This window comes from Sorex araneus, chromosome 5 (assembly GCF_027595985.1).
Source record: "Sorex araneus isolate mSorAra2 chromosome 5, mSorAra2.pri, whole genome shotgun sequence".
In the NCBI taxonomy this organism is placed as follows: Eukaryota; Metazoa; Chordata; class Mammalia; order Eulipotyphla; family Soricidae; genus Sorex; species Sorex araneus.
In genome coordinates, this window is record NC_073306.1 from 172,793,558 (window position 1) to 173,054,462 (window position 260,905).

Here is a 260,905-nt window from a genome sequence, read left to right on the forward strand (position 1 = left end):
CAAGGCGTTCTCCTCCCGCGAGAGGAGGCACAGAAGATGCTCCTTGAAAATTGACACGCTTTTATGGAACAAAATTTGATTCTCAAGGAGAAATGACTGTGAGATTCTGTACACTGTGAGGCGTCTCCAAGGGCAAAGAGACGTCACCGGCCGTGATGAATATCCTCCTGCTGACTGGAGCAGCCGGCTCCTCAGCCTTCTCTAAAAGCCATGAGAAATCTGGCAAACACAGGAATCCTGGATCTGCAAAGCAGCTCAGAGACAAACAAACAAAGAACACCACAAGACAACAACAACAAAAAACCCCAAACCCCAAACCCAAAACAACCAACTCTAACCTTTACGTAGGGCTGCACTGTGTATGCAGGGCTGCTGCGTCCAGTCCTACAGCAACACTGGGGGAGAGGGGCATGGAGTTCCAGGAGCCTCAGGGGTAGAGAACGGTGGCAGAAAAGTGGTCGCTAGCTGGGGTTTGGGTGGCCAGTCAAAGCCAGGTTTTCAATTCCTGATCCAGTTCAGCGTAACTGTTTCTGATGGGAGCAAACCAGTGTCTTCCGTCCAGCCTGCTTCTCCTCCCACCCCAACACCCACGGCCAGCTGAACAGGCCCCTGCGCTTGGCTTCTGGTGGAGCAATGGGCAGGCGTGATGGGAAGCAGAGGCCAGGGGTGGGGCTCACTTGCCAGTCTGTTTTGGCAACTGAGCCATATCATAGACCTGCTTCATTTTCCCTCTTTAAATGTTCCGTCACGGGCCCTTCCAGAAGAGTTTCCTCTTTTGTGTCTCTTAGTCCTTGCCCTGAGGCTGAAATGATCAGCCTCAGAAGGTGTGGGAAGCGCCCATTCTGCAGGCCGGAGACACAGGACAGCAGGGAGGGCGTTTGCCCCGCACACCGCTGACCTCAGTTTGAATCCCTAACACTGGATACGGTCCCCTGAGCAATGTCAGGGGAGCCCTCCTGAGCACAGAGCCAGGAATAGCCCTTGAGCACTGCCAGGTACAGTCCCCAAACCAAAGGAAATAAATAACTTTTTAAAAAAAGGGGGCTGGAGTGATAGCACAGCGGGAAGGGCGTTTGCCTTGCAGGCAGCTGACCCGGGTTCGAATCCCAGCATCCCATATAGTCCCCTGAGCACCGCCAGGGGTAATTCCTGAGTGCATGAGCCAGGAATGACCCCTGTGCATCACCGGGTGTGACCCAAAAAGCAAAAAAAAAAAGATGAGTAGTCACCCATTCTGTCTGGGAGAATCTTGGAGGATACTGAACTCCTGATTCTTTTTCCCTGCAAGTTTCATCTGAATCCTCCCCTCACTTGGGCCAGCTCCCGCAGACCCACAACGCTGGCCAGACCCGCCTGGGTTCCAGTCATCTCAGCGGCTGGATCTGTCCCAATAGCTCCGATTACCTCGGGGAGGGAGGGTTGGTCTGATCTTGGGACCTGGGGCCCACCGGTCCCTGCAAGCCTCAGCTTACCATCTGATGAGGCGGCAGCCTGGACAGAGGGATTGCTGTGGCCAGGTCCTCCCTGTTCAGAGACGGACGTGGACGGTCACGCTGTGCAGCCTGGAGTCTATAAAAGCTCACATCAAACATGCACCGGCCCCCGTCCTGTATCTCCTTCTACTGGATTTTCTTCGCTGCCTGCAGGCTGAGAGGTGAGAGATAAGTGGATGGGGGGTGGGGGGGGCGACACCTCAGCTCGTTGGTCAGGTGGGAGGTGGCGTGGGCCCGGAAAACAAACACCAAGTTGTCAAAATGCAAGGAAGACTGCTGTGCTTTTAAGCGACCTGTTCTAGCCTGGGTAGACAGCATTAGAAAAGCAATTCTTGTGCTGGAGAGATAGTGCAGTGGGCAAGGCACTTGCTTCGTCTGTGGCTAACCCTAGTTCAATCTCGCCTATCGAGTATGGTCCCCTGAGCACCGCTCCGGATGATCCCTGAGCACAAAACCAGTCATAAGCCCTGAGCTCTGCCAGGTGTAGCCCAGGACTATCCCAAAGTTAACTGAAGCTCAGATAAACAAAACTAAACTAGGCGTTGCTAAGCAGGGCTAAACTAATTTCAACCAGGCCACGTCTCCTGCACTCTGGGTGTGTCCACAGTCGAAGCTGGCCTTCCTCCACGCCGGACCTGTCTAGTCTATACATGGCACTGAGTGCCCTTCCCTGCTTCTCTTTCTGAGCAGCGGTAGAGACAGCCGATGGAAAATACGCTCAGAAGTTGTTTAATGACCTTTTTGAAGATTACTCCAATGCCCTCCGTCCTGTAGAAGATACAGATACCGTCTTGAATGTCACCCTACAGATCACTCTTTCTCAGATTAAGGATATGGTGAGTAACGCACAGTTGTCACGGGGGTCTCTGAGAATGAAAGCAGCAGTGATTTCTAAGGAAGCATCTCTTATTTTTTTCCTTTTTCCTAAATTTACGCCTCAACATGGATATCCTATTCGCCAAACCAGTCCCCGAAGTTCCAGCATGCCCCCCGACCCCCAGAGACCCCTCAGCTCATTTCTCCCACCCCACTTTGTCTCAGGTAGTAGTCAGCATTTTCACCAAGTCTACGGGCTGGGCTTTCTTCTTTGCCAGTTTGCTCCCTTAAGTAATTCACAGACCAGAGGTGAGTGAAACCATCTAGCTATTGTCTCTCACTTCTAAAGGAGGTATCTGTTTGGGAATTTGAGAACGAATGAGAACAGAGAGCTCTGACTGCGAGCTGGAAGGAGAAAGAACGCTGGCTGAGGCTACTGCAAAATTTATTTCATGAGCTGTTATCCAACCCTGCCCGTCACCGATCACCACAGATCAGCCGAGCCGAGGTGGTGTTACCTATTGCTTGATTCCATTGCTAGGCAAAGTTCTGAATAGAGCAAACACCAGAGACAGAAAGCAGAGAGTATATCATGCTAAGTGAAATGAGTCAGAAAGAGAAAGACAGACATAGAAAGATTGCACTCATCTGTGGAATATAGAATAACAGAGTAGGAGACTAACACCCAAGAATAGAAGAATAGTAGAAATAAGTACCAGGAGGTTGACTCCATGGCTTGGAAGCTGGCCTCACATTCTGAGGAGAGGGCAACTTAGAAAAGGGATCACCAAGTATAATGCAGTCGGAGGCCATGCAGGGGAAAGGTGATGTGGGCTGAATGTGGTCTAGAGACTGAACACAGTGGCCACTCAACACCTCTATTGTGAACCACAACACCTAATGAGAGAGAGAGAGAACAAAAGGAAATGCCCTGCCATAGTGGCAGGGTGGGGTGGGGGGAGATGGGATTGGGGAGGGTGGGAGGGATGCTGGGTTTACCGGTGGTGGAGAATGGGCACTGGTGAAGAGATGGGTTCTCAAACTTTGTATGGGGGAAACATGAGCACAAAAATGTATAAATCTGTAACTGTACCCTCATGGTGATTCACTAATTAAAAATAAATAAATAAATAAATAAATAAAATAAAGCAGAGAGTAGAGTCAGGGGCCCGGAGGGGGGCTGGTGATAGATTGACTCCAGGATTTTCTTTTCCGAGTAGACGCGAGTGATCTGGAATGAGATGAGTAACGGTTCATGACAGTGAGGCTGCTGGGCTGACAAGACAGCCCTCGGGCTGGAGCACCTGCCTGGCTGGGGGACACCCAGAGCATGATCCTGAGCAAGACAGGAGCCCCTGAGCACTGCCACAGGGGTCCTAGCAGCTCCCAGCACAGCCAGGCCTGAGAAGCACCATTTCGAGCAAACCCAGGCAGAGAGGCCCCAGAAGCTCTCTGAGCACTGTTTGGGGGACCCCTGGAAACAAAGGCCTTGTGGACACATTGCAATTCACTGACTTGTAATTTAATTTTGAATTTGGTGAGTTTTGCGAGCCGGGAAGGTTGTCAGGTAGCATCTTCGTGCTTAAATGTATTAGGAAATGACCTTCTCATTGTAAATATTTTCTGACTTTCTCAGTCAAGTGTAAGCTTAGTTGATGAATTTTCAGAGAAATGTGGGCGACTGTTCTGTGTGAAGAGCATATTTAAATATTTACCTGCTTTATATTCTGAAGACTAAATCTAGCAGAAAAACATGGGATCTTGGTGGTGAGTCAAAGGAACTCACCACTAGACAAGCAATCACTTATCAGAAATAGGTGAATTCAGGGGCTGGAACGATAGTACAGTGGGTAAAGCTCTTGCCTTGCCTGTGACCAATGTGGGTTCAATCCCCAGCATCCCCTGTGGTCCCCAAGCCTGCCAGGAGTGATTCCTGAGCACAGAGCTGGGAGTCAGGCCTGGGCACTGCTGGGTGTTGCCTCAATACCAAAAAAAAAAAAAAACCCAGAATAAAGGAAAAGAAAGAAAGGTGAATCAGTTAGTTCAAATGCCTGTTGTGCGGAAACACATCATAGGGGTGGAGGGCTCTCGGTCAGCGTCTGGGGGACGGTCACATCCCACCTGGGCCCATCGTGCAGGATGAAAGAAACCAAATTCTGACTGCCTACTTGTGGATCCGCCAAACCTGGCGTGATGCCTACCTCACGTGGGATCGAGAGCAGTATGACGGACTGGACGCCATCAGGATCCCCAGCGACCTGGTGTGGAGGCCGGACATCGTCCTGTATAACAAGTAAGTGCCCTGGCATGGACGGCTCTTGGGAGACAACTCCTGATTGAGCAGGATTTAAACGTAATGAAGGACTAGGGTCATAGACCAGGGGTCATGGCCCCAAGTGGCTTTTCTCCCTGCCTCTACATGGTCTCCTGATCACCACTGGGTGTGGCAAACACCCCCCCCCCCAGAAGAGGCCTGGCGATCCTTGGCACCACGGGGCCTCACAGGTCCCCGCCTTCAGGCCTCCGAGTTGAGCTGCAAGCCCCAGCTGACAGGGAGTCGTGGGGAGGGGCCCTTGGACCTCCTGAGCATTTTGTGGGTGGCTCCATCTTGGACACATACAAGAAAAAGAATACCCGTAGTGAAGGGAAATGTGGGGGATGAGGTGCCTTAAGGAGAGCACCCGCCCATGCTCGTCAGCTCTGTAATACTCCGATGAACAGTCACAGGCCTTCAAAGGGCCGTGCTGCCTTGCCCCTCAGAAACCTGTGCCTCAGTGGGTTTCCTCGGGCCGTGGGGACAAGGACCCCCGCTGAGGGGCTGGACTGAGAGACACACAGTCGCACAGCGCTGGTACTGGGAGTGCAGGCTTTGGCCAGGCTGGTCTCTCTGAGGCCTGAGAGGGAGGCCCGAGGGCCTCAGCCTGTCCTCACTGTGGTCTGTTTGTGTCCACATTTGCACTGTACCAAGGTGCCAGTCCGGTTGGATTCGGGTGCGACCTGCTCCAATGTGACCTCTTGTCACAGGGATGTCCCCAGTGTTCTGGGTGGATGATGAGAGGCCTCAGTTCCCAGGTACAATGTGCCAAGAGCAGATACTCTCACTCACCTATGGGTGAGGGCCCAGTGGGGGTGGGTGACTGCCTGGGGCGAGGAAGTCAGTGAGTCTCTGGGCAAGCCACTTGCATCTTCCTCCCCTGCCTCCTGCCACACACACACACACACACACACACACACACACACACACACACACACACACACACACACACACACACACAGGGCCGACGACGAGTCATCAGAGCCCATGAACACCAACGTGGTCCTGCGGTACGATGGGCTGATCACCTGGGATGCCCCGGCCATCACCAAGAGTTCCTGCGTGGTGGATGTCACCTACTTCCCCTTCGACAGCCAGCGGTGCAACCTGACCTTCGGGTCCTGGACCTACAACGGCAACCAGGTGGACATCTTCAATGGGCTGGACAGCGGAGACCTGTCGGACTTCGTGGAAGACGTGGAGTGGGAGGTGCACGGCATGCCCGCCGTGAAGAACGTCATCTCCTACGGCTGCTGCTCCGAGCCCTACCCCGACGTGACCTTCACCCTCCTGCTGAAGAGGAGGTCCGCCTTCTACATCGTCAACCTGCTCGTCCCCTGCGTCCTCATCTCTTTCCTGGCTCCCTTGAGCTTCTACCTCCCAGCGGCCTCTGGGGAAAAGGTGTCCCTGGGGGTGACGATCCTCTTGGCCATGACTGTGTTTCAGCTGATGGTAGCAGAGATCATGCCGGCCTCGGAAAACGTCCCTCTCATAGGTGAGTGCCCGTGTCCCCGACACGTGAGCCTTGCTTGGCGGTCACTGAAGGGCCTTCAAACGCACAGACGAGGTCTGTTTCGAATGCAGACAGGTGGGATTGAAAGCCCTTAGCAGCACAATGAGCACACTTTTTAATTAGCATAAATAAATTTATTAATAAATTTATTTATTTATTAATAAATAAATAAGGTTTTATTTTTTTTTATTTACTTATTTAGCTTCATTGAATCACACCTGTGAGATAATTACAAGCTTTCATGTTTGGGTTACACTCACACAATGATCAAACACCCATCCCTCCACCAGTGCACATTTTTAAACCCTTAGTAGGATGATTCTCATCCTTCACTGGGTATAACAGGGGTGGTAACACATGGATCATGAACATCATCTAGTGAATTATATTCATCTGATAATTATGGTAATGTTTTCTTTTACTCCATTAATATAATAAATTAGGTTTTCTGATGTCGAGCCTCTTTATATTCTTGGACCAAACTTCACTGTCATTGTCACTGTCATTCTGTTGCTCATCAATTTGCTTGAGCGGGCACCATTGTGAGACTTGTTGTTATTGTTTGTGGCATATCTAATATGCCACGGGTAGCTTGCCAGGCTCTGCTGTGCGGGCGAGATACTCTCGGTAGCTTGCCAGGCTGTCTGAGAGGGGCAAAGGAATAGAACGGTAACGGGTAGGCTGCGTTACCACTATGCTATCGCTCCAGCCCCTGGACCAAACTTATCTTTATTATACAAATTACCATTTAAGGTACCATTGGTACACTTATTGAATAAGTATTATAGGAAATTCTCAATTACATCTATATAATAATTGGTTTTAATATTTTCTTGTTATTTTTGGAATCAAGGTCACATATTGCTTCATCAAATAAAGTGGGACATTGTTCTTATTTTTCTTTTTACAACAACTTGCATTTCGATCTGTTCTTTAAAAATTTTGGTAAACTCACCTATAAAATCTTTCCCTTAGAGCTTTTGGTGAGGTATTTGGAAAAGGAATTTGATTAGTTCTCTCTCTCTCTCTCTCTCTCTCTCTCGGGTCACACCGGCAATGAACAGGGGTTACTCCTGGCTCATGTGCTCAGGAATTAATCCTGGTGGTGCTCGGGGAACCATATGAGATGCTGGGAATCGAATCTGGGTCGGCTGTGTGCAAGGCAAATGCCCTACCCTCTGTGCTATCACTCCATTCCCTCTTTTGAAGTATTTTTTCTTCTTACACAAATTTATATCTTACATATTCCTAGAAATTTTATCTGTCAAAGGAATAGTTGGGGGTTACTTATAATAATATTTTGTTGTCTTCTAATTTTGTGTTCTATTGTTTCTTCCATTGCACTTCTTTTCTCTCTCTCTCTCTTTCTCTCTCTCTTTCCTCTCTCTCTCTCTCTCTCTCTCTCTCTCTCTCTCTCTCTCTCTCTCTCTTTCTCTCTCTCTCCATTAGTGATTGCATCAAAAGTTTATTGATTTTCTTACCCTTTTAAAAGTAGCTGCTTTGGCTTTTTCCATCTGCTTGTTTTTTATGTTTTTGGTTTTTGCACCCTATTATTCCTCAAATTTCTACCTTTATCATCAGTTTCCTTTCTTAGTCATCCTTTTTGGAGCTTTGCCTTATGCAATCACAGTTTAGAGAGGACAATGACACAATAATGTGGTCTTCTTCCCCAACCAGAGAGACAGCACAGGATGCTGGCACATCACCACTGAATGGTCCTTCCAGCCCTGCCAGGAGTGACACCCCCACCCCCACCCCAAGCACAGCACTGGGAGTGTCCCTGAGCACTGCTGGGTGTGACCCAAAACCTGAAAAGAGAAAACAAACAACAACAAAAATCCCGGTGTCTCCTCGATTACCCAACAGAAACAGGCGTTCTGTGAGCAAGGTCTGAAGACAATTCTGAGAACTGGCCAAACAACTGTTGAAAGAGATGAAGGTTGTCCCACTGAGACCTCTGCGAACACTCACAAACCTTTTAACTCATTCCCCGTGCTGAGTTCTCACAAGTATTGTCTCAGTGAAGCCCATGCATGAGAGATCATTCTTTTATACCCATTTTACACAGAAGGGGAGGAGATTTAGTTGGTTCAAAAACTTTTTTTTTTTTTGCCACACCTGTCAGTGCTCAGGGCTTACTTCAGGCTCTGCACACAGGGATCACTTCTAGCGGGCTTGGGGGACCATATGGGGTGCTAAGGATCAAACCCAGGTCAGTCGCATGCAAGACAAATGCCCTACCTGCTGTACTCTAAGTCTGGCCCTGGATTATAAAACTTATCCCCTAATATTATAATGCAATGTTACTTCAATTTTAAATGATTTAGTCTAAAAGGAAAAGAAAAAAAAACCCTAAAAATAAAGTCACGAGGCTAGTAGTGAGTGACAGAACTGAAGTTAAAATTTGGAAGTGTGATTCAAAAGTCTATCTATATTAGAGGGGTAAGGCACTTTGTTTGCATGCAGCTGACCTCAGTTTGATCTCTGGTACCACGTATCCCCTGATCACTGTCAGGAGAGATTCCTGAGCACAGAGCCAGGAGTCATTCCTGAGCACTGTTGGGGTTAGCCCTCAAACAAAGGTCTATACTAATCACCATCAGTGCGGACAACTTCCTTAACAGTATATGGTTTCTTTGAGTGATTATTTTGTTCTGATGTCAAACCTAAGAATAGGTTTGTTTTTTTTTTTCCTAAGTTGTTTGTTGTTCATACTTTCATTCCAGGCAAATACTACATAGCCACCATGGCCTTAATCACAGCATCCACTGCCTTGACCATTATGGTGATGAACATCCACTTCTGTGGGGCTGAGGCCCGGCCAGTGCCCCCCTGGGCTCGGGTGGTCATCCTGAAGTACATGGCCAGGATCCTCTTCGTCTATGACGTGGGGGAGAGCTGCCTCCGCACTTGGCACAGCCCGGAGCAGCATCGGTCCCGGAGGCTGGAGGGCCCCTCCCCAGAGTCTCATCTGAAAGTGCCCAGGAACCAAGACCTTTTGAGAAAGAAGGAAATGAATAAGCTCTTCAAGAAAGACTTGCGGTGCCCACAGGAGAAGTCCCAGGACACCGAGAGCCACTGTGCACGCTACCGAGCGCTGACGAGGAACATCGGCTACATCGCCAAGTGTCTCAAAGACCATCGGGCCACTAACTCCAAGGGGAGTGAGTGGAAGAAGGTTGCCAAAGTCATAGATCGATTCTTCATGTGGATTTTTTTCATTATGGTGTTTGTGATGACTCTTTTGATCATAGCAAGAGCAGATTAGGGCTGTACTGTAAGTCGGGCATGGGCTCTTACTTTACACGCACCGACCCCAGTTCCATCCTTGGCACCTCATATATCTGAGGACATCGGGAATGATCCCTGAGCACAGAGTCAGGACAAAACCCTGAGTATCACCAGGTGTGGCCCAAACTTCCTCCCTCCCTCAAAAGCAGCAGATTAATGAGTATTCAGTATTTGGGGATAAATCAATAAAATTCCCTGTGATTTATTTTAATGCTTTTTTCAAGTGAAATTTATTTACACTCATGCATATGTGAATACATACATGTACACAAACTATGTATATATAAGATATAATATGATCATGCCCTTGACCTTTTATTTTTAAAAAAATTTATTTTCCCCTTACATCTTACATAAACACTACGGTTTACAAAGTTGCTCGTGACGATTTGTTACAGACCTTCAATAGACCAACACCAGCCTCACCACCATTGTACCTTCCCACCACCATTATCTTCAATTTTTCCAACCACTCCTTAAGCCTGCGCCAATAGCAGGCCCTCCCTCAATTATTTATTTTATATTGCTTGTTATAATTTGCTAAAAGAATGATTAAAAATGTTTCCTCAAAAACTTTGGTACATCTATACAATGGAATACTATGCAGCTGTTAGAAAAAAGGAAGTCAAGAATTTTGTAGTTAAGTGGATGGGCAGGAAAAGTTTCATGCTGAGCGAAATGAGTCAGAAAGAGAGAGACAGACATAGAAAGACTGCACTCATCTATGGTATATAGAATATCAGAGTGGGAGACTAATACCCAAGAACTGTAGAAATAAGTACCAGGAGGTTGACCCCATGGCTTCGAGGCTGGCCTCACGTTCCGGGGAAAGGGCAACTCAGAGAAGCGATCACCAACTACATTGTAGTCGAAGGCCATGTGGGGGAAGGGAGTTGCGGGCTGAATGAGGGCTAGAGACTGAGCACAGCGGCCACTCAACACCTTTATTGCAAACCACAACAGCTAATTAGAGAGAGAGAACAGAAGGGAATGCCTTGCCACAGTGGCAGGGCGGGGTGGGGGGGAGATGGGATTGGGGAGGGTGGGAGGGATGCTGGGTTTACGGGTGGTGGAGAATGGGCACTGGTGAAGGAATGGGTTCCCGAACTTTGTATGAGGGAAGTATAAGCACAAAAGTGTATAAATCTGTAACTGTAAAAAAAAACAAAAAAAACAAAAACAAAAAATAAATAAATAAATAAATAAATAAATAAAAAGCAAAGTGAAGAACACACAAAAAAATAAATAAATAAATAAAAATAAAAAGAAAGGTTGAGAAGGTTTAAGTAAATTAATTAAATTGATTACATGCATTTAATTGTTAATAAGAGAATAAGAATATGGTTAAGGGACATGGTAAAATTTTAAAATTATTAAAATTATTTAAAATTTTATTAAAATTATTTAAAATTATATTAAGAATATTAAATAGTATTAATAGGGCTCCAGAAAATAAATGTAATAATTAAAATAAACTATGTAAAAAGCCAAATCACATTTATAAAAAAAAGTCAGTGTAATATAAGTAGAACAATGTTGCTGTTGTGTTTCTGAGAAAATAAGCATTGTCATACCAAAATGTATACTGCTTAAGGATAAATGGTTTATTTCATCAGAAGTGTTTCACACATTTAAATTTAAAAGTCCAGATGACCTCATAATGATGTGTTCTCTGTCAGATAATGACTTTAACTTTTTTTAAAAAAATTAAATTTTATTGAATCACCAAAAAAAAAAAATGTTTCCTCAAAAGAAAGTCAGTCATTCAAAAGATGATCAAAGATTGCTTTGAGAAGCTGTATGCCACGAAACAAGGCAACCTAGCAGAAATGAATGAATTCCTGGATCCCTATACCTCCCAAGAATATTTGGAATACTGAATAGACCTATCACTATCTAGGAAGTTGAAACGGTAATCAGAAATCTCCCCAGAAATAAAAGCCCAGGTCCAGACGGATTCACTAGTGAATTCTTCCAAACCTTTAAAGAGGACCTGTTGTCAGTCCTTTTCAATCTCTTTCAGGAAATTGAAGAAACAGAAACACTCCCAAACAGTTTCTATGAGGCATATGTCACTTGATACTAAAAGCAGGCAGAGACACCACAAAAAAGAAAATTAGAAGCCAATATTCTTGATGAACACAAATGCAAAGATCCTCAACAAAATATTAGCAAATAGAATCCAACTTCTCATCAAAAGAACCATACATCAGAGCCAAGTGGGCTTCATACCAGGGATGAAAGGATGGTTTTACATTTGCAACTCAATCAACATAATTCATCAAATCAATAAAAGATCCACATGATTATATCAATAGATGCAGAAAAAGCATTTAACAAGATCCAGCATCTGTTTATAATGAAAACTCAACAAAATGGGAATTGAAGGAACTTTCCTCAATATTGTCAAAGCCATCTACCACAAGCCCATGGCAAGCATTATTCTCAACGGGGAAAAATTAAGTCTTCCATCTAAGATCAGGGACAAGACAAGGTTGCCCACTCTTGCCTGTTCTATTCAATACAGTACTGGAAGTACTCGCCACAGCAGTTGGGAAGAAAAAGACATTAAGGGCCTCCAGATGGGAAAGGAAAAAATCAAGCTTTTATTGTTTGCAGATGACGTGATACTATACTTAGAGAATCCTAAAGCCTGTAGCAAAAAAACTCCTAGAAACAATAGATTTGTATAGTAGAGTGGCAGATTGAAAAATCAATAAACAAAAGTCCAGGGCTTTCCTATAGGCAAATAATGAAAGAGAAGAAAGAGATATTAAAGAAAAAAAACAATTCCAGGGACTGGAGCGATAGCACAGCGAGTAGGGCATTTGCCTTGCATGCAGCCGACCTGTGTTCAATTCCCAGCATCCCATACACTCTCCTGAACACTGCCAGGAGTAACCCCTGTGCATCTCCGGGTGTGACCCAAAAAACAAAAACAAAAACAAAAAAATTTCCATTCACAATCATGCCTCAGAAAATCAAGTACCTCAGAATCAGCTTGACTAAGGAGGTAAGGACCTGTACAAAGAAAACTACAGAATGTTGCTTCATGAAATAAAAGAAGACATAAGGAAATGGAGACACATCCTCTGCTCATAGATTGGGAGAATTAACATTGTCAAAGTGACAATACTTCCAAAAGCATTATATGGTTTCAATGTGGTCCCTATAAGGATACCCATGACATTTTTCAAAGAAATAGACAAAATACTCCTGAAATCATATGTAAGAACAACCTCCCAAAATAGCTAAAGCAATCCTGGGAAAAAGAAGGTGGCAGGCATCACCTTCCTCAACTTCAAACATTACTACAAAGCAGTGGTAATTAAAGTAGCATGGTGTTGGAATAAAAACAGACCCACAGGGGCTGGAGTGATAGCACAGCGGGGAGGGGGGGGTATTTGCCTTGCACACAGCTGACTTGAGTTCAATTCCCAGCATCCTATATGGTCCCCTGAGCACCACCAGGAGTAATTCCTGAGTGCATGAGCCAGGAGTAATCCCTGTGCAATGCTGGGTGTGACCCAAAAAGAAAAAAAAAAAACAAACAGACCCACAGACCAATGGAATAGGGTTGAATATCCTGACACACACCCTCAAATATATGATAATTTAATCTTTGATAAGGGAGCAAGAAATGTGAAGTGGAGCAAGGAAATCCTCTTTAACAAGTGGTGCTGGCAAAACTGGACAGCTTCATTAAAAAAAAAAAAGGACTCAGACCTCTGTCTAATGCCATGCACAAAAATCAGATCAAAATGGATTTAAAAAGGGGGAGTGGGGAAAAGGATTAAAGACCTCAACATCAGACCTGAATCCATAAGGTACATGGAAGAAAATGTAGGCAAAAGCCTCCAAGATATTGAAGCTATCTTTGAAGATGAAATGCCACTGATCAAGCAAGTGGAAGCAAAGATGAACAAATGGGACTACATTAAACTAAGAAGATTCTGCACCTCAAAAGAAACTGACCAAGATAAGACAGCCTTTGGAATGGGAAAGTTTATTTACCCAAAACCCTCCTGATAAGGGGTTAATATCAAAGATATACAAGGCACTGGTTGAACTTTACAAGAACAAAACATCCAACCCAACAAAAAAACGGGAGGAGAAATGAATAGAAACTTTCTCAAAAAAAAAAACTCGAATGGCCAAAAGACATGAAAAAATGCTCTTCATTAATCATCAGGGAGATGCAAATCAAAACAACAATGAGATATCATCTCACATCACAGACACTGGCACACATCCAAAAGAATAAGAACAACCAGTGCTGGTGCAGATGTGGGAAGAAAGGAATTCTCCTTATTGTTAGTGGGAATGCCAACTGGTCCAACATTTTTTTGAAAACTATATAAACACTCCTCAAAAAATTAGAAATTGAGCTTCCATTTGACCCAGCAATACCACTTCTGGGAATATACCCTGGGGGCCCCAAAATACACTGTAGAAACACCATTTGTACCCTTATGTTCATTGCAGCACTATTCACAATAGCCAGAATTAGCCAGAATCTGGAAACAGCCTGAGTGCCTGAGAACAGACGAATGGATAAAGAAACTATGGCATATCTACACAAGGGAATACTACTCATCTGTTAGGAAAACTGAAGTCATGAAAGTTGCCTATAAATGGATGAACTTGGAGAGCATCAGGCTAAGTGAAATGAGTCAGAAAGAAAGGGACAGATATAGAAAGACTGCATTCATTTGTGATGTGTATATATATATATGTATATACATATATATATGTATATCTCACTGTCACTGTCACTGTCATTGTCATCCCATTGCTTATCGATTTGCTCAAGCGGGCACCAGTAATGTCTCCATCGTGAGAGTTGTTGTTACTGTTTTTGGCATATCAAATACGCCACAGGTAGCTTGCCAGGCTCTGCCCGTGTGGACAAGATACTCTTTGGTAGCTTGCTGGACTCTCCGAGAGAGATGGAGGAATCGAACCTGGGTCGGCTGTGTGCAAGGCGAACACCCTACCCGCTGCTCAATCGCTCCTATTAGAAGACATATCCATGGCCAGGGAAAACAGGATCTAGGCGAACTGGTCAACAGTTGGAATCAAATACAAGTGTGTGTGGGATGGAGGGTAGGTAAGATAGAGAAGGAATTAGGATGACAATATTAGCTGAAAATGATCATGCAGGACAAGTACTGAGTGTTTTTAGTGGGTAGAGGGATATACCAGATAACCTTTCAGTATCTGTACTGCAAACCACAATGCTCAAAAGGAGAGAGAGAGAGAGAGAGAGAGAGAGAGAGAGAGAGAGAGAAAGAGAGAGAAGGAAGGAAAGAAAAATAAAGGAAGGAAGGAAGGAAGGAAGGAAGGAAGGAAGGAAGGAAGGAAGGAAGGAAGGAAGGAAGGAAGGAAGGAAGGAAGGAAGGAAGGAAGGAAGGAAGGAAGTGATAGCACAGCGGGTAGGGCGTTTGCCCTGCATGCGGCTGACCAAGATTTGATTTGCAGCTTCCCATATGGTCCTCCCAGCACGCCAGGAGTAATTCTTGCGTCCAGAGTCAGGAATAACCCCTGAGCATTGCTGGGTATGACCCAAAAAGCCAAAAAAAAAAAAAAGAAGGAGAAGAAGAAGAAGAAGGAGAAGGAGAAGGAGAAGGAGGAGAAGGAGAAGGTGAAGATTGTGTATCTTACCATGGAGCTATTAAGCCCTTGTATATAAGAGATTACTAAGATGTTATCTGGTGTGCTACTCTTGCTTTATCAGTGTTGTAAAGTTTGAGGTATCTCTCCAGGAAGTCCAAAATTTTAACAGAGTGATGCATCTTGCCTTAAATTTTAACTGGGTGACATTTTAGGGCATGCCCGTGACTGCCACAGCTTCTAGAAGTATAGAAATGGAGGTCACCTCTCCCTGACTCCATGAAGCCTGGCGATTTCAGTCACAAAACCTGCATACCTGAGTTTTTCAACAGATGAATTTCTGAATGAGGCTCATGCCAAGCAGTAGAGTCCAGCCAGGAACATGGTGGCGATTGTGGAGTGTGAAGTTTTTGGCTATCAGGGCTCTGTTTGGACAGGTGTTAGGCTCACCTGGCCCCTTCCCACACCCTATTCCCGGCTGGCCTGAATAACTCAGCCTTGCCATTTGTCCAGAAGAATCTCTTCAATCTGTTGATCTCTTTTGAGATTTATTTGAGTCTCTGGATCATGGTCGATGAAAGATCTTACATGGTACCAGACGTGGTTCATGGACGTGATTGCCATGACTTGGACTTCCAGAAGTCTCCTTTACCTTTTTTTTTTTTTTTAAAGAAATATTTTATTGAACCACCGTGAAAACAAGAAAAAAAATGCAAAGCTTTCAGGCTTAAGTCACAGTCAAATACTGATTAAACCACCATCCCTTCACCAGTGCACCCGTTCCACCACCAAGAACCCCAATACACCCCCCTCCCACCCCACCCCCATCTAAGTAGCTGATGATATTCCCATTATTCTCTCTATATATTGAGTACATTTCATATTTCCATACAGAACTCACTATTGTTGATTGGAAAATTTCCCCAACAATCAGGCCTGCTGAATAAGCATCATCTAATAATTTCTCTTCCTTGGTAAAAGTGAAGACTTTGAGTCCGGCCGCGCGGTTTTTGGTTTCTAATATTTTAGCTCAGTTCACAGTCAAAATGGATGGCTGCAAGAATCTGCTCTGGTGCCAAAATGGGTTAGGAGACCTCAGGATCACAGTCAGTAGGCGGGAGGCTCTGCTTCTCGTGCCGTGGCTCTTGGTTCATCTCTGGGCGGAAGGCGCGCCGGGAACACCTCCCCTCCCAGGATCACCTACAGGCTACGTCACTAAAGAAAGTCCTACCTCCTGGTGGAGGGGTCCTTGAGGGTGGCTCTCACCGCGTGGCTGCTGCCGCTGCCGCCATTTTCGCTCAGAAAAATGGGGTGGAGAGGGAAAAAAAATCCCTCCCCGGGCTGCACGAGGTTGTAGTTCAGTTCACAGTCAAAATGCATGGCTGCAAGAATCTGCTCTGGTGCCAAAATGGGTTAGGAGACCTCAGGATCACAGTCAGTAGGCGGGAGGCTCTGCTTCTCGTGCCGTGGCTCTTCTCCTTTACCTTTTAAAAATAACTCCCTCCTTGCATTTTATTTTCCTGTTCTTGTACTTCATGGTTGTTCTTATGATGGCCAGAGGTCACCCCACTTGGTTGCAAGGCACCAGAGGTCACACACTGTGTGACACCCAGGACCCAGGCGGGAATACAGTTGACATGCGGGCTGCTGCTGGGGGGTCAAACTCTTGACCACATCTGTCAGGCAGGTGTTCACTACCTTGTGGGCTCTTTTCCAAGCCAATATCATTGTTAACCTGACTGTTTAAATAAAGCAGGAGGCTCAAAATTTCAAGGGATTGAGAAAAATAAAAAGGGTCCCACTTATCGGTGACCAGAGTGGTAGGCTATCACAAAACACACTATATTCACTGTATTACTGTATCACTGTCATCTCATTGACATCGATTTGCTCAAACAGGTGCCAGAAATGTCTCCATTCGTCCTAGCCTGGGATTTTAGCAGCCTCTCTCTCTCTCTCTCTCTCTCTCTCTCTTCTTTTTGGGTCACATCCGGTGATGCACAGGGGCCACTCCTGGCTCATGCACTCAGGAATTACCCCTGGTGGTGCTTGGGGGACCATATGGGATGCTGGGAATCGAACCTGGGTCAGTCACATGCAAGGCAAACGCCCTACTCGCTTCAGTCCTAGCAGCCTCTCTTTACTTGTTCTTCCCAGCAGTCCCGCATTGGAGGCTCTTTCAGGGTAAGGGGAATGAGACCCATCATTGTTACTATATTTGGCATATCAAATATGACACGGAGAGCTTGCCAGCCTCTGCTGTGCGGGCAGGATGCTCTTGGTACCTTGACAGGTTCTCCAAGAGGGAGAACTAGACTATAAGAGGTCACACGGCTATATTTGCTTCTAGGAGCATTGTTTTACAGTCTCTGGATCTTGGCCGCTGATGGGATTACACAGCACCAGGGGCAGTTTCTGGGTGTAACTGCCTAACTACTGGAAATGGGGGATCTGGGTGGAGGAGGCCCATTCCCGATCCAAGCAGCCTTGGAGGTCTCAGCCCTGGGTCCCGCACACCTGGTTTCCTCTGTTGGTTCCTTCATGCATGAGGCTCGTCGGAATGTGTGGAGAGTTGCCTTGAGCATGGCTGTGGCTGGGTTCCAGAGGTTTTTGGCTGCTGGGGCTCTGCTAGGGGTGGGGAGGGAAACTCAACCCGCCCCCCTCCGAGGGGCCCCAGTGAAGACAGCCAGGTGTGGAGGCGAGACTCTTTTTTTTCAAGGGAAGGAGAAAAACAAAAATAAAAATAAAAAATACAAAGGGCCCCACTTATAGATGACCAGAGTGGTAGGCTACAACAAACCATACTATATTACTATTTAAAACTTAAAACCAACCAGCAACAACAAAAAGTGAGACTATCCAAATCAATATAATTTTCTTCTTAATTTCTATAGAACATGCTCTTCTGCAAAAAGGAAAAGAAAAAAAATAGAGGAAAATTAGTGATATATTTCATTTTTTGTGATTCAGTCTTGGTGCTACCTTCCTTAAATATGGTGTCTAAAGGGACTAAAGAAATAGTACAGGGGTTACGACTCATGCCTTGCATGTGCCTGACTTGGGTTTGATTCCACAGCACTATAAGACCACTGAACACCATCAGGTGCAGGGTTACTAAAATAGCTGGTGTGGCCCTGGAGAACCCTAAGCCTTGCTGGGACAACCCAGGTAATGCCTGGAGTACTGCATGCTTGAGCCCTTGCATTGAGCCATAGGCCCAGTTGCCAGAAAGTCATAGGGAGGGATTCAGGATCTTCTGAGCACTGCTTGGGAGTCTCCCCCATACCCTCCACAGCAACCCTCCTACACACACACACATACCCTAGAAGAAATTTTTTAAAAAGCATGATGCCTAAGAAATTCATGTCTTAAATGGGTAAGTAAAGGGTTTGTCCCAGGGTTCGAGAGTGTGACTGAGTGGTAAAGCACTTGTCTTGCTGGTATCAGATACTTCTCAGTCAACAATAGCAACAAGAGTTTCACCCTAAAAATTATTTAGGGGAGCTAGTGAGACTTTTTTGTAGTGATAATGTCATGTATGTGGTTATATCTTATATAAACCCTAAGGCTGAAGTCTCCCTGCATTGGTCTTTGACACAGTAAGAGAACCAGTCAACTGAGACCATTCTTTCAGTTAGCGTCAAACGTTTGTTAAGCTTCTCAGGTATGTGATAAAGTGACATTATTTGGAATTAGCCTTAAAGCAAATCTTTTTGGCTGTTCCCTTTTGATTTTTACTGACTTGTGTGAGTTTCTGGCCTCCTGTATCAGAAGAAGAAATAAAGCGAGCAAAAGTAGCTTCGAATGCTCGTACCCCTTACCACCCAATTGGGAGGTTAGAGTGCTGGGATTTATTTGTCTATTTTAATTTTCAAAAAATAGTTTTAGGGGCTGGAGCAATAGCACAGCGGGTAGGGCGTTTGTCTTGCACACGACCGACCCAGGTTCGATTCCCAGCACCCCATATGGTCCCCTGAGCACTGCCAGGGGTAATTCCTGAGTGCAGAGCCAGGAGTAACCCCTGTGCATTGCCGGGTGTGACCCAAAAAGCAAAAAGAAAAAATTTATTTTATAAAGTTGTTCACAGTAATTTATCACATTCAATATTCCACCACCATTACACCTTCCCACTACCATTATTTTAAAGTTTTTCACCACCACCCTGGCCTGCCCGAAAAGCAGATCCTAAATAATTTATTTAGTATCGTTTGTTATAAATAATCTGCTAAAAATGATGCAACGATAAACTAACAACCTCAGATTTTATGCCTCCTGGCCACAGAAAGGCTGGTATAGCTGTAGGCTTCTCACTGACCTTTCAAGTGAAGAAGGAAGGGGCAAATGGCCCAAAGGATACACTAGTCTATCCTTTCTCTTTAATAAATGGGTGTCAGAGGGGGTGGGAAGAGGGAAAGAGGAAGACATAGAAGAAAATTGCCTTCCATAGAAGCAGGTTGGGGGTAGGGCTGATGGGAGGGAAACTGGGGACACTGGTTCTGGGAAACGTACACTGGAGGAGGGATGCATGTTCGAACACTGTGTGACTGAGACCTAATCATGAACAGCTCTGTAAGGGTCTATCTCGGTGATTCAATAATAAAATCTTGAAAAAAATTAAAGGAAAAAACAGGTGTCTGGGAGACTGGAGACTTAATATAAGTAAGGATTTGCTGTGCATGAGGCTGGCCCCAGTTCAATCCATGATACTATATATGGTCCCCCGAGCACCATCAGGAGTGATCCCTGAGCACAGAGCCAGGAGGAAGCCTTGAGCAAGCCAGGTGAGACCCTAAAACAACAAGAATTGATGGATTAGATTACAAAGTGGTGCCTAGGAGCATTCTGATAATTTCTTACAGCTCTGTGACTAGAAATAAATTACTTGGTTTGTTCTCTTGCGGGAATGTTGGAAGGTGAATTATTTTCATTTTCCCAAAGAAAATCAGTGTTATCTCTCTCAGGAAGGGACAAAAGTTACTGCGTATGGAGCTCTGCTCAGTAGTATATCCATACACGGGGAAAAGCAGAACAGAAACGATGACCAGAGTTCCATCATCGGAGCAAACTATAAGTTCACCATTATTCCCTTCCATTCTTACTGTCTCATTTCTTTTATGTAAGCATCATTACACATTTACTATTTTTTTTTTTTGCTTTTTGGGTCACACCCAGCGATGATCAGGGGTTACTCCTGGCTTTGCACTCAGGAATTACTCCTGGCAGTGCTTGGGGGACCATATGGGATGCCGGGGATCGAACCCAGGTCGGCTACGTACAAGGCAAATGCCCTACCCAATGTCCTATTGCTCTGGCCCCACACATTTACTATTTTTAAATGATTTTTCTCTGTATCTTGGAGCACAGGGGCCTCCCAAGTGGTTCTTAGGAGGTCCTGGGGAGGACCTGAGATTCTCTGCACAAGGAGGACCTGAGATTCTCTGCACAAGAAGGACCTGAGATTCTCTGCACAAGAAGGACCTAAGATTCTCTGCACAAGAGCCCAAGGCACTGCTCAAGCCCTATGTGCTAGGGAGAGCCAGGGCCCCTGCTGGTGCTGGGATCCTGTAGGGCCGGACCTAGTGGTGCTCAGGGGATCGTGTTTACCTGACGTGCCATGCCCTGGGTTCTGAACTACCTCCTGGGATTGCTCTATATTTTTAAACGACTTGAAATAGGTCTCCTATAACTCACTCAATTGTTCCCTTCACCTCCTCTGCCTCTTCCATCTCCTTTTTCTTCTCTCATTCACCTCCTCCCCCTTCTCCTCCTCCACTTCCTTCTCTTCCTCCTCCATCTCCTTCTCATGTTCCTCCTTTTCCCCCTCTTTTTTCTCCTCTATCTCCTCTTTTCCTATGGGGGACCATACTCAGTAGTCGCTCACGGCTTGTTCCTGGCTCTGCTCTCAGACATCACTCTTGGCAGGGCTCAGGAAAGTGATTCCCTTCTTACTGAATGCAGTTATGTCCATTCTTAAGTACCTGTGGTAGGAGAAAAATGCTTCCCCAAGGAGGTTCACACCCTAATTCCCCCATCTAAGGTTGTTTTAGGCAGGGAGTTAAAGTGATTAATCCACAGATCTTGAGATGGGGAGTTTATTTTGAATAACACGGGTTGTTCATGTGTCATCTGGTTGTTCATGTGTCATCTTAATGAGCCTTTTAAATGGAAGAGGCGGGTCAAAGGGAGATCAAAGAGAGGAGAGAGCAGCAGGAGGACTCAGGCTAACCTGAAGATGACAGAAGCTTCCCTGAGTCACCAAGATGGGCAAAACAGACTCTGCAGAGCTTCCAAAAGCAACACAACCCAACTGTAGCCTTGATTCCAGCTTTCAGAGACCCAGTTTCAACATCTGACCTCCAGAGGTCAAAGGAAATTAGTCTGCATTGTTTCAAGGCTTTGAATTTATTGTAATTTGTAATAGCAATAATAAACATATATAAGACCCAACGGGCTACTCTGTGTCTTTAACTTTTTCTGTGTTTAATGTTATCTGGCTGGAATAAGTTTGTCTATGGTCAGATTGAGAAATTCCTATTAAGCCATGCTAAAGAGACTCAACTTTGTCCCAACCACTTTGGGGAACCACAAAAGTATTTTAAACCAGGGAGTGTTCATGCCTGATTTGTGTTCTGGAATCAGACTGTGGTTCCAGTGAGATGTTTGAAGAGAAAACTGAGAAGAGGTTGGGGAGGTCCCATTGGAATGGGTTTTAATTAGCTTTTTCAGGGAAGTGATGACAAAGGATGACCCAAGATGGCAGGAAAAAGAAAACGAAAAATACATCTAAGTACTTATGATCTATGTTGCCCATGAGAGACATGATTTCCTTGAAGAAGGAATAAGGTGGCTTATGTGAAGTGGGGAGGAGAAAGCCAGGAGCTTCAAAAAGGGGCATCTACTTCCCGTTCCATCTATCTCAGTCAACTGAGAAATATGGGACAGATGAAAATCTGAGATGAGGCCCTGCACAATACAACCTTCACATCTCACCACCCCACAAGGCAGTCAGAAAATTACACCTGGGTTCCACGTGTTCTGCTAAGCATGGGAAATAATTCCTGCCACCCTATTTCCTGGGAGCTGTGGGACCCAGGCTGGAGGGAGGAATTGCTCTTTGAAGGAAAGCAAAGTCAGTCCCAAACCTTACCTGGGGTCTGTGGCTTTTCCTCACAGAAAATAAAGTTCAGGAGACAATTAGTGGAGTAAAACAAGTCTGTTAGGGAAAAAAAGAGAAGGAGAGAGAGGGAGAATGAGAGCAAGACAGAGACAGCGTGGCAGAGAGAGAGAGAGAGAGACAGACAGACAGACATAGACACAGACACAGACACAGACACAGAGACACACATAGAGAGATCTGAGTTTTATAATCAGACAACTGAGGTAAAGTTAAGGATCAGGCTTTGGAGGAAATATGGGATGTCTTGACTTGGACATGCTTATAGGACATCCTAGTAGAACATACACCAGGAATATTGGGAAAAGTAAAAGCTTAAAAAAATGATTCTAGGGGCTGGAGCAATAGCTCAGTGGGTAGGGCATTTGCCTTGCATGTGGCTGACCCGGGTTCAATTCCCAGCATTCCATATAGTCCCCTGAGCACCGCCAGTGGTGATTCCTGAGTGCAGAGCCAGGAGTGACCCCTGTGCATTGCCGGGTGTGACCCAAAAAGAAAAAAAAAGGATTCTATATTGCAAGACATTGTTAACATCTTTTAATCAAGAGATTCCAGGTGCTAAGACATGGTAGTATCAACCCTGAGAGATTCAAATGAAGAAAAAATACCTGCCTTGGCTTTTCCCACTCTGGAGAAGCCCATGTTCTCTCTTGAACACACACACACATGCACACACGCACACACACGCACACACACGTACACACACTTTTCTCTCCCCTAACACATCTCTCAAAAAATTTCTTTTAAGAAAACCAGAAAAAAAAAAACATAAAACAGGGGCTGGAGCGATAGTACAGAGGGTAGGGCATTTGCCTTGCACGCGGCCAACCTGGGTTCGATTCCCAGCATCCCGTATGGTCACCCAAACACCACCAGGAGTAATTCCTGAGTGCAAAGCTAGGAGTAACCTCTGTGCATTGCCGGGTGTGACCCCCCAAGAAAACAAACCATAAAACAAACCCACATTTTTTGCCAGAATTCTTAAAGCTTATTATCAACATGCGTCATTAAAGCACTAGCCCTTTTCTTACCCATCTGTCATTTCTCCATTCATATGCTGGCTCCCCTGCACACTGAAATCCTCTCCAAGCCCTGGGCCCAGAAGCTCTGCTATTATTCTCCTTTTATCCTCGTGATAAGGATATTCTCTTTCCAACCTTTGTGCATAATACTAGAGCCTCAGAAGGAGTCGGGAGCCATTAAGCAATTATTGAATGGATGAGTGCATGAAAGAAAGGCTGAATGAGCATCTGACAAAGTGCTGTAGAAACAGACCAAGAAGGGACCCCTGATCGTACACAAAAATCATCTCAGAAGGATTAAAGACTGAGATGTAAAAGCAAGCACCAACAAAAGCTTTATAAGAAAATTCTAGGATAATATTCTCCTCCTTAATAAAATGTTTGTGGGCAACATTTCATTGAGCTCCCCCACACCACCACCCCGTGCCCCTTGAGCAAGAAGTGCTCAGGGCCAGAGAATGGGGGTGCTCCTCTTGGACCACCCAGACCAGAAGTTCAATGCAATGGCCCCAGGACATGGTGCTGTTTGGGCTTTGTGACATTGGGGAGCCCCTGGGCCACCCCAGGAGTGCTTGGGGACCTCCAGGGCTGTACCTGGCAGTGCTCAGGGGACCATGTAGTACGAGGGATAGAACCAAAGTTGGCTACATGCCAGGCATGTGCCTTAACTCTTGTGCTATCTCTCCAGCCATTTTCAAACATTCTAAAATTGCTGAAAGAGATCAAGATTGCTATGAAGAAGTACAGGCTCTGTGGAGGAGAGGTACGAGGGGATAAGATCAAGTGGCCAGCCTGCTGAGAGGTGGCTTTTATGCTGAGATCTGAAGGCTAAAAGGAGTTAGCAGCTGGTAAGAGTTGGGGAACGTGCCTTGGTCACAGGCAGAAAGATGAGAATTCAGGCTCAAGAATAGGAGGGGGCATATGAGTCTTTGACAAAGAGAAAGGAGGCCACAGGGCCGGTGATCAAATCAGTGACCTGCAAGAGTTGCAAGAGAGGAGCAGGCGAGGGTGGCAGGGCTGAAGCTGAGTTGAAGTGAGAGTTGAATGAGACACAGAGTTCAGATGAGAGCTGCAGTGTGTGGTGAGGTATGCCTTGATTTGCCAAGACGCTGACCTCTGCTCTTTCCCCACCTCAGCCTTCATGTCTCCTTATCCACCAGCTCCTTACGCAGATCAACATTTTCCAACACAGCCCTGGGCCAACCTGGCAAGTGGGTCCTTTTGGTCAAACTGGAAGCGCAGGTTCTGAATGCCTTGAGCAATAACGTGGAGGCCACTTGTGATGCCATCAGTGCCAGAGCCTCGCAAAGGGCTCCCTGCCTGTCCTTCCTTCCTCACACTCCGCTCTGAGCTTGTCCATACAGCCAACCCTCTCTAGCCCTTCACAAACAAGCCCCACCACAAACCCTCCTTTGTCTCCTCTGGTTCTGCTCTCTGCTCTTTTCTCAGGCGAGTTTCCTCCTCGTGCTGAGTTCCAGGAGGATGTGCTTAAATTTGGAGAACTAAGGAAGGTTCATAAAGAGCCATTGACAAAGGCATAGGCAGGGTGCAGAAAAGCCAAAGAGGTGCTGGAGAGTCCCAGAATTAGCAAAACAGAGTTTTCACCATTCTGGCCTGAGAGGAGGCAGGAAGATATGGTTACTTGTACCCAGCTGGTGCGAGTGCAAAGCTGCAGCCCCCAGAAGAGAGAATTGGTGAAATATATCCCCTGGCTTACCCTGCTTCTTTGCTCCGGGTTCACCACTGACTAAACTCAGTGGAATCACAGAGGGGCAAGGGAAAGCTGTAGATCTGGAGGTTTAGAGAAAGGGAACCATCTGGCATATTCCGTCCCTCTATGTTCATAACTAATTTGGTGCATAGGGTCTACCTGTGTCCAATCTCTGATATCACATATTGTCCCCTGAGTCCCCACTAGAAGTGCTCCCTGAGCACCAACGGATATGGCACAAAACCAAAAAAAGCAAAGTAAAACCAAATACCCTGCTCCTTCCCTGCCAACTTGACTTCTTGTCACCCAATTCAACTGACACAACCTGAGGTAACTCGCCACCTGGTGATTGGTAGGCCACTGGCTGTGTTGAGCTCTCTCTGCTGCCTTCTGTCTAACCGGTTACTTCCTTCTTGGGGAACTTCTTCTCCTTTAGCTTCTATTTCTGGTTATTTCCACTTTCTGGGTCTTGAATGGCCTTTCTCAGCACCCCTGACTGGCTTCAACTCCTCTTTTGGTAAAGATCTTCCAAAATTCCTCTTCTCCCAGTGATTTGAAAAATTATTTTTATGCCCACAAATATCCTAATGATTCTCTTTTTTGTTTTGTTTTGTTGTCATAGCTGGCCGTTCTCAGGGGTTACTCCTGGCTCTGTGCTCAGGGATCACTCTTGGTAGGTTATGAGGACCATATGGGGTGCTGGGGATCAACTTTTGCACGGGTCAGACCCATGCAAAACAAGTGCTCTATCCCACTGTACTGCACTCTGCTCCAGCCCCGCACAATGATTTTAGAACCACTAAGTTCCACACCCAGAATAATGACCTTCAGGTCAACTAAGTATTGTCACTTGAATGTCTTATAGACTCCTTCAGTGGACCAAGATGTAGCTCAGTGGAGAGATGTAACTCAATGTGAAAGCTACATCACATTCACTTTCCTTGAATGTGTGAGGCCCTGGGTACAATTGCAGCACCGCAAAATTACCCTCCAAACAATAAAAAGCATGATTTAAGGTAACAACCTAATATGTCCCAAATTAAGCTCATTTTATCAACATTATCATTCAAGTCAACTCCTTCTCTTGTGTTTTTGTGTCACTTAGGGGCACCCCAACCAAGTCTACACCACAGTCTAGAAACTGGAGCCTCGTTCTGGGTTCTTAACTATCCTAACATGAAATCGATCCTTGATTTTGTCAATCCTGTCTGCTAATGGTTCACAAATCTCTCTTTATGCTGTGGCAATTGACTGATTTTAGGTCTTGATCATCTTTACCAGGACAATTGCAGTACTAAGTAAATAACTCCCTGAACCTCCTGGCTCCTGATTTCTTCCCCTCCAACTCCACCTTTTTCATTACTGCCCAACGAATCTTGTGACTCCTTCACCTACAACTTTTAAATGGCCAGCGACATACCTGCAAACTGGATCAAGTCCAGCTTCCTTAATGCGATACAGCTGAGATGAAAAAATCTGGGTATTTGCATTTTCTTCTGCTGTGCTCCTAAGAGGTGTTCTTTTGTTCAGCCTGGGACTGAAACTTATCTTCTTGGCACAGAAAGTAATTGCTTGACTCTCTCTTGTCAGAGAAGAAATGAGACTTTTTCTGGTGTGAGTTTGATACTCCTGGAAGCAACCGAGGACTTCATCATGCTCCGGGAGTTTGGGTGTTTGATGCTTTACAAAGGAAGAGCAGAGCTGATTCCTTTCCTTCCCTGGCTCTGCAGGTGAGGCTGAAATATACCTGGATCTCATCTAGGACCAGGAATCTTATTGATTTATTTGTGGGCCATACCAGGCAGTGCTCAAAGTCTGCTCTTCTCTCTGTGGTCAGGACTGCTCCAGGTGGTGTCAGGGATAGAAGATGAGTTTTCTGCATACAAAACACATGCTTTATAAAGTTCTCTGGTTACAAGACCATGAATCTTAACATTTATATGGAAGAAAGGATGTTAGCCAAGAAAATTATAGAAGCCTGAGGGAAACTTGTCTGAGAGGCACTGCATTGATGGTAGAATATGAGTGTAACAGGGTGTGGCTGCCAAAACAGAAACAAAAAAACATAATAAATGATTGATCTAGAACCGCATCAATTAAAATGGGGGATTTCTCTAAAGTTTCGTGGAGAAAAGAAAATATTGACATTATGATCATGGTTTTGTACAGTGAACAGTGGTAGCATGTATCCGCATATCAATTTGATTCCTTCTCTAGCTTGGACAAAAAGAATACCAGAGTATTAATAAGGGCCACTGGAGATGTGTATGCTGATTTGTACAGTTGAAAGGGGAGGAGGAAAAGGTGCCTAAGACAAAAGGGAAGGGGACAAGAATTCACTAAAAATGACCAGTTCTTTTGCATGGAAAGAAAATATTTTATGCTCACTTTGGCAGTGCATATGTTAAAATTGGAACAATACAGAGGAGATTAGCATAGCCCCTGCATAAGATGAGACACAAATTTGTGAAGCATTTCATACTTTTAAAAATAGAAAAGAAAAAATGTTTTAAAGAAATTTTAAAACTCACATTTTTTGCTAAGTTTCTCCTATACTCCCAGTTGGGTAATTACTCCCTTCTTTATATCATCTCTCTCACGAGTACAGATTTAGTGTCTATTCTTAAGTCTGTGACTCAGGGTAGCATAGCTCTTTACACGTGTAAGGTCCTGGTTTCCATCCATGGCAACACACACAACAGATGCACACACACATGCATGCACACACACACTCACACACAACACACACCCACAGCTTTGTCCTCTTTTACACTGTGGGTGCCTGTTCATCATTACATCTCATTGCCAAGCTGGCTGTTGTGTCTGTGCCCAGAGCTGCCATAAACAGGCTCCACATACCAGGTGATGTTAGGCTACTGAAATGCGCTGCCTCCTAGTTCTAGAGGTTATAAGAGCAAACCAGTGTCAGTGTCAGCTGGACACATGCTTTCTCCTTCAGCTTCTGGGGGCATTCACCATCCTTGCATTCCTGCATTCCTTGCGGCTGCAGGAATCCACTTTCAGTCTCATCAGCACCTGGTCTGCTTCGCCTACTTTCCGTTTCTGTGTCTCTAAAATTCTCTCTTCTCGTTAGGTTGTCAGTCACTGGTTTGGGGTATATCCTAATCCTCGATGATCTCATCTTAATGAGGTTACACCAGAAAAGACCCAACTTCAAGCACAGAGGCTAGGATTTTCATGTATCTTTTGGAGGAATACAAATTGACCTCCATAACAGGCATGGAGCAGATATTAAAAAAGATATTTTTCGGGCTTTGGGGAGATCATACGGGGATTAGGGCCTTTCATGCAGCCTTTCATGTGACTTGACTTCCCCTTTGATACCCAGGACCACATGCCACACCCCCGGGTATGGGCTGGGTATAGAGCCAGAGGCTGCCATTGCCAAGACTGCTGGCACTGCAACGCTGATCAGCACAGCCTCCTCGGGCCTAGTTCTGAACCACTGGCCTGGTTGGCTGGAGAGGGCGGGTATTTCTCTGGGAATGGCCCTTGGGTACAAACTGGGAGACTTCCCCCCAATTAAAAAAAAAATGTAATTGAAGTCATAGAATCCTCCTACTAAGGGGGAAAATTTATAAACCAGGCAATAAAGTTTTAGTTATCTAAGGGGAAAAGTAATAAAAGTAAAGTGGACACTGATTTGTAGCTAATAACTCAGGTTAATTGTTGGGAGTGAAGTAATAGTGGTAAAATAATAAATATAAGTGAAGTAGGGAAAGGGATGGGATTATCAGAGATGTAATAAAGATCTTTCTTTGTATACGTTTCCTTATCCAGTTCCCAGAGCCCTCATAAAGTAAAATTTTCACTTTATTTTGTAAAGTCGAAATAAAAGACGGGCTTGCTCTTCAAGCCCATGTTCCCCTTGAACACAAATTTCACTCGTTCATCTTGATGCTTCTTGGCTGGCTTGCCTATTTACTCTGGAGAAGACTCTATTCTTTCTCAAACGTGTAATTTTCCCTCTCTCTTCCTCATATCTTTCTAAATAAGTTTCAATAAAGCCTCCCTTGCTTCACAAAATAAATAAAAGATTTGACATGTATTGAACATACAAAGAAGGGGCCTGGGAGATGGCCCCAAGGATAGAGTTTGTGAGGGAGCTTCAAAATAGTGCAAGGAATGGGCTTATTTGAGACTAGAATGCACACCCTCAAATCAGGGGTGGGAACCTGCAAGGGATCCAGAATACACGTGCATCATTGGCTCAACATGGCGATCGCTTGTGTTCACTGAATTATGAGAAACAGCACTGGTTAACTCTTGGCTGCTGGCGAGGTATAAAGAGCTCATTGTGAAAAAGCCTTGAAGGAGGCTCTAAAGAAATAATACTGAGAGACATTAGTCAAGAAGCAAGGACAAGAAACAATTCGGAATCCCAAACTGTATGGCAATCTGGTTGGTTACTTTGGGAGGAACTGCACTGTGTGTGGCAAAGCTATGTGGCAATGTTGTGTGGCAATGCTGTGTGTGGCAAGCTAGCTGTGAGCTTCCCGTTCTGCCTATGGGTTTCCTTTGCCCTATTTCTGGCCTGAAGTCTGTGACTCGATCCTGCTGATTTCTATCACAAACAGTCTAATAACGACATGAGCAAATTCCCAGGTTATAGAGTCCATCTATAAACCCAGGGCCAGTGAGTTATCTGTTTCAAGATCTTAAAGATATAAAGTGGGGTTTTCCCCCAAATCCTAAAAATGCTAAGCAATATCCAGTCAAAATTGATGCTATGGTTGTCTTTCCTTCTTTCTTTCCTTCTTTTCTTCTTTCCTTCTTTTCTTCTTTCTTTCTCTCTTCTTTTCTTTCTTTCTTTCTCTCTTCTTCCTTCCTTCCTTCCTTCCTTCCTTCCTTCCTTCCTTCCTTCCTTCCTTCCTTCCTTCCTTCCTTCCTTCCTTCTTTCTTTCTTTCTTTCTTTCTTTCTTTCTTTCTTTCTTTCTTTCTTTCTTTCTCTCTCTCTTTCTTTCTTTCTTCTTTCTCTCTTTCCTCTATCTATCTGTCTGTCTATCTATCTATCTATCTATCTATCTATCTATCTATATCTTTCCTTTTCTTTCTGTGGTGGGGAGGGGGAGGCACACCCAGTAATACTTAGGGCTTACTCCTGGCTGTGCCAGGATCATTCCTGGTGGTACTCAGAGGACCATATGAGATGCTGTGGATCAAACCTGGGTTAGCTGTGTGCAAGGCAAGTGCCTTTTCATAGTACTGTCTCTGGTCACAGGTCCCTGTTTCTTAACAAACTCAGTGATACACAATAGTATTTTAGCAATTACATGATAGCAAGGGCCTCGATGTGTAGCTCACAGAGGCACCCATAACCCAGAAAGTCTATCTGTTAGGTAGGGATTTGTCTATTGAGACACATCAGATACTTTGAATCTTAATGACCAGGTAATGGTGGGAAATTAATTTATAAGGTTACCTGAGACTTCATGTGTCACCTCATTATAGAACATCTAGTAATTGAGAGTGTCACATCAGATAGCTGGGTGAAGGTCCAGAGCCCGCAGAGATATGGACGACAGCCAAATGTCCTTTGTCCCTAGGAGTGGACTCTGTGCATTCTGATTCCTGCCCCATCTCGGGTAACTATTGGAGGGCTAATACCACAGAACTCTGGGCTTTCTACCATCCTCAAACACCTATCTGGCAACAAAGACAGGAGTAAGCACGTGTGGGAGCCTGGAATTGACCCCTGGTGGGCTCTACAACCAGAATGTCCCTGAGCATTGCAACTAGGGAGTGGGACTTCGTGGGCAAACACAACAGAAGCGAGGCAGCCCTCAGTGAGCACCACAACCAGGTGTGTGTTCCACTCCAGTCACTGCAAGAACGAAGGGATGAGAAGGCAGGAAAATAGAATTAGAAGAGAACTCTCTCTACTTCTGTCATGGATCAAAATCTTTCCCAAGAAGCCCCAGGAGTTTTCCTTCTTCATCTCATTGGCCAGGACTTGGTCATGTGCTTCTCTTTGGACCAATCACTGACAGCGCTAAGTCCACACCTTATTCCCCAGAAGGAAAGCCGACTTGGGTACACTCGCCCTCACTATACCACTTTTCCCGAACAACAACAGGACTCTGGGGGCAAGGTCGATTTTGGCTGGGTGACCAATGGTGTGGAAAGCCACAGCAGTATTGGGAAACAATTAGAAAAAATTGTTTTTTTCTAATTAATTAGAAAAAATTAATTACCAATTAACCACCAATTAATCCAGATAGCTATATACCACTCTTTATGGGATAGGGAAATATGAATTTGTTCCTGTTATGTTGCCAAATCAGAAACCTTGAATAAGAAGCAAAAAACCATTGCAAGTAGCCCAGTTACAGACCTCACTGACTTTGTAGCTTTGTGGTAATAACAAGTTAATTCACACAGCCAGAGAAAGCCTGAAATTGGAATCCTTTATTGTTTTTCTGTGAACCTGATTCCTCTAGATACCTCATCTAAGTGGATTCATTCAGCATCTGTCCTGCAACATTCCCATTGCAGGTGGCTGGCCCTGGAGAAAGAGTATTCTCTCCACTGATTCTAAAGGACGTGGTGATTTCTGACAAAAAGAAGATGAAACTGAAACTCAAAAATCTTTAATGGAAGTGCTAAAATGATGACCTCTCAGTGTCTGTGTTGCAAGCTATAATGCCCAAAAGTAGAGAGAGAGTATGGGGAATATTGTCTGCCATAGAGGCAGGAGGAGGGTAGGAAAGGAGGGGTATACCCGGGATACTGGTGGTGGGGAATGTGCACTGGTGGAGGGATGGGTGTTTGATCATTGTGAGATTGGAACCCAAACATGAAAGCTTGTAACTATCTCATGGTGATTCAATAAAATTTTTTAAAAATGTTTTTTTTAAGTGCTAAAAAGTATACACTGAGTAAGAAAGAAGATGATATTCAAAGAATTTAGGACAAGGATGTCACTGAACTGTAGTGCCATGGCCTTTCATGTCTGAGGTTCTATTCTGGGAAGGAAGGAAGGAAGGAAGGAAGGAAGGAAGGAAGGAAGGAAGGAAGGAAGGAAGGAAGGAAGGAAGGAAGGAAGGAAGGAAGGAAGGAAGGAAGGGAGGAAGGAAGGGTGGAAGGAAAAAAGGAAGGAAGGAGCCCAGAAGCAGCGCCGAGAGCAGCCCCAGTAGCAGCGTCATGGCCGGGTGGAACGCCTATATCGACAACCTCATGGCGGACGGGACCTGTCAGGACGCGGCCATCGTGGGCTATAAGGACTCGCCCTCTGTGTGGGCCGCCGTCCCCGGGAAAACCTTCGTCAACATCACGCCAGCTGAGGTTGGTGTCCTGGTTGGCAAAGACCGGTCAAGTTTTTTCGTGAATGGGCTGACACTTGGGGGCTAGAAATGTTCTGTGATCCGGGACTCACTGCTGCAGGACGGGGAATTTACCATGGATCTTCATACCAAGAGCACTGGCGGAGCCCCCACCTTCAACATTACTGTCACCATGACTGCCAAGACGCTAGTCCTGCTGATGGGCAAAGAAGGTGTCCACGGTGGTATGATCAACAAGAAATGTTATGAAATGGCCTCCCACCTGCGACGTGCCCAGTACTGACCTTGTCTCCCTTCCCATCACTCCCCACTGCTTTTGCACCCTTCTCCCTCCCATACACACATACACCATTTTTATTTTGGGGCCATTACCCCACACCCCTTATTGCTGCCAAAACCACATGGGCTAGGGGCTGGGGCTGGATGGACAGACACCTACCCCTACCTGTACCCTTCCTGTGTGTGGTTGGAAACTTTTTTTTGTTTTTTGGGTGTTTTTTTTTTTCTGAATAAAAAAAGATTCTAACAAAAAAAGGAAGGAAGGAAGGAAGGAAGGAAGGAAGGAAGGAAGGAAGGAAGGAAGGAAGGAAGGAAGGAAGGAAGGAAGGAAGGAAGGAAGGGAGGAAGGGAGGGAGGGAAGGAGGGAGGGAGGGAGGGAGGAAGGAAGGAGAGAAAGAGAAGAAAGAGAGGAAAGGAGGGAGGGAGGAGAACACTTAACAACTGTACTGACATCAACCATCAATAGCAAACACTCAGAATTGATGTTGGGAGAAATGGCCAATTAGAACAGATGGGGGGTAGGTGAGGGTAGAGTTGGTGATGGTGTATACATTATAACCAATCAGAAGGGACAACCAACTGTAAGCTCCCAGAACAGCCCCACCACTGAGAACATACTCTTTGGCAAGAGGTGGGTACAAGGGAATTGTTTTTGTTTGGAGGTCACAGCAACGGCTACTCGTGATGGTGCTCAGGGATATCTCCCCTGTCGCCTCAGCTATCTCCTCTGAATAGCTGAATAGCTTTCACGACAGGGAGAGGTCTGGCCCCAGGCCTCAACTCATGAATACCTGCCGTACAGAGCAGTCCGGTAGCCAACACGCAGCCCTTCCCTTCAGCTCAGCAAACATCACTGCTCTTCCCAAGCCATCGTCTAATCTAGCTCCAACTCAGGGTATGGCAGGCACTGAAAGGAGAAGGCAGATGGCATGTGTACAGGGGCACAGAGGTCATGTGTGGATTCAGTTCTGCCTGAAAAGCAGTTAGGGAAGGCAGGAGTAGCCCCTGAGGCAGCCTGGAGATGCTGTTTACATGAGGGCTGGACGTGCCTTTTCCCTAAGACCTTGAGAAATCTTTGGAAGGGGGATTGGTTTCCTGCCAATATTAAAAATGTGATTTCAGAATGGGAGACTAACACCCAAGAATAGTAGAGATAAGTACCAAGAGGAGTACTCCACAGCGTGGAAGCTGACCTCACATGCTAGGTGAAGAAGCAGCTCTGATAGAGAAGGGATCACCAAGCAAAGGGTGCTAGGCGGGCCCACTAGGGATGGGAGATATGGGCTGAAAATAGACCATAGACCGAACATGATGCCTACTTAATACCTCTGTAGCAAACCACAACACCCAAAAAGAGAGAGTGAGCAAATGGGAATGCCCTGCTACAGAGGCAGGGTGGGGTGAAGGGGACAGGGTGGGGGTGGTGGGAGGGATGCTGGGACCATTGGTGGTGGAAAATGGGCACTGGTGGAGGGATGGGCACTCAATCATTGTATGACTGAAACGTAAGCATAAAAACCTGTAAGTCTGTAACTTTGTCTCATGGTGATTCACTAATAAAGTAAAATTAAAATAAAATAAAATAAAATGTGATTTCAGAATATTACTGATAACTATTGTTGAGTTTCAAAGGTGTAGGTGGGTGGTCTTATTGGGAATTCTGGGCATGGACACATGAAAAGTCCACGAGAGAGCGCAGGAAAACCATCATTGGTGTCACCTAGAGCTCCAGGCTCATCATTTTCAGGTTAAGTGACCTAAATCAAACTTTTTTTTTTTTTTTTTTTTTTGCTTTTTGGGACACACCCGGTGATGCACAGGGGTCACTCCTGGGCTCTGCACTCAGGAATTACTCCTGGCGGTGCTCAGGGGACCATATGGGATGCTGGGAATCGAACCCGGGTTGGCCACGTGCAAGGCAAACACCCTACCCGCTGTGCTATCGCTCCAGCCCCCAAACTTTCTTCCCTAAATCTCCTTAATCTATAAAATGAGCATAATAATTGTATACAGAGTTGCTAAGCTCAAGGACTAGTGTTCAAACAATGCCAGACACTGCTGAGGACAAAGCATTCCTTCCCCCAAGATCTCCTCACATGCACAAGTGTGCGTGCACGCACACACACACACAATGTACACACATATATACCACACATACAAACAACACACATACACATTCACACACACATAACGTTGCACAGAAAAGTCCAAGGTAGGAACACTTGGGTATTTCCTTCTAATCTTCCTCTTAATCTCCAGATGTGCAAGCAAAACCAGGATTGAGTATTAGGATTGGGAGCCATCCAGTTCGAGGACTCTGAGACAGTATTTCAGGGCCACTTCAGGGCCACAGGTTCTAAGCAGCCCAGGAGATTTCTAACGAGTGGTAGTAGGGAAACAAAATAAGAGATGGAGAGAGAGAGACAGAGACAGAGACAGAGAGCGGGGAGAGAGAGCACAGTTTGACTCCAGGGAAAAAGAATCTTAGGGTTCGGATTTGATCCTCCACCAATCTGATCTGTGCGTGGTGGTCGTAAAAGACAAGCTATGTGATGAGAAGCATTTATTTATTTTTTAGACCTAGCGGGCACATTCATCTATCAGAATGCGTGTCTGGCCGTCTCATTGCCTCTCCAGAGCTTTCAAGGTCTTCAGAAGATGATGCCTGCTGATTTCATCCTTTGGCACAGGGTTTTGTTTCAGATGTTTTGGTCCACGCTGGTGCGGTGAGGACAAGGTGCTAGGGTGAAGGGAGGGGAAGCCAGCGAAGGCCAGATGATACATGTATTCCAAGCTCTGCTGGGGGGCGCAAATTAGTACAAACCCTTTAGAAAATAAGGAAGTGATGCCTCTCAAGATGTCCTAAAAATGATTATCCATTGGCGAAACCGTAGAGCTATCTAAATGCTTCATATCTCCACACTTTTAAATTCATGCCGGGGATAAAACCCAGGTTCTCACATGTGCACGGTGCGTGCTCTCCTACTCTACGGCAGCCCCCACTTGGATTATGCTTTGGAGCAGTGTCAGGAAGTGCTCAGCAACCTGCCCATTGGAAGGGAGTCATCATGCTCTTGGGAGAAGCGTAGAGGTAGAAGATGATCAAAGTTCTTGCATCTGCGGAGGACTGTGTAAGAAAAAAAACATTTACTTTATTTTACTTCAAAGATTTTTCTGTTTCTCTAATTGGCTGCTTATAAAAAGCATACTTAAAAATAGATCATTAAGGAACTGGAGTGATAACACAGCGGGTAGGGCATTTGCCTTGCATGCGGCCGACCCTGGTTTGAATCCCAGCATCCCATATGGTCCCCTGAGCACAGCCAGGGGTAATTCCTGAGTACAGAGCCAGGAGTGACCCCTGAGCATCACTGGGTGTGACCCAAAAAGCAAAAAACCAAAAAAACAACAAAAAATAAATCATTAAAAGTAGAGAGAGAGTATGGGGACTATCGTCTGCCATAGAGGCAGGGGGAGGGTGGGAAAGGGGGAGTATACCTGGGATATTGGTGGTGGGGAATGTGCACTGGTGGAGGGATGGGTGTTTGATCATTGTGAGATTGTAACTCAAACATGAAAACTTTAACTATCTTATGGTGATCCAATAAAATTTAAAAAATTTAAGAAAATAGATCATTGAGGGGCTGGGACGATAGTATAGAAGGTAGGGCACTTGCCTTGCATGCGGTTGACCCAGGTCCAACCCCTGACACCACACATGGTCCCCCGACACTGGCAGGAGTGGTCCCTGCATGCAGAGCCTGAAGTAAGCCCTGAGCATCACCACGTGTGGCCCCCAAATCAAAATAAATAAAATTAAATAGGTGCATGAAACAAAAATGTGCTTTCTCTTTCCCTTCTACCTGGGCCTCCTTCCCTTTGCACACCAGGGGGCCGATTATTCCCATGGTAGTGGTAGAGTAGATGGGAGTGGGAGGACATATACCCAGTGAGGACTATGTGCCTGCATTCCCTGGGACCTTTGGCTGGGCTTGGGCTGCCCCGGGGCTCTCTCCCACGTGGATGGAACCACGTAGCCTGCCCCGATGCCCGCCCCCCCCCCAGGATCTTTCTCCAATCCTAATGTACTGGACTTGGGGCTTCTCCGCTCTCTGACTTCCTGGGCTGGAGCTGAGCCAGCAGGCAGGCGGGGTAGCTTCCCTATCCAGAAAATTCTCTCCTTGAAAGATGAAGACTCGAGAGACTCACCAATGAATCTCAGAGGAAAGCAGCATGCCGCAGAGATGTCTCCAGACCTTGCGCCAGGCTGATTCCACCAACACCTCGAAGGGGGGCAAGTGTGTCCCTCCGCCTGTCCCAAATGAACCCTGGCAGCCGCAAACCTCCAGAACCCAATTGTTTCCATCCCTCATGGCTGATCTCCACAGGCTCATCCAGAGCCCCCCACAAAAGAGAATAAATCTGCTGAAAAACCCAGGTATATGGGACTAGTGACTGAAAACTCCGGGCCACGGGGAGTCAGGAATGGGCCACCTCCGCCTCTTCCCATCTCCCTGCCTTTCTGGGGTCCTGGCTATCACGCCCAAGATCTGCCTCTGGGTGCCATTTAAGTGCATTAATGTGGCTGGAGTGATAGCACAGCGGGTAGGGCGTTTGCCTTGCACGTGGTGGACCCCAGTGCGCTGATTCTATTTCCAGCATCCCATATGGTCCCCTGAGCACCGCCAGGGGTGATTCCTGAGTGCAGAGCCAGGAGTGACCCCTGTGCATCTCCGGGTGTGACCTAAAAAGAAAAAAAAAAACTGCATTAATGGCCATGATACAGAAACTCACAATTGGATCTCGGAAGAGAGCAGCATGTGACAGATATGCCTCCGAGCACCAATTATTTAAAATTTTAGAATTCCAGGAGTAATATCTCATACTGTTCATAATAAGCAATACAAAATAAATTATTTGGCATCTGCTTGTGGGGCAGGCTTGAGTGGTGGAGGGAAAATTAGAAATAATGGTGGTGGGAAGGTATATTGGTGTAATATTGAATGTAATCAATTCCTATGAACAATCTTATGAAAATAAAATTGAAACAAAAAGAAAGTAAATTTTAAAAAAGATTGTGGGGCTGGAGGTCACTAGGAAAAGTGTCTGAATAAAGAGCTGCCAGGATAGTGTCCGAGGGTCCGGAGGAGCAGAGAGAGACCCAGGCAGAGGGACCCAGGAGCATGGAGACCCCAAAGAGCAGCTTGGTTGGTTGGGTGAGGAGCTGGTCATGGCGACCCTGAAGGCAGAGAGAAGTGAGAAGTCCCGGTCAGTGGGACTCCGAGTAACCAGAGAATTCTGACAAGAGTGGTTTGCAACTTCAGCTACACGGCAACTCTTGGAAGAAACTTCATAAAAATCCAGTGTCCGAGTCCCACACCCTCTAGACATGCTGAATTAATGGTGTCAGAATTTTTCAAACTTCCCCAGGTGATTTTAGCGTGAAGCCAAGATGGAGAGCCACTGATTTAGAATGTTTGCCTTGGCTGTTGTGCAGAAAGCAGAGAAGCGTGGGCATTCAGGCACAGCGGCAACGCCAGCCTTATCGGGGACAGGACGGCAGCTGGGGCCAGAGTGAGCTGAGTAAGACGGCAAGGGATGGATGAATGAGGGAAGGAACAGGAGGGTGAGCCCTCATCTGCGGTTCTGCCCCAGCCACTGGAATTTTGTTTTAATCACCATAGACCAAGAGCTTTTCTCTCATCAGCAATAAAGGAGACTTAAAAAGAAAAAAACATTGGGGCTGGAGTGATAGCACAGTGGGGAGGGCGTTTGCCTTGCATGCAGCCAAGCTGGGTTTGATTCCCATCATCCCATATGGTCCCTCAGCACCGCCAGGAGTGATTCCTAAATGCAGAACCAGGAGTAACCCCTGTGCATTGCTGGGTGTGACTCAAAAAGAAAAAAAATAGAGAAAGAAAAGAAAAAACACTACTCTAGGGCAGGAGACATAGCCCAGTGGGTAAGGTGCTTACTTTGCACGTGGCTGACCTGGAGTTAATCTTTGGCATGGCATGGCCCCTTGACATCCGTCCCAGGAGTGGGTATGGCATCAGGAGTAAGCCCCGAGCACAGCCAGCTATGGCCCCCAAACCAAGCTCCCCGCAAAACAAAAAGAAATACAAAATGAAAAGAGAAAAAGCTAATTTGCCATTTCGAGCCTGTCCAGATTCTTAGTTGGGGGAATGAGAAGGTGCCTCCAGTGACTTAAATAAGTGGAAATGTTTTATAGCCTGGAAAACATGCCTCTCCACGAGGAATCACATCCACTGGCCAAAGGCTGCAGCACAACTTTTCCAGTTAGGGAAACAAAACGAGAGTCCACAGAAACTTTTCTGTTTCTGGGACCTTGACTCGGTGGAGAAGCAATGAAAAGAAAATGGAACCACCATGGGTAACCCTTGGGGCCTGTGCTGTTGACACCTTCCAGTTCTGCTGCGGTAAATAGTAAGTAGCTTTAGAGATCTTGGATGACTTTACTTCCTTTCACAGGTAAAAGGAGCAGGTTTACTTTTCTTTTTTTCGTACTCCTGTCCCCACGCCTGACTGTCTTCACTGGGGCCCCTCGGAGGGAGCAGGTTGAGTTTTCCTCCCCACCCCGAGCAGAGCCCCGGCAGCGGAAGACCTCCAGAACCCAGTCACAGCCATGCTCAAGGCTCCTCTCCACATGCTCAGGCGAGCCTCACGCATGAAGGAACCGGCAGAGAAACCCAGGTGTGAGGGACCCGGGGTTGAGATCTCCAAGCCTGCTTGGATTATCACTGGTCCTCCTCCACCCAGATCCCCCATTTTCCACATTTTCCAGTAGCTAGGCAGTCATACCCACAAACTGCTCCTCCACACACACCGTGTAATCCCATCAAACCTCTTATTGTCTAGTTCTCCCTCTCGGAGAACCCAGCAAGCTACTGAGAGTATCCTGCCTGCATGACAGAGCCTGGCAAGCTCCCCGTGATGTATTCAATATGCCAGAAACAGTAACAATGATGGGTCTCATTCCCCTGACCCTGAAAGAACCTCTAATGCAGCACCGTTTGGAAGGACGAGTAAAGAGAGGCTTCTAAAATCTCAGGGCTAGACGAATGAAGACGTTACTGGCGCCCGAGCAAATTGATGAACAACAGGATGACAGTGATACAGTGATTGTACTACACCTGGCAGTACTCAGGGGTTACCCCAGACTCTCTGCTTAGAGATTTAAAAGCACAGTGATAACTCTCAACTTTTAACACCATGTTAGTGACATCTTAAAGAAGGTCTTAATGGCCCCTGCCAAAATAGAGCAATATTCACACTGATTCTTCTGAGGATACCTTTTTTTTTGTAGCATTTTCAGAGGTTTTTCATAACAAACAATACAAAATACATTATTTCAGTTCTGCTTTGGGACAGGGATTGGGGCTTGGGATGGAAACATCCCAAATATGGTGGTGGGAAGGTGTAATGATGGTGGGATTGGTGTTTGAATATTAAATGTACCCAAATATTGTGAACTACCTTATAAAATTAAAAAATAAATTAAAAAAAACTACATAGTGATAGAAGCTGACTTGGAGGGATGCTGCAAAGGCTTATAATACCTGCCAGGTAAGCATACTGTCACGAGTTCGAATCACAGGTTTCCCACGTGTGCCAAGCATGGTCCTGCAGCCTTGTTGCCAGTGCTCGCTGGCTCGGAAAGTGATTTCCAGCGGCCCCACAGCCAGCTGTGTGTGAGCACTGTAAAAAGTGGAGCAATGGTTGGTGAGCACTGCAGCTAAGCAGTTGTGTCAGTGCCATGCGTGGCTGGGGACTGGGAACCCCGGCAAGCACCACCATCACAAAATGTGCACCTCAGCTCCAAGGCTGTGACATGCAGTGAAGCAAGCGTGGGAGCACCACCAGGAGAGGGGGACAGACCTCGGTGAGGCACATGGCTGAGGGAGGGCTGAGTGCCACAACCTGTGACATGTGACATGTCATATGTGACACCCGGCAAACACCACAGCTAAAAGTGTGCGTGTATCATAGCTTTGTCCTAGCACCAGGCTTTTCTGCCATGAAGTCCCTGCGAATGCTCGGTTAGGCGGAGTCTGGAGAAAGGCTGTGTGTCTGCACCTTTCCGGGCCGTCCCCATCTTCCAGGCGCCACTCAGTCAGCCCACACTCGGTACCTGCAGCTGGCCGCCGTGCAGACCGGCCGGAGCCTGTGCATTTGGTCAATGTCTCGTCTCTCAGTCCAAGTCCACCCTTCGTGACGCAGCTCTGCGAATCCAGAGCCAGACAGTTCCTGTAATCACGCACCTTCCTGGCCAGCTGGCAGGCAGGGAGGTTAAGGCAAGAGCTCGTGCCCATTCCACCGGACAGCCCAGCAGCCCCAGTGGGCAAGTGGCAGTGACCTCCTGACGATGTGCTGTCCCTAAGGTGCTACTGTGCCTTGTTTAACATTCCTTTTTTTTTTTTCTTTTCTTGGAGGGGGAGGGTGTATAGTGGGTGGTGCTTGGGGGCTCCTCCCACTAATACGAGAGACCAAGTCTAAGGCTCCTGCATGCAAAGCATGGGCATTAGCTCTATGGAGAACCTCTTCCCAGCACTCCCCAATTGTGAATTTTCTTTCTTTTTTTTTTGCCATACTTTTTGATACTCAGGGGTTACTTCTGGCTCTGCACTCAGGAATCACTCCTGGCGGTGTTTGGGGGACCATATGGGATGCCGGGGATAGAACCCATGTCATCTGTGTGTAAAGCCTTACCCACTGTACTATCGCTATGGTACTGTGACTTTTTTTTTAAAATAAGCCTAATACATTAATTTATTCTGACATGAGATGGTAAACACTGACACTGATAAAAGTTTTTAAAAGTATTAAGAAAAATCAGTATTTGTTATTGAGTAGTGGACTTTTTTTTTTTTTAAGCCTTTAGAGATCATAGAAGAGAACTCACATAGCTCTGAGGGTTGGGGAGATAGGACAGTGGGTAGGGCATTTAACTTGTCTCGCACATGGTCAACCCAGGTTTGATACCTGCCCCCCCATATGGTCCCCCGAGCCCTGCCAGGAGTGAGGCCTGAGTACAGAGCCAGGAGTAAGCCCTGAGTACAGGCAGATGTGGCCTGAAAACAAACAAAAAAATTTTAAAAATTAAGGAAGAGAGAAAAAATAAATACCATCCCAGTAAAATTAGGGAGAAACTTAAAACGGGCTCTCAAGCATCACTGGATTTCAGTGACTCTTGCGTAGCCTTTTGTTTAGTTTTGTTTGGTTTCAAATGAGTTGGTTTCATTCCAGATGGTTCAGAACACTGGTCAGAGCAAACACTTGAGAATTTGGCAGGACTCTGGACCAGATTTACTGACCTCACAGCTATGGTCAAGATGACTGAGTGTGAACCAAAAAGAGGATGAGCAACCTTAAGAATTTTGTTCTCTGGGGCTGGAGCGATAGCACAGCGGGTAGGGCATTTGCCTTGCATACAGCCAACCCAGGTTTGATTCCCAGCATCCCATATTGTCCCCTGAGCACTGCCAGGAGTAATTTCTGAGTGCAGAGCCAGGAATGACCCCTATACATTGCCCAGTGTGACCCAAAAAGAAAAAAATTTTGTTCTCTAATAGAAACTTATTTTAAAATGTACAACATGTTTTTAGAACATGTTTTATACACTTCATTTTAGCTACTGTTGGCAACAAAGGTTTTGTAGGAATCCAGATGTTCAACCAGGAACAGAACTAAAGATCATCATTGCCTCAGGTATAAGGATAGATTTTTTTTTTTTTGGTCAGATTATTCTTCCCCTCTCCCAATTTTATTTTATTAAAGCACCATGAATTTTTTTAAATTATTTTTATTTAGTTTTATTTTTTGCTTTTTGGGTCACATCCGGTGATACACAGGGGTTACTCCTGGCTCTGCACTCCTGAGTAAGTCCTGACTGCATATAGCTCGGAGGACCACATGGGATGCTGGGGATTGAACCTGGGTTGGCTGTGTGGAAGGCAAACGCCCTACCCACTGTGCTATTGCTCCAGCCCCAGCACCACGAGTTACAAAGTTGTTCACAGTTGTGTTTTTTTACATACACTGTTCCATCACTGACCCTGCCACCAGTGTCAACGTCCCTGCACCCATGTACCCAGATTCCCTCTCCTTCCCCCTACCATAGCTCCAGCCTACCATCTTGACAGTCACACTTTTAATTGGATTATTAAAGTTTGGGTCTCATGATTTCAGTGTTGTTGACTTTGTGGTTTGGATATTGAGGTCTTTCATCCTTAACACCACCGATGTGCCTCAGTCTACTTGACCCATGTCCCTGTTGCTTCTCATCTATCTCTTCTCCCTTTCCCCTTCCCTCTGAGATTATTATTATTATTATTATTATTATTATTATTATTATTTTGCTTTTTGGGCCACACCCGACAATGCACAGGGGTCACTCCTGGCTCTGCACTCAGGAATTACTCCTGGCGGTGCTCGGGGACCATGTGGGATATTGGGAATTGAACCCAGGTTGGACAGGTGCAAGGCAAATGCCCTACCCACTATGCTATCGGTCTAGCCCGCTGAGATTATTCTTAATTCCAGCAGTGGCCATGGGGTCATTCTGGCAGCATTGGCTTTTAGCTTCTCAAATTTCTTCTGCTTCTCCTACTGTTTCCTCCTGTTTCTGGCTCATCTTCCTCATCTATCTCCTAGGTCTGCTTCTTGGCCTGTTCAGGGCCTTTATCTTGCCATCTCTGAGGCTCAGCATAGCACCTGCTATTCCTTGCACAGGAAGCAGAGCCTATGCGCATCCCTTTATTTGGGGGGGGGGGAACACAACCCCCAGTGATACTTAGGGCTTACTTCTGGCTCTGTCCTCAGGGATCACTCCTGGTGGGCTTGGGTGAGACCGTGTAGGGTGCTGGGGATCGAAACCTAGTCAATCGTGTGCAAGGCAAAAGCCCTACCCCCTATACTATCTCTGAAGCCTTATCTTGCCATGCTTTGTAAACAGATTTTATTTAGAGGTTTCTGAGGGAAGGAGGAAGGGATAAGTGGGAGAGAGAATAGTAAGAATAACACGCTCAAGAGAGAATGCAGGCTTCTCCAAGGGTGGAGAGAGCTCTACACACATCCTAGCACTGGACACGAAAGCATGAAAGTACACATCTCAAGGGGGGAGATGCGGGCGACACATGTGCTTGGGCACCACATGTACTCGGCCACGTGGGCACAAACAGCACATGGGCTCAGGCAGCATATACGCCTCGCCATGCTTTTGACGTAGAATTTCTCACCTGTTGTGTTTGTAGTGGGCCTGGGTGTCCTACCCTATCAGCAGTATTTTCCCCCACTCCTTTCTCTATTTTCCCCCTGTTGGCCCCAATCTATCTGTTTTTAAGCTGCTGGGTGTGTTTGCAGCCTCCAACAATGGACAGCTGCTTCCAGAGGTAGTTTCTGAGAAAGAGGTTTCTCACCTCATTCACTGTGAGTTTCAGAGTTAAAGATGTGGGGACATGTGAGGGACTTGAGTGTTCAGTGGCCGAGAGCCATTCCCCTGGCCAGTCAATGGTGACACATGGATGAAGGACTAGGGAACAGAGAAACAGGGACTGGGTCCCAAGCTGGTTGGTAGTCAGTTTATTTCTCACACCTCCCAATGTAGTCTGATCTCTCCCTTACAGCACAATCGAAGTTGTGGTGTTGGTCGTAGTTCCAGTCATCCTAGTTCCCTCATCCCCATCCTCATCCTCCTTATCTTCCTAGTCCTCGTCTAGTCCTTCTCTTTCTATTCTTCCTCTAGTCCTCAAGGTCCTCTACCCCTTCTTCCCCTTACAGAATAGTCATAGAGAAATCATGAAGGGTGGGGGTACCCTTCATGTGGGGCTGAACATTGTCATAACAAAAAACAGGCAAGGCCACTCCTTCAGGGGGTTAACTCAAGGACAAAATCTCATCTGAGGGTTCAGCACTCCAGATTACTAGGAGATCCGCTCAAGGGCGGGATTCCATCAGGGTGCATTGCTTTCTCCTTTCTTCAGCTAGTAATCCATTAAAAAAATCATAGTAAATGTACTTCTTATAATATTTCTATTGTTTAAATGGATTTCTAGCTAAGGAAAGGAGAAAACAATACACCCTAATGGAATCCCACCCTTGAGCGGATCTCCTAGTAATCTGGACTGCTGAACTTTCAGGTGAGATTTTGTCCTTAAATTAATCCCCTGAAGGAGTGGCTTTACTGTTTGTTGTTCTTAATGATAGGTCTCATTCCCCTGACCCTGAAAGAGCCTCCAATCATTGGGAAAGACGAGTAAGGAGAAGCTGCTAAAAGCTCAGGGCTGGGAGGAATAGAGACCTTACTGGTGCCCACTCAAGTAAATTGATGAACAACAGGATGAGAGTGATACAGTGATACAGTGAATATTTCTAGTCATTTTGTATGAACACAATAAGAGATTTATTAAGCTTAAAGGTTGGCTCTTCTGGGGACATCCTAGACTTCAATCCTCAGGCCAGGTTAGTCTTTCCTAAACCCAGCAAGGTCCTTATTCAGTTACTTCTCTTTGGGTCATGACAGGTTTTGTTCCATGATAATGCTCTTATTTTATTATACTTAAGGTGCTTAGCTTGTCCTCTTTTGATTCCAGGATTGCTTACTGCTTGCCCTGGGTCCATCCAGTCCCTTCATCGGGATCCTGCTTTTGGAGAGCTAGGAACTAAGGGCAACTGAGGCTTAAATCAAGTAAATATGGATGAATGCCCAAGAGTAAATATTATTTGGAGTCAATTAACTCTCATATTACAAAGGCAGAGCATCAACTGTCTTCCTGTGTCTTTACAAAAAGGACATTGCTAAATAAACCATGCAAATGGTATAAAGGAAAGAAAAAAGCAATATAATATTATTAGTGCTTGATGGAATCTCGTGTTTCTCAGGGGCACTGTTGTGGGAGTAACTCAACAAGCCCAAGCTCCCTTCCGGAGGAGCAAGGACAACCCAGTGTTATCCAACACTTCACTCCATCTCTGTCCAGGCTCCTTCAGACCAGAAGGAAGTGTTACTTTTTAGTGCATTGGCCACTTCTAAGCATTTTAGGGCCTCTTTTTTCTCCCTCTTCTAGGTGAATGTCTTCCTAGTTAACAACAGTTTACATGGAAGCTTTTCTCTTCAGATAACTGGTGGGGCTTCTTTCTTACTACTGAGACACATCTGAGATATTTCTCCACTGACGGTCAATTACCAACGATGGGTTACTGGGTGGCATGCGAGGAATGTCTTTCTCATGGGTGCTGTCTCCTGCCAACTAATGCAGAATCATTTCCAGATGAAGTTTCTAGAGCTAATGTGATCAGAAGACATAAAAGAGCAAGGTAGAAATAGAATGCTTCTATTTTATGAATATTTTAGGATATTCTATTCTATGTGCCTAAGGCTAGAGAGATAGTACAGTAGGTAAGACACTTGCCATACTTGCAGCCAATCGGGGGATGATCCCTAGCACCCAGGTACTGCCAGGAGTGAAACCTGAACACAAAGCCAGGAATAAGCACTGGGCACCACCGGGTATGCCCTCCTACCAAACAAACAAAAAAGAGTGGTTAAGTATTCAACTTGGGATGCTACAAAGAGCTCTGCTGTAGTCTTTGTATATGTGCTATGCTCATGTACTTGTATCAGTCTAAAACATAATCAGAAATATAGCACTGTAGCACTGTCATTGTCATCCTGTTGTTCATCGATTTGCTCGAGCGAGAACCAGTAACGTCTCCATTGTGAGACTTGTTATTACTGTGTTTGGCATATTGAATATGCCACAGGTAGCTTGCCAGGCTCTGCCGTGTGGGCGGGATACTCTCGGTAGCTTGCTGTGCTCTCCAAGAGGGATGGAGGAATCAAACTCGGGTTGGCAGAGTGCAAGGCAAATGTCCTACCCGTGCTATCGCTCCAATCACTTCTTGGCCTTTTGGCTAAGATCAAGTGTAGTATTGGAAGTATAATAGAAATCAAATATGAAGTAATCTATAATAGGGGGAGGGTAAGAACAGAAGTAAGCATTATAAAAATAAAATAAAAACTTGAAAGAACACCAGGGATCAAGTCCAAGATTTCGGTTCAAATCCCAAATCTACAGCTCACTACCAGTTGACCAGGGTGAAAATGCTTCTCTCTCTTGGCTTCAGTCTCATTAATAAGGTGCTACTGAATATAAATCACAGCTGCTGGAACCCCTTGTCAAGCTCCTGGCCAATAATAAATGACCAGAAAGTGGGAGCTGAAAGAGCACTGCCATAGCTAACACTACGAGGACCGGGACTTTGGGAAACTAATAAGGTTCCTAAACTTTGTAACTCCCCCTTCGCTTGGATATTTTTCCTCTCTCCCTCTTTCTGTGTCTTGAGTTCTCAGAAAGCCAATGTTGAAGGGAGCAAGGGCTTGCGTTTGTCTTTGGGAAAGGCTGGAAGGAGGGGATAGAGCAGATGGGAGAAGTTTTAAGAGCGGAAACTGTTTCTGGAGCAGAGTTTCTGGAGCTTGTGACAAGAAAGGAAAGTCCCTGACCTGGATTTCACAAATGTAAATGGAACCGAAGAGACGACTTCGAGGGCTGGAGCGCACATCTTGTGTGGTTGAGGCCCAGAGTTCAATCCCCTGCATTCCCAGGCCTCCTAGAGGGAGAAGAAGGCTATAAGATATCTCAGCCCGTGCTCCTGAGAGCTTGCTTTTAAGTCTCTGGATGCTGGCCATTGATGGGGTTACACGGCCCTGGGTGCAGTCCCTGGGTGTGACCACCTAGCTACTGGAAAATGGGAAATCTGGGCAGAAGAGGCCCAGTCCCGATCCGAGCAGGCTTGGAGGTCTCAGCCCCGGGTCCCACACACCTGGGTTCCGCTGCCAGTACCTTCATGTGTGAGGCTCGTCCGAATGTGTGGAGAGGGGCCATGAGCATGGCTGTGGTTAGGCTCCAGAGGTCTTCGGCCACCAGGGGCTCTGCTCGAGGCGGGGAGGGAAGCTGGAGCCCATCCCCTCCAAGGGGCCCCGGGGAAGACAGCCAGGTGTGCGGGCAAGAGACTCTCTGCATCACTCTCTTCCAGGAGCTTGCTTTTAAGTCTCTGGATGCAAGCCTGCTTGGATTGGGACTGGGACTTCTCCACCCAGGTTTCCCATTTCCCAGTAGCTAGGCAGTTACACCCAGGGACTGCCCCAAAAATTAAAATTAAAAAAAAATCACAGAAGATTGGGAAGGCATCTGTCCATGTTCACCATTTCTTTTTTTTTTTTTTTTTGCTTTTTGGGTCACACCCAGCGATGCACAGGGGTTACTCCTGGCTCATGCACTCAGGAACTACCCCTGGCGGTGCTCAGGGGACCATATGAAATGCTGGGAATCGAACCCAGGTCGGCCGCGTGCAAGGCAAATGCCCTTTCTGCAGTGCTATCGCTCCAGTGCCTACCATGACATTTCAATGCCTAATTGAACCCAACATCTTCCAAGCACTGTGCCATTGGCTACATGTGTGAGCCTGGGCCAGGTCCTGAGCCTCCAACTTGGGCCACACCTGGCTCAGTGCTCAGAGACTCAGTGCTCAGAGTGTGAAGCTGGAAAGCAAACCCAGGGGCCTGTAGGCAGGGCTGAGCTCCAGCCTTTTGAGCCGTCTCCCTGGGCCCTGAGCCTCCAAGCTGAACATGGGTCTGTCCCCCGTGAAAAGCAGCAGTGCTAGGACTGTCGGGCCCAGTCTCCCCCACTGCAGATTAACAGTGATTTGAGCAAGTCTAACAGTTGACTTGCAAGTATTTTCCCAGTCCAGGTTCCATAGCAAATCTTTGTTATTGGGCCACAGCGGATTTTGCTTGGGGCTTAGTCCTGCCTCTGAGGTCAGGGCTTGCTCCTGGCAGGGGTCAGGGGATCATTTAAGGTGCTGGAGGTGGAATCTGAGTCAGCTGTGTGCAAGGAAGGTGCCCTACCCACTGCACAATCTCTCCACCCTTTATTTTCTTTATGTCTAATTTGCTTTCTAATTTTTTAAAAATTTATTTTCTAATTTGCCCTTACATCTCCTGCCTTTGGGTTTTTTTTTTTGGGGGGGAGATGCACAGGGGTTACTCCTGGCCATGCTCAGGGGACCATATGGGATGCTGGGAATCGAACCCAGATCGGCCGCATGCAAGGCAAACACCCTACCTGTTGTGCTATCACTCCAGCCCCCATCTCCTGCCTTTGTAAGAGTCACAACTGAGATGACCTTTAATTTTCTAAGAAATGCCTTGATTTCTCTGGTAGCTGTGTGTGTGGGGGGAGGGGCACCTGCATCAGCCAGGACCTTGCTATTGACTGCCGGCCAACCATGGTGGATGTACCTCCTTTGCCAACCACGGGCACCATCTTTGACACTGGTCTTGGTGCTACACTCTCCAGCACCACTCTTTTTTTAAAAAAAAATTTAAAAAATTTTATTGAATCACCGTGAGATAGTTACAAGCTTTCATGTTTGGGTTCCAACCTCACAATGATCAAACACCCATCCCTCCACCAGTGCACATTCCCCACCACCAATATCCCGGGTATACCCCCACCTTTCTCGCCCTCCCCCTGCCTCTATGGCAGACAATATCCCCCATACTCTCTCTCTACTTTTGGGCATTATGGCTTGCAACACAGACACTGAGAGGTCATCATATTTGGTCCATTATCTACTTTCAACATGCATCTCCCATCCCGACTGATTCCTCCAGCCATCATTTTCTTAGTGATCCCTTCTCTATTCTATCTGCCTTCTCCCTCTGCTCATGAAGCAGGCTTCCAAATATGGGGCAATCCCCCTGGCCATTGTATCTACTGTCCTTGGGTGTAAGCCTCATGTGATGCTACCCCACACTCCACAAATGAGTGCAGTCCCTCTATGTCTGTCCCTCTCTTTCTGACTCATTTCACTTAGCATGATACTCTCCATGTCTATCCATTTATAAGCAAATTTCATGACTTCATCTCTCCTAAGAGCTGCATAGTATTCCATTGTGTAGATGTACCAAAGTTTCTTTAACCAGTCATCTGTTTTAGGGCACTTGGGTTGTTTCCATATTATGGACAGTCCTTCAAAAACTAGAAATTGAGCTTCCATATGACCCCGCCACACCACTTCTGGGAATATATCCTGAGGATTCAAAAGAGCACAGTAGAAATGACATCTGTACCTATATATTCATTGCAGCACTGTTCACAACAGCCAAAATATGGAAACAATCCAGCGCCACTCTTTCTCTGACTCTGTGGGGTTCAGACTGCTGGGTGGCGATGTCTTAGCACCCTCACTGTCTGTCTGGCCACCAGGACAAGAAGGACAAGGATGTCTGCTTTCCATGTGTGTACCTTTGCACAGGTTGACTAGCAATCAGAAACGATAGCACCATTCTGCTCGCTTTGCAGTCTCGAGACACCAGTGCCAGAAGATGCCCTGACTCGCCAGGCCGAAGAGATAGTGCAGGGGTAAGGCATTTGCTTCATCCGCAACCAGCCGTGGTTCAAAACCTGACACTGCCTAAGGTCCCTCCCCCGCCCCTCCCACCCCCGCCCCTGGCACCACCACCTGAGCATGGAGCCACAAATAACCCCTGAGCACCTCTGGGTGTGGCCCCCAAGCTTCCCCGCCTCCCTCCAAGAAAAAAGAAAGGCTCTTTGACTCTAACGAGGGGAGTCCTCCAAATTGGTTGCAATAGGGGCCAATGAGGATGTAGACAGGGGGCAGCAGAGAGAGAGGCTGGCAAGGAGACTGTCCAGCAACATGCAGGAAACGGGGGACCCTGTTGCCAAGGGCATATTCTGGAGCCAGCCCTCTGCCTGTCCCTCCCCCAGCCCGTGTCCCGTCCTGCTTCAGCACCTTAGCAGGTGCATTTGCTCTCTCCCGGACCTGGAGTCCTGCCATCCGCCGCTCAACTCCAGCCTCCTGTTGTTCTAACCTGGGGCCTGCGTCCCCAGGGCCTTTCCTGGCAGCACTTTCTGGACTCAAGTTTCCGCTCCCGGAGCCGCAGGTTGCCAGAGAGCCAATCGTAGGTCTTGGCACTTGGAACGAAAGGCACCTACCCCACCCTCCCCCGCCCTTGCGCCATAGGTCTTCCCTGGGAGGACCTTCTCTTTCATCCTGGCATGTGGACCATGCTAGATGGAACCCAGGAGACCTGGATTTGTTAACTGGGGCCCTGGGGGAAGTCATCTGCCAGATCTGAGGAATGCCTCGGTTTCCTGATCTGGACAACCAGGGGGTGCTGACTCCAGATATTTCTTGAAACTCTGAACTGTACAGACAGTGTTCTAATTTGAGTATTTCTTACTTAATTCTTCTACTCTTTTTGGTTTTGGGGCCACACCGTGTGTTGCTCTAGGTTTACTCTTGGCTCTGTGCTCAGAGGTCACTCTTGGCAGGGCCTGGGGAACCATATGCAGTGCCAGCAATCAGGGCCTAGCTCAGCTGCAGCCTGGCAAGTGCCCTACCCACTGTACTGTCACTCCAGCCCTCTCAACTCTTCCTGAGTTTGTTCATTCTCTTCTGCTTCCTTTCTCTCTCCCCCCCCCCTTTTTTTTTATCTTGTGTCACACTCAGTAATGCACAAGAGTTACTCCTGGCTCATACACTCAGGAATTACTCCTGGCAGTGCTTGGTGGACCATATGGGATGCTGGGAATCGAGCCGGGGTCGGCCATGTGCAAGGCAAACGCCCTACCCGCTGTGCTATTGCTCCAGTCCCTCTCTTCCTTTTGTTGCTTTTTTTTTGGGTCACACCCAGCGATGCTCAGGGGTTACTCCTGGCTCATGCACTCATGAATCACTCCTGGCGGTGCTCAGAGGACCATATGGGATGCTGGGAATCAAACCCGGGTCGGCCGCATGCAAAGCAAATGCCCTATCTGCTATGCTGTCACTCCAGCCCCTCCGTTTGTTCCTTTTGCTTATTTGTGCCACACACAAGGGTGCTGGGGGCCATACCTTCCCAGGATCAAATCTTGGGCCTCCTGAGTGCAATGCAAGATGTGGCCCTTCGAACTCTTTCTCTTCTCTGTCTTTCTGTCCCCACTCACATTTGTTCATTTTTAAAACACACTGGTTTGGAGTCGTGATAAAAAAAAAAAAAAGACAAATTTCTGCTCTTTGTTCCAGCTGGAGTCCTCCCCCTCAGAGCAAGGAGGTTTCCTCTGATCACTCAGCCTGAGGATTCGGATTTTTGGGGAGTCACATGAAAACCACCAAGGGGCTGAGATAAGCATCTGAACCTCTCCCTCCAGTGTGGGATCAAATACCCTTATTTTCTCAGGGAAAACCCTGGGTATGCTCTATTCCCTTTTTTTGGAACTCAATTTGATACTTTTGACTGCAGAATTGTACCCAGGGCCTTGTGCGTTACCTCTGCCCTGACCTGAGTCTTGAGCATATCCTTACGCTGGTTTTATACAGAAATGTAGAGGAAGGAAACTAAGCAAAACCAGCCCTCCTCCCGGGACCAGTTGAGAGCTTCCTTTAAGTAAGGGCATCCTCTAATTTTGGCTGCCATTTCTGATCGCTCCCTCTGGATTAAGCACTTACTAGGATTTGTTAGCTCACATCACGCTCTCCATAAGGCAGGATGTAGGCACCAGTACCCCCTTCCTGCAAATGAGGAAGAATTGGAGAAGTCCAGGGACCACTTAACTGTCTGTAGCCTCCTCTGAGGTCACAAAACAAGCCTGTCAGTGGGCTTGGGGGAGTCCTTCCCCCAAACTCCCGGAAGTGCCCAGTCTCCAGCGTTAGTCCTGTGTGCATTGGACCTGTTCTACTCCCAGGAGACTGAGCCTTCCCAGGTTGCAGAACTTCTGTCGCCTTGCTTGAAGAGACATCAGAGCAGCTCGGGAGGAACCAGGCCTCCTTGGCCCTGGATGTTACCACCCCCGCAGAGGGAATCCTGCTGGCTCTGGCTCTACTGACCAGAGACGAGATGGTTCACAGGAACTCTAGGTCTTCTGGGTGTAGAGGTGCCAGCATGGGGTGCCAGGGCGACAGCGAAGGCCAGGCCATGAATCTCCAGGACAGTGACCCTTTGTGACTGCAGCTTCTGCTCAGGGCCACGTACTCAGGCTCTCTCTAACGGCACAAAAACTGTTTATTTCTCTCTCTCTCTCTCTCTCTCTCTCTCTCTCATTTTCATTTTGGGTCACACCCAGCGATGCACAGGGGTTACTCCTGGCTCTACATTCAGGAATTACTCCTGGTGGTGCTCAGGGGACCCTATGGGATGCTGGGAATCAAACCCGGGTGGCCGCATGCAAGGCAAATGCCTTATCCGCTGTGTATCACTCCGGCCCCTCTCTCTTTTTTAAATGTTAATTAATTTTTTAATTGTAGTTTAGGTTCACCTGATTGCAGAAGTGTTAGAGTTCTTTTTTTTTTCTTTCTTTTTGGGTCACACCCAGCGATGCTCAGGGGTTACTCCTGGCTCATGCACTCAGGAATTACTCCTGGCGGTGCTTGGGGGAACATATGGGATGCTGGGAATCCAACCCGGGTCGGCCTCGTGCAAGGCAAACACCCTACCTGCTGTGCTATCGTCCCAGCCCCGAGTTCATGGTTTTTATATACGTAATTAGCGCACCTTTCCAACACCACAGTGCCCAAGACCCTTCTCCCTACATCACCTCTAGCCCCCTTTTCCTGCCCCACACCTCACATCCACTGCCTCAGTTTTATGATCCGAGGCTGAGGGTTTGTCATGTTTGATGCTGTCTGTTTCCTTGTTCTGTGTCTCTCTTTAGCACGGATGAATGAGGTCATCTGTATTTGTTCTTCTCCCTCTGACTTATTCACTTAACACGATGCCTTCTAGTTCCATCCAGGTTTCGGGAAACTGCAGGATTTCATCTATTCTTGTAGTTGTATAGTACCCCATTGTGTGTGTACACCCCTGTTTCTTTATTCATTCTTCTGTCACCGGACCTTTGGGGTGTTTCCATATCCTGGCCACTCTACTAAGCACTGTGATGAATAGAGGTGTGCTTGTATCTTTCTGAGTTTAATGTTAGCGTGGAACAGTTTCCATTCTGATTCTGACCCAATTTCTCTTGTTCTACCCCATCAAAATAAGTGACAATTAGTAGTTTTCTTTAAAATATCAATTTCCTTCCTTCTTTTCTCTTCTTTTTTCTCCCATTCTCGTCCCCAGTATTGCTTCCCCCATCCACCCTCCACAATAAATGACAGAATCACCCATCAAAAAGTACACAAAGGAACCATGACATGGCTTATTAGTAGAGCATTTGCCTGTACATATATGAGGACCTGGTTCATTCCTGGCATAGGGAAAAACAAACAAACAAACAAACCCATGCATGGAGGATGACTCAGACTCAGTGGCCAAATGTGCCTGCCGGACCAGAGAGATAAGACAGGCCTTGCATGAAGTTTTATCTTATATACTGTATAGAGATAGATCCCCAAGTACGACCGGGTGTAATCGCTGAGTGAAGAGCCAGGAGGAAGCCTTGAACACTGCCTGGGGTGGCACTCCCTCCCCCAAAGATGCCTGCCTGCCTGCCTTTCGAGCTTGAGACTATCAGTTCTATCCGCACCCACGTGAGCCTTTGACTCTGCTGCCTGGGACCCTGCCCAGCACGGAGTGTATGTTCCCTCTGCTGCCAGGAGGGTGTGAGCCCCACAACTCAGGCTGTGCCAGCACTGTGAGTGGGAGGGTGACACCTTGAGGGCATGTTGACCAGGTGTGTAAGCACTGCAGTCGTGTGTGTGTGTGTGTGTGTGTGTGTGTGTGTGTGTGTGTGTGTGTGTGTGTGGCGGGTGGGGGAGACATACACACACTCAGTGCCACAAGAAGAACAGGGAAGAGAAGGGGGTGGAGAAGTATGGAAATAATGGCCATTGTAAAGGGAGTCTTAACAGGAAGTAATTGCCATTGTAAAGGGAGTCTTAACAGGGACAATGGATGCACTTTTCTTTTTTTGGCTTGCTCCCTCCTGGCTCAAGAAACCCTTTCCTCTGGAGAAAGGGGAAGGAGGGGTTAGAAATGGCTCCGAATGAATTCAGAGAGAGTGTTAGTATTCAGTTTCTGACACTTAAAATAGATTTTCACAGCAAGACAATATAACTTGAATGCCAGGTCTGGGATGAAAGAAAGGATTTTTCTAAGTAACTGGCGCTCCCAGTTGGCGCTCTCTCACGGGGCATGGAAGGCAGCTGTACTTATGAATAAGTTTAGCAAGAGTGTGTGGGCTCAAGGAAGGAGCAGTAAGCTGGAGGAAGGGTCGGAGGGTGCTGCCTCTTCTTGTCCTAGCCTCTGTGGAAAGAGAAGGCCAAAACCACGTGGGAAGCTATGTGTTGTTTGCTTGATTTATTTTTGGGTTTGGGGCCATACCTGGTAGGGCTTAGGGCTTACTCTACGCTCTGTGCTCAGGGATTATTACTAACGGTGCTCTGGGAACCAAATATGGTGCCAGGGATCAAACCATTGTCAGCCATGTGCAAAGCAAGTGCCTGAACCCCTGTCCTGTTGGCCCAGATTGTGGCTGTATTTGGGAATAAGCCTTTTTTTTTTTTTTTGCTTTTTGGGTCACACCCAGCATTGCACAGGGGTTACTTCCTGGCTTTTGCACTTAGGAATTACTCCTGGAGGTGCTCAGGGGACCATATGGGATGCTGGGAATCGAACCTGGGTTGGCCGTGTGCAAGGCAAATGCCCTACCCACTGTGCTATTGCTCCAGCCCCAGGAATAAGCCTTTTAAAGGAAAGATCACGTTAAAGAGGCATCAGGGAGGTCCCTAATCTTAGTCATAAGTGTTTTTAGAGAAAAGGAAATTTGGACCCACCGTGGGACATGGGGGAGGCAGGGAGGCTGTGCACAGAGAAACGGGGAGGACACAGTGGGAAGGTAGCCGACCGCACCGGAACGAAGAAAGGAGCTGGACAGATAGTACAGCAGGCAGGGTGCTTGTCTTGCACGTGGTTGACCCGGGTTTGACCCCTGGGCTCCCATAGGGTCCGCCGGGCACCACCAAGAGTAATTCCTAAGTGCAAAGCCAGGAGTCACCTTTGAGCATCGCTGGATGTGGCCCCCAAACAAAAACAAAACAAAAACAACCAAAGAAAGAAGAGGCCTAGGGAGGAACCAAGCCAGCCAGTACCTTGATTGAGGACTTCCAGCCCCTAGAACAGGGCATAAACCCAACCACCGTCTGGGAATTTTGTGGCAGTGACCTTGGCAAATGGACATATGTATTCACCGCTCCTAGTTTTCATTCTGGTAGCCGTTAGGGGACAGAGCAGCCACTGGTTAGAGAGATCCTGCCTGGAGGTGTCAAGGGTCCTGTGCTGAAGACTGCTGCTTAGAGTGCCATTGTGAGCGAGAAAGGATGGCCGCGGAGCAGGGAGGTGAGCAGGTGATACTCACTGAGAATACTCAATGCCCACAGCTCCCGAGGCGGCCCCCTGCCGAGTCCCAGGTAAGAGGGAAAACAAGGTGGGCCTGGAAGGACAGTGCAGCACTTGCCTTGCACATAGCAGACCCCGGTTCAATCCCAGGCGTCCTGCATGGTCCCTGGAACCCGCCAGAAGTGACTCCTGAGCACAGAGCACAGAGCCAGGAGTAATCCCTGAGCACTGCTAGGTGTGGCTCCAACCCCCACCCCCACCCCCAAAAAAGAAGAGCAAGAGCCGAGCAGAGGCAAGCTAAGTTTCCAGCTGGGCAGGGGGTTGTTGGGGACACAGTTGGGGCTGCTCAGGGGCCACTCTCACGGTGCTGGGGCACCCCGTGGTGGTGCCAGGGGTGGACCCCAGGCTGCCCAGAGACGGCAGCAGGCCTCCTCAGGCCTCTGCAGCAGAAGGCGCGTCCATCCGCAACAGGGAGCTCTGGAATTGGCCCCACAGGAAGAAACTGGTTTGATTTGGGTTTTGGGTGGTGCTCGGGGGTCACTCCCGGCCCTGGGTTTGGGGTCCCCCCCAGGGGTGCTGGGGGACTAGGCAGTGCTGGGGATAATGTCGAGGCCTCCCGTCTGCAAAGCAGAAGCTCAGCTCGGGGAGTTCTCGCTCCTCCCAGACTCTAGAAACACTGAAGTGTCATCCTGAATGGCGACTCGGGGTGTGTGGGGAAAACCTCAGGAAGTGTGTGTCTCAGCAGAAACTTTCCAGCCGGGGGTGGTGACAAACCCTGTGACTTGCCATCCCGAGGCCTGGAGTCCCAGGGGTACGCTCAGAGCAACACTTCCTACCAGCTGGAAACCAGCTCCTCGGCAGACAATGGAAAATTTTTCATGGAAATTAGGGGTGTCCAGGTCAGGCCTGCAGAACGTGGATGGCAGACAATGTGCCATCATCACAGATCTTTCTTTTCCTTGCTTAAAAAAAAAAATCTAGTTTTTATTTGGCATGGGGTGGGGTGGGAGTGCACACCAAGTAGTGTTGAGAGGCCACTCCTGGCTCCGTGCTCAGGCGTCATTAAACCTGGCAGTGTTTAATGACAATATGGTAGCAGAGATTGAACTGGGGTTGGCAGCAGGCGAGGCAAGTGCCCTACCTGCTGTACTAGCCCTCTGACCCATCTCTTTCATTTCTCTCCCTCCCTCCCTCCCTCCCTCCCTCCCTCCCTCCCTCCATCTCTCCCCCTTCTTCCCTCCCTTCCTTTCTCTTTTCTCTTTATTTGTCCCTCCCTCCCTCCTCTCCTTCCTTCCCACCTCCCCTCCCTCCCTCTCTCCTCTTCCTTCCTTCCTTCCTTCCTTCCTTCCTTCCTTCCTTCCTTCCTTCCTTCCTTCCTTCCTTCCTTCCTTTTCCTTCCTTCCTTCCTTCCTTCCTTCCTTCCTTCCTTCCTTCCTTCCTTCCTTCCTTCCTTCCTTCCTTCCTTTCTCTCTTTCTTTCTTTCTTTCTTTCTTTCTTTCTTTCTTTCTTTCTTTCTTTCTTTCTTTCTTTCTTTCTTTCTTTCTTTCTTTCTTTCTTTCTTTCTTTCTTTCTCTTTCTTCCTCCCTCCCTCCCTCCCTCCCTCCCTCCCTTTCTCCCTCCCTCCCTCCCTCCCTCCTTCCCTTCCCTTCTCTCCCCTCCCCTCCCTTCCTTCCTTCCTTCCTTCCTTCCTTCCTTCCTTCCTTCCTTCCTTCCTTCCTTCCTTCCTTCCTTCCTTCCTTCCTTCCTTCCTTCCTTCCTTCCTTCCTTCCTTCCTTCCTTCCTTCCTTCCTTCCTTCCTTCCTGTGACTAATGATATTCTGGGACTAAGTCAGCTCAAAGCCCTTAGCCTGGTGCCCTGGGGATCCAGGTCTGAGAGAAAGCATCCCTTTCCTCTGCTCTGTGTCCTAGGCCCTGATGGTATAAAACTGTTTTTTTAGGTTCCAAGAGAGCACAACAGGGCAGCTTCCTGAGATGGGTGTCCCACCCAACAAATCACCAGCCTCAGGCCAGTCTGCTTTAGCTTCTCCTGACCCTAGGGCGTTTTTCTGATGGAAAACTTTCTCAAGTTTTTTTCCAGGGAAGAAAAGCAGGAGCAGCGCTGGCTGCAAAAAACGCTGATGATGGACAGCTCAAATTTGTGTTGGGAGTATATATACTCCCAAATATACTGTTGGGAGTATATTGGGGGTCAGGGAACCCACAGCGCAGACTGAGTTCTTGATTTCAAACCAGACTTTGCTTTCCAGCCTGCCAAACTCTCCTGGAGTTGACTTCGGAGGCTCAGCTCACACGCAGTGCAGAGAATAAGAGAAGCTTATTTGTATCCATGTGCCCATGCAAATTGCTCCCTCTGACAGGCTCGTGCTAGTTCCCACTTACACCCTGCAGACACTGGAGACCATGAATGCAAATGAACGCTCTACTTCACTCCTGGCAAATTCATGGGACACGGAGGGCTGATCTCTAATTTTCACAACAACCTCGACACTACTGTCTCATTTAGTGGATAGACACTCGGATTCAATGACTCACCCAAATTCTCCTAGGAGGTAAGTGTGCCAGGGGTGCAACATCACCCCCCATATGCTTCCACGTCAGCCAGGACAGGTACGTGTTGGGGATGGACTGAGCTACCAGGGCGAGCCCACGTGGACTGTACTACAGACAGGAACACTTTTCCCCCTTCAAGCTCCCTCAGAAAATAATTACAGTATATTGAAAGAGGCAGTTTTTCCTCCTCTCACAGAAGCCTGGCTGGTCTTTGACACGCAGATCTCAGGTGTTAGCCAGGCCTGACCTTTGATATTGTAAATTGTAGGCTCTGGCCCAGCCTAGTCTTTGGACATGTAGATTTCAGGTGCTGCCTAGTTTTGTAATTGACATGTAGATTTCCTGTGGCAGCCCAGCCTGGTCTTTGGGATGTAAATCCAAGTGCTTTTAGCCCAAGAAAGGTTTAGATTTTTGTTTTGTATCTTTCCGGAGGCCAAGATTACTGGCCTGCAGATACAAGGAAAGAATGCTGTCTCAATGTTCCTCCTGGAACATCTTTTGGTGCCTTTAATGACGTCAATGTGTTGCGCCCTTTGGAAGTGCCATGATCAATAAAAGGAGATCCACGAGGCCCTCTGCCTTTGCCAAGAGCCAGAGCGAGCCTGGTCCTTCCTGAAAGACATTTCTTCCGCATGCCTTATCTCAGCGCCTCTGACCGCAGGAATATTCACGCAACAGGTACGTCTCGCCCTTTCACTTGGGGTTTGAGGGCCTGACCTCCTGCACGAACACTCCAGTACTCAGTCTATCTGCCCACACCCGGGACCTCGCACACGCAAAGCAAACCTCCTTCCACGGAGTCCAGCCTGCGACTGGCTTCTGCTAACTCAGGAGAGCCCATTTTTTTCCATTTTCAGGATTTTCTTTTAGGGGCACACCTAGTGATACCCTCGAGATGTTTTTGGTACCATGCCCGAGGGAGCTTCTGATATGCTCAAGAGTTTTTTCCAAACCCAATATTTTTGGGAGTTTCGAGCTAATTGTTAAACACACCATTATTAAAAATGGAATTCTATTGAGGCTGCAGAGATAGCTCATTGCACTAAACTCTCAGGTGTTGAATGGGCCTCAGGAGGCCCAGATTCAATTCCTGTAGGATGTCCTGAGCACTGAAATAGGAAGAGCCCCTGAGCAACGCTTGGTGTGGCGCCAAATCCAAATTTTTTTAAAAAATTAAGCATATAAGCTTATAATGAAATAAATCACTTTAATGACAAGGATTCAAGACCAGGATGCAGCCCAGTGGTAGAATATCTGCCTTGCACATGTGAGGCCCTAGTTTTGGTCCCTGGCATATAAAAATAAAAGAATGACATGGTAAAAATATTCAAAACTTGCCACTCTTCTCTAAGAGGTTCTTTACACCTTTTCTCTCTGGACTCCAAAACACCACCACGCGATTCCCGACTCTGCCTTGAGTGAGAATACCTGGGTACTCTGCCTTGAGTGAGAATACCTGGGTACTCTGCCTTGAGTGAGAATACCTGGGTACTCTGCCTTGAGTGAGAATACCTGGGTACTCTGCCTTGAGTGAGAATACCTGGGTACTCTGCCTTGAGTGAGAATACCTGGGTTTCCTCTTTTCTCTCACAGGGCCATGCCCTCTAAAAGGTGCTAAGTGGGGCTGGAGCAATAGCACAGAGGGTAGGGCGTTTGCCTTGCACACGGCCAACCCGGGTTCGATTCCCAGCATCCCATATGGTCCCCTGAGCACCGCTAGGGGTAATTCCTGAGTGCAGAGCCAGGAGTAACCCCTGTGCATCGCCGGGTGTGATCCAAAAAGCAAAAAAAAAAAAAAAAAAAAAAAGGTGCTAAACCTGATGCCAATTATCGGGGGTCACCAGATCCACACTTGGTGGTGCTGTGATCCATGAGGTACTAGGGATCAAATCTGGGTTCTTGCGTATGCAAGGCATGTGTTCTCTGTGTGTTCTCTGCCACTTGTGTTATCTCCCTGGTCCTGAGTAGACAAGACCCGCCCTCTTCCTATCTTTTTTTTTTTTTTTTGACTTTTGGCTTTGGAGCCACACCTGGAGGGTGCTGTACTTCGAGTTGCTGTGCACACACACTTGTGCTCACTCTTTAGTTGTGATGCTGGAACACAACTGTCTATGGTGCCCTGGAGATCACAGCAGGTATACAACTTGGTCTGTACACAAGATCTTCATTTGGTGCCTGTGGGCTGGCAGCAGTGAGGATCCAAGGCCTCATCCCTGTCCGGCATTTAGACTTTCAGCCTCCAAGCCAGCACCCTAGACCCTGCACCTTGGATTCTTTGTTGTTGTTGTTTGTTCATTTGGGGGCCATACCTAGCAGTGCTCAGGAGTTAATCCTGGCTCTGCACTCAGGAATTACTCCTGGTGTGCATGGGGGACTATACGGGATGCCGGTGATCTAAGCCGGGTTGGCCATAGGCCAGGCAAACACCCTCCCTGCTGTACTATCATGCCAACCTTAAAGGGCATGTCAAAAGGGAGACCTAAATGTAAGCACACAACCAGAAAACACTTAGAAAAAAAGAATCAGGAAAAGTTCTCATGACCTTGGATTTAGGAATGGCTTCTCAGATCAAACAGCCAAAGCATGAGGGGTAAAAGGAAAAATATATCCATCAGACTTCATCAACATTTAAAACTTTTGTCATCCAAGGAAATATCAAGGTGAGAGAAGGGAAGAAAATATTTTCAAATTATGTATCTGATATGAGTATATATCCAGAATTCACATATATATTTATGCTCCAATATTACTGATATAACAATAACAGTCTCATTCTTCTGACCCTGAAAAGAACGTCCAATTGTTGGGAAAGACGAGTAAGAAGAGGCTGCTAAAATCTCAGGGCTGGGACAAATGGAGACATTACTGGCACCTGCTTGAGTAAATCAATGAACAACGGGATGACAGTGATACAGTGATATATATATATATGTGTATATATATATATGTATATATATATGTATATATATATATATATTCGATTCCGCTGTTCCTCTCGGAGAGCCTCGCAAGCCTGGAAGAGAAATCCAAAGCGACAATTGAGATACATTCTATACTTACTAGGGTGACTGTGGGTATTTTGAAAGACAAAAGTGAAAAACAAGTCGTGGCAAGGATGTGGGGAATTGGAAGCTCACGCCGGATTGGAGCAATTTTTTTTTGCTTTTGGGTCACACCTGGCTCTGCACAGGGGTTCCTCCTGGCTCTGCACTCAGGAATTTCTCCTGGAGGTCCTGGAGGACCATGTGGGATGCTGGGAATCGAGCCCAGGTCGGCCACATGCAAGGCAAACGCCCTCCGTGCTGTGCTGTCGCTCCAGCCCCGGGACTGGAGCAATGTAAAGGAGCGCAGCTGCTGGGCAGGGCAGCCTGCTGGGTTCTCAGCACTCGGCAGAGACTCGCCACAGCACCCAGCTACTGCACTTCTAGGTAGCTGCGTACCCACAAGAGGAGAAAACAGGTGTGCAAACACAAGCTTGCATAAGAATATTCATAGTAGCATTATTAGTGATTGCTCAATATCAACACAACCGTCAACCGTTGAACGGATAAAAAAATACAGCATACCCTTAAGGTGGATAGTATTTCACATAGAAAGAAATAAAGTTCTCCCACATAGAGCAAAACCCTAAACTATTCTAAATGAAAGAATCCAGTCATAAACCACTACGATCTATGACTTCAGTTATATGAAATGTCTAGAATAGATAAATTCTAGACAAAAAAAAAATTCCATAAAGAAATCAGGTCCATACTGTTCTATCACTCTGTCCCCCAAGTTAGGCTCAGTTGCCCCTGAGCCACAGCCACAGCCAAGGGCAGCCTGGGAGAGCTCAAGAGAGGGAAAGTCATCTTTTCTCACAGTCCTCTCCGGAGGAAGAAGGAAGTGATCAGTCAAGAATCCCGCAAAGCATGGAAGTAGGCCTAGGGTGAGCGTGCATGCTCTGTTCTCATGAGTCCCAGATTCTGTGCCCAGTGCATCAAAGGCCACCTCTGAGCACTGGGTAGACTCCTGAGCACTGCTGGCAACATCCCCTGCCCCCAGCAGCACAGGTGGAGCCCAAGAAAGAAAGGAAGAATAGACATGATCTCCAAATTTATCAGTCTTGGGGTTGGAGTGATATCACAGCAGGGAGGGCATTTGCCTTGCACATGGCCGCCCTGGGTTCATTCCTGGCATCCCATATGGTCCCCCGAGTACTGCAAGGAGTAATTCCTGAGTGCAGAGCCAGGAATAACCCCTGTGTACCTCTGGGTGTGGCTTAAAAATATATGCAAAAAATCCCCTAACATATTTGTCAATCAGATGCAAAATTATCATTCCAGGAGTGCAGAGCAACAGAGGGCCTGGAGTGCTGTCCAGAGAGGTCCCTACACCAGGAGCCGGCATGACGCTTTCCTCCATCAGGAAACAGTACACAGTACCACCAGGACTACGCTTAGATCTAACCAGAAGTTTCTTTTCTGGATGCAAATCTGCGCCTTTCTATTCCTGGAGAGCCGGAACAAGAGCCACAGTGGGCTGCAGCTAAAGGCACAGCAGGCTCTCCCGGCGTGCAGTCATTTGAGTTAAACATTCTCTTTCCAGTAAATGTTTAATCATTTAAAGTTCACGTCCCTCCCAAAGCTCTTTCTCCCTCCTCCTCCTCCTCCAACATACCTCTGCGTGCAGAGAGCCCATGCGACATCGTGGCAGTAGTGGGGAATTTTCTGCATTGTCATGGTTGCTGTTGGGGGTCTCTGCTGGTTCTTGGGGGTCTGATGCCTTGAAATGACTTATTTATTGTGGTTTAAAAAATTTGTGGGGAGGGTGTTAGGTCACGCCTGGCCGTGCTCAGGACTTACTCCTGGCTCACTCAAGGCTCATTCCTGGTGGTGCTGGGGGACCATTTGTGGTGCTGGGAATTGAACTGTGGTCTGCTGCTTGCAAGGCAAGAGCCTGACCCCTGTGCTATCCCTCTGGCCCCCATGAACAGATTTGCTCTGGTGCCTGGGTGTTTGGTTCTGGTGCTGATCAATGTGACAGGTGTAGCTGAGCTGGATTCCCTTTTTAACTTATTTTGGATTTTTGGGTCACACCCAGCAATGCTCAGGGGTTCCTCCTGGCTTTGCACTCAGGCATTACTCCTGGTGGTGCTCAGGGGACTATATGGGATGCCGGGGATGGAACCCAGCTCAGCAACTTGCAAGGCAAATGCCCTACCTGCTGGATTATTGCTCCAGCCCCTGAATTTCCTTGACCTTGGACAGGGTATTGAGAGACATCCATGGTGGCAGAGCTACTGACCCTGGAAATCTTGGGTCCCTGACCGGTGTCTGTGGTGACCTTGCTGTGTCTGTGCTTCTTTCCCTACTGGGGGTGGAGCACAGCAGTGTGTGGGGGAGGGGCCTAGGCAGCAGGTATGTGGTAAGATTGTGCTTAGTCCTTGGGGCTGGACCCACAGTACAGCCTGCTGGGCTTGCCTTGCAAGTGGTCAACCAGAGTTCGATTCCTGGCATCCCAAAACGGTCCCCTGAGCCTGCCAGGAGTGACTCCTGAATGCAGAGCCAGGAGAAGCCCCCTGAACACTTCCAAGTGTGGATCCAAAACAAAAGGACCCCGAGCCAGTAGCACCATCCCGGCATTCCCGTCCAGCCCCCCCGCCTTTAGTATCAGCCATCTCTGCAGCATGTTGTCGAGGAAAGCCGAGTTCTGCCACGTGGTCTGGGACTCTTCTCTGACACATCTAGGATTCCCAGTGGACTCGGCTGGGACACAGCCTGGTCACCCCAGACACCGCCAGGGACCCGAGATCCAAGGTCAGCAGCTCTGCCACTATCGGTTGTCCAGCGGGGAGGGCGTTTGCCTCCACGTGTTGGATCTGGGTTTGATCGCCGGCATCCCGTATAGTCCCCCTGAACACCGCCAGGAATAATTCCTGAGTGCAGAGCCAGGGGTAACTCCTGAGCATCACTAGGTGTGACCCACAAAAGCCAATATTCCCAGTAGATTTGGGATGACCTATTCCCTCTGCACCAAGCTATTATAATGTTTTGTTTGGGGGCCATACCAGGTGGGGCTCTGGGCCTATTCCTGACTCTGCTTAGCAATGGCCCCTGGCAGAGCTTTCACTTTATTTTACTGATTCTGGGACTCACACTACACCAGGGCCACTTCTGGCAGTTGTATGTGGTGCTGGAGATTGAGCCTGGGTTGGCTACATGCAAGGCAAGGGTCTCACCCGCTGTTCTTTCTCTAGCTCCTGACTCTCTGTTTGAAAAACCTGTGCTCACCCTCATCTTTGTGACACTGAATCTGGACCTTTGAAACTGACATTCTGTTCTTCCTCTTCTTATGTTTTGTCTCTTCTTCTCCCTGCCTGTGGGGTAGGCATATTGTTTTACTTGTATCCTAACTTTGTTATGCGTGTGCGTGTGCGTGTGCATATGATATTACAACTACCTAACGCTTCAATGGCACAAAGGGATGCTCATCACTCGGACTGAACAGTAGCTGATGCCCGTGTACTCTCAGCCAAACAGTCATGACAGTGCTCCAGGGTGGAAACGAATAACATTAGGGGCCATGGGCTTGGCTGAGTGTAGAGGTGAGTTACCTGTGTACATCTAAGCCACTGGACCCAACACGACTCTGAGCAGGGAACCCAAACTACAAAACTTACATGTAAGGGGGCCAGAGCAACAGTACCATGGGCAAGGCACTTGTGTTAATCCCCTTGTGCACCGCCAGGAGTAATTCCTGAGCGCAGGCAGAGCCAGTAGTAACCCCTGAGTACCAGCAGCTGTGGCCACATACAAAACAACAAAAAATCACACTTTTTTGGGGGGTGGGGAGGGGACCTGAGGTGGAGGGATGGTGTCACAAGGTGGTGAGACTGGTTTTGGGAACATTGCCTGAAATCCTATTGTCAACAACTTTGATCATAGGGTTAAAATTTAAAAATAAATAAATAATTTTTTTTTGAGGGGTGGTTAGTTTTGGGTACTCAGGGATCACTCCTGGTGGCTCGGGGGTCCATGTGTGTGGTGCCGGGGACTGAATCCAGGTTGGCCGTGTGTAAGGGCAAGTGCTACATTTCTTTTTAAGAGAAAGTTTTCCAAAATCGATGTGAATCACTTGACCTATATATAGTAAGTCCTCCCTAGGCGCTGCCTTCAGTTCCTGACAGTCATTATTCCTGCTTCCTGCTGGGGCATCCCCTCCAGGGCGTTCACTTTATTCCTAAGCAGAAGAAAAGAAACCCCTGCAGGAGCCCGTGTGGGACCCCCAGGAGTTACATATCTGTGCTTCAAGTCAAGAAGTGGTGCTAAACTCCTTTTTTAAGTTTCCTAATTTCCTAATTGTCCCTTAGGCTCAGAATGTTCCTTGTATAGATGCCAGCGCACATTTAATTCAGAGCCTGCCATATTCCTAGAATTTCTCTTCCCAGGGGAGCATTTCCTTGGGAAAGGAGAGCTTGATTTGCACAGCATTTCACTTCAAGATTGAGAAAGTGCCAACTGGCTGTATTTAAAAACTAGGGAAGCAAGGGAAGCTGGTGAATTTGTTAGAGACAGTATCCTGGGAAGCGGGAGTGATGGAACAGCAGGTGAGGTGCTTGGCTTCCATGTGGCCAACCCAGGTTTGATCCCTGAGCACAGCCAGGAGAAACTCCTGAGCACAGCTGGGTGTGGCCCAAGCCTTTCCCACCCACCCCCAAAAGAAAGACAATAAACATCTGGGGCAAAAGAGATAGTACAATTTAAAGTGCTTGCCTTGCGTGTGGCTGACCCCAGTTTAATCTCCCCCACACCATACCATCATTACAGGGAGCAATCTCTGAGCACTAAACCAGGAGTTACCCCCAAGCCACTTTGGGTGTGACCCTGAACCGACCACATCCAAAGGGGAAAAAAAAGGGAAGGGAGGAAGAAAGAGAGAAAGAAAGGAAGAAAGGAAGGAAGGAAGGAAGGGAGGGAGGGAGGAAGGGAGGGAGGAGGGAAGGGAGGAAGGGAGGGAGGGAGGGAGGGAGGAAGGCAGGCAGTAAGGCAGGCAGGCAGGCAGAAGGTAGGCAGGCAAGCTAGCTAACTCATTTTTTGTTAATAGTTCTGTGTGGAATCAAGGTCCTGAAAAAGGAATCCTAGGAAAAAGAGGCCCAACGTTATCCCAGCACCAAAGGCTCACATCTTCACCCATCTGAGGTGACCCCTAGCAAGGTCATCCCAGATCAGACTGGGCTTCGGGACGCAGCTCACCTGCCTTAGAATGACTAAGGCCTACTGAAACCTCGTGGTCGGTTAATCATTCATGCAGGTTTTTGACAAACAAACTAGTGCAAGCCAAGAAAGAAGGGTAGCTAAAAATTAGCCCAGGAAAGGTCACATCTCTTGCAAATGCAGGGTTCCGTGCTGCTCTGGATGGTGGCGTGGTGGGGAATGTCGAGATAAAACTTCATGGAGGAAGCCAGAGTCCTAGAACACCCTCACTGAGGGTCTCCCTCGATGCTCAGTCACTGGGAAACCCAGAGGCCCGTCACCTTTGCTGAGAAGCCAACCAGTAAGGACGACTCCCTGGGAAAGTGGGGACACCTCCACATGACTGCAGAGACAAAGGCAGAAGGCCGGAGTCTGGGAGCCAGGTTCAAGAAGAGCAACCTGGGGACCAGAGTGATTATACAGTGGGCAGGGCTTTTACCCTGCAAGTGGCTAACCCAGATTCAATTGCCAGCACCCCATATGGTCCCCTGAATACTGTCAGGAGTAATTCCTGAGTGCAGGACCAAGAGTAAGACCTGAGCACCACTGGGCAGGACCCAAACACAAAACAGAAAAAAAAAAAAAGAAGAAAGAAGACTAACACTGAGACTTGGAGGTGATTACTGAACCTGCTAAGGTATATTGATTAGATAAACGTAGCTTTCTATTTTTAGACAGAAACTGAAAATGATTTAGGATCATTCCTACTTTGTCACAGGAACCAAATCTGTCTGTCCAAAGTGAACACAGGGCCATGAACCAGGTTTAGTGCTGAATAAAATGAAGGCCATTTCTCACTTCTCCGTATTTTGATTCAGGCAGGCCCATCTATTTTAGGTGTGTGCACAAATTCTATTTCTCCTGGTCCAGGGATTTTTTTGGGTCCCTCTTCTGCTCATTCTGGAAAACTCTGCTGTGTGTGTGAGAGTGAGTGTGCGTGTGTGTACACACTTACAGATATATAGGTATATATGGCTTTGTTTCTGAATCACACCCACTGTGTTCAGGGATACTCCTGGCTTTGTGCTCAGAGATCACTCCTGGTATTGTCTGAAGGACTTTATGGGGGGCCAGGGATCGAACCAGGTTCTGCCATGTGTGAGGCAAGTGGCCCATCCATTGTACTCTATCCAGCCTTCCCCCAGTTTGGGGTTGCTTTCAGCAGACTTTCAGGGGACCATTCACTGCTGGGGATCAAACCCAAGCCACCCACATGAAAGTGTGAGTTTCAGCCTTTTGATCCACTTGTCCCCTCTAGTAGAACTTGGTTTGTGGGTGGGAGTTCCTGGACGCAAAGGGATGGATGAGAGTGATATTCTCTCTCCAAGGCCTTCTTGCTCTGCTGCCATCCCAACAAATGCTCATTGAAGGAATGAGTGAACAAAAGGGTGGGAAGGTATGTAGTGGGAAGGCTCAATGGAGCTACATTAGTAGAATGCAGTCACACGTCTGTTTGTAAATGAGAAGGGAGATGTTTCTTTTATTCCTCTTCTTCTCCAACTGTTCCTTCTCTTCCTTTTTTTTTGGGTCACACCCAGCAGTGCTCAGGACTTATTCCTAGTTTTGTGCTTGGTGATCACTCCTGGCAGTGCTCAAGGAGCCATATGGGGGTGCCAGAGATCTGGCCCAGAGCAAGGCAAACACCCTACCTGTTCAACTATCATTTGAGATGTTCCTGAATGCTTGTCATGTACCGGGTTTCAAATTCATGGACTCAATGGAGTCAGTTTTGTGATTTTGATAACAACCTGATAAAGTCATGATTATTGCCATTCACCATTTCAGAAACCAGTTCTTTTCCAAGAGCGCACAAGGTGTAAACAGCAGGGGTACGGTTTTACACCCTTACCCCTAGCCCCAACCAAGGCATCTTTGGACCATCAGTCTTGATCCTTGATAACCAACGTGCCTGGGCAATTACTTTTTTTGTTGTGTTTTTGGTTCACACACAGCAGGGCTGAAGGGTTGCGACAGCAAGGTGTATTACTTGGGTGTGCTACTAAGAACTTTCTTGGTACCAAGTTTCTGAACCAAGGGTTTCTGCATGCAGAGCAGCTGTCCCTTGGCCAGTGGGCGATTTCCCCAGTTTATTGGCATGAGGAGTTAGGAAATAGGATTCCCGAGAAAGGGAGGAGTAAAGAGAGGAAAGGAAAGCAAAGGCTGAACCAATCCTACTTGGAACCGAAGTCAATCATTGTCTTTGTGACGGTCACTGTCAAAGTCATTGTGAAGACCTCTGAATTTCAGCCTTCGCTTCAAACTCGTCCGCTTTGCATCTTCAGAGACCAGAGAAGGGGAATATTTCAGAGAACTCAGGCATCTATGTCACCTACCCAGCCTTATTTTTGGTTTTGGGCCACATCTGGCGGCACTCAGGTTCTGCTCCTGACTAGGTGCTCGGATTGCTCCTGATGCTGCTGGGTATTAAACCCAGGGCCTCGCAAGCACTCTACCATGGAGCCATATCTCTGGCCCCTCTGCCCAGCAATTTACCTATTTGGTTCCGGGGACACACCTGGAAGTGCTCAGGCTATTCCTGGCTCAGGGCTCAAGGGTCACTTCTAGAGGTGCTTGGAAGACCATTAAGTGTCAGAAATCAGGCCTAGGCCTCTTGCATGCAAAACCTGCGCCCCAGCCTGTTGAGAAATCATCTCTGATCCCTAGAATTTTTTTTTTTTAAATCTAATCACCGTGAGATATAGTTACAAGGCAATTCATAATCGGGTTGCAATCATACAATGTTCCAACACCACTGTACACATCACCACCAGTGTTTTCAAATTCTCCCCTCCCCTCCCCTCCCCTCCTCCCTTCTCCTCTCCTCCCTTCTCCTCTCCTCTCCTCTCCTCTCCTCTCCTCTCCTCTCCTCTCCTCTCCTCTCCTCTCCTCTCCTCTCCTCTTCCCTCCCCTCCCCTCCTCTCCCCTCCCCTCCCCTCCCTTCCCCTCCCCTCCTCTCCTCTCTCCCTCTCCCCTCCCTCCCCACCACCCCCTTGGGCACTGTGGTTTGCAACACAGATACCTATTTTCAGCACACAGTTCTTAACCAGAGTGATCATTTCCAACTCTCACTGCCATAGTGGGTTCCTTCTCTTTCCCAGCTGCCTTCTCCTCTAGCACCTGAGGCAGGCTTCCAACTGTGTAATTTTTTTTTCTTTCAGCCTGAACATATAATTTTTTGAGATCAGGGTGTCATAACGTCTTTTTAATCATCTTATGCCAAAATGTCACAACTCAACTGACATTAAGGTCCAAAGACTTTATAACAAAGATATTATCACATAATAACTCAGATTTTTTCTAAATACATCAGGGTCCCTTTCCCCTTAAAATAGGGTCTGGAATGCCAGTGTTTGATTGCAGCTAACAAATTTACACAGAACAGCAGCCAATAAATGCTGTAGTGCATGCAATGAACCTTGATGGTGATAATAAGCAGAAAAATTAGAATTTTGTCTTTGAATTGATCTGATTCAATTAAAAAGCTGTTTCCATGGGTTGTCATAGTTTGGGAAGAAAACAACAGGGGGCGTGGGCAGAGAGACGATGGTTTTCAAGGACTTTTGCACGTGTTTTACATGCAGAAGACTGGTCTGACCTCTGGCATAACATGACCCCCCAAGCCTCAGCAGGAGTCAGCCTTGAGCACTGAGCTAGGATTAGCCCCGGAGCCCCACAGACTGTGGTTGCAAAACAGAAAGATGGCGCAGGGCGCGAAGGGAACACACTTATCCTACTGAAGCATCGAACAGGAGAGAGATACTCCACCCAGCAGGCTGGAGAGAGGGTTTAGGGGCGGCCCTGCACCGCCGATCCTGACTACCTCAGGCACTGCAGAGTCCTGAGCCCTGGCATGGACAAAAAGTCAACCAACCAAAAAAAAATCAAAAGGAAAAAAAAGAAAAAAACAATTCTCCAATCCCCCCCAAAGCAGGCGGGGCTGATTCCCTCTGACAGTGCTCCTGCCTCCTCCTCCGCCTTGGGGACACTCTGGCTGATAGAATTCCTTCCCTTTCTGGTGGAGGTGCACGACACAGTCCACTCGGAAGCCGCTCTACCCTTCAGGCTGAGCGCAGGCATTCTGGATCATCTACCTTGAGTGCCCTCTAAGTGGACAGGCTGCAGCGAAGAGCACACCGAGAGCCAACAGAGAGGCACCAGGGCAGGCCCTGGGCAGGCTCTTTCCAGCCACCTCCAGGCAAAGGCCCCGAGAATGTAGGGCTAATAAGTCTTCTACGACCACTGTCCCGCTCTCCCTGCAAAGTGAACTTGGCCAGTCACCTACCCGCCCCGCCTCCTCCTACCAAGCTCAGGAGATGTCCATCGCAGCCTCAGAAAGCCTTGGAGGCCAGGGAAGCATCACACAGTCATAGCATTTATCCCCCACTGACTACTCCTTATCTGCCCCGCCTTTGTTCTCCCTCCGGAATGTGCAAGATTAATGTTGGCTTTGTTTATGCCCGTGGCAGCCTCTGTGCCTAGAACAAAGGCCAGTGACCAGCAGGAGTCTAATACGCATTTCTTTATGATCCAGTTTCGAACAAAATCAATCAACCCCAGATTCCGCGGCTTTGAAGGGTGTCTAAGCCATTCTCCCAGAACGCAAAGAAATCAGCAGATCTTGTGCTGGTAAACACTGTCATCTTGGGAAGTTTCCTGGCTTCTCCTGCCTGGGAAGAAGTGGTGGGGTGGGGGGTCGGGGGGGAGCTGGGGTCTCGGGGGAGGGGGTAATGGGTATGGTGTTGGAATTATGTGTCTGAGAAACCATTATTGGTGCTATTATAAACCACGGGATCTCAATAAAAAGTTGGAAAAATGAAAAGGTCCCTCTCCTTTTAACAGGAAGCAGGAAGTGAGAATTCTAAGGAATATGGGTCGGGAGGCCACAACATAGGTTGCTCAAAAACCAGAAAACACAATTCTTAGATTTTAGAAGCAATGACAGAGACAGCCTAGCACTGTCCCTTGACTCCTCTGATGGGCCCTGTCTGAAGTGAGCGAGTCTCTAGCAGGGAAGGAAGCATTTGGTGAAACTTGTGCACTCTGAAAGAGAGAAACCAAATGACCTTGATCTCTGGTGACCTTTGGCCCATGTCCAAGGAGGAAGACTCACAGCAACTCAGGTGCCTACCCAGGGCCCCCAGGCATCAAGCCGCTGGGCTCCCGAGTGAAACAGTGCTGGGAGCAGTGACACAGGCCCTGCACATCCTAATCTCTACGTGAGATTTGAGGGGACTGGGGTCTCCAACCTCCGAAGCCTAAGTTTGTTTAATTCCATTGGTAGTTCCCAATCTTTACTTAAGCAGCACCCCCACCCCCATGGTACTTCTAAAGGGGTCAGAGATACCGAATAAAGGGCAGAACTTATCTGGCAGGGGGTCAACCCGAGTTTGATTTCTAGCACTGCAAAATGGTCCTCTGGACCCTGCCAGGAGTGAGCACAGAGCTAAGAGTAAGCTCTCAGCACTGCTGGGTATAATCCGCCAAAGCATCGCTGCCACCCCCCCCCCCCATAGGAAAAAAGAGAAAGGAAGAAAACCAGCATACACAAACACAATTTAAAATAAGGCCTTGCAACTGCTTTTTAAAGAAAGCTTTATTTACCACATACATCCCACGAATGTATTGTAAGTGGAGCAAGAGCTAAATAAATTTAAAAGCTTTTCAATACCAGCCACTAAAGATAACTAAACTACCAGCATGTCTGAAAACAGAGAATTCTAAAACTTTTTTTTTAAAACATTTATATCGTTTGTTCTTAACCCTAAAAAAAAAAAAAAAAAGACAAGTTCACATTTCAAGTTATAAACTTACCTCACTCAGTAGTGTATGTGAAATGGTTTTAAAACAATAAGAAAAGAAAGGCTGTGGAAAGGAGACTTACTGATACTTATCCTGGTCATGCCACCAACATTTGCTTTTAAGGTAGTTTGGTAGTTGCCAGGATAAGTTATCATTCATCATTCCCTCCCTCCCCCCCATTTACTTTATTTTTTCTCTTTTGGCAAATAATTTATAGGCACATGTAAAATACAGTAAGACCCCTGGCCCAGTGTCCTCCAGAGAACCTCTGCACCAACCCTACGTGGGAGAGAGGGCGTTGAATTGCTTTCACACAAGGTCAAGGCACAAGGATGGCTCTAAACTGTGTCTGGTGGGCTGACTCGTTCCCAAGGACTCGAGCCAAGCTGTGGCTGCAGGGGATATCACAGAGATACTGCACAATCACTTGATGTCACATAAGAATGATGAAAAGGAATGTTAGGAATGTTTAAAGGCCTTGCGGGCACTCAATAATTTTATAGAATAGTTAAATAAATATTGCTTATATATAAAATATCATCTCACCCATAAAGGGGGGAGGAGGAAGGGAGAGAAGAAAGGCCCTTAGGGAAAAATCTCTTAATTTAAAATTTAAAACAAAACTGAAATATCTGTGAATGGCATGGTCCTATTATTTACTCCAGAAGAATTCCACCATTAACCCATTAACCCAAAACTCAGTAGGTGGAATAATTTTGATAGATCTCTCTTATGATACAATAACACAACCTTTGCACACCTCACAGGACCTTAAAAACACAAACAAAAAAAACCCAAAACCAAAAAAAAAAAAAAAGTTCCAAGTTGATGTTTCATAAAGTAGATGACAACACTTAACATTTTGCTGTATTTTACATTCACTCTGCTAAACAAAAGCCTTTAAAATAGGCACAAAACACTGCAAAAAAAAAAAAAAATCCCCCGAAAACATTTGCTCCCCCAATACAACCAGCCTTCTTAATAACATTGAAATAAAATAAAATGCTTTCATTTTGCACTACACTATGGAGTATGAACCACAACAACAACAATAACAACAAAACAACTACAGGGGAGAATTAGGAGATATTTACAAACTCTGCCTGGATGCACAGGACCCAGTGGTTCACCTGAGCACAGGGCCACCTACAGCCAAGTAGCCACGCCCTGTTCAATCATATTTCCAACACCCTTGATGGCCAGACAAGATAAGGCAACCAGAAGTATAACTTTCTGCAACAAAGAGTTCTTGGGAGGTGGGGGGGGCAGGGGTCCTCTAAAATAACATTCTCTGTCTCTACAAAACTCAGACTTCAAAAAAGAAAAAGTGAACAAAATAAAAGCATTAGAAATGGACTGAAAAGGACTTTGATACTCTGAACAATTAAACAGCTATGCAAGGATGTCTTCTGCAAACTATTCAAATTTTGTGCTTATACATACTCCGCTATTACCAAGACCTCCCCGACCCAAACAAACAACAGAAAAAAAAAAAAAAACAACTCCACAAGGACCACAGCAACAACAACAAATCCCAAGAAGTATGAAAGTAACCCACATTTTCTCTACCCGGGGAAGTCTACAAATGCCCAACTAAACTGGGCGGGGGAGGGGTGGGGGCTGGGAGGGACGGTGATGATGAGCAAAGGCACAAGATGCTAAAGCTTGAGGGGCCCAGGATCACGGCGACAGGAGGGAGAACGTTCCAGTGTTTGGACTCAGAAGCGTGACAAGTCTCTTCAACGCTGGCTTAAGGACAGAGACGGAGTGCTGAGTTGCTCTTAGAAAACAGAACCATCGCGGATAACACGTGGTAACACCGTCAACCCTTAGTGCCAGCAGGAATAGAGGTCTGACTCATTTCAAAATTGCACTTTCCAGTATAACTTTTAAAATAATTGTTTCTTGTAGTATTTTAAAGCACTATTGTTTCGTATCTTTAAATAGTGAATATATTTCTCAAAATAAGACCCTTTAGTGGCTTGAGGGTGCCTATTTTTAAAACCTAGAGTTGATATATTATTGCAGGTACTACAAAATAGAAATCTCTGGAGTGCAGACATTAAGAAAATAACCTTCATACTGAAAATATATCCTTAAAAATACAAAAACAAAAAAAACCTCTATACAAATGTACGACGGCATACAAATCTTTTAAGAGATGGTATTAAGGCACGAGCCTGCTGCCAGTCTCTTGGAAATGGACACACGCAGGCCTGCTAAGTTGAAAATAAGTCTTAAAAAAAAAAAAAGGAAAAAAAATAAAACCCAAACTAGTGAAAACTTCATGAGTATAAAAGATTTCAGTATGATATAGAATAACATTCTTCACTTTCAGGCTTCGTCTGGGTGCTAATCCAACATGTGCTTTCTTCATAAATAGGAAAGGGGTTCCTTCAGGGGGAGCCCGGGCGTGGGCTCCGCGCTCGTGGGCAGGCTCAGTATGTCTGGTAGACATCGTGGATGGGCACCTGAATAGCAGCAGCGGGGAAGGCCTGAGGTATGTAGCCTGGGTAGCCGCCGTAGACAGCTGCGGCGGCCGCGTTCTTCTGTAGTGTGGCAATTGTGGCTGTGGCCGGAGCAGCGAAGGGGACATAGCTGGCTCCATAGAGCCCAGCAGTGGGAATTCTCTGAACATTTGGAGCCACCGTGTACACTGGAGTTATTGGGCGGCCCTGGGGAGAGAGAAGAAGAGATCCTTACTAACGGAGTGTCTGCCCTATCTGTCCACCCACCACTGGCCCATCCACCTATCAATCATCTACCCACCATTCATGCATGCACCTGCCATCCATCCGCACACCCACCCACTCAACCACCTGCTTGTTCATCCATCCATCTGCCTAACCACTCATCCATCCATCCATCCATCCATCCATCCATCCATCCATCCATCCATCCATCCATCCATCCATCCATCCACTTATCCTTCCATCTATCCATCCACCATGGATGTTTTTTCATGTATGCATCCATTCATCTACCTGACTTCCAAAGGGTGGAGTTGGGAGAGGTAAAAATAAGCTTTCGGGCCAGGAAGGCATCACGATAAACCAGTAACTGTCACTCTAGCCAGGTGTGACTCCAGTCTAGGTGGCGTGGAAAGGTGGGGTTGTGTCCTCAAGGCACATTCAGATTCTAATGGTGCGAGGGAGAAGACCAGATGTTTGAATGCTCTAGGGTCGCATTCTCCAGCCTTTCTCCCCCTGTGGACCAGCACCTCATGTCCCGCATACTGGTCCTATGACAAGATTAAAGACAAATTGTTCTAGGAGGTTCGATGATTTGGGCAGCAGGAGAAAGTATCTCCAAAGTGGTGACAATTAGGCTGGGATTTGAAGGCTGAGGAGGGGTTTTTACAGGAGGAAGTGGGGGAAAAACACCCACATGACAGCTGCCTTACTGTGGGTGCCTGCTCTACACCCCCTCCTCCCTGAAAGTGAAACATCTATCAAGTTTCTGGAACAAGGAAGAGCCTCAATTGCATTAGTTCCCAAAGTACTTGCTGTGTAGCTGATATCCCTGTGCGTCTTCAAAGTTAACAGCTCAAGTTACAAGAAATTAAATTTACACAAGCATTTCTGAAATTTCTGATAAAGAAATTCATTATCATTCATTTCTAATGCCTGCAAATAGGGGTGTTTACCTTGGGATCTCAAAGGGAAATGATTACTCCAAGAACTTCCAACCTCACAGATTTGTTAGGAAGAGAGAATTCCAAGAAGCCAGTCTAAGCAAGGGACTCTTAAGTCAATACCAACAAGGACATTTTATTTGTATTACTTGTAAAGCCACATGAAATTTCTTGGAGTGAGTGGGGTAGCTCCTAAGCAATGCTCAGGAAACCAGGAACTACTTCCAGTGATACTCTGACAACCAGGCCAAATGCTCAGGTCCAGAGGTGCTAGGGCCATAAGGCCTCAGCAGCCTTTCTGTGAGAGAAGCAGCAGAGGGGATGAAACTTGGGACCTTGTGCATATAAGGTACGTGCCTTGACCCCATACCATCCCCTGGCTTTTGTACAAAATATTTCACACAAAAAATACAGGAGAAGGGCCAGATAGATAGTACAGTGGGTAGGGCACTTGTCTCGCATGCAGCTAAAAGTGGTTTGATCCCTGACACCCTACATGGTCCCCTGCACAATGCTGGGTGTGTGACTCCAAAACCCGAAACACGCCCCCCCCCCCCCCCGCCACTAGCACCAAATTAAAAAAGCCCCAGGGGGGAGGAAGAGCCAAGGTGTCCTACTAGAAAATTGTGGGAGGTCCATTCCCAGCAGCTTCATGGAGAACGGTGTTCTCCACCCATCAGGGGTGCTTACAGCGCTGCTTTCTCTGCTGCAACTTGACAGAGAATATATCAGGAGAGAGAGACCGAAATACAACAGAAAATGCAGGCAAGGCATAGTCCTAGATCTGGGGGAAAAGCACCAAGACCATGAGCAGTACAGAAACAGCAATGTCCATCCAGGCTAAAAATAAGCCATTCTGCAGGAGATAGCGAAGGAGCAAAACCTCTACAGAGGGGGGCCGAGCGATAGCACAGTGGGTAGGGCATTTGCCTTGCACGAGGCCGACCCGGGTTCAATCCCCGGCATCCCATATGGTCCCCCAAGCACTGCCAGGAGTAATTCTTGAGTGCAAAGCCAGGAGTAACCCCTGAGCATCGCTGGGTGTGACCCAAAAAGCAAAACAAAAACAAAACAAAACAAAACGTCTATAGAGGAATCGACTGTAGAGCAAATTCCCACAAAAAGACTGAATAGGACCCCGAGGCCAACAGCCAGTGCCCACTGACTGAAGGCAGAAGCTTCTGTGATCCAGAACTCGGTTCTGAGGCCTGGAATTGGGGCCGGGCCATATGTAACACTATGTGCTAGAAACAGAAGTCCATGAGTGTCTTTATGGGGGGGGGTAGGGATGTGGGACCTCACCTTGGTGTGTTCAGGGCTTACTCCTGGCTCTGTGCTCAGGGGTCACTCCTGTCAGGGCTTGGGGTACCACGTGGGGTGCCATGAATCAAACTAGCTGCATGCAAGGCGAGTGCCCTGCCTGCGAGACAATCTCCGTGGCCCCAGAAGTCCATGAGGTTTGTTCCCAGAATTCTGCTAGTGAGGCTGGCAGATGACCTTCAGGCCTTCCTAGTCAGTCCAAAGTAGTAACGATCCTGACTGTCAGGATATGACTCCCCAGCTGAGAGTCACAAATGACCTCCTCCTTTCTTGGTTTTAGAAAATCCTGAACTAAAGAACACTTGATAACATATTAACGAAGGAAAAAAAAAAACTTTTACTTGTAAGTAACTTTCTGAATAACAAAGTCAAGACTGGTGATCAAGGGGTGGGGGTGGAGGTGGGGAGAGAGAGAGAGAGAGAGAGAGAGAGAGAGAGAGAGAGAGAGAGAGAACAGTGGGTAGGGAGTTGGCCTAGGTATGTGGCAAGCTGGCTTGATCCCTGGCACTGAATTCAACCCCTGGTCACCTGAACACCGCCAGGAGTGACTTATGAGCACAGAGCCAGGAGTAAGCCCTGGCTCACCGCTGGTGTGCACTCATCCAACAACAACAGCAACAAAGAAAAAGAGAAAAGAGCCTCAAAACACTCCAGAGAAAGATACACGATGAGCAAAGGAGGGGGGGCTGCACTGGGAGAGATCAGAGCAGCCCCCCCCCCCCAGCAAGAACAGCTCCCAGGCGTCCCAAGCTTCCATTTTCCATCCCTGCAGATGCATATGCAGAGAGCAGGTGTGGGGACTGGAGCAAAACCTCCAGTGCTGGATGTGGGATGTGGAATGTGAATGGCCTCACTGGACCAGAGCTCAGCTCCTTAACTGTAACAGCCAGAGTTAAAAATGCTCCAGTGTCGTAAATAAATCTCACCCATGCCCCCCACCCTGGAAAAACAAAAAAAGAAAGGGAAAAAAAAATCATGCCTGAGTTGCCGACACTGTGAGAAAGGGCATGGGCTGTTTTGGCCTCCTGCCATTGGTCTTGAATGGTGATTAATAGGAGTAATTAATATGGCAGCAGAATTACTACTTAAAATCTCTGTCCTATCATAAATTATATTTTTAAAAATTTCCATCATTTGTCATGACATGGCTCTACTGGAGAGTGAGCACACAGGAAGCTCTCCTGATTCGAGTGAATCTGCCAGAGACACTGCACACACCACACACACACACACACACACACACACATGTACACTGACACATAGACACTACGTACACGCACATGGACACACACATGCACAGAACACACACATGGACACACACACATGCACAGAACACACACATGTACACTCAAACATGCCTGGACAAAGATGCATATATACACATTTGCATCACAGGCACACATATGCACACTCACATGACTCACGTGCACAGACACGTACACAGACACATATGCACACTGACACACATGCATGGCAACAAACGTGCACGGACACTCACACCCCACGGCAGCACAAACCCTCCTCCCACCTGGAATGGTGGCGGCGTGGACACGGCCGGGATGATGGCCGCTGTGGCGGCAGCGGCAGCGGCGGCGGCAGCCGCACTGGCCGGGTCGGGCTGCACCGCGATGGGGCTGATCATGTGTTCCATGGTATGGATTTTGCCATCTTCGAGCATTTTAGGAGCAGGCGCGGCCTGGAACATGGAATACTGAGCCCCGATGGCAGGGATGGCCACTGCAAGAGACGAGAGAGCCGGTCACGCCTTTGGTTTCAAAAGGAAAACGAGTGACACAAGCCACAGGCCTGGTCCTGCCAACAGAGCCCAGGGGTGAGCCGCAATCTCCACACAGGCCACTGGGCCTCCCGCTGGACGCCAAGTTAGGGTCCCCACGTCCACGCTTCCTGCTCCTTCCACTGAGAAACCCTCTGCGGCGTCTTCCAGCAAGCACGGTGTGCCGGCACCGGGAGGCAGGCTCAGAAAGAGTCAGCCCGCCCTTCCCGCCACACCCCCAGCCCCGCTCTCCTGCAGGTGGGCACCCATTTTTTTCAGCAGCAATGGCTGCTGAGGGCTTCGTCAGAGAGCTCAGTCCTGTGTACATCTCCTCCCCCACGCCCCGTCTGTGCTTCGGGGGATGATCCTTGCTGACCCCAGGAAAAACAGGCTGGAAATGGAAGATTCCCTGATCTCTGCTCCTAGAGGGAATCGAGATTCACACGCAGTGACAGAAGGCCTGTGTGTGACCAGGATGGGGAAATACAGCAGCTTTGAGGAGAGGGGGGTGCGGACGTGTGTGCTAACGGGTAAATAGAAATAAGAAGTACAGACACAAAAAGACTCTCTTTTAAGGCCTTTCTCTCACTTGGTACTACTTGAGTGGAAGCTGGCTGGCTGGAAGGTCCAAAGAGAACCCCTGTTGGTAATCCAGGGGTTCTCAACCTTTTTCCCCATAAGCCCCCTCCACAGGTTTTTAGCTGGGGCCCCCCAAGGTGGATCCTGGACCCACCAATCAATAAAATGCACTGAAGATCAACCCACTGTTTGCCCTCCCTTTCCCACCAGACACTCTCATGCCTGGATGTTTCACCACAGATGTTTCACCTGGATGTTTCACCCGTTCTCTAAAGTGAAAGTTTTCGACTTGGAGATGAATCAGAAAAGGAGCAGGGAATGGGGGCTCAGAGAAAAGCTGTGCAAGGACCCTGCGTGGGGCCGACACTCAATGTGTGTGTGTGTACTGGGGTGCCCGGTGGACCATATGGGATGCTGAGAATCAAACGTGGGTCGGCCATGTGCAAGGCAAATACCCAACCTGGGGTACAATCTCTCTGGCTCTTGTAGTTCAATCTTGAGTTACTGCAGCTTGTCAATGGGACTCTTCTCCCCAAGAGTCGAGGAGAACAAGCCCTACATTCTGGCTCTGTCTGATGCAATCACACAGAAATACTCTGTTTTATACTGCTGAGTGCATCAAGGGCACTCATAGGAAGACCCAGTCGAAGAAATTACTTAACTAGGGGCTGGAGTGATAGCATAGCGGGTAGGATGTTTGCCTTGCATGCGGCTGACCCGGGCTGGATTCCCAGCATCCCATATGGTCCCCTGAGCACCGCCAGAGTGATTCCTGAGTACAGAGCCAGGAGTCAGCCCTGAGCATCGCCGGGTATGACCCAAAAAGGAAAAAAAAAAAAAGAAATTACTTATCTAAACAAATGGCAGAACTTTCTTCAGAAACAACTTTTGTTTTGTTTGGGGCGACACCTGGCTGTGCTCAGGGATCACTCCTGGCAGGCTCAGAGGACCTATGGAGAGCCGGGGATTGAACCCTCATTAAAAGAAAAAAAAAAATCACAAAATTGCATCAAAAGAAATTTGTTCTCTTTGCTTTGTGTTGCCAGGAATTGAACCTGGGGTCTCGCACAATGCAAAGCAAGTGCTTTACCACTGAGCCACCTCCTCAGCCGAAAGAAAATAGCTTTTCAAACTGAATGGCCCGGGGCCAGGAACAGTCCAGGGGCGAATGCCTAGCATCGCCAGCTGCAGCCGAAGGCCCCCCGGCACCATCGAGTAGTCTATGGCACTGCAGGACCCAAACAGCAGCCTTGGGCCTCTTGCATTCAACCACCAGCTCAGCTGGCCAAGAATGAGGGTCCCCCAGGCCTCCCAAGTCCCTCTTGGGAGGCCCCCCAATAAATTCAGAAGGAAAATAAAACGCAATCAACCCTAAGTGATCGACGCCAATGAGATCAATGCATCGATTTCTTGCCCCGGTCTGAGCAACAGGGTAAGGAGTACACTGTTTCCGACTAGAAGAAAGCTGGGCACAGTAGGACAGGGCAGTGTCACTGAGCCCTGCGATTCCCCCCTGTGAACCAGGAAGCCTGGGGAGCCTGTCCTCCTCTTCCTCTCCTTTCCACAGTGTGTGGTTTGCCTGGTGTGTGCTAATTGGGGACTTTGTGCTCTACAAAGGAGTGAAACAAAGAGTTCCAGCAAGTTCCTTACAGATTAGGATCAGAAAGCCCTGCCTCACATTAGGTGGCCGATGGCACTAATAAACGTTGGCAAACTGGTTTGTGGGGCCTAGGGGTGAAAGCAAAGTTCAAGGTTCTTGGCTTGAATTACTGGAGACTTCCCTCCTCCCCTCCCCCTACCTCCACCTCCCTCCCAGTTCTCCGAGCCAGCAGCAGGAGGAAATGTGAGTACTGGAAATTAGAATCCAGGGAAAAAAACAGCTGTAAAAACTTTCACCGCAGGCTGGTTCCTGGGTGCTATTGGCTTTTGAAGACGAGGATGAGGCTTGAACAGTGCTGTCTGCAACCCAAGAGGGAATTTTCAGGCCCCCTGCCCACCCACCCTCAGTGACGCACATTCAGTGCCATACTCTGGGCCCACAGAAGCCCCAGAAAGGGAAAGACATTTCAGAGCTGGCAGAAGACACAGAAGAGCCCAATGTGCCCCACACGCTCCACTGCAGAGTCCGGAGTGGAGCCTCGGCACTGGAGACACACGAGGAAAACAATCTGCGTGGGAACGTGGCGCTCAAACCTGCTCAGTGCTGAGCGCAGGAAAGCCCCAGGGTTTGCCCAGCGCAGACCAAAGACCCAAGACAGGAAGTGGAGTGACTCCAAACGCAGGATCGGGCAGAGGCTGAATGGACGCGTCTCATCCTGGTTCATACTGACCTGTCCCAGGCTGGATGGCCACGGGGTTGACTGCGGAGATCTCCAGGTTTGGGACGAGCTCATATCCCTTCTCCTGCTGCTTTCCTTTCCCTTCGTGATATCGGCTGTATATGCCTCGGCCAGCAGAGTATCCCCCCAGGTAGGAGCCCCTGGGCCCTGGGGCTCTGTTGCCAGCTGCACCTCGACCCCGGCCTCGTATGCTGCCTGCTTATAATAACAACACAAAACACAGTGAGCCACCGAGCCCCTGCGATGGTTCCTGGGGTGACCTTGACTCTGACACTGAGCATTTAGGGGCCTGCGCTCTCGCTCGCTTGCTGAGACTAGGCGGCTCTCCCACCCACAAGCTGCTAACGTGCTTCCAACGTCCTGCCCTGACTGGATGCCCATCCCAGGGTGTCTGCTTCGAGTAACAGATGAAGACGCAGGGGAAGAGCCGAGCGTCACAACTCGGTCTATCAAGAAAGCAGGCCTGGAAAGGGGCCCCCCTAGATTCACCTTCCTCTTCTCATGTGGGAGAAAATGGGCCACAGGGAGCTTCAGGGGCCCCAGGAAAGTTAAGTCACTTCATGGAAAGGCGGCTCCTGCCCATTATTTCCCAGGGCAGTGCCGGCTAACTTTACACCCAGACCCTATTTTATCTATCTATCTATCTATCTATCTATCTATCTATCTATCTATCTATCTATCTATCTATCTATTTATTTATTGCTTTTTGGGTACACCCAGAGATGCTCAGGGGACCATATGGGATGCTGGGGATCGAACCCGGGTCGGCCGCGTGCAAGGCAAACGCCCCACCCGCTGTGCTATCGCTCCGGCCCCCAAGACCCTATTTTATTTTAGATTCTTTCTACCCTTCCCCATCTTCCCCAACATAAGCAGACTTTATTTTTTTATGGGCAGACTTACAACTTGTTTCTGTTTTGGCTACACTCGATGTTCGGGCTCTGCATTCAGGCACCACTCCCAAGTGAGGCTGGGATGAGGCAGGCCCCAAACGCAGGGCTGGGGATCAAGCCCAGGTCTAACATGTGCAAGGACTTCACTGGGCTGCACTCTCCCCAGGCCCACATAGGTCCCTTTCGTTTCTGCCTTGGGTCCCCATCTAGCGGTGCTCAGTGCTTACTCCTTGTTGTGAATTCAGGGACCACCTCTGGCAGGCTCTTGGTAGCACCTGGGGTGCTGGGAACGGAACCTCAGTCGGCCACGTGCAAGGCAAATGCCCTGCTTGCTGTACTCATCGCAGATATTAACCTAAGACCCCTGAGAGCGGGAAACTGGCCCTCAAATCGTGCACACTCTCCTCTGACACCTACGAAGGCCCTAGAACCTACTGCCACTGTCCTTCGTCAGCGGTGGGGGAAGGGGGAGAGAGGGAGGGACGACCTCCACCTCCAGGGTCCAGCAAAGAGCAGCGCGCAGAACCCAACCAGCCCATAGCGAGGACCCTCCCCAGCCCCCCCTACCCTTGCTCCAGTCTCTCGGGGTGCCCCCGGGGACGGGGACAGAACGGCCCCCACTAACCTTTCACGAAGTAGTCCCGGTTGGGCCCGATGAGCGCGTTGTAGGGGTAGCCGTAGTAGGCCAGCGTGTAGGGGTCGCAGGAGTAGACGTAGCCCGGGTGCGGCACGGCCGCCGCCTCGGCCACGCCGCCGCCGCCGCCGCCCTTGGCCGCCTTCTGGTAGCGCGAGTACTGCTCCTTGTCCACGGGCTTGGCCAGCGTGACCTCGAGGCACGAGCCCTCGAGCTCGGTGCCGTTGAGGCTGTTCATGGCGTGCACGGCGTCCTCGCGGCTGGCGAAGTGCACGAAGGCGTAGTCGCGGATCTTCTTGACGCGCTCCACGCAGCCCGGGTTGAACTGGCCGAAGCTCTTCTTGATGGTGTCCTCGGTGGTCTCGATCATGAGGTTGCGCACGTAGAGGATCTTGACGGTCTCCATGACGTGCTCGTCCACGTCGATCTCGGGCTCGGCCCAGTCCACGGCGATCTGGTGGCCCCAGAGCTGGATGCGGCCGGGCATGAGCTTGCGGCGCGCCATGGCCGCGGCGCGGTGGCTCTCGTACTCCACGAAGGCGAAGCCGCGGTTCTTCATCTTGTCGGCCGCGCTGGCGTACACGATCACGTCCAGCACGCCCTCGGTGACCTTGGCGATCTCCTCCAGGATCTCCTCGCGCTTCTTCATCTTGGGGATGCCGCCGATGAAGAGGCGGCAGTTGTCCACGCTGCAGCACACGCCCAGCAGGCGGCCCGGGCGGATCTCGTAGTTGTTGAGCTCGCGCACGGCGCGCTTGGCCTCGTGCTTGTGGCAGTACATGACGAAGGCGTAGCCGCGGTTCTTGCCGTCGAAGTCCATCATGAGGCGCAGCTCGTAGATGCGGCCCACCGCCTCGAACACGGGCACCAGCTCGTCCTCGTACACGTCGCGCGGGATCTTGCCCACGAAGACCTCGCAGCCGCGCTGCGGGTGCGGGCCCTCCCAGCCGGGCGGCGGCCCGCCGTACTTGCGCTGCCCGTTCTCCTGCACCATGCTGTAGCCCGTGCGCTCCATCAGCGCCAGCAGCGCCGCCTCGTTGGGCGCCCCGGCCACGCCCTCGGGCACCTTGGCCGCTGCCGCCGCCGCCGCCGCCGCCGCCGCCGCCGCGGGCGAGTCGCTGCTCATGGCTGCGGTGGAATCCTCTGCGGTCATAATGTCACAGGCATCCACGGGCGGTGCAGACCTGGGCCGGGGAGAAGCCGGGGAGGTGAGGGCCACGGCTGGGTGGGGGCCGCGACGAACGGTTTCCTGCACCCCTTAGCCTTTCCTCCCCCCACCCCCAGCTGAACCCCTCTTTATGGATGGATGGGGATGGGGATGGAGTAGGGGGTCCGTTTTAAGTGGAAAGAGACACAAGGCAGCCCGCCCTGAACTTGCAGCAGCTCTGAAACGGAATTCAGTGAAGAGGCCCAAGGGCTGTTTTGCAAAGTGACTTGGGGCAGGGGGGAGGGAGGGAGGAGGGGGAGGGGGAGAGAGGGAGAGAGGAAGAGAGGGAGAAAGGGAGAAAGGGAGGGAGGGAGAGAGAGATCAGAGAGAGTAAGTACTTCCGCTTATTCAGTACCCTAAACTACAATACAGAACCCGCTTGCCTTAGTGAAAACCCCGCTTTAAAAAAAATTATTTTATTTTTTTAAATTTTACTTTCTTCACTTATGGGGGCAGCAAATGGCAACATCTTTTGCTTAATCCCTGCACTGGAAACTCAAATTGATTTTCTTTTTTAGCACACAGCTGCGTAATCCCATTCATTTTGTGGTGATGGTTTTGGCAAACCCAAGTCTGTTTCTCTGCTGTCTTTATTTTACAGCCCAGCTCACTGGGGAATGAAAGTAGAGCGATGCGTGACTGCTATCGAGGGACAATTTGAGGGTTTTCCATGAGAGAAACAAGCTGCGCTGTAAAGCGTTTTGCAGGGCACAAATGGAAAACCCACAACACCAACCATCTTGCAGAGAAGAACTGGTGGGTCTGATTTGTATGGTACTATTCAGGCAAAACTCTTAGTAGGAGCCGTTTCTATACTTTTGAATCAGCCCACAAAGCGTTGAATCTGGGAGTCTTGTAATGCAGGAGCCACCTGGCCAGCCAGCCACACTATCACTTTCAGAACTGTCACATGTGCTATGTATTAATTGATCATAATCGTCTTAGGTGGTAGATGGTATTATTAGGACTAATTTGTCTGTGGGAAATGGGTTCAGACAGGTTTCATGAACTGTCCAGTTCCCATAGCAAAGATCCGCCCCTACCAGGACTCCATTCCAAATCCTCTAGGGCTCGTACCCCCATTCTCTTCCAAGAACGGTGCTGGTGCTGCGCAACCAGATTCTTAGTGAGTGAGGGGGTTAAAGATGGCACCCCTGACATGTGGCTACCAAGACCGGAACTGGGGCTGGAGCAGTCGGTGAGCTGAGCTTTGCACTGTATTGCATTTTAATTTAATATTAAATAGCTACTCATGCCCATGCACATCGAAACTGCCACTCATGGGGCACAGCGGGTAGGGTGTTTGCCTTGCACGCGGCCGACCTGGGTTCGAATCCCAGCATCCCATATGGTCCTCTGAGCACTGCCTGGGATAACTCCTGAGTGCATGAGCCAGGAATGACTCCTGTGCATTGCCAGGTGTGACCCAAAAAGCAAAAATAAATAAGCTGCCACTCATACGGCACAGGATCAGCAGAAGTGACTTGGAAGTTGTAATGCAGTATCATTCCTAATCGCTCTAGTGCTGTGCTTTTGTCATGCAGGGCTTGAATGGTTTTTTGCTAAAGGCTTATTTCATGTTTTGGGCCACACAGGTATTTTGTTATAAAATTTTATGCATGTTATGGGAAGGAAATTTTATGGACAATCAAGTCAATAAACCTAGAAATTATTATAATCCTCTCCAATGGTAGCCATAAGACAACTTTTTGTTTTTTAGAAAATAGGCTTGGGAGAGGAGAGAGGCTGACAGCTTGGCTTCTAATAAAGTCACATCCGGTTGTTTTACTTTGTTTTATAAATTCTCCTCCTTAATTAATTTTTTAAGGTTTTTTTTTTTGCCCTTTTGGGTCACACCCAGCAATGCTCAGAGTTGCTCCTGGCTCTGTGCTCACGAATTACTCCTGGAGATGCTCAGGGGACCATATGAGATGCTGGGATTGAACCCAGGTGGACAGTGTGGAAGGCAAACACACTACCCCTTGTGCTACCTCTGGCTCTCCGTGTCCTTTAAACTTTGTAAAAAAAAAAAATGTTGATGGGGCTGGAGCAATAGCATGTTGGGTAGGGCGTTTGCCTTGAATGCTGCTGACCTGGGTTCAATTCCCAGCATCCCATATGGTCCCCTGAGCACTGCCAGGAGTAATTCCTGAGTGCAGAGCCAGGAGTAACCCCTGTGCATTGCCAAAAAGCCAAAAAAAAAAAAAAAAGTTATGATGAGCCCGAGTTCAGCGGGTAGGGTACTTGCTTTGTACAAGGTTCACTTGGGTTTAATCCCTGACACCCCATTCGGACCCGTGAGTTTCCATCATGAGTGATTCCCCAAAACAAACAAACAGATTGTAATGGTTGAATGAGGTTTCACCTTTAAACAAAACATGTACCATTAAAAAAAAATAAATGTACTACTGAGAACTGTATACAACAACAATAATTCCAAGGATTATTATGGTGAGTTTAAAAAACACATACAGAAAACAAACAAACAAATAAAAAAAAAACCCAACAAACCAAAACCAAAAATTACACAGCAGATATCTGAGATGTTTAGTTGCCAGCAGCCAAACCAGTGCTTCTCTGGTTCACCTGCTGTAACCTCAAAAGACAATATATACTTCAGCGAGCAAAGTCGAGGCCGACTTTATCTCTGTGTGAATCCTTGCTCCAACACATCTATGGCCTAGAGCAAGGATACTTAGCTGGTCCATGACTCACTTTCCCTGTCTGTAAAATTAAAATAATAAAACCTTATTAAATTAAAAAAAAACCTTATTCAAGGAGGAGTTAATACAAACAAAGCACTTTGGATTTTTCCTAGAATAAGCATTGTGCATGTTCAAGAAATGACTTCAGTTCTTATTATCATTCATCCAAACTGGGTAAAAAAAAAAAAATCAAGACTACTTTTTCCCTTCTTGAAATAATTTTGACATTTTCTTGGTTCTTTTAAAAACATATTTGCTATGGTTTTTTGAGTCATATACAGCTTCACTCGGGACTTATTCCTAGCTCTCAGCTCAGGGATCACTCTTGGTGGACCCCTCAGGACCAAATGGGGAGCCAGGGATTGAGCTCTGGTCAACCACGTGCAAAGCAATAGCCTTACCTGCTGCACTATCTCTCTGGCCTCTACTTTTATTTTTTATGATCTTTACTCTTCCAGCATCTGAAAGCTGGTTTGAGGACATATTCATTTATGAAGGTTTCATCCTAGATGAATTTGGAAATGATGCATTAGATCAGAATTAATTATGAGATCTTTCCTTCCTCCCAGAATGGAAGATAAAGAATGCAGGCCTAGAAGGTCATTTGTCCAAGCACCAAAGTATTTATAATCTTTGAACTGGGAAGGACAAGACATTTCATGTATGAGGCAATCTGACGTGTTGTCCTGCATAAAGCAGTGACTAAAGTCTAAAGGGATAGGCCTTATCACTTTTCTGAGATGGTGACATTGATTTTGTTTCCTTTTTCCTTTTTTTTTACATTGTTTTCTTAAGTCTTATGGTGTACTTTGAAACTATCATTTTACATGCTAAAAATTTCATAATTGTTAGACAACAGGAGTCATTCCCATCCTATTCATTTAAACAAAAACGTTTTGCATTCCTGAAATTTGCAATGGCAGCAACAAATGATCTGTTTTTAAAAAGTTATCATTAATTTCTTACATCATGGATTCAAGAAAAGCCTCCCCCACCTCCCAGTAGCTTTCATCATCTAGAATTAAGTGAACCATGTTATGGCCCTCTTTGCTTTTGCTCTTGGCAACCAGCAAATTCAGGGACAAACTTCTCAATTCCATTTTAGTTACTGTATAAACACTGCAGCACACTTATTGCAGGTTCTTACTGGTATAGTTTCAAAAGTTCTATATTCCTAATTGACACGCATGTAGTTATTTATATCATTCATATTATTATTTGTATGTTCTTGAAAGCCATCTCTTCATTTAGGGGCTAGAAAAGAGAAACGTACATATAAGTTTCATGTCTCAATCGGTTTAACAGAGACAAGAAAATCTTAGGTCCACAAATCCCATTCTCCCTAGCTCCATGTCTAATGTAACAAACCAAGTCAAAGACTAAATATAAAAGATAATGTGAATACTTTAAACCAACAAACAAAAGGAATGATACTTCAGAATACAGGAACATATGACATTATTTTGTAGGGAGGGTTTGGGTTACACCATGTGAGCAAAGGGCCTCTTCCTGGACTCCCTGCTAAAAGTGACCCCTGCCATGTGCATTCAGGGAACAATAAGCAGTACCAGGGACTTGAACCAGAGGCATGGCAGAAGGGCTGCGTGCAAAGCAAGGCCTTTTACCTCACTACAGTCAGACCAGAGCTTGGCAAACTATGTGCCTGGGAGAGCTAGCTGATTGTTTTTTGTAAACGGTTTTATAAGAACACAGCCACGTGCCCACCACTCCCCACCATCCCTTTAAAAAACATTATTTATGGTGGATTTTGTACCACAATGACAGGGCAAGACATTGAAAAGGTTTAACAACCTCAGTATTAAAGCTACTCTCCTCACCCTATCCCTTGCCCCTGCCCTGATTTTTGATCCTGATTTTGAGCTCAGGTCTAACCCCTGGGTTCTGTGCTTAGGGACCACTCCATGAGTGATGGGTGACCAAGTGTGGTTCCAGGGTCTGCTGCGTGCAAGCCAAATGCCTTAACCCCTGAGCTACTCTCTGGCCCTCTTTACAAGTCTGAAGTCACTCCAGTCCTCTCAGAGAAGGAAGCTGAGGTAGATGATTCCCAGCTCATAAGCATCAGAGCTGGCAGTCAAACCCCAACACAAACCCCAACAGTCTGGCTCAATGTTTCTACCACAAATGTGTGTGCCCCCTGCAAGAAAAAAAAATTCTTCTTACAATTGCCCCCTGGTGAGGAGCAAATGAGAAGAGAACACAGAGACCTCACAGCAGAATCTAGGACTCAGTACTCAGTGCTGCTCAGGGCATGGGAGCTGAGGAGGTTAAACTGCCACAGAGAGAGGCTGGGATTTGGGTTTGGATCTTGTCCCTATGGAGGCTGACTCTTGTATTGACAGGGAACTGGCAAGAGGTCACCCTAGAAAACTTTGCTCTGGCTTTCACGGGGCTGGGGAGTGAGCCAGGCTCTCACCAAATACTGCAAACCTAGGCCATGATGAAGACAATGGGTCTGGGAAGCCTGGCCTTGGACTCCACTCAGAGCAGGGGGCTGGGGCTGTGGGCAGTGTGTGTCACCGCTGCCAGGATGGGGGGCCCTGCAGCCAAGGGTAAGCTGGTTCCTCATCAAACCCCTGGCTACAGCGGTTGGCCGAGGTGCTTCCAGAAAGAATCTGGAAAGACTTGCTGCCTTTGGTACAAAAGGCCCAATCACCTGCATGGATGCTAAACTCCCTCTGTCAGGGTCCTCCCAAACCAGGAAAACACGAAAACACACACACTCACACACAGTCACACCGACTCTTTTCCTTCTCGGTAACTAATGCATAAATGTGTGTACACGTCTCTACAGATGCACACGCTCTCTGTAAATACTGCATAAACACGTGTGTATACATATCTCTGCATGAGCAATTCGGCTGGCTCAGGTCTACTTCTCGCCTTTGCTAGGAGGTTACGATAACTGAGTTGCCCGCCACCATACTGTTTCACCCACTGCAGCGCTGCTTCCTTGGCTCATCGACTCCCCAGGGATACTCACAATTCCCCGTGCCTACGTTAAACTTCTCCGCACTGTGCTTCCCCTGCACTGTTTCCCAGTCTGTCACTGTCTCCCCACTCTCTAATGGTTCCGTTCACCTACATAAAGTCCTTGTAAGTTGGAATAAAGGTTGTTGATTTTTGTCTGGTGATCTGTCTGCCACCCATTCCTCATCTATCAGGAAGGGATACCAGCGCTGTCACTGCAGTAAGATCACTCTCTCTCTCTCTCTCTCTCTCTCTCTCTCTCTCTCTCTCTCTCTCTCTCTCTCTCTCACACACACACACACACACACACACACACACACACACAGACTCTCTCCCTCCTCTTCTCGGTAAATAATTCATAAATATGCATACCCAACCCCACAGAACACATTCTCTCTCCCTAAGCATTGCATAAATACATATGTATACACATTTCTACAGACACACAAACATTCCTCTGTAAATATTACATAAATACATGTGTATACACATCCTTGCACAGATACCCTCCCCACTGGAGGCTGCCAGCCTTACATAGACATGGCTGTGGATCTGTCCATGAAAACAAACAGAAAAACATACTTCCAAACAAAGACATTCTTATTCTGAACCCTAAATTTACTAAGTAGATTTTTTGTTTGTTTGTTTCTGATCTTTAGGTCAAGTATGAGCTTGTCACGGTCAAATAAAATTTCACTATAAAACAGAAACCACCAGGATTTAAAAAATTTCCTTCGTTGTATTGGTTCAGTGCACCTTTCATGAGGCTTCTAATTGTGAATTTGGAAAAGAGGGGAACCACAGTGCTGAGAAATATTTCCAGTGTTTATCAACCAGTCTTTACACAGAACTAGAAAATGGCATGCTTTTCTTCCCTAGAATTATCCAAACAAATCAGTCAACTTTGTGTCAGAGCTTTACAAGTGTGTGTATATATGTGTGTGTATGTGTGTGTGTGTGTGTTTGTGTGAGAGAGAGGGTGGGGAGGGGAGAGAGGGGGAGAGAGAGAGTGAGGGAGAGTGAGGGAGAGAGAGAGAGAGAGAGAGAGAGAGAGAGAGAGAGAGAGAGAGAGAGAGAGAGAGAGAGAGAGAGAGAACAAGAACACTTTGTGGAAATCTTGCCAGTTTTAGTTAATATAGGATAGTACAGGATGGACATGCTGCAGTTGAAGATCCATTCATGGACAGCAGTCTTCCCCCAAGTTGGAATGCAATTCAGTGGAAGGTTTAAGAATGGAGGGAGAAATGCATGTGGTGTTGGGTCTTGAACTTAGAGCCTCACTCATGCCTGACATGTATTGTACCACAAGAGAAATCAACTATCTCCCCTAGCCCAATTCCAAAAATTTGTCCTCACTGGCACTTCTTAAGTATGACTGGGTATGCCCAGTGTACAGATATAACTGCATTGACCCATACTTAAGAGCAAAGGTTTCGAAGCTAGAGAGAGTACAGAGGATAAGGCACTCTTGCATGCAGCTGACCCAGGTTCCGTTCCTGACACCTGCCAGAATAATGCCTGAGCGCAGAGTGAGGACTAAGCCCTGAGCACAGCCGGTGTGGCCACAAACCAAAAACAAAACAAAAAGAACTCACAGTCAAAGAAGTATAGGTCTGTACATTTAAATCAAGATTTACTCACTTGCTCCTCTATGCAGAGGATCTAAGCCACGCTCCAGCCCAGTTCTCATAACAGCACCGTTTCAGATGCCTGAGGCCAGGAGCAAACCACCCCCAAAGCCACGAGCAGCAGAGCAGCAAGGGGAGATGACTCAGAGACCTGCTCCTGCAAAAAAAGTCCCCAAGATTTGGTCTCCCCTGAGTGGTTAGCTCACTGGCTGGACACTCAGCAGAGCCCTCTTGCACTCCTGCCTGCCCCATCCCCCACCGCCCCCAGCAGGGACCCCCATGCAGCTCTGAGTTGAAGGAGTCCTAGAAGTTCACTCAAAGTGGAGGCAGAGGGATTGGAGAGAGAGGTTAAGGCACTTATGTTCCATGTGGCTGCCCCTGGTTTGATTCTCGGCACCCGAATACAGACCCCTGAGCACTGCCACATGTGGCCCAACTCTGCCCTCCCCCAGCTCCCCCATATTTTTTATAACAACAACAACAAAAACCAAAAACAGAAAAGGAGAAAGAATCCTTAATCCACCTGGCGTCTGAACCACATGCAGAAGATTAAAACTCAGGGTCCAGTTTTCTCCCTTCAGCCCCTTGAAGGCTGGCCTTGGGGCGCATCCAGAACCCTTCTAGGGTACAGATTTAGGAGAAATCCTGTGAGGTCTCAGAGGCAGTGGCGCAGTGGCCTCCTGGCCCCATGCCCTGCCACCCCTTAGCCAGTCTATGAAGGGTTAACGCAGAATGGGTCTCACGCTGTGTTGCTGCTTGTACAGATACTTGTTATGGTGAACCCGAACCCCTGTCATTCTGCCAACAGTGCTGTTGGGTAAACACCCGCAGAGTCAAGGGGCTTTTTCTTCCCAGCCGGTTCTCTCCACATGCCCCTGAGTCTGGCTGTGGCTCCCAGAGCACCTTGGGCTGCAGGAGAGGTGGAGCCGTGGGTCCCCAAGGGGCATGGTATGTATGGGTGGGGGGTCGTATTCTCCGGCTATGTGGCAGCACAACAGTGCACCTTAAGAATCTCTTACCTGGTTTCTTTTAAATAAACATAATATGCTTATACTTTTTTCCCCTCAATAGGGGGGTGGAGCAGATTCTGGAAACCCAAAACCAAGAGGCAAAACCTTGCAACCTGCACACTGAGCGTGCATCTGCCTCTGGGGTGTCCACTCCCCCAGACAGAGGACGAGCAGCTCGAGGCCCTGGGCCTGCCAACCTGGCCTCCTCTGACCCAACTCTCAGAGGGATTCGGCAAGAGCTGGCGGGTAGATGGGGGGAAAGGGAAGAGAAGCAGCTATACCGGGAGCCTGGCTCTCGTCGGGCTTGGCACTGAGTGTACACGGTGCTTTCACGGACATTCTCTAGTTTCAGAACATCCCGGGACTGGTGCTGCAAGGGACCCTGGGTATGGTTTCATCCAGGGTTTTGCCACCTCATCCCCTTGTGGGCATTTGAGCATCATGGCCCAGTGCTGTCCAGAGCTATGTGGTGCATTACTGGCTCTTTCATAGGACCTCTGGCCATTAGATGCTGCGACTCTCCACGGCACCCCACGTTATGACCACCCAAAAGTGTTTCTCAGCAGGCAACAGTGTTTCCTGGTGGGCAGACTCGCTCCGAGAATGACCAATGGGGCCTGGCTGTCTTGGCATTAGAAGCAGAACACAGAATTGCCCCCCCCCCCCGCCCCCAGCGTTTCCACCTAACAGTGGGACAAGAGGCTCGTCTCACACTCCCCACGCCCAGCTCCAACAGGAGGGCAAGGGTGGGACAGGGCAGAAGCACTCTGTGCGATGCTCCTACCGTGGGCACCTAGTGCGGAAGCCCCCGCCAGCCCGATCCAGAGCACAGCTGCTCGGCACCCGCCCTGCCATGCCTTCCTAAAAAGTCTGACGAAATCTCCCCACGCCAGCTCTCCGGGAGGCTAGACAGACCTGAAAAGAGGCTCCATTTAAAGTCGCCGGCACGTTTCGGTCATACTTTCAGCTTTAAAAATGGAGTAAATTGGGGCTGGAGCGATAGCACAGTGGGTAGGGCGGTTGCCTTGCATGCAGCTGACCCGGGTTCGATTCCCAGCATCCCATATGGTCCCCTGAGCACCACCAGGGATAATTCCTGAGTGCAGAGCCAGGAATAACCCCTGTGCATCGCCGGGTATGACCCAAAAAGCTAAATAAATAAATAAATAAATAAATAAATAAATAAATAAATGAAAATGGAGTGAATCATAGCCTTAAATATTGGAAATATTTAAAAACCAGAATCACAGAACCCAAATGTTTTAAGTGTAAGAATAAAGAGCCAGCCTGTCCAGATGCATAGAGCACCCCGCCCCCCACCTCACCCCACTAAAACACCAATTGCTTCCCTCAGGTCAAAGAATCTTCCGGAGCTGGAGCGATAGCACAGCGGGTAGGGTGTTTGCCTGCACGCGGCTGATACGGGTTTGATTCTCAGCATCCCATATGGTCCCCTGAGCACCACCAGGAGTAACCCTTGTGCATCGCTGGGTGTGACCCAAAAAGAAAAAAAAAATCTCCTGGACCCTCGGTTTGATCATCATCATCTATGAAATGTTGATTGACGACCTGCTCTGCAATACTGTGAAGATGAGTAAGACTGGCAGGGCCTCGCTGCAGCCAACGCTTAGATCTCACCATCTGTGCTGACGAGGTCATTCTGGCTGACCAAACAGTGGATGCTTTCACTGATTTTCTCTAGATAGAGCTCTAGAGCCAGGTTTTCTGCCGGGATGTATAGGTGAAAGAATTGAGGGGTTTACTTCAAGGCTTTTGTGGATGAACTAGGAGGCAATTTCTGTAGCTCTTATTGTCAACATGTATATGGGGTAGTGCTTTAACATGCTATACATGTGAAATGCTTGATGTTGGTACAGTTTTAGAACCTACCCACTAAATGGAGGGGGTCTAAAAACTGTTTTAACTATGTGCATTAAAATGAAAACTTTGAATTGAAGGGGGAAAATCCTGGGCACAATATTCTTAGAAAAACTATACCAGCATTTGATAATATAAATTGGTATTTAGATGGAATATTAATTTTGTCATAATTATATTCCCTAATTTGAAAAAGAATTCACAACAGGGCTTCTTTAGATAGGAAGTGCCCCTGTCATTTGGAATAGAGAGAGAGAGAGAGAGAGAGAGAGAGAAGTTCTGTTGGTGAAGGAGCACAGGCAGGCTTAGAGCATAATCATAATTAGATGGCAATAAAGATAAAGTTTTATTGAGATGATGGTCTGAGTTTAAACCTCCATATCATGGCTCCCAGTGCTTACCTTCAAACAAAGCAAAATAAAACCCAACCCAGGGTGGGAGCAATAGTACAGAGGAAAAGGCAATGGCCTTGCATGAGGTTAGATCCCTGAGCACAGAGCCAGGAGTAAACCCTGAGCACCGCCAGGTGTGGCCCCAATATCAAACAAACAAACAAACAAATAAACAAAACCCAAACCAGGCAGTCCAAAGAAAGAAAAGATCCCCCAAATGCAAGGTAGCATTTTAAAATCCAATAATTGGTGGCCGGAGACACAGTACAGGGGTTAAGGTGCACGCCTTGCATGTGGCTGACCCTGGTTCTAATCCTGAAGCACCATGAGCCGCAATCCTCACCCCACCCCCACAAACCTCCACTAACTCCCGCAATCCTCACTTCACCCCCCCAGCCCCCCAGCCCCCAATCCTCACCCCCACGTCCCCATGGGCTGGCCAGGATAATCCCTCACAGTGTGGGCCAGAACAGCCTCACCCCCTGGGGACCTGGCACTGAGCCTCCAGCCCGGTCATCAATAGGAAGGGGTGCCAGTGTCCTAAGCACAGCTTGGGAGACCCCCAAAATAAATAAGTATAAAATGCAGACATTTGGATGGAACCCAGCCTGGTTTGATCCGAGCCTCAGCACAGAGCTGGGAACAGGCCCCAAGGTCCACTGGGTGTGGCTCTACAGGCAAATGAACAGATTAAATAAGTATGTACAGGGTGCATTTTCATTTCATTTATTTTGTGTCTGGGCACCACCCAGTGGTGCTCCGGGATCACTCCTGGCTCTGAGCTCAGATCATGCTGGGTGGGTTCGGAGGACCATATGGGATGCTGGGATCGAACCTAGGTTGGCTGCGTGCAAGGTAAATGCCCTCCCTGCTGTACTACTGCTCCTGCTCCTGTATTTTAGTTTTAGTTTTCTCTTTTTTTTCCCTCCTCCCCTCCTTCCCTCCCTCTCTCTCTGAAGCAAGACAGTTTAAGTGTGGTCTGCTGCGATACACTGCATGAGGACATTCTACGCAGTCGTGCTCCTCAACCTATTTCCAACTCTGCCCTCTTTGTTTTCTGAGGATCCCATCCTACTGGCTGGCACCCTAGTCTTACGCTGTGCCTCTCATCACATGATTTTCACTTGAGGCCCTCAGAATATCCTGGGGTCTCCTAGGGGCCTCCAGTCAGAAATGCTGGACCAGGGGATCTTTATTTCCTGTCTCACAGCCGTGGGGTATTACAGCACGTATGGTGCTTGCTTACATGTGACCAACCCTGGTTCAATCCCTGCAACTCTATCCGGTTCCCCAGCACTTTCAGCAAGTGATCCCCGAGCACAGAGCCCAGAGAAAGACGTGAGCACTGCCAGGTGTGGCTCAACAACCTCACTCCCCTCCGCAACAAAACAAAACAAAACAAAACAAAACAGAATGTCAGTTTCTGGTTTAAGAAAAATGACAAGCTGCCTCTGAGAACAAAGGCTCTGAAATAGGGTGACAGGGCCAAACACTGGTTTCAGTTTTAGGTGTGACCTTCTGATTCTCTTTGGTCAACATTAGTCATTTCAGTTGTGACTATGAAACAGTATCTGTTGCCACAGGAAAAACCCAGATCCTGTTTGGCGTCCTTGCCCTTGCACAGGGGGGAACGGGCACAGTGAGACAGCGCTGGCCCAGGGAGCTCTGCGACAGGAGCTGGGTTCCTGAACAGACGCCTACTGAATGCGGGGTACCTGGGAAGTGAAGAGATTTCTAGGTGCCGCACGAGTTCACGAGAGCATCAGTCTAATCAGCTCTTTGTGAGAAAAATACACAAAAGGAAGTGAACTTCTCAGTGGGAGACAAAGACAGCATGCGTGAAAACGCAACTCACGGGGCTGGAGAGATAGCGGGTAGGGCACTTGGGTCACACAGTTGACCTGAGTTTGATGCCCAGCACCCTAATAGACCCCCTGGGCCCCAACAGGAATACACTCAGAAGTACAGAGCCAGAAGAAAGCCCTGAGAACTGCTAGGTGTGGCCCCAAAGCAAAATACAATTTAACTTAAGGGCTAAATGCTCTGAATACATGCCGTATATGTAGTAGGTGTAAGTTGGGTCCGGCACTGCTGTGAGCAACTCCTACGAAATCTAAGCTAGGAGGAGCCCCTAAGCACCAATGGGGATGGTCTCAACCCACCGCCCCCTGCAAAAAAATAAATAAATAAAATAAAATAAAATCCAGACTACATTTTCCTTTTTCATTGGCTGTTTAAATACTAGCTTTCTAGCTTATCTAGTGAATTTTGGAGGCTTATATGATTCAGTGAACAGAACCTTACTGCAAAGTTGACTAAGCTTAAATATAATGCACAGCAGTTCAGTCATAAAAGTTTGGAAGGGAAAGGAAGAAGCACCCTGTGTTCCTTGGTGTATGCAGGAACACTAGTTACTCTGTGTGTGTGTGTGTGTGTGTGTGTGTGTGTTTATGTAGATAGGTGGGTGTACCTGTGAACACTGTATTTGTGAGCACCTTCAATCAGCTTCATTGGCTTTTCCTTTGGTTTTCCAAGACTTTCAGAAATAAGTGTATTTCAGAAATCTCTTTATAGCAGGAAAAAAAATAAAACTCACTATTATAAAGTGATTTTTTAGTTATTTTTGACTACACCCATGATCTTTTCCACTGGAGTGTGTTAGAAAATTCAAAACAGTAAGATTTACTTCACTGGCTTATACTCAAATCTAACTCAAAAAGCAGAGCTCTCTGTTTGGCATCCCTGGTGTCTGGCTCTGAATGAATGCTTCAATGCTTGTAAGCACCGAATGGATACAAGAACCAATAAATGAACAGCATTTTTTTCCCCAAGAAAACAAGCTGGAAGGCAATGCTACAAAGAGAATTCTAATTGATTCATTTTTGTGTGCTGCAGGCTTCTCCTTGGCTCTATGCTCAGGGGTCACTCCTGATGACCCCGAGTGGTGGTACCAGTTATTAAACCCTGGTCAGCTGTGTGCTAGGTACTACTCTCGGGCCCGAGAATGTTGTTTTTATATATCATTATTAGTAAATGGCTCTGCACATATTTTACAATATTTAACTGTTGTGGTTTACCTGCATCTATAACTATGGATTAAAAATAGTCATACTGGGGGGGCTGGAGCGACAGCACAGCGGGTCGAGTGTTTGCCTTGCACGCGGCTGACCCGGGTTCAATTCCCAGCATCCCATATGGTCCCCTGAGCACCGCCAGGCGTAATTCCTGAGTGCATGAGCCAGGAGTGACCCCTGTGCATCACCCAGTGTGACCCAAAAAGCCAAAAAAAAAAAAAAAAAAAAGTCATACCAAATGGGGCTAGTACTTTACTCACCAATGGAGTCCACCAAAAACTAATAATCACTGTTTGCACTCTTGCCTCCAGTTGGCTCCAACACTAAAATAAAGTATGGAAGGACCATACTGATCACAAATATTGACCTCATTCTAGGCTTCTAGTTGATGTGGGCACTGCCAGGGTACTATGGAACTACATGACTCCCCTCCGCCACTCGGCCTGTGAGCGTAGCTTTTACTGTACCGTCGCAGAGAATGTATGCCACCAGGAAGTAGGTGGGAGGGAGTGTCAGGCAAATGGCAGCTGCAGATGCTCTTGCAGGCCTGTAGGGCAGCTGACTATGGAAACGATAGGGCTCATGCTCCCTCAGCCTCGGGTGAGAGTACTTCCTCCCGGGCATTTCCATGGTCTTTGGTGATTTAGTGCCATACAGAGGATGGGTCTGGGTAGGACAGAACTTGGGTTCTAAGTTGCTTTGATACCAACAGTAGACGACAAAAGTTCATTAACGTAGATATTTGAAATCCAGCACCAAAAACAGTTAACACTAAGTCTCTCAATGAGAGACGTTACTGGTGCCCACTCGAACAAATCGAACAAATATTAAAAAAAATTTTTTTTTGTCTTTTAGGGTCACACCCAGCGATGCTCAGAGGTTACTTCTGAATCTGCACTTAGGAATTACTCTGGCAGTGCTCAGGGGACTATACGGGATCCCAGGGATCAAACCCAGGGCAGTCACGTGCAAGGCAAACACCCTACCCACTGTACTATCACTCTGGTCCATGAAATCCAAGATTCTTGATCCATCAATGTCCTTCCATCTGGCATAGATTGGGCACAGGAAGCAAGAAGAAGGCAGAGGAACAGTCTCGGACTCACAGGGAGGCAAGAATCTCTGCCTGCCTGTCTTTTTTCCTTCTCGTGTGCTTTTTTTGGGGGGGAAGGGGGTGGCGCTTGATTCCTCACTGCCCCCACAACTCAAACTCACATATAATATCCCTGGGCTTTTAAATGTGATTACCTTGGTTAATAAATACCCCAGAGTAACATATAGGAACAGAGCAATGCTATATGATTAGATGTTCACTTTAATCCTTGTTTAAACACACACACACACACAAACCACTTTTTAATGGGTGGTATTCACCATTTGAACAAAATGTGGTTATGGTTTAAAACTGGGGTGATGGTAGAGAGATAGTAAGAGTGGGTAAAGCACTTGTCTTGCATGCAGTTTACCTGGGTTTGATCTCTGGTACCCCATATGGTCTCCTGAGCCCGACCAGGAGTTAAGTCTTGAATACTGTCAGTTCTGGCCTCCTTGAAGACCACCATGCCCCCCACTCCCCAGTCAACTGAGGTTGGGATGAGTATTTGTCAGTTACAAATTATCACAAATTATTTAAACGCTAAATTAAATTTTTAAATGAATAAATTTGTGGTATTTAGGAAAATAAACAAGTTGCTCTGTTTTGAGAAAAATATATAAAAAGGAGAAGAGAGGGTGGGGAGGGAGAACCAGTGTTCCCATTTTAATTTAACGAGGCAGTTAAAGTTAGTGGGAAATTTACATGAAAGTTACAGAGAAAGTAGGAATATATTGATGGAATTGATGGAACTAATGAACTATGGACTTAACTTAAGAAAAATGAACAGAAAAAAAATCCACATCTGGAGTTTTAATGCCCTCAGAGCACTGAAATTAAACAGGAAGTGTCAGGAAGCTTATGATTGTTTTTGGGCCACATCCCGCGATGCTCAGGGGTCACTCCTGGCTCTGCACTCAGGAATCACTCCTGTCAATGCTTGGGGAACCTTATGGAACACCAGGGATTGAACCCAGGTCAGCCGTGTACAAGGCAAGCACCCTACCTGCTATACTAGAGCTCCGGCTCCAGGAAGCCTAAGATTTTCCATGCTTTTCATAGTCTTGGCCTTACTGTGGCCACATTAGTTGCCATTTAAATCTTTCATATTCTGTATTGTACCTGGTATTAGTATTTCAATCAAAAAAGCAAAGCTAGTAAAACCGTCCCTATTTGAGGTCGCCATTTATTTATTCCCAGTCTTATAGGGAAATAAGTGGATATTCTTGGAATTAACAAAGTGTGAAGTGACTTCAATGCTGCTGGGGAAATGCTGCGAACTGCGTACAGCAATTTTGCAAACAACTTGCATGTGTGTCTTTTAATCTTCCCACATCAGAAACGGTCCCCACACCCTCTCTTTCAAATCCCCCTTCAGGAAAAAGGAAAAACGAAAAGTGAGCGTTTACATGAATCTACAGTTCCTCTCTTATCAGCGGTTCTTTTGAACACCCAAAGGGAGCATAGAGGGTCAGAGCGTTTATATCTACCGGTCTGAAAGCGAGGCTCTGGGAGACTGAACACCAATCTACAAGGGAGTTGGACACCTATGGCATCATGTTCTCGTGCTGAGAATCTGACTCCCATGTCACAGCCTCCAACTCTGTATCACACCACTGGGGCTGTGATCACTGTGTTCCTCAGACGGCTGCCCTCGAGGGCAGAGCCTGGATCCTGATAGTGACAGGTGAGGCGACCTGGTTCTCCAAGATCCCATGATGCAGGGAAACTGACCTGCACACGGTATGTTGCAAGCACATAAAAGTTCTGTACGTAACAAAAGAGAACTAGGAGAACGGTTGGGGGAACACAGTGTATACATTAGCTACATATCTGTGGCTAACCAAGTTGTGTTTCTCTACAGCAGCAGGAGAGGAGTTCATTTTTGTATCAGAAAGGTCTTAATTTACAGTTGTCCACAGTCATACTTGGTGTGGGGCGTTCTTCTTCCTGCGGATATGTGGAGAACACACGAACACACAATAGGGCCTCGTCTTTCCTTTCTGCATCTGCTGTTCTTTCGTTGGGGGTTTCATCAAGCATATGTCCATGAGGACCAGGATGATAGCAGATCTGTTCACGGCTGGCTGAGCCATGGGTTCTCTAGACTTTCAGCTTCCCTAGCCCATCTTCTGGGAAGCCACCCAGGCTTACACCAAGAGGAAATTTAAAGATGAGCACTGGGCATGAATATGCGTGTCAATGGCTTTCCTGGTGGACATACATCTTCACAGAGACTTGGTAGGATTACAAAGCATCACATTAAAAAGAATACTAGTGGGAGACTCAAGAGACAGAATAGGAGCTGAGGCTTCTGCTTAGTGTGTGGCTGATAGCATCATAAGAGATCAGTCTCCTGAACCCCATCAGGAGGGATTCCTAAAGATAGAGTCCAGAATAAGCCCTGACATGGCCAGGTGTGACCCCAAACCAACTAACCAAAACAAAAATCCCATCCTTACCTCACACCATATACTGAAAAATGAACTTGATTTAAAAAATCAAAGACTTAAATGTAAAAACTAAAGCTATAAAATAGAAGGAAACACAAAAAAATTTCATGACATTGGAAGTTGTTTGAATTTCTTGACTAGGAACAAGAGCTCAAGCACGGGCAATAAAAATATATATAAACTGGAATACACCAAAATTAGAAAGTTCTGCTAATTAAAGAACTCTATCAACAGAGAAAAGATACCATGGAATGGGAAAAAGGAATGTCTAAAAGATGTTAAATGAATACTCAGAGTGTATGAAGAGCTCCTACAATGCAACAAGAAAACCAATAAAAAAATAGGCACAGGACTGAGGAGACATTTCTCCAATAAAGATTCACAAAGAGCCAATAAACATATGGTAAGATGCTCAACAGCACTAATCGGTAGGGAACTATAAACCCAAATCACAATAAAACACCATTTCATGAATGGTGATTAATAAGGACAGGACAGGAGAGGAGGAAAGAAAGAGAGAGGAGAGGAGAGGAGAGGTCTGACATGTAACTTGAATAAATCATGAAAACATCACAAGTTAAATAAGTCACACACAAAAGGACAAATGGGTGCATTCCATGGGATATCTGAAATAGTAAAATGTACAAAAAGAAAGGTAGAATGAGGTTACCAAGGGTGATAAGGGAAAGGAAAACCCAAAAGTTGCTTTTTAAGGGGCTCATAGTTTCACTCTGATGAAAATATTTGCAGAGACAAATGGGGCTGATGTTGTGCATATTTTACTACAATATAAAGTCTAGGAAAACCATTAAGTGTTAGTATTAAGTTAGTATTAAGAGTTAGATAGAAACTATGGCAAAGAAGGTAGGGGCTTGCCTTGCACGTGGCATCCTATACTGCCTTGCATGCAACTGACCTGGTTTTGATCCTTGACACCACTCATGGTTTCCTGAGCTCTACAGGAGTGATACCTGAGCAGAGAGCCAGGAGAAAGCCCTGAGCACCACTGGGTATAACCCCCTGCACCTCAACTCCTTCCAAAAAAAGTTCACTTTCATCAGTCCATGGTTTCACTGAAAGAAATGGTTTAAGAACATACAAGAATCTGGCTCTCTTTTCAAGCCCATGTTCTCCCTTGAACAAGTATCTCACTTGCCTGTCTGGGTATTTCTTTGCTTGCCTATTTCCATTCTAGAGAAGCCTGTGATCTCTCAAACATACTTCTCCCTCTCTCTCCCCTTATATCTTTCTAAATAAATTTCAATAAAACTTTATTGCTTCACTCACACATAAAAGAACATACAAGAGGGGCTGGAGCGATAGCACAGCGGGTAGGGCATTTGCCTTGCACGCGGCTGACCCGGGTTCGAATCCCAGCATCCCATATGGTCCCCTGAGCACCGCCAGGAGTGATTCCTGAGTGCAGAGCCAGAAGTGATCCCTGTGCATTGCCGGGTGTGACCCAAAAAGAAAAAAAAAAAAAAGAACATACAAGAATCTTACCTAGATTGTGTAAAGGACCCTTCCTCGTGTCGTGTCCCACACAATTCTAAAGATAATTCTGATGAAAATTCTTTTGGCCCCTATTCTTTAAACTCACACATGCTCAGGCTGGGAACATAGCTCAATAGGCTGAGTGAATGCTTTTTTGCATGCAAGAAGCCCAAACTTCATCCTCAGTACTGCATGATCTCTCCGCATCACTGGGAGTGACCCCTGATCATAACCCCTGAGATGTAGTTCCCAAACCAATTAAATACATATATAAAAAGCTCTATATGCTCACGGAAGTAGTAGTTTTCCCTCTTGCTTTACAAAGGAGGAAGTATCACCAATAGAGATGAGAGAAAAAGAAAAAGACAACATGGATTAAAAATGATTTAGCATGACCTATGCCACTAATGCTACAGTGTAAACATAAATAAATACACAAAGTTTAAGTAGCAGATACTTTGATTGATGAGAATCAAAATTTATGGTCTTTAAATGCAGAAGGAAAGGAAAAATCACTAGGGGCATACTCACCAAACCACCCAATTTGATTTGCTGGTTCTTTATGGGATGCTGGACAAGAATATAAAGGAAAATTCAGGTGCTTGCTTGGGATTTCCAAATCAATTTCTGGAGTTCCCGTTGAGGAAAGTCCTAAGAAGGAAAAGGAAAAAAATAGATCTTTTAAGTCTAAAATATATTAGACTTATTTTCAATAAAATCTTCCTCTGTGTGACTGAAATATGGAGTCATTTTCTTCACAAGATGAACTACTGCTATTCTAATCAGACACTACAAACCAAGATGCACAACCCTTTCTTTCAGCTATCTTTGAGAAAACGAGTTCTTTCTTCCGTTTGTGGCATTCCCCCTTCTGTCTTCCTTAGAGGACCCATGACTTCACGATGCACGATACAATGCTTAGGAAGGAAGATACAGTCTCTATGTTCACAGATGCAAAAGGAGGAGGTGATTATGTTGGGCTAACGGGCCGAAGCTCCCCACTCAAGGTCCACATGTCACCCATGATGAGCCTGTTGTCTTTCGCTTGACACAGAAAGGTTCTCAAAAGCCAATAGGGCAAGCGCCCCAGTGATCCCCTACAAACTCATCTCTATTGCTGTGACAGTGACTTGCTTGTGTAGGTAAGACTATTCAAGTTCAGAGTCAGAGAAACAGTATAGCAGTTAAGGTGCCTGCCTTGCAGGTTCAGTCCTAGGCAGGCATCACATACGGTCTCCCAGGCACCACCAGAAGTGGCCCCCAAATAAACAAGAGGACTGTTTAAGTTCGACCTAAGGGGTATTTTTGGATAAAACATAAATTTGGAAACACAATCTGCACTGATTTCAGGACTAGTTTCTTCTCCCAACTCCGAGAATCCTCATCAAGCCTTTGGAAGCCCCTAACATCTAAATCTGTAAGGTTCAACACGGCACAGCAGTTGTGATCCCAGATGGAGCTCCCAGAAGACTAGAGCTTTGCCTCGAGTTCTCCCATGTCTTATCCTGTGTTCTTAGGCGAACCATGTCACCAATCTGAGCCAGCTCACCACGTATTCTTCCCTGTCATCCACAGGAGCCGCGTGGGGCTGCCTGGGGCAGTCTGGGCATCTCCAGGGCTACAGAGAACTCAGTTGGAACCCAGTGATCAAATGGCCTCTCTAGTTGCTCATAGCACCCCCCCCCCAATGATTCTACAGCAGCCACCTTTATATCAGTATGCCTAGCAAAGCACTAACTGGGAACCATACCTTCGAGTCACACACAATAAGACTAAACCATGAGCTGGTTTTAATCCTAACCATATCATTGGTCTATTTCTATAATTGCACCTTCAAATAAACCACAAAGAGTTTGTGAATCTCTTTATTTCTCAAAGCACAGCATCTAGGCCCAAATCTGTGACCACTTCCTAAACAGCGAATACCAGTATTTGATAAATGAAAACCGGTAAGGTCCAGAAACACAAATTTATTGCCAGAAATAGGATTTTACAGAATGATTAGAAATAGAATTCATTTAGTGTAAATTTAAATATGCATTTTTTTAATCATAAAGCAAAATACCATATTTGTCCTGTGGCTTCCCATCCCTCTTGACATTATATTAGGAACCCCCAAAAGGACTCAACTCGAGAAGTGAAACTTTAGGTCAAATCTTTGGTTTTATTGTGAAGGAAGCTTGCCACCGAAGCTCACATACCGAGGTCTACGACACTGTGGAGGCAGTGTCTGGGGCAAAGACGGTTCCCAGACATTGCCCGGGCTAACAAAAACACTCCAACATTTCCAGCATTTCTGGAAAAGATAAATAGGAAACCTATTATCAGGGATGGCACTTGATCCACTGGTGGTATCTTTTATAGATTTTAGTTTGTTGGAGGGGGGAGCGGCCAGCTGGGCCACGCCTAGAGGTGCTCAGGACACTGACCAGGAGACCATAGGCAGGGTCAGAAATCCATCGGGGTTCGAGAGCGCAAGGCAAATGCTTTACCCCAGACTGTAGCTCTCTGGCGCTTTGTTGCTTGTTCCTTTTTTTTGTTTGTTATTTTATGTTTATAAAGAAACAATTCTAAAAGGAGACCAAATGACTGGGACTTATCTCTTTTATACAACTTTTGCTAGGTGACCATCAAATCGGACTTGAGAGGCATTTTTTTAAAACTAGGGGCTGCTTTCAGTGGTGTTCTAGGAGCCAGAAGCCACGTAACGTGCTTGGCCAAGTGGTGCAGGGCTGGGGATCAAATTAAGGACCTCATGCCCCCTGGGCATGTACTCTACCCTTGAGATAGCTCTGGTCCTTGAGAGGCCTCTGGAGAGCTGGGGGATGGGTGCTGGGTCCTATCTGGCAGTGGCCAGAGGTTAATTTTGGGGTGCACAGGGGACTACCTGTGATGCCTGGGATCAAGCACCTGTTGCATACAAGGCAGGGGTCTAAGTTTCTGTACTACCGCTTGGAGCAATTTTAGAGCCCCCCTTGCACCCCCACACCCATCCACTTCAAAAGGAATGCTTCCAGGCCCGGAAAGAGTACAGCGAGTAAGACACTTTCCTTGCAAAAGGTCTACCTGGGTTCGACCTCTGGCTCCCTTATGCTCCCTCAAGTCCTGCCAGGACTGATCCCTGAGCACAGAGGCAACGCAGTGAGCCCTGAGCACCACTGGGTGTGCTGCCCCTCCCCCCCAAAAAAAAACAACCAAAAGGAATGCTTCCTAAACCGTCCCCAGCTTAACCCCACCCAACTGTTTCCTTTTTATGTCACTCATGAGTTAGCGAGGGCAAAGAGCAGGTCTAAAGTGAGGTGGAGAATCTACCTGGAAGGTTGGTGCACCCACAAGACCTGTAACTGCAGAATCATAGAAAAACTCCTAATAACAAGGAACACTCATGGAGTGGTTCACTCTGCACCAGGCAGGATGCCAAGCACGCAATATCTTATTTTCTTGTTTCTGCAACCCCTGCCCCCACTCCAAGCAAATCTACGGCTATTCTCACTGTGGAGGTGGGACTGTCCTTTTGTGCCACTTGAGAAGGTCCCTTGGCTGAAAGTGATGAAGCTGTGGATCAGGCCCTGAAGCGAGAAGGAGCCAGAATGTCTGACCTGAACCATTCTGCTCGCATGGGGAACCCCAGCTGCTTCCGTGCCCAGCCTTAAGCATAGAAAATTCAGATTTGTGCTATAAGGAAATGTGTTAAGTTCCAGCCTCCTCCCCAGCATGGCAAAATTGTGAATGACAACGCCAAGAACTGTCCAGGGCTGCCATGGAAGAATTGTTTCATGAGTCTCAATAATCTGTTTCGAAAGCATTCAACACATGTTCACCCTGCCTTGGAAATAGGTGTTTAATATTTCCGAGGAAAAGTTGAGAATGTCAGCTACCCTTAAACATCAAAAAATAGAGCCAGAGCGATAGTACAGTGGGTAGGGTGTTTGCCTTGCATGCGACTGGGTTTGATCCCTGGCATCTGATATAGCCCCCCAAGCACCACCAGGAGTTAATTCCTGAATGCAGAGTCAGGAGTAACCTCTGAGCATTGCTGAGTGTGACCCAAAAAGCAAACAAACAAACAAACAAACAAATAAACAACCCCACCAGGTTACCAATTTGTTCCCTTGATTCTTGAAAAGTCGTGACATCTTAGCTAGTTTTTGAGAAATCAGAGACCTCAACCTAAGGGTAACTGCAACCTGCAATTTCACTTTCTATGACTCACTCAGTGATCTCTGAGTAGTCCATGCCTTCTTTTGCACACTTACCAAACTTACCAACCCTTCTCAGCAGCAAAATTTAAAAGAATGATAAAACTACAGAACTATCCTTTTGAAAATATACACAAATAACTCATCTTCTGTGTGAGTTTCATAGGTGCCGGAGCTGGAGACCACTCTCCACCTGCCATCTCTGTGCGTTGACATTTGCTCTTTTTTTTTTTTTTTTTTAAATAATATGCACCTTGTGCTGGTGAAACCTAAAGCACCAGCTAGTTTAGTTACTCATTAAACTCAGGTGCCAAGGGCTGACTTGTACAAATTATGTTGTTAACTGCCCAGCCTGGTCCGTGTGCAGAAGTGGAAAAAAGCAATCATCAGAGCTGTGAAATTCTGTCATATCGGCAGAATTGAACTACAAATTGCAGCAATTCCTGTCTGACCTCTGATCTGCGGTTAGTCTAAACCTTTGGACCAAGGCTTGGAGTTGAGAAACAGCACTTACTAGTTCTGCAGAAGATGGATAGCAACAGGATTCTCTGCTGTGAATAGTTAACTTTGACTGTTGGCGACCCATATCCACCACCCCTGAGTGAATCCAAGGAAGAAACTTATGAGGGCGAGGTTGAGTTTGCATTAAAAAAAAAAAACCACCAACATTTTGAACAAAGTTAAGAGAAGCAGAAAGTTTCAGGATGCAAATCTTCCAAATGATTTTGTGAGAACAGGAGGAAGATCTTGGAGATCCTTGGAACTACTGGACATTTGTACTTAGTGGTGAGTGCTGGAAAAACACTCCTGATGAATGGTCTCAGCTAAATACTTTAGAGTAACAACTCTTCTGTGTTGTAGTTTTAAACGAATATATTATCTATTTTCTGTTATGGGTTTGATAGCACAGCGGTAGGGCATTCACCTTTCACGAGGCCAACCCGTGTTCGATTCCTCCGCCTCTCTCGGAGAGCCCGGCAAGCTACCAAGAGTATCTCGCCTGCCCGGCAGAGCCTGACAAGCTACCCGTGGCCTATTGGATGTGCCAAAAACAGTAACAAATAAATCTCACAATCAAGAGACATTACTGGTGCCCGCTCGAACAAATCGATGAGCAACGGGATGACGGTGACAGTGATTTTCTGTTATAAAATACAACTCCTTGGGGTCAGAATTATAGTACAGCAGGTAGGGTGCTTGCCTTGAATGTAGCAAACACGGGTTTGCTCCTGGCACTCCTTATGGTGTTCCAAGCCCACCGGGAATGATCCCTGAGTACATTTGCACACAGCCAGGTGTGGCCTCAAAACACCCACCAAGCACAATTTCATATTAAACCAATATGGGGAAAAAACAATGGGAAACCAGTCATAACTTTCTTTGAATTCAAACTTACTTTCTGATACTAAACATTAAATAGGCTGATGAATCCACGCAACTGAAGAAACTCACATATAAGTTTCTTAAGAATACATGTTGTTGCAACTTGGTCCAGCATATTTTGTTAATCGTGGAGTTCCTGAGGATTAACCCTGAGTGCTATGAAAAACGCTCTATTTTCAGGTTGAAAGAAGCAAATGGAAATTTTACTTCTCCTTTTTCTTTCAGTTTAAATTAAACCCAATCTCAGCAAACATATAATATAAAGGCAATTTTATAGTGAAAGTGAAACTAATTTTTGCCTACTCTTTAAAGTACAGAACCTATGCTCAACAAATCCTGCTTCATAAAGTTTACTATTCTTAAAAAAATAAGATGTGAAAGCTCTCTACCAGAACTTCTCTATGAAATCACTATTAATCTTGATGTGTAACTATAATAATACTCTTTCCATTCACATGTCTTATCTTTTCAGCATCACATATTTCACCGTCACAAATTTTTCTCCTCAAGACTCAGTTTGACTTGACTTTGGAAAACAAGTGTGGGCTCCACTGATACATTCCTGCTACTTATCCCACAGTTTAATAAGCAACTGTCCATGAAGAAAAAACCCTTAACTTCTATATATCTATCAAACTTTTTAAAGTGTGTAAGGCCAGCTGACAACCTGATTTTTAAGTGTCCATCACTTAAAAATATTGTTATTATCACCAGTAAAGCAAAATGCACAACATTTCCAAATTTTTATATCCCCCCCACTTATTTTTTTTTGCCTTTAAGAATAGATAAAATAGATCGTTTGTTTATTCAACCTGATCTATATTACTTTAATCAAACATAGCTCCTCTCCTCCAATTAAAATAAACAATGTAAACCCCTACCTTTCCAGTCTTGAAATCTGGATGCGACAGGCTGATGCTAACAAAAGCTTGACTTAAGCAACCTTTGCCCTGAGCCCAGGAACTGCGTAACTGTTAGACATGGCACGAGGCTCCTCATTGGTGAGTGAGCTTGGGCCACTCGAAGGACTTGAGAGTCATTTGCTGAGGGCATCTGGAATGAGCTTTGAGTGGCTCGAAAGGAAAGAGGGAGGTGTTTCCATGGCCAGACACGGGAGGTTCCACAGCAGGTGGGAACCTTTATGGAAAACTCTCTATAAGGAACGGGTTTGGGGAAGACGAAAGCTCTGGCATTTCCCAGAGAAGGAAATTTAGCCGAAATCTTATTCATGCACCAATACTGACTAAAAGGAAACCTTAATTAAAAAAAAAAAATCAATCGTTCTAGGAAAACGCTGGTGTCTACTACCTTTTACTGCTTGATAAACAAGAGCAATCACTCCTACATAACTGCTTTGCTGTGAGGATTGAATGAACACACACCAGGAGTTTGGGAAAGTTCCCAGTCTATAGCACATACTGGGAAAATATTCCTCGGTTTCTTCTAAATCTTTCATTTTAAGCAAACATTGCCTCTCCCACCCTTTCTGATGATATTTTCATAACAATTTATAGGATACAAGTAACCTGATCTTTGCTCCTAGTCACTGCCAACAGTCATGTCTATGGTAGATAAAAACATGTGCAAAAATTTTACATGAACTCTACATCCTCATTTTATTTTACCTATCAGCCCGGAGGCAGAAATGTATTTACTGGGAGAGTAGCACTGCACTGCACTGCACTGTTGTCCCGTTGTTCATCGATTTGCTCGAGTGGGCACCGGTAACGTCTCCATTGTGAGACTTGTCGTTACTGTTTTTGGCATATTGAATACACCAGGGGTTGCTTGCCAGGCTCTGCTGTATGGGCAAGATACTCTTGGTAGCTTGCTGGGCTCTCCTCCGAGAGGGATGGAGGAATCGAACCCGGGTCGGCCTCGTGCAAGGCGAACGCCCTACCCTCTGCTATCGCTCCAGCCCAGGAAGAGAGTAGGAGGGAAATGAGGGAGCAAGGACAGGGCAAAGAGCCCTGAACTCCGAAAGACCCCCGATCACAGGAAGAGGAGCAATCCGAAGCCCTTCAGAGTCAATACACTCGGTTTGTCCATGTCAAGCACCAACGAGGATCACTGAAATGACCCTCAGCAGGATCATGGGAGGAGGACAGAGGAGTGCTTTGAGAGAGACGTGACTTTGGGGGGCCAGAAACCAGGGGAACTAGATGGAAACTGAGCACCCAAGAGACGCTCATCTGTCTAGCACTTCCTAAAACAAAATTTCCCAAGCCACGATTTTCAGCTCCCCCTTCTCGGCACTTCTCCAGTTGCTAACTGCATTCAATTCTCGGCGCCGACACGGTTGACAGACAGGAGTTGGGGTGGGAAGGAACGAGGCCCAAGTGACACGTCAGTTGAAAATCTATCTTCCTATCCAGAGTGTAAGAGCGAGTTTTATGACTCCCAAATAAAATAATCTAAAGCTATCGATATGTGCCAGAAAACATCAGCGGGTTAGGAAGGGGTCAAAATCCAGAACAAGTCGAAGACTGCAATCATGTGAAATAGTATATAAAACTCAATTGCTGGGTTCTGACGGAGGGACAATTGAAGCAATCCCTCAAAAAGGCAAAGGCTGTACTTCCTTTTAAAATGTGCTGATTTTAGACTAACGCTCTAGACTACAAATGGGAACCAGAAAAACCTGTTTTTTGCGTGAGTACTTGAGTATGTTATATAATGAATTTTTATAAATTCTTGTGGGGCCAGAGAGATGGCTCGGCGGGCTGGAGCGCAGGCATTAGCCCCTGGTTTGATCCCTGGCACTGCCAGGAACAGGCCCCAGAGCACTGAGCCAGTGAGAGGCTCCAGGCACTGCTCAGTGTGCTCCCACCCGCCCTTCCCCCACACCCACACCATCAAATCAATAAAAAAAGAAAAAGAGTGAATCAATAAATTCTGGTATGTGTCACACTCTAAGAAGTTTGGATGTTTAGGGTCAGTGCGAGCATGCACCGTGATACTAAATATCCTCAAGACCGAAAAACCTCAGGAAACAAAGTCAGGGAGTGGATGATTCTCTGCTTGTTCGGGGGCCACGGCTGGTTGTACTCAAAGGCTACCCCAAGCTAGGAGCAGCTCCTGGCAGTGCCCAGGGGAACCATATGGTGTTGGGGATCAAACTGGGGTTGACTACAAACAAGGCAAGAGCCTCAACCCCTCAGCTACTAATTTTTATTTATTTTGGGGGGTGGGGTGGGGGGAGGGACACATCTGGTGGTGCTCAGGGCTTACGACTGGAGAGTAAGGCCCTGCGCTCAGGGAGTCACTCCTGGCAGCACTCAGGAGCCGATATAAGGCGCTGGGGATGGGACCCAGGTTGGCCGCATGCAAGTCAAGTGTCCCACCCGCTGTACTATCTTTCCCGTCCCAGCGGCTAATTTTTAAAAATAAGGTAATAAAAACAGAACAGCTTTTCACTGAATACATGAAAGCAACAATTACAATACAATAAACCCTAAAACAAACAAACAAAAAAATCAAGCCACTTTCAGTTCACTTAAAATTGTGTAAGAACAAGTGCAGATAGCCGTCCACCTATGGTCCTTATGAAAACAAGGCTTCCTGGGTAGAACTAATTCAGACAATACAGACACACCCATGGAAGAAGCAGCAATTACCCCTTTCCTTACCTCATGGGCAAAGATGCCCCGGGGTAGCAAATGTATAAAACTGCATTATCTGTGGCATTGTGCGGACATGTATGTGCTACATTAGCTGAGTCTACTGGTAACAGGTCTGGCTTGTAGTACGCTCACCATGGAGGAGAGAGCTCACTTTTCTTGCCTGGCATGACAAATGATTGTTAAGTGTAAAGTAATAAAGACAGGGCAGCTCTTCACTGAATACATGAAAACAATATTAATAAAAATCTAAGTCCTTATTAGAAATCGAAGGTCTGAGATGATAGAGAAAAGGAGGAGGGGGTAAAACAAAAAAGCAAAAACAAAAACAAAACAAAAACCCAAAAAGCCCAGATGCAGAAAGCCAGAGACAAGATTAAGCACAGAGGGGGATTTGGAAGAAGGAACGAGAACCACAGGAGGGTCTGAATGGCGAAGGCGTGGTTCAAGCCAGGACATTGTTTCAGGTCAACACTAAGCCAGAGTGAGAGCTGCTGGGCTGACCTGTACATACCATGAAAAGAACATTATTTAGGTAACCTAAAGGTGAAGGCAGAGCTGTTGTAGAGCAAGTGAATGTGCACTCACCACATGCCCAACAGAATGGGATTTCCCAAGAACTACTATAGATTTCACACAATTAGAATTTCAAAATCGGTGCGATCAAACAGGGGGTTGGGTATATGCCTTGCATGAGGCCGACCTGGGTTCGATATGCAGTATCACTAGACAGTCCATGAGCCCACCAAGAACAATCCCTGAGCACCACCATGTCTGGCAAAAACTAAAACAAACAAACAAAAAAAAACAGGAGAGCGCCAGAGGATTTCAAACTCTTGACTGAAAACGCTTTTTTTTTTTTTTTGGGTCACACCCGGCAATGCACAGGGGTTACTCCTGGCTTTACACTCGCGAATTACTCCCAGCGGTACTCAGGGGACCATATGGGATGCTGGGAATTGAACCCGGGTTGACCGCGTGCAAGGCAAACGCCCTACCCGCTGTGCTATCGCTCCAGCCCCCTGAAAACGCTTTTGATAGTAAGCCATGACTAACGCCCGAGAGGGAAGAACTGCACACGCCCCTGTCTTTCTGAAAAGGTCTTGACTGCCAGCACTGAGGCCAATGTACGAGCCTGATGGTGCAGGGCTAATCATTAGCCACCGGAGAGCAGAGCTGCAGCGACGCGGGCCTGCGTGCTCGCTTATGCAAGTCCCTCCCAGGAAGGCATGTGGCACACGGGGACAGGTAACACTGCAACAAACACCAAGGCTCCCGACACAAGCTTCTGGTGAGCACACACGCACGGGGATGTGGCCTCCACCACCCGGGCGCCAGGCGGGCGGCTTAGGGAGAGAAAGAAACTCAGGAGCGTTCTCGGATGATTGCTGTGAAATAAGTTTCTTTTTCAGGTTAATAGAAACTTCGGAGGACTTAAGAGGTCAGGCCAGGCTGCTCCCGGGCTCCCCCGCCCCCTCAGCCCTGGGTCCGCCCTGCAGGGCATGTGCCTGACCAGTCCTCAGTGGCCCCAGGGAATGCTGAAGTGAAGGAGACAGGGAAGCGACTGCTCTGCAGAAGTCACCACTGACTACTAATGTTGCTTCGGTTTGGGGTCACACCAGGCTGTGCTCAGGGATCACTCCTGCCAGGGATCGAACTGCAGCCAGCCTAGGTGCAAACTGCTGTTCTCTCTAGCTGGCCACTGCTGGCCATTACGAACTGCTAGTGAAGCCAGACTACCAAGGGCACTGCAGAGTCCCGGCTCAGAAACCAGTGTTGGCTGAGTTCATTCGAAGCTGTCTTAGATATATCTGGCCTACTTGAATCTGTCTGGAAGTTCTGAGGATAATGGAATCGAGAAATGAGATCAAGAAATGCGAGTAAGAGTACAACGGGATAGATAGAGCGCCTAACTGTGCTCACTGCTTATTCCTGGCTTTGTGCTCAGGAGTCACTGCTGGTGGCGCTTGGGGGACCATGTGTAATGCTGGGGGGAGAGCCTGGTATACTATCTCTTTGGTTCCTCATGATTGTTTATCTTTCTGGTAACAATGGGCTGTGAAGAGCCTCTGGACTCTAAGCACTTTTTTGTTTGGTTGGTTTTGGTGTTTAGCTTTTCAGCCACATCCTGCGGAGCTCAGGAACCATACGGGATGCCAGGGATTAAACCCAGTCTGCAGTATGCAAGGCGAACGCCCGGCCCACTGTACTATGGCTTCCCACCAGCAGTGCTGTGCTTCTTACCAGACAAACACCAGTACATTTAGTAAGGGAGTCAGCAGAGATGTGTAATGAGGTGGAATCTCAACCGCTTCCTGTGTTTCATTTCCATTCACCACCTACCTGCAGCAATACAACCACAGCTAGCTCCCTCCAACAGCACGCCTTACGTCAGCCACTGTTCTAAGTGCTTCCCATTTAGTAATACACGCAGTCCCTATAAGTACACTTTGATGTAGATACTCACTTTGTCCCTATTTTACAGATGAGGAAAACTAAGGCACAAGACAAAGGAACTTTCTTTGAGACAAGTCAGCAGGTAGTGCAGTGGGGAGTTCAATCTGGATGACTTGTCAAGATGACCCTTCACAACTGTAACCAAGATTGTCTTCCATTTTCCTCTCTTCTATTCCTCTTTTCCCCCACTCCAATTCACAGATCTCTCTTTACCTTCCCACCTTTCACCTTGCGACACTGCCACAAAGCACCATTATAACCATCATTATCATTTGGGCAGAGCTGGGGATCAAACCCAGGTCTCATGCATTCAAGTCAAGAGCTATCTGAAGGAGGTTTTCTGTCACTGTCACTGTCATCCCATTGCTCATCGATTTGCTCGAGCGGGCACCAGTAATGTCTCCATTGTGAGATCTGCTGTTACTGTTTTTGGCATATCGAATACGCCACGGGGAGCTTGCCAGGCTCTGCCGTGCAATTATCTTTGGAAACAGGGAGGGAAACTTGGTGAGTCAAACTATGTCTTACAAATGTCTCCAAATCACGGGGTTGGAGAATGAGTACTTGCCTTGCACATGGCCAACCCTAGTGTGATCCCTGGTACCCCATAAGGTTATGTGAGTCCTGCCAAAAATAATCTTAGCACTGCTGGGTGTGGCCCAAATCCTAACTAATTAAAGGCTTCCAATCTAATTTAAATCTAGAGAAAATTCTGTCTGCATCCCCCCACCCCGTTCTTTCTAAATCCTAGACATTATTCACTCATTTTCAGAAGCTCAGACCTCCAGCAAGTGGCCCTGAGCTATTCCTCTAAGCATAGCAAATTGTAAGGTTCTAGATGCTAAGCAATTATCAGTCTGTTTCCTCTATATCCCTTTGTCATTTAAGACTTTCGTTTCTGAAAGATGAAGTTCAGAACAAACGCTGAATGCAAGTGGAGAAGAGACACCAATTAGAAAGTCATAAATGAATTATGAGTAGAACCCAAGCCTGGACTTAAAGAGCAAGTGATCTGAACCACCTAAAGAAAAAGCACTTCAGGGGCCAGAGAGATAGTCACTGTATCACTGTATTACTGTCATCCCGTTGTTCATCAATTTGCTCGAGCGGGCACAGGAACATCTCCATTTGTCCTAGCCCTGAGATTTTAGCAGCCTCTCTTTACTCACCCTTCCCAAACGGCGCCACACTGGAGGCTCTTTCAGGGTAAGGGAATGAGATTCCTAATTGTTCAGACTGCAGAGAGACAGTGCTGGGGTAAAAGCGCTTGCCTGTCACATGGCCCAGCACAGTTTGATCCCCAATTCCACACAGGCTCCAGGAAAGATCCCTAAGCACAGAGTCAGAAGGAAGACCACAACAACTGCCAAGTGCGGCCCCCAAATAAAAACAAATACATCAGCAAATGCAAAGCTCAGGATGGCCTGTTTGATTGCAGTATCTAAGAGGGCTAGCATTTCTGGCCATCTAAGTTATCACCCTGAAGCCCTAGGAGACTGGGGCCATTAGCACCATGCTAGTTGTATTTTTATTAGTGGCATGGCCGTCAGTCACTAGCAGTAAAAACACAGGGCTGTTCATCTGGAAGTTCACGGAAATGCTGTTTCTAAAAACCCAGGCTTCGGTGAGTGTCCTCAGCCTTGAGCTTCGTTGCTAAATATTTGACAGCTGCACTGCAGTCCTCTCTCTCCATTTCAAGTTTTCTCGGGTACTCGGATGGGCCCTGAATTGCAAAGAATGTATACGCTGTGGAAAACTAACTTTGGCCCAAGAGACCAAAGGAAAAAAAAAAATACACCAAGTATAGTCTCAGTGAGTCCATATTAAAAAGGAGAGCCATACATCTGAGACACACTGGGTGCGAGGGCACAGCCAGAAGGACCCTATTCAAGAAACGTCACGAGCTAGAGTGAGACAAACCGGAGCGTAGCTGGAAAAGCTTGGGAGATCTTTCCCAACAGCCCTGAAAGGGTTCCCCTGGCACACGGCCCACCCCAGTGGGGGATTCTTACAAGTGGGCACGCCTCATTCTCTAGTCTAGAGAATTTTTAAGTGACTTGATAAAACAAGTCTTAGTCTAGAGAGTTCTTAAGTGACTTGATAAAACAAATTCTTCCATCCTAGCCCCTATCTTCTCCTTTTTAGCCCACATCCTGCCAACACTTTTCCTGCCCGTTCTTGGGAGATTTAGCTGAGCCTAACCATGCACAGCATCCCACCTCTCCTTTGCCTTCCCACCCTGATAAGCCCCTTCCCTGATCCCTAGCCAAAAAAAAAAAAAAATCCGCACAGACCCCAATGGGGTGTATCAAGTTACTCCCATGAACCCATGAAGGGATCAACCACATTACAACCTTTGATCACAAACTCAAACCTTCGACTAACTGAGTACCATATAATTTCCTTCCATTCCTCTCCAACTCGTCCAGAGACACACTCCCACATGCAAAATCCAAAACACAACCTTTTCTTGTTTTCCTCATGAGAATCATCAATCTCAGAAAGCCTCTCATCCAAGCATATACTTTTCTCCAATCTGTCTTTCTCACAATCCGTTTAGCAACTGCGTGTATGTCATCTGCAAGCAGACTTGCAAGATGGCTGGAAACTCTTATTTCGTCACTACATTGCACAAAGAGTAAATACATTCAGTGTACATAAACTCGAATTCCTCATTTGAAAATTAAAATGCATACACAAAATTTAAGGCCACCTCTTGTGGAAAATGGACTATGTCAGTAGTCAAGCTGTTTGTTTACATAGTGGCATTTAGAGTTCCTTACAGATGTACATGTCCAAGGCATTTGCTTTTATTTATTATTTAATTTATTGGGCTTTTTAGGTCACACCCAGAGATGCTCAGGGGGTAATCCTGGCTCTACACTCAGGAATTACTCCTGGCAGTATAATTACTCAGGGACCATATGGGATGCTGGGGATCGAATTGGTTGCATGCAGGACAAATGCCCTCCCCACTGTACTATCACTCTAGCCCCTGGCATTTGTTTTTAACCTCTCTTCCCTGCTCAGAATAAATACATTAATTTGGATGCTCAATAATTCCTAAATATTAATAAAAAATTCCTTATTTAAAACATGGAGTCATACATTTTAAGAGAAAAGTTCAAATATTAAGACTTATTTCGAGGGCCAGAGAGATTATACAGGAGGCAAAGGTCTTGCCAGGCATTGGCATGAGACCAATTCTAGTTGAAGTTCCTGGTCATCACCTGGGTCACCTGGTCATCCCCAGGAGTGGTCCCTGAACAAAGCCAGGTACGGTTCCCACTGCCACCCTTACCAGAAGAAGAAAACATTGGTTTTAGGGCCAGAGAGAAATACAAAAGGTACTTGCCCAGTTTGAGTCTCCAGCATGGTCCCCTGAGCACCACCAGCTGACACTCCCGAGCACAGGGCCAGGAATAGCCCCTGAGCACCGTGCAGTGCAGTTCAGTGCCCTCCCCACAAACACACACACAAAGGATCATTGTAAAATAAGGACTTCACAACTCGCTAATGAAACGCCATGGGAACAGGAAGAGGCAAAGCTATAATAAGGATTGCTGTCTGAGCTTAAGAAGGCGCATGTGCACGCCTCAATCCTCTCTCCAAATCTGTTTCTGGTTCCTGATTTGAACTTCATGCACTCTTTTTTTTTTTTTAATTGAATCACCATGAGACAGTTACAAAACTTTCATGTTTGAGTTTCAATCATCCAATGACTGAACACCCATCCCTCCACCAGTGCACATTCCCCACCGTGACCAATGCCCCCAGTATTACCCCCGCCCTTTCCAGTCCCCCCGCCCCCATACTCTCTATTCATGTACGCTGACACCCTGTTGTTCGGACAATCACTGCTTTCTCCCACTTTGTTTTACTGATAAGAATACAACGATTATCAGTGGGACGATGTGACACTGTATGGTTTCAGAAATCAAGGTGGAAATTACATGTTTCCCAGTGCCAAGTGAGACTCTGAAAAGGTTTATAAAAAAAATCTTGATCTAAGATGTTAATGAAAATGACAATGTCCATAATTACACCAATGGCCTATGTATTCTTCAACTGGGGAAAACACTTCACTGTGAATACACTTTTACGAAGATGAAGCAGATGATAGCCCCCAAACTTGCAAGCATCTGACACACAGTACCTGCCTATTGTATTTCTTTTGCAGGGTTTTCACTATGGTGTTTTCTAGAAGTAAAACTAGAAAACAGATTAAAGAAAAACATAAAATGCCACTAACAGTGTAACTTGCTCTCCTTCAGGAATGAGAGAAAACAAGATATGATGGAGAGATATTTCTTTTGGAACAGCCCCTAATCCCTGGGTCAGGAATAACCCTTGAGTACTCTGAACAAATGAATGTGATGGAACTCTGTTTTTTTTTTTTTTTTTTTTTGCTTTTTGGGTCACACCCGGCGATGCACAGGGGTCACTCCTGGCTCATGCACTCAGGAATCACCCCTGGCGGTGCTCAGGGGACCATATGGGATGCTGGGATTCGAACCTGGGTCGGCCGCGTGCAAGGCAAACGCCCTACCCGCTGTGCTATCGCTCCAGCCCCTGTGATGGGACTCTGAACAAAAAGAAATTTCCTGGAGTCAAGGAGGAGCTCAACAGTGGGGTGTGTGTGTGTGTGTGTGTGTGTGTGTGTGTGTGTGTGAGAGAGAGAGAGAGAGAGAGAGAGAGAGAGAGAGGCGCACTGCAAAAGACATTCCATTCTAGACTCTGTGCACTCACTAGGTATCAAAAGACACATCAGTTAATAATTGAACTTAAGCCAAAGAATGAAGGATGAAGCTAGAGAACTTATCTAAATTTCAAAATGAGCTAAAAAAAAATTGCCAGGGGCCAGAGCGATAGTACAGTGGGTAGAGCATTTACCTTGCACATAGCTGATCTGGGTTCAATCCCCAGCATCCCATATCGGCCCCCAAGCACCGCCAGGAGTAATTCCTGAGTGCAGAGTCAGGAGTAACCCCTAAGCATCACTGGGTGGAACCCAAAAATAAAATAAAATAAATTCCCAACCATTTATTTCTACCAATAACTAAGCATTAATGAAAATTTATAAATAGAAATATTAAATAGAAATATTTATTAAAATAATTTTTTTTTAAGTTAAATGGGTTAGGATGCAACATATAATGAAGAGTCACTTGCCTTCACACAAGCACTCGCTCATCCAAATCAATAGGAAAAATAGAACCTGGGGCGGGCTGGTGCAGTAGTATAGTGGCTAAAATGCTCACCTTGCATGCGGGCGACCCGGTTTGGTCCCCAGCTTCCCAGCATCCCAAACACTGCCCATCCTAAACGCCCAGCATCCCAAACACCAAGAATAATTTCTGAGTGCAGAGCCAGGAGTTACCCTTGAGCAAAGCCAGGTGTGGTCCCCAAACAAAGCAAAACAAAAGATCCTGATTCATATGAGGAAAATCTTTGTTAAAGTTAAATTTTTTCTCAACAACAAAAATTTAATTCAGTCAATGTTGCACAGATTATAGCATGGAAGGATAATAAACGGTCATAAAGACATGAGAAAAGAGTTGTAAGAGGAGCCAGAGAGACAGTACAGCAGGTAAGGCTTGCGCATAGTAGACCCGGGCTTGATTACTGGTACCACCTATGATAACTGAGCCCCGCCAGGTGTAAGGCCGGAAAGCAGAGTCAGGAGAAAGCCCCTAACACAGCATGGATTACGCCTCTCGGCCCCTCCCCCCAATAACTGTAAGATGCCTGGCTGCGAAGTCGCAGCATGGTGCTCACTCTAGCGGGGCACAGGGGACCACGGCAGTGCCAGGATTTTTTTTTTTTTATTGATACCATTTTCATAATTTATGGTAGCCCTCCCATGCTGAGCCTGTTTCAAATTTGTTAAGGAAAACAGATTGCCTGCCCTTCTTTATGTATCATCCTCAAAATGTGGACAACTGAGCAAATAAAATCCGGACTCTGAGAAAAGGTCTGTCATGGGGAGGACGCGCCCAGGCGTCGGCCCGCCAACACCAGCACCAGCATGGGCGAGGGCATCCTGGGAGGGTGTGCAAGGAAGTCGGTGCCCTACAAGGTGCTGGGTGCCCGGCTGCTACCTCGGGACCAACTTCAGTTGGAGTCGGCTTCCCAGACGCAGGCACCAGCCTCAGTGCCTTTTCCCAGAACTCCGGAAACCTCACAGCTTTATGCTCTCACGACGGTGGGACTTGAAGACCTCCAAAAACGTGGTGTGGAGTCTTCTAGGTCCTTTTTTGTTGGGGGAGGGACGGGGAGGCACTGAGGCCATATAAGGGGTTTTTCAGGAGCTGCTACTGGCTCTGTGCTCAGGAGTGAACCCCTGGCAGTGCTGCTCAGGGGACCGTATGTGGTGTCCGGGATTGAACCAGACTGGCCTCATGCATGTCAAGTGCCTCAACCTTTTTTTTTTTTCTTTGCTTTTTGGGTCACACTCGGTGATGCACAGGGGTTACTCCTGGCTTGGCTCTGCACTCAAGAATTACTCCTGGCAGTGCTCGGGGGACCATATGGGATATTGGGAATTGAACCCGGGTCAGCCACATGCAAGGCAAACACCCTACCTGCTGTGCTATTGCTCCAGTCCCAAGTGCCTTAATCTTGCCTGGATAGTTAATTGCTTTAGCCTAAAGTCTCACATCTCTTTTTTCTTTTTAGGCGTTGGGTCACACCTTGTGATGCTCAGTGGTTACTCCTGGCTCTGCACTCAGGAATACTTCTGGCTGTGCTTAAGAGCCCATATAGAATGCAGGGGATGGAACTCCTGTCCGCAAAGCGTAAGGCAAATGCCCTCCCCGCTGTACTATTGCTCCAGCCCCCTCAAAGTCTCACACTTAAGGGAAGACACACAGAACCGACCCCCGTCCCCAGCCGGGAGCACAGAATCACAGATGTCCCGATCATGAGGGACCCAGGGCAGTGCCCTCCGCTTCTCTGACTCTGGCCCTAAAGAAGAAGGTCTGAGGGCAGTGACCCAGTTTTAGCACTGATCACACAAAAATGCATTATGAGATACTATTTGGGGAATAATGGAGATAATTTTTTTAAATTCAAAAATTTTTTTGTTTCTTGTTCCACACCCAGCAGAGGCAGGGGTGAGCCTGGGCCTCCTGCATGCAAAGTCTGTGCTCAGTCCCTTGAATTAGTTCTTTGACCCTGGAGAAAATTTAAATTCAGTACACAAGACAACTTCCACTCGGACTACAGGAAGAAAAGCAAACCAAATCTGAAACAGCATAAAGCATGCAACTAAATAAGGGAAAATTTCAAAAAACAGAAAAAGTGTCAAGAAGAAAATTAATTTATTCTAAAGTTGGTTTGTACAACCAGTTCTGGTGCAGATGCAGGGAGAAAAGGATTCTCATTCATTGTTGGTGGGAATGCTGACTAGTCCGGCCTTTTTAGAAAACAATACGAACATTCCTCCAAAAACTAGAAATTGAGCCCCTATGTGATCCACCAATACCACTTCTGGGAGAATATCCCAGAGATGCATAAAAGTACAGTAGAAATGACATCTGCAATGTATGTTTATTTCAGCACTGTTTACAATAGCCAGAATCTGGAAAAATCCCTAATGTCCAAGAACAGATGACTGGTTAAAGAAACTTTGGTAGGGGCTGGAGTGATAGCACAGCGGGTAGGGCATTTGCCTTGCACGAGGACAACCGAGTTTGATTCCCAGCATCCCATATGGTCCCCCAAGCACCGCCAGGAGTAATTCCTGAGTGCAGAGCCGGGTGTGGCCCAAAAAGAAAAAAAAAAAAGAAATGTTGGTAAATCTACACAATGGTATACTAGGCAGCTGTTAGAAGAGATGAAATCATGAAATTTGTATATAAGTGGATAGACATGGAAAGTATCATGCTAAGTGAAATTAGTCAGAGAGGAGCAGACATAGAATGACTGCACTCATTTGTGGAATATAAAGTAACATAATAGGAAACTAACACTTAGGACAGTAGAGATGAGGGCCAAGTGGACTGCACCACAGCCTGGAAGCTGGCTTCACATGCTGGGGGGAAAGGCAGCTGGGAGAGAGAAGAGACACTAAGTAAATGATGGCTGGAGGGCTTGCTTGGGATGGGAGAGGCGTGCTGAAAGCAGACTATGGACCAAACAGGATGGGACCTTAGTACCTGTATTGCAAACTATAACACCCAAAAGGAGAGAGAGAGTAAGAGGGAATGTGCCTGCCACAGAGATAAGGGGTGGGAAGGGGTGGGGGTGGCGGGAGGGATACTGGGAACATTGGTGGTGGAGAATGGGCACTGGTGGAGGTATAGGTGCTCCCTCATTGTATGAACTTTTTTCTAAGTCTGTAACTGTATCTCACAGTGATTCAATAAAAACAATTTAAAAAAAAAATAAAGTTGGTTCTTTGAAAAGACTAACAACATTGGCAAACCTTTGGGCTAGAATGACTAGGTAAATAAGAGCAATTTCAACTTAATTTGCATTTTCAGTGTGACATCAATACTGCCATAATGAAAAAAATTAAAATTACTTATATAGGTCACAATCACATAGTAATCACCAATTGACTCTTTACTGATTTATTTCCTGATCAGTCTACTTGCCACATGACCACTAGAATAGCTATAACCAAAAGAGTTATTGTAATAACAATCAGCAAGCATGTGTAGAAATCAGAATGCTCATATATTGCTTGTGAGAATGTAAAGGGGTACAGCCACTTAGGAAAATTGAGAATTCTCAAAATATTGATTCTATGATCCAACGATTTCACTCCTAAGCATATGGCCAAGAGAAACAAAGGCTTATGACATAAAAAAAAAAAGTTTGTACACGCATGGTCAGCCTAATGTAAGAATAGTGAAAAATTAAATACCCGAATTGTCTATCAACTGATGAATAAACACAAAGAGATATTTTTTTGGCAAAACAAAACATGTAGTGGAGTGCGTGTGTGTGTGTGTGTGTGTGTGTGTGTGTGTGTGTGTGTGTGTGTGTAAGGGGGGGTTACAAGGTACATCCTGGCATATGAAATTACAATGTGGATGAGCCTTGAACATATTCAGCTTAGTGAAAGAAACCAGTCACAAAAGACAGCACATTGTACTGATTTCACTGACACAAAATGTTCTGAGCAGACACACCTATAAAGAAGTAGACTGGAGGTCAACCGCCATGACCAAGACTCAGAAATGAAGCTCCCGGAAGAGAGCAAGACAGAAGGACATGCCATAGAGATGCCTCCAGATCCTGTGCCAGGCTGTATTATGGGGCAACTCGGAGGGGGGCGGTGAGTTTCTCTTTTGCCCCAACAGAATCTGCTGTGTAATAGTATTCTAAATTTTAGTGGGGGGGGGGAATACATGTATAAGCGCACAAGGCTCAACCTTTAACAAACATGTTAGTAATCTTTTATACAAGGACTTTATGGCTCCATGATGAAATATAATAATCTTCACACACTATCCTCTAGGGAAACTTTATTGGACCATTTTTAGCAGATTGTTCATAAAAAGCAAAACAAAATTAATTGTTTCAGTTCTGCTTTGGGGGGCACGGTTTGGGATTTGGGGTGGAAACATTCGAAATATGGTGGTGGGAAGGTGCAATGGTGGTAGGATTGGTGTTCCAATATTCAATGTAATGAGTTATTGTGAATAACTTTATAAAAATAAAATTTAAAAAGAGAAACAGACTGGAGGTTGCATAGGGTTCAAGAGGCACATGAGATGGAGGGGTAGGCTGGAGACATAACAGGGATGTGGGTATTTGCAGAATGAAAACATTCCCAAATTAACTGCCAAGTTCACACAACTTGGCAGAACTAGTTTAAATGGATGAATCAGGCTATGATATAGCGGGTGGGGAGCTTGTCTTGCACATGACTGATCTGGGTTTGATCTTGTTATCCCATAGGGTCCCCTGAGCCCCGCCAGGAGTGGTGTAAGCTTTGTGCACCGCTGAATGTGCTACCCCTTCCCTCCCAAATACATATGAATAAATAAGTGAATACAAGTGATATCCCATGTGAAGCTGCTCTTTTTTTGTTCCTAGCCAAACATAAGCATGGGAGAGGGGCAACTGCACCACTCCCACCCGTCAGAGAGCTTTGTGCAAGGGCATCCCTAAACCTCTCCCACCTGCCCATCATTTCCAACAGGTCAAGTGCAGGTGCCCAACTGCGGGAGCTGGTGTTCCCTGTCTCCCCCTGCAGAATCTGAGACCTTATATAAAAAATCTCACGACTGAGACTCACAAGGCAGAGAAGCTCCCTTTGAACAATGGTATTTCTATGTCCTGTTTTAGGTTCTCTTATCTGAAAAGAGCTTTCAAAGAAATTGCTTTCTGCTTCCAGCTTTCCTGATCACATACCCCTACCCCCACTCTGTCCCTCTTATTCCCACTGATCTCTGCAGGTACTTGGGAGTCCCGGGTCCGAGCACTGCTAATGGTGCAATGGACACTCGACCTCCCTTCCCAGACAATGCCTCTCCTTGCTCATGCTCATCACAGTGTGTTCTGGGCACTAATATTGTGAATTTTAACCTACAACACTAAGTTGGCTGAAATCAGGATATTCCCATAAAATTATCCAAAAAAAAATTTTTTTTTAAAGCCCCTCCACCCACCATATGGAATCAGGTACCAGACATAAAATCAAACTTGTAAGAAGCTTATACTCGACTACAGAAAATAAAAATCCAGGCTGGGAGAGAACTCAACAGACTGGAGCAGGAGCCTGGGTCCGGTCCCCAGCACGGCATGGTCTTCCGATACCAAGTTGGGATCAGCCCTCAAGGGCTGCCAGGTGTAGTCCAACACAGCAAAAACCAAACCCTTTGTATTTTAACTTTTTTGGTTTTGTTTTTGCACTATAACCAGCGATGCTCGGGGGATACTCCTGGCTCTACACTCAGGAATTACTCCCGGCAGTGCTTGAGGGGATCATAAAGGATGAGTGGGGACTGAATCTGGGTCAGCTACGTGCAAATGCCCAACCCACTGTACCATATCTCCGGTCCCAAAACGCTCCATGTTTTAACACATTCCACAAAACCTGCTGGAATGGAGCTGGAGGGTCTTCTCTGTCTTAAAGCCAGATGCAGGTGTTGGAAACAATGATCGCTTTTTGGTCTGGGAGGATTTTTCCCCCCTGATGTCAAAGTAGGAGATCAAACCTAGGCCTTCACACAGGCCAGGCAGGGGCGCTACCTCTGAGTCACACCCCCAGCTCCATATTGGTTCCTTCTTAATCCGATGTTTTGTGGTTTGTTTTTGGTTTTGCTTTTGTCTTTTGGCCATACATGGCAGTGCTGGGGACTATTTCCAGCTCCGTGCTTGGGGGGTTGGGGTGCCCCTCCCAGCCATGCTCAGGGAGCCACGCAGTGCCGGAGGTGAAACCTGCATGCAAAGCCTGTGCTCCAGCCTGTTGAGCAACTCTTTATCGGGCTTTCATGCTAATTCCTAAGACTAGATGTTTGTAAAAGGGCTTCCTTTCCGTGGGGGACTGGGAAAAGAAAAAGAAATGACAATGTTTCTCAGTAAAGTTAATTACTCTACGTTCTCAGAACAAAATCTTGCTGAAGTGATAAAACCTTCCACCAGTTATCCCGAGGCTTAGCTACATACAGATAAACAGTCCTGAGAGCCAGTAAAACTGTAGGTTGTGCAAGGGACATGATCTGGAGACGTGAGAACATCTAAGCTACAGAACAGTATTTGCAAGGAGGAGAGAAGCTCGGGGTGCAGGTGATATTCAAGTGCCCAACCACTTCCTCAAATCCCGAACAGCCTTCAAGGGAAGTCTGACCGGGAGTACCAAGCGGGGAAACTAGAGTCCTTCTGTGGATGAGACTTCTGAGGCAATGTGTGCGGGATTTCTGAAGGAAGATGGGATAGATCTGTGGGAATAATACAAACCTGAAGTGGCTGAGAGAAAGCCAGTAGCTGAGACAAGTAACAATCCTGGCTACTCTTTGTGGATCCCGGGATCCAAATACCCTTGAGGTCACTGTATCATTGTCACCCTGTTGCTCATCCATTTGCTCGAGCGGGCACCAGTAACATCTCCATTGTAAGACTGTTACTGTTTGGCATATGCATATTTGGCCACGGGTAGCATACATAAATAAATTCTATTTGATGTATATAGTCTCATTTGATATGTTCGCTGACTCACTTCCTTAGCCCGTTGGGTCTTTGTCAGTGGTAAATTGAATCCCAATTAAGGAGGGGGCTCACAGCACCAGTAATCACAGGATTATTATGGGGAAACCAAGAAGGGCCCCTAGAAATCTCATCTGATCCTAGATCACTCTTCTGACTTATCTTTCCTATTCAACAAACGCAGCCCTCAGGGTTCGTGAAGATAGTGAAGTTGGTGCTATATTTTACTCTTTGCCTTACTGAAAGACATTTCTTTTTTTTTCCTTAAGGATATTTCTGGGTGTTTGTCACTGTCGTTTATTTGTTTGAGGGCCACACTTGGCAGAGTGCAGAGCTGACTCCTGGATCTGCCTTTAGGGTTGCTCCTGACAGTGCGGGGCGGACCTGGGATCACACCTGGATAAGCTGCATGCAAGGCAAGTGCTCTCTCTACTATTTTATCTCTCCAGTCCCTTAAAGGATATTTTTGACCGGGGCGTATAGAGGTTAAAGTATTTGCCTTGCACGCAGCTGATATCCTCAGGCTGCCAGGAGTGACCCTGAGCATAGAGCCAGGAGCAAGCCCTGAGCACAGAGCCAGCAATAAGCACTGAGTACTGCTGGGTGTGGCCCAGAACTGAAAAAGAAAAAAATGATGTTTCTATAGAACTTTTGGTAGAATGGAGGAGCAAGGCAAATCCTATGGTCGTGGTGAAACAAAAGTGACAAAGCAGTGTAAGGAAAGGGATGGTCCCTATGGTTAATGCTGGAAAGTGGCCAGATCTCTTTCTCCTTCAACATTAGAAACCTACAAGATACACTCACGTGCACAGACCATGGCGTTGTCACAGCTGGATGCCACTGAGCTGACGGACAGGGTCCACTGTCTGAGATCCGCCTCTGTGTGTCCACCCTGCACAGAGAGCTCAAAGGAGCTGGGATCGCTCAAAGGACCCGGAAGAAACTTGAGTTTCGTTTTTCTCTTCCCACTTTGAGAAAGATAGGGTGAGTAAGAAACCAAGAACAAAACTTATCAGAAGGCAACCTTTACAGGAAGTCCTGGATTATCAGTTCAGAGACTTCTTACCAGGATTTAAAAGGTCAGCACCGTCATGAGCTAAGCAATGGCTCACCCATAAATCCCTGAGCTGGGAGTAAGCCCTGAGTACCACCAGGCGTGGCCCCAAAGCAAATAAACGAAAATTTAAAAAATGAATAAGTAAAAGGGAGTGGTAAGTGAAATAAAATTAAGCTGATCTAAATTATTACACATCGACCTTGGTTCTACAACCTTGCTGAAGAATTTGAAAAGCAAAACTCAGAAAACACAAAGATTAGTATTTCTGTAAGCTTTCAACAGTTCATATAATGGATCCTGTTACTAACAGAATAAAGGTGTCTGTAACCTGGTTTACAAACTGAAGAAGATGTGAGTTACCTTTGGGTAACTTGTTTGGTGAGCTTACACCTCTCAATGATCAAATCACCGCTTTAGCCTGTGTCAACAGTAGGCATTCAATAAATACTGATTTGCAAACAACCAAGAGGGATGGATGGCCTACAATGCAAAAACAAGAAGGGACATCTACCTCAGACAACAAATCCAACCAGATTAAAATAGAAACCAGGGGTTAAAATTTAACCAGAGGGTGAAATTTAAAACCCATGACATATAGATCACACATACTAGGAAGAAGGTTGTTTGGTGCCCAAATGTAATTTATTGTCAACCATCATTTCCAGGAACACGGAAATAGCATGGAGGAGTGTTTCTACATCAGAAATAATGACTTCACTGTGGGTCTAAACCTTCCTTCACCCTGTAAGGAGGCAGCTACCCTTTAGAATCAGGCTTATCCAAGCAATATCCACCATCCTTCCCCGGCACACTGATTCCTCTTTGAGTTAACTGCAGACAGCATTCACATTACAGCTGCCTGCAGACATGTTGGCAATTGTTTTTTTTTCTTCTTTTTTGTTTTTTGTGCCATCTTTTAAGCCAAATCAGGAGGTGCTCAGAGACCACTTCTGATTTCTGGTGGTGCTTGGGGGACAATACTACTGGTCCTCCTTTTCTCCTCCCCTCCCCCTCTTCCTTCCATCTGTTACTATGTTTTGCCAAACAGGAAGGACATGATGAATCCTCAATGTAAGAGTTCAAAGATGGAGACCACCATCCAGCCCTTCCACATTGCTCACTCACTGGAAACCACAAAGATTGGTCTCACCCCCATCCATGTCCTGGCAAATCAGCACAAACTACTTAAAGGAATGTTTAATGGGGCTGGAGCGATAGCGGTAGGCGTTGCCTTGCTCGTGCAAGGCCGACCCGGGTTCAATTCCCAACACCCCATATGGTCCCCTGGCACCACCAGGAGTAATTCCTGAGTGCAGAGCCAGGAGTAACCCCTGTGCATCACCGGGTGTGACCCAAAAAGCAAAAAAAAAGAAAAAAAATAAATGTTTAATGAATTGAACCCACACCTTAGAAATCAGTCAGTTCAACCACTCCCTTCCTGGGGATGAGTGGGTATTTCTTCATGTGGAAACTAGAACGGAGACTAAAGTTCAGCTTTCCTTTCTCCCAATCCAAAGGTCACGTAAAATTCATTTTATGATCAACTCCAAATCAACTCACAACTTAATGACACTGGGATCATTCTTTTCTTTCTGTACAAATGCCTACTCACTAATGTCTTTAGACCAAGTCTCTTGTAAACTCCAGTATAGGGCCAGAGAGAGTGCAAAGGGGTGAGCACGTTTTGCATGCCACAGGCCCGGGGTCAAGCGCCAGCACTGCATGGTCCCTAAACACTGCCATGTGTGGTGTAAGATAACAAAAATTAAAATATGTCCTCGCTCTATGTATTTATCAAAGGAAAATAAGGCATGTCCACAAAGCCTTGGAAAAGAATGTTTATCACTGGGAGGGGGGAAGAGAGAGAGAGAGAGAGAGAGAGAGAGAGAGAGAGAGAGAGAGAGAGAGAGAGAGAGAGAGAGAGAGAGAGGGAGGGAGGGAGAGTGTGTGTGCAGGGCTTAAGGCGCTTGTGTTGCATACGGCCAAGCCAGTCCTACCCCTGACACTACACAGTCCCTCCACACCACCAGGGCTGGCCCTGAGCAATAAAGAATGAATAACTAACAACTTTATTTCTGGTCTTCTGAAACCACGGTATGGTCATCCAAAGGAATTCTATTCAGTATAGAAAAGGAGTAACTGATACATATGACATATGACACCATGGCTCACTAGCTCATTGGCATAAAAAAAAAACCCTTCTTCCATGGAAGACTGGATCCCATGGATACCAAATTCTAAATCCAGGGCTGGAATGATAGCACTTGCCTTGCATGTAGCCAACCTGGGTGTGATTTCTGGCACCATGTATGGTGCTGCTAGGAGTGACCCCTGAGCACAGAGCCACCTGTGGCACTGCCACGTGTCCCTTGCACTGGTGCTGAGGTCCTCAGGACCACAGGGGCGTAAGAGCAGCAGAGCCCAGTGTACATCCTCCAGCAGCTTTGCCAGGAAGTGTGCAAGTGCCACAGCTAAGCATGGGACCCCAACACTATCACTAAGCTCTGCACAACAAAGAGGGGACAGAAGAGTCAAACAATGGGGGAGAGAGAGCTGACGCGGTGTGCCGAGTCAGTTTTTATTTAACTTGTCTCTGCTAAACTCCAGTGAGTAACTGAGTTTCTTTTAAGGCAAATCAGCTGCAGGGGGAGTCCAGTGGGAAGGGCGTTTGCTCTGCATCTGGTCATCCCATGTTCGATTCCCCCACGAACCCAAATGGTCCCCTGAGCACCGCCAGGAGTGACTGCAGAGTCAGGAGCGGCCCCTGAGCATCTCTGGGCATGCTCCCCTAATAAACATACAAACAAAAAGAGATAAGTTAGAAGGTGCTCTGGATCACAAAACAAAGTAATCCTCTTTACAAAATGGTCTATCACGTTTATGCCTCTTCAATGCATGTAAAGAATCACAACCTTGGGGCTGGAGCAATAGCACAGCGGGTAGGGCATTTGCCTTGCATGTGGCCAATCCGGATTCAATTCCCAGCATCCCATACGGTCCCCTGAGCACCGCCAGGAGTAATTCCTGAGTGTACAGCCAGGAGTAACCCCTGTGCATTGCCAGGTGTGGCCCAAAAAAGCAAACATAAATAAATAAATGATCATGACCTTACCAGGTTTTCCTTTAACCCTAACTCTTCAAGGACAAATTTATCACAGAAACTACACTCAAAGGTTCATGACATTCCTTGTTCCTGTATCCTGTTCCTTATTCAGGTTTCACTTGTTTCTGAATTTCAGGCTTGAAGCTCTGGAGAAACATCTGCAAGGTCAATATTTATACTGGCCTCTGACAACAATTATCTTCCTCAATGAATTCTTCAATGTCAAAAACCCCAGCAATAGAAAACAAGAGAACCCAGGTGACAAATGTTTTAAACCAAAGTTTCAATGTACATAAAAGATTAGCTGATGGCTTCATTGATCATGAAGAGTGAAAGAAACTCAAATAAACAATCCTGGTCTATTTTGGGGAGAGGGGAGCTCAATCCACAAATATCGCCAGGGAGTCAGCTGAGTGTAAGACAAGCGCCTAAAATCCTTGCACTAGAGTATATCTCTGGCCTCCTGTTCTTAATCTAAGCAATCTAAACCTGAATTTGATCACTGCAACATGAAGCCATATATCTTCTGGGAAAACGTGCACATGATGTTTATGACACAAGCTGACTGAAGTGTGAAAAGCAGAGAGAAAGGTAACTTGGAAAGAGATCTAAATTCTGCTGCTCAGTTTCCATTCCAAAGGTAAAAAGGTAGAGGAATACAACCTGGGAGTCTGGAAAACAAGCATCCAGGTCAGAGCTGTCCAGTAACAGCTCTGGGCAAGTCCAGAGACTTTTCTGTGGCAAGGGAACTTTTTTTTCTTATTAAAACTGTACTTTCCCATATAACTGTTAAGCAAGTGTTACTGGGCATTGGAAAAGTACTTAGTGCAAAGAAGAGACAAGATTATTTTTAGGATTTTAATGATTTACTTATTTATCTAGGTCTATGGGCCAACTGTGCTCAGGGTGTACTCCTGACTTTGCATTCAGGGTCCATTCCTGACAAGCTCAGTAAACCATATGGGATGCTGGGGAATCTATCCTGGGTTGGCCACGTAACTGCTGTAGTAGCATTCTGGCCCCCAAATGAATAAATTTAAACAGCTGCATTGCATGAGATATTGGCTGCACGCCACAGGTCCAAATAAAACCCAGGCAGAAGAGTGAAAGATTTGGGGCCAGAACAATAGTACAATGAGTAGGGCATTTGCCTTGCATGTAGCCGCATCCCATATGGTTCCCTTGCACAGCCAGGAATAACCCTGGGCATTGCTGGGCATCTGGTAACTAACTATTCTTGATGAGCAGGTCTGGCAGCCCAGCTCTGTGGGTGGACGGATGACCTGGACAAGTCACCAACTGTCCTGTAAGCATGCGGACATGCTTCTCCGAGCATACTGGTTCGCTGTGTCACTGGCAGGCCAGAACTCTGTTGGGCGCACTGAGCCTGCTCTGCAGTGAGAGGAAGTGGAGCATGAAGGAGGAAGTGGACGAGGGGGCTTAAGTAACACTTTCCCAGCCAAGATGGCGCTTTCCCCACTCCTCAGCTGGGGCCATCACTGCGGGTGAATCAGACACAGAGCCTGAAAAACAGGTACCTGGTTCAGCCCGAACAGACCTGGGCCTGTGCCATGTGACAGGCTCAGAACCGGGGACTAAAATCTGACATTTCTATCTCCCTCTATTTCCACTCCCTTGTCTTTGAAACAAGAACTTGCGAGCGTAACCTCCGGCTGGGTGAGCAGACCGAGTCCCGCAGAAGTCTGCTCCGTCTGGCAGGATGAGGAACGCTTCCCTGCCAGGTGGTCCCAGTGCAGGGGAGGTGGCGGTGTCTGCCGTGGCAGAGACTGGGAGTTCCTGTACTGCACGGGCCACCGAAAGTGGGGAAAGGAGCAGCTGAGATCCAGGGATCTGAGGGTTATTTAGGGAAGGTGACCTACTTGCAGGTTTGCTTTCAGGGAGGAAGAAATAGGAACCAGTAATGCCACAGCACGGATCCAAACTCAACAAGTTCAGAGGCTGGAGTGACAGCACAGTGGGTAGAGCATTTGCCTTGCACGCGGCTGACCTGGGTTCGATTCCCAGCATCCCATATGGTCCCCCCGAGCACGGCCAGGAGTAATTCTTGAGTGCATGAGCCAGGAGTAACCCCTGTGCACTGCTAGGTGTGACCCCAAAAGCAACAAAACAAAACAAATTCACCAAGTTCAGGCATGAACTTCAGGAAAAGGTCTGGAGGGTTCAAAAGCTTGAAGATTCTGGGGCTGGAGCGATAGCACAGCGGGTAGGGCGTTTGCCATCCCATATGGTCCCCTGAGCACCGCCAGGAGTGATTCCTGAATGCAGAGCCAGCAGTAACCCCTGAGCACTGCTGGGTGTGACCCAAAAAGTAAAAAAAAAAAAAAAAAAAAAAAAAGTGCTTTAGGAGTCTACTGCACACTTACAGGTAAAACGTCGGTCCAAATCTCCCCATGGCCACTGCTTTATGCTGCCCTCACCTTGGGCAGTGCTCACCACCGTTATCTTGATTTTTTGTTTGCTTGGGGGCCATGCAGTGCCAGCGACAGGACCGGGGGCTCCTCGTGCAAACAAAGCACAGGCTTCTGAGCCCTCTCCTCAGCCTCAGGGAGGCAATTGCTAGAGAGCACAGTGGGGTCGGGGAATTGCTGGAGTGTGTGCCCAGAATGTGAGAAGGCTGGATCCCAGCAGCCCCCGGAGCACTGAGTACCACAGGGAGCCCTTATACCCCTAGCACAACACTGGCAGTCGGGACTGGAGCAACAGCACAGCAGGTATGGTTTTTGTCTTGCACACGGCTGACCAGGGTTCGATTCCAAGCATCCCATATGCTCCCCCGAGCATCTCCAGGAGTAACTCCTGAACACATGAGCCAGGAGTAGCCCCTGTGCACTGCCAGGTGTGACCCAAAAGGCAAAAACAAGAACAAAAACAAAAAACAAAGAACAGCACTGGCAGTTGCCCCCAGCGATGCCAGGGAGAGCCCAAGAACAAAACCCTCAAAAACAAAAGACATGGGTGGGGGGGAATTGAGTTTGGGTGTTGGATTCTTCAAAGATGTGCCTCTCCTTTGCACGAACGGGATTACTGTGAGGTTCCTACTAAGGAGTTTCCTACTAGGGTGAACCCATTTGTGTGGCCTGCAGACATGAGTTGAGATGGAGTCTTTTCTGACCAGGAAGTGGCACCTCATCGTGGACTGACTAAGCAGTTATTGGCCATGTGGACTTCCTTCCTTACATTACACACCCGAGTTTTGCCTTTTATGAAATGAACTGCAGTTTTCTACTTTTGATCTGTCATTTTGCCCTCTTAGCTTCTATGAGACTTCATTAGGGTCATGCAGGGGAGAGAGCACGGGGAAGGTGCATGTCTCACATGTGGCAGACCCAGGTATGATCCCCAGCACTCCATATGGTCCCTTGAGCCCACCAGGAGTGCTCTCTGAGCACAGAACCAGGAGTAAGCCTTCAGCACCACTAGGTGAGGCCCCAAAACAAAACAAATGAAAACAGGGTTTTATTAGAAGCAGAGTTGAAACAGTGCTAGCGTACTGGGCTTGCATGTGGGAGATGCTGTGCTTAACCCCCAACACTGCTATTAATAATAATAAATCTTACTAATAGAATATTGGGTTGCTTTTGTGTATAAAAAACCCTTCCCCTGAAAAAATGATCACTAATCTCATTTCTCTTTTCTTTTTCTTTCTTTTTTTTTTTTCTTTTTGGGTCATACCCCGTGATGCTCAGGGGACCATATGGGATGCTGGGAATCGAACCTGGGTTGGCCGAGTGCAAGGCAAATGCCCTACCTGCTGTGCTATCGCTCCAGCCCCACTAATCTAATTTCTTAACATTTCACTTAGATTCCTTAATTTAGGTTACAATTTTCACATTGCCCAGAACTAGGCCATTTTTTTTAATCTGCAATTTTTTCTAGATTTCTGGTAGGATATTTGCAGAGCTAATAGGAAGGATGAAAGAACTCCTACGAATTCCAAAAGACAGAGTTAAACATAGTTAAACAATTTTTTTCTCTGTAACTTTTTTTCTCCTGTAATACCATTACGATACCTAACTCTAGGTCATTTCCAGGAAATAAAATTGAACTTCCTAGTGTGCAAATAAGACAATGCTTCCGGGAAACACAGCCCAAAGCACAGCAAAGTTTCTCCAAGACACAGAACAAATTTGTGGAAGGCAGGGAAAGGGTCAGTTCCCTGAAGTCTGGTCTAGTATTCTTTCCACACAGCCCTCCTCCCCCTGTAAAATGTTTTCTTTAAATGAGACTGGAGAGAGAGTACAGCAAATAAGGCCTCTGCTTTGCACACACCAACTCTGGTTCTACACCGACATCACCACATATGGTCCCCAAACACTGCCAGGAGTCATCCCTGAGTGCAGGGCCAGGAGTAGACCCTGTGCACTGCTGGTGTGGCACAAAAGCTTGGGGGGGGGGGTAAGGAGGACATTCTCTAAATTATTTTACCTCAAAAAGAAGAAAAGTAATATTGGGAGAGAAGAGAGGTCCAGGCCTTTGCCTTGTATGCAGTTTGATTCCTGGCACCTAAGCATTGAGCCAGGCCTGTCTCCAGCAACAAAAAGGAAGCCTCACCTTTTTGTTTTGTTTTTGTTTTTGTTTTTGGGTCATACCCGGCAATGCACAGGAGTGATTACTCCTGGTTCATGCACTCAGGAATGACTCCTGGCGGTCCTCAGGGAAACTATATGGGATGCCGGGAATCGAAACTGGGTCGGCCACGTGCAAGGCAAACACCCTACCTGCTGTGCTATGGCTCCCGTCCCAGGAGGCCTCATCTTGCTGACAGACAGAACCCGCTCACATACAAGAACCCTAATCCAGCTCAACCATAGCTTCATGAGGTTTTCTTTTTCTTCTTAAAAAAGAAGATAAGATGAAGAAAAGAGGAGGAGGAGAAGAAGGGAGAAGGAGTGTTGGATAACACTGGGTTATCCTTGCTCCTTCCGCAGGGAGCTTAGATTTATTGAGCTATCCCATAACAGTGCCCCTGAGACACACCCAATTCCATCAAGCACTGATAATCCTATGTTGCTTTTCTCTTTCCTTTATACCATTTGCATGGTTTATTTAGCAATGTTTCTTTTGTATCGCCACAGGAAGACAGTTGATGCCATGCCTTTGTAACATGAGAGTTAACTGACTCCAAACTCCTGGGCATCCGTCCATATTTACTTGACTTAAGCCTCAGTTGCTCTTAGTTCCTAGCACTCCAAAAGCAGGGTCCTGACGAAGGGACTGGATAGACCCAGGGCAAGCGGTAAGCTCCCCCGGCATCGAAAGGGGACAAGCTAAGCACCATAAATATAATAAATTGAGAGCACAGTCATGGGACAAACTCTGTCATGACCCAAAAAGAAGTTACTAAAAAATGACCCTATGGGGGTTGAGGACTGAAGTCTGGGATGTCCCCAAGAAGAGCTAACCTTTACGCTTAAAATATCTCTTACTGTGTTCATACAAAATGACTAGAAACATTACAAGAAGTAAATTTACTATGACTGTTTAAATGGGTTACTAGCTGAGGAAAGGAGAAGGAAACACACCCTGGATGGAATCCCGCCCGTGAGCAGATCTAGTAATCTGGAGTGCTGAACCCTCAGATGAGATTTTGTCCTTGAGTTAATTGTAGGAAAATACTAGAATTTCCCCTGAAGGAGTGGCTTTAATCTGTTTGTTGTTATGACAATGTTCAGTCCCACTTTTGTGTATCCCCACCCCTTATAATTTCCATATAACTCTGCTGTAAGGGTTGTGAGGGGACTAGAAAGTCGAGAACTAGAAAGAGAGGACTTTGAGGTCTACGAGGGAGGAGACTAGAGAGGGAACTATGCTGACTGGGACTACAACCAAAACTGTAGCACTGTAGCACTGTTGTCCCGTTGTTCATCAATTTTCTGGAGTGGGCACCAGTAATGTTTCCATTGTGAGACCTGTTGTTACTGTTTTTGGCATATTGAATACACTATGGGGAGCTTGCCAGGCTCTGCCGTGTGGGTGGGATACACTTGGTAGCTTGCCAGGCTCTCTGAGAAGGACAGAGGAATCAAACCCGGGTCGGCCGTGTGCAAGGCAAATGCCCTACCCGCTGTGCTATTGCTCCGCCAAAACTACAACTACGATTTTGCTGTTAGGGGAGAGATCAGACAATGCTGGGGAGGAGAGAGCAATAAACTGATTACCAACCAGCCTGGGGTCCCGTTCCTCTGTTCCCCAAGCCCTCCGCCTGTCCATTGCTGTGGCCGGCCAGGGGAACGGTCCCTGGCCACCTAACACTCAAGTGCCCTCGCGCCTCCATGCCTTTTCCTTGGAAGCTCACAGAGGAGGAGGAGGAGGACCACAGCATGGCTCAGGCTCAGCAGCCACGATGCTTTGCCCGCTGGAGGGTCAGAGCCCAGCCCAGCCCAGCCCAGCCCAGCCCAGCCCAGCCCAGCCCAGCCCAGCCCCACACAGCCCCCAGAGCTCCCACAGAAGCAAGCCCAGGGTAGCAAGCCAGATGCGGCCCCAAACCAAAACCAAACAAAATTCGATAGAATCCGAGCCAGTAAATGTCTTCGTTTCATTCCACAGAAAATGTCAGTTGTCAGAGGGTGTGCTGAGGTCGTCAGGACTTGTCATCAGGTTTGGGGATAGAGTTCGATGACAGTCCTTTTCTTGTAGACGTGAGGCCCTGGTTTGATCTCTGGGATTTCCCCCCTACCCCCCCACCCCCCGCCCCAGGTTCCCCCTGGGAACTGTAGCCCCACCCCCGCACATATACATACACACATATTAATTCGTTTCAGAGTTTTTACATTTATTGAGAAGTAATTCATGTGTCTTTGCTCAATGCCCTAGAATTCCCGATGCCTCAGTTTCCCTGTGTGCAAAAGGAGGTCACTGATTCCTAGGTAGTAGAATTGCAGATGGAGGATTGCAGATGGAGGGAGGGGGAGTGCTGGATAAACAGCTCGAGAAATCGAAAACTGTACCAAGCACGTGCTTCACATACAAGAGGCCTGGTTTTGCTCTCCAGCTCCACGGGAACAGTGGGAACTGCGAGTAGCCAGAACTACTGACAGGTGTGGCCAAACAGGAAACAACAGGGGCTGGAGTACAGGGGGTGGGGCACTTGCCTTGTATGTGGCCAACCCAGGCTCAGTACCTGGCACTCCATAGGGTCTCCCAAGCCTGCCAGGACTGATCCCTGAGCAGAGCTAGGAGTAAACCCTGAGCACCGTCAAGCAAGACCCAAAACAGAGAGAGAGAGATATGGAGGGAGAGAGAGGGGGATGGAGAGAGAGGGGAGAGGGAGAGAGGGAGGGAGGGAGGGAGGGGGAGAGAGGGAGGGAGGGAGGGAGAGAGGGAGGGAGGAAGAGAGAGAGGAGAATTAGGGACAGTATACAGAAACTACCTGCTGCAAGGCCTGACACATGCACGATGAAGCAGTAGATCTCAGCGCCCAGAGACCAAGAGTGTAAACGGAGCACTGGGTTTCACGGCCAATCCACCAAATCCTGTGTGAGGGGCAGCATGGAGTAGACAAGCAGGGGTTGGCAGGCTGGGAAACCTTGGAGTCAGCTCAAACACTCAACAGCTCTGTGACCGTAGTCTCTCTACTATGCACACGGTACAAAATGGGGAGATGCTACCTCTCAGGATTTGTTCCTATCGTTTGGGGGCCATACCTGTGAGTGCTTGAGAGAGAGTCCATGTGGTGCTGGGTAACAGACTAGGGTCTCACACTTGCAAGGTAAGTGTTCTACCACTAAGTCACACCCTGGCCCTCTGAATCATTTTGTAAAAGGTAACTGCAGAGGGATCAGAGTGTAGATGTTAAAGTGCGTGTGTAGATCTTGCATACAGTCAACCAGGGTTCAATCCCCAGTACCACCCGGTCCACCAAGCATCACAATGTGGAGTGCTCGAAGTCCCCCAAGACCTGCCTGGGTAATCCCCCTTTCTCCCTTGAGGCTGGCACTGACCCTCGGGGCCAGGTGGTGAGGCACACACACGTGTCCTGAGCAGAAACGGCTCAAGAAGCTGGAGCACAGGCCTTGCACTGGGGAGTCTCAGGCTGGATACTGTAGCCCCACCCCCAAAATAAAGATAAGGATAAAAATGATTTGAAAGTATTTCTTGAGATGGACAGATACAAAACAGTGCTCCTGCGTTTGTTCATAAAAAAGAATCAACTCGGGATCAGAGAGGTGGTACAGTGGGTAGGGTGTTTTGCCATGCATACCGCTGACCTGGAATTGCTCCCTGGTACCCCATAAGGTCCCCAAGCTCGACAGGGGTGATCCTTGAGCACATAGCCAGGAATATGGACTGAGCACTGACCACACATGAGTGTGGTCCCTAAAAACAAAACAAAACAAAATAAAACAAAAAGGCTCAAAAGTACCTAGAGAGACAGTTTTCCAACAACCCATGAGGGGTTTTCCATGAACGGGGACAGTAATACAGCCTCTGCAGAGGCAAACTGGACAGATCCTCACTTGCTTCCAGAGACGACTTACTATGTTTGACCCAGACGCCGCCAGGGTATTTTCTTATCATCTAGGGGGCAAAAGGTGGGACTGATTTGTGGCCTTGCCAAAAAACAAACGAACAAACACACGAAACACCAAAACCCCAAATTGATAGCCAGTGTATGCAGATAAATTCCTTAATGATAATGCAAAGCGAAAACAGAGTCTCCTTCATTCACTTAGGAAAAAAAAATATCTCAAGTGTATATGCTCTCCCTTGTCACTGTAAGAGGAGGACGCTCTGAAGCATGTCTCTGCAACCTTTGGGAAGTCAGAATGAGCCGTTGGTGGAGTGTGGGCTTTCGGAGGAGGGCTCCGTGAGGGAGACAGTCAGGAAGAGTCATTCCAAACTTCAGGCTGCACCCCCCTCCCCCACCTCAAACTGTTCTGTTCCAAGATGTTCAATTGAATCAGAAACATTGGCACCCACCGAGTTAGCTAGCAGGCAAGCCTTCTGCTGAATTGGAACTTGAAGGACTTTAAACTTTTTGTGGAAAGTTGTGTTCTTTGCCCTGCTAGAAAATTCTGTATTGAAATTTACCAGTCTTCCTTATGGTGATTAAACATATATTTAATCTATAAACTTAAATGCATAGACACTAAACTCTGGTCTATTCCCCAAAAAGACTTATCACAGGGCAGGGGAGAGATGGTGCAAAGGGCCGGGGGTTCAAGCTCTGGCACAAAATGGCCTCCCTGAAAGCACCACCAGCCACAAGCAGCCCCTGAGTAGCACCAGGTCCCCCAAACAAAAAAATAGCTAAATAGATTTTTAAATATACCAGTGCACCTAAATTGGTTTTCTTTTAACAAGCGAACACACATTCACATATAAAGCGGAGTTTGAAAAATCCTCAGGAAGCCGACTTTTCTCAAAACACAACCAGCTTTAAAGGGGAAGATGGAGGAAATGATCCGAATCAGGTCGGCTGCCAGCTATAGGGGCTTATGCACAACCTACGCTGTCAAATTAACACTGAGTCTCAGAAGAGAAGATGGCACAACGCCTGGGGTCAGGGGCTGGCCCTGCCCCCTGCTGCAGTGAACAAGTTGGCTCCTTGGGGCAGGGACACCAGCCGATATGAAGTCGGGACCTTTTCTCAGGCTCACTTTTCAGGTCTGTAAAACAGGGGCAGTTGCTGTGTAGGGTGACTTGTGTAAAATAAATAGATCTAGCAGGGTACTTAGCAAATACACTCCCTGAAACAGACTTCTCTCTTCCGCCCTTCCTGGAGATAATATTCTCGCCCCACCGTTCATTCTATCACATAACCTCACACAGTTGGTCCACACCCACGATTTTCAGTTCATACAGGCATGTCTGCCACTTCCCCCTTTGCAAATGCATGAAGTCATGGTCCAGTCTTAGAAGGAGTACCAGGCAGCAGTGAAAGAATAAACGACAGCTCTGTCAAACAGCATCAATGAACGTCACAGGTTGAGTACAAAGTGATCTCTCTCCCTCCCTCCCATCTCAAGAAGAGCCAAAACTAAGCTGTGGAATAGTGCACAAAAGTGTCTTCTAGAACACTGCAAATTTTCTGTACCTTGATCTGCATGGTGATCACACAGGGACACAGACATAAAAATTCATTAAGTTCTATATTTTTGGGAAGGAGGGTTTGGGTCATAGCCAGCTGTGCCCAAGGCTTATTCTTGGCTCTAAGCTCAGGGATCTCTCCTAAAAGGGTCTGGGGGAATCATATGTGGGACCTAGACCAAACAGGAACTGACTGCACGCAAGGCAAGCACCTTAACTCCTCCGGCCCAATCAAGCTCTGCATGGAAGAGTGGTGCATATTAGGGCTGAGGGGATGGATAATTTAATCACATTTATATTTATATAACATAATGTTTATAATTATATAAATACATAATTATATAAATAAAATTTAATTAATTGAATTATAATTTAATTATCTTTGCAAGCTGGAGCCCTGGGCTCAGTCCCTGGCCTTGCATGGTCCCCTGAGTGCAAGCACTGTCAGTGCACCCAAACTAAAACAGGAAAACGAAAAGAGGGATGCCGTTATGGTATACTTGAATAAATCATCTCTAAGGGCCAGCTCAGTGAGAGAGCATATTACCTTGCATTGTGCATGAGGCCCCGGGTTCTATCCCCAGCACAGAGCCCTTGCCCCCACAAAAAAATTTAGCACAAATAAAACATTGTCTAAGGACCAGAGAGGGAGGACTAGGGGTAAGGTATTGCCTTGCACAAAGCAAACCCTGGTCTGATTCCCTGCATTGAGTGGGGTGCCCACAGACCCCACTAGGAGTGATCCCTGAGCACAGAGCCAGGAGTTAAGCTCTGAGCACCACCCTGGTGTAGCCTCAAAACAACAATTTCTAAAAATACCTTTTCAAAGTATTTTTCTTAATCTTATAAGTGAGTTTTTCTTTCCAGTACTTTTTTCAGGCAAGTACTTTTCCAGGACTTTTCTCTCCAGTACCTTTTTTATTTTTAACATTGTATAGGTACTATATGCATTTCATTAGTGCTGCTTCTTCCTTTTTTTCTTTTCCAGGAGAGAAGGAACCAGTTCCCTATTAGCACAAATTGTGCAGGCGAGTTTCCCACATTTGTGCAGCTGCAGGAGTCAGCATAGCCCAAATGGAATGGATAAGCCTAAGCCGTGTCCTGGGAAAACCACCTACATGATCACGGCTATCTCCTATCAGGTAAATATTTTAAATACTTCTTAACTGTAGAAACATGGAATTCTTCATATGTAAATATTTCCAAATAATTAAATTCACTCATTCAAATGAGAAAATTTTCTTAGGAGCGAGAGAGACAGTACAGCAGGTATGGTTTTTGCCTGCATGCAGCCAATCTGGGTTCAATCCGGGGCATCCCATATGGTCCCCTGAGTCTGTCAGGAGTGATCCCTGATCGCAGTACTAGGAGTAAGCCCTGAGCAACTCTGGGCATGGCACAAAAACCAAATACATACATATATATATATACATACATACATACATACATACATACATACATACATATATATACACACGTACACATATATATGTATCTATGTGCATATATTCTTATAAGAATAAATAAGTCTTATAAGAATGTATATTCTTACAAAGGAGTTTTTCCTCATATATCTATACATACATACATACATACACACACACACACACACACACACACACATATATTTCCCCCTTTTGCCCAGATGCATATTTTCCCTTATTGTGTGCCTGCCTCTAACCATCTCCCAGTCCTTCTCATTTGCTTTCTTCTATTCATCTCTTCAAATATTTGGTCCAAAGCTATTGGATAGCTTTAATGTGCTAAGCACTGCCAATAATGTAGTGAATAAGACACATAATCATGACCTAGAAGAGCTTCTATTATAGCAGAGAAGGAAAGAATAAGACAAGTATGACGATCCATTAAAGGGGGGGAAATTGGGAATCTAATTTAAGAGGGTCTGGAAAGCTCATTTTAAAGTCACTTTTAAGAACTTGTAAGACTTTATAAATCCAATGTTTAAACAAGATTTCAAACATAAAGGGAAAAGAACCCCAACTCACAGAAGTGAACCAGAGAGTAGCACAATGGGTAGGGCCCTTGCCTAGCACACAGTCAACCTGGGTTTGATCCTGGCACTCCATATGGTCCCCCATCACCTTGCCAGGATGCAGGGAATGGCCCTAAAGTGCAGAGCCAGGAGTAAGCTCTGAGCACAGCTCGGTGTGACCCCCCCCCCAAACCTGACAGAAGAAAACCTCACCCTTAGGGAAGTATTTACTAAATGACTGAATGCGTAAAAGAATAATTATTAGTCAAGGATGAATTGGGGTGAGGGGAAGAATAACTTAAAGACCTAGAGTGCATCTTGTATGTGGGAGGCCCAAGTCCCATCCCTGGCATTGCACAATCCCCTGAGCACTACCAACTATGACCCTGGAGCACCAAGCCAGGCGTAGTCCCTTAGCACAACTAGGTGTGTCTCCACTCAAAAAAGTTAGGTCAAAGAGTTCTGACCTATTCTGCACTTGAAGATCATTGCAAAGACAACTATTCTTTATATAGCCAACCTGACGTAGAAGCATCACGATTACATCACAGGCAGAGTGTTACAACAGCAACAAAATTTAAAATACCGGTGACATGGGCCAAATTTTGTAGGGCTTGGTTTGCTATATGACTTGATCTATCAATAGAATATCCTGTAAAAGGGAGATTTTTTTTTTTTTTTTTTAAAGAACAGATGTGGTCTTTGGTGATCCTGGATTCAGACAATTCTGTCTAGATCTTTGGGAACTTAAACATTTCCAAAGTTAAATTTAGGATTTTCCTCAGGAGATAAAAGGGATCAGAAATGACAAATATTTGTAAATGGTTTAGTTTGAGAAGCTAAATTTTCCTAAATGTACCTCCGAAAACATTTCAAACTTTAAAACCCATCGATCAATGTTAATACATGATTGACATTAATTCCAAAAGAAATCAATGTATGCCCCCCTTCATGGCTCAGGTCTCTCTACCTTGGAGTTTCCTGTGATCACAAAAGGGCAAAACCCTGTCTGACTCCTGAGCTATCAAACTACATCGAGGGGGGCAGTCAGCAGCCAGCCAGTGTTCTTACCTGGTTTAGAAATCTTGAGAGGTGGTGCTCGCAGGGCTAATCCACTTACCCAAACGTTTGCAGTCAGGGGAGAGAAAGAACTCTTGCTAAACTCTACTTTGTCATGCATAAGAAAAGAATTGGATCAGTCATCCCGGGAGCGAACTGAATGGCTCCTCCTCCCCAATCAGATTTGCTTAAATACACAAGGCCGGCAGAGAACTTTTTCCCATGAAGGAAGTTTCCTGTAATTTTCAAATGCTCTTTGCTGCTAGCCATTTTGCAAGGAATTGTCTAGGCAGTTTTCCTCAGAGATGAACTCCAAACACACAATCTTTCATAATCAATGGGTTCTTGAAGCTTTAATACCACCCTCATACTTAGATCTCCAACTCAGAGACAGAATAAACAGACCAAAGATTCCATATGTCGTTATACTGCCTGCACTGCACTGAAATTCCTTTTCCTAAAGAACTGGCCAAGCGTGTTTGGGGAACTATTTTGTAAATGCTGCTATTTTCTGTTTGGGGTTTAACCCCTAAGAACACAGTTGAATTGACCCAGTGTCCAGGAAAGTCAAAATTACCACAAGAAATGTAAACATTGGATGAAGGCTCTAACGTTTTATCATATAAGCTCAAATCTCCTACAAAAACTATGTTAGAAATCCTTAGTATTCCTAAGGAGCCGAAAGCCCTTTGCTTCTCCCAAACGCTCCGCAACCAGCCAAGAGAAATTCTTAGCAGATGCATTCTCAAACCAGATCTGAAGATAAGACGCCCGTCTTTCAAGCTGACCTTTGATTTGCTATCTCGCTGGAACAGCCAGGGTGGGGGGTGGGGGAGGGAAGGAGGTTTAAAAACTATTTTCACGAAACCAGAACTAGCATTTAGCAGGAGCCCCGGGTGGAATGAGTCACGAGGCACAGCCAAGTGCGAATCACAGGGTTCCACGTCCGCCTCCTAGAAACCCAGCACACACCTGGTTCCAGGTTCCTCACTGAAGCCACGGCTAAGGACGGCGCCCATCTGCTGCACGCTCGCACTCGGCCCAGGAGGTTTCACCACACAGGTGACACCCGGGTCCCTCAAGCAAAACCGAAACAACCTTTGGCCGAAAGGGGAAGATTACAACTCTCCGGAGCCCCAAGCCACCAACCGATGGAGAATTTTGCGAAGCACGGAGCTGCGCCCCTTCCCTCCCCGTTTGTCCTGCCACAGAGTCGGAGACCATGAGCACCCGAACGGCAAATACGAAGAAATCTTAAAGAATGAAACCAGTACCTGCCCAGCACCTGGCGCGCTCCTGCCCGGCTCGCTCTCTCCTCCCACACTCTGGCAACGGAATGCCCTTCAAAGCCATGGCCCAGTGCTCCTGGTAAATGTTTTACAGACACTAAACAACCTTGTGTCCCACCCTCAGAGCAAACACCAGGGACAGAACACAGTATAATGGTGGAAGATAGAGCGAGATGCACGGTCATGCACGCGAACAGGCAGGCTCTATTTGCGCACTTAACTAGGGGCGGGGGGACCCCCCAAGCTTATGAGGGGTGGGAGTGCACTGGCAGGACGGGCTCACAGAAATAAACACTTAACACTGGACTGTTAGCAAGGTGTGTGTGTGTGTGTGTGTGTGTGTGTGTGTGTGTGTGTGTGTGTGTGTGTGTAGGTAGCAGCACTTCGATAAGCTCATTGTTCTAATCCTCCAGCAAGTCATGGCTTGCGAAACTGAAAAAGTGTCAGAGGCCAAACAGCGTTAAGTAGGGGGGGTCAAAAAAACAACAACCCAAGCTTTGCCTGTGGAAGGCTTGAGTTCCATCCCAGTCACCACCTGATCCCCTGAGCCCCATGAGAAGTGAGCCCCCACCCCCCCACCCCCCGCACAGAGACAGGAGTAGCCCCTGTGTACCAGGAGCGTGGCCCCCACACAAACAAAAGCTGAGTTTACCAGAAAACTGATCAGACACAGGAGCGGCTTATCCATTTCTCTAGCCAATGAGCGGTCCGTCAGCAAAGTCTCTCCCCATCGGACCCCACCATCCGCACAGCTACTCCCCAATTTCCATGCCCCTCGAATCATTCACAGTTAAACACCAACTCTGTTCCAAACCAGAAGTTTTGCATTCCATTCAGGTTAACAATTACAATGGCAGGATAACAGAAACTCGCTGGCCCCGGGATCGTTACTCCCAGTGTCAGGTACCACCAGGGGTTAACAGGCTCCCGGGCCAGGAATCACCCGGCTGGTTTCACCGTGAAGACTCCAGTCTGGAGCGCGGCGGGGCAGCAGGGCACTCCGGGGCAGTCCAGAGGAGGACGGACTTGGGCTTTGGACTCAATTCCACCCAACTTAGGCGAAACAGCCCACCTTCTCTTGTCCCCATCCGCGACGCCAGTCCCCAGGAACCCCACAATAACGCAGTCCATACCTTTGAGACGTCCGAGGGAGTGGAACCCCACAAAACCGAACAGCGACTTGAGATGATTTTCGTACACACGAGCTGTGTGACTTCGAGTAAACGGTCTCACCTCTTTGTTTCCTCCTCTCTTGATTATTTTTTAAAAGGTCCCGAGAGCCCCAGCTCCCCAAATCTGAGGGCCTCAAAAATGGCACAGAGCCGTCTCTTTACGTTCCCCAACCTGTAAGGAGCAGGATCTTCTACTCCCCCGACTCTTTGCCTACCTTAAACACACACGTTCCACCTTCGTTTCAGTTTCCTCCAATTGCAAAAGCCTGAGGCCAGGGTGGTGGCGAAGGGCCAGGCTAGTGCTCAGGGTCTGAGGGCCTAATCTGGTCGGGGAGGTGTCCTAACTGACCTGCTACCCAGCTCCAGGGCGTGGCGAGCCCACCCCTGAGGCCAGCCAGGCCCTTTCACAGCCAGAAACTCCCTTTCACAGCGAGTCTCTCCTTCTCTGGGCCCCTCGGACCACCCGGACCCTCCAGCTCGGGCCTGTCGCCCAACCCTCTCTCACTCCCCTCCTCTCTTGGCCCTTCCCTTCCTTTCCTGCTGCCTCCCCCAGAGGCCCCCCAGCCCCTCCTCCCGCCTCGAGGGCCACACCCAGGGGCTCCAGAGGAGACGCTGAGGTTCCTCTCGCGGAGGGCCAGCCGCAGTGAGGCGGCAGTTTGGCGATGCTGAGTAGCCCGGTCTGTCCCATGGCCGCCCAGCCTTCCTCAGCGCCCCAAGGCCTGCTCTCCTGGGCTCTCCCGCCTCTGGGGTCCGCCTTCCTCTGCTTCTCACAGCCCCACTAGCAACCCTGAGAATTCATTTTGTTGTTGTTGTTGTTCTGGCGCCATATACCCATGGTGCCGGGAGTCACTCCTGGTGGTGCCGGGAGGGGGAGGGGGAACGTATGGGATGCTGGGGATTGACTGCCACGTGCAAGGCAAGCGCCCTCCTAGCTGTACTATGCTTGGGCCCCTCAGCCTCAAACCTGAACCCCACTGACGGGCTCCCCGAGACCCTCTTTGGGTGGATTCCCACAGGGACACACTCCCCTGACCCTGGGGAAGCTCGGTCCTCACTCGACAAGGAATCACCCTGATGGGTGCCACAGCCCAGGCGCCCTGCGTGAGTTCCAGGGCGGGGGCAGGGCTCCCTGCTCAGGGGCCCAGGTGCTGGGGGGACGACAGTGATAGGGTCTGATCCAAACAGGGCTCCGGGGTGAATGCCCGGGGTCACCTGGCATCGGAGCCCAGTGCTGTGTGTCCTGGCTGAGATCCTGGAAAGTGGGCCCGAGGGCTGGCGAGTCTCGCTGCCCCTCAGGGGTCCCTGGCCTCTCTGGGCTGTCCTCGGGGACCCTGGAGCTGTTCTTGTGATGGACATTCCAACCTGCCCTCTTGCTTTCCCAAGATGAAGCTCCAGTTCCGGTGCCCTCGGAAAGCCCCAGGGCCTGGTGGCCAGGTCCACTCTGGCCAAGTTCTCATGTCCATCCACACCCAGCAGTGGACCAAGGCGTGGGGTGGAAGCTCTGTGCAGAACCAAGTTCCATCAAGAAGAAGACCATGTCTCATGTGGGTGAGCCTGATGACCAGTGGCTACAAGGAGACTCCACGAGTGTGTGTGTGTGTGTGTTGGGTGGGTGGGTGGGTGGGCCACATGCTGGCCACTGCACCCCTGAGAGGTTCGGAGCTGCCCCAACTGCACCTCACTCCACTCATCCTAACAAACCCTGCTTCCAATCCCACCCTCCCAAACTGCAAAAAAAGACAATATGGCAAATCCGTGTGAAGCAAAGCCCCTCTCTGTTCAGTCACACGCGGGCAGCTTCTGCAGGCCTGGAGCTCACCGAGTTCAACCAGAGAGGGGTCAGAAGCTGCCTGTCTCTGTCTCTGCTGCGGCCAGATGCGTTTTCAGGCACCTGCCCAGGTTTCTGCAGTCGCAGCTCAGAAACAGGCCCTTGGGAGTAGCTCGGGAAGGAAGGAAAGAAGGAAGAGAGGGGAAGAAAGGGCATACAAGGCACTTGCTTTGCAAGCAGCCAGCCTGAGTTCAATCACCGGCACCACTTATGTTACCCCAAGTGCCACCAGAAGAGATCCCTGAGCACAGAGCCAGAAGTAGCCCTCGGGACCACTGAGTGTGGTCCAAATGCCGTTCCCCCCCCCACTTAACAATGAAATCTCACACTATTCGGAAGCTCTTATAACTCAGTAGCGTCTATTTCCCAAAGGACCAAGACACCTTGCCATAGGATGGTGTAAGAGATCCATTCAAAGTATAAGGGAAACCAATGCATCATTTCGCTTTGTCTTTTCATTTTTGGACCACACTGGCTATGCATGCAAGACAAGTGCTCGACTGCTGAGCTGCATCCCCAGCCTCTCCTCAATACATTTCCAGGACTTAAAAATAAGGTTGTCAGATTCAGTACCTGCAAACACAGGGCAGAGGCCAGGGAAACCGTTCAAGGGGCTGAGTGTCTGCTTTGCACGAAGGAAACCAGACTCACCCTCGTACCCTCTGACTCCCTAACACTGCTAGGAGTCACCCCCGGGCACGGCATCAGCAGCAACCCCCAAGTACTACCGGGCATGCTCACAAACAAACTCAGGGCCTGCAGTTAACTTTTAATTTCAAAAAAATCAGTATAGGGGCTGGAGTGATAGCATAGCGGGTAAGGCGTTTGCCTTGCACGCGGCCGACCCGGGTTTGAATCCCAGCATCCCATATGGTCCCCTGAGCACTGCCAGGGGTGATTCCTGAGTGCATGAGCCAGGAGTGACTCCTGTGCATCGCCGGGTGTGACCCAAAAAGAAAAAAAAAATCAGTATAGTGGGTAGTGCATTTATCTTGCATGTGGCCAATCGGGTTTGATCCCTAGCATCCCATACAGTCCTCTGAGCACCACCAGGAGTGATCCCTGAGTGCAGAGCCAGGAGTTACTCCTGAGCATCACTGAGCGTGACCCAACAACCCCCCTCCCACTACCAAAAGACATCAATATATTTATTCTGTTTTAGAAAACAGATCTATGCAGTACTTGCGACACAGCAACATGCTTTTAAAAAATTATTTATTGGGGCTAAAGAGATCCTTCCACGGGTTCTGAAGCATATTTTTGCATCAGAAGACCCTGGTTCAATCTCAAGCACCAGATGGTCTTGAGCAAATGCCTGGAGCAACCTTTAAGCACAGAGCCAGGATCAGCCCCTGGGGAACTGATGGGTGTGGCCCCCAACCCCAAACCTTTATTGCTTAGCTAAAGTCTATCTCGCTGAGATTCCTTCATTTGATGGTTAAGAGTCGAGCCTCTAAAAGTTGGAGAAACACTCCTCTATTTCACAGCACCCAGTGTGTGCAGGGACAGAGCACCAATTAATTAAGCGCCCACTGCATACCAGACCCAATACTAAATTCTTGACATTTCTTACCTTATCTCTGAAATTCTACATGCAAATACTGTAATGATCTCTAGACGAAGGTGGAGAGAGAAACCTAAAGTCAAGTGAAGCTAATAAACTGCTGGAACCCACTAGATCAGAGGGAAAAAACCAGCAACTCGTATTAGGCTCCCCCTGATCTGTGGATAAAGGCAATTCCAAAGCCAGGGAGCCGGCTCGAAAGCAGGAGTGCCTGCTGTGCACAAGGGAGGCCCGGTTCCAGCCCCAGGACCTCAAGGTCCTGGCAGGCACCACATTGGGGAGACCCAGAACCAAGGGCAAAGAGTTGCACCAGATCAACCCTGGGTGCAGCTCCACAAAACCCAGTTTCTTGGTGCGGCGGTGGGGGGGAGGGGCGGGGGCAGAACAGAGGTTGGAAGCCACACAGAGTGGTGCTCAGGGGCTGCTCCTAGCTCTGTGCTCAGGAGTGACTCCTGGTGGTGCTCAGGGAACCATATGCAGTGTCGGGGATTCAAACGAGGGTCACCCTGAGTACAGCCAAATGCCTTACCGCTGCCCCCACTCCTGTACTATCACTCCAACCCAGGGCTTTTTTCTACATATCTGCAACTCATGTGAGAGCAAATCAACACACCAAGCTATAGCTTCTGTCTCACTGTGATCTGATGCTAAAAGAAGGAAGGTGAAAAAATGCAGGTAGTATAGTGGACAGTCCCATAGTCCCGTTCAGAGCTGGCCCCTCAGGGAAGTTTCTTGGGGCAAAGTAAAGCCTTGTTCCAGCCCAGGAATATTTAAATGGAGAAAAAAACAAAACCCAAAACAACGGCACATGATCAAAGATTCATCGAAGGTCGCTGGCAGCCTGGTGCAGCACTAAAAATCATCTTTGGGGCCAAATTGGGAATTTCTCCAAATGCATCTGGACGCACTGAAGCACATGCAAGCTTTGTTGTCAGGGAGCCAAGGTCCCGTTGTGAGTATGCACATGACCCAGGTCAGCGAAGAAATTTAATGAGCTCTGAGCAGACCATAAACACACACAGGGAATGGAAACTGGTTTAGATCCCCTGTGTCGGGGCAGGGGGTGTGTGCTGCAAGGCCTGCAGATTCAAGCACATCTGCGGGCAGCCGAGCAGGGCCCCACGCCCGGCGACCACGGGCTAGAACCTAGCCGGGGGAGGAGCCAGCATCCCAGGAGATAGGCGTGCTTCCTAGTCTCCACAGGGAAAGATGCTCTCACCAAGGGAAGATTTACCTTTCAACTCCTTGTTTTGTAAACCTGGATTTCTAGAAGATGCTAGAGGCACAGGGGATTTAGACAGAAACTTGCCTAAACACAGCCAGGGCAGTGGAACTTGGAAAATCAGCCCAGGAGAGAAAGAGATCAGGAAGGTGGGGGCGGGGGCGGGGTTAGATCAGGAAAGAGAAGATACCCAGACTGGAGAAGAGGGGCAGGCTGCAGAAGCCATACAGGAGAGAAGAGGCAGCTGGCATGGGGCACATCCGGGTTTGCAGCTGCAGCACCATCCAGGGTCCCCCCAAACACAGTCAAGAGTGATCTCCGAGTACAGAGCCAGGAGTAAACCCTGAGTACAGTTGGGTGTGGCCCCCAAATAAAAACAACAACAACAACAACAAATTATAATTAATAAGAGACAACTAGGGCCCAGAATATAGCTCAATGGTAAAGCACCTGCCCTGCTCGTGTAACTCACTGGGTTACATCCCCAGAACTGGCAAAAAAGAAAAAAAAAAGAAAGAAAAGAAGAAAAGGGGAGGAGAGATAAAAGAAATTTAGAAAAATTCAACTGGCCCCAGGGGAATCAAAAGGAAAAGTGAAAGAATCCTTTTCTACATTTTCTACTGTGTGTGTGTGTGTGTGTGTGTGTGTGTGTGTGAGAGAGAGAGAGAGAGAGAGAGAGAGAGAGAGAGAGAGAGAGAGAGAGTGCTCCCAGAGTAGATAGGGGCCCCCACCCAGCCCTGCAGGGGCTCCGCCCAGTACACCCCTTTATCTGCCCATTCAGTCCAGACCCCACAGCTGTACAGGCGAAAGAAAAGACCAGAGCCCAGAGCCCTGGGCAGGGAGGGAGCTGGTCCCAACCCCCTCCCCAAGAGACAAGCATGGACTCCCTCCTTCGATAAACTCAGATAAGGATTCTTACAACTCTCCTAGTCATGCTGGTGAAGGCCGAATGTCAAGGAGGTCCCAGCCAGAAACTGTGACTCATGAAATTTCCTCTGTCAAGACCAGAAGACACAGATTCTGCACCCAAGGACGCCCTCCAGCTGCAGCTCCCGGGCCAGAGCCCTGGGCCGGCTGCCTTTCCCACTCGCCAGAGTGCTTCCAGCAGAGGGCCGGGGGTGAGTCGCTGTGTGAAAGCCATGGGCTTAAAGGGTGGGTGGGCTGGTTGTTAGCTTCCTCGGGTCCTGGTGGTGCCAGAGGTGAACTCAGGGTTGCACACACAAGGCAAGTGCTTTACCACTGAACCACATCTCTGGCCTCAAGCCTGAGGCTTGAACATGACATTTCAGATTTGCCTTGGAAAATGACTGGCTGCGTCACAAGGCCCAGAGAATATTTCAGACTTGATTTCTACACAGACCAAATCCACAGCTTTTTTTTTTTTTTCTTTTTTGGGTTACACCCGGCAATGCACAGGGCTCATTCCTGGCTCATGCACTCAGGAATTACCCCTGGAGGTGCTCAGGGGACCATATGGGATGCTGGGATTCGAACCCGGGTCGGCCGCGTGCAAGGCAAACGCACTACCCGCTGTGCTATCACTCCAGCCCCCTCTACAGCTTTTTTATGTTCTTTCTTTCTTCCTTCCTTTCTTCACTTCCTTCTTTTACCTTTATCTTAAATTTCTTTTACTTTCTGTGTTTTGGAGCCACACCTGGCTGTGCTCGGGGCTTACTGCTGGCTTTGTGCTCAGGGGACCCGGTGGGGTGCTACGGATAGAACTGAGGCTGGCCACAGGCAAGGCAAGAGCTTGGCTTCCTGTCCTACCCCTCTGGCTTACTTTTTTCTTTTTTATGAAGCCCTTCCAAGTGTGAAAACCAGGTCTAGGAGATGGTTTGCATATGGTAAATCTCGATCCAACAACTACCACTGCAAATAATAATAGTAATAGGGGGAGGAAGAGGAAAAGGAAGGGGAGGAAGAAGAGGAGGAAGGGGAGGAAGAAGAAAATAGAGGAGGATAAGAAGAAGGAAATACAGAATATGGCCACACCTGGCCAGTGGCTACTATATTGGACACCAATGTCTCAAACAGCGATTATGGGTCTGGATGGATTCTGGGGAGCACTGTCACTTCTCCTGTGTCCTTGGCCAAAACCACAGATGACAGAATGCTTGCACTCAGGACCACGGAAGCCTCCTAGTATTCTGAAGATGATCTTCAAGTGTCTGACTCTACAACAGAGGAGAAAAGCCACTTGCATTCTTAGGTGCAGGAAAAAGGTGATGGGCTAGAAGAGGAAAAAAACTGTCAAGACATCAAAAAAAGAGGGTGTGGTTACAGTATTTACAAAATATAAATACTCCTGTATTTATATTTTGTTAATCAAGACTGGTTGTTTTCTACATTATGTCCCATCCAAATTGGTGTTGTAGAGTTTGAGATGTAACAACATCTTAGCGATCTCTTACACAAGGGCTCAAACGGCTCCATGGTGCCATACAACCATTTTCACTAACGTTCTTCTAAGGAAACATTTTGTGTTCATTCTGTTAGCCAATCATTGATAACAAGCAATATAAAATAAATTCTCAAGGGCCTGCTATGGGGGCAGGCTTAAGCGGTAGTTGAGAAAATTGGAGACAATGACGGTGAGATTGGTGTTGGAATATTGAATGCTTGTAACAAGTCGTGAACAGCTTTGTAAACCACAGTGTTCTATATAAAGTGTAAGGGGGAAATTCAAGTAAATGAAAAATCTTTTTATAAAAGAGGAGAGAATACATTTGGGGCCCCCCGTATGGAGAAAAGTATGAGAAAGGCACCGGGGGAGTTCTGATGGTAGGAAAGAAGGAAGATTGCAGTGGGAGTGGTAGGAGATAAGGGGCAGGAAGAAGATGGGGCACCTGGAGGAGACCTTTGGATCCTGGGCGTCTGCACTTTTCTCCAAAGCCAGGAGCCCCAGACTGTGTGAGCAGGGTAAGGACAAGAGAACAGACGGTTTCGGGACGCTGGGGTTTAAAGATGGGCAAGAGGTTGGTCCACCAATGGTGTTTTTGGTCCACCAATGGTGTTTTGGTTTCCCCTAGAAATGGAATAGGAATACTTCTCTCTCTCTCTCTCTCTCTCTCTCTCTCTCTCTCTCTCTCTCTCTCTCTCTCTCTCTCTCTCTCACACACACACACACACACACACACAGTTTGTTTCTTTTGGGGGGAGGCCACCACTCCTGGCAATAGCCAGGGCATACCCCTGGCTCTGTGCTCAGGGATCGCCTCTGGCAGGGCTCGGGAGACCACATCACACGCAGTGCCTTGGAATCGAACCCAGGTCAGCTACATTCAAGAGAGAAGTATTCCTATTCCTATTCCATTTCCAAGCACCAAAGTCCCTGCACTATCTCTCAGATCCCCGAGGGACTACTTCTCCATAAGGTCCTGTATAAACTGGCTGAGAGAAACAGCACACTGGGCCGAGTGCTCGCCTTGCACGTGAGAGGCCTGGGTATGATCTCCAGCAACACAGGAACCCCCGCTCCCATCAATACCACTGGGAGTGACCCCCAACCACAGAGCTGGTAGTTCGCCGAGACACCCACCTCCTTGAAGAAAAAAAAAAGACATTTGTAAAGTGAGCAGGCGGGTGAAGAGCAATGATCATGAGCACTGGGGACCCTGAGGCACGCACCGTCCTCCCTCAGCCCCAGGACTCTGAGCCGTGAGCTGCCCCGCCCCGCCCCGCCACCCCCAGGATCCTGAGTCCTGTGCCCTTCTCTCTCACCCCCAGGCCTCGCTCCTCCTTTTAGACTCAAGCACAGGTCAAGAGCCATCTCAAGTGTCTTTTATTGGTCTCTCTGAGTCAGGTGAGATGTCTGAAGACCTCACCCCCAGCCCTGAGCTACAGTGAAACTGAACTGTGTGTGACGTTGTGGTGACACCTAGCACGAAGGGGACACCCCTCTTCCTTCCCAGAAACCATCCTTCCCTTTTGGAGCCGCGCAGCCGCTCGCTCGTCTGCCAGGATTCAGCTGGTTGAGTGACAGCCTAATCTTGTTTTTGCAAATAAAAAGACTCAGAGAGCAGCAGGTTGCCAAAGAATCCTTGGCCTATGGGATTTTTGCTGATGTAAATGAAATTGTTTTAAAAAGGGAAATCAAGGCCTAGAGAGATAGTTTCAAGTGAGGCACTTGCTGACCCGTTTGAGCCCAGCACCGCAATCATCCCCTGAGCTCCACCAGAAGTGACCCCTGAACACAGCACCAGGAATCAACCCTGAGCACTGCCGGGTATGGCACAACCTCCACCCCCTGGCAAAAAGGAAAACCATCCTTTAGGATATTATCCTCAAACACCTGCAAAACCAGCTATCTACCTGGAAGATGAGTTCTTCCAAAAATAGGTTCACTGGAGTCCAGAAGACAGGGGTCAGCAAACTCCTGCGAGTGCCTTGCTCTGGGGTCACTGGTTGGCTGTACCACAAGAGGCTACAGTGGATTTGCCCAGAGACTCAAACACCAAATGCTACAAAGTTCCTCAGTTGCTATTATCCCTGTAATTACACCTTAGTTATAAACTGCAAAGGACTTGGGGGTTACTTGCACGTGTGTCCTCACCCCTGTGGGCTTTATCTCTGACTGAGCACTGATGCAGGAGTGGATCTGAGAGCAGATCAGTAAAAGGTCTGGTGTGAGGGGTCTCAGCAAAATCAGCTTACTCCCGGGATTGTCAGAAGAGACCAGAAAAAGCACCCATCAGCTTTCTACGGCATGTTTAAAACTACCGCTCAACATTTGAGTTCACGGCCTTGCCTGTTCAAATTATCTCCTGTTTTATTGTTAATATTTCTTCTTAACTAAATGGGTAAGCCTGGAATCTTAAAAACTGCTGGAGCAGAATCATATCTCAGTCACACTGGACAGCTCTGTGGGCGGGCCCCAGAACTTGTCTTCAGTGAGGTTCCTTGGTAAGGTTATTAATTTGATCAAATCATACAAAATAAATGAGCAACATGTGCTCAGACGACATCTTTCCCTTTCAAGAGAAGAAGCAGAAAAGTCATATTCAGAACCTGCCTCCGAGAGAGAGAGTACAGCGGTTAGGTCTCTTCTCACACACAGAGACCCAGGATCCATCCCTGGCAGAGGACGGTCCCCTGAATACCACCAGGAGTCGATCCTGAGCACAGAGCCAGGAGAGCCACTGGGTGTGGCCCCAAGCCCAAAATGAAAAATAGTCTGCCTTCAGGGATGGCAGCCAGGGGAGAGGGCGTGGAAGCCCTGACCAAACAGCAGGGCAGGGACGCACTCTTCCAACCGGATTGCTTGACTTTTGTGTACACTTGCCCTTCAGCAGGTCTCCTTGATATGGGCTACAGGGATGGTGCAAATGAACACAAGAAACCACCCTGCAGCCCTAGGAGTTACTCTGCGTCTCTGAAATGAGCTCACAGCAAGGTCACTTTCCATAAGGGGCACCATCGGGTGAGTCTGAGGGATGCCGGGAAAACGTGCATTTTCAACTTGGAAGTTAAACAATAGCCACTTCTTGATTTATTAACTTGCCTGGAATGGAAATCAAGACTATGACGGTGACAAGAAAGGGTCAGTGCTCTAAAGTCATTATTTTATTTAAAGTTTCTATCAGAAACTGATTTCACCTCCACCAACTCTTTTCCCAGGAATCTCCACCTGACTTCTGGCGAAGACTTCCTGTGGCTTGAGAAAAGTTAAGCAATGTTCAAGACATTAACTTTGTTTTTGTGTGGCATACAGGGATTACTCCTGGCTCAGTGCTTGCAATCATTTCTGGCAGTGCTCCAGGGACCATATGCAGTTCTGGGGATCAAGCTGGGGCTGGCAGTGTGTAAGGCAAGTAAGTACCTCCATCTGTACTATCTCTTCTTCTCAACTTTTTTTTTGCGGGGGGGCAGGGTAACTGGTTGAACCCAAAGTCTCAGGCAAGGGGCTGGAGCAATAGCACAGCGGGTAGGGCATTTGCCTTGCACGCGGCCAACCCGGGTTCAAATCCCAGCAACCATATGGTCCCCTGAGCACCGGCGGGAGTAATTCCTGAGTGCAGAGCCAGGAGTAACCCCTGTGCATCGCCGGGTGTGACCCCCCCCCAAAAAAAAAAAACAAAAAACAAAACCAAAGTCTCATGCAAGGCAATAAACACTATCTTTTTCTCTTAGTGAAGTAAAATAGCTTTACTTTTTAAAAAATATGTGTTTTTTAAACAAAATAAATTTCTTGAGAACTCTTAGAGGAGAAGAAAAAGAGAATTACATGTTCTATAGAGAACATTTGCTTTTCCAGAGGGGGGGAAAACAGGTACATATCACAGGTTGAGATGAGGCCAATCTCCAGAGAATGAGCCTACATATTAACTTTTTAAGATGACTGGCCAAAGAAGCTACTAGAAGCTCCTGCTTAAAACTCCAGTCTCTTCACATCAATCATGAGCAGATACTCTCTCCTTTGTGAGAGGGAGGCAAAGCAAGCTTGCTTTCCTGTGGAGGTCACCACGTACGTCTCTCCATAGAGAGAAGAGGTGACTGGTATTTTAGAAAAAGCTCTGTCTACCTCTGCTCAGCCTGGCCCCTGAAGAAACAACCACATCAAGTTCATTCATGATTAAGCTTGAGGGACCAATTCAGAAAAAAATGGGGCTCCATGGGAGGGAGTGACAGTGTGGGTTTCTGTGTATGTATGTGTTAATGTCTGTTGGGCTTTTTGCTTGTTTAGAGGCCACATTTGGTGGTGTCCAGGGCCTACTCCTGAATCTATACTCAGGGATCATGTCTGTTGGGACCAGGGAGGCCACATGGGATTCTGGGGTTCGAACCCAGATGGGATGTGTGCAAGCTCTACTTGCTGTGCTATCCCTTCAGTCCCTCTAGGTACAAATTTCTGAGTCTGCCCATTTAGCCACAGTCTCTATTTAGCAGTAATCTTGACAGAAAACGTCAGCACAGGGTCTGGGGAGATAGTACAGCATGTAGGGTGTTTGCCTTACACGCGGTCAACCTGAGTTTGAGCACAGGCATTCCATATGGTCCCCTGAGCACTATCAGGAATAATATCTGAGTAGAGAGCTGGGGAAGCCCCTGAGTATCACCTGGTGTGCCCTGTCCCACCCCTTGCAAAAAGTTAAAGAGCAACTGTCAACACAGAGCCTGACTTGATGATATATAATATCACTGTCACTGTAGCACTGCCATCCCATTGCTCATCCGATTTGCTCGAGCGGGCACCAGTAACATCTCCATTGTGAGACTTGTTGTTACTGTTTTTGGCATATCGAATACGACACGGATAGGCTCTGCCGTGTGGGCAAGATACTCAGCTTGCCGGGCTCTCCGAGAGGGGCGGAGGAACTGAACCTGGGTCCGCCACATGCAAGGCAAATGCCCTACCGCTGTGCTATTGCTCCATGTGCCAGGATCAAACCCTGGGCCTCACAGCTGCAAGACACAGCTCTACCTCTGAGCTACATCCTGGCTCCTACAGATCTTTATTTGAAACTGAGAATCTCATGATATTTAAGTGTTAGGAGCAGGATCAAGAAGCTGATCTCCATTCTAATTAAACCATATAATTATTATTATTATTACTCTGGGAGGTGGGTTTAGTTGAGGAGGCAAGGGGCTCGTCAGCAGTGCTGGGAGCCATCAGGACAATGCAGTGTCCGGGACACCACAGAGTTGCTGGGGACTGGTCCGGGACCCTCTAAATGCCAAGGCATGAGCTCGCTCCAGCCTCTTTGAACCATCTGGTTTGAAAAACTTCTCCCCTTGTGAGCCTGAGAGATGGTACAGAAACAGGGCTTTTGCCTTACAGCGCAGAGGTCAGTCTGAACCCCAGCATCCACATTTGATCCCCTGAGCACCACCAGGAGTGACCCTGGAAAAGAGTCAAGCCCTGAGCACTGCTGGGTGCAGCTCAACCCTCCACCCCCCCCAAAAAAAAAAAACCAAACAAACAAATCAGGAGGCTCCTCCCGTTGAGGGCGCCATAAACGGTGCAATCACCACTCTTGCCTGATGCCCTGAAGGAAGTAAGAGAAAGTCAACTCACCCTGGAAGCCGCCTGCCTTCCTGTGGGAGTCAGGGGAGGGAAACAGAGTTTCTTAGCCGTGGGGAGAACCCGAAAGACTGGAACAATGTTGGAGAGATAGAAGAGCAGCTAGGGTGTCTACCTTCCACTCCGCCAACCCAGGTTCAATCCCCGGCATCCCATATGGTCCCCAGAGTCCCACCAGGAGTGATCTGTGAGTGGGGAGCTGATAGTAAGTCCTGGGAAGAATGAGTGTCTGTCTGCACTGCACCAGAAAGAACATCCAATGACCAACTTCAAACCGACAAAGCTAAGGGCTTTTCGAGCCTGGTTCTTCCTAGGATTTGCCTAAGTCCTCCTGCCGTGGACATACCTAAAACAACACGCACAACAGCCCCATCTGCTTACCTGAAACTCCCGCCTTGAATCTGGGGCTCATCAGCGGCCGGGCTCCTCTGCAAAGCATCTTTATTGGCTCCCACCTCTGCCACCCACCCTGATTTTCCTCTGCCTAGTCAGGGAGGCTCTTCCGCCTGGCCCAGCCTCAGTGACATTCCAAGAAAGCTTCCCTGGGCATTCCCCAACCATGAATGACCCACCCCAGGGGTCCGTGGGTTGGAAGCTCCTTAGAGCTCTTGAGTCTTTTACTGATTTTAGGGTTGTATGGCAGCCTTGATCTACTAGACCAGCTCCCCCAGGGCAAAAATCCAATCATATCTGACGTCATACTTAATGGTGCAGGATTTAGTACAGAGCCTGGTACATGGTAGGTGCTCAGCAAATGTGGCTTAATGGCTATTTTCTATATCCCTGCTGATTTGGGGGGAAGAGTAGGGTCCTCCTATCCCTTTAATGTGGAGGTTCTGGTGTCTTTTCTTTTTTTAATTAATTATGCTGGAGGTTCTCAGAGGATTTCTGTTCAAAGATTACTTCTGAATACCCTGGCGCTCAGTGTACCATATGGGATGCTGGAGACAGAACCACCATCAAACACATGTAAGGCCAGAACCTTATGGTCGAAAGTGTTATCTCTGGCCCCTGTTCTGCACATCTTCAAGTCTATGTACGGCCTGGAGACAGCAGGCAGGGTGCTGGCCTTGCAAACAGCTGACCTGAGTTTGCTGCCTTCACCCCATATGATGCCCGGAGTCTACCAGGACTAATCCCTGAGTGTAGAGTGGGAGTAAGCCCAACAGGTGTGGCCCCAAAGCAAACATAACAAAACAACAAACTAGATACACCAAGACCATTGGGCTTGGCAATGTCCATCCTAAAGCAAAAACTCTTTAAGATGCTTTTTTTTCTCATGTATGTTTTTGTTTTGGGGGTCACCATAGGTAATAAAGGACATCTCTGGGCAAGCTCTGTGCTTGCAGCTTGCTCCCAAGCAGTGCTCAGGGACCATGCAGTGTTGAGGATAAAGCCCAGACAATCCCTCTGGTCCCTTCCCCTTCCCCAAATGGAAGAGTGGGTTTGGACTCACTCACGGACAAGCAGGTACTGACCAATCATTCTGGGTGCACAGCACGCAGTACTGAATATTTTTTTGAGGGTGCACATCTCAGAGCTTACTCCTTGCTCTGTGCTCCAGAGTCACTTCCATGGTGATCAGGGGACCACATGAGGTTGCTGAATATCAAACTGGTCTCATGCGAGCCAAGTGCCCTATCGCTATGCTACCTCTCCCCTTCCGCATGGAGTACTGTAGCTGCAAGCTCCTGTGACACCGATTACTGGTTGAGCCTGGCCAGGACAGCCTTCCTGAGACATCGCTGCGTCTGTGACCTCACACAGGCTCTTCTGGGAGCCAGAACCACCACGTAGGCAGTCACAAGGCTACTGATCTGACTATAACCATCATATGGAGTCACCCCCCATTTAGGATTCCAGTAGCAGAATCCTAAATTCTGTTTTTTAAATTTTATTTTCATAAGTTTGTTCACATTAATTGATTACATTCAATATTTCAACACCAATCCCACCACCGTTACACCTTCTCACCACCATTATTTAAATTTTCCCCCACCATTCAAGTCTGCCTGCCAGGGTCAAATGCTAGATAATTTATTTGCTATTGCTTATGATGAATATTATGAGAGGAGAATCCTAAATTCTTATTTTAAGGGACAGGAGGAAGACATTTTTTTTTTCGTTATTTCAAAATATTTTGTACATGGTTCTTTATTTTTACGATGAAAAAATATACTCATTTTTTAAAAATCATAGTTTAGGAAATTACAATAGTGTTACAATTTATGGTATGGATATACAAGCATCCCATAATCACCACAGTGCCTACAATGGGTCCTAAATTCTTTCTTTGATAAACACCAAGTTCTTGGGGCTGGAGCAATAGCACAGCGGGTAGGGCGTTTGTCTTGCACGCAGCTGACCCGGGTTCGATTCTCAGCATCTCCCCCAAGCACCGCCAGGAGTAATTCCTGAGTGCATGAGCCAGGAGTAACCCCTGTGCATCCCTGGGTGTGACCCAAAAAGCAAAAACCAAACAAACAAAAAAACCCAATTCATTTCTTGAGCTTAAATAAAAAACATGGGTCAGAGAGAGCTCAATCTGGAATGCATGCTTTGTATGTGAGAGGTTTGGGTTTGATCCCTGGCACCACCCCAAGCCAAGAGTAGCCCCTGTAGTAATAATAGTAAGAGTAGTAATGTTAGACACTTCAATCAAATCTAGGTTTCCATTAGAAGCATCCCATGGGGCCCGAGAGATAGGGCAAGAGATACGGCACTTGCCTTGCATGCCACTGACCCTGATTCAATTCCTGGCACCCCACAGGGTCCTGAAGCCTCACTAGGAGGGATCCCCCAACACACAGCCAGGAGTAAAGTTCTGAGTATCACCTGGTGTGGCCCGAAACCAAATACACACACACACACACACACACACACACACACACACACACACACACACACACACCCCAAAACAAAAACCAAAAGAAGCACCCCAACTTCAGACATGCTACATTTGGGGTACATGTGGGGGGAGCAGAAGGGTGCAGTATAGAGTTGAGAAAATACAGTAGGCACTGTAGAGAAAGCATGGAATGTCTTCATACTAAGAAGAGTCATTAACTATAGTTTCTGGGTCCCGAAGATAGTACAGCGGTAGGATGCTCGCCTTGCTTGTGGCTGACCTGGCTTTGATCCCAGCACCACATATGATCATGATCCCCTGAACACCAGGATCACCAGGAGTGATCCCTGAGCACAGAACCAAACCAAAAATATTAGAAAAAAAATTTTTTTTTAAATTAGGTAGTTTCTGTCATTCTCTTCCCAATTCCCAGTTTGACTGAAATATTACTGACACAAAGCATTGAAGAAGTGTGTTTTGGATTTGGTTTTTGGGCCACACCGGCAGTGCTCAGGACCTGCTCCTGGCCCCCTGTTCAGGGATCAGTCCTGGCAGGGCTCAGGGCACCATGCATGGTGCCAGGACAGCCTCGAGCAAAGCCAGTGCCTTACCTGCTCTCCTATCTCTCCAGCACCAAAGCAGTTTAAGCTGTGCCGTCCTTTACTCCTCTTGGCTAGAGGAGTCCTCGGGGGACGTTTGTGCTAATAAGCTTGCCAAGTCTCTGGCCGAGTCAATGAAGCAAACACCCTGGAGCAAAATCAATATAACTTGGGCTTGTTTGTTTTTTGTTTTAATTTAATCTGGGGGCTGGGGGGAGGTCCCCAGCAGGGCTATACTCGGCAGCAGGAGGCCATGGGGTGCCAGGGATCAAGCCCCCGGTGCAGGCGGGCGTGAGCTCCAGCCCTCTCGGCCATACCCCGGCACCAGGCTGTTTTGGGGTTTATTGTTTCTGTTTGGCAGGGGGAAAACTGGTTAAGGGCCACACCCAGCAGTGCTCAGGTGCCCTGGAGGGCTCAGGGACCAGATGGGCTACTGGAGGACTGGTCACACTGGCCACACGCAAGGCAAACAGCCTGTGCTGTCTGATGTTTGGTCTTGCACATGGCCGTCTCCCAGACCTGTGCTTGGGGGTCACTTCTGGCGGTGCCCTGGCCACCCAGTATTCATGGGTGACATTCTGGTATCACCAAGTCATGTTTCACTTACTTCCCGCCACCCCGGACTCACGCCAAATCGAGGCCCAGAGAAAAATGAAGGCGGCTGCACTTACCGAACCTCGTCCTTGAGCCCGGGAACAGGGGGTGTCGGCGGGGCAAGCTGGTGCCAGGGGTCCTCTCTAACGCCTCGTGTGACCCAGACTCTGGAAAGGGAAACAGGACATGCTGACCCCAGGCAGTGGAGCAGGGGGTAGGGTCGGGCAGCGGTGGGCAGCGGGGACCAGGGTGGAGGCATCAGAGGAGGGACGAGACAGGCTGAGTCACGCAGTCCGCTGTGCGCCTGCCGGTGACCTGGGAAGCCTCGGAGCCGGGCAGTAAAACCCACCGGCCCGTATACATGGGGAAATAGGGCCCCGCCAACTCTGCAGAGCTCTTTGGGTCCGTACTGGCTGAATGTTCAAGGAAGAAAATCTTCGGCTGACAAGGAGAGACAGGGACACAAGAAGAGAGGCCTAGGAGGGAGGGGGGAGAGTAGACATGCCCAGTGCTCGGAACGCAGCTTCACTGCTTGCTGGTGGGGTCCTCTCCCTCTTTCCCTTAACCCCTCTCATCAGCAGGATCAGATGGTTCTCAAATGTGGGCCTAATGCCACCCTTCCATTAAGGACACTCTGACAAGGACTATGGAGCATGCGAGAGCCCCAAGTACAACCCCTGGCCCCCCCAATTCCCTAGAGCACCGCTGAGAGCAGCGCCTGAGCACTCAGCTGAGAACAGTCCAGCTCCGCCAGGTATAATCCAAAAACCGACCAGACAACAAAGTGACGTGACAATAAATGACAGACTGTTCACTGCGTACGAGAGAACATTCAGAGAAAAGAAAAGACGCGTATCACCACGGTGATGGTGATACTCCTTGAACTGTGGTTTCATACGGGTGAACCGCCAAACACTTAAGATGGTTCAGAACATTTGCGGGCAACTAATGTCTGAAATATTAATTTACACCTCAAAGCCCCTTAAAGGCTGTTTTCCATGAGTCCAGGATATGGCATAAGAGACCCTGAACCTGGTTCCAGGTGCCACATGCGCTCACCCCAGCCCCGATCACCCCCGCCCCAGTGCTGTTGGGTGTGTCCCTTTTTTAAAATTAATATTTCACAACAATTCAGCTTCACTTCATCTTTAAGTAAATACACTCTAGGGGAGGAAATCCCGCAGACTTTATTATCCCACTATTGTCTGACTCCCACTCCCGGGGGAAGGATCCATTTGCCCCCACCTAACTCCAGGGGGTGGGGGAGGGATGCTGAGCCCCGGATGGCTGGCAGCCCAGCTTCCTCCTACTCATCTATCCAAAGTCCTCCCCAGCCTGAAGGCCTCATTAACTACGGCTGAGCTTCTGATTAACATACAGCACTTACAGGAACTTTAACCTGCAGAAACCTGGCGTCTGACTCGCTTCCCCAAGTCCAACCTGGGTCACGAGTGCCAGTTTCAAGGGCAATAAAGGACCAGGCTGTTTGCTTACAGCAAATGGAGGCGGTGCCATGGAACTACAGCTTCTCCCTCGACTGTGCTCTGAAGCCTTGACAAGGACTGCTCGCAGCCCGCCTGCCGGTGCTGGGGGAACGAGAAAGATAAGAGAGGACAAACTCCCAGAGGGACAGCGCCTAACTCCTAACAGGCATTTTAGCTGTATGTTCCTGGGTGGCGAGCCATGAATGGAATTCAAGAGCCCAAAGACGGGCAGGAGGGCCCGTGCGCAGGTGCCGTGGGGCTGGTGCCAGCACCAGGGCGAGCCCAAGGAAGCCGCAAGCTCTGACCTGGCTGTGACGGGGGGAGTAAAGTGCCCCCACTTCAAATTCACATGTTTAAATGCTGAGGCCCAGAACGTCAGAGTGAGCTGGGGGCCAGGGAGGGAGCACAGTGGAGGAGCATTTACCTTGTATGCCTGAGGCCCCAGGTTTGAGCCAGGGAAACACATACACACACATACACCCCAACGTACGACTGTATTTGGAGAAAAGACCACTCACATGAATTTTGGTTTGTGTGTGTGTGTGTGTGTGTGTGTGTGTGTGTGTGAGATCTTTATAGTGGGTGGGAGTGGGAAGATGGTTTGGGGGCCACACCCAGCAGTGCTCAGGGCTCTTGGCTTTGCACTTAGGTATCACACCTGGCAAGGCTTAGGAGATCATATTTAGTGCCAGGGGTTGAACGCAGGTCAACTGTGTGTAAGACAAGCACCCTTTCCCTACGCACTACCACTCAGCCCCATCGCACGGTCTTTGACCTGAATCAGGTCATATGGGCGAGCTCGGGTCGAGCAGGGCAGGTGCCCTTGGAAGAGGAAGTTAGGATTCGGATGCACACACAGCCGAGGCTGGCCACATGCAGATGCTGTGAAAAGGCCTCAGAGGAAACCACCCCTGCTGGCATCCTGACTTCCAGCCTTGTGAACAGGGATGGAAGGGATTCCTGTGGTTTAAACCATTTGACCTGTGCATTTCATCCTGGCAAATGAATACTCTGTCCCCGGTCTGAGCACTATCCTCTCTCACACTGCAGGGCCTGCAGGACCAGGCAGAACAAGGGCCAGCAGAAGTCTGACAGCAGCAAGGAGAAAGGGAACCGACGCTCTAGCTACCGGCATCCCATTTAAACCCCAGGAGAAACCGGAAAGCCATACAGTATGTTCCTGGCTCAGTTCTGCCAGTGATCCTTCAGTCTGTCATCACTGGCTACACCAATTACCATTTAAAAATAACCACTTATGGGGCCGGAGAGACAGTACAGCAGGTAAATGCTCCCTAAGCACCAACACGCGTGGCCCAAAAGCCAGAAAAGCAAATGAATAAATAAAAATGCCCACTTCCTGGGGCCAAGGAGACGGATCAACCGGCTGGAGTGTACATTTGCATGTAGGAGCCCCAAGTTCTGACCCCAACACCAGACAGTCCCCGGACACCAAGCCAGAAGTAGCCCCTGAGCACACCAAGTATGACCTTAAAACCAGAAGATCGTCCACATCCGGGTCAGTCTGGACAGAAGCTAGACTCTGGGTAGAGCCACAAAGAAGAGAGTGTGTCACTTCTCGGTGTGTCACGCCTGAGCAAGGCTAGAAAAACCAAGTAGAAAAGAACAAGTGGCTGCTCTCCAAGGGATGCCGACAGCAGGGCTCGCCGTGGAATGAGACCTTCCTCCAGAAGATGTGTGCTGAAAGTAGACTAGAGACCAAACACGATGGCCACTTTGCAACACCTACATTGCAAACACAACACCCAAGAGGAGAGAGAGTAAAAGGGAATGAACCTGCCACAGAGACGGGGGTGGGGGTGTGTGGGGATACTGGGAGGGATACTGGGATCACTGGTGGTGGAGAATGGGCACTGGTGGAGGGATGGGTACTCGATCATTCTATGACTGAAATGTAAGCACGAAAGTTAGAAAGTCGGTTACTGTACCTCACGGTGATTGACTAAAAAAAAAAAAAAATTTTTTTTTTTAAGGGGCTGGAGTGATAGCACAGCGGGTAGGGTGTTTGCCTTGCACATAGCCAATCCGGGTTCGATTCCCAGCATCCCATATGGTCCCCTGAGCCCTGACAGAAGTAACTCCTGAGTGCAGAGCCAGGAATAACCCCTGTGCATCACCAGGTGTGACCCAAAAAGGAAAAAAAAATTTTTTTAATTTAAAAAATAAATAAAAATACTGATATTAACAATAGGTTAAAATGACATCTATTGCTGCTCTTTGAATTTATGAGGAAATAATTTCAATAAACACTTCAATAAATAAATTCAATAAACATTGTTTATTTAAACAATAAATTAAAATAAAATAAAATAAACGAGGGCGATGGGAAGTAGGAAGGACGAGGCACTGAAGTCTGTGAAGCCCACCAAGGCCACGGGGAGCCGAGAGCGGAGGATGAGCTGGGGTGCGAGCAGGCAGTCTGGCAGGCACGCTCCACACAGGAAGAACACAGTTTCTGGGTGCAGCAACCGGCAAGAGCAACGTGAGGGGGACCCGCAGGGATGAGCAGGGCGTACAGCCAAATGAAGCAAGGAGCGAGCTCGCGTCTTGGCACATGGGGAAACCACTGGAGAACTGCAGTTTGGCCGTGGGGGGAGTGAGGCGAGCACTCCCGGCAGTGCTCAGGGTAGCACATCCAGTGCCTGGGACAGAACCAGGGTGGGAAGCACGCAAGGAAAGCGCCTCAGCCCCTGTACTTTCTCTCCAGCCCCCCACCGAAGCTGAGGCAGCACCTCGTTTAGAAAAGGTCCCTCTGACAACAGTGCAGAAGGGGCTGGCGGGAGGATGACCCATCAGGGGAAGAGGAAACAGGGGCATAGACTGAGGGGAGCTGGTGGAGGTCAGGGTGCAGCACAGGCTCGGGGTGGGGGGGGCATGCGTCAGGGCACAGCCTCAGGGCACGGGGGTGTTGCCTGTGTGCGAAGCAGTGCTGGTCTGTCCGGCGGGTACCCAGGTGACTGGTGAGATCAGGGGGGTTCTGGAGACACATTTAATTTTGTGTCTCTCACATGTCGCATCGGAAGCAAACCCCTTCCTTGTAGAGGCTACTCTTAGCTCTGTGCTCAGGGGGCCACTCCCAGCAATGCTCAGGAAACTGTATGGCTCAAACCCGGGCTCCCCACATGCTAAGTGTGGGCGACTGGCCCTGTGAGCCGTCTCTCCAGCCCCAGCCACTCGTTCTCTGATCTCGGTGATGTGTGGCCTGCCCTCAGTTTCCTCCTCACAGACGGTGGTGGGGCACTGCTCTCACTGCACTGGGAGGACTCCTCGGGCTCATTAACACTCATGTACAATAAATGTTAGCTGTGATTAAAGAAGAAATAAACTTTGAAGAACGAGCGGGTAACTAATGACTGTAATTAATTGCCAGCCTCCCTTGCAGTGAATGGGAGCAAATTAAAACCACCATAACCACAAAGAGTAACAGCTGATATACATAAAATTATCCGGGAATGGGGCTGGAGCGATAGCACAGCGGGTAGGGCGTTTGCCTTGCACGCGGCCGACCCTGGTTCGATTCCCAGCATCCCATATGGTCCCCTGAGCACCGCCAGGAGTAATTTCTGAGTGCAAAGCCGGGAGCAACCCTTGAGCATCGCCAGGTGTGACCCAAAAAGAAAAAAAATTATTTGGGAAAAGAGCTGCTTTCAATTTCCTTGATGTTTCCATAGCAATCACACAGGTGTTTTTTTTTTTCCTTTTTGGGTCACACCTGGCAATGCACAGGGTTACTCCTGGCTCTGCACTCAGGAATTACTCCTGGCGGTGCTCGGGGACCATATGGAATACTAGGAATCGATACTGGGTCGGCTGCGTGCAAGGCAAACACCCTACCCGCTGTGCTACTGCTCTAGCTCCAATCACACAGTATCTTACAAAATGTCCTGGGCTGGGCCAATGAGACAGTACAGGGGGCAGGGAGCGTGCCTTGCACACAGCTGCCCTAGTGTTCCATACAGTCCTCCAAGCACCACCAGGAGTAATTCCTGAGTGCAGAGCCAGGAGTGACCCCTGAGCTTTACTAGGTGTGCCCCTGTCCTCCTCAAAAGTTCTAGGGTGAAGAGATAGTATAAGGGTAAGGTACTTGTTTTGCTTGTGGCTGACCGAAACTCTATACACAGCACCATACATGGTTCCCTGAGCACCGCCGGGAGTCATTCCTGAGCACAGAGCCAGGAAGCCCCTGCGTTTCAGCAGCTAAGGGCCAATCACCGCTGCCCCCCAGGGTCTGAATGGGCTGGGATACAGCATTTGCTTGCATGTGCGAGGCCCTGGGTTTGACCCCTGGCAAAGCACAGTGCCTGAGCAGCAGCAGGAGTAGGCCCATTACATGACCGGGCGGAGCCCCCAAACTCAAACGAAGACCGAAAGAATAAGAGGGCCCCCATATTTGTGCATGACCATATTTTGACTGGAGCAGATGGATCTGAAGTGGTACTAGATCTATTACATAAAACATGAATATTATTTAATGTACTTATACTTTAATAAGTACGGGGGGGAGGAATTCAAGAAGGAAAGCACATAAGCACATTTTTTTAAAATGTAGGAGTACTACTATTTACTCAGCCATTGATTAAGCTGATTCAATTGGGCATGAACTCCACATGACTTTTGTTTGTTTGTTTTTTGGGTCACACCCGGCGATGCACAGAGGTTACTCCTGGCTCATGCACTCAGAAGTTACTCCTGGTGGTGCTCGGGGGACCATATAGGATGCTGGGAATTGAACCCGGGTCAGCCGCATGCAAGGCAAATACCCTACTCTCTGGGCTATCACTCCAGCCCCCGACATGACTTTTTTAAAAAAAAATTTTTTTAATTGGATATCCATGAGACAGACCATTACAAAGCTGTCCATAATCAGGTTTCAGTCATGCAATGATCCAGCACCCATCCTGCCATCAGTGTACATCTCCCACCACCAATGTCCCCCGTTTCCCAACACCCTACCCCTACTCCCAGCCTTCCTCTATAGGAGGCACTTTCCTTCTTGCTCTCTCTTCTTAAAAAAGCATGTCTTTTTTAATGCTTTTTGGGTCACACCCGGCGATGCACAGGGGTTACTCCTGGCTCTGAATTCAGGAATTACTGCTGGTGGTGCTCAGGGGACCATATGGGATGCTCGGAATCGAACCCAGGTCAGTTACCTGTAAGGCAAACACTCTACCCTCTGTGCTATTGCTCCAGCCCCAGGAAAGCACATTTCTATCTCAAGAAAAGAAAAACAGATTTTTAAGTTTTAATATGCCTTAAACAGTTAAAAATTTCCCCCAAACAACACCATCTTCTTGAAACAGGTAAAGTTGGCTGAGTGTAAAAGTGCTCTCTTCTACAAAAACTATTATTATTATTATTATTATTATTGGGTTTTTTTTTTGGGGGGGGATCACACCCAGCTATGCACAGGGGTTAGTCCTGGCTTTGCACTCAGGAATTACTCCTGGCGGTGCTCGGGGGACCATATGGGATGCTGGGAATTGAACACAGGTTGGCCGCGTGCAAGGCCAACGCCCTACACGTTGTGCTATCACTCCAGCCCCACAAGAGAGTTTTTATTGAATAAAATTTTCTTAGAAAGATGTGAGGAGAGAGGAAGTGTTCAAGAGAGAACACAAGTTTCTCCAAGGTGGGAAAAGCAAGCAAGCAAAGAGGCATATTCAAGGAGAACATGGGCTTGAAGAGAAAGCCTACACAAGAAACATTTGCTATTAATTTTTTTTTGTTTGGGGGCCACACCTGGAGATGCTCTTGGTTCTGCACTCAAGGGATCACTCCTGGCAGTGCTCAGAGGACCATCTGGGATACCGGGGATCAAACCCACGTCGGCCAAATATAACCGCCCTACCTGCTGTACTATGCTCCGGGCCCACAAGAAACATCTTGAAAAGTCCAGAACTCATCTCTCTCGTTGTGAGGTGGCTAAGGAACAGCACGTCTGGCCCTGAGGTTCCCTGGGCAAGCTGCCCTCTTGTGGCTTTCACACAAAAGTTCCAGACACAGAAAGCGGACTGTTAGCAAGCTCTTGGGTCCAGCAACCCCCAGTCCGCCCACAAATCGCTCTCAAGGCCTGCGAGAGGGTGTGCAGTGCACTCTGCTGCGGGCCTGGAGGAGCCCGAGTCAGCGCCAAGCACCAGGGAATCTAGAAAGCAGAGCAGCCACACAAGACAGACGGACTGGGACGAGACGGACGCACTTCCTACAGGCACTCGGATCAGCTTTCAGGCTGTGGCTAAACTTTCGGGGACAGGAGCACATGCCTGCACTCCTGCAACGAGGAGTCAGAAAGCACCTGTTTGCAGGGGGCACGTAGAGAAGCACACCCAGCCGGGAGCCGCTGAAGGGCACTGTGCCGTGAAGTGTGTGGCGGACGCGTTGTGCCCGAGACAGACTCACTGCAAATCGAGAAAGTAACCCACCACCACTGAGATGCTGCTGAACGCGTCTGCTCATGAATGCAGTTCCTGCACCCTGGCCTGTGGGGAACCCAAAGGTCTCATCAAACATTAAAAAAAAAAAAAAAGGAAGGAAGGAAGGCAAGGAGACCGAAGTATACAAGAAGAGGAGGAACAGAGGGTAGAAACAGTGACATTTTTTTTTTTTCCAAGAGGTAAACTGAAAACGGAGATAAAACTTGGCGGCAACATTAACTCAACACCTGGAAACACTTTAGGAAGAGCAGTTCACAGAATACTGTTTTTTTTTTCTTTTTGGGTCACACCCACCGAAGCGCAGGGGTTACTCCTGGCTCTGCACTCAGGAATTACTCCTGGCGGTGCCTGGAGGACCATATGGGATGCCAAGGGTTGAACTCAGGTCGGCTTCGTGCAAGGCAAAACACACCCTGTACTATTCCTCCGACCCCACTTTTTTTTTTTTTAAAGGGGGAGAGAGAAGCTGAGACTATACAGATGGGAGAAGATGGTGGGTTTCCACGCTGAGACTCTGTGACTCCAGATCCCCTGGAGGAACCCACACCAGCCAACTCACTCTCACTCCTACCCAGTGAGTCCAAGTGCTTCAGAGCTTCTGTATCACTGTATCACTGTCCCCCCATTGATCATCGATTTGCTTGAGCGGGCCCAGTAACGTCTCCGTTCATCCTAACCCTGAGATTCTAGCAGCCACTCTTTACTTGTCCTTCCAAATGGTGCCGCATTAGAGGCTCTTCAGGGTCAAGGGAATGAGACCCATCATTGTTACTGTATTTGACATATACAGTAATATGCCACGGGGAGCTTGCCAGCCTCTCCCCCATGCGGGCAATAAATTCTCGGTAGCTTGCCATGTTCTCCAAGAGGGAGAACTAGGCTATCAGATGAGCGGCCTCACGTTTCCAGTTTGGTTTTATAGTCTCTGGATGTTGGCATTGATAGGATTACACGGTGGTGCTGGTGGCGGGGGGGGGGGGGGGGGAGGAAATGGACCAGTTTCTGGGTGTGACTGCCTAGCTGCTGGAAAATGGGAGAATCTGGGTGGAGGAGCCCCAGTCCTGATCCGAGAAGCCTTGGAGATCTTAAAATATATGTAACATGAATTAGCATGAAGCAGAAGTTTGAGTGATATTTCTCACTTTATGTCATTAAGGAAACCAAAGCATTCTGGAAAATGTTTTATTCATTTAATAAACAGGAAAAATAGCAGTATAAATTTCCTCTCTGGTACAGCAGAAATCAACCCTAATATGAAAAGAAAATTTCCATTCCTGTATGTCTTCCCCCTTCTTCCTGAATTTCAGAGCCTCAGTCTTTTCCAATCAAGTTCTGCCACTTCCCAGGGCTGGGGTGACAGTACAGCAGGAAGGGCGCTTGCCTTTCACGTGATGGAGCCTGGTTCCATCCTCAGCATCCCATGTGGTCCCCCAAGCACCACCAGGAGTGATTCCTGAGTGCAGAGCCAGGAGTAAACCCCGAGTATCAACAGGTGTGGCCCTAAAACAGAGAGAATCACCACCAAAAAAATAATAATGGCACTTTCCTCCTCAGATTCCTCGAGGAGTGTCTCCTCAAACTAGGAATAAAATCCCAGTTTTACTGGGGAAAAAAGTACTTCCTCCTGCTCTCCACCTCGTGGGCTTCGTGAGGCTGCTCTGGCTTCTCTACTTCACTTCCTCTCTCCCCTTCCGCTTCCTCCTTCCCCACCTGGCCACTAGGCCAGCCTCCTGGCAGTTCCTCCCACGAGCCAGCTTTCTTACGTCTAAGTCTTGACTCCATGTTCGCCCCCTCCTGGAACTTTCTTTCCCTGCCTTCCCTGCCTACATCTATTTCTAGCTATATACAATTTATCACCTCCTTCAAGAAGTCCTCCCTGACTGCTTTATTATTACTATCATTATTTTTTTGCCACACCCAGCAGTGTTCAGGAGAGCCGCTCAGCTCTGTGTTTGGAGTCACTCTCAGCAGGGCTGTGGGGACCATGCAGTGCCAGGACAAAACCTGGGCCTCTACCATACAAATTCCTTAAAATTATCCATAATCTGGGGCTGGAGCGATAGCACAGTGGGTAGGGCATTTGCCTTGCATGCGGCTGACCCGGGTTCTATTCCCAGCATCCCATATGGTCCCCTGAGCACCGCCAGGGGTGATTCCTGAGCACAGAGCCAGGAGTAACCCCTCTGCACCACCAGGTGTGACCCAAAAAGCAAAAAATATATATATATATATCCATAATCTTTAACCTTGCACTCTTTGTCATCTTTATTTTTCTTTGAACTTATCCCATTTTGTTTAGGGGCCTCATCTGGTGATGGTCCGGGATCACTCCTGTTGGGAACAGATGTGGTGCTGGGGACTGAACCCGGACCACGCAAGGCAAGCGTGCCCTACCCTTGTACTCTCTCCCCGACCCCATATCACGTTTTTTGTGTTTTTAGGTTACATGGGATGATGCTGGGAAATAATCCTGGCTCACTGCTCAGTGCTCATTCCTGGCTGTGCTCAAGGAACTGTGTGATTAAACCTGGGCTTTTCTCATGCAAGCACGTTCTCTAGCCTGTTAAGCCACCTCTCTGGCCCTGCACTTTTAATCTTAGTTTACACGATGTGCTCACTTTTGTCACTTTTTATTATTTCTCTGAACTACTGAAATGTGAGCTCCATGACAAAAAGGACTTAATTCTAAAACAGGGCCTGATGCTCCCCAGTACTCATTATTTGAGAACTGAAACGTGCCTCTTAGGGAGATTATAAGCCCTAATCAAATCTGTTCCAACTCTCTCATTATCAGTAAGTCCTTCCCTAAGATGACCTTGGCTTGCATGATTGCAACAGAAGTCCACATCTCTCACTTCCAGCCCAGAGACGGACAGAGGTTGGCCAACGACCTCCCCCAAGTTATGTCTTAGGGCCATAATTAAACGGGGCGTCAATTACAAGATACAATGGGGCCTCAATGAGAAACTACTATAACCCTCTGGAAGACATGCAAACAGGCTCCGAGAGGTTATCTGGTTACTCCAGACTCACAGCAACGGTGAGATCAGCCACCTGAGGCCATTTAAAGAGTGTGTAGTACCTGCCTTAATCAACTCTAGAACCCAGGAACCAGGCTCAGTGTCTGGCATAAAGAATGAGCTCTTGCAGATGTGTGCAGATGTGTATCAGTGAAAATGAGGGTCCTCAGTCCAGCTCAGTGCCCATTCAATGCAGCAGTTCTTTCTCTCATTTTGGCCCCAACCAAAGCTTGTGTCCGTGTACCATTTCCGACTACTATTTCCGGTCTTTGCTCCATTCATTCATTCATTCATTCATTCATATAATCCTTTACTTATCAGTGCAGGGGATCACACCTGGGTCAGTTGCGTGCAAGGCAATTGCTTTTACTCCGCACTATCTCTCCAACCCCCGTCTTTAAAAAAATTTTTTTCACTTGGAGGACCATGATTCATAATTAATCCATCGCAGGGAGGAACCCAAATGTTTCTTGAGCATTTTCTGTGCTGTGCAAGGGATGAAAGAGAGTGGGTTCCTGATGCAAGGCAAGTGCTGAGCCACAGAATCACAGGCCCAGCCCTGAACCAAGCTGTGTTCAGAAGTCACTTAGCTGCCACCCCCAGAGCGCCCAGCGTCCACACAGACTCTGCAGGAATCCTGCCACGTTTTATGGCGGAACCTTGCTTCCGCTCCTGCCAAGGCAGCTATGGGGCACAGCCACGACCAGTGTTGCCACCATCCGCAATATCCCGGGTCCCAAATTTCATCTGAGCCGATACGTGCCAGCCAGGATTTCCACCAGACCCAGTGGCCCGGTGGCCCCATCCCCAGGGGCTCTGTTGCCACACTCCCCAGGTTGCCTCTCTCACCGGGGAGGTTGGGCCCACCTCAAAAGCAAGTACTGCCTCCAATGACTTCTCTGACGTGGCTGCAGGAAACAGGCAAATATGGTGGCACCTTTACCCTGTCACCCATGAAGAGAGAGCTGGATGAGCTGAGACCCCAGCTACATCCTCCGGGCTTGGGGACAGTGACCTGACCATAGGGCTTCCCCGGCCGTGTATTAGTTTGTTTTGTTTTGCAGCACTAGAACCTTTAACCAGGGTGTTGGCCTGCAAAGCACAAGCTTTATTTACCACTAAGCTACCTTCCCAGTCCCAAAATTATTGGGGGGAGGAGGGCTAGGGAGGAGGGTGTTTGAGCACACCAGGTAGAACTCAGGCTCTCCTTCCCACTTAGTTTGGGGGCCTCACTGGGTGATGCTCAGGGGTTATTCCTAGCTCTGCGCTGAGGAATCACTCCTGGCAGTGCTCAGGGACCATACGGGATGCCGTGGACTGAACCCAGGTTGGCTGTGTGCAAGCAAGCACATGACCCGTTGTACTATCGCTCCAGTTCCCACCACTTTTTTCCCTTTTGGTTTGACTTTTTGGTTTGACTTTTAGGTTTGCACCTAAACTGCAGGGCCCAGCTGTGTGCTCAGGGGTCACCCTTAAATGTGCTCAGGGGACAATATGCAATGCCAGGGATCAGACCCCAGCCCCCTCCAAACCTGCACCCGGCCCGGAAGTCACTTCCCACTTTGCACTCAGCGGTCACTCCAGGCGGTGCTCAGAGGACCAGGCCACTGGGGGCTGGAACCCAGGGCCCAGCACAGGAAGCATTTCCTCCACGCCAAGCTCTCAGGCTCCAGGCCTTTTCAAAGCCTCTAACGGGCTCTAACTTTCACCTCCCCGGGAGCTGCTGGGAAATGCAGTGCTAGGCAGCTAGAACAATCTTTTCACCTTCTCAAGTAAAAATACTCTGTGCAGGGCTGAAGCAACAGGACGGCCGGGAGAAGGCCGGCCTTGCATGCAGCAGAGCAGGTACAATCCCCGGCACCCCTGAACTCCGCAAGGAGTGACCCTGAGTGCAGAGCCAGGAGTAAGCACTGAGAACCACCAGATGTGGCCCCCCAAACAAAACAAAATATACCCTCTGAAGCTGGAGGGTGCATGCAGGAGGGGGCCCCGGGGAGCAGGAGCACACGGGAAGGAAGCGGGTATCTGTGCATGGACAGAACAGACGCCCGTCACTGACACTTTCCCCCCAATGTCCAGAGTGCAGAACAATTCTAAACTGTGTCCACTTTTATTTCTAGCCTCAGAACACAGCCTTTGTGGAAAGGGAAGATGCACCCCTCTGTGCCCACCGGGTTCTCACTTCACCGAGCACTGGGGGTAAGCACCAACCCCGAACTCAGGGGCCAGGGAGATGCTCGAAGGGCTGGAGCACATGTTAGGCTTGAGGAGCCCCAGGTTCCGTCCCCAGCCCTGTGTGCTCCCCCCTCCCTCACCCTAGCACCACCAGGTCCTTCCAGATCTACCCCCCCTCCCCAGCTCTCCCTGCCAAACCTCAAGTCAGAGGTCAGTTCGAACGCTGCTCCCTAGGAAACCCTTCCCCAACACCCCATCAGGTGACTTCCCCCACCCCTTCACCCTCTCCCGTGTCCGGAGGAAGTTTGCCTTGCTCACTCCTCTGGCTGATCTGTCTGCTCACGGGTCGGGCCCGCCAGAGGCAGGACCCACTCAGGTCCGTGAGCTCAGCCACTGGGTCACAACCACTCGGCACAGGGCCGGACGCCTCCCAGGAGCTCTAAGACTGAAGCAAGTTTGCCAACCAAGGCAAGCCCAGGTCTCGGCCAGCACCTCTCCAGGACACACATGGGTCGGCTCCACGCAGGGCTGCTGAAAGCCCGATCCTGGGCCCCTGCAGTTGGCCGCCTGCGGGTGCGGCCCACGGGCTGGTTGCTGCTTCTTACTGCACTTTAAATGGCTCCTTTCACTTCTCACCTGCTTAGACCTTGTCTTCCCACCTAGACGGAAAGCACACAGCGTGCAAATGACACGGACTTCTCAAAGTTCCATTAACAGCAAGCTGCCACTGCCTGTCTCATTATCCATGTATGTACACGTGTATGTGTGTGTGTGTGTGTGTGTGTAAAACAGGCATATGTATAAGTTTGGTGATCTATATTTTTATATATGAAATAAAAGGCATCTATATGTATTACATGTAATAAAACAGGTATATATGTATATATATATATATGACAGATAGATAGATATGAGTTTGGTGATCTACCTTTCTCAGGCCTCCTGCATGCAAAGCATGTGCTCAGCACTTTGAGCTGGCTTCATAGACCTTTTTTTTCCTTTAATATCTTTTTAATTTTTTTTTCTTATTTTACTTCCTTTTTCGCACCTGCCCCAAGTAGGTAGGGTTACTGAAATTCCAAAATATAGATAGTGTCCAATGAGAACAATCAGAAGAGAATACTTGAGAGTTTATCCACCTTTTTTTGGGGGGTCACATCTAGAGATACTGGGGGTTACCTCTGGCTCTGCACTAAGTAATTACTCCTGACAGTGCTCAGGGGACCATGTGGGATGCTGGGGAGAAAACCCGGGTCAGTCAAGGGCAAGGCAAACCTCTCACCTGCTATTCTATCGCTCTGGTGCCCACCTTTTAAATTTATTTATTTTTATTTTTATTTTTTGCTTTCTGGTCACACCCAGCAATGCTCATGGGTTACTCTTGGCTCTGCACTCAGGAATTACTCCTGGTAGTACATGAGGGACCATATGGGATGCTGGGGATTGAACACAGGTTGGCCACATGTAAGGCTGTACTATCACTCCAACCTCAACATTTTTTAACACTAGAGGAGGAAGTGGTTGTTGGGCCATATTCTACAGTGCTCAGACTTACTCCTAGCTTTGTGCTCAGGGATCACTCCTGACAAATCTTGGGGGGAATCATATGTAGTGCTGGGGATTGGGTTGGTCACATGTAAGGCAAACACCTTAATCTCTGTATTATCTCTTCAGACCCCAATTTAAATTTTTTTTCTTTTTTTATTAAGACACTGATTTACAAAGTTATACACAACTGAGTTTTAGGCAGACTATGTTCTGGCACCAATTCCAAGAACAGTGTCAATCAACTTCCCTCCACCAGTGTCCCAGGTTCCCACCTACCACCCCACCCCTACCCCGAGCCCCAATTTCATCCACTTAAAAGTGAGTTAAGGGAGTCATAGTAGAGCAGATAAGGTGCTTGCCCTGCAAGCAGCGAACTTGGGCTTGATCCCGAGCACCAGCCCGGTCCTGGAGCCTTGCCAAGAGTGATCCTGATTGCAAAACCAGAAGTGAGCCCTGAGAACCACCAGGTGTGGCCCCAAAATACGAAAATTAAGTATAAATTTTTTCTTTGGAAAAAAAAATTGGGTTAAGTGCCCAGGAAAAAAGACTGTGTGGATGAAAATGCAGGCCAGCGAACGGGACATAGATAAAGGGCGGGAACACGTGCTTGACATGCGGGAGGCCCTGGGTTTGATCCCCAGCATCTCATGGTTCCCTGAGCTGGTGAGCTGCCTGAGCAACACAACTCAGGGTTTTGAAAATCAACAATCAATTAATCAATTAATCAATAAAATGCAGGACAGAGATAGAGCTCAAAGTGCATGCTTTGCTGGGTCATACACACACACACACACACACACACATACACACACACACACACACACACACATACTAACTGACACATACAGCTGGTTCTAATTTTGCTCATGTGAGCGCACAAGGGCAGAGAAAATGTTAGTTCAGCAAAGTTCCTTTCCCCTGTTCCCTCTGCCACGCTGCAGGTTTCACCCAAATCGGGAAGACTTGATGGCGCAAAAAGTGGGATCTTCGCTGTTTTGCTAAGTCAGGCCCTTTCGGGGAGAGTAGAGAGAACACTGCTTCCCAGTTTCTCAATTCCCCTCCGTGCTGGCACCAGGCACCGAGCCCCGGCCCTGAGCCCCGCGTGAAGCAGAGGAACGCAACCTTCCTGCCAACCCCACCACTGCCAGCCATCTGCAACAGTGCTCGCCGGGGAGGTCCAGCCACTGCGAGACAGGCTAGCGGGAGGAGCAGGCAGAGCGGGGACTCACTCGCCCACACCCAGACTCGACGTGGGGGCACTGACCTGCTCTCGGCTCCTGCCCCCACCCTCAGAGAAACACGAGTCCAAAAGGAGAGCAGTCAGACAACGAAACGCTGCCTTCGAAGTAGAGCCCAATCACGCACAACTCTCAGGAATCTGCTACTGTGGCCGGGGTCACTGACCACTAGCCAGCGTTGGTGATGTCGGTCTACACCAGCATCACATGGAGTCATGGAAAGTACAGAAAACCCTGAAGCTGCCTCCTGAGACAGACTCGGAAATGCAAGGGTGAAGTCAGAGCATGCTTTGTGTCCACAAGGCCCTGGGTGCGATTCCCCTGCCCTGCAAAGTCCCCAGGCACCCCCGGGAGTGCCCTGGTAGCTTCCAAGAAATGCTGCACACGGTCGCCATACAAACAAAAAACAGGGGCCAAGGACATGGCTCAGTGGTGGAACACATGATCCCAGGCACCCCTCTCAAATTAAAAATTTTTTAAATACATATTATCTTCTTAAAAGATTTCTAAAAGGGTTCAGATTTAAACCTCAGACTCTGGCATTATTGCACAATTTTATAAGGGATCTTAAAAAAATTTTTTTTAAATCTTTCCCTAGGATATCTGTATGAGTCATTCATCTATCCACCCTCCCATTTTCTAGTCAGCGAGATAACTACCCACCACCCATCCACCCACCATCTACCCATCATCATCCATTTATCCATTCACCCACCCAACATCCATCCACCCATTCACCTACACTTAAGAGATCCACAATGCATGCACATCTCTCCAGCCCCTCAGGGTAATATTCTGAAATGCAAACATAAACCTTAGCCCCGTGTTTTCCTCAAATGAATGCTCAATACTTCTTTCAGCAACCCACCTGGCTCTTTTCACGTGAAAGCTTAGAAGTTTTAAGGTGCACAAGCGTTGGCACTAACACAGAAAGATACACACTTGGACACACCACTGCCCTTTAATAGAAAAGAAAAGAAATATTTCCTTTCTGTTAATGACCACTCCTTAGAAACAAAAACGTACTTCACTAACAATACATTTCTTCCATAAGGGGCCGTATGTAAGTTCCACATATAAAGAGCCTCAGAAGCAATTTAAGTCTCCAAAGAGTTATCAGTGAAGGGTCGGGACAACAGGCTAGGTGCTTACCTTGCACACAGCCAACCTGGGTTTGATCCCTTTACCAAATGTGAGCCCCAGGAGTAATTCCTGAACATTGTCAGATGTGGCCAACAACCCCCCCAATAACCCCCCAAAAAAAAAGGATCATCAGTGAAAAATTCACTCCATGAAGTCAGTTATTCTGGGAGGGTGTGAAGCTTCAGACACCACATGATGAAAGAGTCAAGACCAGAGACAAAGCTGCATCGAGGGGCTGGAGCGATAGCACAGCGGGCAGGGCGTTTGCCGTGCACACGGCCAACCCAGGTTGGCCAGCAACCAGATTCCCAGCATCCCATATGGTTCCCCAAGCACCGCTAGGAATAATTCCTGAGTGCATGAGCCAGGAGTAACCTTCGTGCACTGCCAGGTGTGACCGAAAAAGAAAAAAAATAAAACTGCATTGAGAGCTTTCAGTGAAGACACCGTGAAGGTGTCTGCCAGCTGGGGCAGGAAGCTATTCTTCAGCTTCTGCCGCCACCAGAAGCACCTTTCTCCGTGGCTTCTGACTTCTGGGCTATCTATTGCTCTACGAAGCTGGATCCGAATAAATCTCTTTTGCCTCAGAAGCAGCAATTTAACAGTAACACCCTGATGCTTTGGATTGTCTTTCTCTTATTCACTCTTTAAAAAAATAAAGTGTAAATGACTACCAAAGCTTCCAGCCATTTCCCAAACTCTGTGACTGTGTGATCATAATCCTGCAGGACCCACAGAGGCCCAATTCTCAAAGGAGTGAAAGCCCTTATATATATCTACTCATCGATGCAGATAAGAAAACTGAGAATGGGGCTGGTGATAGAACAGTGCTTAAGGAGCTTGCCTCGCAGCCGGCCCACCCGAACTCTAATTCCCGCATCACACAGGTTCCTCAAGCACTCCTGAGCAGAGTCAAGAATATCCCTGAGCCTATAGCACCCAGTGTAGCCCCCAACCACCCTCCCTCCCCAAAATAGAAGAAAACTGAGATCAAAGGACCAGGTATGGGGGCCAGAGTGATAGTACAGCAGGTAGAGCATTTGTCTTGTACGCAGCTGACCTGGGCTCGATCCCCAGCACCCCATATGGTCCCCTGAGCTCACAAGGAGTGGTTCCTAAGCATAGAAACAGGAATAACCCCTGAGCACTACAGGATGTGGACCCCCAAATAAAATTAATTCACATACATATATTAAACAAAGGGCCAGGAGTAATTGGGGATGTGGTTCAGTGTCAAAGTGCATGTCTGAGATCTGGATGCGATTCTCAGAACCACAGAAAAAAAAAAGGGAGGGAGGGAAAAAGGGAGGAAGAGAGGAAGGAAGGCAGGCACTGGGCAGGCAAGCAAAGGGGCAGGTGACCTAAGGTCACATGGTCCAGGTGTGTTCAGAAAGGACTGCGCCACGGCCTGCAGCGACCTCAGCAGGACCTGAGGGAACTCCCCCAGGAACTTTTCACCTGGTCTTTATTTGAACTGTCCTCTCCAGAGAGGTAGCAAACCCGCTTCCAGAGCACCTGTGTTCCCCACCTATGTTTAATTTCCCTCTTGAAATTAGAGCAGTGCCAGGGCAGAAGGACACACTTCCCCCTTCAGGAGAACATCTGCAGGTACTTAGGTGACAGTGACAAGTGCCCAGCACAGGGGAAAGCTATGACACACACATGATACAGCAGTGCCCCTGTCACCGAACTACCGCTGGAGCCAGCCAGCATTACATCACCCGGGGGCGAGCACTGGCCAGGGGTGGACAGGAGATGATGGACACCAGAGGGCCATGCTGCGCGCCTGCTCCTCCAGGGATGAACCCCTAGTGTGGGCTCATCCCTCCCTGGTGGTCGGGGACGGCAAGGCCCAGACCACTTGGATACCAGGTTCGGAGAAAGACTCAAGCCCCCTGCAGTTTGGATTGCCAGAGGAGCTTGGGCTTGGGCAGGGAGTTACCTGTCCCCGCACACCAGGAACAGGAGAAGCCCTTCAAGTCGCACGTGACTGTTAGGGAGTCTGTCCTTGTGACCCCATGAGGCGGCTCAGAGGCCCGGCAAGCGTGGTCTCAGGGGCAGAGAAGAAACCATTTAACAACAGGAGAGGACCAAAGGGGTGTGGGAGACAGGAGCATTTCCCATCAACTCACGGGGAAAGGCCCTCTTTTGCTTTTAGCAAAGCTTTTCATTCAGTTGTTGCTCTCTGCAATACAAAATGCCCTTCCCAAAGGGAAAAACAAGACATGAGAAGTGATGTGCAACACCCCAGCCTCTGCCCACGTATCTCTGTGACTCACGGGCTCTAGAAGTGACAGTAATGGCCAGTCCAGCTTATTTTTTGGTTTTGTTTTGAGGCCACACCTGGTGATGCTCAGTGGTTACTCCTGGAGCACTCCGGGGATCATACGGGGTACCAAGGACAGAACCCGTGTTGGCCGGGCCCTCCCTGCTCTACTACTGCTCCGGCCCCATCAAGTCCAGTCATGAGGACCTCTGGGAACCGAGGAATGACCAGCGCCTGTTGGCCACCCTGGGGACAAGGGTCAGCTCTGTGATTCCCACCTTGACTCTGTCACAATCCACTGTGTGGACAGGGCTGACTTGTGAATGTTCTCTGAGCCTTGGTTTTCTCAACTGCAGCATGAAGATGGGTGTTAGGATAAGAGGCGCCTGGTGCAATGTGTGCAGTTCAGTCAAGTTCAGTGAGGAAAGGCCACCGCCCGCACAGCAAGCCTTGGGGACGGAGGAAGGAGGCATAAAGGGCACGTGAAAAGGACGCAGAATGGGAAGGAAAGAGCACTGCGGGTGGGCGAGGGTGGGCTGGGGGCAGGAGGAGAGAAGAATCCGGGCGGAAGCCGGAGGGGGTGATCACACACCACCGAGAGCTGCTTCTCAGAATCACCAGGTACAACTTGACTGAATCTGGGCTGGGCTGAGCACTCATCCTCGAAACGCTCCCCACAAGCTCAGCATCAGGATGAAAAAGGGATCACGGGGCCAGCTCCAGGGCCAGCATCACAGAAGCGATGGGTTTTTCAGTTTGTTGCTGTTGACGGTTGATTTGGTAGAGGGGTTGGGTCACACCTGGCTGTGCTCAACTCTTACCTGGCTCCGTGCTCAGGCTGACTCCTGACAGTGCCTGGGGGTGCCAAGAGCTGAACTGGGATTGGCTGTGCACAGCAAGTGCTGTAATCCCTGCACTCTCTTGCCCACCTGAGTCTATGGTTCTGGTTCGGCCCCTAGCTCTGGCGCCATCTGCTTACACGTGCGTCAGTTCACCTTGCTGTCCGTACTTCCATCTCATTTGGATAAAAAGAAGACTGAAAACATCAAATACCTGTCTTTTGGCTAAACAGGATAAACTGAGTTTAACAGTAAAGTTCTAAGAACCATGCCTGCCTGCTAAGAAATAGAAAATGTATCATCTTAGCTCTTCTTTCTACTCACTGATGGCCCTATGAAAAGAACTCTGGACACAGAGATGAAAATACTTTCTTATAACGAGGATTTTAAGAAAGTTATTTAAGTCCTTCATCTCAAAAGTTATCTATAAGATGAAGGGGTTACAATATAGCTGACATTTACTGGCCTCGAAGCATGTGCCTATACAAACTACAAGTTCTCTCATTGCAAGGCTTCCTTTCCGCCCATCTTTTTACTTATTTATGGGGTAGGTGGTGGGGGTGGTCACAGTCAATGGTGGTCAGAGAACCATGCGATGCCAGGGAATGAATAGGGTTGGCTGTAGGCAAGGCAAGTGCCTTAACCCCTGCACAATCTCTCTGGTCCCTCAATGTATGTAACAGGGGTGGCCAGGCCATACTGATCTGTCCTGGGAGGTGGGGACCTGTGGTATCAAGGATCAAACTCAGAGCCTCATTACATGCCACACACACATACACACATGCTCTACTGCTTGAGGCCTGAGGCAATTTCCCAAGCTCCGTGCGTATGTGCGTGTGCGTGTGCGTGTGTGTGTGTGTGTGTGTGTGTGTGTGTGGTTGTATTGTTGCTGTTGTTGAGTTACTCCTGGCAGTGCTCAGGGCTTACTCCTTGCTCTGTGCTCCAGGGTCCTCTTGGCAGGCTCAGAGGACCATATGGGGTGCCAGCGATCAAACCCAGGTGGCCGTGTGCAAGGCAAGCACCCCACCCACGGCATTATCTATCCAGCCTCATTACAATATTTTCATAAAGATCCATGGTTATGGGGGCCGGAGAGACAGCCCTCCCCAAGCACAGAGCAGGAAGTAACCCTGAGCATCACCAGGGGTGGCCCCACTCACCCACTTCCATAAAAATGTCTTATGATAGCCATTTCTCCAAGATAGAAGAGAGTACCTGCAGGGATGGGTTCCCAAACTTTGTATGAGGGAAGTATAAGCACAAAAGTGTATAAATCTGTAACTGTACCCTCACGGTGATTCTCTAATTAAAAATAAATAAATTTAAAAATTAAAAAAAAATAATAATAATTTTATGGGAAAAAAAAAAAAGAAGAGAGTACCTGCAAATGGTTAAACCACGAGTCCACAGCGAAAGGTTGGGGAAAGGCCCTACACCACAGCTCAAAGCTCGTTCCGTAAGATTTCAGCTCTCTTCAACTGCATCCCTGGCCAGGTCTCTGGCTGAAATTGTGTGCCAGCACTGAGAAATGCACGCTGGGCATCACGTCCAGCAGGGCACCTCAGAGGACACGCACCTGGAGAAGGATGCTCCCTTCTGTGGGCCCTGGTCCATAAAGCAGAGAAATGTGGGGGTGGGGGTGGGTCTAAGGAGTGAAGAGGGTGGCCGGAGCACAGCAGGGCAGCTGAGGCATCCACCATCACAGACCGGTGCAGGAGGATCCAGAGGTGACACAGGTCACACACAACACATACGAAGTAGGTTCCTGAATGGGACAACCCAGAGGGCTGACTGACACACTATACAGCTCTCTGCCCGCTGGCACAGCATCTCTGAGAGCGAGCGCCGTGAGCTCAGATGAATGAAATATGCATTTAAAAACCTCAGCGGCATCCTCCCAGATTAGGCATGAGTTCCCCACGGCCTGAGTAAGTGCTCAGAGTTTACTCCTGGCCCTGTGCTCAGTTGCTGCTCCCAGCAGTGCTTGGGGGCCCATGTAATGCCAGGGATTGTGCACTCAGGAGAGTGTGCACTCAGCCCACTGATCTATCTCCCGGCCCCAATGTGGGAATTCAATGATTATGAGAGAGGTATGTCACACTAGTAGAGATTGGAACTGAGTTAGGACATCAAGATCATATTTCAAATGGATCAGGTGTCTATGTTTAGCTTTGGCCCACACTCAGGGTGCATGGGGGCTGCTCCCATGTGCTCAGGGTCCTGGGTGGTGACAAGGATCGACCCAGGCCTCCAACATACAGAGCCTGTGCTCTAGTCTTGGAATGCTCTCTCTCTCTCTCTCTCTCTCTCCTCCACTCCCCTCCCCTCTCCTCTCTCTCATTCTCTCTCTCTCTCCTCTTACCTCTCTCCTCTCTTGCCTTAGACTGAAAATTTGAACATAAAAATTAAGCTACTAACGCTCAAGAAAACTTGGAAAAATTATATTGTAACCTTGAAATGAAAAAAGACCTTTCTACTATAAACCAAAAGTCATAATCAAAGACCAAAAGGGTTGGGATGTAGTTCAGTAGTAGCGTGTACTTAGTATACTTACTAAGTCCTCAGTTCGATCCTTGGCATAGCCAAAGGACAAATTTAATTACATATAAGGTTTTTAAAACCACAACAAAGCAAAAGATAACAAGTAAGATGTCCACGATTCATATCACACTTCTGTTAGATATGAAATGCATATATACATCTGTAATAAAACTATCAATAAACCAATTTTGTAGTGGGCAGAGAACAAGAACAGAATGCTAACAAAGAAAATACAAATGACCTTTAACTGTGAAGATAAACAAATTGAAAATATGCTGAAATATCCTTTCTTACCTATCTGATGGGACAATATCCAAAAACCTGAGAGAAATATACTGTGTTGGCAAGGCTGGGGGAAGCTGCTACTCTCATCCATTTCCCTGGGACTATAGATCGTTAACCCCCGTGGAGGGCACTCATTATAATTACTGTATCTACTTTATACTCAATATATTTGTCATAATTACGATTGCAAACTTAGGGGAATTTTGTGAAATGTCACCTGAACAAGATAATTTATGACAACATTGTTTTCAATAAGCTGAAGACTGGAAACAAACCAAACATCCATCAACAAGGACTAGTTAAATATACCAGGAAAAATCCATACAATGGAATCCTATGTCGCTGTTTAAAAAAAAAAAAAAAACAGCTAACGTGGAAATTCTCAATGTCCTAAGATTGAGAGATCTCCGAAATGTATTGCAAAGTGAAGAAAAGCAAGATGCAAAAAGATTTATCAAGTATTCTCCTTTTGTGGGAAGCAGGTAGTGAGGAGGGGAGTGGATGCCCAAGTATACTTGCTTACACCGCAGAAAGAAATCTGTAGGTAGATCAGAAACTAAGAACAGCTGATGCCACATCGAGTCTCGTCCATCTGAATCATACAATGATTTAATGGTAAAAAAGGAGCTGTGCATTCACCCTTGTCCATTTAATTCTATGAGAAGCTTTGTTGGTTTATTAGAAAGGGCAGGCCAGGGATGTGGCTCAAACATTGGAGTGCATACCTTGCATACATGACATTATGCATTCCGTCTCCAGCGCCACGAAAATCATAACCATTATTAATAATTAATTAATTAAAAGTACCATTACTGAGCCAGGGAGATGTTCAAAAGGCTCCAGCACATCTTTTGCATTTAGGAGCCCCAAGTTCAATCCCTGGCACTGACTGATGGTCCCCTTCACGAGTAATCCCTGAGCACTGCTAGGTGTGACCCAGAAATAAACAAAAAATCAGAAGGGTTTTATATCCCTAGCAAAGCGAGAGGAAGGGCCAGGGGCCACAGTTCCACTCTATATGCACTTGTGAGTGCAACCCTGTCTGCACTATCGCTGGGTCCTGTGATGACAGGTGACTCGGATTTTCTCCCTTGTGTTCTGTTTTTCTAGTGACCGGCGCTATTTTTATAATTATGTCAAGTATGTTCTAACTGGGGGAGTATTGTAAGAGGAAAATGATCTTCAGTAGATGATTTTGAGGATAATTAAACACTGGAACAATTTACTAAAAAGAAAGATCACTGGAATTTCCATTTGTGCAAAACAGTAAGAATCCAGGCCGGCCTGGAGAGCGGGCTGAGTGCTGGCGCCCCGCTGCGCGCGCTGCCCCTGGGCTCGTCCCAGCACCACAGGGTGCGGCCCCAAAAGTGACAAACCAAATAGCAGTCGGCATCGTGTGCTGAAATACTCCTTTGTTCAGATGGAAAAGGTGGGCCAGAGCACCTTTTGCCCTAGAGCTGCCATAGGAACTAAAGAGCAATATTTAGAATTTTTTTTCTTCATTAAGATAATTACAAAGAAGGGGTGCGGGGAGTTAACCCGAGAGAAGCGTCGAAACTGGACAAACGGTCTTTGTTGTTGGAGGCTCTCCCTGGTTGTTAGGGGCTATTAGACTCTAAAATTAAAATCCTCTCCCAGAAAAATCTATAGTTCTTATATAAACTATACTGTCATTATTTCAGGAACAGCCTGGGAGCTAGGGAGCAACTGCAGGGGAGCAAATGCACTTGCTCTGCATACCAACAACCCCAGAAGACCCCCAGCAGGGGTCCCCATACAGTCCCTGAGCAGGCCCGGGACTGATTCCACAGCAAGCCCTGAGCACCACCAGGTGTGGAGGGAAAGGAAGGAAGGAAGGAAGGAAGGAAGGAAGGAAGGAAGGAAGGAAGGAAGGAAGGAAGGAAGGAAGGAAGGAAGGAAGGAAGGAAGGAAGGAAGGAAGGAAGGAAGGAAGGGGAAAGAATGAGAGAGGGGGAAGGAGAGAAAGAAAAAGGGAAAGAAGAAAAAAGGAAGGGAGAAAGAAAGAAAGAAAGAAAGAAAGAAAGAAAGAAAGAAAGAAAGAAAGAAAGAAAGAAAGAAAGAAAGAAAGAAAGAAAGAAAGAGAGAGAGAGAAAGAGAGAAAGAAAGAGAGAAAGAGGAAGGAAGGAAGGAAGGAAGGAAGGAAGGAAGGAAGGAAGGAAGGAAGGAAGGAAGGAAGGAAGGAAGGAAGGAAGGAAGGAAGGAAGGAAGGAAGAAAGAGAGAGAGAGAGAGAGAGAGAGAGAAAGCCCGGGTGAAAGACCTGGTACTGTGAGAAGCAGCAAGTTCTCTGGTAAGATCCACTTTAATTATGGGTTTTCTATGAAAGCATGAGGACCTTTACTTGCTTGATTCTAAGGAGCTTCGGGGACGCCCTACAGAGACAAAGGAGAAGTGAAGGCAGGGAAGATTCTCACACTCGGAAACACCCCATGAAACTGCTCTTTCCAGATGGGGAAACAAACCTGTGTCTACTGGTCAGGTTTCAGGATCTCTCTCCTCTCCTTCCCCACCCCTCGCCCGCCCCGGCACAGGGGATGGTGCCAGCGGCCCGTTATTGAGCAATCTCCTGGGCCCACTTCAGGACTTCTAAGTACTCACCAAATAGCAGCTGAGAAAAGGGGAGACGAACGAGCAAGGCAGGTGTCAGAGCACTGGAAGGCACGTTTGTACGCGGGAAGCCTCGGTTCCGTGCCTGGAGCCACATGACCCTCTGAGCACCACTCGGAGTGATCCCCTGAACCCCGAGCTAAGAGTAGCCCCTGAGCACTGCCAGGTGTGGCCTTGCTCAGAACTGACCTGGGTTCTGTCCCTGGCACCCCATATGGTCCCTCAAACCCTGCTAGAAGCGATCCCTGGGGGGTAGTCAGGAGTAATCCCTGAGTATCAGCAGATGTACACACACACACACACACACACACACACACACACACACATATCCCCCTTCTGGTATACTAGAATATATATATAACATAAATATATATATGTGTGTGTATATATACACACACATACAGACACACCTACACATATACACAAATATACAGAGTACAAGGCTTGAAGAGGTAGTTCAGAGTTCTATCAAGGTCAAGTTCAACCTGATAGTTCAGGTCAAGGTCCTGAGATTGGTTTTAGGTTTTATGTTGTTTGGGGCCACCTCTGGGGGTCCCTGGAAGTTATTGATCCCAGCAGTGCATGAAAGGTCATGTGGTGTCAGGGACCAAACACTGCCTTGCATGCACTTAGGTGGCTGGTATCTGTCTGTCTGTCTGTCTGTCTGTCTGTCTCTCTCTCTCTCTCTCTCTCTCTCTCTCCCCCCAACCCCGGCCCCCCCACCCCCAAACCCCCAAGGCTCTGGGTTTGATTCCCAGCACCACACAGCACCAGGCAGCGTCTCAGGACCTGAGCACTGAGTAAGTCCGTCAGTATAGCTGGGACAGGCCGCAGGCACCCTGAGCAATGCTTGGAGAGCTGCCCCACCCCTGCCCCACCACTAAAAGGGCAAATCAGGTTTTACAGAGATGACCACAGGGCCTTTGCCTGAATGGTGGGAGTTATCTGGGACCTCAGAGCAATGGTTTGCAACTGGGGCCATCTTGTTCCCAGCCCCACTCCAGAAATTATTTAACAATGCCTTAAGACAACGCTGGGAGGCGAGTGGGTGCTACTAAATTCTGTTGGGTCAAGAGCAGGGGCACTTAGAGAGCTGGCCAAGGAAACAGAACCACGACGCCAATGAGACAGGAACAGCTACAGAGAGGGCCCACCAAGTCACACCGGCTTGAGTAACGGCTTGGTCCCGAAGCCGAGTCTGTGGGGTGCCCAGGGCCCAGGTCTGCCCAGAACTGCCCTGGCCTTAGCTCGGACGGGGCCTTGCTGTGCCAGTTGATCACCTGACGTTTTTTTCTCTTTGGAAGAGAAACATCTGGTTCCTTCCTGGTTCTCTCTGTGCCTTTTCACAGAACCAGCTCCCAAGGTCTGGCTGGAGCAGAGAAAGAAAGTTTAATCTCTGATGTGCTCGGTTCCTGGTGGCTGCCTTGGCATACAGCCACCCCGCAAGCAGGGGGGAGCTGCCTCGGGGCCTGGGGCTGGTCTACAGCCCCCCACCCGCACCCCCCTACCCTCCCCCCAAGGTTCTTGGTGGAGACTGGCTTTTGGAGAGAAGCCCCAGGGGAAGGAGTCCAGCAATCCCTCTCGGGGCTGCTGCTATTCTTCCTAACCGCTCGGGGCCCGCCCCGGGGCACTGGAATGCATTCCTCTTGCTTTCCCTGTTCGCCCTTATCTTTCCTGATTAAACTCTCACCAGTTTATTTCTTGTTACTGCGAACCCGCCTAAATCCTTAATCTAGCCTCTGATCAAACAGACGACATTTATGAAAGCATTTCACAAACTGGAAAGTGGCAAAAGAGGCGGCCGAACAACGTCATCGGGAGCAATCATTTCTGAGCTCAGGCTGGCCTTTGGCAGTCATTTCTTTTCTTGCCAAACATAAGGAGCTCGCACGGGGCGCTTTTCTGTAAGCACAGTGCCTTTGGCAGTGGCCACAAAAGTTCTCTGAAATAGCAACAGGAGGTGTCCATTTTACAGATACAGAAACTGAGGTGAGATATTACTAAATAACCTGCCCATGGGTATAACTGCTAAGGGCTGGGATTATGGACAGAGGTACTGTGGTTCCAGATTGCCAGCTCGATGTCGATGTCAAATGTTACCCAACTGTTTCAAAAGAAAGAAGGGAGGTTCCCAGATACAACAAGTCCTAGTGAATTCATAACTTTCTGGGCTATTTTATTTTTGGCAGCGGGGGTGGGTGTGGGGGGAGTTGGTCCATGCTCTCTGCTCAGGGGTCACTCTTGGTAATGCTAAGGGACCAGCTGTGGTACCAGGGATCAAACAGTGGCCAGGGATTAGAGCTATAATACAGGACTAAGGTGCATGCCGTGCATTCAGCTGACCCCTGTGTGAATCCCCCAGCACAACCCCGGGCCCCCTGAGCACTGCCTGGAGTGATCCCTGAGCACAGAGCTTGGAGCAAGTCCTGACCCCCAAACCAACAGCAATCCAACAGTGGCTGGCTGTCTAAACCCGAGTCCTTCCTCTCCGACCCTGATCCTCCACAATGGGAAATCCAAGGGCCACGTGCAGAATCCTGAGTCACTGTCACGACCACATGACAGTGGCGCTCAGTTCCTTCTGGGTTTGCTTCCTGAAACTGCCTCCTTCGGCACTGCACCCACGAATGGATCGGGTGCAGTTTCAGTTCTGGGAAAGTGGTCACAGTGACACTCTTCGAGCCTGCTGACCCCCGCCTCATCCCTGCCACAGGGACTTCCTCAGAGCAGGACAGGCCAGCTCAAGAGGGCCCTTGCCCAGAGCCAGCTGCAGACTAAACACTTTGCAGAGGCAGCCCGGGACCTCAGCCGGAGCCGGGGGTAAGAGCTCCACGAAGCCAGTTCTCAGAAGCAGTTCACAGGCTGCCCAAACTTCCCCCAAGCCCCAGGCTCCCCCGCCCCCCACTCTTTCCCTCCTGGTCCCTGCTACTAAAACAAACAAACAAACAAATCCTGAGATTCCCTCCCCAGCCCACCCTTAGGGTGTTTTACATTAAAAAAAAAAAAAAGTCTGGAATAATGTTCTAGCTGCAGAGACAGGAATGCAGCCTGACCAGAAACCAAAGTCCCAAATCTTTGCCTTATCATAAACACCTTCCAACTCGGAGCTCTTTTTCTGCTTCAGCACAAATATTAAGATTAGATAGTAGAAGTGCCATTTCGCTATTCCTCGGTAAAGAAGCTGGTTCACATACTGATCCCCCTCCCCAGCACACCAGATACTGACCAAATAATAGGACTCCTCTGAACCTAATTTTTGTTCTTAAAATTTTTTCCTACTGTTTTTTTCTTTGAAAAAAAAAAAAACAATTATGTTAGGGCCAGAGCAATAGTATAGCAGGTAAGGCATGTGCCTTATACACAGTCCACCCAGGTTCGCTCCCCAGCGTTCCCTAGCACCCCAGAGCCCACCAGGAGTGACCCCCGCGTGCAGAGCCAGGAGGAACCCCTGGGCATCACCAGGTGCGCTCACAACAGCGTCACACAGTTGTTTTGTTTGGACCACACCTGCGGTGCTCTAGGGCTACCCTAGCTTGGGGGTCATTCCTAATGGTGCTCAGGGACCATGCAGACTGGACATCAAGCATAGGGTCCGTTTCCCTTTGACCCATCTCCTCGAGCCAAATTTGTATATCTTTTGGTTGGTTTGGTTTGTCATCGGCTTTTTCCCTTTACATAACACCCCCCTCTCCAAACACACATACATACATACACACCCACCCCTTTTTCCTTCGCTTATGTTCTTCTTTATAGATCCTTACCTTGCATCCCCATTTACTTAAATGTTCATAAACTCAGCTTATTTTAGGGGGTGGGGGGATCTACACATTCTCCTTTCACCTTTAATTCTAACACTGGCACATAATTCAGACATCGAGAAGATGAAAAAAAACGTCTTGCTGTCTCAGTCCCTCCTCTAAATGGCACTGAAGCAGCTGGACCCATCACGGTGATGTTCAGAAAATGTACAGGAGCTGCATCCACTCGTTCCTACAATCCATTGCAGGCTTTAAAAACCACAGGAGAACAACAGCTATGAGTTCAGCAAGCGATTATTAAAACTAGGATCTGGTTCAGGGAGACCAAGATTACTCATTGGGTCTAGATCAGAGGACCTTGTCATAAGCATGGACAAATCCACGTCAACAAGGAAAGCTCTGGGCAAAGCTTAGAAGGATTTTTCCCGGGCGGGTCTTCCCCAGAGATCCTGGAATTACTCTACTGGGAAAACAGCTTCAGGGTAATTACTGACCTGCAGACAGCAGGCACTCTCTCCTCAACTGATGATTACTGTAACGCAAAATCTTAGGCAAAATCTAATCATGTGTTGAGCCTAGAAATACACTTACAAGTACTCCCCAATTCTAATTCCCTCCAAGCTACAAAATGCCAAGTGGGGTTCTCTTTACTGGGGAAATCTTTCTCCAACAACATTTTATTTAGGGGCTGGATCGATAGCACAGCGGGTAGGGCATTTGCCTTGCACGCCGCCAACCCGGGTTCCATTCCCAGCATCCCATATGGTCCCCCAAGCACTGCCAGGAGAAATTCATGAGTGCATAAGCCAGGAGTAACCCCTGTGCAACACCAGGTGTGACCTAAAAAGCAATAAATAAATAAATTTTAAAAACAAAGTGTTATTTAGACCAGCGTTGTATCTCAGTAGTAGAGAACATGTGTCACATGCATGAGGACTTGAATTTTATCCTGAGACTACCCCCCAATAACACTAACACACACTCATTTGCATATGCACATTCTAGCTCACACACATTATCACACTCAACACACTCACACTTGTATACATACACACAAACTAAGATGACAAAAACAATTTTGTTTAGTTCAGAAAGTCAAATGATTCCACTTTATGGGTATTTTAAAATTTTTTCACATCTTTTTATATATATATATATATATGTGTGTGTGTGTGTATTTTAACTTTACTTTTTTCTCTCTCTTTTTTTAATTTTTTGTACACAGCCAAGGGTGCTCAAGGCTTCCTCCTGGTTCTGTGCTCGGGCATCACTCCTGGTGGTGCTCAGGGAGCCACATGCAGTGCTGGGGATCAAACTGGACTCGCCTATAGCCCTGAATCCTTCCTCTTCCTCACCCTCCTCAGCTTTTGTACCTCATCGTGGTAATGAAGGATGACCAAACTGTACAACAGAGGAAATCCAGTTTCTGCAGTTGGCACCCAAATGCTAAGCCACTTCCCAGCGTCAGGACAAGAACTACTCCAACACTCCCTGCTAAGCTCGGGGACACCCGGTGAGGATCATCACTCCACTGCATGCAAAGTCTGGGTTCACTCCCCAGTTATACCTGACCTACTGAAGGGAGTTATGGGGTGACCGGTGTTCCCCAACAATCATTCCACCCAAAAGAGTCTGCTGTGGCTGGGCTACCTCCCACACTTCTCTCTTCCTCAGGTACCTATTACATGACCCTGAGGCCAAGCAAAAGAGGGGCTCATGGCCTGCCTCAGTCTTATCCCCCCTTTTTTGTTTTTGGGGACCCCACTGGTATTGCTAGGGAGCTTCTCCCAGCTGTGCTCAGGGGACCATGTGGTACCAAGGATCACACTGGGCTTCCCCTATGCACACAATGTGCTCCAGTCCGCGGAGCCATGTCCCTCACCCCGTCCCCATACTTGACCACCATCACAGCTCTCTTGATCCCATTGTGGCTTCAAATTAGGATGTCAGCTAGACATCTGGGGGCACTGGGACCTGCAGCAAAAAACTAATCCTTGGCTTAATTTGTGTCCTGAGCCCACTTTTTCTTAGGCTGAGACAAAGACCCTCTCTCAACCGTCAACGTGGAATACTACTGCCAAGTCCATGAGGCTGCCGAATGTCATGTCAAGGAATCCGAAACTGAGAATGTGCCATGATAGAGGGTGAAACTGTTGCTTGTCATTCCAAACATTTACCCCCTATACTCTAGTAGTTTCAAGCATATTTGCTTAACAAGTCTTCACATATTCTTCTCTTAGGCTCAAACGTCACACCTGCTGAACAGTACTTCCCTGTTCTACAGTAGTGTTAAGACTGATGGGCTGGGAAGAGGGTTCCTCCAGCCGGATGGTTCACTCCACTGCATGCAACATATGGGTTCACTCCTCTGAACCCCACCCTCTCCAATCCCCCCCCAGTGCACAGGAAGCACCCCCTTAAGCAATGCTCTGAATGTCATACTGCCAGGTATGACCCCAACCAAAAAAAAAATGATGTTAGCATGCTCCCTAATTTCAAATGCCATTCTCTCATGGGTAATCGTGAAAACGTGTGAACTAACTGAAAACCACATAAGACCACAGTTGATGAAAAGAGAAACGGCAAGAATGGTAGGATTTTCACCTCTTGGCCCCTCTGACGCAGCCCTCACCCTTGGCCACCACCACTCCGTGGCTGGAGCGGCAGCAGTGTGGACCAGTGTCGCTCTTTCCCTGGCCCCACTGAATCAAGCCAGCAGAGGCACTGGCAGAAGATGGGAAACTGGGTGTAAAAAGGAAGGTCAAGGATTGAGTTCCTCCGCTCCTGCCTTCTGGGGGACGAAAGCAAAAGGGTGACCAGGTAATCCTTCACCAAGTCTCCTGTCAGAGTCTCTTCCTCTGTCCAGTGATTTTCTCTGGGTTTTTGGCAGAACTTCCAAATCCCTTTCTGGATCTCTCAATTATCCTGTTGATTGTCCATCTGTTTCCTACTGGGAATCTGCCTGATGTAGCTACCAGCCCCTCCCCCACACTTCAGAAACTGGACCTGGTTCCCAGTCAGCTTAGCTGGAAGGGAACAACACGACGTCAGAGGCATTTCTTCAAGATCTGCTGAGCAAATACCACATCAAGCACCTGCTGTGTCTGCCCAGTGCCAGGGGCTCAGGTGATACCTGAGGAAAGGTGGCGCCAGGCAGCGAGAACTGCCATGAGGTACACAGAACCGGGCAAGAGGACAGAGAGCGATGCGGTCAGTCAGAAAAGGCAGAGCTGAGATAGCTGTGCCGAGACTTGGGAAAATATAGGGGTACCTTCAGAGCCCCGAAGGAGGAACAAGGCGACACACAAGTGCATATGCCCCGTGGCAGCCGTGAGTCGGCTGGCTTGTTTTCTCTTGGATTCCAGGAATTGGAGTTTGTAGCTGGAATTGGGATGGCGGGGAGGAGAGCTGAGCCAGGCTGGGGAGGCGATCAGGGCCCTGAGGTGAAGAAGGGCCTCGGGAGGAGGTACAAGGCCCTCATTGTAAGCATGGTCACGGCTTTCTGAACAATAGGGCTCCGTTCTGAGAAAAGCACCATGAGGCGGTTTCCCATTGTGCGAAGATGCTGTGGTGCAATCACACAACCCTCGACAGTCGGGTAGTCTGCTAAATACCAAGGCTGCACGGTGCCCTGTTGGGCCCACCATCATACACACCATCCACGGTTGACCTGAAACGCTCTCAGTAACAAGTGACTATCGGGGAGACGGCAACAGGAGAGGGCACACAGGGAGATGAAGAACCAGGAGACAGCCCACTGAGCGTCTCGGAGGAAGACTGGAAGGTGGGTGCAATCTATTGGTGAAAGATCAGAAGGCAGAGGGGGTGGGGTGGGGGTAGGGGGAGGCCTGGAGAGTCTGTGGACTTCTCTCCAAAAGAAAGCTCATAAACCACGGGCAGAAAATGCCGTCAAAGACAACTCGGGGAGCATTCTGAGCGGTGCCTGCGTGGCGGAGGCTGGTGGGGGCGTGTGTGGCATCCGTTCTGCAAGAGGGAAGAAGGAGCAAGAGAAAACGAGAGCAGTGACCCAGGCTCCGGCTCTCTCCTCTCAGTACCAGCCCCACACGGCAACAGGTACCCGCTAAAGCTTCCTTCCTGAGGCACCTCTGACTCACCATACCCCACACCGCATCCTCCTTCCCTCCAAACTGCTCCCTTCCTCTGTGCCCATCTTCACAGGCAAATCCCTCTCTCCCAGATCTGCACGCAGACTGGTGCTCCTGATCCGCACGGCCTTCCCCCAGCCCATCACAGGCTCATCCACTCTGGGATGCCATCCTGAATCCCAGGCCTCACGCCCTTTCTCTCCTTGGTTGAGCCTCTTCCCTGGGGCCCTCACGACAGTTCCCTTACAGGTTCCCACGACCTAATTCCATCCTGACTGTGAAGGCGGTTGGCTCTAGTCGTGTCATTCATTCCCAAGTCATTAGCAAAGCATCACAAGTCCTCCGCCATAGGTTCTCGACCCCCTCCTCTCCTCTTGCTCCAACTCTCTCCTGTGGTGCTATGACCCAAACACTCCATGAAAACAACTGACATTTCTGGGCCCCGGGACATTTCATATGCCTACACTGGACCCCCTACCTGTTTCTTCTCCAAGCCCTACTCTCAATACCTACTCGTTATCCAAAAAAATTCAAATTTTGTTTCCTCTAAGAAGTGTCTAGTCAGCTCCCTGGTAGAACCCATCATTCCATTACTGCTCACAATGGATTCTCTTGCAAATGTTGGGGAGAATCCATGACACTTCATTGTCCTTATTTATATATTCTCTCCCTTGACTAGTTCCTCAAAGGCACTCTGTTAAGCATCACTGTTGTGTTCTAGCCTCTATCAGAAAGCCTGGGGGCTGAAGCAATAGCACAGCGGGTAGGGCGTTTGCCTTGCACACTGCCAACCCGAGTTCGAATCCCAGCATCCCATATGGTCCCCTGAGCACTGCCAGGAGTAATTCCTGAGTGAAGAGCCAGGAATAACTCTTGTACATCGCCGGGTGTGACCCAGAAAGAAAAAAAAAAAGAAAGAAAAGAAAGCCTGGCACAGAGAAAGTGGTAACACACTGGGCATAAATAAAACTCACAGTGGCTGGGGCTAGAGTGATAGCACAGAGGGTAGGGTATTTGCCTTGCACGCGGCCAACCCGGGTTTGATTCCCAGCATCCCATATGGTCCCCCGAGCAACACCAGCAGTGGTTCCTGAGTGCAGAGCCAGGAGTGACCCCTGGGCATCGCTGGGTGTGACCCAAAAAGGAAAAAAAAAAGCCTCAGAGACATGGAGAGTTCCAACTATGGAAGAAACGAGAGAGAAAGAGGGGGAGGGGCCAGAGTGATAATGCAAACAATGGGTACTTGCACACAGCTTACCCGGGTTCGATATCCAGCATCAAACATGGTCCCCCAAGCCAACTGGCAATGACCCCTGAGCACAGAGCCAGAAGAAAGCCCTAAGCATAACCAGGTGTGGCCAAAAACAAGCAAGAGAGACAAACAGACAGACAAAGAGGAGAAACTTGGTCGTTAAATACTAATCGAAGAATGGGAGCAAAGAACAAAGTAAGGTCCAGGATAAAGTGATTTTTAACTCTTAAATACAACTTGCAAAGGAATGGCTGCTCCAAGCCTTCCAGAGTTAAAGAGTAAGAGCAGACAGGGTTTATGAGAACAATGCCGGATACTTCACGAGACCAATAACAATACAATAACTTCACAGCCAACCATGATCAATTCCCTCTGCCAGACACAGTTATTATATCTTATTGTTTGCTTGTTTGTTTGTTTTTTCTTTTTGTGTGATACCCGGCGATGCACAGGTGTTTCTCCTGGCTCATGCACTCAGGAATTACTCCTGGCAGTGCTCGGGGTACCACAAGGGATGCTGGGAATCAAACCCGAGTTGGCCGTGTGCAAGGCAAATGCCCTACCGGCTGTGCTATTGCTCCAGCCCCTGCTTGCCTGTTTTTGCAGTGCTGGATCTCACGCAAGCAAGGCACGTACATTCCCAGCCTATAGGTTATAGCTTTTTGCACAACAATATGATTATTGTCCTATTTTATAGATAAGGACACCAAGGCTTAGCAAATTTAAAATACTAGTTCAGGGGCTGGGGAGTTCATGTACATGCATGTAGTAGGTTCAGAGACTACCCTTGGCACTTCATGGTCCTACACACAACGGGTGGGGGGTGGCAGGGGGAGGCTGTCACCTCAAGCAATGCATCCAGAGTGTGCCAGGTACAACCCTCCCCTCAAAATCAAAAGTGCAGATTTTGTGACTTCCCTAGAATAAGTACAATTAAATATGTGATAAAACTTTCCTTGCCAAAAAAACCAAAAACAACAACAACAAAACCCAAAAAACTACTACTTTGATAAGCTTTTTAAAAAAAAACCCTCAGAATTACTAAATATCATTTGGTAGCTTGCTAAGATTCCTAGTTGGCTCTTCATGCTTTCAACTGAGCTCACTATAATGTCCCCACAGGATCTCAAGGCTGAGAGAACCTCATGGACCATGACATGGAACCTTCTATTCCAACCAAAAGGCCAGTGCTGACAGGATTTTCACCATTTTCTGGGAAGCACTCACAGAACTGAAATGCAAAAGAGGTGACACTCATGTTAATAAATGTCTTCTTAATAACCAAGACATCTAAAGCATATCTCTTTCACATGTAGCTGAGGTAAAACTATTAGCCACCAGTAAAACAGTTTACATCCATTTTTAACTAAGTCTTCAAATCCAATACATACTTTTTGCTACTTTGTTTTTGGCTTTTGGTTTAGGGGCCCCATCAGGAAGTGCTCAGGGTCTACTCCTGGCTTAGTGCTCAGAGTTCACTCCAGGCAGTGCTTGGGGGACCAGGAATTGAACCTGAGTCTCTTGTATGCAAAGTATATATTCCAGTCCCTTGAGTTATCTCTCCAGTCAAAAATCCAGTGGGAGGGCTGGAGCGATAGCACAGGGACTGGAATGATAGCACAGTGGGTAGGGAGTTTGCCTTGCACGAGGCTGACCCGGGTTCGATTCCCAGCATCCCATATGGACCCCCAAGCACTGCCAGAAGAAATTCCTGAGTGCATGAGCCAGGAGTAACCCCTGTGCATCACTGGGTGTGACCAAAAAGAAAAAAGAAATCCAGTGGGGTGGAGAGATAGTACAGCGAGTAGGGCACTTGCTTTGCATGCAGTCGACATGGGTTCAATGCCTGGTATCCCATATGGCCCCCTAAACATTGCCAAGAGTGATCCTTGAGTGCAGAGCCAAGAGTAAGACCTGAGCACTGCCAGTTGTGGCCCCAAAACCAAAACAAATAACTAAATTGAGGTGTGAGGCCAGGTTTTATGCATCCAAGACAAACAACTTTACCACTGAGTGTACTCAATACAATTTTTATTGTTTTTTTGTTTGTTTGTTCTTTGGGGGGGGGGGTATGGAGGGTGCTAGGATCACTAGGCCCACACCTAGCAGTGCTTTGAAGTCAGTCCTGGTTTTGTGCTCAGGTGTGACTCTGGCAGTGCTCAGGGAACCATATGTAGTGACAGAGATTAAACTGGGGTCAGCTGCACACAAGGCAAGTGCTTAATATCCCTGTACTATCTCTCTGGCCCTGGATGTTCGAATCATCATTCAATTCAATGTTCAGAAATATCCTGCATTACATAAAATGTGCAGCTGACAGAGCAGATCCACACACCCAAGTGGTTCCAACTACTATTCGAAGCATCCCACTGAAGTTGCATTTCAGAAACAAAAATGTATCTTCATGCTGCTTCCACTTTAAGTTTTATATTAAATTGAATGTGTCACCTCAGTCACACGGGCCCCACTTGGCTACGCACATTTCACAAGAGGCTCCTTCCTGAACTGGACAGCAGAGACCCTGCTTGCTCAGCTTGCTCTTTCCATGGGCTCAGAAAGGGGAGCGGGTTGTGTGAAGCGACTGCCCCCCTGCGTAGACCCTAGACAGGTGAGGCAACTTGGCTTCTGCTCCTTCTAGAAGTTGCACAACCTTCAGGGAACAATAAGCCTGCGAACAGGCTCGGAGGAGCATTGTGAATTCATTGCTTTGCTTTTCGAACAGGTTGTGCTTGGGGTCATTACCTGAATACCTCGTCCATGTGACTAAACTACTTAAAGATTTTATCCCAACAAATCCTTGTTTGCAAAATCAAGAAACCTAAGAGGATTAGGTGTTTCCATGTTCGTTCACCCAGGAAAACAGAGTTGCCGCTGTTCATGTGAAAACTTCCCTCCGTGTGTGGTGGGGGACCGGTGTGGAATGGAATCCGTGTGCCAAATGCAAAGGAGAAAATAGATCAGGTTTACTAGAGCCTACGACTTGTGATTCCTTTTCATGTGGAAGCAGCAGAACAAGTTTGCAAGCCTCTACAACAATGACTTTTATTGCCGAAGAACCAACTCATTTATATATATGTGCACATACCTGTGTCATTTCCCTCTGATAAAGAAACCTTTCAAAGTCTTGCGGGAAGAAAAAGTGCCTGCATCACACAACTAGCTCTGAGTTCCTTGCTTCATAGTGGTGGCCGTGGTTGACCAGATGAATCTTGCTGGTAATTTCCAAAGCACTAAGATCCATCTTACTCCAACAAAATCAAAGCAAAGCCCTGCATCTGCAGAAGCCAGGGGTTTCCTGCCCATGCTTGAGTCCTGTCCACTCACGCTCGTCCTGCTATTCTAGTCATGAGGTGACCACAGATCACCTGTCAGCATGGTAGAGGGAACACAGCTTCTTAAGCCAGATGTGCTCTATATCTCCTCATTGCCAATGCGAAGCACCAAGCAATCCCCTGCAGGAAGAGGAGGTGCTCTAGAAATATTTCCCAATGAGTGAAGGCCTGGACACATCTGGGGGGCAAAGTGGAGTGGACGATGCTTAGTGGAGTGGAGAAGGAGTAAGCAAGATGGCACCCTGGACCTCTGCCCCAACCACCCTACACCTGTTCTTGGGTGTCCTTCCCGAAAGCATACTTGACAGGTCAAACACAGTGGGTGGATTTGACTCACATCAACAATGTACACAACATGCCTCACACTAGGCTAACCACCTGAGACAGAAGCCATGAGAACAGGATGGAGGGCTTAGAGAATCAGTATGTTAAGGAGATGCCCAAAACCTCCACCTCCCCCCCGCCCCCCTTCTCTGCAGAGCACTTGGAACGCAGAGACAATTGCATTGTTATTTGACCGGTTCCCCTTGCTGAGACTTGGGGTGAAGAACCCTTGTTGAGAGGTGGAGAGAGAACACAGGGAGTAAGGCGCTTGTCTTGCACAAAGCCAATCCTCGTTTGACGCCCAGCACCACACACGGTCCCCTGAGCACTGCCAGGAGTGGTTCCTGAGCACAGAGTCAGAAAGAAGTAAGCCCTGAGAACAGCCAGCTATGGCCCCAAACCCTAGAGTAAAGACCCCTGGTTGAGCTGTGGCGGCAGAACCTTCTTCCCTGAAGAACAGGACCAGCCTTCAGGTTAACAGCGGCGAGCCCTGAAATCAGCATGGAACCTGGAAGATGAACCTTTGGACATGAGGCACAGAAACTTGAGGCATTTGAGGTGGAATGCAACTTTCGGAGGGTGCCTCTGAGCAAGAAGGGTGCGGGGAGGAGGAAACTGGGACCAGAAGCACCACGAGAAGCGAAAATGAAAATGCCTTGTTAACCGGAGCATCTCACAGTGCTTACTCGACTCCCTTCAGCATTCCCTGGGCCAGGGGTACAGGAGGCGTGGGGCAAGGGGGGTTCCCAAGGGGTGCTCAGGAGGTCCAAGGGCCCCACTGGTGACTCTCAGCCAAAGGGAGCACTGGCTCAGTGCAAGGGCTGGAGGTTTTGGTGTTGCTTGCGTCCTGCCATGTTGGGATTCCCAGGAAATCCTGGAGGTGCTTGGAGGAGCATGTGGTGCCAGGAATCAAATCCACGTCAGGCACAAGCTTAGCACCTTACACACCGTACCATCTCCCCACCCCTACCTCAGGCATTCTGTGTCCTCCTTACCTCAAGTTTTAAAGAGGGAGTCCCGGTCCTGAGAACAAGAGTCAGGGGGCGGCAGTGATGAAGGGGGTGTCAGATGAGGAGGAGGGTCTCAGAGGCAAAAGACATGACTCGAGCACCAGAAACTGCCTCAACTACCAATCTGGAAGATCTGAGTTCCCACACAACAGGTAAATACAAGACAGCAGCACAGAGGGCCGGGAGTCAGAACACCTGTGCACAGGTAATAGACAAACGAATCTGGGGGGTGAGAGGGGCTCTTGGGTCACACCTAGTGGTGCTTGGGGCTAGTCCTAGCTCTGTGCTCAGGGGTCTCTCCTGGCAGCTCTTAGGTATGCAAGGGAAGTGCCTTAACCCCTTAGTATCTCTCTAGTCCATGGACAATTATTTAATTTCTTTAGCTTTGCAGGTCACATCTAGCGGTGGTCAAGGCCCCCTCCTGGCTCTTTGCTCAGGGATCACTCCCGGCAGGGCACAGGGGGCCACATGCAGTGCCAGGATCGAACCAGAGTGAGTTGCATGTCAGGAAAGCACCTCACCCACTGCAACTATTGCTCCAGCCCCCTGTGAACCAATATTTCAGACAAAGGTGTGACCTTGACACATTCCAGGACTTTCGTGGGCTTCAGAGTCTTTGTCTGGAAAACAAGGGCTTTGGATACGTACTAGAGGGGGGATGTCCTGCTCTGATTTACACCATTCATGTAAGCTGTGAGAGGTGGCCTACACAGAGACGCTCCAAGAGTGGTCTGAGCAGGATTCTGCTGAGCTGGGGGGGGGGGAGGATGCGGGGAGGGGGAATGAGGCTTTGTCAGGGGGACAAAGGACTCAGTGGGGATGAGGGGGGGGTCGGGCAGCTAGAGAGACAAGCAGAGGGAGAACAGCCTAAGCCAGGCCCCCAGTTAAGGGGTATTTATAGCAGCTGCGGAGGAGGTCCCCGCTGAGGGTTGGGCTCTATGGACCCAGGCTGGACACAGGTACCAGAAGCAGGACTCCGGGAGAACACGGGGAGCACAGTGGACACTGCAATGCACCCAGAAATCCTGCTCCCCTGGGGTCCCACACAGTCAGGCCTTCAATCAGCAAGTCTGAAGACAAGTGCGGGCACGGGACGTCCAATGGGCAGGAAACACATGCAGACAAGGGCCGACGAGAGACGGCTCAGCCACTGGCACACGGACTCTGCTGGCAGGAGACTCTGGCTGCAGCCCCAGCACGAGACCCCCTGAGCTCCACCACAGACAACCACCAGATACATGCAGGCATACCAAGGAGCAACACCCATCCTTCAGACATTCCTTTCCCTTTGCAAGTACATCTTGGAGGACATGGGGGGAGGGGGGGAGCGATAGCAGGTAGGGCGTTTGCCTTGCACGTGACTGACCCGGGTTCGATTCCCAGCATCCCATATGGTCCCCTGGGCACCGCCAGGAGTCATTCCTGAGTGCAGAGCCAGGAGTAACCCCTGAGTGCCTCCGGGTGTGACCCAAAAAGAAAAAAAAAAAAAACGGAAATCGAGGTGGGGGTCTGGGAAGGACTGAAAGAAAAAGAGAAACAGGAGATGGGGCTGTGCAGGAAACTCAATGAGCTGAGCTCAGGCTTCGCAAGCTGGAGGCTGGGTTTGACCCCCACCACCACACAGGCCGCCCCGCACTGCGGGGCACAGCTCCAAACAAAACAAAACACAGACCCGAGGGGGCCAGGTACAATGCTCGGAAAGCTGCTCCCCAGTCACAGAGCCTTGGTTTCTCCATCTCTACAATGGGCATATCGAAGTATTTGAGGAAACTGAACAAGCTGCCCAGGGCAGGGGGTGAGGGGTGAGCCCGACTGATCAGGCTGCTGAGTAAACCAGACAAATGGTCGGGGGTCCCCAGACAAACACGCATGGCTGATATTCCATGTTTTCGTGTCCGGGGAGGGAAAGGGATGAAGCTGCAATTCCGAGGAGACATTCCAGAGTCTCGCCCAGGACGAAGGGGGCGAGGCCTGCAGCGGCCACCTGCAGGACCCGGCGCCAGGCGTGACCAGCTCTGCTTTTGCCTTTTTTGCTTCGTCAGCCACTTCCAGGAACTCTCGCGGGCCTGGTCAGACATGGTAAATATGCAGACAAAGTAAGCAGAACAGCCCGTGGGGCCCAGCTGTATCAACTGGGGAGGAGACCCCGGCACAGGGCCGGCTTGGGAGGGGCCGCACCCCCCACCCCACCCCTCTCCGGACACACAGGGCCTTGCAAGCAAAAACAAAGCCAGGCGCTGGCTAGCAGGCGCTTGGAGGGCTGCAGCTGATCCTCTCCAGCCACCAACACGGCCACGGCCCCCGCCGGCCTGGCCTGCAGGCTTGGTGGGAAAACACTCCAGCTCCCCAGAGGCCAGTGCTCGCGCTGGGTCTTCACCAGTACCGCAAGGTCCCCCACAGTGGGGAGGGGAACCCCACTTTCTACCGCAACACTATGCCTGGGGTACCCGGTGTCACCGCTCCACGAGAAAAATGGCCAGACCTGCAAAGTCCTTCCATCTTTCTCCTTCAAACTGAACCTGCTGGGTGCGGCAGGGCGTGAAGGGGCAGGGGGCAGGACATTCGCCTTGCAGGCACAAAGCCAAGAGTTCGCGTCCCGGGCATCCTACTCCCCAGGTGACCTCCGGGGCATGACCCCGGAGATCCCCCAAACCCCAAACCACCACAGAGCCCCCGCAACCGAGAGTACGTGAGCAACACAATCAAGTACGGGATCCCCATCATCAACACAATGGGATGTGAGGGGGGGACGAAAGACAACCAATGGAAGCTTTCTCCCAAGGATGGTCAACCTCATCGAAAACTGCTAGGGGACGGGAGGAAGTGCTGACTCGGGAGCCAGCACTTCCCAGGTGTGGTGAGACCTGGATCAAAGAGACAAATCTATCTTGGCTCCAACTCCGGGCCAGAGTCTCGGAGGCCTGGAACAGCTGCCTGGGTCGGTCTTGGAATGCAGTGATGAGCTGCTTCTAACTATAAATCATTGCGCAATCTGGAGAATCCAGCTCCAGAGAGAGCCTGTATTCCCTGCAGGAGAGGTATTTACAAGAGAGTGGGCAGGCAGAATGCAGGAGGGCAGGTGGCAAGGAGACGCTGTGAAACAGGGCGCCAGTCCTCTGCCTCTCTCAAAGGGACTCATTCTCCAACACTTGACGCGCCCCTGGATGTAGCTGCTAAGTGTGGAGCTGCGTTCTCTCTGTGGTATGCCATCCGAAATTCCGATACGGACCAGCGATGGCTTGGATCTGAGGGTAGGAGGAGTGGGTCACAGCTGAAAGGCTCCTCGTGGGCTGGGGCAGGAGGAAGTACAGTGGGTACTAACCCGGTTCAATCCCCAGCATCATATATGGTTCCCCAAGCCCCAACAGGAGCAGCCGAACCCCCACGCACCGCCTGATGTGACCCCAGCAGAAAGCAAAACCAACAAAAATGTCTTTGTCTATTCCGGAAAGCCACCATTTTCTGTACAGACTGCAAACAGAATCTTGTGGCCGCGCCCCACAGTTCTCGAGGAGGCCCATCTCGCTTGCACGTGTGAGACCCTAAACGCGAGCTCTGGCTCCGCAGAGGGGGGGAAATAAAAACCACTCAATAAATGCAGAATCTTTGATTAAAAAGTCCAATTATTCCCCCAAATTCCATCTTTCTTGCTTTGTAAATTTTTCTTGACTCTTCCTTTGGTGCAGAAGATTTCAACTTCAGCAAAAACAGGCACGAATGTGAAATGTGAGGGAAGTGATATTTCACAATCAATAGTGACTTTCCTCTTACACCAACTGGCACGACACTTTTAAGTCACTCCAGTTGAATCACAGCTGGACTGTAATCCTTCCTGATTCTTGACTGTTCACTGGCTCTTTCGAGGGGGGCAGGGGTGGGGGGCGGGGGGGGGGGTAATGAGCTTTTTGTGTCACACCCAACAATGCTCAGGAATTACTCCTGGCTCTGCACTCAGCAATCGCTCCTGGCAGTGCTAGGGGGACCATATGGGATGCCAGGGATGGAACTCAGGTTGGCCACATACAAGGCAAATGCCCTACCCGCTGTGCTCTCTCCAGCCCTCACTGGCATTTATGAGGCCATTTTTACATCTCTGCAAGCTAACATTCTGCTGCCTCACTTGGCATAAAAAAAAAAAAAAAGGATCAGGAGCTGGAGACACTGGACAGGGGTTAAGACTCCTGCTTGCCTGCATGCTCTGTCGTCCTCCGTTTGATTGCTGCGACTATACATGGTCCCCTGAACACAGAGCCAGAAATAGCCCCCGAACACCACTGGATGTGACCCCAAACCAAAACAAAGAAAACACCCCAGCAAAACGCCTTTGCACACCCATTGTAACAAGAACAATGCACAGAGTCACAGTACTTCTGGCTGGTCTGTTTCTCAGTATCAAGGATCGAACTCTGAGCACTGCCAGGAGTGATCCCTGAGCACACAGTCAGGAGCACGACCTGAGCAGCACTGAGTGTGGCCTCCAAAACAGAACAAAATGAACAAGCCCCCCCCCAAAAAAATAATAGAAAAATGCAAACTCAGTTGTCAGTTCAAGGGACCATCTCCCACTTGAAGAGTCAGCTAAATGACACAGGGTCATGGAAGTTCCCTTGGGGGGGCACCTCAAATCCCAGTAAATGCTTGTTCCAACAGCCAAGGGTTCGAGAACCTCATCCGCCTCCCTTCCTCCAAGCCCTCCAGGTAGATGCACTTTCACACCGGCCTCTGCTTTGGTGTTTCCGAGACCGGCGCGCAGCAGACAGCAGGGCTGTCCGAGGCCGGAGGCCTGCTCTGGAGCTGGAAGTCCTAGTGGAGATGAGGCCCGTTGCGTAACGGCCCTCAGCCCCGTGTCTTGAGCGGTCTTGTGAAACCGCCGATTGCAGCATCTTCCACGTCTCTGCACTGATCGCAAATCATCACAGTGGGACAAGAGCCCACGGTCCGAAGAGTCAAGGCCTCGTGCTGGGGCAGCTTTTCTAGAACGAAGGCCACGGTCCTGATTCAAAGTCTGTCCCACACGGACTGAGTTACGGGCTCCGACACAGAAACGCCAGAGCCACCCAGCCCCGTGTCTGGCCTTCCCGACGCAGACCGGGCGCCCTGCTCCTTTCTCAGCTTCTCCCTTCCCACACAGTCCAGCGGAACCGTCCCCTGCGCTCCAGCTGCCGCCGGTTCACTCCACCCGCTGCTGTTTCAAGGGCCGTGCGGTGTCAGAGAGGGAGCCCAGGCCCCCTGGATGCACTCCAGTCTCTGCACCACCATCTCTCCACCTGAACCCCAGTCTTGGCCGTTCTTCCCCGACCCTTTTTTCAAGCCTCTCCAGGGTGTTCCCAGCAGGACACACCTCTTTGTCCTCCCCACGTTTTCTTTTTCTTTTTGTTTGGTTTTAGGTTTTTCATTTTGGGGCCACACCTGGCAGTGCTCAGGGGTTAATCCTGGGTCTGTGCTCAGGGATCACTCCTGGTGGTGCTCAGAGGGCCATATGGGATGCAAGGGATCAAACCCAGGGCAGCCGCGTGCAAGGCAAGCACCCTATCAGCTGTACTCTTGCTCTGGTCTCCAGGGGAGAGAAAAAGACAGTATTCCTGGATTTAAAAAAAAAAAAACAAAATAGTGATTGTGGGGTGTGGGGGAGTCACCTGTGAGTGAACTGGGAGGGCTGGAGCCCAGACTTCACATGTGGGGGCCCCAGGTTCAGGTCCCTTCACCGCATGGTCTGTCAAGCACCAATCACAATTGTCCTCAGGACTTCAAGCAATAAAGTACAAGGCACCTACCTAGCAACAATAAATTCACATCTCTGCTCCAAAACACTTTGATTTTACTTCTGCATGTAAAAATTTCTTTTCTGCAACAGAAACTGAGAACTCACTGGTTTTCTCAGCTACAGGCAAGGAGAGGGGAGGGAACAGGATGGGGGGGGGGGGAAGTGGGACGGTGGTGGAGGGAAATGCACGCTCTGGTGGAGGGGGCGTGCGGATATGGGTTACACAAGAGCCATCTCATTAACAGTATTGTAAACCACAGTGCCAAATACTTCTTTTTCTATTCTGGAGTCGAGATATAGCACAGGGGTAAGGCACCTGCCTTGCACACAGTCACCTGGCTACAATCCCCATTGGTTCCCTGAGCCCCGCCAGGAGTGAACCCTGAGTGCAGAGCTGGGAGTGAGCCATGGGCACAGCTTATGTTGCAAACACCCTCCTCCTCTATTTTTGTCTTGTTTTGTTTGGGGGCCACACCCAGTGATGCTCAGGGGTTACTCCTGGCTCTGCATTCAGAAACTGCTCCTGGTTGTACTTGGGGGACCATCTGGGGTACCGATCGAACCCAGCAGCCGTGTACAAGTCAGCACCCTACCACTGTAAGACTGCTCCAGCCCCTCTTCTTTTTTTAACAGAGCACTTTAAAACTGAGCTTTAAATGTTGGTCAACTCAGAATGCTGGCTGCTAGTGTAACTACAAAATGGCATTCTTTTTTTGCATGCTGTTTTGTTTAGGGGTTACACCCAGCAGTTCTCAAGAAACCCAAATAGCATAATTTTAAGGCAGGAGCTACACTAGGCCCAACAGTTGCTTTCTGAACATTCTTTAGTGTATTACTGCTAGGCAGTGTAGTGTGACAAGGATCAAAAGATTATAAATAATTTCAATTAACTCCTTCAGCTAATACAGAGGAACAGCCATTGAAATTCTGCTTTAATTTCCAGTGGAAAAGAAAGTTACGGACACAAAGATAGAATGTTAAAATGCTGTTTTAAAAGGAAGATCTTACCTGGGGTATAGAGAGGAAACCAAAAGAATAAGATGGTATGAACTGATGACAAGCCCTGGGCCTTTTTTTTTTTCTGTTTGAAATTTGATTGTGATTGTGACTAAATGAGGTAGCTGAAAAACTCCTGATTTTAAAAACTCCTGGTTTTAAAAAGCACGATAAAAAAAGAACTTTTTTTTTTTAATATAGGAGTACTGATTTTTATTCAGTCATTGATTATGCTGAATGAACTGGTAATGAACTCCACATTCACTGTATCACTGTAGCACTGTCATCCCATAGCTCAACAATTTGCTCGAGCGGCCACCAGTAACATCTCCACTGTGAGACTTGTTACTGTTTTTGGCATATCGAATACACCACAGGTAGCTTGCCAGGCTCTGCCGTGGGGTGAGATACTCTCGGTAGTTTGCTGGGCTCTTCAAGAGGGATGAAGGAATCGAACCTGGGTCGGCCATGTGCAAGGCAAATGCCCTAGCCACTGTGCCATCGCTCCAGCCCCACATTACTTTTTAATTTTTTTTTTCTTTTTGAGTCACACCGGCGATGCACAGGGGTTACTCCTGGCTCTGCACACAGGAATTACTCCTGTCGGTGCTCAGGGGACCATATGGGATGCTGGGATTCGAACCCGGGTTGGTAGCGTGCAAGGCAAACACCCTACCTGCTCTAGCCCCAACTTTTTTTAATTAAAAAAAATTTTTTTATTTGAATATCCATGAGATAGACCATCACAAAGCTGTTCATAACTAAGTTTCAGTCATACAGTGATCCAGCACCCATCTCTCCACCAGTGTCTATCTCCCACCACCAATATCCCCTGTTTCCTAACCACCATCTCCCAACCCCTCACTCTCCACCCGCACCCCGACAGTCTCCCTCTATGGGAGGCACTTTCCTTCTTGTTCTCTCTCTCTCCTTTTCCTTTTGTGCATTATGGTTTGAAATACAGGTACCAAGAGGTCATGGTGTTTGTTCAGGGCATTCAGTATTTTTATCAGGACAGTAAGACCGGAGTAGCTTTTCAACTGGGTGGCAACACTGAGGTGTGGATGTGACTGCCAAGGTTTCTGGAAGTACAGGGAGGTGGAGGGAGGTGGCCCGTCCTGACCCCAAGAAAGCCTGGAGATTTCTGTCACAAAACTCGAACACCCAAGTTTTCAGCAGATTATATCTTGGTGAGGTCCGTCCTGAGACAGTGAGTCAGGCCGGGGGTATGGCGGCAATTTTGGATTGTGGAAGCCCGGGGCTCTGGTTGGGCGGGCCACCAGGTCAACCCGCCCACCTCTGATTTACCCCAGTCTGATCAGCCATGCGGTGGGTCCAAGATTAACTGCACCTTTTGATCTCTTTTGAGATTTACTTATGGGTCTCTAAAATAAGCCAATATATGAGCTTGTATAGCTGAGTCAGAGGTGGTTATGGGCATGGCTCCCACATACCTAACTTTTGGCCATTTAACTTCTTGGTAAACTTGGTCCCAAGTTGTTGGAGTCCAACCAAAAAGACCAAAAGTACAACAGCAATTTGGGGGTACCAGGAAGCCCGGAAGCACCATCAGGCTGCTTGATGCACTTGGTGGGGGCACCATACCCCCTGAACTATAGTTTTTAAAACAGACACTTACAATGATCTATTTTATGATCAAAAAGTTATTTCAGATAAACATAAAAATACAATGACAGGGGCTGGAGCGATAGCACATCGGGTAGGGCGTTTGCCTTGCAAGCGGCCGACCCGTGTTTGATTCCCAGCATCCCATATGGTCCCCTGAGCACTGCCATGGGGTACTTTCTGAGTGTAGAGCCAAGAGTAACCCCTGTGCATCACTGGGTGTAACTAAAAAAAAAAAAACAAAAAAACAATGACACATTAGAAAAATGAAAAATATAAAAAATTCATTAAAAACAAACCTAAGTGTCTTAAACTATATGAAAGTAGATTAAACCCTTTCGTATCCTCTTTATACTAAAATATAAGTAAAAGTTAAAAAGTAAAAGAAGTGGAAACATATCTACAGCACCAAGCTTTTCGCCTTTGAACACAAACTAGAATCGCCAAGGAAGACAGGGACTAGAGGTGACAGAGGGCCAGGGTGGAGGGCCTTGGGCACTTTGATAGTTGGGAATAACTATATATATCCAAAACCATAAATAAACGCTAACACTCTTGTAACCATGTTACCTTTTTAAATTGCAACATATTTAAAAATAAGTTTAGAAAGAAATGCAATTTTAGACAAGTAACAAAATCACAAACTCTGCAAGAATAAAACTGAAAATGATATAATAGACTGAGTATAAATTAAGCTATTAATAAAAATCCTTTAAGGTTTCTAAAGTATTCTCTACTCAAGAGAACTTTTAACTGGATACAAGAAAAGTAAATTATGTATGAATTATGATCCAAGGATTCCACTGCAAATGTTTAGTGCAGTATTATTCTTCAAAGCAAAACACTCGAAATAAGAATAGGTAAGTAAAATGTAATTATACCATCTCAAGCATTCTTCTGTCCTCTACAAAAGAATTATACCATAAACCCCTTTGTCAATAGAAAGGAAGAACCTATCTTGAGGATTAGAGTATTAATATATTTATCACCCTTAACTTCAGCAAATAATGAGTACTGTTAAAAATTCATTTTAAGGGGCCGGAGCGATAGCAAGCAGGTAGGGCGTTTGCCTTGCACGCGGCCGACCCAGGTTCGATCCCCGGCATCCCATATGGTCCCCCAAGCACCGCCAGGAGTAATTCCTGAGTGCAGAGCCAGGAGTAACCCCTGAGCATTGCTGGGTGTGACCCAAAAAAAAGCAAAAAAAATAAAAAAAAAATTAATAAAATAAATTGCAATTTAGTTTAATTCTTTAAAAAAAAAAATTCATTTTAAGGGGCTGGAGCGATAGCACAGCGGGTAAGGCGTTTGCCTTGCACGCGGCCGACCCGGGTTCGATTCCCATCGTCCCATATGGTCCCCTGAGCACCGCCAGGGGTCATTCCTGAGTATAGAGCCAGGAATGACCCCTGAGCATTGCCGGGTGTGACCCGAAAAGCAAAAAAAAAAAAAAAAAATTCATTTTAAAAGGAGTCCCTAAAGTTCAGATACTCTCAAAATAGGGAAAATAGCTCAGCAGTAGAACTTTCAAACCCAAACAGGTATTACTACCTACAAGCCAGGAAAAGAATAGGTTAGGTTACTCCTGAGGTAGGTTAGTCAGTAAGGTAGTTAGGTTGCTCCTCACTCAGTAAAGCAAATAAAAAATAACTGCAAACCATAGAACAGAGCCCACCTTTCTGTTGCCTGCACGAGACACATCTGAACAGTCAGGTAAGCACAGGCTCACAGTCAAAAGCTGGGAAACCATCTTTTTTTTTTCTTAACTTATGTATTTAATATACAAAACCATGAAGGGTGGGTTATCTTGAGATTAATAGACGTGAACAATTGCTTTGCATGTATTTCCTTTGTAGATCATGCCCCTGATACCTTAATTAGTTATATGCATGAAATTTCACAGATGGTTTCAAATAAAAAAAAAAAAGATTTGAAAATGTACTAATGTGGGTCCGCTGATATAGCTATATTTAAAGTTTCCAAATATAGTTCAAATAAAAAACAATATTCATTTTTTGTTTTATTTTCATGATTTACTAAGTTATTCATAATGCAGTTGTTTCAGGCATTTAATGTTCCAGCACCAACCTTACCACCAGTGTGAGCTTCCCTCCACCAATGATCCCAATTTTCTACCCAGCCTTGGCATCCACAAACAAATTTACTTCGAATTGCTTGTTACAACTAAATGGCCATTGGAATTACCAGAAAATAGTTCAATGAAAGTCAATTTGTCATTTTTTTCTATCTCACAATAGTGTTACTGAAATCATTATATGAGGATTTACTGGACTGGTTGATGCTGTTTGATCCTTTTCTATTATTGTTTTTGCTTATTATGCTTGGTGGAATTTTATGCAACTTTCCCATCAAATCTGCTGTGTTCCGCTGGGCTGTTAACACTGTGAAATATTTTTTTTTAATTTTCTAAATTTTATTGAATCACCGTGAGATAGTTACAAGCTTTCATGTTTGGGTTACAATCTCACAATGACCAAATACCCATCCCTCCACCAGTGCACATTCCCCACCACTAATATCCCGGGTATAGCCCCCCTTTCCCACCCTCCCCCTGCCTCTAAGGCAGACAATATTCCCCATACTCTCTCTACTTTTGGGCATTATAGCTTGCAACACAGACACTGAAAGGTCATCATGTTTGGTCCATTATCTACTTTCGGCATGCATCTCCCATCCCAACTGGTTCCTCCAGCTATCATTTTCTTAGTGATCCCTTCTCTATTCCATCTGCCTTCTCCCCTCCACTCATGAAGCAGTCTTCCAGCTATGGGGCAATCCCCCTGGCCCTTGTATCTACAGTCCTTGGGTGTCAGCCTCATGTGATGCTACCCTACACTCCACAAAGAGGTGAAGGACCTATACTAGGAAAATTACAAAACAGTACTTCAAGAAATAAAGGAGGACACTAGGAAATGGAGACACATCCCCTCCTCATGGATAGGGAGAATTAACATAATCAAAATGGCAAGGCAATACTGCCCAAAGCACTATACAAATTTAATGCAGTCCCTATCAAGATACCCATGACATTTTTCAAAGAAATAGACAAAACACTCCTGAAATTTATATGGAACAATAAACCCTCACAAGTAGCTAAAGCAATCCTTGGGGAAAAGAAGATGGGTGGCATCAACTTCCCCAACTTCAAACTCTACTATAAAGCAGTAATAATTAAAACAGCATGGTATTGGGATAAAAACAGGCCCGCAGACCAATGGAACAGAGTTGAATATCCTGTCACAGACCCCCAAATATATGGCCACTTAATCTTTGACAAAGGAACAAGAAATGCAAAGTGGAACAAGGAAAGCCTCTTCAACAAGTGGTGCTGGGAAAACTGGATAGCTACCTGCAAAAAAATGAACTCTGACCTCTGTCTAATGCCAGGCACAAAAGTCAGATCAAAGTGCATTAAAGACCTCAATATCAGACATGAATCTATAAGGTTCATAGAAGAAAATGTAGGCAGAACTCTCCATGACATTGAAACTAAAAGCATCTTCAAGGACGAAACAGCACTGACCATGCAAGTGGAAGCAAACATAAACAAATGGGACTACATCAAACTAAGAAGCTTCTGCACTTCAAAAGAAACAGTGACCAAAATACAGAAAGAGCCCACAGAATGGGAAAGAATATTTACCCAATACCCATCTGATAAGGGATTAATATCCAGGATATACAAGACACTTGTAGAACTGTATGGGAAACCATCTTACAGGCAAATAATCCCCTGTAGAAGAAGCCAGAGCGGCTATCCTTATATCACACAACATAGATTGCAAAATGGAAAAGGCCATAAGGCGCAGGGATGGCCGGTTCTTTCCCTTTTTTGGTGGGGAGGGTTGGTTGCTGGGCCATACCCACTGTTGCTCTGGGGTAACTTCCAGTTCTGCACTCGGTATTATAATTGGGGAACCATGTGGGACACTGGGGATCGAACCCAGGTTGTCTGTGTGCAAGGCAAGCACCTTACCTGATGCACCATCTCTACAGCCCACAGATGGGCATTTCTTAAAGATCAAGAAGAGCTCACACTCATATATATATATATATATATATATATATGCACCTATTGATGAACCAGTAAAATATTGTAAACAGCTGAGAGCCTCAGAACCTGCCCCTCCTGATCACTCGGGATGGTAGCTGCGTGCTGGAAGTAGGCTATGGACTAAACGTGATGGCTGCTTAGTGCCTATGTTGCAAACCCATAGCACCCAAAAGGAGAGAGAGACTAAGAAGGAATGTGTCTGCCACAGAGGCAGGGGGTGGGAACGGGCGGGGGTGGCAGGAGGGACATTGGGAACACTGGTGGTGGAGAATGGGCACTGGTGGAGGGATGGGTACTTGAACACTGTTTGATTGAAATGTAATCTCGAAAATGTGTAAGTCTGTAATTGTATCTCATGATGATTCATTAAAAAAATAATTTTAAAAAAAGAAGCTGCCCCTCCAAACCAAGGCTCACTACCCAGCCCTCACGACCCACCCCACCCCAATAAACCCTGCAGTTTAACCAAGAAAAATATACATATATAAGTATGCATGTATATGATTAACATTTAAGCCAGCAGGCAAGCAGAAAACTTTTTATAATCTGAGTGGGCCTTATCCAATCAGCTAAGGGTCTTAAGAGAAAAGAACCAAAGGCCATGAGGGAAGAGGAATTTCCTCTCCAGCTGCCCTCAGACTCAGAACTACAATAACCACTGTTCCCTGGGCTCCCAACATGCTATCCTCCCTCCAGATTCAGCCATGCCAACCCTCAAAGTTGCATGAGCCTATGCCTCAAAATACATCTAAACCCTTATAGCTTAAAAAAATAATAATAGGAGCTGGAGCGATAGTATAGTGGGAGGGAGCTTGTCATTCATACGGCCAACCCAGATTCTATTTCCCGCACCATGGAAGGTTCACTAGCATGGCCAGGAGTGATCCCTGAGCACAGAATCAGAAGTCCTGGGCACCTCTGGGTGTGGAGGAAGGAAACGAGGGAGGGAAGAAGAGAGGGAGGAAAAGAGCAGCAAGGTCTGACACTGCCATCCCATTGGACGATAAGGTCACTGTCTTCCCTTGGAACTCGGGTGGGTTCTGGGTCTGCTCAGAAAGCGACTCAGCTCCATCTTCCAATCTTCAGCCTAAGGACTGGCAGCCTGGACCTCCTATTTCTTGGAACATCTACTGGTGAAATACAGAACTTATCTATCCGAAATCCAAGCACCTCGGGGCTAGGGTGACAGCACAGCAGGTAGGGCGTTTGCCTTACAGGTGGCCAACCCGGGGTTCAATTCCCAGCATCCCATATGGTCCCCGAGCACCACCAGGAGTAATCCCTGAGTGCATGAGCCAGGAGTAACCCCTGTGCATCGCCGGGTGTGACCCAAAAAGCAGAAGTCCAAGCACCTTTAGAAAAGGCCTTCAAAAGAGGTTCTTGTCCTTGGCCAAGTGGAAGGCAGCTGAGTTAAGCCAGCCCAGGACCTCAGGCCACTCTAGCCAAACACTGAGCTCACCCACTGAGCCTTCATGTGGCATAAGCACCTCCCAGCTGAGCCCTGCTCAAATCACTCTCACATCATGAGGTGGGAAATACTCACTGAGGGTGGCTTGACCTACTGAGGTACGGCGGGATACCAACGCATCACGGGAACCTGGTCTCATTCTGGAAACTACAGTCCGAAGTAATCCCCTCACATCTGAAGGCGTGCCTTTCACCCCAAAAGAAAGGATCTTTAGTAGTATTACTCCTGAGGACCAAACTAGGCCCCTGGCCCCCTGGATGACGGCTCCGAGATTCCAGCTAAATGAAAGAAAGAAACTTCCATTCCCAGCTTGAAATAGCTCAGAGGCTCTATTTCTAAGGAATTCAAGGCCAAGATGGAACCAGCAATGCCACACAAAATTAAACCTCTCATGTGGATAGATGGAGATGGGAGAGAGACAGAGAGACAGAAGAGACAGATACACACAGAGACCACTCCTGACACTGTGCTCAGGGCTGACTCCTAGCCGAGTTCAGGAGAATAAAGTTTGATACCAGGGATTGAATCTGGATTGGCTGCATGCGAGGCAAGTGCCTCATCAGCTGTGCTATCTCTCCAGCCCCTTTCTATTTATTCTTTTGTAGTAAAATAATTTCCATTAGAAACGTAGAAAAAGAGTCAGAGGTAGACCACAAAGGAAACAATCTCAGGTTGTGGGGCAGGCAGCAAAGAATGCACCCCACCCTCCCCCACGCAGAGGGCCACAGAAACCAGAGAAATCCATGGCACATCTGTTTTCATAATAAACTGTGTTTTAGGGCAAACAGCTTAAGGACACTATCTCTACTTGCTCATCGGTAAAACAGGAAGCAGCACCCTCATACAGTGGTGGTGTGGGTAGATCCGAGGTCTCAAAGTTGAGTGCGCACTGAATCACCTAAACTGGAAAAAACATTGAAGTCTTTGGGGCCAGAAGGGCAGTATAGTGGGTAGGGCTTTTGCCTTGCTCACAGCCAATCCAAATTTGATCCCCAGCACCCCATAAAAAGTCCCCTACCAGAAGTGATTCCCCAAGTGCAGAGCCAGGAGTAAGCCCTGAGCACCCCTGGGTGTGGCCCAAACACCCTCACTACTACCACCACCAAATATACTGAAACCTGGGTCACCCCAACCATCCATACCTCCAACATGATTCTGATGCCACTGGCATGGCTGTGGTCTGACCCTCAAGCCTATTATTAGGAATATTAGAAAGATACTGGGAATTTTAAAAGTCCTCCATGAAACCAATAAGCAAGCAAGCTCAGGCGAAATGCAGAATCTCTGTGAGTGTATGTATTCATCAGCACCCACGGCGCCGGGCTGCGAAAGCACGTCTGCCTCAGGAAGAATGTCAAACCAGAAAGTCCCTGCGGCCCCATCCAGAGGAAAACCTGCCGCATGATCCCATGAACACACTCATGGGAAGTCTGTTTGCTGGAAGCCGTCCCAATCAATTTTCATTACAACTCAATCAAGTTAATAGCATTCTCTTCTTAACTTACGAAATACGTACTTGAGATTGTCAGTCATTGAGACAGGAATGCATGCACACACCCCCATCCACCACCCCACGGCCAAAAAAAAGGGCACTGCTTGCTTGTCGGCCTGCCAGGAGCTTGTCTTGCATACGGCCAATTCAGATTCTATTCCCTGCACCACGGAAGGCCCACCACACATGGCCAGGAGTGAAGGTGCATCTATCACGGGGTGCTTAACCACTCCCCTTTCGGAATACCAACCTACTTCCTGCAGCTCCGTGCCTGGAGACCTGAGTGTTGAGAGCGTTTAGAGGAAATGCTTTCCCAGTACAGTCACTTACTAGCCCTGTGACTGAAAGTTATATATCCCTCTAGGCCTCAGTGTCCTCTTCTGAAGAATGGGGGTGACAACAGACCCTCCAGGAGCCAGTGTAAAGATCAAACAGAATAATAACTCTATATGGTCTGACTGCCGTAAAATAAAACACGATTTGTTAGTGGTTTTTATTTTACCAACATGAGACTAAATCCCAAAACAATGGATCCAAATGAAAACTGAGAGAAACAGTTAAGAATTCTCTGGTAGGGGACAGAGTGGTAGTACAGTGGGAGTTTGCTTCCATGCAGCCAACCTGGGTTCGATCTCTGGTACTCCATTTGGTCCCCTGAGCACCACCAGGAGTAATTCCTGAACATAGAGCCAGAAGTAACCCCTGAGTATCGCCAGGTGTGACCCATAAAGAAAAAAAAACACACATTTTCTAATCAGTGTTATCCCCCCCTTTTGTTGTCGTTGCTTTTATTTTGGGGTCACACCCACTGATGCTCAGGAGTTACCCCTGTCTCTGCACTCAGGAATTACTCCCAACAGTGCTCAGGGGACCACATAGGGTGCCTGGGATTGAACCCCAGGTCAACTGTGTGTAAGCCAAGAGCCCCACTCACTGTACTATGTCTCCGGCCCCAAGGTTTCTTTTCCCTTGTGTTCCTACCTTCAGAATCTTAGCCCTCCGTTCAATCTCTACGCAACCCACCATCCGGATAGGCTGTTTCCAAACAATCCACACTCTGGGAAGACTGCAGCTGAGGATACGTTTAAGATCTATACCCTTTGGCCCTAATCTACCATATAATCAATCATTCAACAAATGTCGCAATCTATCAGACGAGGACATGACAGGCAAGAAACGGCCATGCAAGACCAAGCAGAGCTGAGTCCAGGCAGCACAGAGCATCTAGGAAGATGGAAGGAAGGAAGAATCATCTAAGCTGGTCCTAAAACATGGGGTGGTGGTTGTGGCCCAAGAGTAGAGAGTATACCATGCATCTGAAACCTGGCTGCACTCAGGGCTGACTCCTGGTTCTGTGCTCAGGGATCACTCCTGAAGATATCTGGGGGGAGGGGGTCAAATACAGTACAGTGCCAGGACTGAACTGGGGTTGGCCACATGCAAGGCAAGTGTCTTTTTTTTTTTTTTTTTTTAGCATTTTGGGTCACACTCAGCAATGCACAGGGGTTACTCCTGGCTCTGCACTCAGGAATTACTCCTGGAGGTGCTCAGAGGACCATACGGGATGCTGGGAATTGAACCCGGATTGGTTGCACGCAAGGCAAACGCCCTACCCGCTGTACTATCACTCCAGCCCCAAGGCAAGTGTCTCAACTCCTATACTATCTCTCCCGTGCAGAGGGCAACTGTGGAGTGGAGAACATAAGCCTCTTGCCTCAGCACTCAATCCAGTGCCTCCTTCACCCACTGACCCACAGAGAAAAGTTCCAGGCCATACCTCTGTAGCACAGCTGGGAGACCGAGTAGTGGGCCCAGAGCCAGGCTGCCTCAACTTGGGCCCTGGTTTTCCACAAAGGGACGGGGAACCCAGGAGCATTGGTTTCTCTTTCCTCTCCAATACCACCTCATGAGTCACAATGAAGACTCACAGCAGAGGAGTGCAGCAGGAGCTAAGGCCCAACAGCCTCGACACTGGTTTGAAGGCCCTGTACCACATATGGTCCCCTCAGCACTGCCCAGGGTCACCCCGAGCAGAGTCAGGAATAGCCCCTGAGCACAGTCAACTTCCATGGTCCCAAATTCCAGGCTTGTGCCTGGCATGCACGGAGTGTTGTACTACAAACACAACATCCATCAAAACGATGGGATTGTCCCCTGCTGCTCACAAAACCGCCTTTCTTTGCCTTGTAAGAACTTTGCTATATACTCAAAACCCAGCTGAAACCAAATGTCCATCAATCAAATGAGCTGGAGAAAATCCATGCTGCTCATCCATTTAATGTACTTGGGTCATCAGCAATACCACTGCTGGGAATATATCCCAGAGAGGCAAAAAAGTATAATCAAAACGACATCTGCACATGTATGTTCATCGCAGCACTGTTTACAATAGCCAGAATCTGGAAAAAACCCGAATGCCCTAGAACGGATGACTGGTTGAGGAAACTTTGGTACATCTATACAATGGAATACTATGCAGCTGTTAGAAAAAAGGAGGTCAAGAATTTTGTAGTTAAGTGGATGGGCATGAAAAGTTTCATGCTGAGTGAAATGAGTCAGAAAGAGAGAGACAGACATAGAAAGATTGCACACATCTATGGTATATAGAATAACAGAGTGGGAGACTAACACCCAAGAATTGTAGAAATAAGTACCAGGAGGTTGACTCCATGCCTTGGAGGCTGGCCTCACATTCTGGGGAAAGGGCAACTCAGAGAAGGGATCACCAACTTTAATGCAGTCGAAGGCCATGTGGGGGAAGGGAGTTGCGGGCTGAATGAGGGCTAGAGACTGAGCACAGTGGCCACTCAACACCTTTATTGCAAACCACAACAGCTAATTAGAGAGAACAGAAGGGAATACCCTGCCACAGTGGCAGGGTGGGGTGGGGGGAGATGGGATTGGGGAGGGTGGGAGGGACACTGGGTTTACGGGTGGTGGAGAATGGGCACTGGTGAAGGAATGGGTTCCCGAACTTTGTATGAAGGAAGCATAAGCACAAAAGTGTATACATCTGTAACTGTACCCTCACGGTGATTCACTAATTAAAAATAAATAAATTTAAATTAAAAAAAAAGTTTTTTAAAAAAATGTACTTGGGTCATGCCCTGGGACGATTGCTGACGAGTCACAGCACGGGTGACCACAGAACATGCATGTGCTACTGAAACAAGTCCGGCAAAAGGTCACTCTTGGTATCACATGATTTGAAATGTCCGGAACAGACAAATCTACAAAGATAGAAAACAGAAGTTTCAGGCTGGAGGACACACTCAAAAGCACGAGCACATGCTTTGAATTCAGGAGGCTTGGGTTTGAGCCCAAAGCTGCACGGTCCCCAGAGCATCACTGTATGACCCCCACAGCACCATGCTGGGAGTAACCAGAGTACCCCCAAAGCAGGTCCCTCCCCCAAAAGAAGCAAGAACACAGACTCAGTGATGGTCAGGGGCTGGCGCAGAAGGAATGGGGAATAAATGTTTTCTTTCGGGGGGGTAATGAAAATTTTCTGGAATTAGATAGTGGTCACAGTTGCATAACTTACTAAAAACCACTCAACTTGACCCTTCAAAACCCTTCCAGTATGTGAAATGGAGCCCCACAACTCCAGCAGAAAGAGTCTCTCCCGGGTTGGAGCTCTCTGGGGGCTCCCCACAGCATCAGCCCCACACCCCAGGCTGGGAAATAGCATGCTGGGGGCAGGTCAGCTGACTGAACCCACGGCCACTGCAAGGCGACCTGTCCTGTTCATCGTGGCCAGTTGAACTTGGATTTCTTTCTCCTTCCTGCTGCGGGGCCTGGGCAAACATGCCAACCCCAACTCTACAGACTGTTAAGGCATGGTCCCCAAGATCCGAGCATGAAGACCACACTCTATGGAGTCTACGTAGCTGAAATACCGCAAGCACAACCCCGCTGACTGAAGCGGGGGCGGGGGGGATTTCTGTGCGTGGCACTAAGAGGCCCACAGCTGGTCTCTTCTCATCGCCGTGCTGTCTCTGCAGAGTCTGGACACGTTTCAATGCCTCTGCTCTTTCCAGCCATCTTTGCTAGGGAGGCAGGCATATATGGTGTCATATTCAAACCACTGTTGAGGCTGCAGTTGTCTGCAAAGTGCCTGAGACTCTGCTCTACCTCTCGGGTCCTACAAATATCACTGTATTTGCTTAATTTTGTGGTGCCAGGGACCAAACCAAGGCCTTCCATATGCAAGGCAAGAGCACGCCCACTGGGCCACATCCCCAGTCCCTCTGGGCTTACAGCAATGAGAGGGACGGGTTGAGGACTGCGTGACAGAGTGGGGCAAGAGGACTTCCAGAGCTGCAAATGGGGCCACAGCATGTGCTCATCTGGGTGCTGGAGCGATAGCACAGCGGGTAGGGCATTTGCCTTGCACGCAGCCAACCTGTGTTCGATTCCCAGCATCCCATATGGTCCCCTGAGCATCGCCAGGAGTAATTCCTGAGTGCAGAGCCAGGAATGACCCCTGTGCATCGCCAGGTGTGACCCAAAAAGCAAAAAACGCAAAAAAAAAAAAACTGAAAAAACAAAAACAGATGTGCTCATCTTGTGAGCATTTTGTGTGGGGGTCTGCGTTCCATCTGTGGCACCCCCAGCACTTCTAGACAAGTCTCCCTGTTGTTCCCGCAGCACCCCGGGGGAAAGCCTGGGTTCCCCAAAAGGCCATCCAGTGGGGCCCCATAACAACAGAAAAAAAACAAACTAAAAACAGAACTGCAGTATGGCTCAAGAACAGCGATGGGGGGAAATGCAAACCCGTTACAAAATACTTTAAAGGAAAGTTATGACAAAGCCAAGGTGGTTCCGGGACCTGAGCAGCGGGAAACTCACGTGATTTTTCCTTCTTAGCTTTCCTGCTGCTGCTGCTGCTGGAGACAGAGCCAGACCTCCATGCGCAGGGCACACGCTCCGCCACGGAGCAAGCGTGGCCTCAGGTTAGCTCCCATTTTGTCACTTTTTTTTTTTTAAGTTTTTAGGTTTTGGACCACACCCGGCAGTGCTCAGGGCTTATTCCTGGCTCAGTGCTCAGTATTACTCCTGGCAGGATTGAGGATCATATGGGGTGACAGGGATTGAACCAGGTCAGCTGCATGTAAGACCAAACGCGCTCCCCGTTGTAGTATCACTTGGACTCTAGCTTTAATTTTTTTGTTTTTTGTTTGGGGGTCACACCCAGCAGTGCTCAGAGCTTACTCCTGACTCTGTACTCAGGATTATTCCCGATGGGCTTGGGGAACCATATGGGATGCTGAGGATCATATCTGGGTAAGCCATGTGCAAGGCAAACGCCCTTTCTGCAGTACTGTCTCTCCAATCCAATTAGTCTCTTTTAAAAAAAAATTGGCTTTTGAGCCACACCCAGGAATGCTCAGGGGTTACTCTTGGCTCTGCTAAGAATCAGGAATCACTCCAGGTGGCACTCCAAGGACCATATGAGATGCCGGGGATTGAACCAGGTTGGTTGGCCTCACGCAAGGCAAGTGCCTCACCCACTGTACTGTTGTTCCAGCCCCTAGCTTTCATTTTTTTTTCTTTAATGTGTATTTGGCCATGAGATAAAGTCCTTTGGATGCAACGTTTTTTATGTATCTGGGGGTGGACTGGGGAAGCCCAGTGGTTCCTGAGGGACCACGCAGAGCTGGAGAACCGAGGGCAGCACAACACACTGCCCAGCCCCATGGGGGGTTTTTAGACTGTTTTTATAGGCTTTTTGGGTCACATCGGTGATGCTCAAGGGTTACCTTTGGCTCTGCACTCAGGAATGACTCCTGGCATTGCTCCAGAGACCAGATGGGATGCCAGGAATCAACCCTGGCTCGGCCACATGCAAGGAAAACAACCTGCCTGCTATACCCGTGCCCCATCCCACTGCCCGGCCCTTGAACCGTCTCCCCAGCCCTGCTCTGGTTTCTTCTTGCCTCTTCAGCGTCATGCTCTCTGGACTGGGGGATTCATACCTGAGTCTTTTCAAGCGTTGTTCAAGAATCCAGAACCTTTAGCCCTTGAGCCAGGGTGCCTGATACCTAGCCCTGGCCCTGCCCTTGCAAGTTGTGTAAAACACCAGGGGAACTATTAGACCTCTCTATGCCTCAGTCTTATGGTCTGTAAAATGGGGATAATAATTATATGTACCTCATTATGTTTCACATGCTTCACATGCACGAAACCAGGTTTAAATGAGGCACATCCACTGACGGAATTGTATGAGCTCTGTAAAATCAGATGTTGAGAAAAGGACCATCCATGCAACATGTGCTATAAAAAGAGGCTCAAGAAAGATGCTGACTTCCTCTGAGAAAGGAGAGAGCCCCGTGAAGCCAAAGGAAGGAAGGACACACTCCGGGTTGGGATACGGAGGAATGCAAAGCACTGGGTCAGACAGTGAGCTGGAGAGGCAGGAGAAGGAAGGAAGCAAACCTCTAAGGAGAAGCAGCACTAAACAGAATCTGTGTTCCTGAGTGGAGGAGGGCGGGAAGGGGAGGGGCTTCACTGGGTGAATTTACTGATCACAGACCTGTGTCTGGGGCCTCTTGGGATGGATCTATCAAGGAATCCAAGAATGGGCTAGAAATTCCTTGAATTGCAATGTCTCAGATACAGCTCAGGAAACCAGCTAAAGGCTGAAACAAAAGGGATCTCAGGAGCACTTGTAGAGTTTTTGTTACCTTAAGTGACCTGATAAGGATCCCAGGAAAGGGTCTGTCTGTCTGCTCCTTTATTTGTCTGTCTCCCTATTTGTTTGCAGGGGGGAGGGGCATTGGTTGTAATTAGTTTTGGGTTTTCTTTTCTGTTTCTGTTTGGGGGCCACGCCTTACAGCACTCAAAGCTTACTCTGGGCCCTATACTCAGGAATCACTCCTGGCAGGGCTCAGGGGACCATACCCCTGGGATGGGATCAAACCCCTGCAAGGCAAGCACCCTACCTGCTATACTATCATTCTGGCACTTCCCTAACTTTCAACAAACAAACAAACAAAAATGTTTATTTATTTTGGTTTTGGGACCACACCCAGCAATACTTGGGTTATTTCTGGCTCTGCACTCAGGAATTACTCCTGGCAGGACTGGAGAGACCATATGGGATGCCGAACCCAGATAATGGAACCCAGGTCAACCACACCAAAGGCAAAGCACCCTACCAGCTGTACTCTCTCCAGCCCCTCCATAGCTCCATAACATACCTTTTTTTTAAGGTAAAATTGTTTTTTGAAACAGAAAGACATCAGCCTCGTGCACGCAGCTCATTCCTAGCCATCCTTGCAAGTTTTGTGTTCTTCTAGCCTACTGCCCCTGTGTCGTGCCCCAGCATGTACTGTGTTACACAGATCTCCCTACGGAGATTAAAGTGTGATTTAAAGGTTTTCCATTTTAAAGGAATTTAAGACACAGACTTGGAAAAGCATAAGTCAACGCATTCTACTTATGAAAGCTTGGCGGGAGGGGCTGGAGGCCACACCAGGCAGTGCTGGGGGCTACTCCTGGCTTTGTGCTCCAGGTTGCTCCGGCCCTCCCACATGCAAAGCACATCCTCACAGCCCTCTGAGCTCTCTCTCCGGCCTCTCTCTACTGAATCTAAAGCCCTAAACCAAAAGGATCTGTAGGTCTGTCTGAAACAGTTCAACGAGCCTTTGTTTCTGCACAGTCAGGGAGTTGAACCTAGCAGCAGACACACAAGGCGAGCACTCTGTCCCGGGCCACCACCTGGCCCAAAGCATCTTACTAAAAACCGAAATTTAGGAGCCAAGGGAATGGCTCAAAGAAATGCACAGATTTTACACACGGGGCCCCAGGACCGATCCCAGGCACCACACAGTCCCCCCTGAAAACCTGTGAATGGGTGTGCCCCCATCCTCATCCCCACTAAAAAAGAAATTTAAATAATTCAAATTCTTTAGGAAACTGACGTGCCTTCTACAAAACCAAAACCCCCCAACATTTAGCACAATTATGTAATAACAGATTTGATTTTAAAGCATTGCCTTTTAGACTAAAGTTTTCCATGACTTCAGATGATACCATAACTCAATTTGTGTGTGTGTGTGTGTGTGTGTGTATGTAATAATCATGAATAGGGAAAGAGATAGTGCTAAAAAATAAACCGATACAGGAGGACATTTGCCTTGCCTGCAGCTGACCTGGACTCGATCCCCACACCAACAGGAGTTAAGTTCTGAGCGCAAGGCCAGGAGTAACCCCTGAGCACTGTGATGTGCCCCAAAAAGCAAGCAAGCAAACAAACAAACAAAAACACAACCAAACAGATAAACTTCTCTGTCTCTGAGCTCCAGAGCTATGTCTTTCGTCTGCCTCGGATCCCCAGTGCTTGCTCTGACAGCTCAAAACTCAGGTCTGTCAGAGCCACCCACCAGCTTTCCCCACCCAGTCCAGAGTATCCGTGCTGGCCGCGTGCACATGCCCTGCAGAAGGGCTCAGGTGTTCTGTACAGTTGAATAAGGAAGCGAAAAGAAAACACTGGCATGTTTCAAGTGGACCCATTTCTTTGTGTCAACATTTACAGCACAAATTTGTGTGCTCTGAGTAGTCGTAACTCACCAGGAAACACATCCGGACTCACCCTTTAATATTTTACCTTTTGATATATGGAACAGATCTCTGCTTGGGCATGATTTACATTTAGTTTTCAATAGTATACTGTTCAAAAAAAATAGTATAGTGCTATTCAGTGGCTGGAGTGATAGTACAGCAGGTAGGGTGTTTGCCTTGCATGCAGCTGACCCAGGTTCAATCCTTGGTACAACATACGGTACCCCTGAACCCACCAAGAGTGCTCGCTAAGTGCAGAGCCAGAAGTAACCCCTGAGCACTGCCAGGTATGACCCAGAAACAAAAGAAAAAAAAAAAAGAAAGAAAAACCAAAAGGTCAACAGTATTTTATTTAATAGATATTAAATATTAATATGCTATTTCTACTTAGATACCATAAATTATATTTATATTTTGTAATAAATTTGTATACTATAAATGGAATACTTAAATGCTATGATACATATCATAGATACACTTAATTGTCACAAAATTATAGTATACAATTATACTTGTAATCACAAGTCAGTTAATGCGTAATGTGTATGCCAGCTGTCAATAAATGTGATTTCATCATCACAAAGTCCCATACACAGTAGATGCTTAATCAACTAGTGTTTGAATACTATTTTCTCCCTTGTGATATATACAGACTACACATCTCATCTAGATTTGCAAATCTGGACACAGTGAGGAAGAGGAAGAGAGTGAAATATGAAGAGCTGCCCAGAGAGATGCCACCTGCCATTGCTGGACTAAAAGAAAAAACATCCAACATCAAATCTGGGCTGGAAACGAGCCCCAAACTGCAGCTCTGAGTCCCTCCCTCTGGCTCTCAAGGCTGTTCTTCTCCGTCCCCGTAAACCCCAGCCTGAATCTTGACTCCTCGCCTCACCCTCACTACGGCTGGCCAGCTCTGCTGGCCGTGAGTGGAAAGCCCAGCACTGAGGGTGGAAAGGTAAGAGGATGCAAAGGAAGGTGCCCCTTCGAGTGACGAGCCCCCTCCTGCCTCCTCCTGCCCCCACAGCTCCCCTCAAAAGAGAAGTGGAGGGGCTGAGGAGACAGCCCAGGGAGCAGTGCCTGATGGGCACCAAGTACCACGTGGCCTCTAGAGCACCACTGGGTGTGGCCCTGGAGGCAACTGAGCACCGCCTGGGTGACCAGGTAAGCCCTGGCACCCAGGGCTCGCAGCAGCACTGCATCCTTAAGAGTCCTATGTTCAACCACCGCCGGGATTCCAGCACCCCCACCACCCCCCCAACACCCTAAAACTAACACCTGCACCAGATGCCTCCGTAGCTAAGATGCCCGCCTGCCCTGAAAGCTCAAGGCCACGAGTACCATACCCAGTGCCAACCCATCAGGACACGGGCACCTATGCATGCACCTCTGGCACTGCAAGAAGTTCTGGCTCCACTGTTACAAGGTATGGCGGAGCACAGCAGCAAGGAGCACGCAACCCAGAGTGAGCACAGCCCTGAGCACTGTCGGCTGCGACCCCCACACCAGGCAAAACTGGGGCCGGAGTGAGAGTACAGCAAATGGGTTGCTCGCCTTGCATGCGGCCAACCCGGGCTGGATCCCAGGTATCCCATATGGTCCCCCAAGCCCTGCCAGGAGGGATTCCTGAGCATCCAGCCAAGAGTAAGCCCTGAACACAGCTGGGTATGGCCCAAAAAACAAGGAAGGGAAAAAAAAAAGACCTCGGGGCTGGAGCAATAGCACAGTGGGTAGGGTGTTCGCCTTGCACGCGGTCGACCCGGGTTCAATCCCCGGCATCCCATATGGTCCCCCAAGCACTGCCAGGAGTAATTACTGAGTGCAAAGCCAGGAGTAACCCCTGAGCATCGCTGGGTGGGACCCAAAAAGCAAAAAATAAAATAATAATCATAAAAAAAAGACCTCATCTTGACAGCTACTTGCAGGTCATAAGTTATAATTGAATAACAATAGAAAAGTGAGAAGCAATATAGTAACAGGAGTTAGTCAAGTGCAATTATCTGCAGGGCATGCAATTCTCAAGGCTGGCTCAAAACAGAGGGCTGTGAGAATTCTATGGAAATCTTGAAGATTGCCAAAGACCAGGCTCTGATTTGGAAACAGCGCGGGGCTCCAGCCGTTGCGCCATCCCACACTCAGCCTGGCCTTACCCGGTACTTAGTCATCAGCCTCCTCCCCGGGTTCATGGCAGCACAGGAAAGAGTCAAGCCAGCCAGAGAAACCAGAGAAAACCAGCAGCTTAATAAGATACGCCTGGGAGAAAACTTGTGCGCAGTCAATAAAAGGTGTTCCAGGCTAGCTTCTGAACAGAACACCCGCAGTCGCACTCGGAGTGTGGGAGAGGCCTGTGTGGTTTTTTTTTTTTTTTTTTTCCCATTCGTTCAAAGAATATTTACCGAGCACCAATTCTGGGGCTGATTCTGCTTTGGGTTGTTAATAAATAAAGTCGACTTTCTGGGAAGTGGGCGGGGGAGGGGAGGGAGATAGCAAACCATGAGTTCAGAAAGCACGTTAAAAAAAAAAGCAATAAGTACTGCGTTTTTAAAAAACAGAGCAGAGTCTATAGCTAGAGGGTGATGGCTGGAAAGGGCCACTTGACACGGAGGAGGAGAAAGAGCCAGGGCTTAAAGGAGGGGAGCGAGCCACTTGGATATTCGCAAACGAGGTACAGGGAACTGGGGCTGCAGAGCAAAGACACTAAGGCAGGAAAATGTGGCTAAAGGAGCTGAAGAAACAGCGGGTAAAGCGTCTGCCTTGCACACGGCCAGCCCAGGTTTGATTCCCTGCACCACATTTGGCCCCCGAGCACTTCCACCAACACAGGGCCAGGAGTACTGCCCTGAGCACCATCAGGCACAGGCCCCACACACACACCCCCGCACCCCCACCACCAAAATTCTTTTGAAAAGGTTAATGGGTCGAGCATATGCTTTGCTTGCTTGCAGGAGGCCTGGGCTCAATCCCTGGCACGGTACGAAGCCTGGAGTGACCCGCCCACCTCCCCTCCAGCACAGAGCCGTGAACAGCCTCTAATCATCACAGGATACGGCCTGGACATAGCAAATCACTCCCAGATTCTCAGGAACAGAGTTTGGGATAAGGGCAAAGCAGGAAGCAAGGAGGGGAACGCGATGTCCTCTGAGCAGTTTACTCCCCAGATTCTCCAGACTGTGTCAGGCCTCCCCTCACACAATACTAGGGCGTGTGAGGACACGTGTGTCACCAGACAATTCCAGGGCTAGGTGCTTTCTCCAGACCCCACTGAGGGAATGAATCTCTGGTCCCTCTCTGGAAAGAGGGCTCATGAATATTCCAATCCGCTCACCTACCCAGATCTGGTCTCCGCCTTGGGCTGGATTGTCCACCAACACAAAGCAGCCAAAGGCGGACGGCAGCTGAAGATGCCAACGCTCACCCGCCCCATAGGAGCTGCAAGTCCCTGCTTACTCGCCAGCGAGCCCGTGTGTACCTGCAGGAGGATGGTGGAATCCACAATAGGGAGCAAAGGGCAAAGAAGGTCCTTGAGTCAAACTCTTGCCTGCAGCAGTGGGCAGGATTGGTTTTGGTTTGGGACCACACCCAGCATTATCCTGGTTCAAGGCTTGGGTGAACTGGGTCATTCCCAATGGCGTTTGGGGACCATGCAGTGCTAGAGATCAAACCTGGGGTCTGAACCAGAAAGGGAAAAAACAGTGTCTGCCTTGCACGCAGCTGACCCGGGTTTGATCCTCAGCATGCCATGCAGTCTCCCTAGTCCACCAGGAGCAATTCCTGAGCGCAGAGCCAGGAGTAAGCCCTGAGCCTATCAGGTGTATCCCCACCCCAATTCAAACATAAATAAACAGAATAAAGAGGATCCCTCCTGCAAAGTTGAGTTTCAGCACTTTGAGCTATGTACGTGGTTCGGGTCTATGTACTTACACCTGCAATTATTATCCTTCCTCTCTGAGAAAATGTACCTTTTCCTAATTACTATCTAATACATTCCTCCTACTCTCTCTCTCTCTCTCTCTCTTTCTCTCTCTCTCTCTCTCTCTCACACACACACACACACAGAGAGAGAGAGAGAGAGAGAGAGAGAGAGAGAGAGAGAAAGAGAGAGAGAGAGAAAGAGAGAAAAGAGAGAGAGAGATTCCAGGTCTTCACACATGAAAGATTGACATTCTGCCACCAAGCCATATCCCAAACCAGTCTGTCTTATACTATTTAGCAAAAATGCATCTCTCCTCTTCTCATACATTACCTGGGCCTTTGAAAGGACATTTAAAAATATAGAGAGTTTTTAGACAGAGGAACAGGGCACAGTGGAGTGATAGTACAGTGGGCAGGATACTTGCTTTGCATGTGGCAGTCAACCCGGGTTCAATCCCCAGTACCTCATATGGTCTCCCAAGCCCTGCAAAGAGTGATCCCTGAGTGAAAAGCCAGCAGTAAGTACTAAGCACTGACAGGCATGGCCCAAAGAGGGAAAGGGACCAAGAACTAGAGGGGTTCTTGCCTTACCTTGCCCGGCTGATTCCAGGTAAAAAACAGAAATTTTCCACAGGAGTTGGGAGACTGAGTAATGCAACAATACACACACACACACACACACACACACCACATCACATATACACTATATATACCACACACATATATCACACATACACACACATCACACATACACATACCATGCTCATATACATACAAAATACCACATATAGGGGCTGGAGCAATAGCACAGCGGGTAGAGCATTTGCCTTGCATGCGGCTGACCCGAGTTCTATTCCCAGCATCTCATGTGGTCCCCTGAGCACCACCAGGGGTGGTTCCTTAGTGCAGAGCCAGGAGTGACCCCTGTGCATCGCCAGGTGTGACCCAGAAAGCAAAAAAAAAACACCACATATACACAACACACACACCACATACACCACACATATACCTCACACATCTCCCAGGGCTGCTCACCTCCATCTGCCACACTTTTTCAGACTTGGCACTGGCTAGGGCTTCTTTTTCTTTGTTTGGGGGCTACATCCAGTGATTCTAAGGGGTTACTCTTTGCTCTGACTCAGGAATCACTCCTGGCAGTGCTCAGAGACCATATAGGATGCTGGGGATCGAACCCAGGTCAGCTACATGCAGGGCAAGAGCCCTCCCCTAACACTCTGACCCACAGTGGGTTTGTTTGCTGGCCTGACCCCACCTGAGCTCCCTCCAGCTTCATTAGATTCTTCTATCTAACAATTTTAGTAAAATACTTGTGGGGGAAAATAGACATTGTCCCAGTAATTGTGACATAGAATATATAACCTTGGAACGTAAGAGAAGCTCTTATTTAAAACTGCAGTGTCTTTGAGTGAAGGAATTTTTACTCTATTTGTTGAGCACTCAACTATAAACAAGGAGTAGAAGAAGCAATAGTATTCAGACACAAATCCTGCACCCAAGGATGTTCATTTCTGTCTGCGGAGGCCAGAGAGAGAGAGCTCAAAGGGCTGAGCGTGAGCTTTGCATGTAGGAGGCCCAGATTCGATTTCTGGCACTGCACCATCCTTTGCACAAATGACCCCAAAGCACAGAACCAGGTGTGGCCCAAAACAAACAAATCAAATTTCTCTCTGAATGGGAAAACATTATGTGACAGGCATGAGCTGTGATAGAAAATACCCCAGGATGGGTCGGAGTGATAGCACAACGGGTAGGGCGTTTGCCTTGCACGCGGCCAACCCGGGTTCAATCCCCGGCATCCCATATGGTCCCCCAAGCACTGCCAGGAGCAATTCCTGAGTGCAAAGCCAGGAGTAACCCCTGAGCATCGCTGGGTGTGACCCAAAAAGAAAAAAAAAAAAAGAAAAAGAAAAAGAAAATACCCCAGGAGGTACACAGATAAGGCACTGGGGCTGTTCTGGGAAGGCGACATGTTATATACGACGATGACTGCTCATATGATTCAGTTGAAACAGAAACTGCTGAAGATGGACACAGTTCTTCCGCACAGAGCATCTGTGCATTGCCTTTGTCATCTCCAGGATCTTATACTCCATTCTCAGCAGGACCCCTGGCCCTGTTTCCCAGGAGGAATGAAAGGCATCGCTCCTTTATGTCTAACTTCTAGTCTAATTTTTAAATTTTACTGAATGACCATGAGATAAGAGCATTACAAAGCTGTTCATGATTGTGTTTCAGGCATACACTGTCCAAACACCTTCTAGTTCAACCTTCTAGGGCGGTGGGGAACGGATCTCAGTGATTCTAAGTAACCTTTTCTCTATACAACTCAGATACAAGCCAGAAGAAACTTAGTAAAATTGTGTATGCCTTCTCTGGCAATGGCGACTTGGTCCAAGTCAAAGAGAGATGTTAGGAGAGGAAAAATATTTGAAGGTGGCATGGGGCAATAGGACAAGAATTCAAACCCTTGAGGCTGGAGAGATAGTACAGGCTTGCCTTGCACGCGGCCAACCTGAGTTCAATCACCGGCAACCCATTTAGCTCCCCCGAGTGACTGCTGAGCCAGGGGTAAGCCCTGACCACCACTGAGTGTGGCCCCCGAAATTCAAATCCAGGCCAGAGATGTAGCTCAGGGATGAAGCGTGGGCTTGTATGTAGGAGGGCCTAGATTCAATCACCACCAACACCAAAAAAACAAACATCATAAAACCAAAGAAGTCAAACACGGAAAAATGTATCACAACATGAAACACACACGTATACAAAAGCATGTTACAAACCAAACACTGCTCTTCTCACAGATTTCATTTCTTTAATCCAAGTGACACTGTGAGGTTGGTTTCTTACAATCAGAGATACCAGGAGTGAGAGGGACGGGCAGGGGGGCAGGGAGGGGGCTCAGTGGCACAAGCATCAGCCTTGCAAGCGTGAGACCTCCAGTTCCCACCCCAGTGCCACCACATGTGCCAAGTGCAGTTCCATCAGCTCTGCTGCCTGGGATCCCCTGGGAGCACCCCAGTTTAAAAGGCAAGCAAGCCTGGCAGCCAAGAGGGTGACAGCTGGCACGCGCCACCACCTGCACAGGACGAGCACTGTCATACATGAGCGAGTTCACGGTGAGCACCACCACTGTGTGCGCCATGGGAAGAGCAGGGCAGGGGAGCGGAGGGAAGGAGAGGGGAAGGAAAGGGGGAATATTTCCGATTCGAAAAACAAACAAGTCTGCCTCAACTCCCACAACTCCCATGCGGCAGAGCCTGGATTTGACCCAAGGCAGTGGACACTCGGCCTCTGCCACCAGGGGCTGAGTTCAGCGCAGTCATCCCTTTCGCCTACACTGTTCTTTCACCTGGAACGATCCCCCTTTCTTTTCCCTCTGACTTAAGTGTGCCCGGCGCCCCGAGAAGCCTCACAGAATGTGGGGCTCCTCTCCGTCCTAGGTGGAACCCAGCTCGGCTCCGAGGTGCCTCTGCAAACTCCCACTTTCTTTCTGGGAAGAGAGAGCAGAAAGAGTAGGAGTAGCGGAGACAGGAGCCGGTAGGACCCGGGCCACGGGGCTGCAGTCACCAATAAGTCGCAGTGCCCCGCGGAGCTCTCCGTGTCACCAAATCCTCCCCACAGCAGCGACACAAAGGCAACTTTGTCTGGAGAAGGAGACGACAAAGATGGGCCTAATCTTGGCCAAGGCTGAGTGTACCCGTGTTATTATTATTTTTTTTAAGTAAATGACACCAAACAAAAGAAATATGATTGGAGCAGTCTGTGCAGAAGGCCCAGCGCTGTGACCCGTGTCTACGCAGCGCATGACATAAACATTTTACCTGAGCGGCAAAAAAAGGCCCAAACATCCCTTTTCAGAATGGCAGCAAATTGCACCAAGAGACTCAACAGGAACGCGCGGGGCAGGGGGTGGAGGGGTGGGGGCGGAGTTGTTGAGATGGTGAAGGGGAGGCGGGTATTGTTCCTCGGGGTCCTCTTTCTCTGTCTCACTGAATACTTTTCCTCTTGGCATGATGAGAAATGCTTTACAAAATGACCCAGCCAGGCCTCTGCGCTCCAAACAGCAGCTCCTCTTTATTGTCACTCTTACAGGCTGGCATTTCCTTGGTCAGGTGGAGGCCTCTGGTTCCTGTTCCAGGTGCACAATACCCTGCATTCATCACCGCCACCCACTGCCAACTGGCACTGAGTATTAACTCTTGCTCACCCAGGTGTGCATGTGCCAGAGCTCCTGGGTCCCGGGGGGGGAGCAATACACGAGTTTCCAAATCTATCAGTTGGCAACATCAAGCCCAGCTCGTTCCACAACCTACCTACCAGGCAACCTTCTGCGCAGGGGCTGGGCACAGGCCTCCAGGCCCCTAAGAACCACATGAGTGGGCCGGAGAGATAGTTCAGTGGGGAGGGCATTTGCCTTGCACACAGTCGCCCCAGGTTTGACCCCCAGTACCCCATATGGTCACCCGAGCACCACCTGGAATAACCCGAGCATTGCCAAGTGTGCCCAAAAAGGAAAAAAAAAAAAAAACCCGAATGCGGCTGACTCGGGTTTGAACCCCATAGGGTCCCCTGGGGACACTCAAAGGGTGATTCCTGAGTGCAAAGCCACAAGTCAGGCCTAAGAAAAAACAGGTATGGCCCATAAACAAACCAAAAAAGTGGGATCATTTTAGAAATCAAAGTTACAGGAGGCCAAAGAGATAGTACAGCAGGCAGGGTGCTTGCCTTGCATGCAGCCAACCTAGGCTCGGTTCCTGGTACCCCATAGGGTCCTCTGGGCACCACTAGGACTGATTCCTGAGTGCAGAGCCGGGAGTAACACCCAGAGCCAAGAGTAACCCCTAAGCTGGGTGTGGCCCAAAAACAATTCTTTTTTTCCGAAAACAATTTTTAAAAAAGGAAGAACTCAGTTACCTACCATCTCTGTCCTTCTCGGAGGCCTTTGAAGTACGATGGCACTGGCAGGCAGTGCTCGGGTTAGGCTGACAATTCTTTTCTGTTTATTCGCTTGGGGGCAGTGCTCAGCACTTGCCCTTGGCTCTGCATTCAGGGATCACCTCTGGCATGGCTCAGGGACCATAGGTGGTGTCCAGGCTAACAATTCCTTCTGATTTGGTGACGACAGCAATCCTTAAAACCCTTAGAAGTCTCTCCACCCTGGAATATACTTTCCTCCCTTTATAAATGACAGCCTTCCTATTAGTCAAGAAAATAACATCTAGGGGCTGGAGAGACAGTACTGGGTAGGGCGCCTGCGTTGCTTACAACCTACCTGGGTTCAATCCCTTGAACCACATATGGTTCTTGGAGCTACCAGGAAAGAAGGGAGGGAGGGAGGGAGGGAGGGAGGGAGGGAGGGAGGGAGGGAGGGAGGGAGGGAGGGAGGGAGGGAGGGAGGGAGGGAGGGAATGAATAATATTCAGTCTCTTCATGTTTGTCTTTGGGGATATTGTGTGATTTTATTTTTTTTCTGGAGGGGGTGGATTCTGCAGATTCTGCATTTGAGGGACGAGTTCTGTTTAAAGGGCAGGCGCCCTCTGTAACAGTTTTTCTTCAGTTCCACCAAAAACCAATACATTTCTTCATCTCCTTCCTACAAGCCACGGTCTGCAGGGCCCTAAGAGCATGTGACTAGCACCAGGCAGAAGAGGGCCATGAGCCTCGATGTCCCAGTGTGGCCAGACCAGCGGCAATGAGGACACTACCAATCTCTGTGGCGGCTGGCTGGGAAGGTCCCTCGTACACATTGTGTCTGAATCCACCTATCTCCCGGCCTTGTCCTTCCACATTCTTCTCTGCCACTCTTCACTCCTCCACCAGGGCAAACAAGGAGACTCTGAAAGGTTGGGCATACGTTGCCTTGGGAAATGGGAGTGGACGTTCTGATGCAGGCAGCATGGAGAGAGAGAAGCAGAGAACCTCAGAAATCAACCTCAGACCATCTCAGGAGGCTTTCCTGACAAGCTGTTGCAGGATCCTGCTCAAGAAATGGCAGGGTACCACCTCCCCATAAATTCCTCTGGCGGGAGACACCTCCAGCAATTTGAGGTAGCCATGGAACAACAATCTCCACCTCTGGGGCTTCTAATGGGGTTTTTTGTTTGTTTGGGGGCCACACTCTGTGATGCTCAGAGTTACTCAGGGCTGCACACTCAGGAGGTGCTCAGGAGACTATATATGAGGTTCCAGGGATCAAACCCAAATTGAGGGCAAGGTAAGCATCCAAACCACTGTGCTCCCCCTCCAGCCCCTCTGAAGGCCTTCTGTCTAGGAACCCAAGTCACCTCCACAAGGTCATTCTTGACAAGTTTTTTTCTGGTCTTTCTTTGAAGCAATTATTCAGTGGTTGATTGCTTTGATGAATACCCCCCTCTTAAGGGTTATGAAGTCAGAAAAAACATCAACATCACCCTAAGACAAAGATGACTCCCCAAAGGAAAAAAAAAAAAAAACTTTCTCTTAATCAGACCAGGAGTTGAAAAGTTCCAATATGTCTGTCCTCAAACATGGAATCACTTACAACAACCAGCTTCAGCTGCATTGATGCTTTCACTGTCACAGCACGCGTGTTTGGCACACAGATTCAGACTTTTTTAAGTCATAGGAATCTCAAATTTAAGCCTCCTTACGTACATTTCCTCTCGGGTCATGCATCCTTTGGGACAACCTGATTTCAACTGCACTGGAACCATGTTTCAAATTTTTTTTTTCGGGGGGGGGGGTCACACCCGGCAATGCTCAGGGATTACTCCTGGCTCTGCACTCAGGAATTACTCCTGGCGGTGCTGGGGGACCATATGGGATGCTGGGAATCAAACCTGGGTTGGCCACGTGCAAGACAAACGCCCTACCCGCTGTGCTATCACTCCAGCCCCCCTTGTTTTGAATTTAAGGAAAATTTCCAACTCCACCAGCACCTGTGAAACCATTCCTCTGCCAGTTCAGGAAAATTTTTTTTTTTTTTTTTTTTTTTTTTTGCTTTTTTTGGGTCACACCTGGCAATGCACAGGGGTTGCTCCTGGCTCTGCACTCAGAAATTACCCCTGGCTGTGCTCAGGGGACCATATGGGATGCTGGGATTTGAACCCGGGTCGGCCGCGTGCAAGGCAAACGCCCTACCCGCTGTGCTATCTCTCCAGCCCCATAGTTCAGGAAAATTTAAAAAATAAAATAAAAAGGGGCTGGGAGAACTTCCAGACACCTTCTCCTCTATGGTGGAGCACATGCTTCGTAACTATGAGGTCTGTGTTCAAGCACTGTCAATCCCCCAAGTCCCCCACCAAAAAATGAGGGAAGAGAAAAACAGAAAAATATATATATATATATCAGAAAGAGGGTCAAAGAATGGGACTCAGAGCACTTGTCTACATGTTGTGAGACTCAAGATTCAATCCCCAGCATAGCAAGTCAGAAAAAAAAAAAATCAGAAAGAACTTGGAATGTGCAGGTGGAAACCAGTCTGAAATGACAAATACTTTCCTACGGCAGTCAGAGCGCAATCATATGGAGCAGGATTTATTCTTCAGATCAACAGTCAAATTTAGAAAACAAATCCATTCTTTCAGAAAATTATTTTGTCCGGCCAGAGCAATCATACAACAGATAGGGCACTTGCCTTGCATGTGGCCGGCCCGGGTTCTATCCCAGGCACCCCATATGGTCCCCCAACTCCACCAGGAGTGATTCATGAGTACAGAGCCAACAGTAAGCCCACCTAAACAAAAACAAATGGGAAAATAATTGTCTACTTTTACCTTGTCTAGTATGGCATAATAGAAAATCAAAAAATAAATTGATATTAAAACTATAGCGACTAAAGGGTAAAAGAGATAGTTCAACAGGTCAAAGCAAGCACGGTAGGAGCCCCTGATTTGAAAATCCCAACTCTGCACGCTCCCCCCTCCTCCAATACCCCAGCACTGTCAAGAATGACATATGCTCATGAGCCAGGAGTAATCTCCGAGCACTGCCGAGTACAGCCTCCAAACCAAAAACCACAAACCAAACAAACCCACTGCAAAACTACTGAGACTGGCTGAAGTCAAATGCTGCTAAATTCCCAAGTTTACACTCTTGGGAAAATTTAGAAAATGATAACAAACTAACAAAATGATAACAAACCTCAAGGCTGGGTTTATCTCCAGAATAGATCCCCAGAATAGATCAATAGACTCTTGGTCAGATGAATCGAAGGGCTGACGCAGACAGGAAAAGAAGTAGCACAGAGTGAGGCCAGAAGCTTTGTTTCTATCGGCTCCTTTCTTCATGTAACATTCTGCAAGTTAATGATGAAGCTCAGTCTTGTGAAATGTCCAATTCTTTGAGCTCCCAGCACTCGGTGATGCAGGCAGTGAGGACGGAAGGTACTGAGGACGGAAGGTACGTGTGGCAGAACGGGGAGACTGCCAAGGAGGCAGAGCCCCAATTTTTCTCGTCCTCCTCCCATGTCCCTCAGACTGCAGGCTTTGTTTCCCAGGGATTTCAGATCACTGATCTGACCAAGATTACCCTTGACACTGATCGCAGGGCACACACAATTCACAAGTGTGATCTCACAGGGTTCGCTGGGTTCTGCTGCCAATCTCGCTCCTTTTAGAACGAGCACCTGCATTCTCAAATGCTTTTGATCGGACTGCAGTCAAGCTAAAAAGGACTTCAAGTCTGCCTTGTCAACCCTTTGCTTGCTCTTCTTTTTTTTTAATTAAAAATTTCATGTGACTGCGAGTTAAAACTTTGAAAGTAGGCCTGGGGATATGGCCCAGCAGTAGAGCTTGCCAGCGCGAGGCCCGAGGTTCATAAACCAGCCTGGCAAAAACAACAACAAATCTTTACAGTACCCATTTCTCATCCACATTCCAGCCAACGAAAACCAAGCATCACTTAAAAAAGAAAAAAAAAAAAAGAAAAATTCTTGGTTTTGCCTTCCAGTCAGTAACAGCTATAAGTGCATGCCTAGAAGATACTATCTTTCTATCACTTTGATAAACCTCAAGAAGCCACATCCTCAAATGCTCTGGGACCGTCCCTGAGTGTACCTGGACTTTCACCTAATGGAAACATACATCATTTATTAGAAAACACTACTTCCATTTGTTGGAACAGATTTCTTCAATAGCCAAGCCGGGAGCCGGGTCAGCTGTCAGGATTCACCTCCTGCACTCAGATGCAGATTGAACACTTGACTCTGAACCACTAAACCCCCATTCGGTGTGACCTTCAGAAGAAAAACGAGGACAGGAAGACCCCCTCTGGCCAGGCCCAACACTTGAAGGAGGTGCCTGCCCTATTTCCTCCTTCTGCCTTGAATAATCCCAGCCTGAACATTCACATGCGTTTCTACAGGGCCCAATCATGTGTTTACAGGGGTGAAAAAAATAAAAGAAAATCTCATTCATGGAACAGATTTCATCAGCGGAGGAAGCGGCACCACGGGGCTGACGGTGCATGATTTTTCGCCCCCCCCAAGCCTCCCCCAGAAAAAAAAAACTTTCACAAACGTTTCCTCCCCCGCACCCCCTCCTCCCCACCCATGAAGACACCACCAGAAGTCGGGGAAAGTTACAAGGTAAGTTACAAGGAGGGAAATGACGCGCTAAAGCGAGCAGAAAAACAGATGTCAACATTGGGACCCCCCCAACGTGAAGACTCGGGGACGGGCGTGCGTGCGGATCCCCCCCAAAAAAGCCACTTTACCTTTGGTTACGCGTTTGGAGTCGCCGACTTGTGAAATTTACACCGTTCACCGCGGAGGAGCAACTTAACAGCTAGGAAGGCACTGACCGCATCAATGGGGCCTCCCTCTTTTTAATGTAAAACCGAAAAAAAAAAAAAGGAGTGTCCAGCGACACCCCGGCGCGCCGCTTAAAGCCACAGCGCGTTTCGGAGGCAGAACCCACTTCCCCCAAGCCTCGAAGGTCCGAATCTGGCCCACCTGCCGGCGCCTTCCTGTCCCCGCACCCTGCCGGCACGGCGGCGCGGAGCCCCCCGGCTGCTCCGGGGCCCGGGGGCGCGGCGGGCGGGCGCACCGGCGGGACTCGCGGCGGCCGCGGGAGCTGCGCGGGCTGCGGGCGGCCACTGCGCTGCGCGGCGCCCCGGGAGCGCTCGCGGCTCTCGCCCGGGTCGCGCTTCCCGGTTCCCTCCGCCTCCTCCCCCCTCCCGCGCCCGCGCCATCCGCCTCCCGGGAACCAGGTTGCCTCTCGTCTACTCCCTTCCCTTAAACTCACCAAACCAGATTTTTACTCCCAACACCGGCAACTTCCCGTAAATCTGCCCTGAAATTTTATCCTGCTCGCTGAGCCTCGGGCTGGCCACAGGCCAACGCAACATTCCTGTTTGTTTTAGGAGCGCAGATACCTTTGCTGAAGGTTAAAGGGGAAAGAGGGGAGGAGGGGGGTTGGGGAGGGGAAAGAAAAAACAATAATCTGCCCTGGATGGGGCGAGACGTGGGCACTTTCTCCAGGCGCACTCTCCTCCCGACTCCGATTTTTTGAGGGTTTTGTTTTGGTTTTTTGTTTTTTAAAAAGTCGCATCCTTCTCGGAAGACATCCCGGCCGGCGTGGGGGGGCCCAGAAGGGGGCACCTGCTCCACCGCGGCGCGGCCGGCCGGCCGGAGCGCGCGTCCACCCCGGCTGCGGGGCCGCGCGGAGAAGCCCAGCTGCGCCGGGTGCGAGGCAGAAGCCACCAGCCGTGCGCTCGCCCGGCCGATCCAAGCACCCCCCACCCCCAGCCACCACCCCCGCCCCGGACCCCCGGAGTCGCGGAGCGGCGGGAGCGGGCGGACCCCCCGGCGCGGGCTTACCTGCGGCGCGGCGCTCGCGCGGGCCGGGGCGGGAACGTCACGCGGCCCGAGCCCTGACCTTTGCCGGGGCCCTCGCTGCGGGGCCGGGCGCCGCGCGCCTTCAGCTCTGGCTCCGGCTACTGCGCCGCGACCCGAAGTTACAGCTGGGTTTCTAGAAAGGGAACCAAAAAAAAAAAAAAGAAGAAGAAGAAACTGCCAAAAAAAAAAACAAAAAACCAGCAGCCAAGTCCTCCCTTCACCTTGCCCGGCTCTCCCGGGGGTGGGGGGGGTTGGCTCTCACGCCCCCACCCCCACCCCACCCCCGGCGCCCACCCCCAGCCCCAGCCCCGGGAAACCCGCAATCTGCGCCCCACCCCTCGGCCCTTACCTGTTTATACAGGAGCGCAGGAGCCTCCCGCATTTCAATAGAGCCCCGAGCCGGTTTGGAGGCGCGGAATCGGCCAACAGGAATCGAATTCTGTGACTAAAGCAGCGTGAGGAGGAAGCAGGCTGCACCAGGAACCTACAGGGGAGTTGTGATTTCGGGCTGCAATGTCACGCAACTGAGCCCAGGAGAAGAAACAGGGGGAGGGAGAAAAAAAATTAAAAAAAAAATCCCAGGACTGTTTTCTGTTTTTCTGCCGGGCAGCTTTAGGAAAGGCCTTGACCTCAAACTTTTTGTAAAAAAAAATTTAATGCTGTTTAAATGAAACACGAACAGCTCACAACTGTGTCTGGCTCCTAGAATTAGCGGCTCTCTCTGTTCTCGTTTGTCTTTGCACTAAGCCTTTTAAGTTTTTCTCTGATGGGGCGGCGGGAGAGCCTGGTCACAGACCCCCTCACTCAGAAAAACCCTGGACAGGTTTTGTTTTTTGGAGTGTGTGTGTGTGTGTGTGTGTGTGTGTGTGTGTGTGTGTGTGTGTGTTGAAAAAGAAAAAGAAAAAAAATAACCTCAGCCTCCGTTTCTGGAAGATTCTAGAACTGAGATGTTTGCAGCCGCTTTTAGTTGCCTGTGGACAGCCTTGACGACAGTGTCAAAATCAAGTTCCTGTACAAGGTGTGCTGAGTTTTTCCATCTCACTTTAAAGGGACCCAGTTGAGCACGTGGAGATAGTCCAACGGAAAAGGAGAAGAGAAGGCGGCAGGGAGCGGGATGCCACCCTGCACGTGCGGCTGATTCCAGGTGGGAGATCAGTGGTGGCTTTGCTGTGCAGTGGGAAGCCAGTTTTGTACAAACAGTGACATTGCCACATGAAAGGGTCACGGTTTCAGGCTGGGGAGTGTGATCAAAGGGCTACTATCCAGGGGCTCAGCAGGTGACTACAAGGTCACTTGAGACCCACCCTCCACCCCACCCCCCCATCAACATTTGGGGAGTAATAAGATTTCACATTCTACCCCAACCTCCCGCTGGGAATGGCCCCAAAACAATAAATTTTCCAATTTTCAGACAGTGTGAAAGGGGGGGCAGAAGTAATTTTAATACTTCTCATAAATATTTAAAAGTGATGAGTGAAGTCAGAAGTGCGATCAGGGCCACCAGCCTTCATTAGTTACTTTCAGGAAAGGAAATCTCTCTGAGGGGTGAAAGAGGATAGTGGCTAAGAGGTTTGCCTTGCATAAGGCCCATCCAGTGTGGGCTCCTTGAGCCCCATCATAAGCAATCCCTGACACAGCTGAGTGCCCCACACATGTCCAAAAAAAAAAAAAAAATCAGTTGTGTTCCATCCTGGCACCTGAGAGAGACAGAGACAGAGAGACAGATCACAAGCCTATTCATGATTAAGAACTTTCATACATTTTCTTAGCACTTCATCAGCCTCGTCTTACCTGAGTCTTAGCCACTTTACTCCCATTTTAGAAATAAAGACACTACAGTCAGTAACTTCAAGATTTCATTTAGCGGTGAAGCCAGGAATAGTTCTCATTTCTAGGTAAATCCAAAGCAGCCCTCGACATCTTTGGGGAAAATGATTCCTTAAAACTAGCCAAGAGGGCTAGAGAGATAGTACAGTGGTTAAGGCACTTGCCTTGCATGTAGCCCACCCAGGTTTGGTCTCTGGCACATCATATGGTCCCCCAAGCAATGCCAGGAGTTATGCCTCATTGCAGAGCCAGGAGAAAGCCCTGAGCACGCTGGATGTGGGAGGGGGAAAATAAACACCAAACCTGCAAAGAATCCAAAAGATTTCACATCCTTTGATTTTTTTTTTTTTTTAATCTCTCTATGGGGCAAGGTTTAGCTAAACATTTCTAAGGGTTGGGATTCTTGTATATATAAGCCAAGGTGAACTATGAACAGGTTTATATTTACTCTATAAAATTTTGCCTTTCTTTTTTTCTTTCTTTCTTTCTCTCTTTCTTTCTTTCTTTCTTTCTTTCTTTCTTTCTTTCTCTTTCTTCCTTCCTTTCACTTTCCTTTTCTTTCTTTCTCCCTTTTTTTCTCTCTCTTTCTTTCTTTCTTTCCTTCTTTCTTTCTCTTTTTCTTTCTTTCTTTCCTTCTTTTTTTCTTTCTCCTTTTTGGGCAAAACCAGTTGTGTCAAGGATCAATCTCTCCTGGTAGGACTCAGGGGATCATATGACAGTACAAGGGATCAACCCTGGATTGGCATGTGCAAGACACAATTTTTTTTTTTTAAGTTTTTGTGTCATACCAGTGATGCTCAGGGCTTACTCTTGGCTTTGTGCTTAGGAATTACTCCTGGCAGTGCTCAAGGGACCCTATGGTCCAGTATGGGATACTGGAGATTGAACCTAGGTTGGTCACATATAAGGCAAACACCCTACCTGCTATACTATCTCTCTAGCCTTTTCCCTCTTTTTCTTTTTATGGGGTGGGGGGTCCCGATATTATTCAGAGATTACTCCTAAACAGGGTTCTGTACTCAGGGATCACTTTTGGCAGAGCTCAGGGACCATATGGGATAACTGGGTTGACCACAAGCAAGGCAAGTGCCTTACCTGCTGTTCTATCTCTCCAACCCAAGCTCCTTTAGCCCTGTAATATCTATTCAGCACTGGCACATTTAAAAATGAAATTTTTTGTTTAGCTTTTGGGCCACACCTGGTGATGCTCAAGGCTTACTCCTGGCTGGCAATGTTTAGGGATATGTAATTTCTGATATCTTCTTTTGATCATTGATCATCATCCCGTTGATCATCGAATTTCTCGAGTGGTCCCAATAACGTTTCCATTCGTCCTGGCCCTGAGATTTTAGAAGCCTCTTTTACTCGTCCTTTCCAATGGTGCCACATTGGAGGCTCTTTCAGGGTCAGGGAATGAGCCCCATCATCGTTACTGGTTTTGGCATATGAATACATCATGGGGAGTTTGCAAGGCTCTCCCATGTGGGCAGGAAACTCTCAGTAGCTTGCCAGGTTCTCCCAGAGGGAGAACTAGGCTATAAGATGTCATGCAGCTACAAAGCCAGGCACGGGAGCAAGAGACTCTGCAATCTTCTATGTACCAGAAATTGTGCTGAGATTTCACATCTCAGCTCTTATTCAAAGAGGCTGGAGTTATCATTTTATAAGAGAAGAAACTGAAGCTTAGACTCCATACTTAAATCGGAGGGACTGGGGAGCTCAATCCAGAATCAGCTGTGGCAGGTATCAAAACGGAATGTGCTGGGTATAAGGCACGTGGCTTAACGCCTCTACTATCTCTCTGGCTTCCCAAGCTTGATATTTATATAGGTGCTATATCAAATAATAGGCCCAGTGGTGCTCAAGGAGCAGGGGCTGCTGGAGATGGACCTTGGCGTCCACGGGCTAGGCATGTGCTGTCATTTGCACTGTCTCCCAGTCCCTCAGATTTAAGTAGGAATTCTGAATTTAGCCCTTGGCCATATGATACTGAGGAAATACTTATCGCCTCCCTAAGCTTCAGTTTCTTCTTTTATATGATAATATGGCCTCTCTAAATAAGAGCTGAGATATGAAATCTCAACACATTTTCTGCTACATAGAAGATCCTCAAGAAATGGTATTTCTTGGGGCTGGAGCCATAGCACGGCAGGTAGGACGTTTGCCTTGCACGTGGCCAACCCGGGTTCAATTCCCAACATCCCATATGGTCCCCTGAGCACCGGCAGGAGTAATTCCTGAGTGCAGAGCCAGGAGTAACCCCTGCGCATTGCCAGGTGTGACCCAAAAATTAAAAAAAAAAGATATTTCTTTTGGTCCCTGAGGAGGGGAGTAGTGGCGGGTGTAGGCAAATCTGGTCCAATATTCAAATCCCATTTTGAAATTTAGTAATATCTCCATTTCCAAGTACCAAACCTCTAGGAGTAAGCCTCAGACCTTTGTGAGGAAACAGGGGTAATCGCTCTCAGACCTCACCTTTTTTTTTTTTTTTTTGGCTTTTTGGATCATACCCTGCAATGCACAGGGGTTACTCCTGGCTCTGCACTCAGGAATTACTCCTGGCGGTGCTCAGGGGACCATATGGGATGCTGGGAATCGAACCCGGGTCGGCCACATGCAAGGCAAACGCCCTACCCGCGTGCTATGGCTCCAGCCCCAGACCTCACCTTTTACAGGACAGATTCTTCTTTGACCATACTAAAGGAGGCACAAGTGAACCTCTATCCACACATCCTTGTCCCTGGAGGCAACTAACTGACCGAAAACCATGTCTATCTTTACTTTTTTACTTTTTAATTTTTTTAATTGAGTCACCGTGAATTATAAAGCCACAAAGTTATTCATGATTGAGTTTCAGGTGTACAATGTTCTGATGCCAGTCCTTTCACCAGTGTCCACTTCCCTCTACCAATGTCCCCAATTTCCCTCCTCCCCCAGCCTGCCTCTGGAATAAGCACTTTTTTCTTTATTCCTTTTTTCCCCCTTTCAGGCATTGCGGTTTACCCTACTGCTACTGACAGGGCATCATGCATATCACTTTCCCTCCTTTCAGCACCTCATCCTCATCAGAGAACACTTCCCTCTCTCATTGTCACAGTGGTCCCTTCCCTGACCTGCTCCCCTTCCCTCCCCAGTGGCATGCTTCCTATGAAGGACCAATTCTGCGCTTCTATTGCCTTTGGGCATTAGTTATTCCCCTACTATAGTTCTTTTTATCCACATATTTCTATAGATGCAGGTACAGTAGCTGCATTGGCCCTGAACATGCACAAAGTTTTTTCCTTGATCTTCTTCTTTAAACAATACTGTGTAGCAATTGTTTATATAGTATTCACATCGTATTCATTGTTGCAAGTAACTTAGTATTGATTCAAGTATCCAGGCAGATGTGCACTGGTTATATGCACTGATTACATACACCATTTAATATAAGATTTGAGCATCCATGAATTTCAGCTCCAAGGGAGGCCTTGAACAAACCTTCCATACATACCAAGGGACAACTCTTAGGGCACAAAGTATGCATATCACTCCACTGCTTAGATTTGGAACCTGAGGTTTCCAAAAGTTGTTTTAAGGGTCAGTGCAATAGTAGAGAGGGTAGGACATTTGCTTTGCATGCAGCCGACCCGGGTTTGATCCCTGTCATCCCATATCCCAAGCACCACCAGGAGTAATTTGAGTGCAGAGCCAGGATTTCCTGCGATTTGCTGGGTATTACCCAAAAAAGGCAAAAAAGAAAAAAAGATTGTTCTAAGTTATAAATAAGTATAGCAGAGCCAGGGTTTCCTGTTTGGTTTTTAGTAATTGGGGGGGGAGGAAGGCAGTGAGCACACCTGGTTATGCCCAGGGTTTACTCCTGCCTCTGCTCACGGATCACTCCTTGGCAGTGCTCAGGGGGACCATATGAGTTGTCAAGTCAAGTAAGTGCCTTAACCACTGTATTATCTCTCTGGCCCTGGGGGTTTTTTGTTTGTTTTATTTTGGAGTCATACCTGGTGATGTTCAGGGGTTACTCCTGACTCTGCACTAAGCAATTACTTCTGGCAGTGCTCAGGGGGACATCTGGGATGCCAGGGATTGAACCCCAGGTAAGCCATGTGCAAGGAAGCACCTTATCCACTGTACTACCTTTCTAGCCAAGCAGGCCCTAGGTTTTCAAAATTAGAAAGTTGTTATTGTTATACTGGTTTTGGAGTCACACCCATTGGTGCCCAGAGAGATTATGCAGAGCTGAAACTGAACCTGGGACTCCTGCATGCAAATCACGAACCCAGGCCTTGGAGTCTTCTACCAGTTCTGTTTGGTTTTTCCCTGCTTTGAGCTACACCCCACTCCTGGAATCGTGACCACTGTAGTTCAATACCCAGTTAGGTAATGAAGTCACAGAGCCAAGGAGTCAAGGAGCTCTCAAAAGATTGTTGGTGCTCATCATTCTATAGAGAGGATCAGGAGCTTCTGGCTAGGGTCTGGGCAAGTCTCACTTTGGAGGCAGGGAAGTCATGAAAGACCGTATCAAAGGGCTATCACCTCTGAGAGGAAGGTGCACTGGCCCTTCCCGTTCCATGACTAACAAGTCGGCACCAAGTTACAGAGCACCCCCAGAAGTGGTCCCTGAGCACAGAGCCAGGAGTAAGCCCTGAGCACCACTGGGATGTGGCACCCCAACCCTGCCCCTCTCTCCACGAGAAAAATCTCTCCATGGACCAGATGGAGAGATAATACAAGGGTGTAGGCACTTGCCTGGCACACAGCCAACCCTGGCTCAATCCGTGATACCACATAGGGTCCCCCAAACTTGCCATCCCCGAGTGATCCCTGAGCACTGCCAGGTATGGACCATACACACAGAATCCTTTTCAGGGCAGGAGAGGTCCACAGGGTTGGCCGTGGTGCTGTTCTGCAGCCCGTCTCAGTCCACTCACCAATACCAGGCTCCCCACCCGCCATCAGTGCCGCCAGGTGACAGGGATAATCCACAGCACCACCCCCCTCGGCTCGAGCCTTTGAACCTTCTGGAAGGGTTCCCCCACTGCCAAAATCAATGCTTTTATTTGGGGGCCAAGGCGACCGTACACTGGTCGGAGTATGATAACTCCAGTTCCATCCCTTGCACCATATGGTCCCTACACATCACAGCCCTGCGTGTCCTCAGCACCCAGGGGGTGGCCCTTTGGCCCCCACTCTGCAGGACTCTAGCAGCTCCCATGCTTGGGCCCTTGCTTTGAACTGTGGGCCCAGCTGACCAACTGCCACCAGGAGTGTCCCAGGGCTTTCTACGTACTTCTTAGGAGCACTCCCGCTCGCCCCCCAAGAAACCACTCTGACTTGAAATGGTTCACAGAGTAGTTGATATTTCATGAATTTCTATCACTGTCTTCCCATCGTTCATCGATTTGCTCGAGCGGGCACCAGTAACATCTCCATTGTGAGACTTGTTGTTACTGTTTTTGGCATATCGACTACGCCACGGGGAGCTTGCCAGGCTCTGCCGTGCGGGTGAGATGTAAATTTCACGAATTTATATATGTTTAATGTTTCTGTCCAGTCGTCTCGGGTAGACTGAGTGCAAACTGAAGAGCTGTTTCTCATGAGCGCTCTTGACTCCCGAGGATTTAACCTCTGACCTAGCACGCAGGTATGAGCAAAGGCTGCGGGCAGGGACCCAGAGACTGGGGAAGAATTCTAGCTTGGCGATTTTCTTGCCGCCCTGTAGGAGGGCCCCTCACTGAATCTTAAAAATGCACTGAGTTCACAGAAAAGGGAATTAAATATAGCAGGGGTTCACACGGAACATTCATCTCGGAGGCCAAATCCTTCATTCGGAGAATAGCGCTCCAGGCAGGTGCCCCTTGACTTCCCTCCTTCCCTCACAGACAGCTCCGCCCAGGCCCACCTGCTTAGAGGGGAGGTCTCCTCGCTGCCCCCATCCTGCTGGGCTGCAAGGGGAACTAATGTAAATTGTAGGCCCTTAAAGGCCCACTCTGGACCAAGAGATCTCTTTGTTATGGCAACACATGCTGTTAATTCCCTTATATCCCTTTAAGACTTACTCCCCACCAGAGAAGAACTTCCCCATTTCTTTGTATTTTATCATGGAAAACAGTGTCATCTAAGAGGCTCCATCAGTCAGCAATGACTTGTCAGGAAAGATCGTCCACATAGAGCTGCCCACTTTATGCAGAGCTGAGCACTGTGACCAGGCACCCGATTAGAGGCTTTTACTGGCATTATCTATTTATAAACCCACACGCTGAACCAGGCAGGAACGACCCATACTGAGTGCAGTGAATCTCTGCAGTCAGGCCTCCACTAACAAGGCACAGAACTGGTTTTTGGGAGAGTAGCCCTAGCGATGTTCAGGGGCCACTTCCAGCGGTGCTCTGGGGATTATATATATTGCCAGGAGTGGTAGGGGAAGGAGTCGGGGGTGGCATCAAATCCAGGCCTCTGGGTTGAATAGCATGAGCTTCAATGGTCTCCTTCTCTTGCAAGGCTCTTAAAATACTCTTGTATGTGCTGTTCGCCTATCACCAGAACAAACACAGTTCAGGAAACTAAAATTGTATGCCTAAATCAGAATCTGTCTCTACTACCAGCTATGACTGTAGGCAAATACATATTGTTTAGCTGTGTCTGGTTAGAGTATTTGGGGGTGTTGTTGTTGTTGTTGTTGTTGTTTTGGATCCCACCTATGATGCTCAGGGGTTACTCCTGACTGTACTCAGAAACTACTCCTGGCAGTGCTCAGAGGACCATATGGGGTGCCAGGGAATTAACCTGGGTAGGTCTCGTGCAAGACAAGCGCCCTACCCACTGTACTATCTCTCTGGTCCCCTATGGTGCTTTGTTTTTCATGTTTGTTTTGGGCAGTGCTCAGGGGCCATGTCTGGGGATGTTGGAGGGATCCTATGGTGCCACTGATTGAGCCTCGGAGTCCTGCATGCAAAGCTCCAGCCTTTTGCCATTTCCCCAGTGCCTGTGATTAAGGTGACACGATAGGGGCTGAGCAGTTTAGTTCCCCACTCTTCCCCTCATTGCTGTTATTTTGTTGTGATGATGGGGTGGGGGTGGGGTCCGGAGTATCTCCTGTCCTTAAAACTAAGAAATAAGGTTGTTTAATGTGTTCTCTTTGGTTATGCCAACAGCAGCAAGTTAGACAGAACAACCTCAACTGTTTCTCCTTTGTGGGGCCGGAGCAATAATAGTACAGCGGGAAGGGCATTTGTCTCGCACATGGCCAACCCGGGTTTGATTCCCTGGCATCCAATTCCCTGGCATCCCATGTGGTCCCCTGAGCATCGCCAGGAGTAAGCCGTGAGCATTGAAGGATGTGACCCAAAAATAAAGAATTTATAAAAATGAATTTTTCCTTTTTCAGGGGTGCAGGGAGGGTTACACCTGGCAGTGTTCAGGACTTACTCCTGGCTCTGGGTTCAGGGATCACTCCTGGTAAGTCTCGGAGGACTGTATGTGGCTGCAGGGATTGAACTGGGGTGAGCTGCAAGCAAAGCAAGCACTTTGCCCACTGTCTTATTTCTCCAGCCCCTTCAAGAGCTCCTTTAGGGGGTCTGACGGTGGAGAGCCCTGAGCTGCCTTCCACCTGGAGGGAACTCTGTGGCAGACTTCCTAGATGTGAAACCCCTTCCAGAAACAATTTCGGCTGCTGAATTGTTTCTGTTTTCCTCTTGTTTACCCCCTGGATATTTCCCCTTTCCACGGGGATTTTCTGAAAGGTCGCAGAGCCACTTCAGAACACCCTTCACTGCTGAATGACAGTGACAAGAGCCTCCTTCTCTAGCTGGGAACCAAAAAGAGGGGGACAGGACACTGAGTTGGCCACGGCACGAGGGAAAGTCCAGCCTCCTGAAATGTCAATGGGTTTGCGGCAGAATGTCTCCTGTGAAAGTGACCGTCAGGCCTTGTCTGACAAGGAGGCCCCGCTGAGGCAGCAGGGGCCGGGGGAGGAAGTGTCTTCTGTGGCTGGCTCTCGTCTTACAGGGAAGAAGTTACAGAATATGCCAGAGCACCCCCATCGAGACAGCCAGGCTATTTCCAAATGCACCAAGGAGAGAACGCGGTGCATGCTAGGAAGGCAGACAGTTCTGCTGGAAGCACAGGGCAGAATAATCAGCACACACGAGCTCATCAGTTAGACACTTCCTGGGGCCAGCAGGTGACTAAAATCTCTGGAGCATGTGGGAGACCTGGATCAGAGCCATGGAACCGCTCGATACCCCCATGCACTACTGGGCGTGGCCCTCCATCCCCAAAAAGAAAAAAGAAAAATAGTTCCTGGGTCCCTTTGAATGCCACACCCAACTGTACTCAGGACATCCTCCTGCCTCTGTGCCCAGGGATCACTCCTGGCAGGCACTCCTGGTGGGGAGGGCATCAAAACCAGTTCAGCTTTGTGCAGGGCCAGTGCCCTACCCACTGTAGGATCCCTCCAGCCCTAGGGTTCCTGTTGTGTACTAGATTATACTGGGGGTTGCACTCAGGGTGGCTCATGAAGTGGTAACCCCGAAATTGATGGGGTAGTTGGGTAAACACAGACAAGTAGATGGGTAATTATTCATAAAGAATGTAATTTGTTTTTATGAGGGGGGAGGAGTGTGGTATACCTGGCAGTGCTCAGGGGTTCTCTTGGCAGGGCTTAGGGGACCATTGTGGTATAATGCCAGGGGTCAAGCCCGGGCCTCCTGCATGCAAAGCAGCATGTGCTCCAGCCCGCTGGGCATCTCCCAAGTCCCTCGAGCAATTATTCTAATAGCTCAGGGCCCAGCTCTGCCCAGGAGTATAGTGAATAGTTCATCCACTGGGGTCCCCGGAGGCACCAGCGTTCCTCCATCTGCCGTGCGGACAGACGCAACTTCTCTCACGGTTCCACCATTCCCACAGCCCACTCTGTCCTGCTCAGGGGGCCTCGGCAATGCTTACCCAACACAGCTCTCCAGAGATCTCCGACTCCCATCCTCCAGCCAATGGAGACCCGCCCCCGCAGTAGGGATCCAACTGGGCTCCTGCCTTCCTTGTCTGCAGTTGAATGTCCCCTTGTCCACAGGGAGAGAGTGAACGAGAAAGAGAGAGAGAGAGAGAGAGAGAGAGAGAGAGAGAGAGAGCATCCAGGAGCTCCCTCCAAGCTCCAGGGCTGTGGCCTGCTGCAGTGAAGGCTGAGGGGGCCACCGTCACATGCGCACAGACAGATCACTGCAAACACCTTCCGTGACCTTTCCTTTGGCTGTGGGAGCATCCGAGCTCGGGGAGCGGGAAGGGTATCTGGAAACGACGACTCCACCCCAGCTTCTCTGCTGCTTGGTTGGAATAACTCTTGTTTTGTTCTGTGGGGAGGGTTTGGGCCTCACCTGCCAGTGTTCAGGTGCCAATCCTGGCTCTGTACTCGGGAGTGACCCCCGGCAGAGTTAAGGGGACCGGATATCTGGCAGAGGTCAGCTGTGTGCAAAGAAAGCACCAGCTCTCTGGCTGCGGTGGGGAGACACGCATTCCACAAGGGTTTCAGGGTTGCCCAAAGGAACTAAGATCGCAGTGCCCACAAGAGGCTGTCTAGGAAATCCACTTTTCTTCTCCTCACCTAAGCTGCTGGGATCAGCTCTCAGACTCACCGTGGCACCCAATTCCCTGTCATCGGGTTGACTTCTGGCGGGATTCAAACCAGGAGGCTCTGTCCCACCAACCTGCCTCATGTACTATTTTTTTTTCTTTTTGGGTCACACCCAGCGATGCACAGGGGTTACTCCTGACTCTGCACTCAGAAATTACCCCTGGTGGTGCTCAGGGGACCATATGGGATGCTGGGAATCGAACTTGGGTCAGCCGCGTGCAAGGCAAACGCCCTACCTGCTGTGCCATTGCTCCAGCCCCACCTCATGTACTTGTGTCTGGTAGTTTTTCTCCCTTTTTTGAAGACAATCGTGGACTCTGGGATGACAGTCCCTATCCACCACACTCTGCCACCCACAGTGTGAGGGCTTCCTTCCCCCGACACATGTGGCCCTTTAGAGCGCTCTCTCTTAGAACATACATCACGTGGCACTGTAGCCACTTGGGGGTCCATTTAACTTGGGTGAGAGGATCTGTGACTTACTCCTCCTCGTTGCTCCGGGGCCCTGGCAGAGTGCTTTGTACCACGGAATCAGGTCTGTAAAGATTTGATGAGAGGCATTCAGGCTGTTTCCATAGTTGGGCTATTCTACTCAGTGTGGTAAGGAACATAAGTGTGCATGTAGCCTTTCAAATTATTATTATTATTATTATTATTTTGCGTAGGAGATGTAGATGCTAAGAAGTGGTATCATGGTGTTTACAGGGTCCTATTCCTAAGGGTTAGACAGACCTCCATGTGGCTTTCTATAGAGACTGAAACAGACGACACTCCCACCAACAGTGGATGAGGGCTCCTTTCTCACCACAACCCTGCCCAAACTCTTTGTTTCCAGACTTTTCCATACGTGCCATTCTCACTGGCATGAGAAATCATTATTAATAGTACTGTAGCACTGTTGTTTCGTTGTCCATCGATTTGTTCAAGCAGGCACCAGTTACATCTCCGTTGTGAGACTTGTTGTTACTGTTTTTGGCATATCGAATATGCCACGGGTAGCTTGCCAGGCTCTGCTGTGCTGGCAGTAGTAGATAGCACAGTGGGTAGGGCATTTGCCTTACAACGCAGCTGACCTGGGTTCGATTCCCAGCATCCCATATGGTCCCCCGAGCACGCCCCGGGTGTAATAGTATTGTAAACTACGTAATTTCAGTTGATAAGAAAATTTTCTTAGTTGATGAATAGAGATAGTCCAGTGGGTAACACACTTGCCTCGCGCCCAGACAACCCTAGTTTAATTCTTGGTGCCACACAGATTCTCCTGAGCATCACCAGGAGTGATCTCTGAGCACAGAGCTGGGAGTTAACCCTGAGCACAGCCCAGTGTGGCCCGAAACAAACAAACAAACAAACAAACAAAAACTTTGGATGAATGAAGAAATGACCCTTAACTGGAGTTTTCTGGCTACCGTCGTGTCTGCAGCAAAGTGTTGCAAACCGTGATCCTGATCTGGCCCTTCTGGGCCCATGGGAGTCTGACTGTGCCTTAGGAAGCCCTCTTCCAGGACCAATGACTGTCATCTTAATACACAGATGCCCTTTCAGTACAAGGCAAGTCTGCAGGCTGACTTACCTAGGCCTCTAGGAATTTGTGGAGTAAATTCCAAAGGTGTGAAAAAGAAATTACCTTTTCACAGGGGTTGGCACACTGGCCCAGGAAAGCTGCTGCAGAGAAGCCGAGGCCATTCACAGATGCCAGCGATGCAGAGAAGAGCTGGTATCTATCTCGGTTGCTTGGGATCACAGGCTGAAAACCAGCTCTGCAGTAAGCTACTCGAGGAATCCATAGTGCAGAGGTAGGGACCGGGAGAGGAATCCCCAAGAGGGAGGTTTTGAGGGGGCAGTGGGTTTTCAGCTGACTTTTTGGACTTTGTCTGGGCTTCCTTTTTCATATTTATTTATTTATTTATTTATTGCTTTTTTGGGGTCACACCCCGCAATGCACAGGGGTTACTCCTGGCTTTGCACTCAGGAATTACTTCTGGCAGTGCTCGGGAGACAATATGGGATGCTGGGAATGAAACCCGGGTTGGCCATGTGTAAGGAAAATGTCCTTTGCCAAAGATTTGATTCTTTTGGTTTTTTGTTTTTGTTTTTGTTCTTTTTGCTTTTTGGGTCACACCCGGTGATGCACAGGGATTACTCCTGGCTGTGCTGGCTGGTTACTTCGCTGTGCTATCGCTCCAGCCCCCAGATTGATTCCGTTGAAGAACCAGGTCAAAAATGGAAGTGAATGAAGCAGCAGGATCTCCCAACCGGTAAAGCATGAAACCCAGGTTTATGTGACATGAGAGTCTGAAAATATACAGTCCTTCAAAACACAGATGATCACGGCTGTTTGTTTGACTTAAGCCCCGTGCTCTGAAGAGTCAGGAACCATTTCAGAACTCAAACTCTGGGCATGGATCCCTGGTCTGTATTTGTAAACTTTTGGGCCCAAAGGTAAGCAGCCATTAGCATGGTAGCAGAAAAAGCTGAACAGTTATATTTTTGTATTTCTGTAGAGAATGCCATAGTGATTTGTTTGGGGGTCACTGCTAGAGGTCCTCAGGGGTTACTCCTGGCTCTGTGCTCAGGAATCACTCCTGGTAGGGCTTGGGGAAATATAGATGATGCCAGGGATTGCACTGGGATTGACAACATGCCACTGTAGCATTTTATGGATTAATTTGAATTTTCTATGTATAAAACCAGACACACACACACACACACACACACACACACACACACAGTCACACACAGATCTGGGAAGATAGAGAGGGTACTATCTTGCGCACAGCTGACCTGGGTTTAATTCCTGGCACTGCACATGCTCCCCTGGGCAAACCCAGGAGTGATTCCTGAGCACAGAATGAGCCGAGTGAGGCGTGATCTCTGGCACTGCCAGCTGTGGTCCCAAAACAAACAAACAAGGCAAACTCTTTGAGAGTTTAAAGAGGACTAACTTTAGGAAAATCTCCAGATTGGGATTTCTCTATGGGTTTGGTTCCAAATGTGAGAAGGAAAGAAAGTTGATTTCAACTCCTTCAGTCTTCCTCCCTCAGGCCTTTCTTTCTCTCTTCCTTTCAAGCCTGGGATCCAAACGTGCACGCGTACGGGTGTCACTTCAAACTAGAAGGAGACTCTGAAGCACTGGGGGGTTCAAAGGACCTGCCCTAGTTTCAATTCAGCCTCATGCAGGAAGACTTCGCTATGTCACGAGAAAGTCTCTTGTTACTGCCCTAAGATCAGAACAACAGCAACAAAATGAGTTTGGGGGGAGGAAGGGTTACGCCCATCTTGACTGTGATTTCTGTGATTTCCATAGAAGCCTTGCTGGTCTTATGACTGTGATGTCTCAAGTGTCACAATTGTGTAACCCGCTGATATTTAAAAGGATCCTCCACGCCACCACGGAGGATTAGGAGATAATGTGTGGTGTTCTTGTTGGTGAAAGGGTAGAAGAGAGATAACTTGTTCAAGAACAAAGAGAAGTGGAAAGATGCTTGGACAAGGAGCGGGACTCCTGGGTTCTCCTGGCTCCTTCACGCCTCTGCGCTTTTCTCTGCCTTGGCCACAGAGCAGAACTGGGAGATGCAGGAGGAGCAGCCAGGGGCCCGTGGATGCTTTCAAGGAGACAAGCAACCGACAGCCATTCGCAGCTGTGTGGTTGCAAGATGCTGAGTCAGATGCCAATCTAAGCAAAGGCTGTTTCTTTTTCTTCTTTCCCAGTTCCTTCATCTGGGTTCTAAGAAATGAAAGTAGGGCCTGGAGAGAGAACCTACCAAATGGGAAAGAAGCAAGCGGCCCACAAAATTTTATTCTGTTTTTGGGGGCCACCCCAGCAGTGCTCAGGGCTCTACACTCAGGGGTCACTCCTGGCGGGCTCTGGAGACCATATGGGGCCCTGTGGACCAAACCTGGGTTGGCTATGCGGAAGGCAAGCGCCCTACTTGCTGTACTGTCTCTCTGGTTCCCAGCCCAAGCAATTTTAAGTGACACAAATGGCTTTTCGGGGGAGCAGACGCCACACCCAGTGCTATTCGGGGCTCTGTGCTCCTGAGTGACCCCTGGTGGTGCTCAGGGGACCATGTGTGGTAATGGGGATTTGAACCAGGGTCACTGTGAACCAAGACCAGTGCCTCACTTCCTATACAATCTCTCCAGGCTTCAAACAACTTCATTTTTTATTTTTTATGCTTTTAGGGGGAGCTCCACCTGGCTGTCTTCAGAGCTTCCTCCTGGTCAGACTCTGGGGACCATATGGGGTGCCAGGAGCTCATAATTAGATCTTTGTGTGATGTCTCCACTCCACCCACAGCTGTATGAATGCAGTATGACTGTGTCTGTTTCACTGATAAGGACATCAAGCCTAACCAACGACCTAAGACAAGAGTGGGGCTTCACAGCCAACCTGGTGACACTGGTTACTCTGGCTGAGATGGGGCCCCCTGGCAGAACACATGCTTTACACAGCTGAGTCCTTGGGTTTGATCCCAGCACCACAAAATAATAATAAAACAAATAAAACCTCGAATCAGAATGATAATATAGCAAGTAGGGTACTCACCTTGCACACAGCCAACCTGGGCTTGATCCCTGGCACTCCATATGGTTCCCTAACCACCACCCCCTCTAAAAAAAAAAAAAAGCAAAGTAAAACTCCAAACAACAGAGTCCTGTTCGTTTATTTGCTTGTTTTGTTTTGGGACTAGACCTGGCGGTGCTCAGGGCTTACTTCTGGCTCTGCACTCAGAGATCCCTCAGGGCAGGACGCAGGGAACCATACGGTGTGCTAGAGATGGAACGCAGGTCGTCCGTGTGCAAGGCAAACACCCTACTTGCTGCACTATGGCCCTGGCCCCAAGTCCAGGTTCTCTGTTCTTTTATGTATCCTCCTATATGTCCATAAGGAAAAAGAAAATTGATCACATAAATTAATATGGGATGGGTGGGTTGGTAGGCTACAGCCAGCAGTGCTCAGGACTGTTTCTGTCTCTGTGCTCAAGAGTGACTCTGGTGGTTCTCAGGGGACCCTAAGTGTAGTGGTAGGGATTGAGTTGGGGTCGGCTTCCTGTCCTCTCCTGCACACTCTTGCTCATCTCCTCATCTCTCTCTCTCTCTCTCTCTCTCTCTCTCTCTCTGGCTTTTAATCTGGGCTCTTCTCAAAGAGGATGTGGAAGGCCAGGGTCCCTAATACCTGGAGTGGAGGAGCACAAGCCTTGGGTTCAATCCCTGGCTCACATCCCCCACCCCCACCCCCTAACACCAAGACTGTGGCTCCCACAACCATTAAAATGTTTTCCTATTCTTTCTTTCTTTCTTTCTTTCTTTCTCTCTTTCTTTCTTTCTTTCTTTCTTTCTTTCTTTCTTTCTTTCTTTCTTTCTTTCTTTCTTTCTTTCTTTCTTTCTTTCTCTCTCTCTTTCTTTCTTTCTCTCTCTCTCTCTCTCTCTCTCTCTCTCTCTCTCTCTCTCTCTCTCTCTCTCTCTCTCTCTCTCTCTCTCAAAGAGGATGAATTGAGCAGGTGGTCCAGCTAGCCTGGGAGCACCCACGTTCTTCTCTACCTACAGAAGACTTCACTTCTCCTCGAAGGCCACACCGGGACAGACCGACACAGAGGTTAATTGTGAAGGAATTTCGACATGGCTGGCCACCCAGGCCCATTTTACCTCTGGCACCAGGAAGACCCAGAACGGCCAAATCAGAGGCTCTAGAGCAGGATAGAAGTCCAGGCAGAGCAAGAAACCCCTGGGCGTGCCTCCAGGTCCTGCTAGTCACCTGGGCTGCCTCCCCCGCCACCTCCCCACCCTCCACCTCCCGCTGCTTTCACGCTGACACATCCACGCTAGCCTCTTGGTCACATGTGCTCAGATGTCTTTGGGAAGAGAATGAGCCCGTGGTATTATTCATAAAAGTCCTGCTATGGGCACTATTCTAAGCACTTTAGACACGAGAGCTTCTAAATTCTTCCAATGCCCCTTTGAGGCAAAGACAATTATCATCTATGTCTTCCAGGGACACAGAGAGGGTAAGTCATTCATCCAAGGACACACAGGTGGTAGAGCCAGGATTGGAACCTCGGCCGGCCAGCTGCCGTGCTCCCATCTCACACAAACACAGCAATGACCCTAGCTTGCCTCTGTAGATCAGAAAAGTGGAAGGGGCAGAAGGCTAAGGGTCATTTTTTCCTGCAAACCCTAACAGACTGTACGTTTTTACCATATGCTAGCAACTCGTTCAATCAATGAATGAAATGAGAAAGTGTGAGCAAGTTTTGTTTTTGCCCTGACCTGGTGGTTTTTATGGGCTACTCCTGGCTCTGTGCTCAGGGGTCACTCCTGTTGGCACCTGATCTTGTGGTGCTGGGAATCAAACCCAGGGTTCCTCTGTGCAAAGGCTGAGCTTGGTCCTTTTTCTTTCTCTTATCCCTAGAATAGTAGATTTTAAAAATAGGGGCCCAGTGATAGAACACTGGGGAGGGCACTTAGCTTGCAAATGGCCAGCCCAGCTCTGATCCCGCACCCCAGTTGGTCCTCTGGCCCACACCAGGAGTGACCCCTGAATACAGAGCCAGGAGCCAGGCCTGAGCATCGCTGGGTGTGGCCCCTAAACCCAACAATGACCAAAAAAAAAGTTCTAAAATGGAGAGTGGTGATGGTTGCCATGTTGTGGATACATTTGAAGATGCCCTATTGTACATGTCAACATGCATGAGTCATGAGATCTTTGCACAAGTTTACTACCAAGCTGATGTTTCTAAAAGTCCTTTTAAAACAATGGCCAAAAATACGGGAGCAGTGCTTTGATTTTTTTTTTTTTTTGCTTTTGTTTGTTTGTTTGCTTGGGAACCAACACTTGGTGATGCTCCCTGAGACGATTCTGGTTCAGTGCTTGGGGGGACACGCAGTGTCAAGGATTGAACCTGAACTTTGTACATGTGAAGTTTGTGCTTCAGCCCTTTCCACTCTCTCCCCAGATCCTGAGCTGTCTTCATGGAAACTTCAAGCAGTGTGTTTGGATCTGAAGCCCAACTATTAAAATATATGCAGTGACCACAACACCCTAAAGAAATAGAGAGTAAAAGGGGATGTGCCTGCCAGAGGTGAGGGCGGGGAGAATTGGGGTGGGGGTGGTGGGAGGGATACTGGGAACATTGGTGGTGGAGAATGGGCACTGGTGGAGGGATGGGTACTCGATCATTGTATGACTGAAACATAAACACGAAAGTTTGTAAGTCTGTAACTGTACCTCACGGTGATTCACTAAAAATATTAAAATAAAACAAAATTGGGGCTGGAGTGATAGCACAGCGGGTAGGACATTTGCCTTGCACGCGACCGACCCGGGTTCGATTCCCAACATCCCATATGGTCCCCCGAGCACTGCCAGGAGTAATTCCTGAGTGCATGAGTCAGGAGTAACGCCTGTGCATTGCCAGGTGTGACCCAAAAAGCAAAAAGCATAATAAAATAACATTCCTGCAGTAAGCAATTGTTATACACCTATGGTATACAAGGCTCTGTGCCAGGTAGGGTGGAGTATATAAAATAGTAAATACCA

The 260,905-nt window shown here is 48.1% G+C and overlaps 2 protein-coding genes, 1 non-coding gene and 2 pseudogenes across 3 annotated transcripts; 4 read left to right on the plus strand and 1 right to left on the minus strand.

The window, feature by feature from the left end:
* Positions 1-1,590: 1,590 nt before the first annotated feature.
* On the plus strand, positions 1,591-9,404 carry CHRNA9 (cholinergic receptor nicotinic alpha 9 subunit). The gene is made up of 5 exons (XM_004608011.2): positions 1,591-1,654; positions 2,184-2,329; positions 4,448-4,602; positions 5,586-6,118; positions 8,863-9,404. The coding sequence occupies exons 1-5, from the start codon at positions 1,591-1,593 to the stop codon at positions 9,402-9,404; spliced, it is 1,440 nt and encodes a 479-aa protein (XP_004608068.2).
* Positions 9,405-27,331: 17,927 nt separating this feature from the next.
* Positions 27,332-27,433, plus strand: LOC129405261 (U6 spliceosomal RNA). Its single transcript, XR_008630442.1, has one exon. It is a non-coding gene; the product is annotated as a U6 spliceosomal RNA (small nuclear RNA).
* Positions 27,434-32,078: 4,645 nt separating this feature from the next.
* Positions 32,079-32,779, plus strand: LOC129404930 (profilin-1-like; annotated as a pseudogene).
* A 13,663-nt stretch (positions 32,780-46,442) lies between these two features.
* LOC129405171 (U2 spliceosomal RNA) lies at positions 46,443-46,518 on the plus strand (annotated as a pseudogene).
* Positions 46,519-72,677: 26,159 nt separating this feature from the next.
* RBM47 (RNA binding motif protein 47) lies at positions 72,678-242,295 on the minus strand. The gene is made up of 8 exons (XM_055139465.1): positions 242,266-242,295; positions 241,899-242,049; positions 163,864-163,953; positions 104,099-104,218; positions 83,637-84,829; positions 82,110-82,313; positions 78,955-79,163; positions 72,678-75,147 (listed from the first exon to the last, which is right to left on the minus strand). The coding sequence occupies exons 5-8, from the start codon at positions 84,796-84,798 to the stop codon at positions 74,911-74,913; spliced, it is 1,812 nt and encodes a 603-aa protein (XP_054995440.1). The 5' UTR covers positions 84,799-84,829; positions 104,099-104,218; positions 163,864-163,953; positions 241,899-242,049; positions 242,266-242,295; the 3' UTR covers positions 72,678-74,910.
* Between the last annotated feature and the right edge of the window lie 18,610 nt (positions 242,296-260,905).

Bases quoted from the DNA above. Each gene is read 5' to 3' on its own strand.
- RBM47 (XM_055139465.1), bottom strand. From the start codon at position 84,798: ATGACCGCAGAGGATTCCACCGCAGCCATGAGCAGCGACTCGCCCGCG. The intron at 82,314-83,636 runs GTTAGTGGGGGC...TATTATAAGCAG, and splicing joins CCGGGACTACTTCGTGAAAG to GCAGCATACGAGGCCGGGGT. The intron at 79,164-82,109 runs GTCAGTATGAAC...CGTCTCTTGCAG, and splicing joins GGCCATCCAGCCTGGGACAG to TGGCCATCCCTGCCATCGGG.
- CHRNA9 (XM_004608011.2), top strand. From the start codon at position 1,591: ATGCACCGGCCCCCGTCCTGTATCTCCTTCTACTGGATTTTCTTCGCT. The intron at 1,655-2,183 runs GTGAGAGATAAG...CTTTCTGAGCAG, and splicing joins CGCTGCCTGCAGGCTGAGAG to CGGTAGAGACAGCCGATGGA. The intron at 6,119-8,862 runs GTGAGTGCCCGT...CTTTCATTCCAG, and splicing joins GGAAAACGTCCCTCTCATAG to GCAAATACTACATAGCCACC.